The 288,358-nt window shown below is 40.1% G+C and overlaps 1 protein-coding gene and 1 long non-coding RNA gene across 3 annotated transcripts; one reads left to right on the forward strand and one right to left on the reverse strand.

Annotated features, from left to right (window-relative positions):
* Positions 1-47,350: 47,350 nt before the first annotated feature.
* On the reverse strand, positions 47,351-73,004 carry kcng1 (potassium voltage-gated channel, subfamily G, member 1). Its single transcript, XM_043710249.2, has 3 exons — positions 72,787-73,004; positions 70,092-70,906; positions 47,351-57,671 (listed from the first exon to the last, which is right to left on the reverse strand). Exons 2-3 carry the CDS (start codon positions 70,848-70,850, stop codon positions 56,907-56,909), a joined length of 1,524 nt encoding a protein of 507 aa, XP_043566184.1. The 5' UTR covers positions 70,851-70,906; positions 72,787-73,004; the 3' UTR covers positions 47,351-56,906.
* On the forward strand, positions 72,998-181,198 carry LOC148147651 (uncharacterized). Of its 2 annotated transcripts, none has more exons than XR_015759600.1 (3): positions 72,998-73,038; positions 169,697-169,877; positions 178,910-181,198. It is a non-coding gene; the product is annotated as an uncharacterized LOC148147651 (long non-coding RNA). The 2 variants fall into 2 exon arrangements; XR_015759599.1 differs by lacking the exon at positions 72,998-73,038 and adding an exon at positions 73,061-73,196.
* The last annotated feature ends 107,160 nt before the right edge of the window (positions 181,199-288,358 follow it).

Consider the following 288,358-nt stretch of genomic DNA (forward strand, 5'->3'; position numbering starts at 1 on the left):
CAGGATGTTGCTGGGTTTGGTGGGTTTGAGTTATAAAAGTGGATTAGACAGGCTGGGACGTTTTTCATTGGAACGTTAGAGGTTGAGGGGTGACCTGAAAGAGGTTTATAAAATCATGAGGGCACAGATAAGGTGAATAGCAAAGATTTTGTTTTTCCTAGGGTGTGGGAGTTCAAGGTTGGTGGGGAGGGGGGCATATTTTAAGGTGTGAGGAGAAAGATTTTAAAAGTACATGAGGGGCAACATTTTCACACAGAAAGTGGTTAGAGTGTGGAATGAACTGCCAAAGAATTTGGTGGATGCAGGCATAGTTACAACATTTAAAAGACATTTGGATAGGTACATGAATAGGAAAGTTGAAACTTTATTGCTGGAACAGCACAGCAGGTCAGGCAGCATCTAGGGAACAGAAGATTCGACGTTTCGGGCACATGCCCTTCTTCAGGCATGTGCCCGAAACGTCGAATCTTCTGTTCCCTAGATGCTGCCTGACCTGCTGTGCTGTTCCAGCAATAAAGTTTCAACTTTGATCTCCAGCGTCTGCAGACCTCACTTTCTCCACATGAATAGGAAAGGTTTGGAGGGGTATGGACCAAACGCAGGCAGGTAGGACTAGTTTAGTTTGGGAATTTGGTCAACGTAGATTAGTTGGACTGAAGGACTCGCAGCAGGAAGAGCGGGAGTGTCGATCGGGAGCCTGCTGGGAAGGTGAGTCACCACTTTAAGGTTTCGAAAAAACTTACCTCGACCAGTGGAGCCCTCCGTTTCTGTTCCAGCAGCAGGAAGAGCGGGAGCTCTAACCAGAAGGACTCTCGTGTGTTGTCAAGGTAAGGTTTCTCAATTTATATTTCTTGTGTGAATCGTGTGATTGATTATAAGTTTAATTGGTTAATTGAACGAGACTGTAGCAGAGAAATGCTAGAAATTATTTAATACATAAATTGTAAAAGTTAATCAAATAAGTAGTTATGGCTGGACGGGTGATGTGCTGTAGCTGTATAATGTGGGAACTGGCTGATCCCATTGTGAACAGCAGTGACCACATCTGCAATATGTGTTGGTTGCTGGAAGAACTCTGGATCAGAATGCATGATCTGGAATCTGAGCTTCAAGCTCTGCAGCACATCCGCGAGTGGGAGAGTTACCTGGACACTTTGTTTAAGGAGGCAGTCACATCCAGTAGATTAAGTAATTCAAATTCAGTTAGTGATCAGGAACAGCAAGGTGTGACTGTAAGTGAGACATGTAGGGGGGCTCTGAGTTCAGGAGTGCAGGAGCCTCAGCCCTTGACCTTGTCCAACAGGTATGAGATTCTTGTTCTCTGTACGGATGAGGGAAAGGGCTGTGGACAGGATGAACTAGATGACCACGGCACCATGGAACAGATGACCATTCAAGAGGGGGGACCAAAAAGACAAGTAGTTGTTATAGACGATTCTATAATTAGGGGGACAGATAGTGTCCTATGCAAGCCGAATTGAGACTCCCGCATGATGTGTTGCCTGACCGGTGCCAGGATGCATGACATCTCCAACCGGCTTGAAAGGACATTGGAGCAGGAGGGGAGGATCCAGTTGTAGTGGTCCATGTTGGGACTAACAACATAGGCAAAGCTAGGGTGGAGAACCTGTTTGGGGATTATCAAGCCATAGGAAGGAAATTGAAGTACAGGTCCTCGGATTACTGCCTAAACCACGTGCCAATTGGCATAGGGATAAGAAAGTTAGGGAAGTAAACACGTGGATAAGGGATTGGTGTGGAAAAGAGGGATTCCATTTCATGGAGCATTGGCACCAGTTTTGGAACTGAGGGGATCTGTACCATTGGGACAGTCTCCACCTAAACTGATCTAGAACCAGTGTTCCAGCGAAAAGTATAAATAGGGTGGTCAGTAGGACTTTAAACTTCTGAGTCGGGGGGAAGGAAAAGTGAAAGTGCCAGAGAGTATGGAGTTAAGTGGAAAGATAAGCAGCAGGAGAGCATGTGTGCAGGTGGATTTAAGCTTGAGGCAGAGTAGGAATGCAGCAAAAAAGAAGGATAACTTAGGGCATCTTATGATTTCCAATATCTCTAATAATGGTAAGAAAGTTAGCATTAAGGCACTTTACCTGAATGCTCATAGTATTCGTAACAAAGTAGATGAATGGTTATGATGTGGTAGGTATCACAGAGACATGGTTGCAGGGGGTTCAGGACTGGCAGTTAAACATCCAAGGATTTACAATTCATCGAAAAGACTGGGAGGTGGAGAGAGGGCGGGATTGCCTTGTTATTTAAGAATGAAATTAAATGTATGGCACTGAATGACATCAGGTCAGATGATGTGAAGCCTGTGTGGGTGGAGTTGAGGAATCACAAAGGCAGAAAAACTATAATGGGAGTTATGTACAGACCTCCTAACAGTGGTCAGGATCAGGGGTGCAAGATGTACAAGGAAATAGATAGGGCATGTCAGAAAGGCAAGATCATGGTGATCAGGAGGGACCTCAATATGCAGGCAGACTGGGTGAATAATGTTGCCAATGGATCCAAAGAAAGGGAATTCATGGAATGCTTACAGGATGGCTTTTTGGAACAGCTTGTGATGGAAACCACAAGGGAGCAGGCTACTCTGGACCTAGTGCTATGTTAGGAGGTAGCGATCATAATATGGTAGAGTTAAGTCTGCAGTTTGAAAGAGAGAGGGTAAAATCAGATGTAATGGTGTTACAGTTAAATAAAGGTAATTACAGGGGCATGAGAGAAGCACTGACGAAAATTGACTGGAAGCAGAGCCTAGCAGGGAAGACAGTAGAACAACAATGGCAGGAATTTCTGGGTGTAATTGAAGACACAGTACAGAGGTTCTTCCCAAAGAAAAGAAAGATTTTCCGGGGGGGATGATGGTTTGAATTAGACAGCCATGGCTGACAAAGGAAGTCAGGAAATGTATCAAAGAAAAAGAGACAGCCTATTAAGTGGCCAAAAGCACTGGGAAATCAGAAGATTGGGAAGGTCACAAAAACAAACAGAGGATAACAAAGAGAGAAATAAGGAAGGAGAGGATCAAATATTAAGGTAGGCTAGGTAGTAATATTAGAAATGATAGTCAAAGTTTCTTTCAATACATAAGAAACAAATGAGAGGCAAAAGTAGACATTGGGCTGCTCCAAATTGATGCTGGAAGGCTAGTGATGGGAGATAAGGAAATAGCTGAAAAACTTAATAAGTACTTTGTGTCAGCAACCATAGCGGAAGACATGAGTAATATCCAAACAATTAAGGAGAATTAGAGGGCAGAGTTGAGTATGATAGCTATTACAAAAGAGAAAGTGCCATAAAAGCTAAAAGGTCTAAAAATTGATAAATCTCCTGGCCCCGATGGGCTACACCCTAGAGTTCTGAGGGAGGTCGCTCAGGAAATAGCAGAGGCATTGTTTGTGATCTTTCAAAAGTCACTGGAGTCAGGGGAAAGTCCCAGATTATTGGAAAATCGCTGTTGTAACCCCCTTGTTCAAGAAAGGATCAAGACAAAAGATGGAAACTTATAGGTTAATTAGCCTAACCTCGGTTGTTGGTAAAATTCTAGAATCCATCGTTAAGGATGAGATTTATAAATTCTTGGAAGTGCAGTGTCGGATTAGAACAAGTCAGCATGGATTTAGTAAGGGGAGGTCATGCCTGACAAACCTGTTAGAATTCTTTGAAGAGGTAACAAGGAGGTTAGAGCAGGGAAACCCATTGGATGACTTCCAAAAGGCTTTTGATAAGGTGCCTCATGGGAGACTGCTGAGCAAGGTAAGGGCCCATGGTGTTCGAGGTGAGCTACTGGCATGGATTGAGGATTGGCTGTCTGACAGAAGGCAGACAGCTGGGATAAAAGGTTCTTTGGAATGGCAGCCAGTGACAGGTGGTGTCCTGCAGGGTTCAGTGTTGGGGCCACAGCTGTTCACTTTATATATTAATGATCTGGACGAAAGGACTGGGGGCATTCTGGCAAAGTTTGCTGATGATACAAAGTAAGGTGGACAGGCAGCTAGTATTGAGGAGGCAGGGAAGCTGCAGAAAAATTAGGCAGTTTAGGAGAGTGGTCCAGGAAATGGCTGATGAAATTCAATGTGAGCAAATGTGAAGTCTTGCACTTTGGAAAAAGGAATACAGGCATGGACTATTTTCTAAACGGTGAGAAAATTCACCAAGCCGAAATGCAAAGGGATCTGGGAGTGCTAGTCCAGGATTATCTAAAGGTCAATTTACAGGTTGAGTCTACGATTAAGAAAGCAAATTTGATGTCATTTATCTCAAGAGGGTTGGAATATAAAAGCAGTGATGTGCTTCTGAGAATTTATAAAGCTCTAGTTAGGCCCCGTTTAGAATACTGTATCCAATTTTGGGCCCCACACCTCAGGAAGGACATACTGGCACTGGAGTGTGTCCAGTGGCGATCCACACGGATGATCCCTGGAATGGTAGGCCTAACATACAATGAATGGCTGAGGATCCTGCGATTGTATTCATTAGAGTTTAGAAGGTTGAGGGGAGATCTAATTGAAACTTACAAGATAATGCATGGCTTAGAGAGGGTGGGTACTGGAAAGTTGTTTCCATTAGGCAGGAAGACTAGGACCCGTGGGCACAGTCTTAGAATTAGAAGGGGTCAATTTAGAATAGAAATGAGGAGACATTTCTTAATTTTAAACAGAGAGTGGTGGGCCTGTGGAATTCATTGCCATGGAGCACAGTGAGGCCGGGGCATTAAACGTCTTCAAGGCAGAGATTGATAAATTCTTGATCTCGCAAGGAATTAAGGGCTATGGGGAGAGTGCAGGTAGGTGGAGGTGAAATGCCTATCACCATGATTAAATGGGAGAGTGGACTTGATGGGTCGAAAAGCCTTACTTCCACTCCTATATCTTATAAAGTCTTATGTCTTATGACTATGACATCCTAGGTTACATTGCTGATCTTATTTCAGTCTAGTGACCTCTGCTGGTGGTGTGCATATGTGCACCTCCAAAGAAAGATTTAGCTGTGTCGTTGCCAATGGCTGATAATGGCTAATGTTTGTTGACTTTTTCAGAACAAATATTAAGTTAAGGCCCCATCTGTTTTTTCAGGTAGATGTAAAAGTTTCCATGGTAGTACTTCAAGAAGAACAGAAGAGTTCCTCTAGGAATGTAGTTAGTGATTAGCACTAAACCAGAGAGATGAATTAAAACAATTGTGCTAAACAGTGCAAATCAAAATACTACAGCAGATGGCAGTATTGTTTAACTATTCGACAAATTTGAAGGAGAAATACATGTGATTCATACATTTAATCATTTTATTGTACATTTGTAGCTCATATACATTCTGAATGTAAATTAAAGAAGATGTAGTTTAAGTTAAAGAAGCAATATTTCATAATATGTAATATTTTTTTCTGTGATAGATGACAAAGCCAGGGAGCTTTGGATATGCAAAGATATTTAGGCATGTATGCAAATTGCTAAGAACTAGTGCACAAGTACTGAAAGTAATAAAAATGATTTCTGAAACCTTGATAATTATCTTAACAGGGTTTGTAAAGTGAAGTAATGATGCTTTGATCAGATTACCTCAGATTATATGACATAGGAACAGAATTCAGCCCATTGTGTCTGCTCCACTATTTAATGAGATAATGGCTGATTTGATCATCCAAAACTCCACTTTCCCGCTTTTTCCCCGTAACACTTCATTCCCTTACCAATTAAAAAAAAATCAGTCTCTTTCAATCTTGAATGGATTAAATGACAGCCATCTAAGGTAAAAACTTCCACAGATTTATTACCCTTAGAGAAGAAGTGCTTTCCCATCTCTGTCTCATATGTGTCACCCATTGTTCTGAGATTATGCTCCTTGGTCCTGGACTCTAACCACAAAGGAAACAACCTTTCTACGGTTTCAATAAGGTCACCTCTATTCTTATGTATTACAATAAGTACAGGTCCACCTACCCAATCTCTCCTTCATACCTGGTATCAGCTGATGAACCTTCTTTGGACTGCCTCCAGTTCCAGTATGCCTTTCCGTGGCTAAGGAGTCCAAAACTGTTCATAGATTCCAGGTGGGATCTGATTAGAGCCTGGTAACATTTCGCAAAGCTTCCCTATTTTTATATTCCATTCTCTTTCAAGTAAAGCCTAATGTTCCTTTTGCCTTTCCTATAATCCACTGAACTTGCATGCTCGCATTTTGTGATTCAAGGGCAAGGGTTTTGAAACCATTCTCTTCTGTAGCTTTTTGCAGTCTTTGTCAATTTAAATAATATTCAGCTCCTTTATTCTTCCTGCCAAAGTGCATAACTTCACCTATTTCCTCATTACATTCAAAGAACAAAGAAAAGCGAATACAGTACAGAAATATGCCCTTTGGACCACCAAGACTGCTCTGACACATGATGCCTTTCTAAACTAAAAACGTTTTGCTTCTACGTGGTCCATATCTCTCTATTCCTTGCCTATTCATATATCTGTCAAGATGCCTCTTAAACATTGTTATTGTATTAGCCTCCACCATCCCCTCTGGCAGCAAATTCCAGGCACTTACCATCTTCTGTGTAAAAACCTGTCTCTCACATCTCCTTTAAACTTACCCCCTTTTACCCTAAATCTATGTCCCCTAGTAATTGACATTTATACCCTGGGAAAAAGAATCTGACTATCCATTTCTATCTATGCCTCTCATAAATTTGAAAACTTATGTTAGGTCACCCCTCAACCATCAACATTCAAGTGAAAACAAACTAAGTTTATCTAATCCTTCCTCGTTCTAATACTCTCCAAAAGAGGCAACATCCTGGTAAACTGTTCTGTACCTTAAAGTTCTATACATTTGCAAAATACTTGCCAGTTTTTATACTTGATGTCCTGACCGATTAAGGCAAGCATGCCATATGACTTTTTAACTAGCTTATTCACTAACAGACCTCCCTCCGGATCCTTCGCTCAAGGACAACCAATACCTACAACAAATCCGATGCCTCCAGCAACAGACCTCCCTCCGGATCCTTCGCTCAATTAACCGCCTCAACTTCTCCACCCCTCTCACCCACTCCAACCTCTCACCCTCGGAACGTGCAGTCCTCCACTCCCTCCGTTCCAACCCCAACCTCACTATCAAACCGGCAGACAAGGGAAGCGCGGTAGTAGTTTGACGCACCGACCTTTACACCGCTGAGGCTAAACGCCAGCTCGCAGACACCTTCTCCTCCTGTCCCCTTGACCATGACCCCACCTCCCACCACCAAACCATCATCTCCCAGACCATCCATAACCTCATCACCTCAGGGGATCTCCCATCCACTGCCTCCAACCTCATAGTCCCACAACCCCGCACCGCCCGTTTCTACCTCCTGCCCAAAATCCACAAACCTGACTGCCCCGGCCGACCCATTGTCTCAGCCCTGCTCCTGTCCCACCAAACTCATCTCTGCATATCTTGACACGGTCCTGTCTCCCTTAGTCCAAGAACTCCCCACCTACGTTCGGGACACCACCCACGCCCTCCACCTCCTCCATGATTTTCGCTTCCCCGGTCCCCAATGCCTTATCTTCACCATGGACATCCAGTCCCTATACACCTTCATCCCCCATCACAAAGGCCTCAAAGCCCTCCGCATCTTCCTTTCCCGCCGTACCAACCAGTACAATTCCACTGACACCCTCCTTCGACTGACTGAACTGGTCCTCACGCTGAACAACTTCTCTTTCCAATCCTCCCACTTCCTCCAAACCAAAGGAGTAGCCATGGGCACCCGCATGGGCCCCAGCTATGCCTGCCTCTTCGTAGGATATGTGGAACAGTCCATCTTCCACAGCTACACTGGCACCACCCCCCATCTTTTCCTCCGCTACATCGATGACTGTATCGGCGCTGCCTCGTGCTCCCACGAGGAGGTTGAACAGTTCATCCACTTTACCAACACCTTCCACCCCGACCTCAAATCACCTGGGCCATCTCAGCCTCCTCCCTCCCCTTCCTAGACCTTTCCATTTCTATCTTGGGCGACCGAATCAACATGGACATTTACTATAAACCGACCGACTCCCACAGCTACCTAGACTACACCTCCTCCCTCCCACCCTGCCCCCTGTAAAAACGCCATCCCATATTCCCAATTCCTTCATCTCCGCCGCATCTGCTCCCAGGAGGACCAGTTCCAATACCGTACAACCCAGATGGCCTCCTTCTTCAAAGACTGCAATTTCCCCCCAGACATGATCGACAATGCCCTCCACCGCATCTCCTCCACTTCCCGCTCCTCCGCCCTTGAGCCCCGCCCCTCCAATCACCACCAGGACAGAACCCCACTGGTCCTCACCTACCAACCTCCATATACATCGTATCATCCGTCGTCATTTCCGCCACCTCCAAACGGACCCCACCACCAGGGATATATTTCCCTCCTCTCCCCTATCAGCGTTCCGAAGAGACCACTCCCTCCATGACTCCCTCGTCAGGTCCACACCCCCCACCAACCCAACCTCCACTCCCGGCACCTTCCCCTGCAACCGCAAGAAATGCAAAACTTGCGCCCACACCTCCCCCCTTACTTCCCTCCAAGGCCCCAAGGGATGCTTCCATATCCGCCACAAATTCACTTGCACCTCCACACACATCATTTATTGCATCCGCTGCACCCGATGTGGCCTCCTCTATATTGGGGAGACAGGCTGCCTACTTGCGGAACGTTTCAGAGAACACCTCTGGACACCCGGACCAACCAACCCAATCACCCCGTGGCTCAACACTTCAACTCCCCCTCCCACTCCACCAAGGACATGCAGGTCCTTGGACTCCTTCATCACCAGACCATAGCAACATGACAGTTGGAGGAAGAGCGCCTTATCTTCCACCTAGGAACCCTCCAACCACAAGGGATGAACTCAGATTTCTCCAGTTTCCTCATTTCCCCTCCCCCCACCTTGTCTCAGTCAAATCCCTCGAACTCAGCACCGCCTTCCTAACCTTCAATCTTCTTCCTGACCTCTCCGCCCCCACCCCCACTCCAGCCTATCACCCTCACCTTGACCTCCTTCCACCTATCGCATTTCCAACGCCCCTCCCCCAAGTCCCTCCTCCCTACCTTTTATCTTAGCCTGCTGGACACACTTTCCTCATTCCTGAAGAAGGGCTCATGCCCGAAATGTCGATTCTCCTGCTCCTTGGATGCTGTCTGACCTGCTGCGCTTTTCCAGCAACACATTTTCAGCTATTCACTTGTGTTGCCACTTTCAGGGAACTGTGGACTTGTATGCCTAGATTCCTCTATATGTCAATGCTATTAAGAGTTCTGCCTTTCTTTCTGCCAAGTTTTTGACCACACATGTAACCTTGTCTATATCCCTCTGCAGACTATTTATATCCTGCTCATCACTTGCCTTCCTACATTTTTTGTGTCATCTGCAAATGCGGCTGCAGTACATTTACTTTCTTCATCCAAGTCATTAATGTATATTGTAAATAATTGTGACCCTAAAACTGATCCCTGTTACAGGTTGCCATCCTGAAAATATCCCTTTACCCCAACCCTCTGTCTTCTGTTGGTTGATATGGACGACTATATTTAGTTTTGGGCACCATACCTCAGAAAATAGAACAAACACACTGCAAGATCACAAGAAAGATGCCATGTCTTAAGTGGGTAAATGATGAGGCATATATCTTGCTTGTTTTCTTTTGAGTGTAGAAGTTGACCAGTGATCTCATTGAGATATTAAATTAATTAAGGGATTTCATGATATGGATACAGGATAACCATTTCATGTGATAGGGGAATGCAGTACAGAAAGGCATATTCTTAAAAAGAGAACAATAGTTTTTAGCAATGACATTAAAAAACACTTTTCACAGAAGTGACAGTAGAAATCTGGAACTCACTCCCCAAGGAGGTTGTAGGTGGTGAATAGTTGAAATTTTAAAATTGAGCCCAATTTGTTTCATAAGCCTATCAAGGATATGGAACAAAGATAGATAAATGACAGTCATAACCTAAATGTATAGTGGAATAGAACTTGACCTACTCCTATATGGCTTAGATTTATTTCTACTAAAAGAATTTATCACCTTTTCTAGTCAATGAAAAGTCAAAATGATAATGCTGAGATTCACCCGATAATATGTCACACATGTTAACTTTTGATTCATAAAAATATGTTCTAGCTGACAAGGCTGCTGCCAGCAAGTAAAAAAAATCTCTGTAACATGCCAGTGCCTGATGTGGAAAACACATCAATTCTACTCAATGAAGAATTCAGGTTTTTTTCCTATACGCGATGCTGTTACATTTTATAAACATTTTTCACCAACTTTCTGTCTTTACCAGAGCTGTAAGATAGATGCTATGATGATTGCCAGACATTATTCTAAACATTGATTTTTATTTTTGGATTTCATGAATATTCAAGTTAGTAATTGTTGTTGTAATGATTGCAGCCATGAGAAAGATGGAAAGTAAAAATGAGACGTATTTTTCCTAAAAAGAGCCAACACTCTTCAATGCAGGCAAATGAATATTTTCTGAATATCAACAACAAATTGCAAAATACTGCAATTCACACCAGTACTGATAAAAAGCAAAAGCAGTCGAGTTATGGAGATCTTTTTTAAAAATCTCCCTCTAGTGTTGATTTTGCTGTAGTTAGTTAGGAACAATCGGATTTGAGAACAAAGAGTAGAATAAGGCCTGAAGAAAATTAATGAACTAATTGGTGCCAATATCAGTTCAAATGGAAGTGAATAATAGTTATTACAGAAATATGAAATTAACAGTAAATACGCATGTATTTTTAAAATTATTGTAAATTAAACAGATTAAGTAGTGTGGATTCAGTTTACTTGACAATTTGATACAAGTTTAAGTAACAGCTCAGACTACAACTTGCAGTGAGAGGTAACTGTGTGCACCTTCACTCTAGCTTTTTTCTGCTGGACTACACATGATAGTTGGCCATTTCATTTCATCCCAATCCTTGACCATTAGCATATCCAGCTCTAAAAGCAATAATACACTATTTCGCTCTCCCCCAAAGGCTACTGTCTTTATGTCCCTACAGGTAGGTGTCCTATCTTTGAGCTAGGAGGTACAGGTTCAGGTGTCATCTTCTCCAGAGGTGTTTACAGTAACATAACTGAACAGTTGATTAGAACATTACTACATCACCCTCTTTCTCCCCACTTCCCATTCCCACCCCTCACAAAGAAAGATCATGTACACTAAAGATTGAAAATGCTAATAAATTTTGGTAATTGCAAAATCGTTTACACAGAAACAAGAATTGAAAAATCAAATAATCTATGTAATATGTAGGTGGTTTGGCAATCCTTCTGGAACTTGTGATGGTATATTTTTTTGGAGGTTTAGACTTTACGCTTGGGTGTGTTTGTATTATAGGTATGTTGGAATCTTGTGTGTTGTCAGTGTGTTGTCCTATTGGTCTTCCACAGCTCCATTATCTAGTGCGTGCTTTGTGCATAATCGGAATATTGTACAGTTCCCCTGTACTTGCATTAATGCAGGTCTCTGGCATACTCTCTGCTTTGCTGCAAGACTGCCCAAAAAGCTTTTAGTCTCATTGGAGCTTTAGGTGCCATCTTTATAACCAGATTTCTTGCCCATTGTCCTTTTGCACTGTCTGACATGCAATGATCTTGGAATGCAGGACCTTTGTAGTAGGTGCAACAGACTACACTTGCCACAAAACTTACTTTCTTGTTACATTCTTGCCACTACACCAATACTAGTAACCTCACCTGTTGTTTGTACATGTTGTTGACCAGTTACAATGGCTTCATATCTTCTGCCATCTTTCAGCAATGTATCAATGCCATGACTTTTCTTTTTTATTCAAGAGGTCTTTTTAGAAAGCTTCTATAGGTGTTGAAACTATAACGAGCCCCTTTATCTGCTCAAGATTAGAGTGGTGCTGGAAAAGCATAGCAGGTCAGACAGCATCCGAGGAGCAGGAAAATCAACGTTTCAGGCAAAAGCCCTTCATCAGGAATTCCTTGGATGCTGCCTGACCTGTTATGCTTTTCCAGCACCACTCTAATCTTGACTCTAATCTCCAGCGTCTGCAGTACAAACTTCCACCTTTATCTGCTCAGACAGGCCTGCCTCTGAAAAATCAGTCCTTGCCCTTGTCACAGCATCAACTGTCAAAATGATTAATTGCTTCTCGTGATTGGTGCGTGGAAGACACAACTCTAGAAGATGAATTATGACATCACTTAGCATTGCCCGTAGCTTAGCAGAATCTCTTTGGTACTCTTGTGAGAAACCTCAAGTGTTGACTACTTTTATTTGCATCACTTACTCTCTGGTTCTGTAATGGCTAAATCTGAAATGTATAGCTTCATCCTTTGTATAGAAGAGTCACCTTGCTCATTTTCTCTGTGTTTTGCAACTATGATTAATGATAAGGGATTTGTAATAGTCTTGCGACTGTACATTTACTCTAGGTGGAGATTTAGCAATGCAATTGCTGAGATTCTTCTGCTTATCATAAATTCTGTCTTTGACTGTTTTTAATTGCAGTTTGAGATATTTTTGTCTTGCCTGCTTTTACGGCCAAATTTGGAATTAACTCTCTGCCGGGAAGACTCACAAATCAAGTACTCATTGCTCCTGTAGTTTCCTTTTCTGGGGCCCACTTCTTCAATTATTACCTGAAGTCTTTTCCAGTGGATTTCAAGCTTGCATCACTGCTTTATTTCGCAAGAAAAATGCCCAGAAATTACCACCACATCGTATTATGTTATTGATAAATCTAACAGATTAAGGGTGTGGATTCAGTTTACTTGAAGATCTAGTGCAGGTTTATTTAACAGCTCAGATGGCAACTTGCAGGTATAAATAATTTGTATGTATGTGCACTGCAGCTTGTTTCTGCTGAACTGCACATAGCAGTAGGCCATGTGGTTTCATCCAAATCCTTAGCTCATTAGCATAAAAACCCTGAAAGCAACAAAGCTCAGAAAGCAATAGCATATTAGCTTACCAATTGTTAGAGACACCTGTATTAAAACAGTTTTAAAAAAAGGAAAGCATTTAGAAAAATAATTTGCCATGTTTTTTTTTAAAGTAAGCATGTTAGTCTATCCTTTCAAAGTTCAGCTTTAGAGTTAACCAATATAATCAAAGATCCCTCCCAACCTGGTTATATTCCTTTCTACCCTCTTCTGTCAGGCAGGAGATACAAAAGTTTGAATGAACAAAAGAACAGATTGAAGAATAGCTTCTTCCCTGCTGTTATCAGATTTTGAGCAGATCTTTCAAATTTTAATGTTGATCTCTCTCTCTCTGCACCTTCTCTGTGGCAGTAACACTGTATTTTGCTACCCGATGCACATTATAAGGTTCAATGTCCCTGCAGAGCAAGCAAAACAACACTTTTCACTGTTCTCAATACATGAGACAACAATCACTAAAATCAAATCAAAATACAAGACTCCAAAACTGCTCATTATATTCCAAATGCAGTCTGACTAGAGCCTTAGAGTTGAAAGTGTGGTGCTGGAAAAGCACAGCAGGTCAGGCAGCATCCGAGGAGCAGAGGAATAGATGTTTTGGTCAAAAGCCCTTCATCAGGAATCAGGCTTCTGCCTGAAACGCCAATTCTCCTGCTCCTCGGATGCTGCCTGACCTGCTGTGCTTTTCCAGCACCGCACTCTTGACTCTAATCTCCAGCATCTGCAGTCCTCACTTTGACCAGAGCCTTATACAGCCTCAACAATTCATTTCTGCTTTTGAATTCTAGCCGTCTTGAAGTTATTGCTAAATTGAATTTGACTTCCGAACTGCTAACTGAACCTGCAGGTTAACCTTCGGAGAATCATGAACTAGGACCCCAAGTCTCTTTGTGCTTCCAATTTCTGAAGCTTTTCTGCACTTAGAAAGTAGTTTCTCCGCTCTACCAAAGTATGTAACCTCATACTTTCCCACATTGTATTCCATCTTCCACTTCTTTGCCCACTCTCCTAACCTGTCCTAGTCTTTATGCAGCAACCCTGATTTTTCAACACTACCTATCCCTCCACCTATTTTTGTATCATTTGTAAACTTAGCAACTGTGTCCTCAGTTCCTTCATCTCACTTGTTAATGTATAACTGAATATCATGATCCCAACACTAACCCCTGGTACTCCATTAGTCACCAGCTGCCGTCCTGAAACAGACACCATAAACCCCAATGTCTGTCCTCTGCCAGTCAGCCTATCTACAATCAATGCCTGCACCTTGCCCCTAACAACTCAATGGACTCTTATTTCATTTACTTGCGTCCTGTGTGGCATCTTGTTAAAAGCCTGCTGGAAATCCAAATGGATCATGTCCACTGGCTCTCCTTTGTCTAACTCCCTCATTACGTACTCAAAGAATTCTAAAAGATTTGTCAGGCATGACCTTCCCTTGACGAAGTTTACCGTCCAAGGATTCCACAATCTCCTCTGTAATAATGGGCTGCCTTTATTCCTGATGAAGGGCTTTTGCCCGAAACGTCGATTTTACTGCTCCTCGGATGCTGCCTGAACTGCTGTGCTCTTCCAGCACCACTAATCCAGAATCTGGTTTCCAGCATCTGCAGTCATTGTTTTTACCTAGTTGATTTTAACCCTACTGTGAATACTCTTGCAAGGATACCTGCCTTGAAGAAGTTTTCCTCCCCTCTCTACAAGAACCTCAGGGAGTCCCTCTCCCACTGCAACTCCTCTGCCCACCACGCTTCAGGCTTTCTGCCTTTATTCCTGATGAAGGGCTTTATCCCCAAACGTCGATTTTACTGCTCCTCGGATGCTGCCTGAACTGCTGTGCTCTTCCAGCATTACTAATCCAGAATCTAAACTATTACCAACAGCCAAGTTCAGGCTAACTTGTCAGGAAACTAGTTTCGCCTCTCTCCCTTCTCAAACAAGGATGTTACATTAGTCATTTTCCAGTCACATAGGACCATCCCTGACTCCAGTGATTCCTGAAAGATCACCACCAATGCTTCTACAGTCTCCTCAGCTATCCCCTTCAGAATCCTATGGTGTAGTCCATCCAGTCCAGGTGATTTATCTGTTATTGAATCTTTCAGCTTATCCAGCCCCTTCTGCTTGTGATGCACTCAACTCTGCCCCCTGACTTTCTTGATGTTCTGATGTGCTATTGGACCAATGCATTGCACCTGTTCAGTTCCTCTATCATTTCTTTGTTCCCCTTTACAACTTCTCCAGCCTCGTTTTCCAATGGTCCAATGCCCTCTCTTGGCACTCTCTTACTTTTTAAATATGTCTAAATATCTCTTGCAATTGTCTTTTATATTATGAGCAAGCTTACTCTCATATTTCATCTTCTCCCTCTTATTGCTTTTTTAGTTAACTTTTGTGGTTTTTAAAGGGTGCCCAATTCTCTGCTTCTTACTAATCATCATCACATCATCTGCTTTTTCTTTTGCTTTAATGCTGTTCCTGATTTCCCTTGTCAGCCACAGTTGCTTGTCTTCCCCTAAATATGTATCTTCTTCCTTTGGATGAATTTCTTCTGTGCTTCCTCCAGAAATACCTGCCTTTGCTGCTCTACCATCTTACATGTTAGCCCCCCCCCCCTTTCAATGAAACCTGGCCATTGCCTCCCTCATGTCTTTGTAGTTACCTTTACTCATTTGTAGTGCAATTACATCTTATTCCAACTCCTTCCTCTCAAACTGCAGGGTGAATTCTATAATATGGTGACTGTTCCCTTAAGCTCCCTGATCAAGTCTGCCTCATTACGCATCACCAAATCCAAAATTGCCTGTTGCCTCGTGGGTTCTGTGACAAGGTGCTCCAATGGATCATCTCTTAGACATTCTATGAATTTCTTCAGATCCGATACCCCAGTCTACCTGCATATTGAAAGTCCCCCATCATTAATGCAACAGTACCTTTCTTACATACCTTTTCTATCTCCCGATTTCCTTTCTGCCCACATCCTGACTACTGCGAAGAAACATTTGCACAACTCCCATTAGGGTCGATTTTTTTTTCCGTTATGGTTCTTTAACTCTACCCATACAAATTCTATGCCTTTCAACTGTTTATCACCTCTTTCTATTGATTAAATTTTAACTCATTTTATTGACTTAATTTCATTTCTTACTAACAAGGCCACCCTGACACCTCTGTCCATCTACCTGTCCTTTCGATAGGATGTGAATACCTGAACATTTCGTTCCCAGCCCTGATCCCCTTGCAGCCACATGTCAGTGATACCCACAACACCGTACCCACAAATTTCAATCTACGTTATAAGCTGTGCAAACAAGAGTGGGGAGTGCAGGGAGAATGAATGAACAGACTACGGCTGTTTGGACAGGGAGCCATTCAAATGAGGGAGTAGGGGAGGAAATAAGAATAAAGTAATGGTAGGGAATAGCATAATTAGGGTTATAGACACTATTGTAAGCAGGCATCCCAAAGGCTGTCTTGCCTGTCCGGTGCCAAGGTTAAAGACATCTCTGGGCTGGAGAATGAAGGGAGGACAGAAGAGGCAATGTGTTGCTGCTGCAAATTGAGGAAACTACTGGCATCCAGAATGAACACACCTGTAGTGAGTGTTTGCAGCTTGAAAAACTTTGGATCTGAGTTGAGGAGAACAACAATTGTCATCCATATTGATACCGATGACATTGATTGGACTAGAAAAGAGATTCTGCTGAAAGACAGTTAGGAGCTAAATTTAAAAAGCAGAACATCTGAGGTAATAATCTCAGAATTACTACCTGAGCTAAGGACAAACTGGCATAGGGTAAATAAAGTTCAGAAGTTAAAAGAGTGGCCGAAAGATTGGTGTGGGTGGAATGGGTTTCAGCTTGTGGGACATCGGTGCCAGTACGTGGTTAGATGGAGCTGTTCTAATGGGATGGGCTTAATCTGAACCTCCTGTGACCAGTATCCTGGCAAATTAAATGACACAGATTGTAGAGAAATCTTTAGACTAATTAGAGGGAACGAGGCTTTGGGAGAAGGGAAATGTCTTACACAGTAAAAGCATTTAGCAGCATTACAAGGCTGTTATTTGGATAACAATATTTAGTGTGGGACAGGAAGGGACAGAATGTACAAAACAGAAAAACAGCAGTAAACAAATGAAATGAGGAAGAAATGATGAGGGAAAATTAATGGTGGTTACAGAGTCTTCAGAAGAATATTGACAAATTTAGCAGTGGACAAAAAAATTAGCAGATAGAAGACAGAGGAACCTCGATTATCAGAATAACAATTATCCAAATTTCGGAAAATCCAAAGAAGATCTCAAGGTCCTGATAGAAACATTACATCAAAGATGTGTTTCCAACACTGATCGCGTCTTTTGTTTACAATGATTAAAAATGAACCCAGCTTACTGAAATGCTGCCGAGAACAGTCCTGAACATCGATAGGAGCCCAGGCACCATCTCCAAATGATGGACCACCCTCTCTCCCCACACTTTCCCTGGAGTTCTACACAGGGGTGTATCCTAAACCCCCCCCTTCCTCAGATAATCTCTCCAACATTGTCCTGTACAGGGAAAAGGTGGAACCTGTCAAAAAGTTGTGTGTGTGTGTGCGCGCTCTATTTGGAGACTCATCCCACAAAGGCAGCAGCAGTCTTACTATTCGTGTCCAGTCTGGCTGCCCTGGGTAGGGGTGGGGCAGGGTAGATGGGGGGCTCACAGAGGCTGGCGTGGGTGGGGCGCACGGGGGCATAGGCGGAACGGCTGGGTCAGATGGGGGCGGGGGTGTGGATGGGGGTCGGACGGAGGGTGGAGGTGGATGGGTGGTGGGGTTGGAGGGGGCAGACAGGACTGCGGGTTGGATGGGGTTGGAGTTGGGTAAAGGGGCAGTGTTGGGGATGGGCGGGTGGTGGTGTTGGATGAGGTTGGGGGTGGATGAGGTCAGTGTTGGATGGGGTTGAGGGGTGGATGGGGGCAGGGCCTTACGTGTGGTATGCTGCTGCCTAGTCTTCAGAACGTGGAGTGGACTTAACAGAAAACTCCGAGCCCCAGAGGAGAGGCATTACACAATTATCTGAACGAAACAGTGCCCACCCATCTCGTTCAGATAATCGAGGTTACTCTGTATAGTGTGGGAAAATGTGATGTTGTGCACTTTGACAGGAAGAATTGGGGAGTTTAATATTATTTAAATGGAGAAAGATTGCAAAATGCTATAGCATAGAGGGATTTGGGAGTCTACATGTGTAAACCTTAAAGCTAGTGTACAAGTTTGATGGACAAGAGGGAGGGCAAATGCAATGTTGGACTTTAAAACCAGAGGGCATACTGTCTTAATGCCCTTTAAAACAGATGAGGAGGAACTTCTTCTGTCATGGGGCAGTAAATTTGTGAAATTCTTTACTGCAGTGTGCTGTAGAGGTTGGGTCATTATGTAGATTCAAAGCTGAGATAGACAGATTTTCAATCAAGAAAGGAAACTGAGGATTTTATGGAAAAGGCAGGAAACATGGTGTTCAGGATTATCAGTTCAGCCGTGATCTCAATTGAATGATGGAGCAGACTTGGTGAAGCAGACTGCTTCTATTCCAACATTACATGGTGTTATGTTCTTATGACATGCCGAAAATAGAATATGGAAATAGTTAAAATTAAATCATTCAACTGGATGCTTGCTTTATTGGCTGACTAGTAAACAGCACAATATTACTAAAATATTAAGAATAACCTAATTAAATATATTACGTTTAATTTTATTAGCATTCTAAATCTCACTGCACTAAATAATTGCAAACATTCTTTATTTTAATATCTGAAGTAAGATACTAATTGAATTATGGTACAGAAAATTCCCTTTATTTTGATTTATAATTGTTATTTAGAGGATCATATTCTGTTTAACAGTTGCATATAATTTTATGTATTCTTCAGTATTTCTGTCAGAGTGTCAACAAAGCTACATGGATTACGTCAATTCCAGATTTGAGGAAAAAAACTGTTATCTCAAATTTTAAACAAAAATATATCTAAATTTGATATGTTTAGTCCTTCCTGCTAAATATGACTCCATTGATTGCAATAACCTTCAGATGAGGGCCAAGCCAGACTTTAAACAGATCACGTCAGCAACATGAGAGGCTGAGAGTTTATATTCCTGGACTCACCTGTAAGACATCCTCCCAAAACTAGGAGGAACCGGCTGCTGAGCAGCACGTGGGAACATCAGGTGGTTTGGAAACTCACTAGCATAATTGTCAACAGGCACATGCATGCTTAGTTAGGGACATATATCCTGGTTTTTAAATGTTTAACTTAATCTTCTCCATCACAGGGAGATAAAATAAAAGCTTAAACATGTGAAGAACTTTAGATGTGAACCCATGTCCTAGGGTGTCATGAGCTACATATTCATTTGCTGATGATCACAATGCACAGTTCACTCTCAATCCTCAGTATGTTTATTACTCTCTGTAGCTAATTAGTACGCATAGTAGAACATTCAAAGATAAAAAAAAGATCTGTGGTTGAAATTTGTTTCATTCTGCATTAATGGTGTAGCTGCTCCCTTATCGTAGTCCCACCAGCATGATGCATTTGCATTATTTCTGAGGCCATTATGAAGCTCAGTAGAAATGAGAGACAGTAATGAAAATCTTCAGGCAGTCAATGGCCATAATGTTTGAATTAAATTATGTTGTCACTATATTACAAATCTGTAAGGCCTGTTTTACATTCATGATACTTGACTTATAAATTACTGTATTCCCCATAGTTTAGTTTAAAACTGTGAAACAATGGTCAGTGGCGGAGGCTCTATCAGGTCAAATCCTTACCCACCATCATTGATAATTTCCCTCTCACCTTCTATCTTCTACAACAATTCAATTGTATTTTATGAAAAGTAAAAATTCATTTAATTTTTGTTTCTAATCTATATGATTCTGGCTAGGATTCACAGTGAAATGTACCCTATTAAGCACCGAAGAATCCATAAACATAAAATCTGATTAGTGTTACTTAAATCCAAGATATTTTATCTCCCTTATACTTTTTGTTTTATAACTCTTGCACAGGCACATAAGCAAAGTCAATTTTGAAAGGTGCACAAAAATTGAAACATCAGCAATAGACATTTGATAGTAAAACATTAATTGAAAATGGGAAGACTCAGCCTGAAGTGTGCTGATGAGTGGTTTCATGACGTCCAATTCACCATGGCCCAGCATGAAATTGTCATGCAATTTTCTGCTTTTTACTTTACTATTTATGCAACCAACCTGTTGGGTGCAATTCTCAGGAAATCACATGGCCATTTAGGTAAAGGTGCCTAACACTGGCATGCATCCATAATTAATGACTAGATGCACACCACTTCATATGCTGCAAGTCACAAACTGCCCCTCACACTAGGTTGGTTGAGCCTCAACATTCAAGACATCCAAAAGAAATCTCTCCTAGTAAGTGAAATTTCTTATACCTGGAACTATTCTTGTACGTCACTTCTGTGCTCTCTTCAATGCGTCACATCCATTCTATAATATTGTACCCAGAACTGTATACAGGCTTAACAAGTTCAATATTACCTCCTTGTTCTTGTGCTCTATCTCTTAATAATAAAGCCAAGGATACTGCGTGGAATATTCACTGGTCTCTACACCTGTCCTGCTGCCTGAAATGATCTGTGTACATATAAACCTAGGTTCCTTTGCTCATGTAGCCTCTTAGCCCCTATTTTATATTGTCCTTCAACATTCTTGCAAACAAAATGCATTGCCTCACTTCTCTGCTTTGAATATTGTCCTTTTGGAGTTACACACTGTCATAGTCAGTGTTACAGTATAATTTGGTAAATTGATAGAGAACTGAGAATACTGGTCAATTTTCATTGTTTATTCTCATGCAAGGACAACTAGTTTTATCATGATAAAGTGTAAAACCAACTATGCTGGGTTATAGACACCTTCCAGCTTTATCCAAAATACAACATTATGTATTGCAATTCCCACGTTTCGAATGTTTTCTCACAGTTGACACAAACATTGTCTCCATTTCACTCAAGGTCAGTGCTATCTTGCTGATAGTGTGGCTCCTGTAGTCCGAGACTGCCTTTATGCCTTTGTGGTTCTTGTTTGCTTTTATTATTAAAATTTAACCATTAACTACCTGAAACTGATTAACCCATTCAACAGTTTACAATTCTTCCAAGTTTCGTATCAACTGCAAACACCAAAGTTGTCTCCTGCACACCAAGATCTAGCCCATTTGCGCTAGCATCACCTCTCAGGAGCGAACCTTTGAAACTACAAAGGACACATTGCAAAGTGTTCAACCACATTCTTCACCAGCACAGCAACTTTAGTCTCGGTTGGTACTCAACTAGATTAGAGTTGCGGGTCACAATCAGCCACCGAAGCATGGGAATACCACCACCTACAGGTCCCCACCAAACCACACATAATCCTGACTTGGAATTTTATTGCCATTGTTTCACAGTTACTAGGGACATTGTGAAAGCGATACAAATATTTTGCAGAGCGATTATTAATAGGTTAAGTAAGTGGGCAAAAAGTTGGGAAATCAAGTAAAACATGGGAAAAACAAAAGAACACATTATTACTTACATTGAGAATAACTGCAGAAAGCTGCAACACAAAGGCATTTAGGCAAGTTGTATACAAAATACAGAGCTAGCACAGGTAGTCAGAAAACTCTGCAGCAGGTAGTCAGAAAGGCAAATGGAATGTTGGCCCTTATATCAAGGGATTTGGAGTATAAAAGTAGAGGAGTCTTATTGCAATTGTATAATGTGCTGATGAAATCACATCTGGAGTACTGTGAGCAGTTTTGGTCCTCTTATTTAAGGAAAGATGTCATTTCATTGGAGACATTTCAGAGATATTTCACTAGGATTATCCCTGATATGGAGGAATTGTCTAATGAGCAAAGATTAAACAGTTTGGGACTCTATTCACTGGAGTTTAGAAGGATGACAGGTGATCTTTTTAAAATATATAGGATTCTTATGGGTCTTAATAAGGAAAATCTGAGAGGATGTTTCCATCATGGGCAAGTCTAGGATCAGAAGATATTGGCTCAAGATAAATGGGCACTAATTTAAGACTGAAATGAGGGTGAATTTCTTCTCTAAGAGGGTAGTGAGTCTTTGGAACTCCTTGTCACAGAGAACCGAGGGGGCAGATTTCTTGGTGTGTATTTAAGGCTTATGTAGATAGTTATTGATCAATAGGAAAATCAACAGTCACGGGGAAAGAGCAGGGAAGTGCACATGAGAAATGTCGGATCAACCATGATCCTCTTGAATGAAGGAGCAGGCTCAAGGGGCCAAATGGCCTAATCATTTTAACATTTCATTGTCCTATATGTTAAATCCTGGAACTCTATACCTAACAACACTGTGGGTGTACCTATACCACATGGACTGCAACATTTAAAGAGTGACTCTATAGCACCTTCTAAAGGAACATTAGGGATGGGTAACAAGTGACACCCACATCCCGTGAATGGATTTTCAAAAAAAAATCACTAACATAAACAATGACAAAATTCTTTGAAGATCTTTTTATTTTTTCTTCTGTCATGTTAATGAGAAGTTGTTCTACTCAGTAAGTACTCTTCCATTGGGGAACATTTCAAATGAGTAGTATTGTGGTTAGATTGAATGATTAATTAACAAGGCTCTCTCAAATACATCATGGAATTATTTGCAATATTGCTTGTATCTTGCCTTGTCTATTAAACCACAAGAATACTACATGTTCTTTCATTGGAAAGTATCTGCTGCTAAGTCCTGACACTCTTATGCGTGGTATTTCCAACTGTGTGCAAAGAGTCATTTTTGGAAGAGTGTTATGTTCTGCTTGAATAAATTGGAATATGCACACCGCTGATTTGATAACATTGCCACTGTAGCCAAGTATCAAACTGCTACAACTGTTGGTATAACCTTATGGCACCTTTCCTAATGATTTCTTAAAATGTTTTCTGTGTCTCCTCTCTAGTGGGTAACACTTTGTTTCTCACTTCCTGTGGAACTAGGTGCAAAAAATGCTACAAGAGCATATTTAATTCATTTTTTAGGGAACATGTTAATCCTTTTGGTAATTCTTCAAGAAGCATATTCAGCGTTCCTTCTGACTCTTGTCTGTTTTCCAAACTTTTGTTGGTAAGGCTGCTCCACTTCAAGACCATTACAATTATATTTCACAACCAAGCAACAATAATCAACTTCATCTAGTGTTTAAAGCTGTGTTCATTCACAGTATTAAATTTGTGTAAAGACAGTTGTATTTTTACAAGATTTAAAAACAAAGACAAAGTTAGCAGAATGAGCACTGCTGAGTTACACTTTACAAAGAGGAAAAAGTCTCCTCAGTTAAATACATTTCTTCATCGGACAAGACTGGTGATGATGTAGAATAAACTCCACAGGTAAAGGTGTCTCACAAAATAAAACATGGATGAAATATGATCAACATCACAGATCATCCAAGTTCATAACATGGTTTCGATACCTGCGGTTCCACTCCATTCAACAGAAATTTGCAGACACTCCACTGGAAATTGTGGCATTAAAAGCAACAGTAAATATGAAGTCCAAAGTAGATCAGTAAAATGAAGGTGTTCAATTACCTAACTGCTTTTTCATTGTAAAGTGTTAACTTATTTTTTGATCTAATTGTGCTAGGAAGGAAAATGAAACTTCAAGGTGCCTAAACAATGTGGGCTATGATGAGAATTGGGGCAGAATCATATAGGAAGTCTGATGAGGACTATCTCAACTTCAGGAGCAACTTACTGCATCATTTAGGCATCTGCTGTGTATTGAGGTATGTGTCTTGTTAACAGCAGTGAGTTACCTGTTGAGGTGCTTGTTAACATCCTTATTGATTATACATCTCTCCTCATTAATATGCAGTTTCCTATCTTACCAAATGCACTGGCAACTATCATTATAATACCGCAGTAAGGACATTTTACACTCAGGGACGCACACCCAAATCATGGACTGGACCAGTTCTGTATCTCTGGCCAGTTCATGTGTTCTCATTGCACTCACTTATTCTGAGCCAATTTTGGTGCTCGCTTCATCCTTGCCTTGAATCTCTTTGCCTTTTTGTTTGCACTTTGCAGCTCAGCCAGATACCAGACTCACAGAAATGTTTTTCACCTATTGCCTTGCTATTTAGCGCAGGCACAAATCCAGGACAGTCTTCAGTCAAGTCAAGGGAGGTAGCCTTTGCTCAGAAGGTCCCTGTGCAGTAAGTTAAAGGCAGAGTTTGCTATCAGTCCAAGGACTAGCTCACAGTCAGCCATTTGGGATGGTCAGAGTCTGGATCCACCCCACACAAGGAATGAGGAGCTGAATTTTGGACAGCCTACTATCTGTCTGAATCACTTTGTACTATTGTGGCCTGTAATCCTGCTGGAAGGAGAGCACAGCAAGTATCAAGTGAGATGAAAGGGATGGCACATCTATTGCTGTAGGTGCAATCTAGACAGTGTACCAAGTGAGTGAGTCAGCAGCACAGAGGGCTTGCAGAGTTTCTGATGTTGCAGATTGGGCTATGTAGGGAAGATGTTGCAGGCAATAGTGAGAATGGTAGAGCATGTGCCTTAGTGGGAGCTGGGTACGGTAGCAGAGAGAGTGAGTGTGAGGTATCAGAGAAAACACAATGCTAACAGAGCAGAGAATATAATTTACCTTTTTTCTACATTGCTGTGCATTCCTCCAGACTACACTGATGCAGATGACACCTCAGACGAGGCTGGATATGGTCTAGTGCCCTGGTCTCCTCTGATGATCCCGGTAGTCTCATCTCAGCATCACCCTGTCTGAGCAGGACCTCCAGGTCCCTGCTCACAAAGCAGGGAAATGATTTCCCCCATTTGCTATGATTGTGACTAACGTCAGGAATTTTGTAGGGCGGCTCCAGGCTCACAGCAATTGTCTGGATGCACAACTGTCTTTTAAAGCTGGTGCCAGTACCAGGGAGACTGGTTAATTCTGGGATTCCTAGAGTTACTCTAGGAATGGCGTGTGGTAGATTGGGGCTAGAATCAGGCAAGAGAAGCTGCGTAGGAGCGGAGTAGGTAGTCGAGGCAGGTTTGGTAACTGGGAGAAAACTCACTTGGCCTCATGATGAGAAACCCTCCCAAAGCACTACGCAACTGACAGCCAATAAAATGTCAGATTCAGCCCAATGCCCAATTTATCAAAGTTAAACATTTTTGACATAAAATAGTTTTTTTTTAAATAGTTTGGAATCTATTCCTGCATAATTAAGATCAAATCACAGAGAAACTAGACTGACCTGACCCCACATTCTACTAATGTCTCTTTTGGGATTGGTGAGCCAGACTTCACCTGGAACCCAGCCTGCTAAATGAAAATCTTGTGTTTTGGGCACTTTTTCTTGATGGGGGTCCATGACAGGAACCAAACTCCAGCCAATAATCTCTGTAGAAGAGTCAGAGAGGATGAAATATAAGCCTCAAGCTGTTGAAAAGGTACAGCTTGCATTTATTCAGTGTTTTATATGACATCTTAACCAATACAGTACTTTTTGATATTTAATCATTGTTTAAATGTGGGAAAAGTAGACAATTTGTGTAAGGACCCAAAATTTGCAATGTACTAACAAGTTGCTGATTTGTTTCTGTAATATTGATTTTGAGGGGCAAACATTTGCTAGCACACCAGAGATAATTCCATTGCAGTTTTTCAAAATAGAGCTATGGGATCACTTATACTTCTCTAAGGGAACAAGTGTGGGGCCTCAATTTAATGTCATTCTGAGGGGGCTGCTGGAATGATTCATATCTAAGAGATAAACCAAGAATCTATACAAAACATGGTAAATTTAAAAATCACAGCTGTCCATTTTTTAAATCAAGCATGTCTCCAAGTCTGCAAGGCTGAAAGGTAGACAAATAGTTCAGTTAGTATTATTGTAAGAAATCCATTTTGGATTAGATTTGATTTTTGAATCAGCCCTCCACAACAAATCACCTTCCACTCCATCTGTTGAACTGGATGTTCTGCATTTTTTGTAAGATTTGATGAAAATCTGTGTATCAATAGCATTCCACAGTTCGGGGCTGGCTTAAGCTGTATCTTTGAAGCTTATGATAGTTAGTCTCAGGAAGAATGAATAAAGACCATCCTTAGTGCTACCTTGCCTGCATTTGATTGTACAGAGTGTAGAGTGGGCATTTGGTGAGCATGAGAAAGTTTGGTCAAGTTCATTTTCAGTCTTCTGTAGTTGGCTGTTACTTTAGTACAAGGAAATAGCTGACAAGTCTACTATCAACTAATGTGCTACTCTAATTATAACAAACAGTGTTTAATGTAAAAGAATGGCAGGTCAGCTCAGCCAAGTGAAGAAATCATCCTACATTTGTATGAAGTGATGGATGTCCTGATGAATACATCTGCGGGAAGTCTCACTAGTTAAACAAGTTCAAACTCAGTATGCTTGCTAAATGTTTTTGATGACACGGATGGCTAGGAAAGTAATTAAAAACAGAAAATGGTGGAGAAACTCAAAATGTCTGGCAGCATCTCAGACGAAAGAAAGTTAACATTAAAAGCCCAACATGACTCTTCTCTGAAACTGGAACATTGAGTGTGAAGAACAGCCATATCAGACTCAAAATGTAACTGTGTCTCTGTCCACAGATGTTACTAGACCTACTTAATTTCTTTAGAAGTGTGTTTTTTTTTATTTCACACCTCCAATATATGTTATACTGTGCTCTTATATGTAGGAAAATACATTGTGAATGGGATGCGAGGAGCATACAAAGGGACAAAGATATCTTAAGTGATTGGGCAAAGTACGAGCAAGTGAAGTATAACCTGGTAAAACGTAAGCATAAAAATGTCCATCTTTGCAGGAAGAATTTTTTAAAAAGCCTATAGTGTAAATAGTGAGAGAATTGCGATTGAAGGATCTTGGTGTCCTAGTGTCTGAATGACAAGGTTAGTATGCAGGTACAGTATGTAAATAGGAAAGTGAACAGAATTTTTTTTATTGTAAAGATAATCAAATACAAAAATAGCTTCAGATTTACAGGACATTGGTGGGACCATATCTGGAGTACTACAGACAATATTTGTCTCCTTATTTAAAGGAAGGAGGTAAATACATTGCCAGCAGTTCAGAGGAAGATTTTGTTTTAATTCAGTCACAGAATGTGGATGTTGCTAGATAGACTAGCATCCATTCCTTTTTGCTATAGTGTTGATTTGCATCTTGACTACTTCACAGGTCAGTTAGAAGTCAAACACATTGCTGTGTTTTAGATTCACATGTAAACAGTTAAAACTGCAAACTTCCTTTCCTTTTGGTGAACCAGATTGGATTATATACTAATTGACAATGGTTGCACAGTTGCTTTTCATTCCTGAATTTATTGAATTCGGATTTCACCATCTGCTACGGTGGACTTCAAACTTTTGTCCCAGAGCATTAACCTAGGTCTATGGATTGCTTGCCCATTGACATTACCACTATACCAATTCCCAAAAGACTAATTCACTAAACTAATACCTGGCATAGGGAAGTTTCTTTGAGGAAACATTGAACAAGCTAGGCTTGTATCCATTGGTGTTTAGGAGAGCAAGAGATGACATGATTGAAATGTAAAATATCCCAGGAGCCTTGACAAGGTGGATATGGAAAGGATGTTTCCTCTTGTGGGAGAATCTAGAACTGGGTGACTTTTTAAAAACAAAATCAGAAATTGCTGGAAAAGCCGAGTAGGTCTGACATCATCTATGGAGAGAAATCAGAGTTTAAGTTTCAGGTAGAGTGACCCTACCTCAGAACTTTTACAATATGGGGGTCAGCCATTTAAGACCAGGCTAAAGAAGAGTTTTTTTTTTCTCACAGAGGGTCATGAGTTTTTGGAACTGTCTTTGTTAAAAGGTAGTGGAAGCAGAGTTTTTGAATATTTTTAAGGAAGAAGTAGATAGGTTCTTGGTAAACAAGTGTCTAAAATGTTATTGAGGATGGACAGGCATGTGAAGTAATCAGATTAGCCATGATCATATTGAATGTTGGAGCAGGCTCAATGGATTAAGTGGTTTGATGAAGGGCTCATGCCCAAAACATTGACTCTCCTGCTGCTTGGATGCTGCCTGACCTGCTGTGCTTTTCTAGTGCCACACTTTTCGACTCTGATCTCCAGAATCTGCAGTCCTCACTTTTTCTTGGTCTGCTCCTACTTCTAATTCATACGTTTGCATGCTCATATCACTAGCCTTCTATCAATTAGGACTTAGATCTAATATTCAGAAGCTTCTCTCACCATCAGATGCTGTGGATTGCTGCAAGTCTCAAAACTACAGCTCTTAGCTTGTGCCCACTGCCAGCTAGTCAAACCATGACAAGCAAATTGGTGAAACAGATTGTATGACACTCATTGGTCCACTTCCCTTTTTCTTGCATGAGTGGCTTGGTGTCACAGTTTACCCCATAACACTTTGTAAAGTGTCCAGGCTGTTTTGTTTGGCCAAAGATACTATAAATACAAGCTGTTGTTGATGATACTGTGAATTGAGGAGAAAGTGACGACTGCAGATGCTGGAGATCAGAGCTGAAAATGTGTTGCTGGAAAAGCGCAGCAGGTCAGGCAGCATCCAAGGAACAGGAGAATCGACGTTTCGGGCATAAGCCCTTCTTCAGGAATACTGTGAATCGACTGTATTGGCTGTCTCTTTGGTTACACTGCCGATGGATGGAGAGGGAATGGAATCCTGTTCTATTCTGTTGTTTGGGGTAGAGTGGAGCATTGTATGTGTGTGTGCAATCAACAGCACCTTGCACCATGGGAAAGTCTGGAACTGAGTAAAGCTGTCTGCTCACTCCACTTGCATGTCTCTGACAAGTGAGAATATGACATATTCACTTTCATTGAAGCGACAAGCTGTGTGACCTGTGTGAAAGGGTGGCAACCCATGAGTTGTTCCAAAATATTGAGGAGTACAGAAGCATATTGTTGGATTAATAATCCAGAGACCTGGATTAATTACATGGAAACGTGTTCAACTCCCACCTGGAAATTTTAAATTCAGTTAACTAAACAAATCTGTTACAAAGCTGGTGTCAATAATAGTAACCACAAAACTACCACATTATCATAAAAACACATCTGGTTTATTAATTTCCAATAAGGAAGGAGGTCTACAGTTTTTACTCTTCTTGACTTATATGTGACTCAAGACTCAAAGCATCTTGATTGACTCTTAGCTGCCCTCTGAGATGGCATAGATAGACATTCAGTTGAATTTAAGATGTTGGCTCACTCCTACCTTCTCAAGGACAATTAGGAATGGACAATTAATGCTTGCCTGCCAGTGAGAAAAGTGGGATTCAGTTCTTAAAGCTGTCCTATGAATGCCTTAAGAATTGAAGGCAGTCATAGAAACGTTCCTCACCGTTGTCACCTCCACAGTCATTGCAGTTCTTGCCCTGTTTTTGAGAGTTGCAGTTGTGAATATGGGCTCTGGCTGTGACCCAACCTAATAGATACAAATCAGGAGTATGATGGAATATTCTCAACTCACTTGAATGAGTACAGCTCCAACAATAAATATCTCAACTCCATCCAGAACAAAGTGATCAATATGTTTCATACCCTATCTAACACCTCCTTCATGCACTGTTTCTGCTACTGATGCATAGTAGCAACTGTAGTATGTGCCATCTACAAGATATACCACAACAACTCACCAATATTCCTTAGTAGCACCTTCCAAACCTGTCACCGCTACCAACTAGATTGTCAAGAGCTGTAGTTAAATAGGAATACCACCAGCTGTAAGTTTCTAGTCACGACACCCACCATCCTGACTTAGAAGTATTTCATTGAATCAAAATCCTGCTGAAACTCCATCCCTTCATAAAGCACTATGTTTGACCAGAGCACTTGATCTGCAGCAATCCAAGAAGGCTGCTCACCACCATCTTCTCAAGAGAAATTAGGGACGAGTAGTAAATACTGGTGTGGCTACTAGTGCCAAATCTTGTGATTGAAAATAAAATGAACCTGCTTTACTGGATTATTCCTACTTCTTCCAGTTCCCACCTTTCCATTATAATGGATCTACCATCTTTTCGACAGCCTTAATTCCATCACCCAAACTTTCTTTGCCTGTTTGATCCAGATCTAATTAGACTTTTAATCTGTCTAATGTTATCACTTTAATTATTGACCTTGCAAAGCCTTGGCTGTATAACCTCAGGTTAATTTTTTTGTGTGGGCTTTTATATCTCTTTTTGTGGCTATGTTTCATACTGGCCTGTTCACGATGGGAGTGACGATCAATCTTAGCTGTAGATAGATTTTCAACTTCTTGCTTTTTCAGCCTGGAGTATGGACTAATGATTCCACTGTCTACTGGGGAATTTAAGCTTACTCGCAGAGCCTTCAATCTAACTCGAGTCCATTCCAATAGATTGTCAATTTGCAATGTAGCCTATATGTACTTCAGAGTTACTATTTATCATTCTCCTAAGTCTAATGTTGCAGCCTGTCTTTTATCAAATCTGAAATTATTTTACCATTCTTCCTTGTGTATTCTTCCTTGTTGAGGATTCCGTGAGTCTTTTTATCTATAGGGTTTTTAAATCTTTAACTCTACCCTAATCCTGACAGTGCTGTATGACCAGGCAAGTTATGTCTGAGTCTGAAGATCTCACACCATTGCTCATCACGTGTCGTTTGAGTAATCAAATTAAATCTATATTGCTGACTGCTGCATTGTATGGGCATGCCAGCTCACAGTATGAGCTGCTGCTCAGGATGAAGTATTCTGCCAGCATCTTCTTTGAGTTCTGGAGGTTAGGGGGTCTGCTTGGTCTAGTGTGGTAGGGGAAAACAAATTGTTGCAGAGCATTTGAGGGGTTCTTGTGGCACAGTGGTAATGTCCCTACGCCTGACCTAGGTGCTCCAGGTTCAAGTCCCACCTTCTCTAGAATTGTGTCGTAGCATCTCTTAACTGATTGATGAGAAAGTATTCACAGAGACTTTGAGGAAGACCAGATGCTTAGTCTCACTGCTTCAAGACCCTAAGCTGCTCTGCCCATAGGTTCATATGACAGCATAATAGTGACCAATGCTGTTGCACTTCTCTCTATTAACCCTTACTAATTTTTATAGCTTTGTCTTTTATTGAATCACGATTTAATAAATCACAACACTGGCAATTTAAACAGAAAATAAATCGAATATAAACAAAACAGTTCCTTTTTACTGGGGTAATATTCCTTCTTTAAATAATGAAAGAAAAATATCATGAATTATAAAAAGTGGGATCCAAATGACAAATTGTTTTACATTTTCCTGCCAATGTTTTATAAGGATCAGAATATTTTAAGTACATTTTTTCAAACAACATGACAGTTGTTACTGTGCTTTTGAGATTTATGATCACAGAAAGAACATTGAGGATTCATGTTTAAAAGGTTACAAAATATTTATTTCTGTTGTGCTTTTCTTTTTCTTTATTAAACTTACCTCATAATTTATTGCTCAGCATTGAACTGCTAACTAAAAGTATAGCTGTTATATCTTGAGTAGATGAAAATGATGTACATTTGAATATTCTCAGAAGCAATAGCCTCCCAAGTAGCCCAGGGTTAATGAAGTGTAAATGTGACCATGATTTCCAATCAAATCACCACCCAATTATCATTCATGGATTTGCATGTGTATAAATATTTGACATTTCATTAGCAACAACACAATGTTCAGTCTTGATCAGGATTTCTCTTTCCCTTTCTCATTCACTAACCTTGGTCATTCAAAAAGGCTTTGCAACCTTTTCTGCACTTCATTTTCTTTGCTCATGACATGACATTATTACTTAGTTTTTCATTTTGTTTCACTGCTCAAGCAAGAACTCAAAGACCAAGAGAGTCGATGTTCATATTACATGGGCTCTGCAAATTCTACTGATCCCACAGGCAATTTATGGTGGAGACAGGAGGCTGAATTTTTCTAAAATTTAACTATGTCATTTTCAGGGAGTTTCATGGAGGGTTTGTCTTTAAGTCCTAGTAAACTTTCTCAAGCAATGTTACACTGTTTACATCATTAAGTATGCAGACCTTCTTCAAGGCACCCCTCTTATGCTATCTTGTGTGGCAGATGTACTGGCCTGCACCATAGAATTTAAACTCTGGTTATGCATCATTTCAAACACAGCAAGTCATGCAAGTCATCAATTGCCCTTCACAATAGTTACCACTGTACAAAGAAGACGTCTGAGAGGAAATTAGCAACCTGCTTTGCTGATCAGGATCTGGAAGTGCAGTTGGATGGAGTATTGCAGAGAAGGGCTTTCACCTTTGCTTTGGATTGCCAAAGAGCGCAAGGCATCCACCCCTCCCAGTCTCAGTCTTCTCAACCATCAGTCTGGTCTGAAGGTGCTACCTGGGTCAGTGTTCTGAACGAACACATAGCAGTACTGCAAGATGTTCACTGATTTGCTATGCTTTGCCAGGGTAAGTGTCACCATTTTCTCCATGCTGCCTCGCACTCATTGTAACTCCAGTACTGCATCCACTTCCCAAAAAAGCTCATGGTCTACCACTCCCACTATTGCTTGCAGCATCTTGGCTCAGTGGCTCTCACCCACTCCTAAGCAATTAACCCTTCCTGTCCACTGTGCCTTTTACTCTCTCCCTTGGGGGATGTCTCACCACCTTTCCTCCACCTGCACTAGCACTATCAGCTGTGCCAGCCACTTTCATTTCATTTAATCCCTCCCTTTCACCACAAGGAAAAATGGCCCTAAAGGGTACACAAAAAGCTGGTTTGCGAAGTGGGTGTCTTGATTGCTCGACCCCATCTGAGGAATCACAGAATTATAGAATTTTACACTATAGAAAGAAGCTATTTGACCCATCATGTCTGTATCAGCTCCCACTAGACCTACCCAGCTAGTCCCATTCTCCTGCCCGAGCTCTATAGCCCTCTTAGTTCATCACGTTCAAATACATATCCAACTCTCTTATGAAACCTCCTATGGAATCTGCCTCCACCACTCTCCCAAACAGCACATTCCAAATCCTAACAACTCCCCGAGTAAAGACATTTCTCCACATCTCACTCCTAGCTCTCGTGCTGATAATCTTAAAACTGTAACCCCCTGGTTACTGACATACCAGCTATTAGAAACAGAATATCCTTTTATACCCTGTCAAAATGGTTCATAATTTTGAACACTTCAATGAATTCACCTCTTAATCCTCTCTGCTTTAAGGAAAATAAGCCTAATTTCTCTTAAGGATTTAGAGAATCTTTGAGTCCATGGGAGAGGACAGTGACTGTTTACTTGAGTATGCCAGGTCCTTCATGTCCCAGCAATGCGATGTGCCACACTAGTCCCCCATTACCACCATTGTGAATGCACTCTTAACATGCTCAAGCTTCTCTATTACACAATTCATTCCCTCTCTTAACTACTGCAAGCACCAGTGACATAAGTCTCCACCTGCAAGAGACCAGCCCCTCCATTTACTTTGAGGAAGGAGCCACAGGTCCCTCAAAATGCACCAGAAAGACTGTCTCCTGAACTTTCTGCCACTCAGATACTGACACCTAGATGGATAATTACCTAGATTAGACACTGGAAGACATTCTGGTCAACACAACAGTGGCATGTTTCAATGGCCAGCTGAGGAATAAAAAGCCTCACGTTGAAGCAATTCAGAGGCTTGCTGGAGACCAACCTCCTGCTCAAGCCCATGCAGGAGAGGAGCCAGTGATGTTGGCCATTAGTAACTTCTTACACATGTGCAAACAGATACAAAAGTAGAAAATAGCCTTGAGGAAAACTCTTTCTAAACTGGATCGAAAGTTGGAGGAGTCCACGAACACTACCAGTACCATGCTGGCTCTGGATGCAGCTGCCCATGGAGAAATATGTCCAACAGAATGGACAATGGCTGCCAAAGATGTATGCAGGCCAGCACTTCCATCACTGTAGCCATTGGTAGTGAGCATCAACACCAAATTGACAGGAGAATGAGAAACTTCAACCTCATTCCAGGTTCTCACCACTAGAACTCTTCTCTCAAGAATGCCCAGCCCCTCCACTTCACCCTACCTGTGACTCCTAACCCTGGAAAGGTTCAGCTGAGGAGAGTGAACTTATATCTGTTTCAGACAATCAACATATCTGGCCCTTCTCACTAAAACATCACAAGGCTTATCAGCCCAAAACTTCAAGGCCAACATGGCCTACTATAGGGCAGGCTCCCTCCAAACGGGTTGTAAACCCCAGGAGACTAAACATAATGAGAGGGCAAAAAGAATTTTCTGAGGGCATACAGATGGCATTGGTGATAATTACATTGCAAATAGAAGGTCATATTTATAAACATATTGGCACTTTAACTTGTCATCTATCTGATCAATTTTCAATTTAGCTCCACATACAAGAATGAAGTTACAAAGAATATTCTTATGTAGTTATTAGAGCCTTATCTGAAGGAGTGCTACTCTTTCTCTGTCACCCATTTTGAAACAACATTTTGTCATTGTTGAATGTGGGAACATTAGATGTTGTAAAGTCTTCAGACTGTTGTTTACATTAACATTTATTAAACAACAGGAAAAGCAAGGAAAGAACAAACATCAACACTGCATTTATTTTTGGAACCAAACAGGGCTGCTTCATTTCAAGCAACAAGTTGTTATGGACCAGGCCAGACCCATTCAAAACATTTCAAGAAGATAGCCCAGACCCTAACTTTTCTAGTTGTTTTAACTAGGCATAAAATGAATATTCCAGGAATGATGCAGCTGGTCAAAACCCCTCGGTTTTAAGTAAAGCAGAATTTATTTACAGAGTACCGAAAGAAACACAAGAAAAGAGAACAAAATACAGAGTAACTTAAACTATCTGAAAACCCAACAGACTATCCCAACTTAATGATCCTGTTCCAAATGCCTGCAACAGTCGCTATAAATACCCCCTTGCTAAAAAGGTAAAATCAGACAAATGTTCTAACAGGAGAGAGAGAAATGGCAGAGAGATTTAACATGGAACTTCCATCCACTATAGCTGTTTCTTTGGATTCCCCAGCTTAAACTGACCAGCAGCTCCTGAACAGTCAGATTGCTAAAACCAAACCAAACAAGGCAAAAGCTGAGCTGGGAGAATAGGCCACTTCACTTTCATTGTACAAGTTTTTTTTAAAAACTTAACAGCTTCTTCAAGTGGATGTACCCAGACATCTCAGAACCCTTGACTTCATGACTGCTCTGATAAAAGTCAAGGACAACATGGCCTTGTTAAAGGAGCAGCATTGTCACAAAGTTTACAGTCAATGAATGAGGATTTCACCCAAATCAGTCTATTGGAAGTGGTCTTCAATTAAGTCATCACAGGCTTATGCCCAAAACATGTTGAAAGGGATGGTCCTCCTACTCAACATCCTCATCTTCCCCTCTTTGAAAACCACAGTTGCTCTCCTCAGCCTCCATCAGATCTGCTCTTTGCCTGCTTCAGTTGTGAAGAGAACAGCATGCTAGATTATGTGGCATACTCTCTCTACAGTGTACTTCAAGTCTCCCCAAAACTGATCCAAACACTGGAACCTCATCTTGAGGAGACCTATCATTTGCTCCACAGTGGCCCAGATGGAAGAAAGAGCTGCTTTGTACTCACACTTTGATTCATTTGAGGGTTGCAATAACATAGTCCTCAGTCATGGTTGGATAGGATAGCCCTTGTCTCCCAGAGTAGTCACCCCTATAAGGCACTTGGCCCTTGAAATGAAGCAGGACTTGATAGTTATCAAGAATATAAACAGCATCTGGCACAGACCTCCAAGATGTGGTAGCAATAATCACAGATAACATGGACATTAATAAAAAAAGGTTCCCATTTGGTCCATGAGATGTGCTGCATTATGGTATGTGTTGTATAAGTCTGAAGATAACAGGAACTGATAAGAGGCTTTACAATGGGCTGCTATGTGAAAGGAATTATGCTAAGTCATGCAGATCTGGTGAAAATGAAAACTGCAGAAAATCAGTAACTTCTGTCTCTACTAAATAAGGCATACATTTGGACAAAACATTTGGGATTGCTCATGTGGACAAATAATTCCAAATAAGGCATACACTTGACACAGAGACGTGTATAAAGAGCTTGAAAAATCCCTTTGTTCAGCAGCACTTTGAATGTTCACACTGTAAGAAGTATCCTACATCAGGAGGTGTTGTGAAGACATCGAACAGAGTTTCAGCCTGGTGAGTGCCAACTCACTCTTGTAATAATATGTGGGTTTCGTTACAGAAATCAGGGTAGTGAAAGACAGTGACTGAGATATCTCTAGTGGTTAAAAAAGAGTGTGTTTTTCATTTTACGTACTTAGAGTCACAGAGATATCCAGCATAGAAAAAACCCTTTGGTTTAACTTGTCCATGCCGACCAGATATCCTACATAAATCAAGTTCCATTTCCCAGCATTTGGTTCATACCCCTGTTAAATCTTCCTATTCACATACAATTACAACATTTAAAAGGCATCTGGATGGGTATCAGCCTCCAACACTTCCTATGGAAGCTCGTTCCATACGTGCACCACCCTCTATGTGAAAACATTGTCCCTTAGGTCCCTTTTAAATCTGTCCATTCTCACCTTAAATCTGTGCCCTCTAGTTTTGGACTCCTCCAATGTGGGGAAAAGACCTTGCTCATTTACCCTATCCATGCCTCTTATGATTTTATAAACGTCTAGAAGGACACTCCTCAATCACCGATGCTCTTAGAAAAATAGCCGCAGCCTATTCAACCTCTCCCTATAGCTCAAACCCTCCAACACTGGCAACAACCTTGTAAATCTTTTCTGAACCCTTTCAAGTCACCAACATCCTTCCTAAAGGAGGAGACCAGAATTGTATGCAATATTCCAAAAGTGGCCGAATCAATGTCCTGTATGGCCACAATATGACCTCCATACTCCTATATCAATGCAAAGGCAAGCATACAAAACACCTTCTTCACTAACCTATCTACCTGTGACTCTACTTTCGAGGAACAATGAACCTGCATTCCAAGGTCTCTTTGGTTAGCAATACTCCCTAGGACCTTACCATTAAGTGTAGAAGTCCTCCCTGATTTGCCTTTCCCAAAATGCAGGACTTCACATTTATCTAAATTAAACTCCATCTGCCACTCCTCAGCCCATTGGCCCACCTTGATGAAGATCCTGTTGTACTTTGAGGTAACCTTCTTTGTTGTCCACTACACCTCCAATTTGCACCTCCACCTCTTCTGCAAACATACTAACCATATGTCCAATGTTCAAATCCAAACTATTTATATAAATGACGAAAAGCAGTGGACCCAGCACCGATCCTTGCCGCACACCCCTAGTCACAGGCCTCCAGTCTGAAAAGCAACCTTCCATAACCATCCTCTGTCTTCTACCTTTGAGTCAGTTCTGTATCCAAATGGCTAGTTCTCCCTGTATTCCATGTGATCTTACCTTCCTGATGAAGGGCTTTTGCCCGAAACGTCGATTTTACTGCTCCTCGGATGCTGCCTGAACTGCTGTGCTCTTCCAGCACCACCAATCCAGAATCTGGTTTCCAGCATCTGCAGTCATTGTTTTGACTGCTAACCAGTCCATCATGAGGAACATTGTGGAATGCCTTACTGAAGTCCATATACATCCATCACTCTTCCCTCATCAATCCACTTTGTTACTTCCTCAAAAGTGTGGAAACAGGCCCTTCTATGGCAAAGTGGCCAGACCCATCCTTCACAACAATGGAGACAGTTAAACCCTCAGTACGTAGAGACACTTGGATTTTGAGTAGTGAAGGTCTACGCATGACTTGATGCAGCTGCACACAAAGATGGCCATCAGAATTAGGGTGGCGCTGGGTGTGTTCTCCCGCCTCACTTATAAGGAGCTTTGTATATGGCATCCCCATGGACATGGAGGAAGTAAGGACTACAGCTCCATCTTTGACCTCCAGATGAAGTGAAAGATAGCAGTCTTGGGTAATGGGCCAGACTTGCGTCACATACTGCAACAGTACTCCATGTGAAAAGAGTCAAGCAAAGAACAATGTCAAGGATGTTTCCAAAGTTCCATCCATGAGAACCTCAACGTTAACACATCTCAATCTCTTGACTACATTGTAAACTGTGAAAAGCTGAACTATTAACACTTTCAAGGTCTGATTTCCAACAAATTAAAGTTCTTTCAAGAGCTACCACTTGTCAGTAATTCAAGAAACCCAGCGGACTATGAGAATTCATCAGATTCCATCTTTTGCTATTCAGACCCCGGACAAATAAGCTGCTTTTCTTCTCTTTGGTCCTTTTAAATAACATTTCTGCACAGTTGTGTGGTCTTTTGTATTGTTTGGGTGTTTTTGTTTTGGGATTAAAATGGTCTTCTTTCAGATTATGGATTACCGTGTGTGAACAAGTTGTGAACAAGTTTTGCCATTTGCTTTTAGAACCTAGTTGTGATTTATTATGAGCAGATTTTTGAGTTCATTTAAAAAATGCCTGGTGAAAATCTATTATATTCTATATTGCAGTATCAAAAGGGAAACAATTTTGGTGAAGGAATCAAAAGATATACATGAATGGTGCAATTCACAGTGGAGCGGGGCTCTATTACTAGTGCATTCCTCCCATAACAGTTGTAATAATGGCAAAATTGACACTGCTGCAAATATCATCCCTTTACACATTATGAGATGTACTCAGGAAACTGGCACAATTTGGTGCAGTCCATACATGATAATTTAAATGTTCATAACAGGATCTGGCAAATTGAATACACAATTGGCATGATGGTGGGAACCAGAGGGTAATAATGGAAAGATGCTTATCGGACTGGAGGCCTGTGACTAGTGGTGTGCCTCAGGGGTCGGTGCTGGGCCCATTGCTGTTTGTTATCGATATCAATGATTTGGATGAGAATGTACAAGACATGAATAATAAGTTTGCAGATGACACTAAAATAGGCAGTCTGTACAATGAGGCAGGTTATCAGAAATTGCAGCAGGACCTCAATCAACTGAGGAAGTAGGCCAAGAAATGGCAAATGGAGTTTAATATAGTTAAGTGTGAGGTCTTGGATTTTGGAAAGCCAAATCAAGGAGGAGTTTCATGGTGAATGCTAGGGCCTTAACGAATGTAGTGGAACAGAGGGGCCTTGGACCTCAGGTGCACGATTTTCTGAAAGTGGAGTCACAGGTAGACAGGGCAGTGAAGAAGATTTTTGACATATTGGCCATCAGTCAGGGCATTGAGTATAGAAGTTGGGAAGTTATGTTGCAATTGTACAGGGCATTTGTGTGGCCACAGTTGGAATATTGTGTTCAGTTTTGGTCACATTGCTATAGGAGGAATGTTATTAAACTGGAATGAGTGCAGAAGAAATTTACGAGGATGTTGCCAGAACCCAATGGTCTGAGTTATAGGGAGAGATTGGACAAGCTGGGACATTTTTCTTGAGCATAGGAGACTGAGGGGTATCTTACACCAATGTAAAGGTCATGAGAGGCATGGATAGGGTGAATGCACTCAGTCTTTTTCCCAGGGTTGGGGAATCAAGGAATGGAGGGCATCAGTTTATGGTTAGAGGGAAAAGAATAAAAGGGAATCTCGGGGGCAGTTTTTTTCACAGAGGTGGTACGCATATGGAATGAGCTGCCAGTGGAAGTGGTTGAAGGGGTTACATTAACAACATTTAAAAGGCATTTGGACAAATACATGGATAGGAAAGGTTTAGAAGGATATGGAGAAAGTGAGCACTGCAGATGCTGGAGATCGGAGTAGAGAGTGTGGTGCTGGAAAAGCACAGCTGGTCAAATAGCATCCAAGGAGTAGCAGAATCGACATTTCAGGCATAAGCCCTTCATCACGATTCCTGATCAAGGGCTTATGCCCAAAACATCGATTCTCCTGCTCCTCGGATGCTGCCTGACCTGCTGTGCTTTTCCAGCACCACACTCTTGACTTAGAAGGATATGGGCCAAGTGCAGGGAAATGGGGTTGGCATGGATGGATATTTTGGTGGGCATGGACCAGTTTGGGCCGAATGCCTATCTCGTGCTGTAGGACTCACTATGACTCTCTCTCTTATATACCTTCTTGGGATGGATTCCCACAACCTTTAGATCATTGAATGAGGCTGCAGCAGGTATTAGGTCAATTATATTGTTATTTACTTGTCTGAAAATAACCAATTGATCTATTGAGATCCATGAGCAAACAAATATATTGGTTGCAACACCCAAGATTTCAGATTGCAAAGCAAGTCACTCTGTTATAATGTGCATTTCGTTAACATGAATTTGCTGCATCACGATTGACAAATTGAGGACATTGTTTCTAAACCGCAAAATTTTAGCATGTGCACTGGCTGTAACGCGATTGTATTGCCAACACTTTAAGCACTGTTTCTAAAGTGCGATTTTTCAATAAAGTGGCATTGCACAAGAATGCAACCATTGTGTTACAGAAGAACTGACTGGTTATCTATCATTTTGGTCACAGATCAGCAGAGTAGATTCAGCAAGCTATGTCACATGATGGTCAGCTAAAACACCTCAAAAAGGTCAAAAGGTAGCCTGAACACATCCAAAGGATATTTGAACAAGGACATTCATTCTGGCCATACTGAGATTGGAATGGAATATTCCAGGAATGGAATATTCAAAGACAAATGAGTGCTACCTCCTCAAGCGCCACATCAAAACATGCCATGCCACAGATCACATTTCCACAGAAACAAAATTAAGAGTTGGCATATGAATCCATTTATTGGCCAGGTAACAACAAAGACATTGATCAACTAATCAACACATGTGAAACATGTCAGTTCCATCAGCCATAACGAATGAGAAAACCGATCAATTCATGTGAGTCTTTTGCAAGTGTGATTTTTAAAAAAATAATTCAAGGCTGTAGCATCATTGTTTGAGCCAATAGCTATTACCTATGCTTAGTTGCCCATGAGAAGGTATGATGAACTGTCTTCTCAAAGCACTACATTCAATTTTCTTAGAAAGACCAACAATACTGACAGGAAGAAAGTTCTAGGATTTTAACCCAGTAACACTGAAGGAACAGCACCATATTTCCAAGACAGAATGGTGTATGGCTTGGAGGGGAACATGTAGATGGTGTTGTTCCTATGTGTCTGATCACTTGTCCTTCTAGATATGATTGATCACGTATTTGGAAGGTGCTTTCTAAGGAGCCTTTGTGAATTTCTGTCATGCATCTTGTAGATGGTGCACATTGCTATTGCTTCACCTTGATGATGGAGGAAGTGAATATTTGCATATGTGATGCCAATCAAACAAGCTGATTTCTCTTGATCTGCAATCTTGGTCCACTGGTTGCACAATCAGTCAGCTCTCTCTATCACTTGCTGCTAATACTGTTTGGCACACAAGTAGTTCTCCTTTGAATTTAATCAATTTGACACGTCATTTTTATGTAAGACTGTTGTTATTCCTGGCAGACCTTCTTGCATTCTTTATTGAACCATGGTTGATCCCCTGTCCTAATGGAAATAGTAGAGTGGGGTATGAGAGGCCACAAGATTACAGATTATTTTGGAGTATGATACTGCTGCTGATGATGATCCACATCACCTCATGGAAGCTTAGTCTTGAGATGCTAGATCTGTTAAAGTCTATCCCACTTGGCACAGTGATAGTGCCACAAAACATGATGTAGGGTTTTCTCGATATGAAGGTGGGACTTTGACTCCATAAGGACTGTATGGTGTCAGTCTTGTAGATATTGTCCTAGACAGATACATCTGTGGAAGACAGATTGATTAGGATCAGATCAAGTATGTTTTACCCTCTTGCATGTTCCCTGACCACCTGCTGCAGTTCATTCTAGCAGTTATGGCATTTAAGACTCAGCCAATGTGGTTGGTAATGGTGCTACTGAGCCACTTTTGGGTGGTGGACATTGAAGTCATTGAAGTATGTGATTTGAAGTATGCAAGAGGTTTCCTTGCACATATTTGACCTGCAATAGAGTCTGGAACCTAGAGCCAATGTTCAAGGCTCGCAGGGCAAATCTGTTCTCCTGCATACCATGTGCTGCTACCTCTGCTGGGCTTGTCCGACTGGGATGATGACGATTGTGTTTTGGAGATTGTGCATAAGATATGATTTTGAGGGTATGTCAGGCTGTTGCTTGTCTAGTCTGTGAGACAGCTCTCCCAATTTTAGCACTATTTCCCAGATGTGCAAGGTTGACAGGGCTGTAATGTTTCTGATGCCTTAGTCAATGCCTGTTGATCCATCCAGTTTTGCTTCTTTTTTTGAGAATTTCTAGTTGTTGATGCAACTGAGAGATTTTCTGGATCATTTCAGAGGGCAGTTAAGAGTGAACCATATTGTCATGGATCTGGAGTTACATGTAGGCCAGACTGGATATTATCAGCAATGTTTCCTTTACTAAAGGACAAAGAACCAATGTTTTTTTTAATGGAAATGAACAATGGTTTAAATGGTCATCCTTAGACTTTTAATTCCAGTTATTTATTGAATTCAATTCTGTCACAGTGGAATTCAAACCCAGTTCTGATAACCATACCTGAATCTCTGGATTACAAATTCAGTGACAATGCCACTATGTCATCACCTACCTGAGGCAAGATTGCCAATGATACTTTCCATGTCCAAGGTCACAATTGCTTTCTGATGATTGACTAATTCACACAAAATTCATTGCTACGTTACTGACACATTGAACATTCTTAAAATGGTGGTCACTATTTCAAAACCAATTGTATTTGGAAGCGTGCTAGTGTATCTTGCCAAGATATGTACAGGAAATAAGGTGTTCAACATATTATCTCCTCGTCACCCTCAGTCAAATGGCTTTGCAGAATGCATTTATCGTACAGTAAGATCCATGATCAGTAAATGAAAAGCAACTTGCCAAGATTTTGGATAGCTATAGTAAATTTATGTGCCACCCTATAAGGCCGATGGTTTTCATATACTGGAGCTGTCAAGTTTGGAAGATAAATCCACATAGTTCTTCCTCCCACACACTCACCATTCAAGTCCATGCATGACACATTGTTGGAAAGGAGGAAAAAATATTACAAGAGCATGATCAACGAGCACGCAAATCATTATCCAAACTTGAACTACGTCACAAGATGAAAGGTTGAGATTTTAATACAAACATAAATTCATGAAAGATACCATGTTTTTGAGTTTGGCTTAGATCATGTGATATTAGAATGAGCAATGGTCAACTCCTTCAAAGAAATAAATGACAGTTTTGAACTGCATGTAATCAATGACTGGATGACCACTCCAGCGCCGAAGTGCCAGACCACACATCTGTGACAAATGATACACATCCACCCATAGTGAAGGCCAGCATTACGCAGAGCAAAGGCACAAATCCAATCGATAATAACTGTAAAAAGACTAGATCTGGTTGTGTTGTACATCTGCTAAGGTGTTACTTAAATTCATAGGGATAATGTATCTATTTATATGTAGATGATATCCATGTACATATGTATTAGAAAAGGGTTCCCATTCTTTAAAGGGAAAAGGGGCTATTGTTGCATAGATCTCAGAGCAGACAGGCAGTTAAACGGAAAGGTTTTCCTCCTTCCATTTCTGCAGTGATCAGAAGGGATTTGAGTAATTTTGTTCACCAGTTTTATTCAGGAGGGTGTCTCAGTCAAACTGAATGTGGTCTTATTGATTCAGTTGTAAACAAAGGATTTATACCTCACTGATATCAATCACATTACAACTGGTCTGCTTTGCACCATACAGTTACAACCTCGTGCAGTTTGTGCAGTAAACACATGATCACTGACCAATCTCACTAGGGTTCATTTGAATACATTGTACTGACCATATACACCTTAGGTATTTACTGACATCACTTCTTATTCCAGCTAAAGTAATAACTGTATTCGTATGGTATCTCTTAAACCCTTTGTGCCAGCAAGTGATAATATGCTAGTCTTAACCATTTCTAGCAACTTGTATATGAACTGTTTCTGAACTTTGCTGTATTTCCCCTCTTTCAGACAGTGTATCTTTAAGAAGTTACATGACATCACAATGTGCTCTTCACTTTTAGTCACTCCCTTGTTAGTGCAATGAAGTCAATGTATTATATTTAGTCAGGGAATTATGTATTTTCAACAGTAATAATGAGTTAAGTACAGAAGCTGGACTATGAATTATCTGAGAGATTATAATGCTGTAAATAGTTAATAATGTTAATTAACTTCCAAACAAACTATCTCAACAAGAATACAGTCTTTGTGGTGCACAATGTAGCAAAGTACTTGGACTGTCTCACACTGACAGTGTTATTTGACCCAAGAATTCAGATCAGTATACTCAAACCCAAAAGTTCTATCCTTGACCCTGACTTTGCATACTATCCTTTGAGATGAAGTCAGCATTTATAGCTGACAACACCTATATCCCCCTCTGCATCATCTCTCTCAAACCCGCTACCATCTCTGGTGCCAGACTGATTGTCCAACAAAACATCTTGGATGAGTTGAAATTTCCCCTAGTTAGACATGGAGAAGACTCAAGTCCACTCACCATGTTTCTATGAAGAAAACAGACTAATGTGTTTGCTAGTATTAAAAAGAACTGATGCTACAGATTGAATATCACATCATTCTGAGGTGTTATACATTCCATTATAATACCTTCCACACCTGCCTCAGCCTGTTACTAAAATTCTCATCGACAATTATCTTACGGTGAACGGTGTAAGATGTATATATCTTTTTAAAAGCAGTATTGACTTTAAACTAGCAGCAAATGGATCTTTTTTTTTTAAATGGGTTCAATACTGAACCAGGTCAGATTTTGCAGAATAATTATTTTGAGCCAGTACCTGTGAGAGACCAGATGACGGCAAGGTTTCCTGGAGTGTTAACAGAACTTTGTGGGGTTTATAAGAGTGAAAATATTCAGCTATTAGCAAAAGCAAAAGTGAGGATGAGCAAAGTTTTCAAAAAAAACTTCAAAAGATTTTGGGTTCAGTTTGAAACAGACGGCACGGTGGCACAGTGGTTAGCACTGCTGCCTCACAGCGCCAGAGACCCGGGTTCAATTCCCGCCTCAGGCGACCGACTATGTGGAGTTTGCACATTCTCCCCGTGTCTGCGTGGGTTTCCTCCGGGTGCTCCGGTTTCCTCCCACACTCCAAAAATGTGCAGGTTAGGTGAATTGGCCACGCTAAATTGCCTGTAGTGTTAGGTGCAGGGGTAAATGTAGGGGAATGGGTCTGGGTGGGTGCGCTTCGGCGGGTCGGTGTGGACTTGTTGGGCCAAAGGGCCCGTTTCCACACTGTAAGTAATCTAATCTAAATGGAGTCAGATGCAAATTTGGTTTCTCCTAGAACAGAAAATTGTTCAGAGCAGTTAAAGGAATAAGTTACCTCAAGGAATATTTAGTTTGTGAAACTTTCAGACCAGGAGTGTTCAGTTAGAAACTGCATTGGTCATGGAAAGCTAAGAAAGTCTAAGATTTACTATCTTGTGAGATAACAAAGGAAAAAAGCCTCACAGCCCACACAACAGGAAATGAGAAAAAGCAGTTAGGTCAAACGTACAAATTTGATAAGGGAGGAATATTTAGAGTCATAGAGATGTACAGCATGGAAACAGACCCTTCGGTCCACCCGTCCATGCCGACCAGATATCCCAACCCAATCTAGTCCCAACTGCCAGCACCCAGCCCATATCCCTCCAAACCCATCCTATTCATATACCCATCCAAATGCCTCTTAAATGTTGCAATTGTATCAGCCTCCACCACTTCCTCTGGCAGCTCATTCATACACGTACCACCCTCTGTGTGAAAAAGTTGCCCCGTAGGTCTCTTTTATATCTTTCCCCTCTCACCCTAAACCTAGGCCCTCTAGTTCTGGACTCCCCGACCCCAGGGAAAAGACTTTGCCTATTTACCCTATCCATGCCCCTCAATTTTATAAACATCTATAAGGTGACCCCTCAGCCTCCGACGCTCCAAGGAAAACAGCCCCAGCCTGTTCAGCCTTTCCCTGTAGCTCAAATCCTCCAACCCTGGCAACATCCATGTGAATCTATTCTGAACCCTTTCAAGTTTCACAATATCTTTCCGATAGGAAGGAGACCAGAACTGCACACAGTATTCCAACTGTGAGACCATGCTGTTAGGGAACAAATGAGATTTTGTTTTGTTGTAGTTCTGAAGTCTTTCAAATTCTGATAATTATATAGTTTCGATTTTATTTTTTATTTCATTTCAATATTAAACCTCTGATTTATTGTCAAAACCAAATCTACAGCCACGTGGGCTTTGTTTCCATGAAAGACTGACAGAGGATTATAGGGCTCGATTTCATTCTGGGATCTGTATTGTTGAGTAGTGTCATCGGCTGGGATCATAATAATGTCCAAAATGCTTTCAGTTGCTACCTCCTTACTCCCTACACCTTCACTCTCTGTAAACTGGAACTCACTGGAATTGCTACTGATATTCTATCCTGCACCAAGTACAGACAACTCATTCATCATTCTTGTACATTCTAATGCAACTTGTCTCTTGCGTTCTCCCTCAATACCACATAATTCACCATGCCCACGACTCTGGCTTCTTGAACATATCCCTTCCATTTGATAAATATTAATTCAATAACTCCACCCTGCTTTTTTAAAATAATCATTTTGATTGCCACCCAACACCTCATACCTCCTTCTTGGGCTTGTTATCCAGTTTTGTTTGATCTGTTCTTAGAAAATGGGTAAAGTTCTCATAGGTGAGAAAGTGGTCAACTTGTTAAACTTTCTATGGATTTGCTTAACTCTAGTCAGACAGCAAATTTCAGAAATGTACAGGAATGTATTCATATAAAAGATTCATCTTTAAAATGCTGGCAAACTGTAGCAACTCAAAATAAATGTGCTATTCAATTCAGTATTAGGTGTTACTCTGATACTGATTGGGTGTTATTTTAACACTACATTTCATTTTCATATTACAGATAAACAGCTACTTGATGCATGAGTCAGCCTGTAAAGCAGTCCTAGAACTCTCAGCTTTCCATTGAAAGGGTAAGGGCACATCACATGGAGCCACTCACCTACCAACTACAACTTAACATTTATAAAAAAGTGTTCATCAATTAACCAACTCCCACTCTGGACTCCTTTTCCTTAGGAACAAGCGTATTCAGGAAATAATTTATGAAAACTGTCAATAATTTCTAATAAAGGTTACTATCAAATCTACTGCTGTTTTAACAGAAATACAAATCATTCTTTAAAAGAAATATGGGAAACACAATAATGAAAGGAGTGTTCATTACAATTTGATTTATTTTAAGCTCAGGTGCAACAATTACAAGAACTGATAATTTGGTAGAATAGGTACACAGATTATCCAAATAACTGACTTTTTGCATGCATCATTTACAACTATGGAGACTATCCATCAACAGGAAAAGAAAGGAATGTGAAAACAGAAACAAACAGTTTATTCTTTTATATTGACTCTACAGTTGATGAGTCATTACTAAATGATTGTGATTTCCATTTGATTTACTGTTTACATAATAAATAAGTTTAGCGTTTGTGGATAGATTATTTTGATGCTTACCTAACTACAAGTACTGTAGATCTGTAAATACTTACAGAATACATAAACAGATGATTCAGATCAAAGCTTCTATGCTTTAAATGACAAGTTTACAATCAAGCACAGAATGTACAAATGCTGTGGTTGCTCAGCAATTGTACTATTCCACTGAAGAATATTTACCCTAATACTGATACAGCTGGCCAGAGGTGCAATCTCCCCTTTGTTGAAATTAAAGAAGGCTTTATAGCATTTATTAACAAACATTATAAAGAGGAAAGAAAAGGTGTCTGTGATTTTAAACTTTATATGTGTGAAAACTAAATTACACCACATACATGATATAAAAACAACAACTTTGGGGCACTTTAAAAGTTGCCAGCAGGTTAGTATGAACCTTACTATCTTGTTAAAAGTATTAGTAGCTTACAATATCAATGTTAGGTTTACTGATGTGTTCTTTCTAAGGAATATTTTATTTCCAATTAAGTTAAGAAGTTGAAAAAATTAGTACAATGAAGTTTCAAGTTTAACTACGTTGCATCAGGGTATGTGGAAAATAAAACACAACAACAAAAAATGACAGCATTGAATATAGAGGGAAGTTGTGAGTATATAAACCTAGAAACTTGACCTAGTTCCTAAGAATGAGGTGGCCCAAGTGGACAAGTGATAGTGAGGAACATTATAGAATAGTGATCATGATATTGTAAGATTCAGGACAACACTAGAAAGTGGCATCGGTCAGTCCACAGTAAGAATAATCAACTGGTGGAGAGCTGATATCAATAAAGGCAAGAATAAAGGTAAGCCAGATAGATGGGAACCAAAGATTAGTGAGAAAAACAGGAGCTGAACAATGGAGTACCTTCAAAGAGAAGGTACTCAAAGGGAAAAGGTAGGGCAAACAAATTCAGCGCTCCGTGGATGGCAAAGGAAATGGAAATTAAGTTGAAGAAGAAAACTTGTGTCCTTTTGACAGGTGGTAAGTGGTAGATACAGTTGAGAACCCAAGTTGAATGCAAAATGTTCAGAAGGGAGGTGAAAAACGAAATACAAGAAGCAAAGAGGGATTATGAAAAAGTGATTAGCTGGTAACTTAAAAGGAAATTGCAAAGTCTTCTATAAACACATCAACAAGACTGATTAAGGGAAAAATTAAGGACTTAAAAATGGGGGTTTATACTCAGAGGAAAGTTGAAGTGTTAAATGAGTACTTTGCATCTGTCTTTACCTATGAGTCAGATGCTGCCCAGGAATGGTGACAGAACAGGAAACTTTCTAGAAAGATCAAAAATTGATGAAATGCTGCTGATATTTAAAAGTTGATAAGGAACCTGGACCAGATGAGATGTAGGAATTAAGAGAAGAAATTGCAGAGGCACTGGCAATTATATTTCAATCTTTCCTGTAGTTGGGGGTGGAGCTGGAGAATTGCAAATGTTAAACATATTGTAAAGATCAGCCCAGATTACAGACCAGTCAATGTAATATCAGTGGTTGAAGAAGCTTCTAGAAACTATTTGAGATAGACTTAATAGTTAATGGATAAATATGAATTGATTCCAGAGTCAGCATGGATATGATAATGGAAAAATTGTGTCTAACTAACTTGCTGGAACTTTTTGACACCATAAAAGAAAGTGTTGATAAGGGGAAGGATGTTGTTGTGGCGCACATGGGTTTCCTACAATGCCACACAAAGGAATTACAGGGAAAGCAATACATCACAGAAGAAAAGGGACAGAAATAACAGATACAAAATGGCAGATGGGATAGGAAACACCAGAATAATGGATTTTTTGGGCAGAAAGTTTATAGTGAAGTTCCCTAGGGGTCAGCATTGGGTCTTTTGCTCTTCCTGATGGAAAAGTTATCTAGATCTTGGTATGAACAAAACAATTTCAAAATTTGTGACCAACACAAAGCTTGAGAGAATTGTGAACTATGAGGACATTATAAAATTTCAAATGGAAATTGACATGTTAGTGGAGTGGAGAGAGAAGTGGCAGTTGAAGTTCAATGTAGAGGAGTGTGAGGTGATGCACTTTCAGACAAAGAAAATGGAGGGACAAAGAGTACTATGCTAAAAGGTGTGCAGGAGACCTTTGTGCATATGTACTCAAGTCAATAAAGTTGGCAGAATAAGTAGAGAGAGAGAGATGTTAATAATGCATACATTATTCTAGGCTTCATAAATGGGAACACTGAGTATAAGAGTAGGGAGGTTATGCTGAATTTATATAAGACACTGGTTAGACTTCAGGTGGAATATTGTGTACAGTTCTGGGTGTGACACTACAGGAAGGATGTGAACACACTGGAAAAAGTTCAGAAGAAGTCTATGAGACTGGTTTCAGGGTAGGGACAATTTAGATATGAAGAAGAGAGGAAAAGCAGGGACTGTTTTCCTTAGAGAAGAGAAAGCAAAGAGATTTGATAGAAGTTTTCAAAATAATGAGGGATATGGATAGAGGGGATAAAACTGTTCCTGCTTGTAAGTGGGTCAGGAAGCAGAAAGGCAACATTTCAAAGCGTTTTGTAAATGGATCAAATGTGAGGCAAGAAAAAACCTTTTTCACATAGCGAGCAGTTAGGTCTAGAGTGCACTCTCTCATAATATAGTGGAGGTTGGTTCAAATGAGGTATTCAAAAGAGAATTGAAGAATTAATTAAATATAAACAATGTGCAGGGTTACACACAAAAGACACCAAGTCAAAATGCTCAGAGGGCTAATGCAAGCAAGATGGACTGAATGGTCTCCTTCTGAACTGTAACAATTCTATGAAAATCATTGGATTTACCTAGCACTTCCAACAAACCTGACTTATTTTAGAGTAGATCTTCTTATCTAATTATTTAAAAAGACAGCTTCTCCACTAAGTCAATTCATGCACTGAACCATGATCAAACTCATGTAAATAGGGAATGTTCTGCTGTTTTAAGTATTCTATTACAAAAATATTAAATCTTAAAAATTGTACAAAGTTTCTTGACATGGATAAGAAACTACAATTAGACTGAAGTCATGAGATGCTGCAATTGAACAGAAATATAACAGAAGATTTAATAAGAGTTTTGACTGAGTGAACATAGTGGGTTTTTCCCCCCTATCTCCTTTGGTTGGGAAATTGATGACAAGTTGTCATCAACTTAAAAATGTCATTAAGAGTGTGAGGCATAAGAGATTCTTTAAAACAAAAAGGATAAATATTTGAAGTACTGGAAGATATGAGAGTGTGGAAATGGGGAGAATGAAATTTGTTTTTGATTGCCTCATCAATGAGACTAAAGGAAAAAAGGACTTCCTTTTCTGCTGCAAACTTCTGCGGTTCTAAATATATCTTGTAAAATCCCTTGATAATGATCTCTTAAGGAAGCAAGATTAATTGGATAATTTTATGCAAAGGCCTTCTCAACTGAGTTCAATAATGTAAAAAAATCACTGTTGTATTAGCAACACACCATTTATAACCCACAGTTTGATGAGTATTTCTCTGATTTAGTATTGAATCTCCACACTATGCATTAAAATATCCTGTTGCTTACTGTGTCGCTATTGGGGTTTCTTCGACAGTAATGTTAACACACTAGGGCAGATTATATAATTCCAGTGGATAACACAGGAGTCATAGAGGTCTACCACACAGAAAAAGGCCCTTTGGCCCATTGAGTCCGCACTGGTCAAAACCAAGCACTCAACAATTCTAAGAGAAAGTGAGGACTGCAGATGCTGGAGATCTGCAGGGCTCATGCCCGAAACGTCGATTCTCCTGCTCCTTGGATGCTGCCTGACCTGCTGTGCTTTTCCAGCAACACATTTTCAGCACCCCAACAATTCTAACCCCATTTTCCAGCCCTTGGTCCATAGCTTTGTATGCCTTGGCACTGCAAATGCATATCTAAGTATGTTTTAAAATATTGGAATTTTAAAAACCATTGCCAACCTTATGCAGCCCAGTGTGAAGCTTTATCTCATCAGGCATTGTTTTCATGTGTATCATGGGTGAGATTCCTAGTAACTTAGAGCAAATTTGATTAAATTTAATTTCTAAAGACAACACCTGAACATTTGAATAGTATCAATCACGACAGACTAAATGATTTGGAGTTCTTTTTCATAGAAAGAAAAAAGGCAGAGGATTGATCTGAAAGAGGCTAAGATTGGCTTGACCAGGCAGTCTGTCTGCCTGTTTACGTTAACGTGTAATGATGCAGGTTTAACAAATGACCTCAGAGTAAGGTATTGCCTTGGGAACATGGTAGCATTCAGTTTAAAAGTGAACAACTTGGGTCAGGAACAATCATGCTGAACCTATCTAAGAATAATCACACAGGAATGAGGACAGAGTTGACTGGAGTGGGCTGAGGAAGGAGTTTAGCAGAAAAGACAGAACAATGGCAGATATTCAAAATAGTTTATAACTCACAGCAACAATATATCCCAATGAGGAAGAAGGGTATAAACCATTCATGGTTCAACAGGGAAGTTAAGGATAATATGAAATTGAAAGAAAACTAAAACTGTGTGGTAAACAGCAGTAAATTGGAGGATTGGGAAAGTTTTGAAAACCAACAAAAATTATGCAAAAATAAAGAAAATAAAAATTAATCTGAGAGCAAATAAACCAATAACATAAAAACTGACAGTAAGAGCTTTATTTTAATATCAAGGATGAAAGAGGCAACCATAAACATAGGCTTCTTAGATAAGAAGACTGAGGAAATAACAATTTGGAGGCAGTAAATGGAGAAAGACTTTAATAAATACTTTACATCAATCTTCTTGATAGAGCACACCAATGGCTTTCCAAAAATACTAAATAATCAAAAGGATAAAGGTGGCCTGGGGAGTGGTGGAAGGAAATATATACACACAATGGGTATCACTTGAGAAAATGCACCAGGGAAACTCATGAGACTAAAGGCTGATAAATCCCTTAGAATTTTAAAGTAAGAGGTAGTGAATGTACTGGTCGCAAACTGTCAAAAATCTTTAGATTCTGGAAAAGTCAATCTGCCAATCTAACACTCTTATTTACAGGGGAGGGATACAAAAATAGGTAACAATCGGTCAGTTACCTTAATATTTGTCATTGGAAAACATTAAATGATGTAATAGCAGAGCATTCAGAAAAACTTGATATAATCAAGCACAGTTGGCATGGTTTCATGAAGGGAAAATCATGCCTGATAAATTTACATGTTCTTTGAAGAGGTAACAAGCATGGAGACAAGGGGAAGCAGGAGATTTGATACATTTGGATCTTGAAAAGGCATTGGATAAGGTGCTGCCCATAAGGCTACTTAATAAGAACAGTTTCTTAGAATGAATAGAGGATAGGTTAACTAACAGAAGACAGAGGATTGGGATAGAGGGACCATTTTCAGGATGACAATTGCTACTCAATATATACTGATCATTTAGATGAGGGAACTTTTCCAATCATTGCAGATGACACAAAGTTCTGTCAGAGAACGAACTGTGAGGAAGATGCGGAGATGCTTCAGTGTGATTTAGACAAGTTGAATGAGTGGGCAAATACATAGCAGGTGAAGTATAATGCAGATAAGTGTAATATTATCCACTTTGGGAGCAAAAACATGAAAGTAGATTATCTGAATGACAATAGATTGGAAAAAGGGGAGATGCAACAAGACTTGGATGTGCTTGTACACCTATTGCTGAAAATAAGCATGCAGATGCAACAGAAGGTGAAGACGACAATGCTATGCTGACTTTCATAGCGAAAGGATTCAAGTACATGGGCACAGATATCTTACTGAAATTATATAGGGCTTTGGAGAGACCACATTGGGGTGTGCAATTTTGGTCTTATCTGAGGAACAACTATCTGGCTATGAAGGGAGTGTGACAAAGGTTTACCAGACCAATTCCTGGGATGTCAAACAAACATATGAAGAGAGAGACTAGATTGATTAGGATTTTATTAATTGGACTTTAGAAGAATGAGGATAGGTTCTCAGAAACCTGTGAAATTCTAACAGGACTAGACAGGGTAAATACAGCAAGGATATTCCTGATGACCAGACAGTCTAGAACTAGGGATCACAGCCTAAGGATAGAAGACTGAGATGAGGAAGAATTTCCTCACCCAGAAATTGAGGAGTCTGTGGAATTAACTGCCACAGAAAGTAGTTGAGGCCTAAATACTGAATTTTTTCAAGGAAAAGTTAGATATAGTTAAGGGATCAAAGGGTAGAAGAAGAAAGTGAGAACAGGATATTGAGTTGGATGATCAGATTGAATGGCAGTGCAAGCTCGAATGGCTGAATGGCCTACTCCTTTGCCTGTTTTCTATGTTTCGATAGAACTAGTGGACTGCCACAGGAATCACTGTTGGAGCCACAATTATTTATGGTATATGTTAAAAGCTTGCATGGCAGACGTTAAACTATTATTGTTAAGTCTATGGACAAAAAAGAAAGAGGTGGGAAAGCAGGTAGTGAGGATGACAAGATGATGGCTACAAAGGGATATAGACAGGTTACGTGTCTGGGGAAAAACACTTGGCAGATGAAATATAGTGTGGAAAGTGTGGAGTTAAATACTTTTTTTAGATTAGATTACTTACAGTGTGGAAACAGGCCCTTCAGCCTAAAAAGTCCACACCGGCCTGCTGAAGCACAACCCACCCAGACCCATTCCCCCTTCACCTAACACTACAGGCAATTTCGTATGGCCAATTCACCTAACCTGCACGTTTTTGGACTGTGGGAGGAAACCGGAGCAAACCCACGCAGAGAATGTGCAAACTCCACACAGACAGGTGCCTAAGGAGGGAATTGAACCCAGGACTCTGGTGCTGTGAGGCAGCAGTGCTAACCACTGTGTCACCGTGCTGCCCTTTTGGAACTTCCAGTTATACTCTACACTATCCAACTTTTGTGTCAAGTGCAAATTTCCCAATTGTGCCCCACACATTCAAGTCCAAATCAATGTATAAAAGCAACAGCCGAGGTCCCAACACTGAGCCCTGCGTCTGCAAATTTCCCAATTGTGCCCCACACATTCAAGTAGAATAGCCAAGTATTATTTAAAACAGGGAAAGACTGCAAAAGCAGCAGCACTGAGGTATTTGGTGTTCCTAGTGTATAAATCACAAAACGCTAGTGTTTAGTGAGTAATTGGGAAGCAAGTGTAATTTTGATCCTTATTTCAAAGAGAATGGAGTATAAAAACAATAAAAGACTAGTTAGATCATGGCTGAAATAGTGCAAATAGTTTTGGGTCTGTTATCTAAGGGAAAGATACATTGACATTGGAGGCAGTCCAGAGAACTTTCACTAAGCTGGTCCAGGCCATAGAAGGATTTCCTTATGAGGAAAGACTGAGTAGGTTGGGCTTGTACTCATTGGAATATAGAAGAATGGGAGGAGGCCTTACTTAAAGATACAGGATTCTTTTGGGATTTGACGAAGTAGATGTGTAGAGGTTGTTTCCCTTTGAGGCACAGCCTAGGGCCAGAGGACATAATCTCAGAGAAAGGAGGCTTTCCATTTAAGCTCAGAGAGTAATAAATCTGTGGAATTCTTTATCTCACAAGGCAGTTGAGTCTGGGTTGTTCGGTATATTCAAGACAGATTTTGAATCATTATAGGAATCAAGGGTTATAGAGATACAATATGAAAGTAGGAATTGAGGATTATCAGATTAGCCATGATTTCATTGAATCGCGGGGGAAACTAATTGTGTCGAATGAGCTCGATGATCCGGCATGATAATAATGAATGGTGGAGTAGGCTTGCAGGGTCAAATGGTGATTCCTTTCTTATCCTTTGTGTTTCTATGTAATTCTACTCCAAATTGCATGGTTTTAAGGGAAAGAGTGGAACTAGCAGGTGTAAGTACAAGATACAACCTAATAAAAAGTCAAGAGAAGCATTTTTACCCAGAATGTAAAAATCTATCACAAAAAAAGGTAGTTGCTATTTAAGGGGAAACTGAATTAACAGATAATGGTGGAATGAATAGAAATTTCATACAAATGATAGGTTTAGATGGAAAAGACTCAAAGGTGGCTTGTGTGGAGGATAAATAACAACACAAACCAACTGAGCCAAATGACCTGTTTGTGACACTATGTAAATGCTCCATCCAGGCAGAAGTTGAATCCAAAGTGCTACATTTCCAACTCTTGTAACTTCTGCCTAAAATGGCAAATGCACATTCAATGTTAACATAAATAACAATGAAGCAAATTCACAAGAAACCTAGTCACAGCATCAACTTAAAAGCTGACATTGTGTCAAGGCACACAAGACTTGCAAGCACACAAGTCTCCAACATAATTTTTATTTTTAAGCAGTTCAGCAAAAGGAAACATCCGAATGAAGAGTTAAATGTATGGCCTATTCTGAAGACACTCATCAGGAATTGCAGAATTCCTTAAAATTTGCCAAATAGTTCAACAAAAGAAATCCCATGGTCAAGTAAAATTATCTATAATTTAAACTATTTAGCAAAAGTTTGCCAACAAAATCACATGATTTTTTTGAAAATTGACTGTTTAGTGCTCAGGAGTGAAATATCTTTCAAAGCTCAGATTCTGGTTTAAAGCTTGATCTTGTATAAATTGTTTATTTTACAGGTACTCATTGTAGGTTGCTTGCCTACTGAGAATGTAAATTCCATGCAAATCTTTTGAAGCACTGGAGTTTTGTTTCATGTCAGCCTTTGGATTATTTCCATGATTTCCTGACCAATTAGATTGCAGTTCACGTGAAGCAGTTTATGTTTGGGAAGGCAAATAGTTTGAAATCTAGGACTAAACCTTCTAAAAAAAAAGGTCTGCTGCTTCCTCAGATATTTCAGACAATCCTCATCAACATCATGTTAATGTAGAATGATGGTAGGTGGTTACATTTTACTTTCGACAGTCACTGGTATGATGTGTTGTGAGTTATTACAAATATACAGTTATGATTTTGATTTGGTAACGATTTTTAGGTTGCTTAGAGTGACATTCAATGCTGAAACAACTCTTCAGCTTGTTCACGCTAAATCTTCCCAGCATTCAAAACTATGCAAATTTGTCTCACTAGTCCCTTCTAGGTTAGATTTGAAGAAAATATGCCTAGAAATCACACTTAAGTATTTGGCCTATTGCTACATTCTCAAAAAACCGTATTCATAAGTATGAATTATAAATATCAGATTGCTACTCAAATTTCTTTCCCTGCAAAAAGAAAATGCACCATGTTTCACAAATGAAAGTTGTTTCTCGTAACTGCTTTTCAACTCAAAACAATGTAGTTTAGTTTTCTCTTGGTTCAGAAGACAGACTTGAAAATAAGTTCTCATTTTCTTGTGAAAAAATGTTCATTTGTGGTTTAGGTTTAATCATGATCTGTAACCTTCTCTGATCTCTTTGCTGTTCTTGCTTTAACTCCACATATGAGCGAGAGAAAGTGTGAAAAATGGAAGTTACAGGGAAGGCCATGAGAAGGATGCCACTTAAAATGCTGCTTAATGCTACCACTTGGCCTGGAATGCTTCGAGGCACCATATCTCCATAGCCCACTGTCGTCATGGTGATAACAGCCCACCAGTAACATGCTGGTATGCTTGTGAACTCATGCGAGCTAGACATTTCATTTTCAATAAGATAAAGCAAAGGGGCAAAGAGTGCGATGGCCACACACAAGAATAAAAGGAGGAGACCAAATTCACGGGTACACCTGCGTGCTGTTAGCCCCAGTGTCTGTAGTCCCAGGGAGTGCCTGGCAAGCCGCATGACATACAAAATCCTCAAGGCACGGAGGACTCGCAAAACAAGGCCCACCTTGTCAAGGTAACTGCTTCCTCCTCCAGGTTTTCCATTTTCCACTGATGTGGTGTCCACCAGAAGGGTAATGTAATAGGGTAAGATGGCTATAATGTCAATGATATTGAGTGGAGTCCTCAGGAAGACAAATTTGCTGCGAGCCTGAATGAATCGTAACACAAACTCCAGCGAAAACCAGCCTACACAGACAGTTTCCACAATGAAAATATTGTAGCACTTCTGTGAGCATACTCCCTGCAGGTAAAAGAACAAGTAAAGATCAATAAATAAATGACTGTTTTCAATAGTTCTTTTTACATTTCAAGGTCTTGTCACACTTTACACTATTTTTACCACATTCTTCGGGAATTATGGGTTTTTCTTAATTGGATAAATATATTTTTCATCCCACCATTAGTTGTGGTTTCTAGTGGTCATTTTCTAATGTTTCGTTCTTTTGCTTTTTGAAGAAGCTTATTCGTTATGGGGTATGTTACTATAGTCATTTTTCATGTGTTAACGGTAACAGAATATATAGTTGTAGTTAGGAGAAACCATCATAGCTAAGCCAAATTCTGTCATGGCTTAAAACCTAAGACTGCTATACTTGCCAAATTATTTAAACTTTCATCCCATTCTGATGGATCATAGCATCATGTCATAGCAAAATATAACAACTGTACTGTAAAGCAAACATGATAAATCAAAATTGTACAAAACTCCTTAGCATTGGTGAAACTAGTCTAAAAGTTCTTGTGAACATTAAGAGCAGTGTTTATGAAAAGAGGTAAAAATCCCAACCATATTCTCTCTCTCTTTGGTACATTTCCTTTTTGATAATATAGTTCATGATAGTAGTTCTATAATGTTAATATCTACATCTTCTGAATACTTAAACAAGTACTTGATTAGTAACCAAGTCATTTTCTTGTGTCTTTGATGTCTCTTTGGTCTATTTGTAATGCTCTTTTAATCTAACAGTGCCATTTAAATGAAAATAAATATATAGAATTTTCTAATATTATGTCGAACATGAGGACTAAGTGCAGGAGTAGGTGATTCAGCCCTTTGTAGAGGGACCAGATGGCACCAGTTGCAAAAACGCACAACCCAGATGGCCTCCTTCTTCAAGGACCGCAATTTCCCCCCCAACGTGGTCGACGATGCCCTCCACCGCATCTCTTCCACTTCCCGCTCCTCCGCCCTTGAGCCCCGCCCCTCCAACCACCACCAGGACAGACCCCACTGGTCCTCACCTACCACCCCACCAATCTCCATGTTCAGCGCATCATCCGCCGTCATTTCCGCCACCTCCAAACGGACCCCACCACCAAGGATATATTTCCCTCCCATCCCCTATCAGCATTCCGTAAAGACCACTCCCTCCGTGACTCCCTCGTCAGGTCCACACCCCCCACCAACCCAACCTCCACTCCCGGCACCTTCCCCTGCAACCGCAGGAGGTGCAAGACTTGCGCCCACACCTCCCCCCCTCACCTCCCTCCAAGGCCCCAAAGGAAACTTCCATATCCGCCACAGATTCACCTGCACCTCCACACACATCATCTATTGCATCCTCTGCACCCGATGTGGCCTCCTCTATATTGGGGAGACAGGCCGGCTACTTGCGGAGCGTTTCAGAGAACACCTCTGGGACACCCGGACCAACCAACCCAACCACCCTGTGGCTCAACATTTCAATTCCCCCTCCCACTCCACCAAGGATATGCAGGTCTTTGGACTCCTCCATCGCCAGACCACAACGAAACGACGGTTGGAGGAAGAGCGCCTCATCTTCCGCCTAGGAACCCTCCAACCACAAGGGATGAACTCGGATTTCACCAGTTTCCTCATTTCCCCTCCCCCCACCTTGTCTCAGTCTAATCCATCGAATTCAGCACCGCCTTCCTAACCTGCAATCTTCTTCCCGCCCTCTCCGCCCCCACCCCAGTCTGACCTATCACCCTCACCTTGACCTCTTTCCACCTATCACATTTCCGACGCCCTTCCCCCATGTCCCTCCTCCCTACCTTTTATCTTAGCCTGCTGGACAAACTTTCCTCATTCCTGAAGAAGGGCTTATGCCCGAAACGTCGATTCTCCTGTTCCCTGGATGCTGCCTGACCTGCTGCGCTTTTCCAGCAACACATTTTCAGCTCGATTCAGCCCTTTGGGCCTGCTCGGCCATTCAATACGATCATGGCTGATCCCACCTCAGCCTCAATTCCACTTTTCTACCGACTCCCCAGTCCACTACTAATTAAAAATCCGCCTCTCTCCTCTTTCTATTTACCCCATGTCCCAGTTGAGGTACCGAATTCCAAAGCTTCACCCCTATGAGGAGAAAAAAAAGATAAGCAATAAAACAAACGAATATGAGAGTCAGGAAACATAACCTGAAGTTTGTTAAATAGTTGAATAGATATATTTTAGAAAAGGTCTTTTAAAAGTGGAAGGATTTATTCTTGATATCGGATATTAATGAGCCTTTAAGAAGGAATCTATATCACCTTTTATGTGTACTTTTTATTCATTTTTCCTCATGTTCCTCTTAATGTTGGAATTTCACATTCAATGTGTTCTTTTGTTGTGCTTAGCTTTCACTTTATATTTTGCCTGATAAGCATTAAAATATTTATTTATTAATTTTAAAATTCTCAACACTGTATACACACATTGCTACCTGATGTTTCATGTACTTTAGGCCTTATTTGAATATCTGATCTTGATGCTTTGAGAAAACACAGTACAATAAAGCCCCTTTCTTCTCACACAAACATTTTTTCTATCCTAATCCAGTCCTTAATAAATCAAAATTTCCTTCATTTATAACCATAAATCTCTAAATGGGGTAGAGAATTCACTCTCAACTTCTCCTCCAATGTAAAATTCTATTTGGCTGAGTGCTCCATTTAAGTCCTTATGGCTTTTGCAATACATAGTGTTTTTTTCAACCAAATTTTGAATATTATTGACAGTTGTAAAAATTAAAGAGATTGACAGATTCTGAAACACGTTTCACAATCTATCAAAGTATTTCTGTCAGATTAACGAACATTAAAAAACGTAGTTTATTTGAACTGAAATGCCAAAAACATATTTTTTGGATATGCTGAAGCTTATGGTCACAGAGTTTAAGTGAAAACCTTTGAGCAGCATTTAAGTACCTTGGTCTGTCAAGATCAACACATTCCAGCAAAATGTCAATGTATGGTAGTGAAACTGTACAGAAATTCAAAAATTGTACTTTTAGGTTTCTTATGGGGCAAACTTCCATCTTTGCTACTCAGGTGGTGTTACTATTATTTTTCATCTATCTGCTGAAAGTTTGAGACAGATTGAGGGTTGTGATTAAAACAGCCATCCTATGAACATGATATCTATGGACAAGATATATATTGCTGGCCTTAACTTGTTGCGAGCTATCATTGTAAAAGCTATGTTATTGATTAAAGCAGGAGTCAAGTTTTACTAATGTTACAGAAAAATTATTCAATCACTACCATGGCAAAGAATTGTGAAAATGGGAAAAAAACATAAGAATTTATTAGAGGAGTCAAAACCCAGCACTGCTTCTAACTGACAGGAAAGCTTGAGATGTCATGAAGTCAAGCACTGGAATGAATAGAAACTATAACATGTAATGACTGATCAATAGGTAGAAAAATGTTACATTCTGTTATTAAAAAACCTATAACAAAAATGTAAAATGATCCCTCATGTGAATATATAAAAATTCTAGTTAACCTCTTGTGGTATTTCATATGGGAAGTTAAAACTATGGGAATATTTCAAAGCAGGCAGGATTAGAGGGTTGGAAGACAGCTCTAAGCCCACTCTCATCTCTAACTCAATCACCTCAGAATTTAATCACATGGCTGTCCACAACTCACCTAATTTATTCTGAGATCCAAGAAGGAATTCCATTCCAGCTTACCACAACTCCTTTGAATCATATCTATTTTGCAGTACTAAGGAGTGCAAGTCCATCAACGTGCAAAAAGGCTTAATCTTAAGAACTTCTACCAATCTCAAATACTGAGCTTCACACCGTCCACATTTAAGTCTCACCTGCTCCAGGAGGTATGTCATAATATGTTCGACCAAGTCAATTAAATACAAAAATCAGTTATTGTGTTTCACATAGTACTGAGTTTATGCCTCATCTAGAGTGGCTTTTTCCAAGGTCAAAGAGTCCCTTCGTCTAGGGCTGAGGTCTGAGTTCAAGTCCCATCAGCCATGCAGATATGTCATAACATGTCTGAGCACGTTGGTTTAAAAACTACAAACACTGATATCAACGCTAAATTGATAATCAGCAAGTAGATAATGTGACATTACTGACTGGCCTTTTGATCTTCTTATTTAAATAATTAACCTTTCTGCTAATTATTTGCTATTGAATTCTAATTAATAAACAATTATTAGTTTATGGGATGGTCTAGTTTCCTTTTTAATGTGTTACTTAATTATGCAGCAAATTCTGCGGATCCTTAAAGGAGCATCTTTTGAAAATGCTATTCGAATCCAAACAGGTAGGTACAAGTCAGTTCAGCAAGTCACAGTTAACTACCAATAATTCTTAGGTATAGATGGGAAAGAGAAATCCGTACAAGTCAATATGTGCGAGAAAAAAGCCACTGTATATGAGAGTTGTACGAGCAATTACATGGCTCAGGGTTCTATACACATGTGAAATAAAACAAATGAGGTGGGAGCTAAAATTGAGTGGAAAGGATAAAATGGAGAGGACCATGCATTGAGTCATATAGCTCAGAAGTAGATCCTTTGGTCCAACTTATCTCTGCTGACCAGACATCCTTAACTGACCTAGTTCCGTTTGCCAGCATTTGGTCCATATGCCTCAAAATCCTTCCTATTCATATTACCCATCGAGATGCATTTTAAATGCTGTAATTGTACCCATCTCCACCATTTCTTATGGCAGCTTGATCCATACACATACCACACTCTGCGTGAAAAAGTTACCCCTCGCATCCTTTTTAAATCTTTTCCCTGCACCTTAAACCCATGTTCTCTAGTTTTGGACTCGCACATCTTTGGAAAAAGACTTTGGCTATTCATCCTATCCATGTTCCCTCATGATTTTATATACCTCTTTGAGGTCACCTCTGAGTCTCTGACACTCCAGGGAGAAAAGCTGCAGCTTCAAACCTTCCAATCCCGGCAACATCATTGTAAATCTTTTCTGCACCCTCTAACATTCTTCCTATAGAAGGGAGACCAGAATTGTAAAGGTGGCCTCACCACTGTCCTCCACAGCTGCAACATGACACCTCAACGCCTATACTCTATGTTTTGACCTCTTCATGTGCCAATTTGATGACGAGTAACAGATATAGATGAGTAACCCCACCACCCATCCATTATATAATCTACAATAATGAGCTGAAGGATTAGAGCAAAGAAACCAGTATGCCATAATTGGGGGAGCTTTTATCTCTCATCTAATTCCATTCCCGACTAGGGCTGGAGATCAAAATCCTGCTTCCAAGAGTCTATATATAAGGTATGGGGGGTGGCCAGGGGAGGGGATGGGTGTCAGTGGAGGAATGTACTTTGTGGATGTCTTGCTATTCCTTTTTTTTTTAAAAAAAAGACTGTTTAGCATGAATGTTCTGCTTTGGTGAAGCTCACACTCTGGAACACCAAAAGCTTCTTCAGCAAACTGGTATCTGAGATTCAACCCAGAGCAGGATCAACCTTTCTGTTGACTTTCAATTTGTTAAACCTTGTGCATGCTATAAAATTGCTGATTTTTTTATTTTAAAAACCTCAATACTCAATCCTATCAGATAAATATTTGAATCAGAACCATGGCTGGAAGCTAAATATTCTGGGCAATAGGCCTGTTAAAAAGATCAGGAAATTTTGGCAAAGATCGACAGTAGCATTGACAAAAAACACAATTATCACAGTAGAATTGAGGGATTTCAGGAAGAGTGAACAGGTAAATGAAACCCTAGGAGTTAAACAACATAAAGGATTCAAGATATTAGTAGGAGTTGTCTGCAAATCAGACAAACAAAAAAAGTTAAAGTATTTAACTTTTCAACATCCCAGGCAAAATACAAGCACCAGTGCCTTAATAAGGTAGCTCTCCTTAATTGCAAGATGTTCAGAGTAGTTTGTGTTTTTAAATATTCTCTTAGAATGAGGGCAACCTGATGAAAGCAAACTTATTCTTGTGCACCACTTCTCTGCCATATTTCTGAGGTTTTCCATTAAGACTCACCCAGAAATGACAGCCAGACCACTAAGACCCCTCGGAATCCTAGTAGCACACAAACCCACCAACACTCTCAAACAAAAACTAACAAACTTAAAAGACCCAGTACAACCCATGGACAAAACTAACGTCATCTACATAGTTCCATGCAAGGACTGCCACAAGCACTACGTAGGATAAACAGGAAGAAAATTAGCCACCAGGATACACAAACACCAGCTAGCCACAAAAAGGCACGACCCTCTCTCCCTCGTAGCCCTACACACGGATGAAAAAAACCACTATTTCAATGGGACAACACATCTATCCCGGGACAGGCTAGGCAAAAACATGCCAGAGAATTCCTAGAGGCCTGGCACTCCAATCACAACGCCATAAACAAACGCAAAGATCTAGATGCCATCTATCAACCCCTCAGAAAACAAACAGGAAATGACATCAGCACAAACCCCAGGAACCCCATCCAAGAGAAAGATATAAATAGAAAGCAGGAGACAACAGCTTCGCTTCACTTGGAGGTCGCCACTGATGATGTTACCTAGCCAGGTAATGAAACGTCTGGATATCAAACCTACAGCTCAGCGAGCAAACCTACACCCTAAACTCACCCAGATCCTCGTAACAATGTGCAATCCTCTTGAATCGAGTGGCGAAGGATAAGATATGCCAAAAAAGTACAGGAACAGGAGAAGCATAAATTTTCTTCTAGGCTCTACTGGAACAGTGTGTGGCCACAGATATCTCTTGATCCCCTAACGGTCTTCATCTACAACAGATCAAGTCTCCGTCATTATGCCATCTTCAGTCCCAATGTACTGTCTGCCTGCTGATTCAGCCTCTGGGTTGATTAATATTATGTTGGCATCAGTGGAAAGTTGCCAAAGCATCTGTACTATGAGATAAAGCTTTGCACCAATATCTGAAGCTTGAAATACATGCCCATGAATTCAAAATGTTTTGTACGAAAAAACAGTACAAACTGAGTCGAACATTTCAAAGTGCTGAATTTCAAGCACAAACTAATTTATGTTATGATAATGGGCCCAACACTATCTACAACACCTAAAAATTTCAGTATAACAACTCTATTTTAAAAATTGCTAATGAAAAAGTACGTAACATCTTAGGATCCATGCCAGTGGAACAATAACGTAGCTCAGTGGGGTTAGGTTTCAGCCATTCATTAACTTTTATGCAATTCAAGGGTTTCAGTCCATGTTATCGAACAACTGCTATTAGTTAAATCTGTAGTTGTTTGTTTATCCTGAGTTATGCACATGATTATCAGTGCAATCATTAAAACAGCTTTTATTTTGTCTTTAACATATGACTTAATGATGGAGGACAGAAATGGAACCCCTGCCAATATTAAGCTGATAACGATCTCTGTTTGCATCATTAATGTTGAACTTCCAACTTTGGCAGAGACAGGATCAGTCATCTGTTGTACATCTTCTCCAAGTTTCCTTTTCATTGATCTCAATGGTACAAAAAATCCAATGGATTGGCTAGTGCTGCTTTAGGCACTCATTGAAAATGAAAAGTACCCTCACTGGTGTTGAGATTCTTCTGCTGTGGACTTTGTACAGCCATCTGGCACATGAATGTTCTACCCAGTAATCACAGTGGGAGGTAGGTCTGGTCCATCTCCCAGCTGCTTACTGAAAGTCAAAGTTAACTTGTGGCCTAACCAGGAGTCATAAAGCTGAAGCCTGGCCCCCAAAAGAGTAAGTCTTTTAAAAAAAAAATGAAAGGACTGTTCCTCCTGGCTTTACACAAAACCCAATGGTCATTTTTGGTCACTGCCTATTCCCCAGTCACAGTCTCCTACTTTTGCCTCCTCACTGCCCCATCTGGCACCTGCCACACAGAAGAAAGACCATGTCAAGCAGAATCACAGTAGATTGATGCCATTGGTCTGCCCAGGTTATGGATTCAGGCCCTACTCTAGATGTTCTGGGGAATGTAAGAGATGAGAGCTCCTGTGTCTAAATAATCTGAGGGGTTTCCCTTGCATCTGTTGAAAATGGTACCCACATCACTACCACCTCCCCCGCCCCTCCACGCCGCCCCCTCCCCCGCCACCCCAAGCCCACATGCTTCCAAGGCAAATGAATTTGGTTAAATTTGCATTGAATGGATACGAAGTTTTCGAATTGCATATGTAATGGACATGTGCTTGTTTGACTTATGGACTGTCAGTCAATTACTTTAATTATACTAAAACCAATATAAATAAACACTATGACTACAAGAGAAGTTTGGAGGCTGGGAATTCTGTGATGAGCAACTCACTTCCTGTCTCCCAAAAGCCTGTCCACCATCTACAAGGCACAAGTCAGGAGCGCGATGGAATAGTCTCCAGTTGCTTAGATGAGTGCGGCTCTGACAGCACACAAAGAAGCTCGTCACTATCTGGGACAAAGCACCTTCTTTATCAGCTCTCCACCCCCTATCTTAAAAATTCATTCTCTGTGTCTTAGACCAGTGCTTCCTCTCAGTTGCTGGGAGGTTGTGCATGCTGATCAGTGGCTGATGCATTGACTTCTGCTGTTGAAAGGCCCTGCTGTGCATGGATCCTGGAGATGCATGCAGCTGAAACAATGGGAACATTGCCTCTGGCACACAATGGCAACAACGTGCATCATCTGTAACATGCACTGCAGCAATTTATCAAACATCCTATGACAGTAGCTCCCAAATCCATAGACCCTAGCACCTAAATAGACAAGGGAAACAGATACAAGTATCCACATTCTTTCACTATCACGGGGTTCAAAACCAGGAACACCCTTCTTAATAGAACTGGCTGCAAATAACCACATGAACTACAGTGGTTTAAGGCAGCAGCTCACGCCCTTTTTTTAACATTGAACCTATTTTCCTAATCAACCTGTTTAGGGATGTATTCACACACCTCTGGCAGTATGAGCGCCCCCTCACCTCAGGTTATTCAGTTCAATTTATGATGAGTAACACACAAGTTAATCTAAGCAGTGGTGCCCACATCCGTGAAGAAATATGGAAGTCATAATTGTGACAGTGCTCTTCTGGGTATTTAGGTTAATTGTGTATGTTATGACTTTGTCAGCTTGTTGCTATAGGTAGCAGTTATGATAGTGAGTTTGTGCTAATTTCTATGAAGGAAAATGAGACTCGAAATGGTTCTCTTCAAGAAGTTGGCTTTAATTTGGAGAATTAAATGTTGATGTCTCACAAGTCCAATCTACACTCCCATTCTGAAAACAGGGCTGACTCTTATGCCTAATTTATTTTATCCAAAACACAGAAGATTGCAACATAGGGTACAATTTGCAATGACATTACCAATTGACTAAGTGAGTGGATGAAGCTCAACACAGGAAAATGAGAGTCCATTTACTTAACATCAGGGAAAACAAACCAAATCACTTTTCAATCGTGAGAAATCAAGGTATTTGGGAGGGCATATAGAAAAGCACTACAAGTGAGTGTACAACTTTAAGTGTAATGGAAAGTTGCCATTTAATGAAAGGAAAGAAAGACAGAAGTTGGGAAGCTACGCTGTATTTGTACAGAGCAGGGGACACATCATAAATTGCCCAGAGTGATGCTTAAAGAGTTGTTATGAGGATAGGTTCTATAAAATTGATTTGTAGTCAACTAAGGTAGGAGGTATGGGGCTGATTGAATCAAAATATATAAAATCATTACGGTTTCACTAGAATAAATACCAAGAAACTTTTCCCTCTGGTGGAGGTACCCAAAACAAAGGGGACTAACTTTAAAATTAGATCCTGCTCAGTTTGGAATGGAAATGGCAACACACCTTTTCACACAAAGGATTGTGAGAATCTGGAGGTCTCTTTCCCAGCTTCCAAGATCTGTGGCTGCTGGGTTCTTCAAAGTTTTCATGACCATATATATATCAGAATTGGCTTGAGGGGCTGAATGTTTTACTATGTTTAAAATATGCCCTATTTAATAAAGAAAGAGTTAACTCATTAATGTAAAAGCAAAGGATTGCATATGTTGACATGCATATGCAATAAGCTTTTCTGTGTTTTCATAAAAAGTTCCCAAGTCTTCAATCTCAATCTTGTTAGCTGAATCCAAGAAGTCAGTTATTAAAAAAAAGTCAATGTGGTGACAAAATAAACTGAGGTCCATGACACTACAAAAACCTGAGTTACTTCAGACTATTTTTCTCAACCGACAGTGACATTTCACAGAATCTCATTCACCTCTTGATTTGTCTGAAGCTGGACTGCAGTTACAGATCTGCCATTTCCAACAGGCCTGCTCATGTGTATGCTTTACTAACGACATCATTCGAGCAGCTTAGCTTGTAGGATACCCAAGGCAAGGTGCTTCCTTGACTAATTCAATTGATACTTAAAATCAAACATCAAATATTTGGAGAAATTTTGGAATGTAAAATGACTAGCATCTTTAAATTTTAAAAGTTATTTTCGAATTGGATCTTAAGGAAAATTGTCTTCAGAAAATAGAAAAGAAACACTTTTACAAAATTATTTCCTACTGAATTATGAACAAAAGGTATTAAATTTTAATCATGGCATGAGAAATTTAATAAGTTTACAATCTTAATTGGATTATTGTACATTTCAATGCAAATTTCTAAATTTGAAGCACTTTGGATTCTGAGGTATAGTTATGGCCTTAATGAAAAGGTAGTACAGAACATTCAGTGACTGAAAGGGTACGTATGAGCATGAGAGATCTGGGTAATACTTTATTCCAAATGATCAAATGATGGCATTTATGCCTGATACTGGTATTTAATCTTGTCAAGTTTCCAAACCCTTGTCTTTGCTATCCCTCATATTGTTGCCAATTTAGTAATGAATAGGCACACTCATTCTCTGTAGAGCATGCGCACCTTGATGATTTAAACCTTCCAAAACTATGAAACTAGTGGAAATATATCCTCAAACAATGAATCCCTCCACATCAATACACAGTGGCAGCAGTGTGTACTACCGACAAGATGTACTGCAGAAATTGACAAAGACTCCTTAGACTGTACCTTCAAAATGCTTGACCACCACCATCCAAAAAGACAAGAAGAGAGGAAGAAGAAAGACCAACTCTCAAAACCACTTACCATCCTGACTTGGGAATAGATCACCATTTCTTCATTGGAGCTGGGTCAAAATCCTGAATTTTTCTCTCCCCAACAGTATTGTGGATTTACCTGCACCAAATTAACTATAGCAGTTCAAGAAGATGGATCACAACTACGTTCTCAAGGGCAACTCGGGATAGGCAATGATATTGGTCCAACAAAGTCCATTTCCCTCGGATAAAGAAAGAACGACAGACTGGCCTTGTCTGTCAGAGATACTGCTCATACGATTATATGAATGAAGGAACATGTTTATCATCCTATAACATACTTCAGTGCTTTTTCTTTTCCACATATGCACATGTGTTGAGACTGGAGAGGTCAGAGTTGTTCTCCTTAAAGAATAAGGAAGTCTTGCATTTAAAAAGCTCCTCTCACAGCCTCAGCATATCTGAAAACACTTTACAGTCAGTCAATGTATTCCTTTTGAAATCACAGCTGAAAAATAGGAAGGGATGTAGACAATTTTCTCACATCAGGCTTCCAAAACAATGTAATAATGACTTGCAGTAATGACTTATAAATTATATGATTCAGGGATAACTATTGCATGAGACATAGGATGTAACTCCTCTAAACTTCTTTAAAATAAGTGCCATGGAATCTTTTATGTCTATATGAAAGCAAAATGGACCTTACAGCAGAGAAAGTTAAAGAGAAGGATTGATAAAGAGTAGTCAAAAGCATCGATGGATTTAATGGGGTAAATAAAGAGTAATTGATAAGTGGTAGAAGGATTCATAACCAGAGGACATGGAGTTCAGGCATTTGGCAAAAGAAACAAAAGCAACGTGACAAAGAATATTTTTACACGGCAAGTTCTCGTGATCTAGAATGTAACACCAGGGAGGTCGTGGAAGCACATTCAAAAGAAAATTGGATAAATACTTGAAACAGTAAAATAGATTGGGGATATTGGAGTGAGATTAATTGAGTAGCTCTACAAATAACTAGCATAAGCATGGGGTGCTGAATGGCTTATTTTTGTGCTGTAGGATTCTAAGGTTCTATAACATCAATTAATAAATGAATGCAGAATCTTTATGCAATGGAACATGATTTATATCTAAACATTTGACTTCAGCTGAATATAGTAATAAATAATAAATTTAACTCACTTAAATATTTGATTAAGATTTTATTTGTAAATTCCTAAATGGTGGGATTGCATAATTCTGTGAAGTGTTGAGACCAAATCATAAATTATATTTAGAAGGTAATATTTGAAAATGTACTATTTAACTGTAAATTTACAATATTATGAATCATTGCAATTAAAGTGTAGAAACAAACTTACTTTATCCTCTTCAGCCCTGAGGTCAGGCATGGTACTGATGGATAGATTAACTACAGTAATAGTCACAAAAATAACAGAAAGGCAGGCAAAGATTTTTCCTGGGAGCCCCGACTGAGGATTTTCCACCATATCCCTAAGTTTTGTCATGAAGTGATTACATCCCGATGGTTGAACAAAATCGCCCATCCTTTCACCATCTGCCAGATCTTCCTCAATAGCATTCATTTCTGCAAATTCTTCAAGTTTCTGCAGATATCGGCGACGACAACACCACTCTAGATTATCACCTTCAATGCCCCAGTACAACAATTCCTCTTGGAAAGAAAGGGCACACATTTCTCTCAAAAGTCTCAATTTCCCAGCCCTAAGGAAAGTCAAAATTGTCCTAAATGTGCCTGGGTTCCGATCAAAGAAAAACTCATTGCACGTCACATCGTAATCATCACAGATTTTCATTATTTCATCAAAATTGTGGCAAAATCGCAGCTGCCCCAGTCGTGTTAAAGGAAAGTCATCCAGTGTGGTCCATGGTAATAAGTATTTTATTCCCCCAACATTTATTATAACATGGTGCTTGCGGTCTTCTGGGAATGCACTGTTATACAAGTAGTCTTGAGAGTGTATGAGGTGAGCTCTATTGTAAAACACACCTTTCAGAGTCTGTGTTTCATTGTAGATTGTTTGATTAAAGGAGTTGTCAGAGGCACAGCTGAGGGCGCTGTAATCATAATCTGAACTGTCTCCTGCCAGCAGCGTCATCCTGAATACAGCTCCTCACATCACTCGAGCCCAGTGCATTTGGAAAGTGCAGCAAACTAGAAGAAATTAGATAGACACTGACAATGCCAGGTAATCACTCGTGAATATTTATATTTAGCATGTGAGGCCACTATAGATCATGCATGGCTAGTTACCCTTGTGTCTTAAAGAGTCATACGATACATTGTAATCAATTGTATGTGAAAACCCACGAGAAATGGTCGTCAGCAGTGGAGAATCTAAATCGTTTTCCAAAGGTCTCTGTCCACAAAACCAAGTTCCTTTCAAACTTATGCAGTTTTGGAAACATTCAATTGTTAATCCAATCTGAATTACCATGCCAGATAAATCATGAGATACAAATCATTCCACACAGATCCTTATGAAATTAAAACATTTTTATTCCAAGTGTTATGCAAGTAAAAATCTTATATCCATTTAGGGCATTCTTTTTCCATTGATTTGTAAAACTATTAACGTAAAAGGAAGTTACTGTTCTATATTTCTCAGGGCCCATTCAATGAATATTCATTTATGTTTAATAAAATACTTAAAGCAGAATTTTCAGGAATGTTCCATTAAGAGGCTTCAGCAGTTTTAGTTATAATAATTCACATGAGGTCCAAAAGATTAATGAATTTTTTTCAGGATATCTGGCGTCAATTGCAATAAATTTGTCTAAATGAAGTCAACACCAATGAATTATTTTGTAATCTGTATGGATGCTTTCCAAAAGACTCAATGCAATTTTGAAAGAAGCACTATACAAAAATAAAATCCAAGTTTTGTTTAATTTAAAACTTTTTTTTGAAGATGTTACACAGTACCCACTGAAGCCTTTTACAACTTGTAGCTCAAAGTAATTTAACAGAAAATTTCTTACACTAAGAACTGGATGCAACATTCAGCTGGTGTGGACATTCAGTTTGAAACAACTTCTGAAAGATTAATAAATCACAGAGCGTTTTTTACGGTTCAACTAAAAATCTCGAACTTGGTCTCTTTATGTAAATTTCTAATTCTAAAAGGAATACAAGCGACAGCTTGCAGCTCTCTGTAGGGCCTCTAGTTAAACAAACATTGTCACATGCAACAAAGCCAAAAAGCAGCAGTGTACCTTTAAGCTTTTCAAACGCATCATTTTGTCAATTACTGACTTAAGTCAAACTGAATTCACGACGATAACAATTGAAAAGAAAAATAAATAAAATCAAATCCAGCGAGATCCTCGTTTGTTGACTCAATTAAATTTCAAATCAAACCAGTTTATTTTTAACGCGATGGTTTTACTTCCAGAGATTTGTTTTAATTGTCAAAGCACTAATACACATTTATTTTATCTCCCCACCTGTTGTACCTACACATTGTTGAGCGAGATGTCTGCTTTTTAAACACTGCGCTCAGTAATAAACACAATTCATTATATTCTGTCACCACAAGCTGGTACGCAGTAACATGCGAAACGAGCATCGCCACCATAATCCAAAACTAACTGTGATGGTGCTGCTTCCGCGATTGGGGATAAAAACAAGATCGAACATCCTCAAGAAACAGGTTAATACGAACTACAGTAAAGACAAGCGGCAGGACAGTTGTTCAGTTAACTTCACGATGTGAAGTATGTCACTTACTAGAAACTGAACGAAATGATAGTTGATCAACAGAATGACAAGTCTGTACAAGATTAAAGAATCCATGTTAGATATTAGGAAGCTTTATTTAACTGGAATTAATTGGTTGTACGTAACGGTTAACACTGAACGTGTAGGTGCTTAGCCCACTCGCCTCCTCATGTTAAGCAGCTTTAAAGTTTGAAACAGGTTCCCTGTTTCCTTCTTAAACCGGGAATAGTTTATTTCGAATACCACCCCCGTCATCCAGAGAAAAAGTAAAAACAATTGTAACATGTAATTCATATTGAACACTTACGCCTTACCAGGAAAATAATTTCACGCGCCGAAAGTTCCTTGGGTTTCTGCTAGGTAAAGTTACTTTACACAGCGGTTTTCTTACTTAAAAAACTCGCAGCTAGTACACTTTGCGCCCAGCGCCTGCCCATATAAAGTATTGAGAGTGGAAATGGTATGTAAAGTGGAAGAGGATCAGAGCCAACAGGCTGCAGGCAAATCGTCTCTAGCAAGACTTCGCTGACGCCACCACCAGGAGGACGTGCTCGCTCTTTCAGAAGGTTTGTGTAAAATCCATGGCAACCGGTACTTTCAGAATGAAGGATTCCCCCCAAATGGAAATTATCAAGCTGAGGGGGAAACAATAGTTCACACTGCATTATTAAAAGGGGCAGCTCTTCCCTGCATTTTCTGAGACACACGTTAATGCCAATACAAGGTAAACGCTCTGTCTGTTAATACACATCAATTGGGTTGTTTGGTTCTCAAAAGATGTAAAACGTGAGCGCTATGATTAATGAATATGATTTATGTCAGATTCGGCACGGAGTTGTGTTGCAAAACATGACCGCTACGGTTTATTATTTTCAGTTAAACCCATGACATTTCGCAGGAGTGTGACCCTGGATGAGCAACATCTCATTCAAGTACATACTTTTTATTTTGAAAATAAACTGTTTTTATGCTTAAGTAAAATATAGGATTGTTAGTAGTTTGATGGAGAATGGAAAACAGAGAATTACAAAGGAGCATCAAATAAAGGGACATAATAATAAATAGATCACAGATTTACCCTAGTTATTTTGAAATGCGATATTCAATTTTCTTCGCTCTGTGTATTAATATATTTAGTTTTAAATATGTTTATTCATTTTAGTTCAGTTCCACTTACAGTTATCATGCTTTTGACACTTTTTGATACCTTGATTCATTCGACCTAAAATCATCCTAAATGATGTTTACAGCAGATTGATTTACAAGTAAACATGAATTTATTGCATCAAATTGCTGTTTATTTACCGAAGACTTGAACTAAGTGCGTCAAATGTCGTTTATATATCGTTCTCCTTAAGGTGCTGCTGTACTTTTAGTCACTTGTAATTTGCAGAGCATGGATGTAGCTCTGGATCAGCCAACAGCTAACACCCCTCAATGAGTTGACAGCCTGGGATAGAAAATCTGTTATTTGCCTTTTGCATTTGCTTATTTGACCTAATCTTATGGAGAAAAACTGGAAAGTGTTAACAACCCATAGTTAGCATCTTGGAATATGCTAGAACATACAGCAAAATAAAATTTACAGTTGTGAGCTGTAATAACATTCATTTTAATTAACTTTAGGAAATCTTCAGCAATTTGTTATTTCCCATATAAGTTGATGTCAGAATTATTATTTAACAATGATTTGGAATGGTCATTCATTGAAAGCTCTTAGTTATTAATAAAATAACATATAATTATATCATTAAAAGTCTTTAGCAAAATAGAAAATACTGGAAGCACATCGTTCCTCGTTTAATATTAGATTAGATTACTTACAGTGTGGAAACAGGCCCTTCGGCCCAACAAGTCCACACCGCCCCGCCGAAGCACAGCCCACCCATACCCCTACATCTACCCCTTACCTAACACTACGGGCAATTTAGCATGGCCAATTCACCTGACCTGCACATCTTTGGACTGTGGGAGGAAACCGGAGTACCCGGAGGAAACCCACGCAGACACGGGGAGAATGTGCAAACTCCACACAATCAGTCGCCTGAGGCGGGAATTGAACCCGGGTCTCTGGCGCTGTGAGGCAGCAGTGCTAACCACTGTGCCACCGTGCCGCCGTAAATATCTCTAAAGTCAAATGGTCAATATTTTAGCAGGATATCCTGTATTTTCTTTCCATTTCAGTTTCTACCATTTTTAGGTTTTCTTTTCATTTCCACTGAGGGCCATGTCAGCTTTACTCAGTTGGTGGCACTTTTTTTTCTCTGGGTTAGAAGCCTTTAGCCTTATGTTACACTCCAAAACTTGAGTGCATAATCTTTGCTAGCACCTAGTCAAGTTACAAGAGACTGCATTGTCAGAGAAGTCATTGTCAGCAGATGTTTAACTCAGACCCATCTGCCTTTTCATGTGGTCCTAACGGCTCTAGAGTACCATTTGAAATAAAGTGGAAAATATTCTTTGTATCATAGATAAGTTTTCTTCCACAGTAAAAATCATCAAAAGAGAGACTATTTAATCAATATATATAACACCATTATTCAATTTTGTGGGAACTTGAGATTTGCAAATTTGTGGGTTACTTACAATAGGAAGTTGCATTTATGTAGCACCTTTAACACAATAGAAAATTCATTGAAGTACTGTCAAACAAAATTTGATACCAAACCACATAAAAAGGTACTGGAGCAGGTGAAATATTTTTATCAAAGAGGTAAGTATTAAGGAGCATCTTAAAGAAGGACAGAAAGAGGTCGAGGAAGGCAAATACGGAACTTAATAAGTAGGCAACTTATCACATGAGTGACAATGGAATGATGAAAATGAAAGCTACAACGGAGGCTAGAACTGGAGGAATACTGTTATTCCAAAGTATTGATAGACCAAGTCACAGGGATATGGTGGGGTTGAAGCAATGGAGGGTTTGAAACTGAGGATAAGTATGTTAAAATTGAAATGTTTCCAGAAAAAGAGCAACTGTAGGTCAGTGAACATTTAAGTGATGAGTGAATGGCCTGAACAAATCAAAATACAGATCGTAATATCTTGCGGTGCAAAAGGGGAAGCTGGCTGAAATTGTGGAACTAGAAGTAAATTGTTTTAATGATGGAGAGGAGTTTTGATTCATGAGCTAGGGGAAAAAAAATGATTACTGATTTCCTTGCCTGTATTTGTCCTGATACAATGTGTCTTCATGTTGCTTGAATGTACTGTTGAGGACTCTCTGGTCCCTTTCAGAGTCACTGGATCAAAATCCGGGAATTGCCTCACTGACATCATTGTAGGTCAGGGTATAACGCATACTCTGCAGCGGTTCAAGAAGGCAGCTCACCACCAGCTTCTCAAGGTCAGCTAAGAGTGGCCAATAAATATTGATCCAGCCAGCAGTGTCCACTTGACTGAATAAAAAGAGACTGCCTCCCAAATATACATTGCTGTGCTGATACTCCTGGTGAGTCTGGCCTGTTGGTGGGACAAAGCATACTCCAGAGATGGTGAGAGGAGTCTGGAATGTTGATCGAAATGTATGATTCTGTGATATAACAGTGTCAGGTTGTTACTTGACTATTATGTAGAGAAGATCTATTAGTTTTTGCACAAGCTATCAGTTGTTAGTGAGAAAGACTGTACAGGGTTGATTGAACTGGGTTTGCCTTTGGTATGTCTAATGTTTAATTAGGTTTTGGTTGTCCATATGGGGTTTTTCCTATTTTATTGTGGAGGTGGCCTGTTAGGCCTTTTCAAAGAACAGTTAAAAGTCATGATATGACGATGAAGATCTCTTAAAAAGTAAACTGTGCAAATATCTGATTACAAACATGATTGAAAGTTCTAAAGGTGGATGTCTATATGAATGGTGAATTATTTTGTTGAATATTCTAATTTCAGGAGAGAGAATTAAGGATGGTTTAGCAAAAGTAAATTAACAGTAATGCCAATTGCAGTGCCTGATCAATATTTTGGAACTTCCCCTTTATCAGTCAGGGAGAAATTTCACTAAAATTTCTCTTCTTGGTAGTTTGCCCTGTAGTTATTCATTTCTTTCAAAGCATTGAAAATTTGGAGATAACTCATGTAACATGCAGATATTATTTTGAAAGATATGGACTCAATTGGCTATTTCAGCAATTCTCAAACATTTTTGCATCATATGTACCACTAAACATTTTGACAAAAAACACTGGTCTCACCATAACAAACAAACCCTCACTTTTTCCAAGAAATGTATTTTTAATGTTTACATGCATTTACCATTAGACTAAACATTGATGAAAATTTGGAAGAATATTTAAAATTGCAATGATTTTTCTGAGAGTAAGTTTTATTGCTAAATTGTTAAAAACAAACTAAGATATTGATTTCATCATTAGTGAGAAGCATGTGGTTGCATGTCAATTCTTGGGCTCCTACCGAGATGAACTGGTGGGACACGCCCCATTGATTGAGAAACATTGACCTAGATGATCATACTTCATGTTTTCGCCTATTTTTGCTTTTACTTTGCACACATTCATTTTCCTTTCCTGAAGGAGTTTACTGATTATTGCTTGTCCCTTGGTACATTGGCAAAGTGACCATTACTGTTGAGTGAGAATCAATGGTGGCTGTTAACAAGCAACTGAGGCTGTTGGCTGGGATTACATTTTCCTCAGAATCCAGTAGTGACCAGGAGCAACAACCCCCTTTTCATATTCTTCTATCAGAAACACAGAATACAAAATGCCCCTAATATTGCCTCACTTGAGACCAGGTAACAGTATAAAACAGAAATTACTTTGGGCCCTTCACACACATCTTGGACCATATTTTTTTCTTTACTGATAAGTTTAGCAAAACACAGAAAATGGTGCAGTGCTAAATGCAAGTGCCCCTGGAAAGCACTTTAGGAGCGCTCAGAGAATGGCATTAATGGTGCAGGATAAATATGTGTTACTATTGCTAACAAATAATATCTCTGATCATATTTTTCTCAGCATTCCTTTCTCTTTAGAAATGAAAATCCAGCCTTAAATTTTAATGTCAGTCCAAGTTCAATGCAGCAAAAACTTCATGGCTCAGAGGCTGTCCACAGACCATTGGTTGTGGGAGAAAGGGCAAAGGGGTTTCAAAGGGTTTTGTCCTTGGACATTGTGGAGTGTGGGAGAGGAGTCAGGGAAAGATATCTCGGTGCGACAGGAGACTTTGCACATGGAATTTGGAGAAGTACTCCAGAACCCCACAAAATAAATCTTTACATCTGCATGAAGCCTTAAAAAAAAGTCTGTAAGTTTTCGTTGGTCAGAGTAACCATGGTGTCACTCTAATCAGCAAGCTGGCTAAATTGCTTTAAGATCCCACTCCAATGAAATCCCAGTTAAGGTGGCTGAATTGTGCCAGACAGTCAACTTTTAGTGCGTCTGACCCCCATCAATTAGGTATGGTACTTTTAAGTTCAAAACATGGTGGTCTGAGGGAAAGGTTTATCATTCACTGGCACTTTTTACAAAAAAAATGAATGACAGGATGACAGCATTGCTGGCTAGGTCAGCATTTATTGTCTGTCCTTAATTGCTCACTGGACAGTTGCGAGTCAACCATTATTGCTGGAATCACATTTAGGCCAGACTAGGTTGGTCATCATTAGATTCTTAATTCCAGATTTTTATTGACTTCAAATTCCACCATCGACTGTGGCAGAATTTGAACCTTGGGTCTCTGGAGTAATAGTTCAGCGATAATACCACTGGACTATCATTTCTCCAATTCATTGTCAATTGTTGACTGGTGAGATTTGTTATAAAATTCTACAAAAAATTTTCAAAGGATGATGCATTCATTAAGTATATCTTGAATTTTTAAACAAAGGATACTTTGCTAAGGAAAAGGCACTGGGTACAACAGCAACAGTGTTGCATGAGTAAGGAGCAGGGAGCTCAGATGGAGTCATACAGACTGGAGAGCTTTCAGAGAGAAACCACATGATCTGATTTGTGGTGGAGGAAGACTATTGCATTTTGAACTCAAAGAGAGGGTTTTTGACTTTCGTAAAGATCAACAGTTCATTGCTCACTCTCTTTCTTTTCAACTGCTTAGGATGGATTCTTAAGATGTTGCCCTCAACAATCATGCTGAATATTGAGCTGTTGTTTTAGGAGATTCATTAGCTCATGTCAATGTCAGTTATGTAAAGTCATTTTGAAGTCAGGAAATTTCCATGAGAAAAGATCCTTTCATGTTATTCCCATCACGACCATTCACCAATTCATAATGCATATGAGAAAGATGTTGCTCAATTCAGAATGGTCAGGAGAATATGTTTTCATATTTAAAAAGCAGAAAGGGAGAGCATTATACATTCTCTACCTTGTGCCAATGTGATATCAAGATCAACCACTGAGGAAAGGGAGATTTGAATCAGCAGGTTTTATCAAAAAAGCACAAACTTACCACTCAAAATGCAGAGACACCATCGTTGAGCTCCTTTTTCAAATCAACTGTGTTCTCTGAAAAGTGACTGCAGATGAGCTGTAACATTTACCATGGTGTGAAACCTTGTAACCACCTGTCTTATAGGAGTATATCAACCGCAATGTAAAAGTTGATGAAGAAATCAACAGTGACTCCTCTGTGGTGAGAGACCTAATATGTCAGGGTGAAAACCACAAAAATATTAAGCGAGTCTTGAATGCCATATTTTCTATAGAGCTATGCATGCCATTAAAGCCAATAAACTCTTCCTTCCTTTGCAACCAACAGTGATGGTTGGGGGGGTGGGATGGGTGCGGTGGTGATACAGCACAGTGACAGAAGGCAGCATATGGCCTAGTGGTTAGCTCTGATACCTGCCAGCAACCGGGGTTCGATTCCACCCTCAGTGTGGAGTTTGCACATGCTCTCTGTGGGTTTCCTCCAGGTTTCCCCCCACAGTCTAGAGTTGTGCAGGTTAGGTAGATTAGCCATGAGAAATGCAGGGTTACTGGGATGGGGTAGGTGGGTGTATAAGTGGAGTGCCCTTTGGAGGGATTGCTTCCACACTGTGGGGATTCCATGATTCATAAGTGTTTGCCTAAATTTTGAAGTATAGCATTTCAATTTTAAGAAGAGTGTCTCGCACTTAGTTTTGGATCTAATAGAAACCCAGGAAACCTTGGAAGCAATTGCAATAGGAATATCCAAAGCTGGTATCTTTGATCTGGACCTGAGGGAAACTTTCCAGTCAGCTCACAATGAATTTTAATTTCAGAAAACACAAGGCTACCTAAAATCGAACTCAAAAAGCCATTGTTGCAGCCAACTGTTTGGTTCTTATATTTTATAATGCAAAATGGTTCACTGTTAGAAACCTTGATGTTGATGCAGAAAACATTATATTCAAGGTGTGATTTAATTTGAAGTATTTCTCGGAGTAGAACAAACAAACAAATGAGGGATTTCAGTGACCTTGCTGAGGTGGAGGAATGCACTGATGCTGTGGGTTATCAGTGGTCCTTCTCTAATGCCAGCTATTGCCAGGTGTTGATATGCTGAAAACTAGATACAAATGATGTTCAGAGTGTAGGTGAGCAACCTTGCCTTGAAATGCTATGGAAAAGATTTTTTGGATGATGGTTTATCAATGAAGAGGCTGAGTTTACTTTCATTTTCACAGTAATGTTCTGAAAGTATCCACAGACTGTGTTGAAGCTCTAGAGGGCAAATTATTCAGTAACCTCTCAGTCTCAGAGGAACCTGGAGGAAGAATTCTGGACAAGGTTCACGATGAAATATGAAGATATGGTAGGAAAATGTGAGAGACTTTAGAAATTTGTTTCAAAAGAATCAAGAGGTACTTGTTTGATTGATATGACTTATCTGAAAACGAACTTTCACAGCATAATGTTCAATTTTGCATTTGTTCAAGCACACAGTCTTAAAAAGATTAACATGACTCTGTCATGTGAAGTATTTGGCTTTGTGGAAAACATTTTTCTTTGTTTGAGATGAAGTATTGCCAGTGCAGTGATTTTGTTTTCAGCAGAGCCTGGGGCAAAATATTGACAAACATAAAGAAAATTGCTCTGACATATTCTTCATACCATGCAGCAATGTTCATACATGTTTGCTCCATGATAATTACGATTTAGAGAAAGGAAAAGCACAGTCAAGAAATGGACAGTGTGAAATTTTCAGAGGAATGGCAAAACATATGCTTGGGGAATAATACACCTCTGCATGCTATCACGAATGGACAAAAGTATAAACACTAATTGTTCCAATCATGAGTACATTGCTTTTAAATTATTACTGTTATTAATTATACCGCATATGTTTGTTATTAATATAGTTATTGCCAGTAAATATTACTTAAGCAATTCAGTGTTGTATTTACAATTGCAGTCCTCAGAATTAATTATATTGGCAAGTCATAAGTTTGTAGCCATTGTACACATGCACTTGTGCAGCGATTGGATGCCCGGAGGGTAGATCTGTGTCCTGTAATCCTATCCTGAGTCTTAATCCTAATTAATATATATTGATAAAGTGATCTGACTCAAGTAGATTATATTAACTGCCCAGCATTAAAATGGCCACAGCTAGTATTGGGAAAGGAGAGTTGCTTAACTTTAAACTCAAGTGACTCTTGTGATGCAATAGCATAGTCCCTAACTTTGAGCCAGGAGGCTTGTGTTCAAGTCCCACCTCCTGCAGAGGTATGTAGTAACATTGCTGAACATGTTGATTAGAACATGTCTAATTTTAACACATCTTCTGCTACTATCATTGTTCTACCTTTTAGAATAAATACTTCAGATTGATAATCCAAGTTGAATGGAAATTTAGGAACCTAGCACTTCACAGAATATAAATGAAGCCTTAGGGGATGTTCAAACAAATCTAAAAATGTCAGATTTAAATTAGAAAAGGAGATGAGAGGACACATTTCTGGGATCCAGAGACTCAACTTGGCTGCATAATTCTTATCGTCGCCTCTTTTCTTCAGCATTGGCTAAAATGCACTCTTTGATAAGAGGAACACTTTAACCCTGTGCATAACATATTTATGACTGATGTTCTTTTTTGTATCTCTCTTGTGAAGTGCCTTGGGTGTTTTGCAATGTTAGAAGCTCTATGTAATTCTAAGTTATTTAAGTAAAGAATTTCTGGCCCCAGACTTCCATGGAGTACTATCCTGATATTTGACTATCCTGACTGGCAATGCTTCTTCTGAAGAAAATATTGTTGAATTTTGCCTGCCTACCTCACACACTTAGAAAATCTTGTGCTGGCTCAATGTTGGGGCATAGTTCAAGCAACACCTTCTGGATGTTATGGTGCACTCAGATCCTCTGCGGACAAGGGCTGAACCTATTGTAAAAGTAATATTCTTTCCTTTTCTTTGACTTTCCATGCCTCAACTCGATCTCCCTGTTAGGACCTATTTGATTTTTAAATGCATTCATTAAGTATTCTATGTTGTTATTAGTGGAAGTAAATCTCTTAATTGAAACCTAAAGAGGGGGAAGCAGGATAATTTTGTCGTTTCTGCACTTCACTGTGGGAATGAATAATGATGAGTTCTTTCTATCTGAGTAATGTTAATTCATGCTGTAAAATTTTCATGAATTTTATTTGTCAGCCGAAATGAAGATTGATTGCACTGACAGCTGTTCAGAATGCATTAGGAAGAATAATTTTGTCGTGCATTATCGGTCGCAATTGGAAATGATACTTTTTCAAATATTATTGTTCTATAATGTTGGGATTAGAGCAAAATAATATAATTCCCTGAGATTCATTTATCCGCCATTTCAAAGAAAGCATTAATCAATTTATAAACTGTTGTTGCATATTAAAAAAATCAGCTCCTATAGTCTCCATATCATGTAGCAATATAGTACTCATGCTACATGTGTACTGTCCATGATGACCACCATGTGGAAAAATGACAAGATATTATATACTAGAGAATCACACAAATATGTTAGTTGTTTGAATGTTAATGGCTTACATATTGCAATTTCAATGTTTTTGTTTTTTCAAAGTAGATTAATTGAATTTTATTTGTTTTCAGGAAGATTGATCACACCTACGATGATCATACTTTTCAATAATGATTGTCACTCACTACCAGTTTAAATAAATCACATTTAATTGTGCTTTTCATGGTTGTGTTGTGTTGACATGACCTAATTTATAACTTTGTACCTCATACATATGCAATTAACGGTTTGTTTCATGCGATCGAACGTAGTGCAATTTCCACAGAAATTTGAAAAGAAAGCTTGAACCTCAAAAGATTATTTCTGTGCTGGCAGATCATGACTTCTTTATGGAGAAAGTAACTCTTCTTTTTGTTAAATATCATATTAAGCTTCTTTGACAGATAGTAGATGGGTACACTTTTCAATGTATAGAATCAAAAAGACTAGCAATAATCAGAATTCAGTCCATATTCTGTGATGATTTATCAGCTCTCAAGTTGAACTACCAGTGAAAATATTACAATTACTCTCCAGCAGAGAGATATGGAATCAGCAAGAGTTCCCACTTCTAATTGCTATTCAGGGACCCCTGCTGAAAAGTGTGGAGATCAGGTGAGGGTTAGAAAGCAGGGCTTGACAGCTATGTACTCAGTAGTTAAAATGGATTTAGTGGAATTTTATAAATTACAACCTGCAGAATTTATGTTTTTATCCATGCTGCACTAACATTAAATCTAACCTTAATCCATTTAGTCTTAAAATAAACCAATAGGAAGTTTCCTAGACAATAAATTGAAAAAGCTGGTTTAAGTTTGTGCTAGAATCATGTGTAATTTACTGTACAGATGTAGCTGTCAAAATCAGATTGTTTCCAAAAATTTGACAGTTTAAATTAGATGAGGACAGAGATTTAGAAGAAATCTGAACCAAATATTTGATTACAAAGAATGTCTTTTTTTATTGAATCAATTCAGGCTCAATTTATACCGCAACACTATTTTTCAAAGTCTTTAGATTCCCCAAGCAGTAAACAAAACAAGACTTGTACAGGCTGTTCTACTCTCCTGTGGCCCAGAAATATGATATCAATACTTTTATTGTATGTTATATAAATATACTAAGTTGTGACTAGACTTATCACTGAGTTTATTCCTTTATCACTACTGAATTGTCGCTTTTATTTTGTTTGGATTATTTTCTTTGCCAATTTTCCTCTGCTCCTTTCTTGAAAGTTTTCACTTTGTACTGGTATTTGCAAAATCGATTTTTGCCCGAGTTGTTTGTTCTGGATCAGTTAAACATGCATTTCAGTAATGAAGGGGTTAAATCCATGTGGTTGATTTGAACATACTCTCACAATGGTACACTATTGGCTGGGCAGTTAAAATAAGCAGGATATGTATCTTATGTACTTGACATTTTTCTGTCTTTTCAACTTAGAGCTAGCATCTGCAGTTGGTTAAGGCTCTGCCTGAAACAGACAGGGACTTCATAGAAATATATGAAGCAGAGTTCTGTTCTTTCACAATGTGATGTAGGATACGTTTGCAATACGTGCATGGTGAATGAGTTATTCTCATGCGATTTGACCCCTGATGAGTAAGGTGAATCTCTTGTTTTCTCTCTGTATGTGGTCAAGCAAAGTAGAAGACTTGTACAGCTTCTGAAATGACTACAAGTTAATTTGTTATTTTATATGCTTAAACCATTGCAACTCTTTCTAGCAATCCATTGCTCTATTTAAAATGATATCAATACACGGTTGCAGGAAGGTGGCAATTTATTTAAGTTGACAATTACTATTTTGCTGGATGTCTTGGTATTGTGTGAGTATGCAGGAAACCCAATGCATTACAACAGCCTCCTGATCAATCAAGGAGACACTCCATCACAACTAAAACGTTCCTGTCTAACTCCATTGCTATTTGCACAAGACCTGCTGAGAGTATAAAGGTGGCACAGGTGTTTATTCAATTTTGAATTTCACTTGTAAATAGTTCATCCTATATTAGTTTCATATTATTCATATCCGCATCATTTTTATTTGTTGAGACTAGCTTAGTTGGGGATCTAAGTCTAAATGGTTGGCACAAGAAAGAAAATGGCATGGTGAAAATGTTGCTTGACTAGCAATCTTGGACAGCAAGTGAAATTTGAATTCAAACAAGAAAAAAGTGGATTATAAAACTAGTTGCACTAATGATAGAAATGATAACTATCACCAATTGTTGGAAAAACCTATCTGAGTCAGTAGTGCCCTTAAAGATGGCAGATTTTCTTACCTAATCTGGTCTGGCCAACTTGTGAATCCTCACAACAATGTGGCTAATTCATAAATGCCTCTAAGTGTTCAGTTCAAGGGCAATTAGGGATGGGCAACACTTATTGACCTTGCTGATACATCGCATGAATGAATAAAGAAAAAGAAAATGATTGACGCATATAGCATAGTTAGGCACATTTCCTTTAATGTGGAGAAACAATCTTGTTTGAATGACTGCTATTGAATGTTGAAGTTAGTATCCAATGTTGCGTTCACCATTCTAAGGCAGGACATCAATTGCAACAGGATGTGTGTAATGTTATGAATGTACCCAAAGCTCAATAAGGACTCTGTCAGCAAACACCCTAAGATGAATCAACATTTGAATAGTACCAATAACCCCCTTTAGGGCCCTCATGTTGTACCTTGATTAAGTACAATCTGATTGTCCTCACCATCTCCAACCATATCCATGAAGTAAAAACAATGATATATCCATGAAGCCAGATCCAACCTACATCACTCCGCCAAGACCCCAAACCTACCCTCTGTCTTTCTTTGGATTCCTCTTGTACTCCCCACAAGCCCCATGAACCCACTCCACAATTCAACACTGCCACCAGCACTGATTCTCCTTGACTGTGATTTTGCATGTGAGATAGAAGAAGTTAATCACTGTGGGCTATGTTTTACAATCTCCAATTGGTATATTAGAAGGCAGGAGTAGCTAATAAAATAAACCTAGTGGTCTAAGCACTATCTTCCCACCCAGCCCGACCTATCTCCCACATTGTAGTGGGCAGGTAAGGAGTCTGACATTCCACCCACCTTTAGGCCTGTTAAGTTTTGGACTGCTAAAAGGGTCTTTTCTGCCTCCAGCACAGTATGGACCAGCATCCAGCAAGAAGCATAGAACAAAGTGCCTCTTTAGAAGCTCCCCTGTGCCCACTGGAGAGCAGGTACCCCTTTAATTCTCCTCCACTGACCTTCTCTAACCTTGGCACTCTGCCTTGTAGCTAGGCTTCCCAGCCTGGCCTGTTCAGAATACCACAGCATCAATTGGTCCAGTATGCTAACAAATTGTTGAGATTTTGCTAAACAAAAGTGTGATGATATGTGGATTATTGTGATTAAAAATTCTGATTAGGCCTTGGTTGAATGTTGCTGAATTGCTTTACCCAATTCACTGTGTATGGCTATTGTGAAAACTTTATTGAAGTATGTCACCTCACTTATAGTACTATGCCCAATGTTCTGAGAGAAATGTAAGAATGTTTGAAAGCAGACATCTTGGTAACATACAACCATCAACAATTTGTATCCCCAGGTTTTTCAGTATTTGCCAAGACATAGGGATTTAGGCAGGTGATATTATCATCTCACAACTGCAGTGCAATGACCCAGCTGAGATTTAATATTGAGGTTGTTTTTATGATCCCAGACCAGGCCACCAACTTTATGTTGTGATCGCAGATGAGATTACCAAATTATCTTATGGACATGTATTGTATTAGGGACTTTTAGTTTTAAAATTGACAAAATGTAAGTTTTAGGGAGCTTACCAAGAGAAAGAAGCCACAAAATTCCATAGTTTTGAACAAACAACCAGACTGTACTATATAAGTTACAACAATAATAACGCAACCTATGTTATTTATACAACTTACTTTTAAACATAAACGTGTAGTAAGTATGGGCAAGATAATATGGTTGAACACACCATAACACACAGAAAAATATAAAATATAATCAATACAGATTCCATGGATCCCCAATAATTTTCCCCAGATGATAATGACATTAGGAGTCAACAAATCTCATTGAACTTTACAAAAGATTACAATTTTTCAATTTTGGTCATCTGACCTTTAAACTCCCTCTCAAGAATTGCTTCATCATGGACTGCCTCATCAACTGTTCTGGTTCTGTTTTATCACCCTCCTTTCCTGGACTCATGCTCCTCTGGACTTTGAAAACTACAGTCCAGTTTTCACAGGCACAATTCCAGCTTTTCACTCATCCCGCTAGTCGGCCACCATGATAAAAACTGCACCCTCCCCTGCCCATTCCAGGTTTTCCCTGAGCTCTCATCTTTCTTGGCTGCATCAGGCAGACAGTGTATTTGGCTTTTCAACTCACATTCTTGCAAGTTTCTTCTGAGCCCCTCATGACTTTCCTGGTCACATAGCTAGCAAACGTTCCAGATCCCCTGGCTGATTTCTGAATCTTGATTCAATCCAGGAAAGCTGGATAAGCTGGACATTTTTCACTGGAGCATAAGGGGTTGAGAGGTGACCTTGTAGAAGTTTATAAAATAATGAGAGGTGTAGATAGAGTTAATGGTAGGGGTCTTTCCTCTAGGATGGGGGATTTCAAGACTATGGGTCATATTTTTAAGGCAAGAGGAGAGAAATTCAAAAAGACATGAGGTACAAATTTTTTATGCAGGTGGTGGTTCATGTATGGAATGAACTTCCTGAGGAAGTGGTAGATTTGGGCACAATTAGAAAGTTTTTTTAAAACTTTGGATAAGTACACAAATGGGAAAGGTTTGGAGGGATATGAGCCAGGAATAGGCAGTTGGGACTAGTTTAGTTTGGGATTATGGTCACATGGACTGGTTGGACCAAAGAGTCTGTTTCCATGCTCTAATACTCTGTGACCATTAGCTGCCTTCTATTTCTCCACCTCTTCCTGAGTGAATTCTAACAGCACATTCTAACAACCCCTTTCTCCAACCATCTGAGACTCTGGAACTGCTTCTCAGTGATCCCAAACTGTCCTACATGATGAATTGAAACACTTGCACAAGTGCCACCCCTATCACCGGACAGATTTCACTTTTGCAACCTAACAACTTTATAGTCCTGAATGTTACAATTTTGCCATTTTCACAGAATGCTGGCTTTTAGCAGAAAAAATACTTTATAAAAAGAATAATTCATCACACTGTTAAGCACAAGATACAATAAATCCAATCATTCAGAGTTTCAAGCATGATTAGATTGCCAATTCACCATGAGTGAAGTTGTAGGAGCAACTCACACGGAAACTTATGTATCATCCCAGGATGATAGAACTCCTGATTGCTAGACACTTCTGTGACCTGGATGTCCAACAGAGGAAGAGACACATGCATATATTGGCATGAAGCAATGACAATAATATGAGAGATCGATAAAGATTCAAGAAATACATCATTATGATTTGATACAGCTGACCATGTTTGGCTGGTGTAATTGGAGGAGTGATTCATTTGCAAATATGGTGGGGTGCTGCAGTTTAGAGATTGATCTTAATGCAGAAATTAATTTCATTTCATCTATAATGATGAGACTTGCAAGCAGATGGTAGGAGTTTAAAGCCTTTCATGTAACACTGGCCCTCAGCAAATTTCTGACCTGACCACATTTTCCAAAATAAGTAACACCAACGATAACATCAGGTAATCTGACACCAATCACTGATCTTAGATCTGGAAGATAGTGTCAGCGTCCATTTTAAGAACTTATTTGATTTTTTTATAGTTTACCTATGATTATGAACCAGGGGACACAGTTTAAAAATAAGGTGTAGGCCATTTAGAGCAGAGTTGAGGAGAAACTTCTTCACCCAGAGAGCGGTGGATATATGGAATGCTCTGCCCCAGAAGACAGTGGAGGCCAAGTCTCTGGAGGCTTGCAACAAAGAGATGGATAGTGCTCTTAAAGATCATGGAATCAAGGGTTATGGTGATAAGGCAGGAACAGGATACTGATTGTGGATGATCAGCCATGATCATAATGAATGGTGGTGCTGGCTTGAAGGGCCGAATGGCCTACTCCTGCACCTATTGTCTATTTTCTATTGTGTAATTGATTTGGTTACATTTCTGAGTTGTTCTTTGCACTCTGAAATTGTTAGATAGTCCATAATTGTTTTCTAAGGGGAAAGATTCAATGTAGGGTCCCCTTTTGTAATACATTTGATTTGATATTGGTTTCATTTAATTTATTATTGTCACATGTACCTCAGTACAGTGAAGTTTTGTTTTGTATGCAGTACAAGCAGATCATAACATTAAAGAACATATAGATCATAGGGTATTTAGACAGAGCGAGGAATACAAAGTTATGGCTGCACAGAAGGTGTCCAAAAATAAGATCAACAATAGATTTGAAATTAGTGAGGTTAATTCAGCAGACTAATAACAGCTGGGATGAAACTGTTCTTGAACCTGTTGGTACAGGTGTTTAAACTTTTGTATCTCCTGCCTAACTGAAGAGGTTGGAAGATATTAGAACTAGGGAGGGAGGGGTCTTTGATGATGTTGACTGCCTTTCCGCAGCAGCAAGAAGTGTAAATGGTGTCAGTGGATGGGAGTTCGGTTGCATGATTGTCTGCACAGCCCAGACAATGTTCTGTAGTTACTTGCAGTCCTAGGTGGAGCAGTTGCTATACCAAGCCATGATGCACTCCGATAGAATGCTTTCTATGGTGCATCTGTAAAGATTGGTGATAGTCCTTATGGATATGCCAAATTTCCTTAGCCTCAAACATTTGTGATGTTTGAGTTATTATCAGAGGACAAATCCTTTGTTTTTGGCTCTAACCCATCTGTGTGTTGTCCAGCAAAGCAACAGATTTGTACAACCCTTGAAACTGCTTTCCATGAGCTTGTTGATTTATTGAAACAATGTAGGACTATGTCTATTATTTAAAGACAACACAACTAGGATGCCATTATATTTTAGCCAGACCTGAATGACAAAACCATCACAACTTCTCTGTTAGGCCAAAGCAGATCATCATTGGAAATTTGTAAGGATGAAGATGAGTCATAAAAATGATTTCCTAATGAACCTGTTCAGAAATGTTATTACGCATCTCTGGAACAGGATGGATTTGAATCCGGGCCTTTTGGCCCAGAAGTAGGGATATTAAAGTATCACTGTATCACAAGAGCCCGTTAATTTTCCCTTAAGGCAGCACAAGCAAAGCCACAGGACTCACTTCCCTTCTGCAAGATCCTCCTTTCCCCTTGCTTGGTACCTGATAGGTAACTTTTGGAACATAAGAATAAGAGTAGGCTAATTATCTCTTCAAGTCTGGTTACCGTTCTGGGCATGGAGTTGAACAATCAAAGTGATTTCTTGCCAGAAACCCACCCTGAGTTAAAATCTACCATTATGACATAGATTCATAGAGAAGTATAACACGGATACAGACCCTTCGGTCCAACTTGTCCATGCCGATCAGATATCCTAAATTAATCTATTCCCATTTGCCAGCATTTGGCCCATATCCCTCCCTATTCATATACTAATTGAGATGCCATTTTAAATTTTATAATTGTGTCACCCATTAACTTTCTAATGAAGGAAATGGGGAAGAGTTGTGGTCTGAACAGTTTAAATATATCAATATGCTGGCATCATTGTTCTTTATTTATGTCAATTGGTGGGACTGTGAAATGCAGGAATTCTGAAACCAGAATACTGGAATGAAAATATGTTAGGCCATTGGTACAGATTATTTACATTCCATATTCATGAAAAGCTGTTCTGATTTAATTCAATTATGAGAGGTGTCTTGTCTACTCACAGTTCAAAGGGCAGGCCCCAGTCTGGGGTAATAACTTTGATTGCTTCATTCTTTCAACAAAGGGACAGATCACTGGCTGCCTGCCACACTAAATGGTTAACAGTCTATACAGACATTTTGAATTGCTGCTTTAAAGGGGCATTGCCTTGAGGTAGACTTTGGTCTGTGTCAGTCATCCAAATTCTGCTGTAGGTAATTTGAATCTAACTAAAATTCTCCTTCAAATTGGACCAGAAGCTGACAAAAAGAGGAAAAGTGAAATAATTTGTGTTTATTTATTCCATTTTGTGCCTCAGGATCTCTCAAGCCACTTCAAAACCAATGATGAATTAATGACTTCTTACTTAAATCATAGGTACAGAGTCTCCAGTGTCCAACAGTCTCTTCAGAGCGAGGAACTTGGACTAGTCTGTACATTCTTTTCATGAACCTGGTATCATCTTATTTTCAGTAGAGTGCAGTGTGTGATCTAGTTTCTGTTTTGGGGTTGTAATGATCATAGTGAAATGGACTAACAATATTTAACATTCATCATTTGACTTTAATGCCTGAGATATTCATGGATGAAAGGTGATTTGGAAAAGGACACTACTGACATAAATTGAATGCTATGATCATCTGATGAGTCCAGGCAACCCTCTTGGAATACAAATCAGCTACATTAGAATTACCATTTTAATCACACTTGCAAGACAAATTCACATTAGGATCTGAAAAGTCACCTGTGAAGTATTCAGTTTGAAAATGACAATGGAGCTAGACTTTGGAATATATAAAACTCATATTTCAGCATGCTTGCGTTTGGGCAGCACAGAGAGGTAAAATAACATAGATTAACAATATCCAATTTACTGAAAGCTCTTCTCTCCCTCGGTCTCCCAAACTTAAAAGCCAGTACAAAGCTTACCAACAACTTTAAACAATCACCACTCACTGGAGATTAGAAGAAATTAGGATTGTGAAAGGTTGGCAAATATCAGTTGCCAAGCCAATGGATTGTATCCCGAGAAACTGTTTCATGCTGAGCAACATGAAGGCTCTTTGCAGCCAGCAGTGAGTTGGAGTTGCCAGGTACCTGTTCTGATTTCTATGTCAAGAATTCTTGATGCCTAGTTTGTTTTGCAAATTGGCAAGATAGGAACCTACATATTAAAAAAGGGAAGATGTGCAGTTCATCAGGCATTTAATTAGCAATAATCTATCTTAATAAGCAACTCGCCATTGCCTAGTGAGAAATTCACTGTGATGCCTGCAAGTTAAAAGATGCAGTGAGTCACTCCCAACGTAATGATTAATATTTGTCTGACTTCTCATGCAATTCTGTCACATGTTTTGCCATAGCCCATGTCATTTAGCCCTCTACCTGATTCTATACCTGTCTCTTAAAGGTATACTGATTATGGGACATTACACAACAAAATTTCATGTTCATGTGCTTTCGTCAATTATTTGAGCATGAGTACCATAATTCTCAGGACCACAGAGGGAGCCTGAAATGTAATGCATTCTGATGGATATTCATTTGTTAAGTTCTCAGAAAGGCTCATTCAGCAATAGCAGAGATCAGTTCAAGCAATTATTTGACTTGCCATAGAATTATCAAATCTATCAGCTGATTTATGTAAACTCTTAAAAACATAATTTTGTACTGGATGCTTTTTTGAAGATATGCCACTATAGCTACAGATAAAATTATTTATGAAATAGCGTAACAATGAATCAAGTGTTATATTTTGGGGGAACGAAACATTGTGAATGAGTGGATAAATATATGGATCAGATTATTTCAAATTGTTCCATAATTTCTATAAAAAAGATGAACCATCAGTGAGATGTTTTCCTAGTTTTCACCTGACCTAAATCATGGAATCATACAATCCCCACAGCAATGGAAGCAGGCCCTTTGGCTCATCAAGGCCACACTGACCCTCTAAAGAGCATTCCACCCAGACTCATGTGCCTACCCTATTGCGTAACCCTGCACTTCCCCTTGGGAAATCCACCCAGTCTACACATCCCTGGACACTGTGGGTAATTTAGCACATTTTTGAACTGTGGGAGGAAACCGAAGCACCTGGAGGAAACCATGCAAACTCAGGGAGAATATACAAACTCCTCACAAACAGTCATCCAGGGCTGGAATCCAACCTGAAGGCTGACCTCTTCTGGAAAATGCTCTACAGGTACTCACCAGTCCCTTGTTGACATACTATTTTTCATGTGGAAGGCTAGTTAATAATTGCTGTAGGATATTTAATTACCGAGGCATTACAAACAAGTCCAATCCAGTCTACACCAATGTCACGCTGTTTTCCAGTAGAGATTATTGCTTACCAATCAGAGCTTACTTTCTTGCCCTTGGCATGGTAGAATTGAGGGCCACTATATCATAACAATCAGATTAACTTGCTATGTCCAGAATAGGGGTGGATCCAGGAGCCTTTTGGTCTCTCTATTACTACAGCTAAGTTTGAAATTAAATCTTTGGTAAATTTCTGTCTGCATATATAAACTCTAGTTTGCACCTCAGGCTGTGATTGAGATGCAGAGGGGGGATCAGTTAATATAGACGTAAAGAATTATTTCGAGAGCTCTCTAGACTTCTCTGATGAATTCCTTTAGTTTTGTGCAACAGCAAAAAATGCAAAGCAGAAAATAATTGTCAAAGGTAAATCTTGTGCCATTAAAGTGAGAATTGCGTGAATGGCTAAATTGGGAATTAAAATGAATTCTTTCTTGTGTGATTCAGAATGAATAGAATTTTCCATTTCCATAGACATTTTCCATTAAAAAATATTGAAATTCTTTTAATTCTGAGAAGTAAGTGCACTTATTTAATATACTCATTGAACTAGTTAATGATATAATTCCTAGAAATACAGTAAATTATTTAAGGCTTATGAAAGAATAAATGTGGAATACATATCATGACATTTTTTAAATTAATAGAATTCTGAATTTCATACAAGTGAGAGGATCATTCTTTAAAAATACAAGCATTTTGATAGTTAAATTCTATATTTTTAATTCAGTTAATTATATGCATGTATTATTATTTCAAAGTGGAGTACAGTTGATTGATTTCTGATAGCCACTTACACAATACAAAAGCATTCCCACCTCCAACAGAGTTGAAATTGAATCCTTGAAGAGTGTAGACTATTCAACATGACTTTCTGTTCTGCTTATCTGTTAGAGTCCACATGACACATCTCTAATAACTTTGCCTGAGGGAAATAATTGGGATACTGGTGCGATTTGCTGTGTCCTTCATAATTTAGAATTAGAACGAATTGAAAATGTGTGGATTCTGAACTTGCACATATTCAACTGACCTTCATGCTGCATTACATTATCAGTTTGAGCAATGCACTGAAAATCAATGTGATAATGCTTTCTTCTAATTCTTTAGATCTCCGGGTGCCTCAAAGCTTGCATAAGCAAAACATTTGTATTAGCATTTTTAGGATTTGCTTCTCCACTAAAATTCAGATAAATCTTCCAAGTAGGGACTTGAGAAAAATACTAATGCTACAAATTTGAAACTGCCATAGGAACGTTCTCCGACTCAGTGGCCTCAGTAACTCCCCGAAGCATTCTTAGTATCTTACTTTTAGCTAAGGAGTTGATTTACATTTCTCTGTCCTGACTTCTATAATATTGAAGCCAGAGAGATGTAACAAGATCCTTTGTCATCCAGAGCAGAAAATCATGTCTTCTGTACATGTACTTCATCAAAGATTCAGATCAGTTACTTTTGGGTGGGGCAAGGCTTGATATGAATCATCACCTGCTTTATTCTCAGTAAGTTGAAAATCCAGAACATAATTACAGACGTTTTACTCATGTCCATTGTGCAACTTGTTCTTGTTAATACTGTAAAACTAATGAGCATCATGTGGAACAGCTTGCTTAACAACACTGATTTTTAAAATCATCTATTTAATATCCCATTCTTCTCACAGTTTTTACTTTCTGTTTATTTGTGGAACATCCTACTGTCTAAGGTCAAGTTGCTTACATGTTCATCTCAGTGTCTCTCTTTTTTTTGGTTGTCTATTCCTAGAACGAGATCAAAAACCTCCTGACACCAATGGATGTAAAGATTTTTTAAATGTGCAAAGTTCCCCAATTTATTTGTCTTTTGGACCCATATTGATTGGAAGCACAGACTCGGTCTCCGAATTGAACAGGAATCGGTATTTATTGATTGTAAGTAAACTCTAGCAATGGTAAACAGTTATAATTCATTGGCTTGTAATAGTATTAACTAAGCTCTAATCCCTTTATTAACTCCCCCTTACACACATGCATGCATTCACACAGACAAATAGACAGTGTAAAATAAGTTACGGACAGAGGGCTGAGGCCGGATAAAACAGTCTTTGTTCCTTTGTTGTTGGGATGATGATAATGACTCTTTTGCTGGCCCACTGCTTAAATTGTCTTTCTCCAGATGCTTCCACATGTTGGTAAGCGACACAATGTGGCTGGTACACTCACTAAAAAGTCTCTCACTGTTCAGTTAAAATCATAGGTTATAGCAATTGGCACAGGAAAAATAAACTGGTTTTCTTCAAATTTACATTTTTTTTAACAGCTTCCAAGCTGGGAAAGAACTGAACACTTCTCTCTACGAAACCAAATTTGAAGATGACACTAAAATAGGTAGGAAAGCCAGTTGCAATGAAGAAAAAAAAATTATAAACAGTTAAGGATAAGTAAGGTGAATAGGCCAAAACTTGGCAGATTAAACTTAATATGGATAAGTAAGAGGTTATCCATTTTGGGCAGAGGAATATCTAAATGGAGAGAAATTTCAGAATGTTTCAGTGCAGAGGGATCTGCATGTCTTCATGCATGAATCATAGGAGATTAATACACAGGTACCACAGGTAATAAGGAAGGCAAATGGAATTTTGTCATTTATTACTAAAGGAATAAAGTCTGAAGGTAAGAAAATGAAACCAATATTGATTGTCGGAAAAAAAAATCTGGTTCCCTAATATTCTTTAGGAAAGGAAACTGTCAACCTTACCTGATCTGAACTACAGGTGACTCCAGACCCACAGTAAAGTGGATGACTCTTAACTACCCTCTGGACTAGATAATAAATGTTGGCCTAGCTACCGATGCCCTTATCCCACAAATGAACAAAAAGAAGTTGCTTTTTATTAGAAGGCATTGGTGGATCTGCACCTAGAGTATTGCATACAATTTTGGTTACAACTTTGGTCCTCTTGAGGAGGAATGAAGTTGCATTGGAGACAATTGGAGAAGATTCACTAGATTGGTTCCCGAGATGAGGGGTTTGCCTTATGAAGAGAGATTTTAATTAGTTTTGTATTAAAGGATTATGGAGACCAGGCAGAAAAATAGAGTTGAGGCCAAAATGAGATCAGCCATGATATTTTTAAATGGTAGAGCAGGCTCGAGGGACTACTTCTGTTCCTAATTCTTACATTCTCTCTCTCTTTCTCTCTCTCCCTCTTTCTTCCTACCACCCCTCCCTCCCAACTTTAGCTGAGAACTAATCACATGGTAGGCAAGAAAGGTCTCTGTCATTGATAACTGTCACTCGTCCATAGATTAATTGACCTCTTATTGCCAGCAAAAACTGAATCCTACCCCTCTCAATGCCAAATTATCTGCAACCCAACTTCATTTCCATGCCATTCAAACAATTACTGAAGATACCTGGATCAGTGTCAGGTTACTTCCTTTCAAAATGGCAACCAACCTTTCAAACACTGATTTTAAAAACAGCTCTTTCTAATTTCCTTACACAAGTTTTAAAAAGACACTGTCCTTACAAAGGTTTTTTTTAGTTTACTATCTGCTGCCTTAGTCTTCCCTTCTTCCCTCCCGAATAGATCAAGTTTTATAACATGTTTACAATAACATTTCAGCAAAACTGAAAGACGTAGCCACTGAGTGTTCTGGGTGCAGAGGCAGACTGTGTGAAATATCTGTCTAGGTGGTCCAGGGCTTTCTTACAGCTTAACAAAAAAGCAAAAAGCAGCTCTCTAGCCCTCTCACACCACCTGTGCCCAATCCATGCCACCTCATGCTAGTTCATACATTTCACCAATTTCCCATGACTCCTATGCACCTCATGCCAACTTTTACCCTCACCCAACCATAAAGGTCCTTTTTTGTTTCCTTTATTCACTCATGGGAAGTGGGTGTCACTGCTGTGTCAGCATTTATTGCTCATCCCTAGTTGCCTTGAGAAGGTGATGGAGAGCTGCCTTCTTGAACTGCTGCAAACATTTGGTGGTACATTTAGAATGCCATTAGGAAGGGAATAAAATTATCATCGTTAGGGACTTGAGTGCCAGGGTTGGAAAGGATGCTCAACTCTAGAAAGGAACCTTCCGAAATGAAGGAGTTGGATTTGCAACTTCAACAAAATGCTCTTGCTCACCAAATGTGTGGAACACCAACTGTACATCACCAATACACTGTCCTGCCAAAAAGGGAAGTTCAAGACCTCTTGAAGGCATCCATGATTAAAGCACTGGCACATGATTGACTACTTTATTGTTTGATCCCGAGACCTAAAGGATGTTCTCATTAGCAAAGCAATGTCCAGTGCAGACCAATGCAAACTACCAGCTCATCCACTCCTCAATGTCCATCAAATGCCACCAGAAGCAGCTGAAGATGAAGAAACCATTCAGAAAAAAATTCAATGCTGAGAAGTTTCAAGACTCAAGCAAGCTAGCAAATTTTTAACAATGTCTTCACCAAAATCCCTAAAGAGTTCACTTCAGTGGTGGAAATCTGGAAAGAGCTGAGGACTGCCATCATCGCATGCTGTGAAGAACCATAGGCTACAAGACTGGGAAACAACACGACTATGTCGACAAGGATGACCACATCATTCCATCGATCAGAAAAAGAAAGCTCTGCGTGCCTGGCAAAATGACATCACCAGCAAGTCAAAGATTAGAACTCATTAAACAGCAAAGGCAGAGTTACAAAGGAAATTAGGAATATCAATAGTGGACTGAGAAAACTGAGCTGCAACTCCTTGCTAACAAGCACACCATCTGGGGTTTCTTCAGTACCTCTAAGGCAATATGTGGACCCAACATACTTGGCCTCAAACCAGTGCAGAGTGAGGGTAGAACACTTTTGAGAGACAGGCAAAACATTAGCCTCCAATAGAAGAATAATACTTCAAAGAACTCTTAAACTTCAATTCAATCACCAATGAAGGTGTTTTGAGTAAGTGCCCAAATTGCTCATCTGTGATGATCTCAGACTCCCACCCAGTGTTCCAGAAGTTGAAGCCATCATTAGACACAAGAATGGGAAAGCTGCAGGAATAGATGGAATTCCAGTGAAGATATTCAAACTTGGAGGATCAGAGCTTACCTGTCATCTCCATCATCTGTTCCTGAAAATCTGGAACAGTGTAGAAATCTCTTCCGATCTCAGGGTTGCTGTCATTGTTATTGTTTTCAAAAAAAGTGATAAAGTAGACTGTGTGGGGGTTACTGAGAAATCTCCCTACTCTTCATCACTGGGAAGATCATTGCCCGAATTCTCACCAAGCGCCTTCTCCCAACTTCTGAGGAAACCTTTCTGAAGTCCAATGCAGCCTCTGACCAAACTGTGGATCTATGGACATGTTTTTTACTACTTGACAACTCCAAGAGGATTGTTGGGAACACCAATAACTCTACATAGCTTTCATCTGACCAAGGATTTTGACTCAGTCAATGGGGAAATGCTATGGAAGACCCTGTCAAAGGCCGGCTTCCAGTGAAATTTATCAACATTCTCCATCTCTACCATAACAAGATGTCAGTGGTCTTCTTGACCAACAGTTATATGACAGAATTGTTTGAGGTCAAGGGAGGAGTAAAGCAGGGATCTGTCATTGCCCCCACTCTTTTCTCCATCTTCATCACTACCATTCTTCATCCTGTCAAGAACAAGCTTCACAGTGGTGTGGACAATGCATATAGGTGGTAAAACTTTCAATCTCAACCATTTGAAATCCAAGAAGAAAACAACACAAACCTCACCTGTGGATACCTTCAATATCTGGCTGACATGTCATCACTGCTTTCTTGGAACAGAATCTTCAAACCTTACTTAATGCCTTAGCAGAAGCATACTGAAGAATTGGTCTCAGCCTCAACCTCAAGAAGACTCCAATCCTTTACCACCCTTTCCCAGGCCAAGTTCTAGTCCATCCTTCCATTAAGATCAACGAAGAAATCCTCACAAACATGTGAACATATCCTCTACCAGGGAAGCTACCTCTTGTCTAAGGCTGATATCAATGCAGAGATTCAATATAATAGACTCCCCACAATGTGAAAGCAGGTCATTCAGCCCATTGAATCCACACCAATCCTCTGAAGAGCATCCCACCCAGTCCCTGTAACTTGACATTTCCCTGGCTAATCCAGCTAACCTGCACGCCCTGGACACTATGAGCAATTTGGCATGGCCAATCCACCTAATCTTTAGACTGTAGGAAGAAACCAGAGCACCTAGAGGAAACCCACGCAGATATGGGAAGAATGTCAAAATTCCACACAGAGAGAGTGGAATCGAACCTGGGTCCCTGGCACTGTGAGGCAGTAGTGTTAACTACTGAGCCACCGTGCTGTCCATATCACATCTGACCTGTTAAGCCTGTCTCCAGATGTTTAAGGATGAGAGTCTTCAAAAACCATGCTGATACTAAGATCTTTCTTTATAAGGCGGTCATCCTTCTGATTCTTGTATGAGACTCCGAAACTTGGACTACATATAGATGTCAATTGAAAACTCTTGAGAACTACCATCAATGTTTTTTGCGATGGATTCTCTGCATCAGCTGGGAGGGCAGATGTATTAACATGTGCATCCTTGAAGCAGCCAACAACACCAGCATCAAGGTCATGATCGTCTGAAACCAACTCCGCTGGGCGGCCACATGCTTAGGATTCCTGAATTCCAACTTCCAAAGCAAATCATCTTTGCCCAGCTCAAGGAAAGCACATGAATGACAGGAGATGCATTTCGGCTTATGCCCGAAACGTCGATTCTCCTGTTCCTTGGATGCTGCCTGACCTGCTGCGCTTTTCTAGCAACACATTTTCACCTCAAGAAGTTCACCATCGATGTCAATGCATTGGAGATTCTCATTCAGAAGAAACTGACTTCGAGGAAACTTCTGCATGAAGAGACATAATTATTTGAGAACAACCGACGGCAAGAGGAAGTATAGAAAAAGAACCGGTGAAAGGAATGCCCAAAATCTCAAGGCCAGGAATCACTTCCATCTCCCAGAACCACCTGTCCAATGTGTGGTTGGAGATGCAGTTCATAGGGTCTGACACAGAATTTCCTAGGTCATACTTGATTGCAATCACACTTGATTACCAATGATGATGATGAGGGTGTCTCAAGATTTTGATCATCACGATTGAGTGTTTATTTAAAATATATTGCTGAAACTTCAGTGTCACTGGGTCAAAATCTTGGAGCCCTCTCCCAATTTAGTGCCAACTCATTCCAATCCATAAACCCCACCTCCCTTCACCCACCATCCTTTGCACTTCCACTGCCATGCATTTTCTGCTTTAATCCATCATTGGCAAACCTCAGAAGCCACGTGGAGATGAAATAAAATAAATCTTTTTGTGTCTATTGATGACTTCACTATTTTTAAATAAACATTCTCAATGATAACTTAAAACGAAAAATCTTACAGAACTTAATCGATTATGAAAGCAATCAATTATATCCACAGTCCCACATCAAAGATGTTATGGTCAATCAAACTGAGGAATTTACAGACCTTCCACTGTCAAAATGAAAGACTGAGGAAGCTGTCATGCAACTCTAATCCTGTAATGATAATCCTCAGAGTTATATGGATAAACATCTGTCCAAATTGGAAGCAATCACAGCAGGCTGTTTTTTCTAAAAGTAAAGTACTTTGAGATTCAAATATCTGGACAGTGTATTAGCTCCAATAAGTTAATCCAATTTTTATGCATATTCATCAATCGCATTGGGTAGTTATTATAACAACACTTAATCTTGGCTAATATGTCCTCAATCTATTCCAAAGGACACCATTTCTCTCCCAATACCGATCAAGGCGGCCCCCTATCTCTGCAAATGCAGCTTTATTCCTTTTGCCCAACTATTAAAAGTATTGAAAGTTATGTTTTGCACATCAAACTGCAGAAAGCATTCAACATGGTTCCACATAAGGTACTCTTTATAAAAAAGAGAGAAAGGAATGGGAGGCAACTTATTGTCCTAGAAAGGGCATTGGTTAGAATGTAGAAGGCAGAAAGTGATGATAGTAAGCATGTACTCAAATTGCCAGGGTATGATTACTGGTGTGCTCTAACTATAGTATACTAGTCAGCTTTTCACATTCTCCAGAAATTATTTTACAAAGTAATATTGAGCTATATGTCTAAGTGCTACAATAAGTACACCATATGGGTGCAGGAAGTTGAAATGGCACATTGGATATTTTCTGAATGGCAAGAAGTGAATGAATGAAAAGTTTTAGGAGTCCAAATTAAAAATTCTGTGCAAGTGAATGACATATACAAAAGACAATCAAAATGAATAGCCTTTTATATAGGGGTTACAAGGCAAATATAGTGGCGTGAAATTTATGTAATAGGTTGATAGAGCTCTGGTTTGATCTCATCTGGAGTAATGCATTTAGTTCTGGACACTACAACACAAGAATAATGTATATTGCTTTTGGAGATGATGAAGCACATATTCACCAGACTGACACTGAGTCTACAAGGATTTAATAATAAGGTAAGTTCTAGAGTCCAGCCTTGTATCTTTCTAATATAATACATTAATATTCTAATTGAGGTTTTTAAAATAATTGAAGGAATCGAGCGGGTAGATACAGAAAAACTGTTTCCTTAGGTGGGATGAATGTAGGACAAGGGAATGTAACCTAAAAATTTAAATCGAAATTGTTTGCACATAATATCAGAAAATTACTTCATCATAGAAAAAAGAAAATAGAAACTTTCTTCTGTAAAGAGTGTGAAGAGTAGGTTGATTGAAAATCACAAAACTGAAATTGATGCCTTTTGGTTGGGGAATGGTATTAATGGTAGTTGTTCAGGTTGCATACTTAATCGTTCAACTAATTTACCCTGTGGTATCTGAATCTTCCAGATATGATCTTTGCCAGGATGATATGTGACAATTGAGAAAGAGGATGAAAATCCATCAGATATTGTGCTCAGAAGTGTTATCTAGTGGCTCCTGAATGTTTGAACTTTTGGTTAAATTGGAAGATGAAGTTTTGAATTCTTTGTGGAGTTGCAAGACAGCATGGCAGCTTAACTTGCTCTGCCTCTGCATTCTAACAGGATCACTGTAACGTTTGAACTGCGAAAGAAGCTGCCTCAAAGGGAACAGAGTTGAACATCTTAAGGCAATAAATAAAGTTTAAATTTTTTAGAAAAACAATATTATCAAAGAGCCAAAAAATATTTAAGGTAATTCCATCAGTGTCCAGTTTATGCATCAGGCTATTATTAATACAACTCCTCTATTCCAGAGATAAAAGCAAGTTAATATAATTTTACATTTAATGAAAAAATGCATTACCTTTTATCAGATTTAGAAGGACTTCTCCAGACTGATTATTTGAATTTGTTCTAGCAAATAAAAATTATAATTCTGGTTTGTTTATTTTTAGGAAAAGAATTACGTCTCTGGGTGACTGATTTTAAATCAGTCATTGTGGTCGAATTAAATGATTGCTCATGTTCGAGTCATGTACAGACTCAAATTTACATAAGAGAATAAAAATGTGAGCAGGCAGGGGCCATTCCTCCACTTAGGAGAAAGTGAGGGCTGCAGATGCTGGAGATCAGAGCTGAAAATGTGTTTCTGGAAAAGCGCAGCAGGTCAGGCAGCATCCAAGGAGCAGGAGAATCGACGTTTCGGGCAGGAGCCCTTCTTCATTCCTCCACTTAGCCTGCTTTGTCTATCAGTTAGGGAGGTGATAGCCGAGTGGTATTATCCAGAGACCCAAATAATGTTCTAGGGACCTGGGTTTAAATTCCACCACATCTAATGGTGGAATTTAAACGCTATAAATGAAATCTGGAATTAAGTGTCTAATGATGACCATGAAGCCATTGTCCATTGTTGGAAAAACCCATCCAGTTCACTAATATCCTTTAGACAAGAAAACTGCCACCCTTACCTGGTATGAAGTACATGTGATTTGAGACCCACAATGTCGTTGACTCTTAACTGTGCTCTGTGCAATTAGGGCTGGGTAATAAATGCTGGTTTAGCCAAATGACATCCTCATCCCATGAATGATTAAAAAAAATTAGATCATGGCTGATCTGATTATGTACTTAATTCACCCTTTCCATCTACCCTTTATAACCTTTTGCTCTCTTATCAATCAAACATTTGTCCAACTCAACATTGAATATTATTCCACTGCTCATTGGGAAGAGAATTTCAAGAGAATAAATTTCTCAGCATCTCACTCTAAAATGTATTTCTCCTTATTTTGAAACTGCAGCTTTTAGATTCTTCTTTGGGAGGAAATATTCTGTCAGTATCTACTCTGTCAAGTCTCCTCAAAACCTTATGTTTCAATAAGACCACCTCACTTTCCTCTAAATTCCACTGAATACAGGTCAACCTGCTTAACCTTTCCTCATTAAATAAATTCTTCATTCCAGGAATTTGCCCAGTGCTCCTTCTCTGAATCGTTTTCAATGCAAATTTATCCCACCTTAGTTAAGGTGAGCAAAATTGTATACAATATTCTTGGCACATTCACACCAATGCCTATACAGTTATAGCAAGGCTTCACCACTTTCATTCTCCAGCCCATTACCGTAAAGGCCCACATACCGTTTGTCTTTCTAAGGAAAAGATCTAATTTCAAGGATCATCATCTCCTGCTCCTCCTGATGCAATTTGACAACAATGATCAACTTTAGCGAGTTTTGAAAAGATTTGTAGCTCAGATGGAGGTTCTGGATGTAAGTTTACTCGCTGAGCTGGAAGGTTCATTTCCAGACGTTTCGTCTACCTACTAGGTAACATCTTCAGTGGGCTTCCAGACGAAGCACTGTTGATAATTCTTGCTTTCTATTTATATGTTTGGGTTTCTTTAAGTTTCCTGTGGGGATGTCATTTCCCATGGGGATGTCATTTCCTGTTCTTTTTCTCAGGGGATGGTAGGTGGGGTCTAACTCGATGTGTTTGTTGATAGAGTTCTGGTTAGAATGCCATGTTCGAGGAATTCTCGTGCGTTTCTCTGTTTGGCTTGTTCTAGAAAGGATGTGTTGTCCCAGTCGAAGAGGTATCCTTCCTCCTCTGTATGTAAGGATACTAGTGAGAGAGGGTTAATTCGTTTTGTGGCTAGTTGATGTTCATGTATCCTGGTGGCTAATTTTCTGCCTGTTAGTCCAATGTAGTGTTTGTTACACTCTTGCATGGTACTTTGTGAATAACATTAGTTTTGTTTATTGTCTGTATAGGGTCATTCAAGTTCATTATCTGCAGTTTTAGTGTGCTGGTGGGTTTGTGGACTACCATGATGTCAAGGGGTCTGAGTAGTCTGGTAGTCATTTCCAAGATGTCTTTGATGTAGGGGAGAGTGTATGTATTTTGTCTGCTTGTTTGGATTTGTTGCTGAGAAATCTGCGGACTGTGTTCATTGGGTGCTTGATCTTTTTGAATACACGGTATTGGTGATTTTTCTCTGCTCTGTGTAGTTCTTCTGTGCTGCAGTGTGTGGTGCCTTGTTTGAATAATGTTCAGATGTAGCTTTGTTTGTGGGTGATTGCTTCTGTAGTTCATTATTTGGACGATATCTGTTGTTTTCCTGTAGACGCTGGTTTGAAGTTCCCCATTGGCTGTTCGCACAACTGTGACATCTAGGAATGGGACAACACATCCATCCTAGGGCAAGCCAAACAGAGACAAGCACGAGAATTCCTAGAAGCATGGCTTTCTAACCGGAACTCTATCAACAAACACATCGAGTTAGACCCCATCTACCACCTCCTGAGAAAAAGAACCGGAAATGACATCACCACAGGAAATAAGGTCACCATGGGAAATGACATCACCAACCCAAAAAAACACAAAGATATAAATAGAAAGTAGGAATTATCAACAGTGCTTCACCCGGAGCCCACTGAAGATGTTACCTAGTGGGGTGACGAAACGTTTGGAAATGAACATTCCAGCTCAGTGAGCAAACCTACATCCATGATAAATGTTTTCCAGCTCCCATGCTACTATATCAGTGAAAGATCCCTCTTTATTTCAAGCAGTATCCCTAGCTCTGCCTGCCCCTTGACATCTGCTTAGTCCAAGTGGCTTTCTCCATGCCACTTTTATATGGAGGAAATTAAGGCACCATGTAAAGGAAATAATTGAATTGTTATGTTTCTCATTTACTATTGACTCAACAAGCAAATGAAAAAAGTTTTCAGTCACATGCTCTTGTGTCGCACAACCATTGAAAAATCAACAAGTTGTAGCAAGAGGTGTAACAGGCACTAACTCTAAATGTTAAGTGTACTAACTTGAAGACAGCGAGGATCTGCCTGTTACGGCTTTTTCCCTGTCCATTTGTCCACACAACATTAGAAAAGCTACATTTAATTGGCCATTTCTCATTGATTTGAGAGGGTAATGACGATTTGTCCTCTTGAACTGCTGCAATCCTCAAGTGCTGGAATGTCAGTGGTTGTATTATAATGGCTTGCTGGGCTATCTCAGAGGGAATAAAGGGTCAGTCATGGAGTGGGCAGACTAGAGCACAGACTGCAAGAGTTTCTTCCTTGGTGGATATTATGAACTGTTGTGTTTTTTTTTCAAAAATTCATTAGTTTTAATATGATTTCTGTTATCATAATCAGTCTCGAAAGGATGTCTCTGATGTTTTGGTAGTTTGTTAATGGAGTAGCAATTCTGTTGAGTACTAGCTTGAACATGTCAGGCTGTTAAAGCACATAGTCCATTACTTAATTAGAATTTCAATCAAGCTCCAAGAGCAAATCAAAAAGACTCAGGATTTCTTTAAGGTCAATAATCTTTAAGTTTATTAAAAAAGACTTTTCTCAGAGATCAGCAATCTACTGAATGATTCTGTTTCTGTCGATTGCCCTTCTGCAAATGGTCCAGCTGTCAGGGATGCTTAAATTAGTGTTGCTGCAATAGATTTGCAATCACCATTGGTTTTGTTGGGAAATTTAGAGCTGTATTAATTAAATCATTGAGGATCTTGGTAGAGCAACATTACAGCCCCAGGAATTTAAAGCATGATGTAACTAAAACATAAATCACTCATGCCCTAATTTTCTGGCATTTCTGTGCCATAATATGGTATACGCTGTGGACGTATTTTTGCAATGGCACAGAATTTCAGGTAAATCAAAGCCATTATTCAACCAGAGAATTTTTTTTCTTTTTGCTAAGTGGTTGCTAAGTCCTTGGAAGCAGTGGAAATTAATTCAGAATCCAAAAGTGTGTTAATGAACTTTCTGAATTCCTTACAAAAATGCACAACACATTTTCAAAACTTTTTGTATCATTGACATGCAGCATTATTAGAAGTTATTTGGTTCAGAGATTTTTATCCTGAACGAATGAAAGACATTGGCATGCAATTTTACAGTGTCATGATATGAATCAGAGACTTTAATATTTGTACAAAGGACACCCCTAAACCAATAACAATGTTTCTGAACATGTGGCAGGTGCATTTCAGTACTTTACTTGCATTGTGCTGTGTAATATAATTACTTTGTGCCGTAATCTATTTCATAATTCATTCTGGTGACTGTAAGGATCAGTTAATTTTTGCCATGAACATCCTGAATTTTCTTCATTTCCAAGGGATTAAGTTTAGTATTTAAATAGCAAAACTTCACAACATCAAGACATCCCAAAGCACTTTACAGCCAATTAAATTGATGCACTGTTTTAATATTTTGAGATCAAGTTCTTTTACTCAGCAAGGTCCCACAAATAACAGTACAATATATGACTAGACCACCTATTTTTGGCAACGTTAGTTGTGAGGAATCTAAAATGCTCTTCCTTCGAGTTCTCATGGGATCTTTTTGTGTCCACTGATTTATGTTTCATTTCAAAGAAAATACACTTGGTGCAACATTGCTAGATTACCTTACTGAATCATATTAACCTGGATTATGTACTCAAATCTCTTGAATGGGAATTGAACCCACACCAACAAAATTCAGAGACAAGAGGGCTACCTACTAAACCTAGATGGACACTTTTCAGTTTTATAGACTATGAAAATCTTAGTCATTTGGTTCTAAATAGACAGATTTTAGAAGAAAGTTCAACTAATGTAATGATGAGATTTCTTGACCAGATTAATTGTCAAGCAGCCGGGCATGTATACTGCCACTTTATGGTGTTGCAAACGTAGGCGAGCAGCGCCAAGGTTGGGAGATCATGTTATCGCCACTCCAATGTTGCATCAGTGAGCCAGCCTCCTCAGATCAGATAGGGTGAGTTTGTGCCTGACTGAGATTGGTTCAAGGCAGCCAAGCCAAACAATGGTATGATCCCAATTGATGTTACTACCGGACAGGTCAGATCCCAGAATTAAACCTGTTTGGCAGATCATATATTGATATTTTTCTAATTTGATGTGGCAGTCTTTCCCTGAACAAAAACACACTGGCTGCAGACTTGATTTTAACAATAAAATCAAAGTTCACTAACAAGAGAATATTTTTTAAAAAGTGAACAAACCATGTTCTCTAAATATGTAAGGATTTCAAAACATACAGCAAAGTTTCATCTAATCCCCAAAACAATAGTTACTCAAGAAAAATTCTCCCTCTCTGCCCAATCTGGAGATTACATTTTACAGTTTTCTCCCTCTTTTGCAGTGAACGGTGCAGTCTTTGCCTTGAATCATCACACCACTGAGATCTTAGACTTCCTTGTTTTTGAATAACATACTGATCGCTAATCAAAAACTCCTGGTCTGGACATTTTCACAACCTGAAATCCTTGCATCAAAGTAACTTATTCCCTTAACTGCTATAAACAAATTCCCTTTTCTAGAAGAAACTATTTTTACATCAAACTTCAGTCAGGCCTCCTCCAAATTGAATTCAGAAGCTTTTAGCTAAATTAAAAACAAATATACTCATTCTAACTTCTGCAAAGCTAATGTTTTAATTTTTTTTATTTCATAGAGCCCGCAATATAAACAAACTTCCATTACCACGACTGGAGGCCCTTAGTCATCTGCTCTCTGAAACATACCTGGTTGGAGACAAAAAAACTGCAGATGCTGGAATCCAAAGTAGGTAAGCAGGAGACTGGAAGAACACAACAAGCCGGGCAGCAATGGGAGTTGGAGAACTCAACACTTCAGGTGTAATCTTTTTTCAGGAATGAAGGGTTACAACTGAAACATTGACTTCTCACTGCCTGATGCTACTTGGCTTGCTGTGTTCTTCCAGCCTCCTGCCTGTCTACCATGCCAGCTTGAAATCATGTTTCTGGTTAATTGTGAAAATTCCTCCCAAAAATAAAGACCAAAATCCATATCTGTCTCCCTATCTCTGGACAGTCATATTATGGAAATTCCAGTAAAACATCACAATGTCAGTTTCTTGTAGGAGGGTTTTGAAGGATGCCACTTTATGATTCAGATACTATTTGCAATTTAGAACCTTAATTGCCTGCTCAATGGTTATTCTGTTGAGCGGGTAGTATTGTTTATATCACGTCAGATCTGTCGGCAGTGTGGTCAGTGAACTGGGAATTTATACAGCTAGTTTAGTCTCATTTTAGTTACTTTTGGTGTTTCTGTTCTGAAAATAAACAGCATCAAAATTTACATCTTAATTTGATAATGGCTAGTTTACTACACAACTATTGTCAAAAGTTACAAAGTAGAAATGTGATGCAGTTATCATATAAAATATCAACATAAAGATTAAATGCAGATTTGGATAAAAGTTACTTATGAAGTTAAATGTAGAATCCGCCTGAAGAATGGCTTATGCCCGAAACATCGATTCACCTGCTCCTCGGATGCTGCCTGGCCTGCTGTGTTTTTCCAGCACAACATTTTCCAACTCTGGTACTCCAACATCTGCAGTCCTCACTTTCTCCCTGTTATTATTGCAGGCAGTTACTTGTTTGCAGGTTCTCTTTCCGGAAGTGAAACATTTGAAAACTTGAATTCAGAAATTAGCAGGTGTGATTGTTTCTGTAGTTGGATAGTTGGAGATTTCTTACACTGGTGGACCTAGGAGTTAGAGCTGACTTTGAGTGAGAGAAAGGGAGGTTTTCTTGATCCTCATTAGTTCTGTGCTAACAGCACTTTCAGATTGCCTGGTCTCTTTCTGCAGAACTGTGTTGATTTCTGAAAGCCTCTCTCTTGTAGGTGAGAATTCACTCTGTAATTCTGGATCAGAAATCTTCCTGGAGAGTTCTAGCTTAAAATGGAATTTCATAACCATATAAAATTCAAACTTAAAATGGCTGCTACATTAACCTTTGATGAACTATCATCCAACAAAGCAAAATCAATTCTGTTAGAATTCCCATCCAGGGTTCTGCCAGAATCTTGTTTATTTCAGTTTTTTTTGAGTTTCTTAATGGTTCTCTTTGTCATTTCTATTGAACTAACACATAAGTCTATCTGCCTTTAGTGACAGATTCTTTTGATTTTCTTCTGACAGGCGACTTATGGCAGCCATTTGTAAATACTGTGGCTCAATTTTTAACCAGTCAGTATCTGCTTTATAAAATATACATTACCATTACACAGTTGTAACACCAGTGTTCCTGCAGAGGGGTCAGTAGCCATCTCTCAAGGGTTATCTCTTATTCCCTAGGAACTATCTGTGTAGTTTGACGGTTCGAGTGAATACCTGAAGCAGTTTAAACTGACAGAGGACTAAGGCTTTTGATATGGTCATGGACCAGTTAGACTTTGAGAGAGTCTAAGGCCTTCCTGTTGATGGATCTCACTGATCAGTCACTTAGTTCTTAACAGCCATACCATTTCATCTGATGACGCCTAAAGCTGTAAGGAAGCTAGTAATGGAAATGAAATCTGATGCCCCTCTCCACACATGGTTTTACCTGTATTTAAATGAATGTGCTGTCCAGCTCTAGCAAACAGCATATCAGTGACCAGTGAGAGGCAATGGTGCCTAACTATTTTTGAATACTAACATTTACTGCTGGAGTGCTATCTCTGTTCCTGCCTTCAGGGGCCTTGAAAATCTAGCCCTCTATCGCCACCTGGTGAATGAAATTCACCTAAAGGAACGATGAGAGTACTGGTTGTTCCTTGAAAATAGTGCAAGGCAGCCTAGTAAATGGCCACCTGTATGGAATGGGAAATATTGTCCACATTTGGAAACAATGAATGATTTTGGCATAACTGTTTGGTTGGATATTTCAGCTGAAAATGGCCTATAGAAATTAGCATTGTAGGGGATATGAAATGAGATAAAGGTTGGTCCACAGAAGTGTGCAGGGATACCTTGCTGCCTAATGCGTAGAACTGTAGCTGGTCTAAATGATGTAGTGGTAGCCTCTCTATCTTTGAGCGAGGAAGCCGGGGTTCAAGTCCCACCTGCTCCAAAGATGTGTATTAGCATCGCTGAACAAGTTGGTGAGTAGAATATGTTGCTCAAGATGTTGAGGTGGACCAGTTTACGATACACCTTTTTTTAAAGATAGTTACTGTTCCTTTCAGGACAAAATATTACCTAATGTAACTATAAATTTGTCTTTCTCCAAATGTGAAACATCAGGCATTGTCTTCCAGGAAGAAATCTGTCCTTAGTCAAGTGTTTTTGATGGAGTACATAAAATGTAATGAAATGCTAGTCTCAAAATTTCAGTAAATGCTCTTTAATTAAATTATGAAAGCAATTGGATGTAATTGCAAATTCTTATACAGCTCACTAGCTTCTTTTTTAATTTCACAGACACAGAATAAAACCATTATTTGAATATTATTGGATAAGTTCTTAAAGGTTTTATATAAAGTCCAAATAATTTAGCAAAAGTTTTAAACCTTTTTCTTTAAACAGGTTTCTTAAATTAGTGAAGAAAAGGATTTCAGGACAATATCTTAAATGCTGAGTTTCAAAACTGAAAATATGAGTCCTGTGTGGAACAATCAGTAGTGTCGATAAGGTAATAATTAAAAGCAAAAGAATCGTGTTGTGACTCTGACAGGAGGAATGTACTGATAAGCAATCCTAACTACTCCACCATAGAGTCTTTGAGTCAGCACAGAAACAGACCTTTCGGTTCAACCAGTCCATGCTGACCATAATCCCAAACTAAACAGGTTAAATCTGCCTGCGCTTGGCCCATTTCCCTCCAAACATTCTTAATCATGTACTTATCCAAATGTCTTTAAAATATTATAACTGTACTCGCATCCACCACTTCATCTGGAAGTTCATTCCATACACAAGCCATTCTATATAAAAAAGAATGCCCCTTATGTCTTTTTAAAATCTTTCTGCTTTCACTTTGAAAAATGTCCTTTAGTCCTGAAATGCCCCACCATGTGGAAAAAGACACCTGCCATTCATCTTCTCCATACCCTCATGATTTTATAAACTTCATAAGGTCACCCCTCAATTTTCTACACACCAGTGAAAAAAGTTCCAGCGTATCCAGTCTCTCCTTACAACTCAAACCCCTCATTCCCCACAACATCCTGGTAAATCTCTTCTAACCCACTCTGTAGCTTAATATTCTACCAATAACAAGGTGACCAGACTGGACAAAATACTCCAGAAGAGGCCTCACCAACTCCTGTACAACCTTAACATAACATCCTAATTCCTACACTCAAAGGCCTAAGCAATGAAGGCAAGAGTGCTACAGGCCTTCTTAACCACCCTATCAATATAGCAAACTTCAAAGAATTATGTATCTGAAACCCTAGGCCTCTCTGTTCTACAGTACTACCCAAGGTCCTCCTTTAAATGGTATAAGTCCTGCCTTTGTGTGTTTCACCAAAATACAATACCTCACATTTATCCAAATTAAAGTCCATCTGTCACTCCTCAGCCCATTGATCTAATTGATCAAGATCTCTTTGTAATCATAGATAATCTTCTTCACTGTGCACTGTACCACTAATCTTGGTGTTATCCACAAACTTACTAACCATGCCTTTTATATTCTCATCTAAAAAGTTTATATAAATGACAAACAAAAGTGGACTCAGCACCAATCCCTGTAGAACACCACTGGTCACAGGCCTCCAATCTGAAAAACAACCCTCCATCATCACTTGGAGATAATAAGGACCACAGATGCTGGAATTCAGAGTCGATAACTGTCACTCCACCATCACTCTCTGTCTCCTAATGTTAAGTCAACTTTGTATTCAATTATCAAAGTCACCCTGAATCCCATGTGATCTAACTTTACTAACTAGTCTATCATGCAGAACCTTGTCAAAGGCTTCACTAAAATCCAAGTAAACAATGTCTACTACTCTTGCCTCATCGATCTTCATTGGTTACTTTTTCAAAAACTCAATCAAGTTTGTGAGATACAATTTCTCTCACAAAAACCCATGCTGACTATCCCTAATCACCAGTTGCACCATTAGTGTAAACGTGTTTAATCAAATATCAAAACAGCCAAATTAACTCTCCTTAGTATTACTCCTAGAACAAAAGATATTTTCACTGCTCATCTTTAATGAACTCAAAATAACCCATTTATTAGATTCAAAATTATAAGGCAAGTAGTAAATACTGGTTAATACTTAAACTGTGATCCAGACATAAAACTACATGTCTTTAGTCTCACACTCTCACCGTCTGCAGAAAGACCAGTCTCTGAGGAGATGATGATTATTCCAAAAAAAACTGGCACAAGGGAAAAACAACTGCTGTAGGCCAAGTGTCTGGAGACAAATGAGAGGATGTGATTACTTTTTCCTCATTGGGGTTTTTCTTATTAACCTATTTTTCTGTTGAATCTATTCAGGGATGTTATGACAACCTCTAGAGTAGGTGGGACTTGAATCCAGGCCTCCTGGTCCATTGGGTAGGGAACATTAACACTGTGCCAAAAGAGGGTCCCTATCCATTGGGATCTCTGATTGAAGCTGAATTGCTGACAGCTGTAGATTGATGGTCATTGTCCAGCTTTGATTGCTGTTAAGTTTGAGTTGAGTCATTGGGAATTGGACACAGTCCACTCTTTCGGGTTTTGTCAGGTCATAGAGTCAAAGAGTCATATAGCATGGAAACAGATACTTTGGTCCTACTCATCCATGCTAACCAGTCTTCCAAATTAAACTAAACCTATTTGCCTGCATTTGGCCCGTATCCCTCTGAATCTTTCCTATCCATGTAGTTGTCCAAATGTCTTTCAAATGTTGTAATTGCATAAACCTCTACCACTTCATTTGGCAGTTCATTCCATATACTCATCAACCTCTGTGTGAAATAGTTGCCCCTCAGGTCCTTTTTAAATCTTTCTCCCTCACCTTAAACCTATGCCCTCTAGCCTTGAACTACCCTACCTTTTGGAAAAGACCTTTGCCATTTACCTTAAGATAAGCTTGCAGCTACTAGGTATCTTCTTTACTCTGACATCTAGGTCTATTAAGTGGATCTTCTAAGTCCAGGAACAGTTGTTGAACAACCATTAGCATACAGTGACCTTGCAAAGCCAATTTTCCCCACAAGTAAAGCAATAAACTCGATCTCTTATCTCCTTAAAAGCTTAGCTTGGCTGTTTCGCAGAAGTCATTTGACTTCAAGTAAACATCAGGTAAATGATAGCACAAAGTAAACCGAAAGTGAAATCTGTAGGTGCTGGAAATCTGAAATAAAAAGAGAAAACGCTGGGAAACACAGCTGATTCAGCGGCATCTGTGGAGAGAGAACTAGTTAACAGTTTGAATGCAAAATAACTTCTTCAGAACTTATTAAACCGATGGCTTCATTTCCAAGAAATAATATGGCAAAAACCCCTTTCAATACAGAAAACAAAACTATTCAGAATTTTTCAATTTTCCCATTTGGTTCTTAAAAAATGTAATAACAATCCATGCAGATAAAGGCGCCACTAAAATGAACATTTAGTTGTGCTACCAAACTTTGGATTATTTAAAGGGAAATGTATTTTGGTTGTGGCAAATTACGAAGACTGAAAGACAGCAAGGGGAAACAAAACTTAGTTGTTGAGTCTTTTGATGAGGTAACATCATTAAGTTGCGCTTATATATGGTCTAAGTAGCCAAGAAATACTATCCACATGCCCCTAAAACCTTCTAATTGTTTTTTCCAGTGACAAAAGATCCCACTTAAGAAACTCTGAAAAGGGTATTCTTGGTCATTTGAAATGATTAAAGTTTGCAAAAACATGGGTTGCAATTGAAATGGCATCCAGGTCCTAAATTTGTCAATTGTCAATTGGTCTCTCACCTGATTGGGTGGGGAGCATTTGTCTGCTTGAATTGAGGCCATGGTAAAGAAAGCAGTGTATTTTGGGTGCAAAATAGCACAGATGTGGGGTTTTTTGTCTCCATCTTTTCAATTTCACTACTGATCCATTCCCACCAAAAAAAAGTAGGTCATGAGTTGAAAGGTTGGCTACATGTATCTGAAATGGATTTTAATTTGTTTTCAGCAAGTTTAAAATCATCCAGTTTATTGTATCTGGAATTTCATTGTGTTATATCCAAATTTGTCAAATAGCTTGATTTACCTCCTGTTAGTTGGCAGCCTTGATAAGTGGATTGAAGGATGGTTTCCTCTTCTCAAGGTGCCAAAACCGCAAAATGCCAGTTTACCGTTTTTCAGAAGAAAGAAAGCCATATCAGTGCCAAAAGCCAATGGTAGGAAGTGCAGTGCGGCAATGTGAACATAGCTTCCTTAACTTCCTTCCATGTCACAGGTCAATGGAACAGTTTGTTCTTTCCTGCATATACAATTCATTTGTCATTATCAGTATAGAGTTTAATAAATGATGCATCTAATTTATTTCCCAAAATGTTTAAACTGCAGAGATGAAAGCAACTGTGCAGAGCAGGAAACTATGAAGACCATGAAGACCAGGCAAATTAAGTGTTCATTTAAGTATCATCAAGTAAACTGAGTGTATCACCAATGCATGAGAAGGGTTGCAGTGAGCTCAGACAGGAAGGAATGCACAAGTTGATTCTTTAAGACTTCCTTCCTCTGTGGTGCCAAAAATCTGTTTTTTTTTTCTCTCAGCTTGTGAAATAAGTTACAACGTGTTGGTTTTTCCTAAGGCATTGAAACAGAGTTTACTTCCAGCAACACTTGGCTCCACATCGCGCAATGTCAACATCAGAGAATTAAAATGAATAGGATTAGGATCTTTTTGGTCCAACGTTATTGCCCAAGGCACCAGCTCATGGTGAAGTTTCTTGAGTCTCGATCACCCTCCACTCTACCACGCTAATGGTTTCTCTTCACATGAGGCCAGCCAGTGAGCGTTAGTGGGTCTTTTCACCAGCAGAGCCCTATCATGTTTTTACTCTGTGGCCATATGTAAAAACTCTCCAGCAGAAGTCGCTAATTATCAATCGGGGAACGAGCAGTGGCTGATTTTTTTTCACTTCCCTAATGTTGATCACTGAAACCAACATTTCAATAGCTTCGCAGGTGGTTTGAACATCATTTTAAAACTCCAGTGTTCTCTTTCTGCTGCATTTAGTACAACATATAATAGAACTCTATGCGGCAGGAGTTATTTTTGACATAATTGGTGACAAAAATGCTACCACGTGTAGGAACTTAAACATCAGTCGTTCTGTACTCATCTTTGTTTACTTACTGAAGCTCTGATTTCATTTCTTCTTTCAGAAATATTCCCCCTTCCTCTTAAACGCTGGACTCCAACTCCGGGGTTGAAATAAGATATTTATTCTGATGTGTCTTTTGTTCATGTCAGCAACTCAAAACCAACCGTGGCTAAAAGTTCCACCTTCCCCTGTTCCAGCTCCTTCCTGGCTTCACTGAATATATCTGCTTCTGTGACCATCCTAACCTTGAGATAGTTATCTGTTTCAGACATTAGCTCTAACGGGCAGTGTCTACATCCATGAAAGACAGAGACCCCCCCCCCCCCCACCACCCCACGTAAGTGCTCTCTGTTCAGACCTGTATTTTCTGCTCCGAGAGTGTTGCTGAAAAAGCACAGCAGTTCAGGCAGCAGCCGAGGAGCAGCAGAATCAACGTTTCTGATTATTCTCCTGCTCCTCGGATGCTTCCAGACCTGCTGTGCTTTTCCAGGGCCACACTTTCGGCTCTGATGTCCAGCATCTACAGTCCTCACTTTGTCCCTGTATTTTCTATTGGCTGTCACAAGTGTACCTTGCATTATTGATTGTGAGAAAATAGCACAATGGAAAAAAAAGGCTTTTGGATACCACTTGCCCAATGAGAGCAGGTTAGAATTACAAACTGAAAGGGAGGTTGTGGGTGGGGGGAAAAGGGGATCAGGTAGAAGCTTCCTGCTTCTTGAATGACGTGACCATTGCGAGTTAGATTGGAACGGAAAAATAAGACTTTGGACATTGAGGAAAGAAGTCCAATTTTCCGTTTAAGGTTTAAGTGGCAAGCTAAGAATCTTTAAAAGAAAAACACGACAGGAACACAATAGGAACCCTGTGGAAAGAGAAGCAAAATTAACCTTTCAAGTCCAAAGACTTTTCTTCAGAACTCCAAACTTTGCTTTTACTTGAGACCAGAATCTCATTAGTGAATGGCTTGTTTGCTGCATTAAAATCTCACTATTTCCTATTCGCTTCTCATTTATATACAGGCGGCTATATTCCCAGGCAGTGGACAAAAGCTAAATGGCAACAATTCCCCATATGAGTGAGTACTTTGCAACCTGGGTAGTGTTGTTGAACAGTGAGACCTCGGAGTTCAGGTGCGCAATTCTTTGAAAGTTGCATCACAGGTAGACAGGGTGGTTAAGCAAGTGTTTGGCATGCTTGCCTTCATTATAATATGTAAGCAAATTACTGCAGATGCTGGAATCTGAAACCAAAAGAGAAAATGCTGGAAAATCTCAGCAGGTCTGGCAGCATCTGTAAGGAGAGAAAAGAGCTGACGTTTCGAGTCTAACTGACCCTTTTGTCAAAGCTTAATTACTCAGACCATTGAGTATTGGAGTTGAGACACCATGTTGAGGTTATACAGGGTATTGGTGAGGCCACCTTTGGAGTACTGTGTACAGTTTTCATCGTCCTGCTAAAGGAAGGATATTATCAAGTTGGAGAGGATTCTAAAAAGAATTACTAGGACTTTGCCAGAACTGGAGTGTTTGGGGTATAAGGAGAGGATGGATAGGCTGGAGTGCAGGAGCTTGAGGGAGGACCTTATAGAGGTTTGTAAAATCATGAGTGACACAGACAAGGAGTTCAGAACTGGGTGGCATATGTTTAAGGTGAGAGGAGAAAGATTTAAAAGGGACCTGAGGGGCAATTTTTTCACAAAGAGGGTGGTTCATATCTAGAATGAACTGCCAGAGAAAGTGGTAGATTCAGATACAGTTACAGCATTTAAAAGACATTTGGACAGGTACATGAATATGAAAAGTTTAGAGGAATATGGACCAAACACAGATAAATGGGACAAGGTTAGTTTGGGAAACTTGGTTAGCATGGATGAGTTGCACTGAATGACTCTATGCATATTGTATGACTATATGACTCTATGCAAAACACCAGAGACTTCTCCTTACATCCATCCTGCCAGCATTTTCTGACATCACAGCACACACACTGTGAGTAATGATTGTCTACACCCACTGCTCGTGGAGGTCGGTACTGGCAAAGCAATAGGCTTATCACATCATTGTGGCACATCTTGAACTAACTTTCAGTACAGTCCACTAGTTCAGTGCTGCACTTTGGTGCTCATTGACACTGAACGTCAAGAATTCTGTTCCAACGCATGACTTGGTTGATTGTCCCTGTGTACGAAAAAACTTGGCAGCAGCATTGCAGAACTCTTGGTGTTCAGTCATAAAAGCCCCTGAGGTCACCTGCCCCCAGAACTCCACTTTATTGTGAATATGTTATCACCTTGTATATATTCTGCTGTGTGAGCAAATGTCATTTTGGCTACAACTACAAGAATGAAGATAGAGTGCCTAGCCATCTTTAGTGCCACACAATATTTTAAGCCTGCGAGAACAATAGCTAACCTTTCCGTAGGATCCATACCAGCAGGATTGTCAGGATTGAATGAGGGAACATCGGATGTTGTGAAGCATTCTATTTGTGTGTATAATCTTAACTTTTATTAAGCTAAAGAACAGCAGTGAAAGATCAAAGCATTAAACTGCATTCACAGTTAGGATTATACAGTTGAAGCAGACCTCAGCAGCATCAGAACATTTACAGTCCATAAAAGATGACTCCCCACAATGGGGGGTATTCAGTGGCAATCCTTCCTATATGACTGTGGCTGATTCTGCTGCGCTGTAGGGTACTGAAGGTGCTGTTCCATTGGAAGAGCACCTCATTGAAATACTGTGGCTCTCATGCTTTCCTGTCATTATTCTCATCATACTGGGAAGTCCTTCAAATCTTTGGAGCACAAATTCTGTTAAGTGGTGTGTCCCCTACCTGGATGGTACCATTATGAAGTCCCAGACATGACCTGTCCCACCCTATGTCCCACTGACTCTGATGGAAAGAGGTGATTCATTACAGACACACTGGACAGCATATCGAGTTTCCATCTCCACCTATTGCTCCTCTCTCATCCGCACATCATTCCATGGAAGGTATGAGGCTGTAGGTCTCCTGAATCTTCACTGTATCATGAGGGAACCTATGGCTGCAAGCTCTCTATTAGGGGTTGGCTCCACATTAGCTAGAGATCGATGTTAGTCCTGGGCTTGTGGATTTATATGATCCTCATCCATTTGTTTTGCAGGCCTTCATGCAGCAGACACAGGGAAAATCACAGCTTTTGTGCCTGGATCCATTATGGGTGGTTCCAATGTGGGCAAGATCAGAAACAAAGCAGCTTGTCAGTAACTTGACCATTCAACAGTTGCAGCATAAAAATAACATTTAAACAGTGACCTCAAAAACATTGGGACATGAAGGTGCCAGATAAGGAGAACAATGGAATATCTTTACATTGACATTGTTCATTGTGGACCTGATTCAGATGCATGCTGTTCAAGCCATTTGGGGCACAGACAGTGGAAGATTGAATATGTATTAGCAGTGATGAGAACCTCTCCTCAACCCCAGAGTATCCAAGAATGACAACAATGCAGATAGTATAACAGGTGTGGATATATAGTCAAGGGTGTGAAATGAGCATGCATTGCATTGAATTGAATTGAATTTATTGTCACGTGTACCGAGGCACATTGAAAAGCTTTGTCTTGTGAGCAACACAGGCAGATCACAGAGTTAAGTAGCATAGATAGTAAATAATGGGTAAACAGTGGCAAAAACAAAAACATTGGTACAGGTGAATGTTATTCAGTGAGTTTATTCAGTATTCTAACAGCAAGTGCTTACTGTTCAAGATGAGAGGAATTCAGTTCTATGCCTCTGAGCAGCAAATGAGAGCTTTTTATTGCCATGGACTGACTGTGCCAATCCCCTCTGACCAACTTGGAAGGACTGCCCCAATTGATGAATGACCAGATTCCTGATTGATCTTTGTGTAGCTTCCTGACTGAGATACTTGTAATCCCCAGAAAGGTTGACTGACTACAGTCTTTCTTTACTTAACTGAGGACTATTCCACTTAGACTTTGAGAAACAGCCATTTGGTTGAAGCATATTCAGTGTGTTTGCTGCATATGCTGCTGCAATATGCTGCAGGTGTAGGATTGATATAGAACAGTGCCACGCAGCAACATATCCATCCTGTTGACTGACCATTGCTGCCTGGCTTTGACTGGAAATACTCCAAGATTGTAAGTTCTGAATGATACAGCCATGTGCAAATGGGTAAGACAAGGCAGAGATACTATGCACATCCAAGAAGACACAAAGTGATTAAGTGAAAAAAAGCAAGCCCCGACCCCTGAGATGCAGTCTGTTTCAATGCATGAGATGATGCATTTCCCTGAATGCAAAGTGCATTGAGCTCCAAAGTGCAGTGCTGAAGAGGTCAACTGTAATATAAATGAGTTGGAGCTGTGCCACAATTGTGTTGTTAGGCTGGTGAGTGTCCAATGCCAACCTACACTGCCCATGGAGCATGCACTGAGATGTTGGAGAAGGCTGGAGGAGCAAGTGGTGAGCTGGAAATGCCAGGTACCTACACTGACTTACATTTTGGGAATTGTTTCCATCTAGTTTCTTTCCTCTGCATGGGAGAAAAATAATCTGCATATAAATAAGGCAAGATTAGGCAATGATGAGATATTAATGCATGGAAATAAGCCTCCAGCCGCTCACTAATAAGATGCTCATCACACCATTGAAGCCTAGGATGGAAAATCAGATTTTTTTAAATATTTCAAATGTCAACAAATTTTCCCAACTGATTTCCAATTGCTCATCTCATTCAGGGGCTGAGAAGATTCTTCTAAGAGTTTTGAATGAAACTGCTGTGACAGCTAATGAATTGGAATCAGGATGGGATTTACATTCCAGCCAGAGACTCAGCAAATCACAGCAAGCCATTTCTGAACCACAACAGAGCACATGATTGAAAGCAACTTCTCCCAAAAAAAAGCAGGGTAATTTCTCAAGCAACGTGCAATGAGTTGAGAAGTTACCATATATACTCATGTAAAAGTTGAATTTTTTAGACTATTTTTAAAGGTTCAATTTATAAGGTCATTTATATGGGCACTAGTTTTGATGGGTTGAAATCTATGGTGCAGTTCAAAACACCATATTATTAACAGAAGTCGATTTGATTGCTCAACTAATCTCTGGTAAAGAAGAAAAACAGAATAAATTACGGTAAAGATCATTAGTGATAAAAGCAAGAGAAACAAAAATGAATTACTGGTAGGGAATTTTATTTATACATATGGGTACGAAAATATAACATGTCAAAGATTCATTGAAATCCTGCAAAATCATATTGTTCAACATCGTAATGGCCTGGTAGAATGGCACACTTAAAATGAAACATTTATTACATTTTGAATGTGTAAGTGTCTTGAATTTTCCCGCCAAATTCTTCCATTTCCCTCCCATTTCTCAGGATTGAATGAGGGAACATCGGATGTTGTGAAGCATTCTATTTGTGTGTAATCTTAACTTTTATTAAGCTAAAGAACAGCAGAGAAAGATCAAAGCATTAAACTGCATTCATAGTTGGGATAATACAGTTAAAGCAGACCTCAGCAGCATCAGAACATTTATAGTCTATAAAAGATGACTTCCCACAATAGGGGGTATTCAGTGGCAATCCTTCCTGTATGACTATGGCTGATTCTGCTACGCTGTAGGGTACTGAAGGTGCTGTCCTATTGGAAGAGCACCACATTGAAATACTGTGGCTCTCATGCTTTCATGTCATTATTCTCATCATACTGGGGAGTCCTCCAAATCTTTGGAGCACAAACTCTGTCAAGTGCCTTCAGGAAAGAGATAACAACAATCCAGAGAAAATATATTCCTATCAGGGTGAAAGGGAAGGCTGGTAGGTACAGGGAATGCTGGATGACTAAAGAAATTGAGGGTTTGGTTAAGAAAAAGAAGGAAGCATATGTCAGGTATAGACAGGATAGATCAAGTGAATCCTTAGAAGAGTACAAAGGAAGTAGGAGTATACTTAAGAGGGAAATCAGGAGGGCCAAACGGTGACATAAGATAGCTTTGGCAAATAGAATTCAGGAGAATCCAAAGAGTTTTTACAAATATATTAAGGAGAAAAGGGTAACTAGGGAGAGAATAGGGCTCCTCAAAGATCAGCAAGGTGGCCTTTGTGTGGAGCCACAGAAAATGGAGGAGATACTAAATGAATATTTTGCATCAGTATTTACTTTGGAAAAGGATATGGAAGATATAGACTGTAGGGAAATAGATGGTGACATCTTGTAAAATGTCCAGATTGCAGAGGAGGAAGTGATGGATGTCTTGAAATGGTTAAAGGTGGATAAATCCCCAGGACCTGATCAGGTGTACCCGAAAACTCTGTGGGAAGCTAGAGAAGTGATTGCTGGGCCTCTTGCTGAGATATTTGTATCATCGATAGTCACAGGTGAGGTGCCAAAAGACTGGAGTTGGCAAACGTGGTGCTACTGTTTAAGAAGGATGGTAAAGACAAGCCAGGGAGCTATAGACCAGTGAGCCTGACCTCATTGGTGGGCAAGTTGTTGGAGGGAATTCTGAGGGACAGGATGTGCATGTATTTGGAAAGGCAAGAACTGATTAGGGATAGTCAAGATGGCTTTGTGCATGGGAAATCATGTCTCACAAACTTTTTGAGTTTTTTGAAGAAGTAACAAAGAAGATTGATGAGGGCAGAGCGGTAGATGTGATCTATGTGGACTTCAGTAAGGCGTTCGACAAGGTTCCCCATGGGAGACTGATTAGCAAGGTTAGATCTCATGGAATACAGGGAGAACTCGCCATTTGGATACAGAACTGGCTCAAAGGTAGAAGACAGAGGGTGGTGGTGGAGGATTGTTTTTCAAACTGGAGGCCTGTGACCAGTGGAGTGTCACAAGGATTGGTGCTGTGCCCTCTACTTTTTGTCATTTGAATAAATGATTTGGATGCGAGCACAAGAGGTACAGTTAGAAAGTTTGCAGATGACACCAAAATTGGAGGTGTCGTGGACAGCAAAGAGGGTTACCTCCGATTACAACAGGATCTTGACCAGATGGGCCAATGGGCTGAGAAGTGGCAGATGGAGTTTAATTCAGATAAATGCGAGGTGCTGCATTTTGGGAAAGCAAATCTTAGCAAGACTTATACACTTAATGGTAAGGTCCTAGGGAGTGTTGCAGAACAAAGAGACCTTGGAGTGCGGGTTCATAGCTCCTTGAAAGTGGAGTTGCAGGTAGATAGGATAATGAAGAAGGCATTTGGTATGCTTTCCTTTATTGGTCAGAGAATTGAGTACAGGAGTTGGGAGGTCATGTTTCGCCTGTACAGGACATTGGTTAGGCCATTGTTGGAATATTGCGTGCAAATCTGGTCTCCTTCCTATCGGAAAGATGTTGTGAAACTTGAAAGGGTACAGAAAAGATTTACAAGGACGTTGCCAGGGTTTGAGGATCTGAGCTACAGGGAGAGGCTGAACAAGTTGGGGCTGTTTTCCCTGGAGCGTCGGAGGCTGAGGGGTGACCTTATCGAGGTTTACAAAATTATGTGGGGCATGGATAGGATAAATAGACAAAGTCTTTTCCCTGGGGTCGGGGAATCCAGAACTAGAGGGCATAGGTTTAGGGTGAGAGGGGAAAGACATAAAAGAGACCTAAGGGCCATCTTTTTCGCACAGAGATTGGTACGTATATGGAATGAGCTGCCAGAGAATATGGTGGAGGCTGGTACAATTGCAACATTTAAGAGGCATTTGGATGGGTATATGAATAGGAAGGGTTTGGAGGGATATGGGCCGGGTGCTGCCAGGTGGGACTAGATTGGGTTGGGATATCTGGTTGGCATGGACGGATTGGACCGAAGGGTCTGTTTCGATGCTGTACATCTCTATGACTTTATGACTCTATTTACTTCACATGTAATGAACGGCAGCAACACTCACAAATTTGTCAAAGAATTAAACATATATGTAGCTAATATATCTCACTTTTATTCAGATCTAATGGCACAATTAAAATGATTAACATTTTTTCGATATTAACTTTTGGATATATGGCGAACAAAGTGTGATAAGTACCGATCTGAATGAATAAATGAATCAAAACGTGCTGTATTAAACCACGTGGGCTGAGTTGGGTTATGAATAAATGAATGGAGACACAATATAGTAAACAAAGAGCAATGAGTAGAATTAGCGATATGAATGAATGAATGCAATTTTGTTTAAATGGGTTAATGGGAACATGCAGTTTCCTTTGTAAGAGGTTTATAATGCGATATAGTAGGGTTAACGTTTACATGAGAAATGCAGAAAATACAAGATTTTTTTGGCCAAAGATAGGGGGTTGACTTCTACATGAGATTGACCTTTACATGCGTATATACGGTACATAATACAAATCGATTATTTCTCCAGTAAATTGTAGAGTTTGGAGGATAATTACAATCAAATTATGTGGATGACTTCAATCCCAGGCACTTTCAATTGTATGATCTATGAGTGTGATTGATGTCTGGACTTCTGGTCATGTCCATTCTGGTTGGGAACAGAGCTGTCACTACATGCAGCAATTAAATATGATAGCAGCCAAAAATAATTAAAGTTGCTGAGGCTTGTGAAGCAGCTATCAAACTGAAAAGTTTATGCATTTTCATGACAGTAGGCAAACATCTGTCAGGACTTTCTTTAAACATAAGAATTCAATTGACATCAAGACCATGACAAGTTGTACAAACGAAATGAAACCATCACTCTGCAAAAGACTTTTTAATAGAGTAGGAATCCATTTTTGGTAATTGTTTAGAATTACTGGCGTCCTGTTGCTATAGTTATAGTTGATCATTCTAGAAGCACAGCTTTGGCCAACCTTCAGAATTAGCAACATCTTGTTGCTATAACTGCAGTTTGCAAAATTCCAACTAGTTTTGAAGAAAATCCCTTAAGGAGAATAAAGTTGTTTGAAATTTTTAATTGCAGAGGCATATCATGCAGAGGAATAATAACATTTGAATAGGTAAGCACAAGCTGTGAAAACCTGATGGCAGCAAATCTTTCCAAATGATGCCCCAATCTTTCCACATGGACTAGATAGTGATGCATTTTAATTAGTTCAGGAGTGTTATCATTCATACTTTATCAATGTTTAACCAAAGTAATAATTGGAAAAGTAAAATTTTGGATTTATTCTTTCTAATGTGTGTTTTCTTTTGTGTGAAGTCTTAAACTTGAACGTAAATGTTAAGTAGGTAATTATTTGTCTCACAGAAGGTGAGTGGAGGTGATGGTTTTGCCTCTGTTTGTAAATGATACATATCAACAATTAATGGATGGGTTTCAACCAAACCCTATGCACAGATACAGTATGTTGCAAGGAAGAACTGTGTAGTTTTTGGTGAAGGTACAGATCAGCATCCCGGAATTGTTTAAAAAGTATCTGTTAAGATAAGGAGACGGGGTGAATTGATTTGCTTTTTAGAATTCTGAGATTTGTTTTATTTGGAGTGATGCTGATTATCTCAACTGTTGTGGTACAATTAGTCACAGCTGCAAGCAGAAATTTTGGAGCAGGTTGTTGGATGTGAATTAACCTTCAGTGAGAGAGAAGCTCTTCATAAAAAATGGTTCTTTCTTTCTCTTTACTTTCAGAGATGTGCTGTGTAGTGTTTGTATACAATGGAAGGTTAAGGAGGTTCATGGACTCTCAGGCTACCTGTATTCTCTGCAGTCTTAAGGTTTCTGTGCTTCCTATAATGTAGGGTATGTCAGCTTTTAGCCTTTTTTATTATTAGAAGGGGCTACTCCTGAATGTTTGGTCGCACATGGGCCTTGGTGTGAAGGGGCATGGGAGATTCAAAAACATCCTTTTATTTCTGCTCGAGGGCCTGGCCAAGATGCCCATCACCAGATGCAAACAGCAGGCTATGGAAGGAGTTCATAGACCTGACTGTCTGCTTCAATCTAGTGGCTACCTCCATGCCTGAGCATCCCTAAAAAGGAAGCATGGAGTGTCCACGAGGAAGTTTGAAGCTTTCTATGACCTGTGGGTGCTGAAGTGCATCATCTCTGTCTGTAGCTAAACCTGAATTTAAATTTAATGTTTACTTAAAAAATTGAAATTTGTGTAAGTGCCCCTTTAAGAGGTTGCCACTAATTTAATTTGAATAAATTTTGTTCAGTGAGGTTTTCTTTCAAATAAAAATACTTTTTTTCAGCTTTGTAGTTACAGAGGATCGGTCAGGACCCTGAGGAAAATCTGAGTATTTGTATTAATGTTGAATTAACATGATGTGGTGGGCGTAAGTGCTCCTGTTTAAATGTTAATGAATTCAGAAGAAATCCATACCCAGAAAGTCTTGACAAGGTAAAACTTGTTACAATTAGCCAAACGCTAAGCTGGCATATTGGAGGGGATAGTAAATTAGGTTGTCTACATTTGCTTTTATTGAAAAGAGGCCCCAAGATTTGGAAAATAATCCAGATTGTCCAGGATCATGGAGTCTTACAATACAGAAGAGGCCATTCAGCCTATCAAGTCTGTACTGCCAATCGCTCTGTTATAGAGCTATAGAGTCATAACAGCATGGAAACAGACCCCTCAGCCCAAGCAGTCCATGCCAATCATGATCCCAAACTAAACTAATCCCACCTGCCTATTCCTGGCCCATATCCCTCCAAATGTTTCATATCTGAGTGTCTTTTAAAAGTTGTAACTGTGCCTGGATCCATTACTTCTGAAGGAAGTTCATTCCATACGTGAACCACTCTCTGCCCCTCATGTCTTTTTTAAATCTCTCTGCTCTCACCCGAAAAATATGCCTTGAAATGAGAGTTTAGATTAGAGCAGTGCTGGAAAAGCACAGCAGTTCAGGCAGCATCCGAGGAGCAGTAAAATCGATGTTTCGGGCAAAAGCCCTTCATCAGGAATACAGGCAGAGTGCCTGAAGGGTGGAGAGATAAATGAGAGGAGGGTGGGGGTGGGGAGAAAGTAGCATAGAGTACAATAGGTGAGTGGGGAAGGGGATGAAGGTGATAGGCTTCCACAAACTCCATCAACAAACACATCGACCTGGACCCAATATACCGGCCACTACAGCGGACAGCTGAAACTGACAACCGGAAGCGGCAGGGACAGGCCACTATAAATGCCGGAGGAAACACCACAGAAGCGCTTCACAGGAGGTTCCCAAGCACTGAGGATGTCACCTAGACAGGGGACGAAACGTTTGCAACAAAAATTTCCAGCTCGGCGAACAGAACCACAAGAACTGCTGTGCTTTTCCAGCACCACTCTAATCTAAACTCTGGCTTCCAGCATCTGCAGTCATTGTTTTTACCTAGTCTTGAAATCCCCAACCTAGAGAAAAGACACCTACCATTAACCCTATTTATGTCCCTCTTGATCTTAATTGCCAGGAGGGAGGAGGTGAGAAGGAGTTTGGTTAGTGAGAAGTCAATTTTCTTATATTCCTTGAGGGGATGTTTACCATGGAGCTGAGTTTCTGAGTGGACTGAAGCTCAATGACTGTGATGGGAGTATTTTTGTTTTTATTTCAAGGCGGCAAATGTTGAACAGTTTCCCTTCTATTCTGTAGATTATCTCCATGGCTGTGGAAAATTTACTGGTTATGAAGAAAACTGGGGATGAGGTTTGGTGCAATGACACAGCCTTGCTTGACACAGTGTGCACAGAGAATGGGTTTATGGTTGTTCCATTACGAGAAACATTGCTTGCATTAACATGGAGGAGGCAAAGGATGGTCACAAGTTTCCAAGGGCAACCAAATTTGTGGAATGTACCTGATAAGCCTTGGGACTTTGAGACCGAAAAAGACCATGTGGTGCTGGCATTGCTCCTTGCACTTTTTTGAATTTGCCAAACAACAAAGTTTGCATCTGTGGTGCTTCTTAATAGGAGAAAACTGCATTGCAACTCTCGAAGGAGCACCTTGTTGCTTAGAAAGAGGAAGCTCTCAATGATCTTTCTTGTGTCAGGGAGACATTTTGGTTTTTATTTCAAATCTTCAGCATCTGCAGTTGTTTGTTTTATTTTAGTTGCATGGATGATCCTAGCTTTTATGCCTGTGTGCCAGTTAAGAAGTAAAGTACCTGATTTCAAAACAGCATAAACAGCAACAGGGTGACTTTAGTTACTGCAATCAGACTGATCTCCCTCCTTGAATGTAGTCCCAATCACAGCCTGCCTGATAGATACATAAATGACAGAGAAAAGATTATAAGGAAATGCAGCTTGGATTAAATGAATAGGGGTAGGCAAAGGTTATGTACAGGAATAACACTGAACTGGTAAGGACAAATAATCTTCTTTTATGCTGTGAATACTCTATAATTCTGTGTAATTATGTAAAATGAGTAACATCTCACACAGATCACAGACTCATAGAATTCCCAATATAATGATTAAATTGGCAAATAATGCCAACAATGACGAGATGTGACTAAGCATTGTACCTTGAAAACAGTTGACAATGAAATGTAGGAACCATTTGCACATTCCTTTCTCATAACCTTGTTTGTCATACATTATGTCTATAGTTGCAAATAAAGATTTTTATCATTTTCAATAAAACAACATGGTCTGAGTTTTGTTAAGCTAGTGCACATCTTCACCATTATTATCCTACTGAATGATACAGCAGGTTTGATGAGTGGAATGGCCAATTTCTGCTCCTCTATCTTATGTTTCTAAGGTCAGAATAATGACCAAGACATAGAACCAATGTTAGAGTAAAGCCAGTGATGCTTACTGCCGTAAATACATGCTTGGCTGTCATATTATTATGATTGAGATAAAAAAATCTGCAGATCCTGGAATCCAAGGTAAACAAGCAGGAGACTGGAAGAACAGAGTAAACCAGGCAGCATCAGGAGATGGAGAAGTCAATGTTTCAGGTCTAACCCTTCTTCAGGACTGGGGTGGGTGTAAGGGGAGCTGTAGAAAAAGAGGTGAGTAGGGTGGGGGAGTGGGGGTGGGGTAGTGAGGTAGGGTTAGGTGAACACAGGTAGAGACTACAATCTGGTTGGTCGATGGGACGAATGAATCTAGCTGGTAGCTGAAAGGAAAGGTTGATCAGAGGAATGGAAGGGAGGGGGAGAGGCTGGGAAGTGAGTCAGGACAATGTTGAGTCCTCTGGGCTGTAGGATGCCTAGATGGAATATGAGATGTAAGAGTCATAGAGTCATAGAGATGTACAGCATGGAAACAGACCCTTCGGTCCAATCCGTCCATGCCGACCAGATATCCCAACCCAATCTGGTCCCACCTGCCAGCACCCGGCCCATATCCCTCCAAACCCTTCCTATTCATATACCCATCCAAATGCCTCTTAAATGTTGCAATTGTACCAGCCTCCACCACATCCTCTGGCAGCTCATTCCATACATGTACCACCCTCTGCGTGAAAACGTTGCCCCTTAGGTCTCTTTTATATCTTTCCCCTCTCACCCTAAACCTATGCCCTCTAGTTCTAGATTCCCCGACCCCAGGGAAAAGACTTTGTCTATTTATCCTATCCATGCCCCACATAATTTTGTAAACCTCTATAAGGTCACTCCTCAGCCTCCGACGCTCCAGGGAAAACAGCCCCAGCCTGTTCAGCCTCTCCCTGTAGCTCAAATCCTCCAACCCTGGCAACATCCTTGTAAATCTTTTCTGTACCCTTTCAAGTTTCACAACATTTTTCCGATAGGAAGGAGACCAGAATTGCATGCAATATTCCAACAGTGGCCTAACCAATGTCTTGTACAGCCGCAACATGACCTCCTAACACCTATACTCAATACTCTGACCAACAAAGGAAAGCATACCTAATGCCTTCTTCACTATCCTATTTACCTGCGACTCCACTTTCAAGGAGCTTTGAGTCTGCACTCCAAGATCTCTTTGTTCAGCAACACTCCCTAGGACCTTACCATTAAGTGTATAAGTCCTGCTAAGATTTGCTTTCCCAAAATGTAGCACCTCGCATTCATCTGAATTAAACTCCATCTGCCACTTCTCAGCCCATTGGCCCATCTGGTCCAGATCCTGTTGTAGTCTGAGGTAACCCTCTTCGCTGTCCACTACACCTCCAATTTTGGTGTCATCTGCAAATATACCTCTTATGCTCGCATCCAAATCAAATGACAAAAAGTAAAGGACCCAGCGCCGATCCTTGTGGCACTCCACTGGTCACAGGTCTCTAGTCTGAAAAACAACCCTCCACCACTACCTTCTGTCTTCTACCTTTGAGCCAGTTCTGTATCCAAATGGCTAGTTCTCCCTGTATTCCATGAGATCTAACCTTGCTAATCAGTCTCCCACGGGGAACCATGTCAAACGCCTTACTGAAGTCCACATAGATCACATCTACTGCTCTGTCCTCATCAATCTTCTTTGTTACTTCTTCAAAAAACTCAAAAAGTTTGTGAGACATGATTTCCCATGCACAAAGCCATGTTGACTATCCCTAATCAGTCCTTGCCTTTCCTAATATATGTAAATCCTGTCCCTCAGGATTCCCTCCAACAACTTGCCCACCACCGAGGTCAGGCTCAACGGTCTATAGTTCCCTGGTTTGTCTTTACCGCCCTTCTTAAACAGTAGCGCCACGTTTGCCAACCTTCAGTCTTCCGGCACCTCATCTGTGACTATCGATGATACAAATATCTCAGCCAGAGGCCCAGCAATCACTTCTCTAGCTTCCCACAGAGTTCTTGGGTATACCTGATCAGGTTCTGAGGATTTATCCACCTTTACCCATTTCAAGACATCCAGCACTTCCTCCTCTGTAATCTGGACATTTTGCAAGGTGTCACCATCTATTTCCCTACAGTCTATATCTTCCATATCCTTTTCCACAGTAAATACTGACGCAAAATATTCATTTAGTATCTCCCCCATTTTCTGAGGCTCCACACAAAGGCCGCCTTGCTGATCTTTGAGGGACCCTATTCTCTCCCTAGTTACCCTTTTGTCCTTAATATATTTATAAAAACCCTTTGGATTTTCCTTAATTCTATTTGCCAAAGCTATCTCATGTCCCCTTTTTGCCCTCCTGATTTCTCTCTTAAGTATACTCCTACTTCCTTTGTACTCTTCTAAGGATTCACTTGATCTTTCCTGTCTATACCTGACATATGCTTCCTTCTTTTTCTTAACCAAACCCTCAATTTCTTTAGGCATCCAGCATTCCCTGTACCTACCAGCCTTCCCTTTCACCTGACTGGAATATACTTTCTCTGGATTCTTGTTATCTCATTTCTGAAGGCTTCCCATTTTCCAGCCATCTCTTTACCTGCGAACGTCTGCCTCCAATCAGCGTTCGAAGGTTCTTGCCTAATACTGTCAAAATTGGCCTTTCTCCAATTTAGAACTTCAACTTTTAGATCTGGTCTATCCTTTTCCATCACTATTTTAAAACAAATAGAATTATGGTCGCTGGCCCCAAAGTGCTCCCCCACTGACACCTCAATCACCTGCCCTGCTTTATTTCTCAAGAATAGGTCAGGTTTTGCACCTTCTCTGGTAGGTACATCAACATACTGAATCAGAAAATTGTCTTGCATGCACTTAAGAAATTCCTCTCATCTAAACCTTTAACATTATGGCAGTCCTAGTCGATGTTTGGAAAGTTAAAATCCCCCACCATAACTATCCTATACAGATAGCTGAGATCTCCTTACAAATTTGTTTCTCAATTTCCCTCTGACTATTGGGGGGGGTCTATAATACAATCCCAATAAGGTGATCATCCATTTCTTATTTCTCAGTTCCACCCAAATAACTTCCCTGGATGGATTTCCAGGAATATCCTCCCTCAGCACAGCTGTAATGCTATTCCTTATCAAAAATGCCACTGCCCCTCCTCTCTTGCCTCCCTTTCTATCCTTCCTGTAGCATTTGTATCCTGAAACATTCAACTACCAGTCCTGCCCATCCCTGAGCCATGTTTCTGTAATTGCTGTGATATCCCACTCCCATCTTCCTAACCAGGCCCTGAGTTCATCTGCCTTCCCTGTTAGGCCCCTTGCATTGAAATAAATGCAGTTTAATTTATTAGTCCTACCTTGTCCCTGCCTGCCCTGACTGTTTGACTCACTTCTGTTCTCAGCTGTACCCGTCTCAGATCGATCTCTTTCCTCAATTACTCCCTGCGTCCCACCACCCCACCTTACTAGTTTAAATCCTCCTGAGCAGTTCTAGCAAATTCCCCTGCCAGTATATTAGTCCCCTTCCAATTCAGGTGCAATCCGTCCTTCTTGTACAGGTCACTTCTACCCCAAAAGAGATTCCAATGATCCAAAAATGTGAATCCTTCTCCCATACACCAGCTCCTCAGCCATGCATTCATCTGCTCTATCCTCCTGTTCCTGCCCTCACTAGCTTGTAGTACTGAGAGTAATCCAGGTATTACTACCCTTGAGGACCTCCTTTTTAAATTTCTGCCTAACTTTCTGTAATCTTCCTTCCGAATCTGAACCTTTTCCTTTCCTATATCATTGTTTCCAATGTTGACAATGACCTCCTGCTGGCCCCTCTCCCCCGTGAGAACATTCTGCACCCTCTCTGAGACATCCTTGATCCTGGCACCAGGGAAACAACACACCATTCTGCTTTTTCTCTGCTGGACACAGAAATGTCTGTCTGTACCTCGGACTACAGAATCCCCTAACACAATTGATCTCTTGGAAGCCGACGTACCGCTCATTGCATTAGAGCCAGTCTCAATACCAAAAACTTGGCTGTTCATGCTACGTTCCCCTGAGAATCCATCATCCCCTACATTTTCCAAAACAGCATACCTGTTTGAAATGGGTATATTCACAAAAGGCTCCTGCACTAGCTGCCTACCTCTCTTAACCTTCCTGGAGTTAACCCATGTATGTGACTGTATCTGAGACTTTCCCTCCTTCCTATAACTGCCCTCCATCACATACTGTTGCTGTTGCAAATTCCTCATTGCTTCTGTCTGTCTCTCCAACCGATCCACTCAATTTGATAAGATTCGCATCCAACAGCATTTATGGAAGATATAATCCGCAGTAACCCTTAAACTTTCTTTAAACTCCCACATCTGACGAGAAGTACATAGCACTGCAAAGGCCATTTTTGCTCCTTCACAATCTACAGACCCAGAAAATAACACCGTCTTATTCCTCTGCAAACACTGCCCCAGGTTAAATTAATAGCTATGGCTTATATTTTAAGTTTAATCAAGAGACTTATCTCCAAAATCAAGAAATATAATCAAGAAAGAACCCACTGTACTCACTAATACAGCATTTCTTTTGGATAGACTTAAAACAACAATTAACTTATCTGATTCGGTGCTGTGAACTTCGCCCAACAGTTCCTCCAAGATTAGTTGGGAATTTCGCTGTTTGTTAATTTTCTCAGATGCACTCCGATGTCCAGCAATACATGAATTCAAACATCAAAGGCGGTAACTGTGCAGGTTCTCTCTCTTTCTCTCCTGCACTGTCCTCACCATGTCAGTCTCTCTCTCTCTCTCTCTCTCTCTCTCTCTCCTGCACTGTCCTCACCATGTTGTTCCTTTAATTTGCGGTCTGATTCACTGTGGCAATGGAGGAGGCCAATGGTGGTCATGTTGGAAAGGGAGTAGGGAGGGAAATTAAAATAGGCAATGACAGATTTTCACCTGCCTCTCCTCCAACCTAATTTACTGTATCTGATGCTCCTGATTATGATAGTGCATGTGTACGCTCGAAGCAGTTGGATCGATAATATGTCAATCATGCTGCTTATGCTGATTTTAAAATTAGATACTTTACATCTTAACTGGCACACAGACATACAAGGCCGGATTACACAAGGAACTAAAACCAAACAAACAACTGCAGATGCTGGAGACTTGAACTAAAATCCAAAATCCAAATCCATCTTGAGGGTCACTGGACTCAAAATGGTAATGCTGTTTCCTCTTCACAGATGCTCCTGATTTGCTGAGTTTCTCCAGTAATTTCTGTTTTTGTTTGTTACCCATGAAACTATTTTTTTAATTACCTGAATGTTTTGCTGCCTCTCAACTTATAGATTTTCTAAAAAACAGAAGTTTTATCTTAATTTGAAACTAATGCTGTGGTAGATATTGTGAGGAATTTAGACTATAGTGCACTGTTACAATCCTTGTAGAGACTGATCATGTTTTAGAAGAAAGCAATGTAAGACAGGATGGGATGCATTTTCCCTCTCAGAGGGTAGTGAATCTGTGCAATTCTTTACTGCAGTGGGCTGTCCAGGTTGAGTGGTTGTGTATATTCAAGGCTGAGGTAGACTGATTGTTAAACAGTGAGAGAGTCAAAAGTTACAGCGATAAGGCAGGAAGGAGGCTTTGAGGATTATCAGATTATCCATGATCTTATTGAATGGCAGAGCAGATTGATGGGCTGAATGTGCTACTTCTGCTCTTACATCTTAAGGTCAAACAAAGCTGCAAACAGAAAGCGAATCAAATGACAGGATTTCACTTTTAAAAATTTATGCTGTAATAACTGACTAGATTCAACAAAATTCAAATTTAACTGACATGATACTTCAAATAAAGTTACATTTCATTCTAAATAGTTAATACAACAAAATTATGCTTATCAATTACAAGGAAGGTGCATTTAAAATCATAACTCCTCACCTGCCGTTATTAGGAACAGACTTATCTCAACTAATTTCCCTCAACTTTCATCAGAGGGTGCTAGACTTTATAATACATAATTTGGGTTTGCTTTGTCCAACCAGCCCCGCACTCAGAGGATGAAAGCTGGTCTAAAATACAATTGTGTTTTAAGTTAGATTTATTTTTCCCAGATATTATAAAGGTTTGAGTAAAATTCCTCAGAAAATATTCCCCATCAAAGGGAATTGAAGTTGGATTCACTCTGTGTCTGATACAGAAGATTAAATGTGATAATTTAAATTTTAATTATACATTTTATTAGCAAGTTTTGAGAAGATTTGGAGCTCAAATCTTCTGGATGTTCTTGGCTGGTGAGCTGGAAGGTTCATTTTCAGACGTTTCATCACCATACTAGGTAACGTCGTCAGTGAGCCCCCATATGAAGCATTAGTGGTATGGCCGCTTTCTATTTATGTGTTTAAGTGTCCTTGGATTGGTGATGTTATTTCCTGTGGTTATATCATTTCTGATGGTGATATCATTTCCTTTTTTTTTCTTAGGGGGAGGGGAAATGGGATCCAAGTCAATGTGTTTGTTCATAGAGGTCTGGTTGGAATGCCATGCTTCTAGGAATTCTCATGCGTGTCTCTCTTCGGCTTGTCCTAGGATGGGTGTGTTGTTCCAGTCGAAGTGGTGTCCTTTCTAATCTGCATGTAAGGATACTAGTGAGAGTGGGTCATGTCTTTTTGTGGCTAGTTAATGTTAATGTATCCTGGTGGCTAGTTTTCTGCCTGTTTGTCCAAAGTAATGTTTCTTACAGTTCTTGCAAGGTATTTAGTAAATGACATTAGTTTTGCTTGTTGTCTGTATAGGGTCTTTCAAGTTTATTAGCTGCTGTTTTAGTGTGTTAGTGGGTTAGTGGGTTTGTGGGCTACCATGATGCCAAAAGGTCTGAGTAGTCTGGCAGTACTTTCTGTGATGTCTTTGATGTAGGGGAGAGTGGCTCGGGTTTCTGGACATGTTTTGTCAATTTTTTGGGTTTGTTGTTGAGAAATTGATGGCCTGTGTTCTTTTTGAATATGCTGTATAGGTGATTTTCCTCTGCCCCTCATACGTCCTCTGTGCTGCAGTGTGTGGTGGCTTGTTGAAATAATGTTCTAATGCAGCTTCGTTTGCGGGTGTTGGGATGATTGCTTCTGTTGTTCAGTATTTGGCCCGTATGTGTTGTTTTCCTGTAGACAATGGTTTGTCTACAGCCCCTTTGGCTGTTTGCTCTACTGCGACATCTAGGAATTGCAGTTTGTTTTTGTTTTCCTCCTCTTTAGTGAATTTTATGCCTGTGTGGGTATTATTAATTGTCTTGAAGGATTCCTCTAATTTGTTTCATTTGGTGATGACATGGGTGTCATCCACTTACAGACCCAAAGTTTGCATTGGATGGTTGACAGAGCTGTTTGTTTGAGTCTTGCATTACTGCCTCTGCTAAGAACCCTGATATTGGAGATCCCATGGATGTTCCATTGGTTTGTCTGTACGTTTTGTTGTTGAAGGTGAAGTGGGTAGCAAGGCATATGTCCACTAGCTTGACGATATTGTCCTTTCTGATGAAGTTGATGGTTTTAGTGTATGTGTCTTTGATTCTTCTAATAATGTAGTCAGTGTGTCCTTGGCCAGATTGATGTTGATGGCTGTGAACAGGGCTGTTGTATCAAAGGAGACCATTATTTCATCCTCTTCTATCTTGGTGTCTTTGATGGTCTTCAAGAATTCTTGGGTGGAGTGGATGGAGTGGTGTGAGTCTTCTCCTAAGTGTTTCAGTCTTTGGTGTGGCTCCTTGGCCAGTCTGTAAGTTGATGTTCCCGGTAGTCAGACACTGGGTCTGAGGGGGGCTTCTAGTTTGTGAATTTTGGGTAATCCGTGGAAGCGTGGTGTGTTGGATCTGTCTGGTTTCATTTTTTGGAAGTCAGTCTTATTTATTTCTCCAGATTTCTGAAACGTTTTGATTAGGGCTGTGATTCTATTCTCTAGTTGTGAGGTCGGGTCTATCATCATTTTTGGTAAGTGTTGGTATCTGCAAGTAGTACATTTGCTTTCTCAATGTAATCTCTTTGATTTAATATGACTGTCAAGCGTTCTTTGTCTGTAGGTAGGATGACAAAGTTTTCATCTTTTTTTTTAGTGCTTCTAGTGCTTTCCTTTCTTGTGTATTGGGTGTGTTTCCTTCCTTTTGTCCTGCTTAATGTTGGGGTAACTGTCTGTTGATAGTTTGCTGGGTTTTTTCTGTGAGTTGGTTGTCTTTTAGTGTTGGTAATAACAACGACTGCAGATGCTGGAAACCAGATTCTGGATTAGTGGTGCTGGAAGAGCACAGCAGTTCAGGCAGCATCTTTTAGTGTTGTTTCTAATGCTGCTAAGAAATCTTTCTTGTCCTCATCCTGGAAGTTGTAATTTAATCCTCTTACTTAAGACGGCTATTATATATATTTTATATAATAAGGAAACAAGCAATTTTGGTGGTTATACAATCGGTATGAATGTCAAAGCTACATTATATTCTGGGAAGAAAAATAACTCATTCCTATTTCTGAGAGAATTCAAACTTCAGACTGATGTAATGCAAACATAAGACTTTCACAGAAAGCAAAGATATACATCAAACATTAAAGTAAGGATCACTGGATTTGAAACAATGACTCTGCTTTCTCTCCATAGATGCTGATAGCCCTGCTGAGTTTCTCCAACAATTTCTGTTTCTGGTAAATATCAAAGTGATTATTATCGAGATCCAAAAGAGTATGAGAATCGTTAGGTTCAGAATAAATCTGGGGCGGAGGTGATCCATACCAACATTTCTCTTATAATAAATCTAATCATTTAAGTTCTTTGGAGGGATTTATAACTAATTAAAAGATGATGCGGAAGATGGTAATTTGATCAATAAAAACCACCTTAATCATTACCTCATATTAGTTGAAGGGGCCTAATGGGTCTCTCACTTTCCGTTCTTCCCATTGTGATTAGATTATAGAGTCATAGATTCATATAGCATGGAATCAGACCCATTGGTCCAACTTGTCCGTGCCGACCAAGTTTCTCAAACTCATCAGGTACCATTTGCCTGTGTTTGGCCCATATCCCTCTAAACCTTTCCTATTTGTATATCTGTCCAAATGTCTTTTAAATATTGTAATTATAATTATTTCTACCATTTCCTCTGGCAATTCATTGCACATATGAATCATGCTGTGTGTGAAAATGTTACCCCTCAAATCCATTTAATTCTTTCTTCTCTCACCTTAAAATAAACCTTCTAATTTTGAACTACTCAACTTTTGGGAAAAGACCTTTGCTATTCACCTTAATTATGCCTCTCATGATTTTATAAACCTCTATAAGGTCACCCCTCAACCTCTTGTGCTCCAGTGAAAATATCCCAGCCCATCCAGCCTCTCATTATAATTCAAACTCTCCATTCCCAGTAACATCCTTGTAAATCTTTTGTGCACTCTCTCCAATTTAATAATAGCCTTTCTGCAGCAGGATGACTAAAACTGCACACACTACTCCAGTAGAGGCCTCACCAATATTCTGTACAACATAACATGATGCCCCAACGCTTACATTCAGTGGTCTGAGCAATGAAAGCAAATATACCAAATGCCTTCTTGACCACTCTGTCTACCAATAACACAACTTTCAGAGAACTATGTACCTGAACCCCTAGTTCTCTCTGTTCGGGAACACTGCCCAGGGCCCTACCGTTAACGGTATGGCTCCAGCCCTTTGTCTTACTAAAATGCAATGCCATGCACTTATCCAAATTAAACACCATCTGCACCTCCTTGACCCACTTGCCCAATTGATCAAGATTCCTTTGTAATCTTAGATAAACTTCTTTACTGTCAACTGTACCACCGGTTTTAGACCCATCTGCAAACTTACTAACCATGTTTCCTAAATTCTCATCCAAATCATTTATATAAATGATAAACAAACATGAACCCAGCATTGGTCCTTGTGGAACACTGTTGGTCACAGACCTCCAGTCCGAAAACCAACGTTCCACCACTACCACCCTCTGTCTCATACTGTCGAGCCAATTTTTTATCCAATTGGCAATTCTCCCTGAATCCCATGTGATTTAACTTTACTCATCAGTCTGCCATGTGAAGACTTGTCAAAGGCTTTACTAAAGCTGAAAATGTGTTGCTGGAAAAGCGCAGCAGGTCAGGCAGCATCTAAGGAACAGGAGAATCAATGTTTTGGGCATAAGCCCTTCTTCCTGAAGAAGGGCTTATGCCCGAAACGTTGATTCTCCTGTTCCTTGGATGCTGCCTGACCTGCTGCGCTTTTCCAGCAACACATTTTCAGCTCTGATCTCCAGCACCTGCAGTCCTCACTTTCTCCTCAAAGGCTTTACTAAAGCCCACATAGACAACATTGTCAGTCTTCTTGATCATGTCCTTAAAAAACTCAATTAAGTTTGTGAGACATGATTTTCCTCGCACAAAACCATACTGACTATCCCTAATCATTCCTTGCCTCTCCAAATGCATGTAAATCCTCTCTTTTAGAATCCCCTCCACAACCTACCCACCACTGATGTCAGACTCACCAGTCTATAGTTTCAGACTTCCCCTTGCAGCCTTTCATAAATAAAAACACAACATTAACCATCCTCCAGTCCTCCAGTACCTCACCCGTGGCTGTAGGTGCTACAAGTTTTCTGTTCAATTTCTAAAAAATATCCTTTTTTATTTATTCTTGAGAAACTAAGGCTTATTAACAGTCTATGTTAGTCAATTAGAACATAAGGAACAATAGGCACATCAATTCTGCTCCACCATTCAATAAAACCATGGCTGATCTTTTCATGGACTCAGCTTCACTTATCCATCTGCTCTCCATAACCCTTATTTCCTTAGTTTGGTTAAGGTTCTGCATCCAGTTAGATAATAAGACTAGGGGCTTTGTGTTCCGTTCTCCGTTTATGGTTTTATTAGCTGAGTTGCAATGCATTCCAGTGCTATTCGTTATCACAAAAGTAGTGGCTTTTAGGTATGTGTAATCTTTATCAGCAATTTCATCTTATAAGACTGCTGCTTGCTGATAATTTCTTGCATTGATTCCACATATTGTAGCCCTTATTCCTTCAATCATGCACTCATCAAATTTCCCACACAAATGTAGCATCATGTACAATTTCACATTCTTTCCAATTTTGCCTCTGGTACATAGGATATCTCACTTCCTATTCAATGCACTTAGCCCTCAAGTCACTTTCAGCAGGAGGCATATTCCATGTGAAACTCCCACAAACTACTGACACCCCTGCCTAATTTCTCCAGCTAAGTTCTGATTAGGTTTGATGGCTTGGGATCCCCAGAAACTCCTGTTACAGACCTCTTGTCAATGGTCTGGCTGGTGCTAGCAAAACTGAAGCAGCAACAGGAACCTTCTCCAATCCATAAACTTTGCTATTCACATCTTCAGCTCTGTAGATTTCAAAGTGTATTACATATACAGCAACTCAGTCCCTCCTCCATCCTGAGACTTATTGTGACTTTTCACTTGAATCTGTTTTGAAATGCAGATTCTGAAAACAGGAATCATTTGATTTATAATTAGCTGCTTTATCCTTTTTTTCTTACTTGCATTCTAATAGCAACCTACCACAGTAGCAGCTTACCCTTTTTTCTAGTTTCACTTGAGTCTTCAAGAGACCCTTCTAAAAGTAAATACAGGTTTTCCCTAAAGCACAAACATTGTTGTGTTCTGTTCACCGAGCTGGGAATTTGTGTTGCAGATGTTTCGTCCCCTGTCTAGGTGACATCCTCAGTGCTTGGGAGCCTCCTGTGAAGCGCTTCTGTGATCTTTCCTCCGGCATTTGTAGTGGTTTGAATCTGTCGCTTCCGGCAACCGGAAGATTCAAACCACTACAAATGCCGGAGGAAAGATCACAGAAGCGCTTCACAGGAGGCTCCCAAGCACTGAGGATGTCACCTAGACAGGGGACGAAACGTCTGCAAAACAAATTCCCAGCTCAGCGAACAGAACCACAACAACGAGCACCCGAGCTACAAATCTTCTCACAAACTTTGAGCACACACATTATCATAGCATGTGCACCAATTCAGAATATTTCATATCTCTTGATCTTTCCGATATTAAGATTGCAAAATTCTGAGGAAATAAATAGAAAATGATCAGCCCAAATTTTATTGATCATCACTGTGCTGGCAAAGGTAACAAGGATTTGGCAATTACAATTTGAATATAACTTCTACGCAATCATTAGCAAATAGTCATCATTGGAAGAACTTGTAATGCTAAATAGAGTTTATAACATTCTCAGGAGGTTTCAAAGTGCTTCACAGTCAATTAATGATTTAAATTGCCATTGTTTGTTGTTCTGTTAACACAGCAGATAACTTGCACACAAGTTCCCACATTCAGAAAAAAGAGAAAGAAATCTTGCTTGTCTGCTTGTCCGACCTCCAGTTTTGGATAAGCAGAAATTTCTAGTTCCATAATCACTCACTCTATTCCTCTCCTTGACAACTTTCTGAGACTGAATGGTGTCGTATTGGACCTGAAATGAGTTTCCAATTATGTATCCATGCCAGCACAAAGACCAGTTTGTTCTATCTCCATAACATTTCTCAACTGTGTCCCAGTTTCAACCCATATGCTGCTAAAACTCTCACAACTTTGTTACCCCAAGACTTAACTAGTCCAATGCATTTTTGCTCAAACTGCCACATTCAACACTATGTCAAATTGAGGTCATTCGAAATTTTGCTGTCCATGTTCTAACTCATACTAAGTTCTGTTCATCCTCACCCCTAGACTCTCTGATCTATTTTCCTTCCTTCCATCCTTACTCCCTTCCTCCCTCCAGAGGAATAAAGTATCATTTATTGTCATGTGTTCTCCATTGTAAAAGTACAGTGAAAAGCTTTTCCAATGTTTGCCTCTTATTGCACAAACTAAGGTACAAATCTTGGACACGAAAGAGCAATAAAAAGTAGTTGCATTACTTTACAGAGTTTAAAAACTAAGTTTGAAATAAGGCATTATTAAAGGATTCACTTTACAGCCAGATAAAAATATTTTAAATAAACAATACATTGTGGCAGCTCAGTGCAGGGCCTCCACACATGGTCTGACTGCCCACACCAGACTACAGTCCAACAGATATCCTTGCTCCGATCCATGCCTCCAGTCCACTCCATAATGGCACTCAGCTGCTCCAAGGTACGTTCCAGGACTTCTTCTCCCTGTGTCGGTCTCTGCTTGGGACTTGCTGCCTATGCGCTACTCCGGGCTCACAGCTCACACACAGCCCAGGATGCTTAGTGCAGAGTATAACCTGTGATAAGAACTTGCCTGTGGGCCCTTTCAATTAGGGAGACTATTCCACAACAGTTCAGCTTAGGAGACCCTCCCTCCTTTTATGAAATGTCATAGGCATGTTGGAAATACTAGCAGGTTGAAAATTAGTCTGTTTGAAGACATCATGAATGTACCTTATATGGCCTTCAAATCCTGAACCTGGAGATTCTGGCTCAGAGGCAGGGATGCTGCTATGACCATGAGATGATCTATACTTGGTGACCTACTGTAGCTCCCAATTCAACACACCTCTGTTTTAAAATTGTTATCCCTTGATTTCAAGTCTCTCCATAGCATTTCCCCTTCATATCTCTGTGAAATCATCCAGCTGCAAAACCCTCACAGATATCTGTCCTCATTGTTTCCGGCCTCTTAAGCAACCCAATTTTAATCAGTTCAGCACTGTTGGACATATCTTCAACTGCTTAGGCCCCCAAGTTCTGGGATTCTGTCCACCCTTTTAAGATGCTGCGCGAAACCTCATTTAAAATTTGATTAGTTGTCCTGCTATTGCCTTATATAGATTGCTGACAAATTTTGTTTTATAACAGACACACAAGGATGTTTTGTTGCATTAAATATTTTGTCTTCTTGAGGGATAAATGGAGAACTTTGTCATTCCACTTTGATTATTGTCTTAATCATTTATTTCCACTTGAGCAGAAAATCCTGTTTTAATGGTCGTGGGATGAGAATTTAAAAACCATAATCAACAAAAACATTTATCGGTACTTGGAAAGATTTGAGTTAATTAACGAGAGTCAGCATGAATGTGTAAAGTCAGATTGTGTTTGACTAATCTAATTGGATTTTCTGGAAGCATAAGGCAAGGCTGATGAAGGAAATGGTGCCTATATGTACTGGAGGAAAGTGCTTGAAAAGTACTGCATGCATAAAAGGCATTAAAATTGAATGTTATTAAAATTGACGTTTCTGGACTATGGTGGGCAACATCACTTAGGTAAAGAAAAAAATTGGCTTAAGTGCAGAAAACAAAGTGGAGAACTCAGAGTGGTACCTAGTGGTGTTCCCCAAGGGTCAGTACTCAAGCTGCTGCCATTTTTACTGTATAGAACTAATTTGGACATGGGAACACAAAGATTGAGAATCAAACTTGGAGGTGTGGCAAATGGTGAGAATGATGCCAATTGACTACAACAAGATATAGGTTAGTAGCATCGGCAGAAAACTGAGAAGTGGAATGATGTATTTTGCCAGAAAGAAAAGAGAGAGGCAATATAAATTAAAGGCAGAGTTTGAAAGAAGGATTTAGGGTATCATGTGGACAAATTTTTGAATGTGGCAGATAATATTGAGAGAATAGTCAGAAAAGTATCTGGAATTTTGGGCCTGATTAATAGAGGTAATGCACACAAAAGCAGTGAAATTATGTTGAACCTTTATAAATCTGGTTAAACCGTAACTGGAATATCACATCTGGTGTTGGTCATCACATTTTAGCAAGGATGTGAAGGTTTTGAGAGGTTGCAGAAGAGATTGACCAGACTGGTTACATGGTTGGCAAGTTCTAGTTACAAGGTTATGTAGGAAAGGTTGTGGCTTTTCTTATGGCAGAGAAGGAATGAAGGGAGATGAGGGGAGATGTGGTAAAGATATAAGATTATGAAAGGTTTAGCTGAGGCAGAGAAAGCATTCCCATTAACTGATTTTATAAGGCTAGAGGATTTAAAGTTTTTTGGCAAGAGCTTCTGAGGAGGTAAGCAAAAAACTCTTCTGTGCAATGACTGGTAATGACTTGGAAATCAGTTTACAAGGGTTGTGGAAACAGCAATAATCAGGAAGTTCAAGGAGCATTGTTCAAGAAAATAAACTTATAGAGCTTTATGTTTAGAGGAGGGGAGTGGAATTGAATGGTTTATTGCACCATCATTCGATCCAAAAGACCTCATTCTGTGCTTTAATGACTTTCTGAGCAATATTTATTCCCGTTCCTAACAGTGGATTACAGGAAAGAATCTTACCATCTTTCTATTTCCATTCAGGAAAAATCCTTGGGAAAGCCAGATGGTCCCTTATGGATGTAGGCTTTGCTAATTGTTAGCTGTGTCAGGAACCATGAGTGGGTTTTGAGTGGACAGCAGCCCCTCCTCCCTGATGGCACTGCTTTTCATTAGAACTGCAGGCCTCTGGTTAGCCAGAGGTCTTGATGGTCTCGACTTCCACCCCTGATCCTTGATACTAGACAAGGGTCACACTGTCCAGTTAAGTGTCTGAGTCCCTTTTTCCAGCTGACACCACTTCGGCCACTAGGAAGTGGAATATGAATTACAGGCCAGAAGCACAAAGTTACAGGGCTGTTTAAAATTCATACTGATTTCTAGCAAATCATGTTGTCACTGCTTCAAGGGTGTTAAGCTACAGTGTGGGAGTCACCAATTTATCAAGCAGGTGTAAACATTTTTGAAAGCATATAGTTAAGCTGACATATCAAAGATTATTGCATAAAATAACAGCTCATGGTGTTTAGATAATCTGTTATGTCTGGAAAGAACATTTGCAGGCTGTCAGAAAACCAGGTATGCATAAGTGGGCCTTTGGCATCATAGTATCCCTACAGTGCAGAAAGAGGCCATTTAGACCATCAAGTATGCACCGATCCTTTGAAGGGCATTCCAGAAAACCCCTGTAACCCTGCATTTCCCATGTTTAACCCACTTAGCCTGCATGTCCCTGGAACACTACAGGGCAATTTACCATGGCCAATGCACCTAACCTGCACATACATTTACTGTGGGAGAAAACTGGAGCACCCAGCAGAAACCTGCATAGACATGGGGAGGACATGCAAACTCTACATCGACAGACACCCAAGGCTGGAATTGAACATAGGTCCCTGGCACTGGGAGGCAGCCACTGAGCCACCATGCCGTCCATATGTAACAAGCCAAATTCAGCACGAATCAGTGCTGAGGCTTCAACCTTTACAATTTACATCAATGATTTAGAGAAGGATTTGAACCCATGTTGGCAAAATTTGTAGGCAACACCAGATAGGTAATAAAGTATATTGTGAAGAAGATGTAAGTAACTTGCAGACAGATATAGATAGGAATAACGAGTGGGCAAAAAGCTGGTGGATGGAGTAAAGTGTGGGAAAATGTGAAGCTGTTCACTTTGGCAAGAAGATAAAAAAGGCAAACAATTACTCAGATGAAGAATGACTGAAGAATCCTGAGATACAAAGGGATTTAGATGTTCTTGTATATGAAACACAAAATGTAAGTATGCAGATACAGGATGTAAAAATAAAGGCTATTTATTATCAGAGAAAATGAATGTAAAAGTAAGGACCTTGTGTTTCAGTTAAGCAGTGTATTGGTGAGACCACATATAAAACACTATGTACTGTGTGGATCACCTTATTTAAAGAAGGATGTCAATGCATTGGAGGCAGTTTAGATATACTAAATTGATACCTGGAATGTGTGGGTTATTTTAGGAAGATCAATAGGATTGACTGGGCTGCTTCCCAAATGGAATACAATGTGACAAAGTGTTAGGTTATGCACTTCGGTAGGAAGAATAGAAGTGTAGATTATTTTCTAAATGGAAAGGGTTTGGAAAGTAAAGCACAAAGGGTCTTGGGAGTCCTAGTTCAGGAATATTTTTGGATTAAAATTCCAATTCTATAATAGACAATAGGTGCAGGAGTAGGCCATTTGGCCCTTTGAACCAGCACCACCATTCATTATGATCACGGCTGATCATCCACAATCAGTATCCTATTCCTGCCTTATCCCCATAGCCCTTGATTCCACTATCTGTAAGAGCTCTATCCATCTAGAAATGGATGCATTGCAAAAATACTTAGGTTCACATCTTTCACAAGACTAAGGTGTCAACCAAGAACAACCAAGCCCAATATAAATCTCTCCAGACATTACACAGTCACCAGATGAGGAAGAATTGTCAAATCTCCAAAATGTTACATTGAAATTTATGTTGTTAATCTTGTAAACTCTGTTACTATTAAATAGGCACATGTTGTCAATGTTTAATCATGCATATCTGTTTGAGAATTTTTTATCTTGGGCAAAATGGGGTTATTGTTTTATGTCTCATCACCATTTTATAATATTTGTTGGCAGGATATAAATGTCTCAAACACCATCTTAATTGGCGTTATTTGAAATTTGAAAGAAGTGTGCTACTATTTGTAACTGAAAAGCTTAACATTAACCTCAGCACTAATGGGTCTGAGGGTGTAATATGTGTGCATATGTTTCCAGCTGTAATAAGCCTCACATGAATTGTCTGGTACTACATTACCTACGTTCTGTTGTGGAAGCTAACACATAAGTATTGTTGCATCAGACATGAGTACCTTGCTGGCAGCAAGGTTCAATCCACAGTGGCAAATCGGTAATGTAAATTACCTTTATGTACATTGTTGTGTCAATTATATGCAGTGTCATTATGATAAATATTGTAAGCAGGTCCTTCCCTAAAGGGTTTACCAGATAGCATTTTATGAAGACATTCACCTCTGAAATATAGTATTCCTTATCTCTTTTTCAGTCTGAGTTCTATTCAGGTAGACCTATGTCAAAGGGAAAAACCAATAAACCAACCAGTAATATTTGAAGGTGAAGACACTGATCATACTGGGCTCTATTTTAAATTATATGAAATGACAAACCAGAATGATTCATTCACAGGTTTTACTGCTTTTTCTTCTATGATATAACCACTTGTTGTAACTATATAGCGGCTTCAGTGAGTTAATTACCAGATACAATCAATTTTAAAGACCTGTGGAATTGCCTTTACATTTACACAAAATGGAATGTGAAAAGATTTCCACATTTCGTTCAACATAGTGAGGCTGGAGATAGGCAGCTACGACAACGAGGACCAGCTCTTCAATAGTGGAATCTTATTGGGTATTCTTTAGAGGTTAGTTATCATCAACTGAAATAGTTCTATTCTTTGTAATTGCGAATAGAATCAATATTTTTGAAAAGGTACCACAAATCAAACAACTGTTCAGTGATAGGATTTTTGGTTGTTTGCAGATCACTGCATTTATCTGCAATGACTTTATCTGAACATTACTAGATGCATCTGACTGTGACACTGGCAAGTTTTCTGTGAGCAGCCACTACATCAATTAAAGTAGTGCTGTCTATTTGCTTCGTATTATTTAGTCTTAAAGCACCAGGTTTGCAACATTTTCTAATAAATTTCCTGCAACCATTTCTATCCTTTTCTCCTGATAATGCACATGCACAATACCCGTGGAGTTTCGGTTATACAGTAACAAAGAGGATTGATGAGGACAGAGCAGAGGACACGATGTATATGGACTTCAGTAAGGCGTTTGACAAGGTTCCACATGGGGGACTGGTTAGCGAGGTTAGATCACATGGAATACAGGGAGAACTAGCCATTTGGATACAGAATTGGCAGAAAGTGGTGATGGAGACTTGCTTTTCAGACTGGATGTCTGTGACCAACTGTGTGCCGTAAGGATCAGTGCTTGGTCCATTGCTTTCATCATTCATGCAAAAGCTTTGGAGGTGAACATAGGAGATATGGTTAGCAAGTTTGGAAATAACACAAAATTGGAGGTGTAGTGGACAGCAAAGAAGGTTACCTCAGAGTACAACGGGATCTTGATTGGATGGAGCAATAGGCTGATTTAGATAAATGTGAGGTGCTGAATTTTGGAAAGGCAAATCAGGGCTGGACTTAAACACTTAATGGTAAGATCCTGGAGAATGTTGCTGAACAAAAACACCTTGGAGTGCAGGTTCTTAATTCCCTGAAATCAGAGTCACAGGTGGAAAAAGATAGTGAAGAAGGCGTTTGGTATGCTTGTCTTTATTGGTCAGAGCATTGAGTATAGGAGTTGGGAGGTCATGTTGTGGCTGTACAGGACATTGGCTAAGTCACTTTTGGAATACTGTGTGCAATTCTGGTCTCCCTCCTATAGGAAGGATGTTGTAAAATTTGAAAGGGTTCAGAAAGGATTTACAAGGATGTTGCTAGGGTTGGAGGGATTCAGCTATTTTCCCTGGAGCATTGGAGGCTGAGGGGTGACCTTATAGAGGTTTATAAAATCATAAGGAGCATGAGGGGTGAGTGGACAAGGTCTTTTCTCTCGGGTGTGGCAGTCTAAAACTAGAGGCCATAGGTTTAGGGTGAGAGGGGAAAGATTTAACAGGGACTTAAGGAGCAACATTTTCACCCAGAGGGCGGTGCGTGTATGGAATGAGCAGCCGGAGGGAGTGGTGGAGACTAGTACAATTACAACTTTTAAAAGGTTTAGCACAATATGGGCCAAATGCTGGCAAATGGGATTAAATTTACATCGGATATCTGGTCAGCATGGATGAGTTGGACCAAAGGGTCTGTTTCTGTGCTGTATACCTCTATGACTTGATGAAAATGAATCATAAGATTGAATTTTACAGAATCGGGGTTCTCACTTCCTCAGTGTAAATAAAATTGGGGTGGTGGTGGGAATGTGTTGAGCCACCTTCACTTAGCCAAAGCATCTTGCAGGTATTTAATGTCTATGTAAACATCTTGTGACTTTGACTCCCAATCTTCAAAGATGTTCTGATTCAGACAGCTGCCAGGCAAGAAAATAGCCAGCTCTCCTGTACCAGCAGTGCCACCAGGAATGGTTGCCTTTGCTGGGGGCTACAACAGATTCTGGAATGGGAGGTGGGGATATAGGACACACAGGACTGTAGCAAGAGGCAGAGCTGCTGGGGGCATCTTAAAGAGAAAAGGTAAATGAATGTTTCAAGTTTCAAATTAGACCTCTTCGTCCATACTGCTATAATGGTGGATCTGCACTAAAAACATTCATCATGCTTTATTCGCTCACATACTGACAGAGTTACTGTGAATTTAATACCTTTGGTACTAGCCTGGTCCAAAGACTGGAAAGCTGGTGGCAACACTGTTACAGCCCTAGTTTCTGGAAACCCCAATGAGGTTAAATGCTTATCATTTATTCTCTTGCTGTTGTGGTTCCTAGATCCTGAAAAATGAAGAGCCCAACTCCGATTGCTGACAGATCTCCATTCTAAATAGCAGCATTTATTTCTCCCTTTTTCAATCACTTTTCTTGAAACCTGTATATGAAGAATTATCTTAATTTGCTGTTGTTAACTTTGTCATCAAGTAAATAGTTCTGAAAAGTGTTAATCATTGTTCAAAATCTCGACTGTGTACCTCAACCTTGTTTTTTTTCAGATGGAATAGAATTTTTTTTGTCCTTCCCTCTTGAGATTAAATTTGCTTTGGGTGTCACATAATTAGTTTCTTTCCATGTCTTCATAATTTTGACAAAGTTAAAGGTCACACAATGTTGGATTATAGTCCAACAGGTTTATTTGGAAGTACAAGCTTTCGAGAACTATAACCTGGTGTTGTGTGACTTTTAACTTTTGTCTACCTTTACATCATTCTCAATTTGAGGTTGCCCCTCAGTCATTTTCAATTATAGAACCCCAACAGTCTGGAAGCAGGCCATTTGGCCCCTCATGTCCACACCATTAGTGGGCTTTTACTGGTCATGCTCCTTGTTTAAAGGCTTGTTTCCCCTATTACCTTTTGAAACTTGCACTGTTCTGGTAGTTTCTCTGGAGGGTTTTCTGTACAGAAATGTTTGCTTCACAGCAATGGATCAGCTCTCAGGCTTTTCTGATGACTTGCTAATCTTAAAGTTGCATTGATGTCTTGAAAAAATAATTGTTTGAATTGTTCACTTCCACAGATGATCTCAGGTCTGTTTTTCAACTGTTTCTTGATGTTCACTGCAGCATGATTTTCTAGGCAGTGAATTCCATAACTGCCACTAGCTTTTATTTGCTTTGTTTGCTTTGATACCACACTGTGAGTTTGGTTTGTTTACAGATTGGTCGACTAAAAAGCAAAGTCAAGAATTCTCTTCATGGTTAGACTGCAATGTAATAATATATTTATGATACTTTTATACTAAATACTATATTTGGTATTCCTAAGTAAACCAGGCTTCAATTCATATATTTGTCTTGGCCTATTAGATTATTTTCATTAACCATTCATGTGCAATTACTCCCAAGTTTCTCTCATTTGAGATTGCTTCACTCTTGTGGCATTCTTCCAGTGCATTCTAACTCCATTGACAATTTGCCATTTATGCTCCATGATATGCAGCTCTATGACATCATTGCAAAGTTGCTGCAGAGGCCTGATGCTCTTCCACAACAATCAAGAAGAGCGGTGGCTGCTATTGTTACAGCAGAAGGTTCAGTCTAGAAGGAGGAGGTTGCAATGGAGACTGCCATTGCTGTTGGAGGACCAGCCATGGTGTGTGTCAGCTACCCAGTAGACCCGGGTCCCCACACCCTGAACCTGCAGTCAACCTGCCGTGTAAGGGCATTTTCATTTTTATATCCTTCAGCCTGGTGTTTAGCAACTCTAACCATATCTGGTACCAGATGACTTTATGTCCAGTATTTTGTGCCTTCCACATATACATCAAAGAATCAGTAGCCGAGGCTCATCTTTTTCCCATCTACAATCATTTAGGCAGATTGGTTTGCATATTTTGTTTCTGAGTTTGCCCTACTTCATCATTTTAGGTCTTTTTCTATGTTGAACTTTGAAGGATCCTTGTAGGTGATGACTTCACCTTGGCGTGCCTCACAAATGTCCAGCATCAGTAGTCATCCTGTCACCAGGATATACCTGGCTGCCTGGCTATAAACTATGCCCCTTTCACTTCTCCATACCTTTCCACCCAATGGAGGATATAATAGCCGACATCTCTGACAGTCAGAGGACTGCTGGAGACCAAGCTAATGATAGGCCTGTCGAAAAGTCACAAGAAACTCAAGAGATGCAGAGATATGCAAGGGAATTACGGTCTATATGCCACTCTTGAACAATCAATGGAGACGTTTCATCAAGCTCTGAGCTTTCATGGCTCTTGTATGCAAGTACATGGCTTTCCTTCTTGACTGCACCTTCCTGTTTGCCCTGGGGGTATTGGGAGTCTGGGTAGGAGCTATTACATTTCCCATCCATAGCCACCATTGCGTATTTCTATTATTTCCTACTTTTATTTCAGATGTTCAACACTCACAGTTTTACTGATAATCCTGTTAGCACGGAAAGGTTTCAGAAAGAATTCTTTCCAGGCTGATCTACAATGTTATGTAGATGCTATTGATTCTGATGGAATTTAATCTTATGTGTAAACCACTAAATGCAAAATGAAGAGCACTGAAGCAACTTTATGGTAAGAGGTATTTGATTACTTTTTGAGTCAAGGTACTTTTAATTACTTGCTTTATCTTGCATTAAATTATACTAAATGCAGGGTTTTTATTCATTCAATCAAAAGTCAGTACTGTTCCAAGGCTTGGCAATAAGAGATGTCAAGGCCAATTGCATGGAATTAAGAGATTATTACTGAAGAAATAAAATGAACCATGCTAATGCACTATTCTTCAAATATATTATAGTTTTGGGCGATTTTCATCAGGAATAGAAATCTGTTCTTTAACTTCCTCACTCTGACACTTTCAAATAATCTGAAAAGGACATGTTTTGAATAATTCCTGACTCCAGGAAGAGAAGGGACACTGGGTAAGGGTGAAGGAAGGGAAGATGATTTGACTTACTGCGTTTTCCCCCTGCTTTTGCCATCCTTATGTACAGATCATGGTTCAAGTATCAGAATGCAGGACTTGCTGAATGACTCTCCATAATAATCATCAATCGCTCTGTGGGAGCCATGTATTTCCTACCAGAACCAGGAAAGCTCATAGCTTGAATAGGCTCCTCCACTGATTGCTCAATAATGGCAGATTGACCGGACATTCTCCTGCATTTTCTGTAGTTGATTGTGACCTTTTCTACGCCTGTCATTAGCTTGGTCTCTCGTAGTCCTCTGTCTGTCAGCGATCTTTGATGTCACATCCTTCATCAACTGCTGCAATGTATTTTTGATGTGTTTAGCAAATTTTAACCCTAAGTCTAATTGCCAACCTGTTACCATCAAGATGACTATCTCTGCAGAGCTGGTGAAGGATGCTCAGGAATGATGTGACTTTGCCTCCTTATGAGTGTTTTGTGTCTTCATTCTCTGAGATGGTGTTCTGACTTATTGCAAACTGTGGGTCATTGTGTCTCCTAACTGTGAGCGCTATACTGGAGAACACAGAATTGGATTGGGGTTATGCATAATCCGTTTCCCAGTGCAGTGCCATGTCCCACTCAAATGCATGGTTTTTGCCAGCCTCACTCTGTTCTCCTGATACTGTTAGCTCACCTTCTGCGAAAGTGTCCACCCAGTTTTCAGGCCAGTTCAACTACCTCCACTTTCTGCAGGAGTCAGTTTGCAAATGTCAAGGTCATTGCCACCAGTCTTGGAATGCTCCCTGAAGTTATGTACATTTTCTGTTCTGCAGACAGACATTTCAATGGATAGAAAAGCCCTTTCAGAGCATAGAGGCGTATGACAGCCAATGTCATCTCCCAAGTAACTAAATAATCCTGCCTGGCAGATCTCTCCACTCAATCATTTACATTGTTTGGTGTGATATTGAGTGCAGCTATGAAGTGACTACACCATAGTGCTGACCCTCATAAAGTTCAGGAGATTGTTGTTCCATTTGGGCATTGGATCCCATTTTAGAACAAAGTATAGTACAGCACAGGAACAGGCCCTTCAGTCCACCAAGACTGCAAATTTTTGATTCTGAACCACAGAGCTAGTAATACCCAGGATATCTTGGTCAAGTTAAAGGGTTCTGCTATCATTGGGAAACAGGACGTCTTGGAGGGGAATTTGCAGGGAGGCAGCGTTAAACCTGTGTCCACTTCTGAATGGAGTGACAACAGGTGATTGGGTCAACAGGGGGAAGGAAATGGTAGCAGCTTCAGGGATCAAGTGTAAGTAGGTGTAGAATGATTAATAGCAGCCTTGGTCCAAAGTCTGAAATTGCTGGAGAAATTCAGCAGATCTGGCAGTATCTGTGGAGGAAAGGCAGAATTTATATTTCAAGTCGGTGACCCTCTGCATCTGCAGTTCTTTGTTTTATTTTGGCTTAAATTCCTTCTTTCTGACAGGCAGAATGGATAAACCTGTCTTGCAGAGACTGAATGCTATGAGGTAATAGTGGTGCTGTCAATTTCCTCGCCACCACCAGGGCAAACATCCTCTTGGCATCCACGTCTCTCAGAATCTTATGTTTCAATTAGAGCCCCTCAAGCTTTTCTAAACACCAAATGATTTGGATGTGAATATAGGAGCCATGGTTAATAAGCTTAGAGATGATAACAAAATTGGTGCTTTAGTGAACAGTGCTGAAGATTATTTTTAGAGTACAACATGACCGTGATCAGATGGACCGATGGGCCGAGGAATGACAGATAGGGTTTAATTTAGATAGGTGTGAGGTGTTGCATTTTGGTCAGGCAAATGGTAGGGTCCTGGGGAGCACTACCGAACAGAAGAGACCTTAGGGTCCAAGTTCATTGTTCCTTGAAGATGGAGTCACAGGTGGATAAAGTAGTGAAGAAGGCATTTGGAACACTTGTCTTCATTGGTCAGTGCATTGAGTTTCAGAGTTGAATTGTCATGTTGCGGCTGTACAGGACATTGCTTACGCCACTTTTGGAATACTGCATTCAATTCTGGTCTCTCTACTTTAGGAATTATGCTGTTAAACTTGAAAGAGTGGAGAAAAGATTTGCAAGGATATTGCCAGGATTGGAGGGTTTGATGTATAGGGAGAGGCTGAGAAGGCTGGGGCTATTTTTCTGGGAATGTCTAAGGTTGAGGCGTGACCCTTTAAAAGTTTATAAAATCATAAGCAGCATGGATAGGGTAAATAGACAAGGTAATTATCCCAGGATAGGGGAGTCAAAAACTAGAGGGAATAGGTTTAAGGTGAGAGGGGAAATATATAAAAGGGATCTAAGGGGCAACCTTTTCATGGAGAGGGTGGTGCGTGTATGGAATGAGCTGCCAAAGGTTGTGATGGAGGATGGTACAATAACAATGTTTAAAATGCATCTAAATAAGTACAAGAATAGGAAGGGTTTTAGAGGGATGTGGGCCAAATGCTGGCCAATGGGACTAAATTAATTTAGGATATCTGGTCAGCAAGGATGTGTTGGACCTAAGGGTCTGTTTCTATGCTGTACAGCTCTATGAGTCTGAGTAATGATTTCAAGTGAGACAACCCTTTCATCCCAAGGATTGGCCTTGTGAATGTTCTCTTAACTGCTTTTTGTGCAAGTGTATCAGTGCAAGTGTATCCCTCTTTAGGTAGGAGTAGAATCTGTATATATCCAAATACAGTCTCACGAGTGTATACAGCTGTAGCATGACTGGGCCCAATGATTTACAATTTTCTAACAACTTGGATGAACAGAACAACTGCATTGTAGCCACATTTGGTGACGATTGGTAAGAAAGGAAGTTGCAAGGTGAACACAAAAAGTCCACAAAGGGATTATAGTTCGATAAAGCAGGTGCACAAAACTTTGGTTTACGGTTTGTGATATGAGAAGTAATGAGGTTGTGTAATTTGGTAGAAGTAATGTAAAAGCAGAATATTGTTTAAGTAGAGAGACACTGCACTGCACAATACTATGAAACAGAAGGTCCTGAATGTCATTGTTCATTCATCACAAAAAGGGTTAGCATTGTAGTGTAGTACGTAATTAGGAAAACAAATTCCATTTTACAAGGGCGATGAAGCATACAATTTGGGGTATCATGCTACAGGTTTATAGGGCATTGCTGAAGTAGTGGTCCCTGCAACACTCCACTAATTCTAGTCACTAGTGAGATTGCCAATTTGAAAAAGACCTATTTATCTCATCCACATTAACCAATCCTGTATCCATGCTATTATATCAGCCCCAACAATATGATTTACCTTGTGTATCAACCTTTTATGATCTACCTTATCAAATTGCTTTTGGAAATCGAAATGCACTGTATCTACTGGCTTCCCTTTAATCCGCATCACATATTGAATTCTCCAAAAACTGTAATAAATGTATTAAACAGAGTTTCCCTTTCAAAAGAAAAGGTGACTCTGCCACGTAGTGATTTTCAGCCTGTTTTACTAGTTGACAGATGTGCAGTGTAACAGATGATAAATGCTCAGATACAAACCCTGTTAGAATTTCCATGGCTAGGGTTGTTTGTGTGTGTGGAATGGGAGAAGTATATGGTGGCTCAGGGGTTAGCACTGCTGCCTCATAGTACCAAGGACCCGGGTTTGATTTCAGTCTCAAGTGACTGTGTGAAGTTTTCACATTCTCCCCGAGTCTGTGTGGGTTTCTTCCAGGTGTTCCAGTTTCCTTCCACAGTCTAAAGATGTGCAGGTTAGGTGGTCATGTTAAATTGCCCATTAGTGCAGGCAAGGTGAACTAGCCATGGCAATTGCAGGATTACAGGGATAATGTGGGGATGGATGTGGTTGAGATGATCTTCAGAAAGTCAGTATGGACTCGATTGGTTGAATGGCCTGCTTTCACGCTCTAAGTAGGGAAACAGCTGTGTTTCCATTCCCAATGCAATCTTTTGCCCATTTCACATTTGTCTGTTGTGACAGAGATTCTCCAATGTAAAGAACACAATTTGGATATTTACAATATTTTTTCTTTTTGTTTTGAGGTGTAAGCTACATTGGCAAGAGCAGCATTTATTTGCTATCCCTAATTGCTTTGAGAAATCAATGATTAGCTGCTTTCAAGAACTGCTGCAGTTCTTTTGGTGAAAGTACTTCCACAAAGGGGATAAAATTCCAGAATTTGATTCAATGTTAGTGTAGGAATATCAAGAGTTTTCCAAGTCAGGCTAACATCCGACTTGGGTTCAAACATGTCAGCATCTGCTGCCCTGGTTCTTCTTTGGGGTGGTGATTGTGAATCTGAAAGACCCCATCAAAGGAAATTTGGCACGTTGCTGCAATATATCTTACAAAAGGTACACACTACTGACATGATGCACCAGTAATGAAAGGAGTGAGAGTTTAAAGTGGTGATTGAATGAGTCCTGAAAGAAGATGAGCTGCTTTTCAGCATTGTATATCTTTTCTCTTAATTTAGTGCAATCTTTAACTTTCTTAGTCAGCTATAGATAGTAGTCTTCCCTTTTCAATGGAATACGTCTTTGAGGTTTATGAACTATCTCCTTAAACATCTATCACTGATCCTCTATTCTCTTATCTTTTAAATACTTGCATGTTCCAATTTAGCCAACTCCATCTCCATACCATTGTAATTGCCTTTAAAAGAGTAATTTTAGATCCACATTTCTCCCCCTCAAACTGGAAATTCTATGATGCAATGATCACTTACTTGCAGTATTCCTTATTAATCCTGTCTTATTTCAATTTTCCAACTCCTGCTCACATTTTGATTCCTGCATGTATTTTTACAAAAAACTGTCCCAAATAGATTAATTACTCCTTTTCCAGACTACCTTCGTCGATTTGATTCATCTAATCTATGTGGAGATTAAAATCTTTCATGAATATTATTCTAGCTACCTTACAAGTCCTTGTTATTGTTTGATGTATACCTTATCCTAGTGTTTAGCTATGATCAAGAATAAAGAACTCAAGCCCATAATTCTTTTCCTTTGCAATTTCCTACCTCCAGCCAAACTGAATCTACATTTGATTCTCCAAATCACGATTATTTCTCACTACTGTACTGATCTCAGTCTTTAATTTTTTTACAAGAAGTCCCACTACTTTCCCTTTCTTCCTGCCCTTCTGAAATGTCAAATACCATTAAATAATTTAGGTTCTGGTCCTGGTCACTTGCAATCATGGGCTGAATTTTCAGTTAGTGTGTTCTCGAGTGAAAATTATTGTGCCCATTTTGCCATGGCTCATAACTAGTTTCATCAAGCAATCTTCTAATCATCTCCTCATAAATTGTGCAAGCAGACTCTTCAGTCTCCTTCTCATGAATTGCAAGGGAGGAGAGGCAGAAATGCACAACACCGCTGGGACCTTCCAGCTTTCATGCATTTGCCATCGTTTTTTAAGTCCAGCTGCATACTCTCGAGATGCTGCAAATCAGTAATTAGCCATCACACTGTGCTGCTGAGGAAATAGACCATAAGAAAGTTAGCTCCCTGTTTTGTAGACAGGGACCTGGATGTGCTGGTGTATGGAATGGTGGAGAAGAGGGCATTCCATTTTCCTGCTGACCACCAAAGAAGACCATACCACCAGATCCTGTCAATCTGGATCCATATAGTGATCTGAGTCAATGCCATGTCCTGGATTAATAGGGATGTCTAGCAGTGCAAGAAATTCAGTGGTCTTCTGCACTCTGCAAGGATACATGCCACCATCTTCTATCTGATATCTCACAGTCACATGGGCCACCATTCATTTGAACTCTGCCACTATATATTTATCTCACCAAGGTTCATAGACTACACCTCTCAGTATTGCATGCATCATGTCCACACAAGGGATCTCAGCTCACTCATCCGCCTAAAATGCTGACACTTCCTGCCCTCTGCCCTTCCTAATGTGCGGCACGGTGGCACAGTGGTTAGCACTGCTGCCTCACAGCGCCTGAGACCCGGGTTCAATTCCCGCCTCAGGCGACTGACTGTGTGGAGTTTGCACGTTCTCTCCGTGTCTGCGTGGGTTTCCTCCGGGTGCTCCGGTTTCCTCCCATAGTCCAAAGATGTGCAGGTCAGGTAAATTGGCCATGCTAAATTGTCCGTAGTGTTAGGTAAGGGGTAAATGCAGGGGTATGGGTGGGTTGCGCTTCGGCGGGGCGGTGTGGACTTGTTGGGCCGAAGGGCCGGTTTCCACACTGTAAGTAATCTATTCTAATCTAATCTAATCTAATCTAATCTAATAGTCACTGAGAACATATCATCACCTCTCCTGCACCTACATCACCACTACCTGCAATTCCATCCACTACCAGTATACTGAATCTCTTCCGTTGTGTCACTGCAGGACAAATAGCCCAAACTGAGTCTCCATATCACTTGCAGTGCCTGTTCTGGTTGCATTTGATCTATGGCACTGGCTGTGGTCCATTCCTCTGACTGTAAGGACATGGAACCCTGGATGCTAGTAGACCAAGAACCTGACTAAGAGTGGCCAACCCCCAGATTGGAATCAGTCACACCCTTTGACTGATTGTGGCATCATCTCCTGACTGACACTTCTGACTTTCACACATGACTATTTGGTTGAAGGCCATTCAGTGCTTTTGCTGTATAAGCTGCTGGCAGTAAGCTATAAATGGGTCATTGACATAGCATGGCACCAAACAGCAACCTGTCCATCCCTGGGACTTTCTGTGCTTCCTGCTGTGAGAAGCTGTCTGCCTCTCCCTTGGTGCTAAGAAGCAATGCAAGCAACTGAAGTTTCAGCCTCCAAGTAAGCACAAAATGAGTGAGGGCTAAAAATCTACTTAATGGTCTTAAGATGCATCTTATATAAATACATGAAATACATATGGGATCTTTTCATGCAAAACAACCTGGAAGCAGTATGAAATTTGTGGGTGACCCTGAACTCCAAAGTTAAATTCTGAAGAGGTGAAGTAGTGTTTGAATTGGATGAGAGACAGACATGATGTGGTGAGGGGTGTAGTTTGCTGTTGCCACCTTGCGTGGACAAAGAGTGAAGGAAGAGTATGTCCAGGGAGCATTCTGATGAAGACAGAATTATAGGATTGCCTGGATTAGCAATTGATGAGCTGAAGCAGCCCGATAGCTGCTCCAACTTCCATGCTGGGAGCTTGCATTATCTATTCTTGGGGAAAAAGAGGAGAAAACTGGCATAGAAATGAGGTGGACTTGGGTTTAATGAAATGGAAATAACATAGTCAGGGCTTCATAGCAGGTTTCTGAAATTGCCTTTCAAAACTTAAGGGGAAAATCAGGAACTTCTTCTCAAAGCTGAGCCTCCATTTGTTTTTCATTCTGGCTATATTTTCTGAAATTTTTCACTATTCCTCATGCCACACAAAGAAGGGGAAAATTCCATCCCATACCCCTGTAATGATTATATTTCTATTTATGCTAACAATTCATCCTTCTTGTTAGAAATGTTCTGTTCCAGGTGCTCCAGTTTCCTCAGTCTAAAGATGTACAGGTTAGGTGGCTATGTTAAATTGCCCATTAGTGCAGGGATGTGCAGGCTAGGTGAATTAGCCATGAGAAATGCATGATTACAGGGACAATGAGGGAGTCGGTATGGGTGGAAAGGTCTTCAGTGGGTCAGTGTGGACTCTTGGCTGAATGGTCTGCTTCCACACTCGAGGGATTATATGATTCTAAGTAGACACCTTTTTTAATTCTATATTTTTAACCCTTGTTCTTTACTCTGTAATTATTTGCTGGCAAACTTTTATGTTTTTAATGTATATCTTCCTGCAGCACTGTATAGCTCCCTTGTCTTCTCCTTTAATTTTCTAAATCTGGCCTCACGTGAACCGTTTACTTTCCTATTAAGTTTAAAGCCCCCTCTACAGCCAGAGTTATAAGATTCACCCATACACAGGTCCCAGAGGAGAACTCAATCAATCTAACATAAAGAATAATATACCACAGATTATTAAATGAATTCAAAGTTGAACATTGTGGATGAGAATGAATTTTTAAGAATTAGATATAGATTTAAATTTTCAGTAACCGAATTTCGGTGATTGGAAATCAAACCTGAGCCCAATATTTAGATACTGAAACTTTGTTCTTCTATATACTCCGGACAGACAGCTTAATAATATAACATTCCCCGATTTACAAATGACCGACTTATGAACACTTGAACTGATGAACGCAATCCCATACAGAGGTGGAATTTTAATGATCCAAAATATGCATGTTTTCTGACTTACACAGTTGTTTTATATTGTCCTGCATTCTTTTCTGACTTGAATATAAATTGACTTAGGAATGGACGCAAGAACAGAACCTATTCACACCCCAAGGATTGCCTGCGTACGACATACGCCTGATCTGATCAACAGTTGTCACTATTAAATGATATGCTTAGGTCAGTATTTATAAACTGTTAAAACTCTCCTACCAAGTATGTAGACATCAGTTTGCTCTATTTTCATTAGCAACCAACATCATGCACGTATAACTATTAACTTTGAACAATCCATTCCCACAATAGGCATGGTGGCTCAGTGGTTAGCACTGCTGCCTCACAGGACCAGGGTCCCTGGTTCAATTCCAACCTTGAGCAACTGTCTGTGTGGAGTTTTCACATTCTCCCTAGGTTCTCTGGTTTCCTCCCATAGTCCAAAGATGTGCAGGTCTGATTAATTGGCTATGCTAAATTGCCCATAGGCAATGTTAGCTGAAAATGTGTTGCTGGAAAAGCGCAGCAGGTTAGGCTGCATCCAAGGAACAGGAGAATTGACGTTTCGGGCATAAGCCCTTCTTCAGGAATGAGGAAAGTGTGTCCAGCAGGCTAAGATAAAAGGTAGGGAGGAGAGACTTGGGGGAGGGGCTTTGGAAATGCAATAGGTGGAGGGAGGTCAAGGTAAGGTGAGGGTGATAGGCCGGAGTGGGGTGGGGGCGGAGAGGTCAGGAAGATGATTGCAGGTTAGGAAGGTGGTGCTGAGTTCGAGGGATTTGACTGAGACAAGGTGGGGGGAGGGGAAATGAGGAAACTGGAGAAATCTGAGTTCATCTCTTGTGGTTGAGGGTTCCCAGGCAGAAGATGAGGTGCTCTTCCTCCAACCGTCGTGTTGCCATGGTCTGGCGATCGAGGAGTCCAAGGATCTGCATGTCCTTGGTGGAGTGGGAGGGGGAGTTTAAATGTTGGGCAACGGGGTGGTTGGGTTGGTTGGTCCGGGTGTCCCAGAGGTGTTCTCTGAAACGTTCTGCAAGTAGGCGGCCTGTCTCCCCAATATAGAGGAGGCCACATCGGGTGCAGCGGATGCAGTAGATGATGTGTGTGGAGGTGCAGGTGAATTTGTGGCAGATATGGAAGTGTCCCTTGGGGCCTTGGAGGGAAGTAAGGGGGGAGGTGTGGGCGCAAGTTTTGCATTTCTTGCGGTTGCAGGGGAAGGTGCCGGGAGTGGAGGTTGGGTTGGTGGGGGTGTGGACCTGACGAGGGAGTCACGGAGGGAGTGGTCTTTTCGGAACGCTGATGGGGGAGGGGAGGGAAATATATCACAGGTGGTGGGGTCCGTTTGGAGGTGGCGGAAATGACGGCGGATGATACGTTGTACATGGAGGTTGGTGGGGGGGTAGGTGAGGACCAGTGGGGTTCTGTCCTGGTGGCGGTTGGAGGGGCGGGGTTTCAAGGGATTTGACTGAGACAAGGTGGGGGAGGGGAAATGAGGAAACTGGAGAAATCTGAGTTCATCCCTTGTGGTTAATGTCAGGTACATCAGTCAGTGGGAAATGGGTCTGGGTTGGTTATCTTCGGAGGGTTGGTGTGGACTGGTTGGGCTGAAGGGCCTGTTTCCACACTGTGGATAATCTAATATGTAAACATCATCCCTCTGTTAAATTATTAGTGATCAGATGGGCATTACGCATGTACCAGCAATACCAGTACCAAAGCCACCTCACCTTTCATCCTCACTTCCTACTGATAAGAAAGGTAAAGGTAAATTTTGTAAAAAAAACTGTCAGTTGGATGACAAAATAGTTTCTGTAACACCGCTCGCCTGGGATAGGCAGTGTCAGAGACTGTTAGCTGCACAGACCACCTACTGCATATTATTATTTCGGGGAATGAACATTAGCCTGACCAGTGTCACTAGAAACCCTGCTTCAAGAAAAAAAATGCATAAAATATGAGTTCTGTGTTTTGAAGAAGAGTCATGTTAGACTCGAAACATTAATTTTATTTCACTCCACAGATGCTGTTAAACCTGTTGAGTTTCTCCAGAGTTCTCTGTGTTTCATGATGGAATTCATGGTGAGGCACAGAAGTATCATGAAATGAGCTCTTGTATACGCATGTTTTTCTCTGTGGATGCCACCTTTTAAAAATTGCTTTCACCTCTATCAGTCTGTGGTTTTTGTAAAACAATATATCTGAAAAACTACTGGACAGATTTCAACAAATCCTAGTGTACAGAATATGGACCAAAGAGGAGCTGGTAAGACTTTGCTGAAGTTGCAGGTCTGTACTTGGAAATTTTTTAAAAGATCCATTAACATTGGAAGGATTGCCTTTCTTTAAAAAAATGGTTTTGATTGTTTTCAAATGTGTATTGTCTTAGATATTGTGGTGTAATTTATCACAACTGTCAAAGCATGAGTTTTAAGATCAGGTTATTGTATATGGATTTACCTGAAGCCCCCTTAGTGACATAGAAGCACATTAAAAAAAAACAGTTTTGTAATTACAGTGCATTAACCAAGAGGGCAAAAATCTCAAAAAAAAGGTGTTTATTCTAATAAAGTTGTGACAACGCAGAATAGTAGAGGCATATACAGTACTGTAAATCCTCTTACAGTCTTCAAGTCATAGAGATGTACAGACCCTTCGACCAACTTGTCCATGCTGATCAGATATCTCAACCCAACCTAGTTCTACCTGCCAGCACGTGGCCCATATCCCTCCAAACCCTTCCTACTCATATGCCCTTCCAGATGCATTTTAAATGTTGTAATTGTACTCGCCTCCACCATTTCCTCTGGAGGCTCATTCTATACATGTACCACCCTCTGCGTGAAAAAGTTGCCCCTTAGGTCTCTTTTATATCTTTCCCCGCTCACCCTAAACCCATGCCCTCTAGTTCTGGACACCATCACTCTTCACTTGTTTAAGGAATGAATCTATGTGAACTTTGAAATTACAAAGAATGTAAGAATAACTAAATAAACCTGATGTTACTCTAATGCAGTAATTTGAGGTCGGCAATTTATTTCCTATTTGCTGAATAAATGAATGTTCTGATCCTTTAATCATAATAAAATCATGAGAATGAACAAATGCAAGGTGTATGCTTATAAAATTAAAAATTATGCTAGCACTGTTTCTTACTCAATCATTTAATATAATATTTAATGCTTTTATTTTATATAGGCAGCAGGGAATATTTTATTTTGCAGTTCATAAAGTTGCCATAGAAACAATTTCCTGGATAGTGCATTATCCTGTTCTGCTGTATTGGATTGTTTTTAGCATAGTCATGCATTTGATTGACAGACGATTTTGTAAAGGGTATACTAAAATGTCACCAGAGTAATCTTTATGCTGTAGGGATTCAGTGAGCTGGAATAAATCATCACAGTACATGCTGCTTCGTTCTGCCCAACATCTATTTAGGAAATAGTACTTCGGACTAAATCTAGGATAATGTTTAATTCATATTTTTCTTGAATTGCTTTTGCAAGTCAGATTTATTGATAGCTAAATGCACACATTCATACTCTTCAATGTAATTTGATGTTTAATAATGGATAAAATGCTGTTGAAGAAAAAGTCCTGTAATTTGACCAAGTTCACAAATTGGATTTTCGTAATGTCGTTTGTAAATTACAATTTTGAAGAACATAATAATGGTGAGCAAAAAACTGATTTTGATAAGTAATACATTGTAAATTATATTTCAGTAGGAATAAAATCATGTATAGCCATTATCTAGTGCATCAGCTGAATAGCTGCCATACTCCCCTGTTGCTTTATAATAACCAGATGATAGTGCAGAGGTGAAAAGAACAAAAATAAATGTTACATTTAAAACATGGAATTTCCATCTGCCAGCTGCACCACCCACAGGGATGAAATTAGAATGAGACTGGTCTGATCAGAGAAACAGTTTTCTTTGCTGTTTTGAAATATATTTTGGCAATATATTCTCCTTGGATACTCTTCACAGGTACCACAAAAAGCTCTTTGGAAAAAGTGAAAAACTAAGCAGTTGCATCATCATAAATAAACTAGTCTATCCTCAGGGGACTTTGTGACTTAAGTGAGCAATGGTTTTCTGTATTTGATAATCATTTAATAATAATCGTGTACAATACGATTCATTTAAAAAAGGACCAGTTTCTCCCCAGAAATAAATTATAATTGCGTAAATTTCTTTTCAAGCTTAGTATTGCAGTTCTTTACAGCATTCAGATTATTTTAACTGCCCACATTCTTGGCTATGGAATGGTATATATAGCAACAGAAAGCATATTCATACCTATTATCGTAAAACAATTATAGTTCATCAGGTGAATCTGATATACCAAATTAAGAGGGACTGCTGTATCTAGGACCAAGAATATTTTGTCCAATTTTCTCATTCTTACCAAGATCCATCTTGGAGGTTACCTTTACAGTACTAGCAGTCTTTGGAGTTTTGCGAAAGTACCTATTCCAGTGATGTGAGCTGCCTTAATGAATTGCAGCAAGTCATTGAATTGTGGTGAACATCACAACTGAGTCCGATATATTGTGCATGGATGCATAGATGCTACTCGATACTTATGAGGATTGGAAGCTCTAGCCAGTTTCTTTACCCTCCTTCACTGAGTTGGCCTGCCCACACTGCTGACATTGCTAGGGTCAATGAGCTCAACACAGACCGGAGGTTGGATCTAAGACTCTCCTGGTCTTTTGAGGTTCTGATTATGAATTATGATTTTGAGTGAACTCTGCATATAGTATCCACTGAATAATATTGTAGCATATTTTATTTGAAGTAACTTAGTTTTCTAAAATCTGATCAACAGAATAATTTGCTATTAACGTCCCTGTAATATGCCTGTTAATGTTTGCTTGTATGAAACCATTTTTAGATTGAAAGTAATAACAGGTGAGACGCTTAAACAAAATTGCTGATAAATACTAGTCAATACAAATTAAATAATTCTGCAAAGGATTCTATATTGTTTAAGTGGACTTTACACTGTGATTGCAACAGCATTACTGGCAGGTAGGGTACTAAACCCCACTTCCCTCCACCCTCCCATCCTGGCACCTTCCCCTGCCACCGCAGGAACTGCAAAACCTGCGCCCACACCTCCTCCCTCACCTCCATCCAAGGCCCTAAAGGAGCCTTCCACATCCATCAAAGTTTTACCTGCACATCCACTAATATCATTTATTGTATCCGTTGCTCCTGATGCGATCTCCTGTACATTGGGGAGACTGGACGCCTCCTAGCAGAGCGCTTTAGGGAACATCTCCGGGACACCCGCACCAATCAACCACACTGCCCTGTGGCCCAACATTTCAACTCCCCCTCCCACTCTGCCCACCCTCTTGGCTATGGAATGGGCCTCCTTCACCGCCGCTCCCTCACCACCAGACGCCTGGAGGAAGAACGCCTCATCTTCCGCCTCGGAACACTTTAACCCCAGGGCATCAATGTGGACTTCAACAGTTTCCTCATTTCCCCTTCCCCCACCTCACCCGAGTTCCAAACTTCCAGCTCAGCACTGTCCCCATGACTTGTCCTACCTGCCTATCTTCTTTTCCACCTATCCACTCCACCCTCCTCCCTGACCTATCACCTTCATCCCCTCCCCCACTCACCTATTGTACTCTATGCTACTTTCTCCCCACCCCCAACCTCCTCTAGCTTATCTCTCCACATTTCAGGCTCTCTGCCTTTATTCCTGATGAAGGGCTTTTGCCCGAAACGTCGATTTTACTGCTCCTCGAATGCTGCCTGAACTGCTGTGCTCTTCCAGCACCACTGATCCAGAATCTGGTTTCTGGCGTCTGCAGTCATTGTTTTTACCTGGGACGTGTAACCTTCTAGTGATCAGAACTATACTGACTCTAAACTTTGCATTGGAGATTTGGACTTGATGCTGAGCCTTAAGTAAAAATTTAACATGTTCTTTTCCTGCTCAGGTTAGTAGAGTCATTTACAGAGGAAGTTAGATTGGGAAGATCTAATATCACAATACTCTGAACCCCTGACAATTTTCACCTGCCGTTCACCTCCACTCCTGAGGATGCTCATCCACCCGCACCCTGTCCTAAGACAATGTTCAACCCCTCCCAACAACATTCACCATTGTCCCACCGCACCATACACACTCAAAGGTCTTAGTACTTCAAGAATATTGACCTTAAGGGGAGTTGCTTGAGCTGTAAAAAGTACATCTCTTCTTACACATTCCCTCACCAGTTCCACTTGTGGATTTCACTGATGATGGTTTATTCCTTACTTCAAAACAGGAAAGCTGCCTGTAAAGGCAGATAGAAATAAGACAGTTCACATCTTTTGTTGATATTGTTGATATCCAAGAGATCAAAACTGTAGGTTTATCTTAATTTTGCTTTGAATGTAGTTCCATTGCCTTGGAAAATGAGTCCTGAACTACTTATCTTAATGCAACAGTGGACAGCAAATTGAAGTCAGCAGTTGCCCCTAGGAATGATCCAGCTGTCAAAGGCAAATCAAAGTGGTTTTGAAGAGAATTTCTGAATTAAAGTATGAGACATAGTGTCATTGTGGCAGAGAGATGTATAGTACAGAAACAGGCCCTTCAGTCCAACTCATCCATGCTGACCAGATATCATATATAAATCTAGTTCCATTTGCCAGCATTTGGCCTGTGTCCCTCTAAACTCTTCCCATTCATATAGCCATCCAGATGACTTTTAAATGTTGTAATCATACCAACCTCCTTTGGCAGGTCATTCCATACACACATCACCCACTGCATGAAAATGTTGCCCATTAGCTCCCTTTTATATCTTTCCTCTCTCACCCTAAGCCATAAAAGTAAGGTGCTACATTTTGGAAAGGCAAATCAGGGCAGGACTTATACACTTAATGGTAAGGTCCTGGGTAGTGTTGCTGAACAAAGAGACTTGGAGTGCAGGTTCTTATTTTTTTGAAAGTGGAGTCACAGGTTGATAGGATAGTGAAGAAGGCATATGGTTTGTTTTCCTTTATTGTTCAAAGCATTGAGTATAGGAGTTTGGAGGTCATGTTGCAGCTACAGACATTGATTAGATCACTTTTGGAATATTGTGTGCAATTCTGGTCTCCCTCCTAATAGAAGGGTGTTGTGAAACTTGAAAGAGTTCAGAAAAGATTTGCAAGGATGTTGCCAGGGTTGAAGGTTTGAACTATAGGGAGAGGCTGAACAGGCTGGGGCTGTTTTTCCTGGAGCATTGGAGGCTGAGGGGTGACCTTCTAGAGATCTTTAAAATCATGAATGGATAGGGTAAATAGACAAGGTATTTTCCTTGGGTTGGGGGGATTGCAGAATTAGAGGTCATGGGTTTAGGTTGAGAGGGAAAAAATTTAAAAGAGACCTAAGGAGCAACTTTTTCATGCAGAGGGTGGTGCGTGTATGGAATGAGCTGCCAGAGGAAGTGGTGGAGACTGGTACCATTACTATATTTAAAAGGCAGCTGGTTGGCTATATGAATAAGGAGGGTTTAGAGGGATGTGGGCCAAGTGCTGGCAAATGGGACTAGATTAATTTAGGATATCTGATTGGTGTGGATGAGTTGGACCAAAGGTTCTGTTTCCGTGCTGTACATCTCTATGATTCTATGATTCTATGCCCTCTAGTTTTGGACTCCCCACCCTGGGGAAAAAACCTTGCCTATTTACCCTATCCATGCCCCTCATGATTTTGTATACCATTCTGATGTCACTGCTCAGCCTCCAACGTTCCTGAGAAAATAGCTCCAGCCTATTCAGCCTCTCCCTATAGCTCAAAACCTCCAACCCTGGCAACATCCTTGTAAATCTTTTCTGAACCCTTTCAAGTTTCACAACACCCTTCCTATAGACGGGAGACCAAATTCCACGTAATATTCCAAAAGTGGCTGAACTAATGTCCTGTACAGGAGCAACCTGACCTCCCAACTCCTCTATATAATATTCTGACCAATAAGGGAAAGCATACCAAATGCCTTCTTCACTACCCTAACTACCTGCAACACTACTTTCAAGGTGCTATGAACCTGCACTCCAAGGTCTCTTTGTTCAGCAATATTTCACAGGACCTTCCCATTAAGTGTAAAAGTCCTGCCCTGATTTGCCTTTCCAAACTACAGCACCTCACATTTATCTAAATTAAACTCCATCTGCTACTCCTTGGCCCATTGGTCCATCTGATCAAGATCCCGTTGTGCTTCTAAGGTAACCTTTGCTGTCCAGTACACCTCTAATTTTAGTGTCATCTGCAAACGTACTAACCACCCCCCCCCCCCCCCCCCCCCATGCTCACATCTAAATTATTTATATAAATAACAAAAAACAGTGGTCCCAGCATCGATCTTTGTAGCATTCCCCTGGTCTCAGGCTCCTATCTGAATAACAACCTTTCACCACCACCTTCTAACTTTGAGCCAGTTCTGTATCCGAATGGCTAGTTCGCCCTCTACTCCATATGATCTTGCTAACCAGTCTACCATGAGGAACCTTGTCAAACGCCTTACTGAAGTACATATAGGTCACATTCATCACTCTGCCATCTCCAATCACTTTGTTACTTCTTCAAAAAACTTAATCAAGTTAGTGAGACACGATTTTCTATGCACAGAGCCATTGAGTTGCCTTTCCAAATATGTGTAAATATAAATTGCAGAGGATTGTTTCCCAAGTTGTCTCCTCCAAAGTAGTGATAATTCTGTTATACTACAATGAAACACTGCAATATAGGCTCAAGACTGTAGGAACAACCTTCCTCATCTACAGATATAAGACCTGCTGTGATTTCATGCCATGTTTTCCATCAGTGGCTCTTACATTGATATCCTCACTGTAAACCCATCATGGCTCTACTAACACCCATAGGGAAATGGTAGTGGGGAAATTGACATTGGTGGTCATCTTTCAAGGTTCCATAGAATTATGGAATAGTTCCATTGGCTTGGACGGTAGTTGATGTAAACCTTCTAAAAGGAAGTAGAGAGAAAACAGGGAATTACAGGCCTAATGGCAGTAGCAGGAAAATGCTAGAATCTATTATAAAAGATTTAATAACAGAGCACTTGGAAAACAATGACCAGATTGGACAGAGTCAGCATGGATTTATGAAGAGGAAATAATGCTTGATAACGACTCAATTTTGTAAAGGATGTTACTAGTAAAGTTGATGAGGAAGAACTGGTGGATGTGCTTTACTTGGACATTTAGAAAGCTTTTGATAAAATCCCAAATGTAAAATTAAAGCAAATGTATTGGAGGTGGTATTCTGACATGGATAGAGAACTTTGGTTTCCTTATCTGAGGAAGGATGTTCAACAGAAACAAAGACTAGGAACAAATGGGTCTGGGGATCTGTGCTTAAACTTCAACCATTTAAAATATATATTCGTGATTTAGATGAGGAAACTACATGTCATATCTCCAAGTTTGCAGCTGACACAAAGCTGGATGGGAAGTTATGATCTGAGGAGGATACAGAGAAGCTTCAGTGTGATTTGGACAAATTAAGTGGGATTAGATATAGCAGATGAGGTGTAAAGTGGATAAATGTGAGGTTATCCTCTTTGGTAGCAAAAATGGACAGGCAGATTATTATTTGAATTGCAATAGATTGAGAAAGGGGGAAGTGCATTGAGACCTCATTGCTCTTATACAGCAGTTACTGGGAGTAAGCATGCAGGTGCAGCAGGCAGTGAAGAAGACAAATGGTATGTTGGCCCTCATTGTGAGAGGATTCTAGTAGAGGAGCAGAGATGTCTTACCGCAATTTTACAGGACATTGGTAAGAGTATTATATGTAGCTTTGGCTTCCTTATATGAAGAAGAATGTTCTGGCTATTGAGAGAGGTTTAGCAGACTGATTCCTGGGATGATGATATTAACATATGGGGAGAGACTGATTTAGAAGAATAAAGGGTGATTAATGGAAATTCTACAGGACTAGACAGGGTAAATGCAGAGGTAAAGGCAGGAGGCTCGCAATGACTGGGGAGTCCAAACAAGGTATCACAGTCTAAGGACATAGGGTAGACCATTTACGACAGAGATGAGGAGAAATTTCTTCACTCAGAGAGTGGTAAGTTTGTGGAATCCTTTACTACAGAATGTGGTTGAGGCCAAAACATTTAATGTTTTCAAGAACAATTTAGGTATATTTCTTAGGGCAAAAGGGATCAAAGGATATAGGGAGAAAGCAGGAATATGGTACTGAGTTGGATGATCAGCCATGATCATATTGAATGGCAGAGCAGGCTTGAAGGACTGATTGCCCTAATTCTACACCTACATTCGATGTCTTCTATCTTCCTTCAGTGTAATGCAACATACTCTAATTTAAATTACAGTGGCTTTGACTTCCTCACAAATGGAGGAAATATAAAACATACATTTAAAATATTCCCCACAGGGAAGTTCAGCTGTTCAAACATGTCTTTTTAAATCAACATTTAGTTTTATCAACATTTTATTTGCATGTTTGGATTACATTGTAAATTATTAATGAGAGATTGCTGCACCATAATTTCCTCAGTGTTCTGAAGTGTAATTAGAAATTATCAAAGATACAAAATATTTAATGTGATTAATGCCAATGTTATAATTTATGGACATATAGTTAAAATAATGTGAATCATGAAATTGAAGGCCATGTCTTTTCTGGATTGCAGGTCTATTAAAATGAGTAGATTTTTAAAAAAAGTGTGATTGAAACAGCATTACTCAACTTCAAATGTTAACTTTGTTTATTTCCACAGATGTTGTCAGACCTTCTGATTCTTCAGCAATTGCAGTTTTTGTTCCAATGCGAAAGTACTTCTGGATTTTGAAACATATTCATTAAGCTAAATATTCAGGTAGTGGAATTGACTGCATTAGAGTCCGACAGAATGGATGGAAACACAGAGAGCCGCACAGATACTCACCATGAGTATACAGGTAATGTATGTGGACAACATTTTGACAAAAATTATATAAGCAGAGAGTTTAATAGGGATTTTCATAATTAGGAACAGAGTTATTAAAAAGAGCTAAGAATGGAACAACTTCTGTAAAGCTTACTTTTTTTAATAGTCCCCCACACCCCACCTTTCAACAAAACTGTTTTAGTCTGGGTTTCAAGTTAGAATAGTTATATGCATATTTTCATCAAATTAGGAAACATGATATTCTGTTGAGCAACATTCATGCAGTTTCACAAAGTGAGTAAACCTGATGGTCGAATTTACTGGTTTCGATGATTTTTATTTCTTAGACCTCCATTTATAGACAAAAATATAAGTTTTATTCGACCGTAAGCAGTATTTTAATGTATTTAACATAATATTGGGGAATTATTGTAAAGAACTTTGCAATGGAATATCTGGTTAAAAAACATGTTTTTTAAATACATACCCAACTCTGTGATCTGCCTGTATTGCTCTCGAGACAAAGCTTTTCACTGTGCCTTGGTACATGTGACAGTAAATTCAATTCAACTGAGAAGAGAACCTGGAACAGGAAATGGAACCTTTAGGTTTCTAGGGAAGCTAAAAATAGAAACTGAAATTGGAAACTAAAAGCTCTGGGCAAACTGAAACTGGTTGAAAAGGACAGTTTTCTGAGTTCAGGTGATAATCCCAGCAGTGCAGCACAGACAGACCAAGGAAGACAGAGGCTGGATTCAGGATCTGGGTTTAGGGAAATGCACAGTTGGTGTAAATGTTTCTGTCACTTAATGGATCTACACAATCAAGACTGTTGCGAGCTCAGATGTGTGCCAATTTAGTGACGACTGTGCCTGTGGAACTCTGTGCTGCTATCAGCTGGGATTCAGGCTAAAAACCGGACAGAGAGCTCAGGTCTTCGTAAGAAAAGACAGAGCGCTGAATTTAAGGTTTCTTTACAGCGAAATACAATTTCTGTCAAATATTTTGGAGATTGACAGAAGGCACAGCAAATTTTTTTTGTGGCATCGTATCTGTTTGAGCTACTGTTGGAGAATTGTCCAATTGTGAATAAAGCTCGTACGCGGATCTTGTGAAATTGACACACACTGGGTTGCTTCATGATATTGTGAGAAGAGAAATTGACCTCACGCATACAGAATCGTCACTCTGCACAGATGAGTCTCAGCCTCTTCCCGGAAGTACAGGAACATACAGTTTTTATAGGGTTACAAAAGATCGATGTTAGTTGCAAGGCAACACAGCTCTGATTACAATTGATAGTTTGACTTTATTGAAATGGGCAAAATAATGCTGTGGGTCCGGCAGTGTCAGTCAGTTAAACAATGGCAACAAGAGATTAGCTAATCTAAAGGCATTGATAATGTAATTGGGACTATCCTATCAACAATAGTCCGACAGGGTTGTGGTCATCCATATTGAGTATTTTGGTGACATCTAGTTTGCGGGGGCATTGTGTCGGCTGGATTCCTGGGGAGACAGAGAAAGCCTTCGGGGCTTCTAGAGGTGCAGTGTCGTTGTGAGTTAGGGAATCCCATTAGCGGGTTGTTTAGATAACATGTTCCTCCGATGAGATAATGGCTCGTTTACTGTCAATTCCTGACTATAGCTAATTTGAGGCATCAATGGCATTTTGGGTAAGCCCTCTTTTAGCTAGGGAAAAACGTGGCTTCTGTAAGCAAGTTGTCTGTAGACAAAATGGTGTTCCCTTCTCCCACAACTACCTATGCTGCCATATGGCAATCCTTGCTTCCGATTCTTTCCCCATTTTAATACATGCTGTTCCTAAAACAACTTGCCAATCATTGGGTATCTGCCAAAAGACTGTCATTCCTAGTGCCTGCATCAAAAGACCACTATGTACTCAGACAAATGTGGCATTCCAAAGCTGCCCTTCTTGATTGAGGACAGAGTCCGAACATGTCAGACAAGAGGAAGACGGTAGTGTGATTCTCTGAGAAGGTCCTGGTTGAGGGTATGGTGCAAAGCAGAGAAATCCTGTTTCCAGAGGCCCAACAGAGGAGGCTGCACAATAGACTGTGGTAACCTGCCTCGGTACTGTCTTGGCGGTAAGGAGGAATGACCAGTGGTGGTGTGTAAAAGGTCAATGAGCTTCTCAATCACACCAGTCACTACTCCTCAGGAATGAAGGCTTAATAACAGGAGGATGGGGAACCTGGCACACACTCCCAGTCTCTGTTTCTCACTAGTCAACAGTACAATGTCAGGGACATGTAGTTGGAGGTGGCCTCTCAGAAATCTCCACTTCAGACACTCTGGAGGTGCCTGGGTCTTCCACTTCCACCCTATCTGTCATCATTCTGATCCTTAGAGAAGTTGAAGCCAAGGAGGATTCACTTGCCTCTGGTAAGATGTCCCTCAACATGTCTGGGTTGCCTGACTAAACCACCAGGGCCAGCAGGCTTCACTGCTCAGCAGGCTCTCTCCACCCCAGCTGCAGAACTGGTGATTACACAAAGATGTAGTTGGAGGGATAGGAAGAGAAGACCTTATTGAGGGCACTCTGGTGGCTCAGGTGACAATGTACTGTACAATGTTTGTCAAGTTTGTATAAATTTAATTGTTTTGATGAGACATTTGATTGTTTGCCTTTCTGTGTAGTCCCAAATTTAATGTGTCAGTGTGCTGCCTAGTTTCACAGAGACATAGGATGTACTATAGAATGAGTTCCATGGTGAGAGCCTGCTGTATCATGGAGAAGCAAGAGGGACAAGGCATATACAAGACAACAGGCCCTGCTGGCACAATTACCCCTCATCCTACACATCCCTACTGTTTCTATGGTTGCTATGTCCAAACGTGCTGGTATATATGAAGTGGTCAGCGATGTCAACAGTAGGGAGGTGCACAGCGTATTAGAATGGTCGGGGTTAGGGACTCCACCAGTTTGTGAACCTGTAGAGTGCATGTGTCTATGTATAATGTTGCTTCCCATTAAAGGTCTTCAAATCAATGGGTCCTGCAGTCCCCTACCTCACACTCACCTCACTTGCTCAGAGTGTGGTTGCAGCCATTTTCTTTCCCATTGGCAAAAAAAAATGCAATAAGATGCTCCTGATGTTAAGGTAGGCCTTGGACTTGCTTCCTGATTCTGCCACACAGCTCACTGTTTGTCACATCACTCAGACTGTGTAAGATTCTGTTCAGAGTTTAGAAGGTCTCGGGACTGAGATTGATGACATCAGTGCTGAGTGAAACTGATGAGCAAATATGAGATCTGTCTCATTTGTATCCATCACTTAAATTACAGTTTATAATAAATTAAAACCTGTCATTTCATCAAATTATGGGGTTTGATTGTTACAGATAAAATTTCAAGAGGGATATTTTGTACTTTGGTTTTCTTATTGGGCTCATTTCATTTCTTTTGGTTTGTGGGTCTCCGTAGGAATCGTGACAACTGTCATTAGGAATTATATCGGTGTGGAAGATGCATTAAAGGCAATATTAATGAGTCCATCCCAAACAATTAATCTTTTAATGTTCAATATCTTTCTAACTTGGCTAAAGAGATTAGTATCAGCATAGGATATACTCTATGTGTGGGAAAGCTGTGAAAGGTGGGAGATGCCAAATGCATATTGAGATTGGTAACCTTGAAAATAACTGACAATCATCATAATAGCAAAATAAACCATCAATTAAACATGGCAAATTAAGAAAAGAACAGTAGACTGGATGGACATTACACTACATGAAGTGCAGAGTGAGAGCATTGTTAGGGTTTCACTTAGGTTTCTCAATATGTATATGATGATACATCATGCCTGCAATGATAGATGCATAGATATAAGTTCGTACCATGGGATTTTGAACCACCAGGAAAGTGACGTCTCAAGTATTTTGGTAAATACACCTTCAATCAGTACAACAAATGTGTGTTCAAAATCTCAGATCAGAATTGGTTAAAATTATGAAAAATGACAAGCAGAGTGGAAAATTATGGAAACTGGTTTTGCTGAATAGATAGTAGCAACATATACACCCATGACTTCATTTTCAGTAATAAACTTCTTTTATTCATATATTTGTTACAGCTAAAGAAATGAATTTGGTATTTAGAACTAATTGCTGGTGGTATCTATCAAATGACCCTCTACAGTAATATTCACTTATCTGCCTAGTACAAAATACCTTTATGTATAAATGTATTACTTGAACTTGTTTTCAACAATAGTTACATACAAGTGCAATCATTATGTCATTATTAATGGTTGACTGCTTCCCGCACCCTTTCATTGTCACTGAGGGATGGTTATAAGTTCAGTTTTATAAGTCAAAGAGGTTATTAAAGGATTAACTACCTTTGGTGTGGGGTTATAAATACAGATGTTTGTTTATGTAAGGCACAAACTCAGAGAAGTTAACTGAAGGGATTTAAATGTAATAAACAGACTTTCATGAATGAAAGTTTGTTTTTTTTACATAGTGACGTCTCTAATAAATATTTAGAACTTTGTTTCTTTTCACTTGAGCCCATTGTGGATGCTCGGTGAGTACTGACATAGAGTATATCTGGGCAAAGTGTGGTGAGTGAGGACATGAAAAGGTATTAAGTTGGCATAGGGGCTATGAGGGCCATGCGACTGATGGGGCTTATGGGTTGGAATCAAGGGTGTCAAAGACGTTTGGAGGTATGTGGGGGCATGGTTGATTTGAGTGGCATGGATGGGGCATGTGAGGGGGTGAGAGCTGAAGGGGCATAAGGGCCAGAGGGGCCTAATGTTTAAAAAAAACTCAGATGCAGTTCCTGCAAGCCTTTTAAGTAGTTTGATGGTGGCAGGCTTAAGTCCATTCTTATCCTCTCAAAAAAAAACTGTCATTTGCACCACTTTTTCTAGAGGCAGGCAACATGAGTCAGAAAATCTCCCAGTTTGATGCAGGATTGAAAATCCAGGTCTACATTCATGTCAAACAGAATCAATGCCCAATAATAAAAATGTGGGTTACACCTGCAATGGATCAGTAAGTCAAAAGGCTGGATCACAACTATGGTATAGGTTGCAATGACTGGAAGATGAATGGAGAAGAGAAAATAAAACAAGTAGCTACAATTATGAGTTTACTATTGTTATGGCTCAGGAGATTTCTGAACACTCCAAACCGCTGACTGGGTATTGAAGATTTAGAGCTTCAGTGACAGATTGAAGATGCCAAGTTTTACAGTGTGATGGATTTCAGTCTCTTGGAGGCAAAAATGTATTGTAGATGTGATATGATTGCCGAGGGAAAAAAAACATAATGAACTATGGTGCATTACATTGCTGTCATTTATATTTGCTGGGTGCTTATTGACAGTGTAGCTATTAAAGTGCATGGAAGCTATGCACAGTGCAAAATTATATAGAATTTGTAATAGATGCAAGAGGTATAAATATAAAAAATACTAAAAACATATACAATCTGCATTTTTTCACCCCCACCACATGTTCGCCCAGTTTTTGACATTTGTTTCCCTCTTTCTTGAAGGTGATTCTTCCTTAAAGAATGGAAAGTGAATGCCAGCATTTTGTTGAATGGAGTCAGGGTTCATGTGACACACTTTGTGGGACTTCTGTCCATCCCATCACCCTGTATGGCTGAAAAAAATACGTTGGGCAGAATTTTTGATTTACTTTTGTAGTGTCAGTAAAGGCAACTTTAGAATTTTGGCATTACATTTCTTTAAGGTTCTGTCTTGCCTTATTTCTACACCATTTATAATTCTCTGCTTCCCTGAAGAACTGACAGTGCAAATTCCTGGCATGTAAATTAGAGTGGGGGCGGGGGGGGGGGTCACATGGCTGCAGCTCACTGAATGCTTGTCACAGCCATGATCCAAGTGCTTCATCTGAACCTGGCCCCCATCCTTCTCAACCCTACACCCGCGTGTCACTATTGGCAAACCATCAGCCTCACCATATCATAATCCTCTTGGAACAACATGCATGACTCTTCAACGTTATCTTGGGACTAAGGACACCTAGGACTTGCATGCTTCTGCTAGGTTACTTTTACCACCTGTCGGTGGTCCAATCTTTCCAGAAATTCTGCCAGTTCCATTCTACATGAAAAAAACATTTCTGATATGTAAGATCAACATTTTAAGAGTGGAATGGAAGAGTTTGTTAAATATAACACTGGCCTGACTTTAACTTTTCTTTGTGAAATAATTGTAAAACAAAATTTGTTCCTGTAAAAGGAAGAAATGCTCAGATATGGCATGATGTGGAGGTGCTGGTGTTGGACTGGGGTGGACAAAGTCAAGTCACATGACACAAGGTTATAGTCCAAGGGGTATATTTGAAATCACAAGCTGTTGGAGCACTGCTTCTTCATCAGGTGAAGTGCTCGCGATTTCAAATAAACCTGTTGGACTATAACCTGGTGCTGTGTAAGATCTGGCATTCATTTGTAGGACCTCGTGCTGTTTGATTTCTGACTTAAGATTAAGTCCTGTCAATGTACTTGAAAATACCCTTCACCCAAGCTGACTTCAACTCTGGGTACACAACTTTGAAAGTAAAGTTTTCGAAGGTTGTGCTTGTAAGCTGCTTTCTTTCTCTGCTTGGGAAGTGAGCCTAAGAAACTGCCATCCAAGGTAAAATTCACATTGGTCTCTTTAGTAAAAGCAATTTGCTCAAATTCTATACCAGCATGGGCACTATCAATGTGCAAATAGTACTTTCTCCTAACTATGCATTTTGCCAACATTAATCTCAATTATCCTCTTGGATACCTGCAGCATGTGGGAGTTAGTTCCTCAGAAGAGCAATTTGGCAGCATATGGGAAACAAGCAGAAAATCTATACCATCTCCACTCCAGAAACTCTAGTTTGCAATTCCTAGTAACACTGAAGACAATTTCCAAGCTTATATATTTATAGATATTTCAGAAATAGCTGTGAAAATAACTATCAGGAGCACATAAAACATATCCCATTTTCATGACAGCTTATCCTTTCCAGAGGTTGACAGCATATTTATGTCACAGATAGTTTCAATGTGTTTCCTCAAAGTTGCCCATAATCAATGCATGTACAATGAACATGTACACTTCTTACCCTTGTAGTGAGAGAATCAATCTTAAATAATCTAGCAAAGCCACTTGAAATTAAAAGGAAAGGTTAGTTTATTTCTAAACTCTTGCTCTTGAGATTCGAAAAGGAAAAAAAAACACAAGGATAAATTATAAGCAAAGATAAAACAAAGCTTATGAAAGGTTGAGTTGATTTCAGCGGGGAGAAAGTGAGGTCTGCAGACGCTGGAGATCAAAGCTGAAACTTTATTGCTGGAACAGCACAGCAGGTCAGGCAGCATCTAGGGAACAGAAGATTCGACGTTTCGGGCACATGCCCTTCTTCAGGAATGAGCAGAGAGTGTTCAGCAGGAGAAGATAAAAGGTAGGGAGGAGGGACTTGGAGGAGGGGCATTGGAAATGTGATAGGTGGAAAGAGGTCAAGGTGAAGGTGATAGGTCGGAGTAGGGTGGAGGCGGAGAGGTCAAGAAGAAGACTGCAGGTCAGGAAGGCGGTGCCGGGCTGGAGGGATTCGGCTGAGACAAGGTGGGGGGAGGGGGGATGAAGAAACTGGTGAAGTCCAAGTTCATCCCCTGTGGTTGGAGGGTTCCCAGTCGGAAGATAAGACACTCCTCCTCCGACCGTCGCGTTGTTGTGGTTTGGCGGTGGATGAGTCCAATGACCTGCATATCCTCGGTGGAGTGGGAGGGGGAGTTGAAATGCTGTGCTACAGGGTGATTGGGTTGGTTCGTCCGGGTGGCCCAGAGGTGCTCTCTGAATCGCTCCGCAAGTAGGTTTTGATGCACACCTGTGGTTTCAAGTTCAAGACTTTAGAATTGCAGAAATACTTAAGCGACTCTGATGGCTTCTACAGTTGATCTGCCAGAGGTTGTTCTCACAAGTTGTTTGTAGATGGAATGAAGTAGGGAAAAAGAGTCCCATGTTTCTCTTTAATCGTATTGCAAGTTGATCCTTTCACAATTAGGAGAAAGTGAGAACTGTAGATGCTAGAGATCACAGTCAAAATGTGTGGCCATATTCCTGATGAAGGGTTTGTACCCAAAATATTGATTCTCCTGCTCCTTGGATGTGGCTGACCAGTTGTGCTTTTCCATCGCCACACTTTTTGACTCCTTTCGCAATTAGTTGATTATACATCTGGTTTGTTTACTCCTTTTTCTCTGTGATGCAAGCAGTCTTCATGTGGTGATCTGAAGATGGCTCTCTCATTGTGCTTCTACTGTTTATGCATGTCCTACTTTTTTTCTGTGTTTTTATCTGGTAAACAAAGATAGCTACTATGTAGCAGCATGGTGGCTCAGTGGTTAGCCCTGCTGCCTCACAGCACCAGGGATCCGGGTTCGATTCCAGCCTCGGGTGCCTGTCTGTGTGGAGTTTGCACATTCTCCCTGTGTCTGTGTCGGTGTCCTCCCACAGTCCAAAGATGTTCAGGTCAGGTGAATTGGCTATGCTAAATTGCCCTGAGTGTTAGGTGCATTAGTCAGGGTAAATAGAGGATAGGGGAATGGATCTGGGTAGGTTACTCTTCAGAGGGTCGGTGTGAACTTGTTGGGCCGAAGGGCCTGTTTCCACGCTGTAGGGAATCCCATCAGTAATGTGACCTGGATAGTTTTAAATGCCAAATGCCTGTCAAGTCTGGCTCATTGTTTTTGTATTCTTGGATTTATAGCAATGGCAGATTTGAAGTTCATCAAAGTACCACCTAGACATCCATTTGTAATCTACTTGAATCCCTCTAGATGATTGACAAACGTTACCCCATTCACACCACACAAGTGCCAGCTAATTTCCATGTCAAACAAGAGGGAATCTAACCATCACCCAAACATGTTCAATACCATCACTGAATCCTCCACTATCAACAGCTTGGGGTTTACCATTGACGAGAACCTGAACTGGGCCAGTCATATGAATACAGTGGCTACAAGAAAAGGTCAGAAACTATGAATTCTGTGGCAAATAACTGACTTCCTTTCTCTTCAAAGCTTGTCCACCATATCCATGGCACAAATCAGGAGTGAGATATATTCTTCTGAACTGATCTGGATGAGTGCAACTCCAACACCGTCCAGGACAAACCAGCCTACTTGATTCACTGTCATCAACACTCCCTCCCTTTGCAACCAAAGTATAATGATAGCGATGTGTTCTATCTGCAAGACGTACTGCAGTAACTCACCAAGCCTCCATCAACAGTATCTTCCAAAACCATAAATGGTATTACCTCCACAAGGACAAGGGCAAGAGATGCATGATATCACTGTCAACTGCAAGTTCTCTTCTAAGCCACTCCCTACCTTGACTTGGAACTATACTGCTATTCCTTCACTGTTGCTGGCTCAAAATCCTGGAACTCTGCCTAACAGCAATGTGGATGCACTACACCTCAAGGACTGCAACAATTCAAGAGGCAGTTTAACATCACCTTCTCTAGGGAAACTAGGAATGGGCAATAAATAATCTAGCCAGAAACACCTATGTCCTGTAACCAAATAATAATTTGTAAAAATTGCAGTTTTAATGCACCAAGTGATTCTCAGAATCTATTTTGGAAGTCATTAAGCTCAGACTAAGGTTTAAAATTTTAATTTTTAAATACTTTCTAAAGAAAAAAAATTAAGACTGCTTGAGCATAATGCTGGTGAAACACGGAAATGCTCAAATTCTTTTTGTCCAGAGCCATTCTGATATATCAAAAGGGGAAATTCTCCAATTTATTTCAAACAAGCACAGAAAAAAAATGAAGAAATCCTGCTAGTCAGAATAGAAGTCATATTGGACTCGCATCTCTGTTTCTCCCTCCACAAGCTGTCAGACATGCTGAGTTTATCCAGCATTTTGTGTTTTTGATTCAGATCTCCAACATCTGAAATTGATGAGCATGACAGACTATCATTTGCAAATCCATGAATAAGCCCTAAAGATTCAGTTAACACTTTCCAGATAATCCACGTGTTGCAATTAAACACGAGGATCCAGTTCCACTTTGCTAATATGCTTTCACAAAACATTGTGGTTGATAAGTCTCTTTACTTACTGGTAAACAGTACATGAGTATAACAATGCAGTATCCTGTTTTCACATTGTACATTATGTACATTAGGGATTAACTCCAAATTAAATTTATTGAATTAGACTCTCTATTAGAGAGACGATTAGCCTAAATTGACCATTGCTATTTCAGAAACCAGATTTGGTTTTTGGAAATCTCTACCAAATTGAGTTAAAAAATGCCCATACACATCGAATGGATTACATAGTCACACAACCGACAAGTTTCTGCTACCTACATATTAATGCATAAGACTGCCTCTAATCCAAGTAACAAATACATATAAATCAAATTTACTGTTTGCATATGTTCTATTGTTTGGAGTATATATCCTAAATAAGTACATTATAAATGTATTCATTTGCTTTAAAGCATTTGGAGTGCATTGAGTGTGCAGGGCTCTAGCCCATTTATTTCCAGGGGAATTTCAGCAGGTCGTAAGTCCTCGTTTAAAGTTATAGTTACATTCCTGAAAATCAGAAATTTAGGTGAAACGATTCCTATGGGAATCAATGTTAAAACTGGTTAGGTTCTGCCGTGTCTTTCTTTCCAGAAATAAATATTAAAACATTATATCATGTGAGTCGACATATTTTGTCATGTTAAATTCTTGTATTGGTAAATTAAATAATTTTAAAATTATGTTTGCAAATATAAAAGAAAAATCTAACTTTCTTCAATGCTGTACCTCGTGCTGGCCTCTGACCCTCAAATTTTCCACTCCCTGATCACTGCAGATCTTATCTTTCCCTGACCCTTAGATTTGTGACCTTTACAGGGATGGTGGGCAAAACAACTGAGGTCTGCTACGGCAGACATCTTGCCAGCCAGGCGGAGGGTTGCAGTTCCTAGAAACAGTGATGGACAGCAAGAAGCAACATTGCAGCCTCTTGCTGGTGGTTATTAAAATAATGCTGCCTGGCAGTAGTTGAGATGCAGCCCAGGACAAGGGGAGCTCACGCAGACAGGCTGGAGCCTAGTGAGTAAAGGTTACCTGTTGTCAATCTCTTGCCTCAGGCTTCACTCTTGGGGAAAGATTGCCTGACAGAAAATGACACATAGGAAGGGGCTGCGCAATGGAAGACTGAGCAAGGAGAGTGGTCTCAAAATGGAGATTCAGTGAGCAGGAGGGGCTGTAGCAAAATGGTGAGAACCATGTGGGAAACAAAGTTAAAATGAATCTTGAGATGCTCGTAAAAGACTTAGTAAGGTTAAATAGAGCAATTTTAGTCAATGACTTACTGAATTTGCCCAAGGGAATAGGTTGCTCAGTAGCTAGGGAGGCATTTCTCCTTCAGGCAAAAATTTTATTGAAATGAATTTGATTCAAGTCTTTTGAATTACAAGCATCTGTAAATCATTAAAGTTTAAATATAAATGAATTTAAGTGGAGGCTCTGCTGCAGATTCCAGTCAATTTCTTGGAAAATGAATCCTGCACCACATTAAATGCAAGTGTAACAATCCAAACAGATCTCCAACAAGAGACAAACTCTCTACGAAGGTTGACAAAGTATACTCTGAAATTGGTCATTAGTGAGGTTTCATGGTTCTGTGACAGATTAATGTAGCAATGTTCATTTTTAGAATAGAGCCACCTTGCAAGTTTTAAATTACCTTGACAAATGCCAGAGAAAAAAATCAGGAGATTCTGTGAAACAACTATTTTGTAGTCTACATAACTTCACCTTTTAATAAATTAACATACAACATAATTAATATCAGAGGAATTCTCCAATCTTTTTTCTCTGAATATGATTACTGGTAGGTAATCTCAGAAGGTCTAATTCATATTAATGGTTTATCTGACCTTGTAGCAAAATTTGTTTTTTTTTTAGTGATAATTAGCATGGGGATACACACATATATATATAGAAATGACAAACAGCTCTTGTGCATCAGTTAAATTTGACACAAGAGAATTTAAACAGATATTCCTTAGCTATCAGCTATGTCACCTCTGGGAACATAATTAATGCAATTCGTATGAGAACATATTTTTCACCAGAGAGCTGAAAATTATTGCTTAACTGATATTATGTACCATTACTGATAGCTTTAAGGGGTAAATTTCAGCATGATGTTCAATTATTTCTGAATTAATTTAAGCAGTAATCTGTCATTGCTCTCAAATTACATGACACTTCAATGCAACATTGCTGCTTGTTATTGATTGATGAATAGTTATCCAGAGCTCTGAACAAAAATAAACAGTGTTTAAAATTTAGAAAGATAGTCTTTCATTTTATTATTCTAAAATTGTTTATAAACATAAATCTAAGAGTTCAATTTAGTCATTATTTATACTTGCAAAGTGTATTGTTTTGTTGTCAGATTTGCGTGAGAGATGCCAATGACTGTCTAGAATAATTACTGTGATTTTTCTTTAAGGGGCAGAATTTGACATTTAAATTCATTAGACCAGAAGACCATAATTGCCAGATCAGAATTAGGGCATTTTAAAATTCATTTAAGGCATATTCAGTTGCTGGCTGGCCAGCAGTTATTACTCATCCCAATTGCCCTTGAGAAAGTGGTGGTGAGCTGTCTTCTTGAACTGCTGCAGTCCATCTGCTGTGAGTTGACTCACAATGACGGTAGGGAGACAATTCCAGGATTTTGACCTAATGACAGTGAAGGAAGAGTGATATATATCCAAGTCAGGATGGTGAGTGGCTTGGAGGGGAACTTGAAAGTGATGTAGCCGCTGCCCTTGTCCTTCTAGATGAAAGTGGTTGTGGGTTTGGAAGATGTTGTCTAAGGATCTTTGGTGAATTTCTGCAGTAATCTTGTAGATAGTACACACTGCTGTTAGTGAGCCTTGGTAGGGGACAGAGTGAATGCTTGTCGATGTGGTACCAATCAAGTGGGATGCCTTGTCCTGGATGGTGTCAAACCTTTTGAGTGTTGTTGGCACTGCACCCATCCAGAGAGGTGGGGAGTATTCTATTACACTCCTGACTTGGTGACAGACATGCTTTGGGGAGTCAGGAAATATGTTACTTGTTGCCTAGCCTCTGATTTGCTCTTGTAGCCACTATGTTTATCTGGCAAATGCTGTTGAGTTCATGGTCAATGGTAACCCCAAGGATGGTGATAGTGTAATACCATTGAATACCAAGTGGCAGAGGTTCGATTGTCTCTTATTGGAGATGGTCATAGTTGATGTTTGTGTGGCATGAATGTTACTTGCCACTTGTTAAGTCAAGCCCAGATATTGTCCATATCTTGTTGCATTTGAACATGGACTAATTCAATATGTGAGGAGTCATCAGTGGTGTTGAATATTGGCCTATCGAGTCTGATACGTTTCTTAACCACATTCTCTTGCCTTCTCTCAGTAACCCTTGATCCCCTTACCAATCAAGTACCTGTCTCCATCTTAAATACACTTAATGACTTGGACTCTACAGCCTTCTGCGGCAATGAGTGCCACAGAGTCACCAACTTCTGGCTGAAGAAACTCCTCCTCATCTCAGTTCTAAAGATTCAGCCCTTCACTTTGAAGCTGTGCTGTTAGGCCCTAGTCTCTCCTATAGTGGAAACATCTGCTCCACATTCCACTCTGTCTAGACCTCTCAGTATTCTGTAAATTTCAAATAGGCCTCCCCCACCCTCCAATTCTTCTAAACTACATTAAGTACAAACCAGGAGTCCTCAACCACTCATCATAGCCCTTCATCCCCGAGATCATTCTTGTGAACCTCCTCTGGACCCTTCAAAGTTCAGCACATTCTTCCTTAGATAGGGGGCACAAAACTGCTCACAATATTCCAAATGCAGTCTGACCACAGCCTCATGCAGCCTCAGCAGTACATCCCTGCTCTTGTATTCTAGCCCTCTCAAAACGTATGCTAACGTTGCATTTCCCCTTCCTAACTGCCAACTGAATCTGCATATTAATCTAAAGAGAATGCTGAACTAGAACTCCTTTAAAAGCCCCTTTTTGCTTCAAATTTCTGAAGCCTTTCCCATTTAGAAAATAGTCTATGCCTGTATTCTTCCCACCAAAGTGCATAATCTCACAATTGCCAGGATTGTATTCCATCTGCCACGTTTTTGTCCACTCTGTTTGCCTGTCCATGTCCTTCTGCAGCCTCCTTGCTTCTTTAATGCTACCTGTCCCTCCGCCCACCTTTATGTCAACTGTAAACTTTGCAACAATGCCCTCAGTTCCTTCATCCAGATTGTTGATGAATAACATGAAAAATTGTGGTCCCAACACTGACCCCTGCAGGACTCTACTAATCACTGCTATCATCTGAAAAAACCTCTGTTCCCACTCTCTGCCTTCTGCCATTCAGCCAATCCTCTATCTATGCCAGTACCTTGCCCCCAACACCATGAGCTCATATTTAGCAGCACCTTGTCAGAGCTTTTCTGGACATAGACCATGTTCATTGGCTCTCCTTTGTCTAACTTGCTTGTTACTTCCTCACAGAATTTTAACGGATTGTCAGGCATGACCTCCCCTTGATGAAGCCATGATGAGTCAATCCTATTTTATCATGCATTTCCATTTTCTATGCAATCTCATCTTTAATAATGCACTCTGAAATCTTACCAACAACTGAGGTCAGGCTAACCAGGAGAATGTGAGGACTGCAGATGCTGGAGACCAGAGTTGAAAAGTGGTCTATTTCTCAATTGTAAATATAATGTAATATTCAAGCCAATTGAGCCAAATTGCAGCAGCCTTATTATTGTGTTTAGTCAGCTAAGTATAGACAGGGAATAGACTCTGAACGTTTCTGAGCTCTGTAGCTAGGTTTAACAATAGGCAAGGCATTTACTAACTGAATCATCAGGTGCACTCAAACAAGCAAGCTTTGTTCTGAAAAGGCTGCTTATAGCAGTTTTTGGATATAATCCTTGTGTGACGACATTATAAAACCACTTGGCAGTCATCTTGCAGATAAGCATTACAACAATTTCCTGATCCTCATGTGACCTCAAGACTTAAGATCCCTGTTCAAAGAATAGTTATGCCTTTAATGATGTTGACTGGTTCATGTACTTGATCCTACCACGCTAAAAAGTTAAGAATCTCTATTTTAAAAACCTATTCTTTTGGATAAGGGCCACAAAAGAGGGCCCCATTCTCTTTTCTTGTGGTTTTCATTTCCTAACTTTAAGCCCTTTTGAGGCCTGGGGGCACTAATTTGAACTGCTGTTCAGATCAGAATTCAGAGAGAAACAGCCTCAAAATTCCCAGGCTGCTGCAATTCTAAAATTGCAAAGAGAAATTGTAGAGAGGCACCAGGAAGTCTGAAGATGGAGATTAAAATTCTCTTCATGTTGTAATAAGTGCTACATCCTTTGTGATGCCAGAGAATAAACTCACTTTAATTGAGGAAATGGATTAAATTAGAAATGTCTAATTTACTACACTGGACTCTGATAGTCTCTGAGCCACAAGATTAGTACAGAAAATAGCTCTATTATTTCCTGTTAGTAAAAAAATGTCTGCAATTCTAAATGAAAGATCTGCCCACAACTGCATGCTGAGGTACAAACTTCCAGAGGCCTGAAAGATCAGTCATCTGTCACAAAGTGGAGAAGACATAGCCATTCTCTTATACCAAAATCAATTGCTTTGACTTCGATACCGGTATGTTGCAATGCCAAATATATATTGTATATTACAGCTCTTGTTTTAAAGCTCATGTTTAGCTATCAGACACAGGAATAAGTTTATTATTACTTAGCCAAAGGAAGGTGCTGAATTAGACACTGTCAACTGTTAGTGATGACCTTCACAAATGTAGATTTTCAATGTTACAAATGTATCCTGTTTAAAAATTTCCATTTCAAGCATGGTGCACCATAAAACAGAAAACATCTTTAAAACGTGGTGGCCCTTTTTCAACTACCTGGGCACAGTTGTGTCTGCCATATTAAAAAGGGCCTTTATATAGCCATAACGATTTTGTTGAATGAATCTGGTATCCAGAGAGTAGGAATTACGAATACATGAATACGTATAAATTTATGCTCTCGATGTTCGAGGCTGAGCCGTATTGTTATCATTACTATTATTATTGTCATGATTTTTTTGTTAGTTGTTAGTTATTATTTATTTATGTAATTAGTGTTTTTTGTGAATTGTGTTTTGTGTTTGTTGTAATATCCAAGAAAAGTCTTCTTTTCCAATAAAAATATATATTTTAAAAATCTCCATTTTGCTGGCTTGTATTATTTCCAACGCAAGCACAGGAAGAACTTTTTAACAACAATTGGTGGGACAGTGTGAGCTCTGGTAAGATTTGGGGCAGTATTGCATAAGAAACCCCGTGAGGCCCATCTCAACATTGAGAGCAAAGCGCTGTAGCTTTTAAGTGTCTCCAAGTGGCAAAGGGAATTTCTGGCGAGGCATCAGGCAGTGGTTATTTAAGGGGTATTATATCCTGTTACACATTTCATTAATTCTATAGCTCACCTAATTATTATTCAGTTTCCCAAGCTAGATGTTGAGAAATATCGACATGCAAGTCAGAGCAAGTATCTGCTGACATCGGCTTGCTGCTTGCTCCAAAGAACCTGCATTGTGGACACTGGACTCCAGACATCTCAGGCTATACTCTGCGGACATTAGCCATATGCTCCTCACATCTGCAGATATTTGTATCCAACACATGCCATCCTTTAAAAACCCTCATGGCATGTCTCTGATCCACTTACTGGACATTTCTGCACTTCAGTGCTACACCAGCAACTATCATTGTAATGTTGCAGTAAGGACACACACACTCAGGGACATGCACCTAGCTCATGGACTGAACCAGGCTGCACCTCTGAGCTCTTAGCTTAGTCTCATAGCACACACGCACTCTGAGCCTAAATGAATGGTCCCTGCCTTAAATTGCACTTTTTGTGCTTTGCCACCTCAGCCAGAGATACCAGCCTACCAGTACCTTCATTCCTGATGAAGGGCTTTTGCCCGAAATGTAAATTTTCCTGCTCCTTGGATGCTGCCTGACCTGCTATGATTTTCCAGCACCACTCTAACCTAGACTCTTATCTCCAGCATCTGCAGGCCTCACTTTCACCTCCCAGTACTGTTGTATTGCCTTGCCATTTAGTGCAGACACAAATGTAGGAAACTTGTCGTGGTTGTTAGCAGGCCTCAGTCAAGTCAAGGGAGATAGCTTTTGTTCAGGGGGTTCTGCCCCAGTAAGTCAAGGACTGTATCTGATACCAATCCGGGGGCTTTTGTCAGTCAGCCATTTGGGGCTGTCAGTCAAATTCCTCTTCACAGAAGGAGTGGGCAGCTGAATGTTGTGCGGCACACCATCCATCTGGATGATTTTGGCCCTATTGTGGATGGCCTTCCTCCTGGAATGAAGGAGAGACAGGCATTAAGAGAGATGAAAGTAGGTGACACAGCTTTCTGTTTTGGTGAGAAGGATGTGTCAAGAATGAGTGAGCAGGCAATGCACAGGGCATACTGGTTTAGTGGTGTTGGCAGTTGTTTAGGTGACAGTGAATGAAGGAAGATGTTGCAGGCAATAGTGAGAGTGACAAAGAATGAGCCATGGTGGGAGGTAGGCACAGTAGCAGAGATAGAGTGTGAGGTATTGGAGAGAAAGTAGTGGAGGATTGGAAAATGCCATTGACCTTCTTCCTATGTTGCTGTACATTCCTCCAAGTGGCTGAGAATTCACTGGCCCAGGCAGCAATTTCAAACCAGGTTGGTACGATCTGTGGTGTGGCTCCTGTACTAATCCTGGGGGAAAGAGAACATTCTGCCTGTTCATCACCCTGTCCAGCATGACTTCCAGGGACCTGCTTGCAAAGAAGGGCAACAAATATTGCTTGTCTGCCATGTCTGGGTTAAATGTCACCAACTGTGCAGGACAGTACTGCACTGACAGTGCTTGTCTTGGTGCACAGCGGCCTTTTACTGATGGCATGGACACCAGGGATACTGGTCAATCCCAGGTTATCCTGGCAATGGCAAGTTGTTCCAGTAACAGCATGTGGTAAGGTGATGACAGAATCGGACATGAGAGACATTATACAGGTAAGGTACATAGTTATTAATGCAATTTTATAAGATTCGCCAAGCAAATACATTAGACCTCACTGTGAAAAACCCTCCAAAAACTTATTGCAACAGGCACTGAGCCAAAAACATGTGAGATTCAGCCCAATATTTCTTTCAATTTCCAAGCCACCTTCAAACCACAATTTTCCTTGTTTCTTCCATGATTAAAGCTATAAACTACACAATTTGCACAAAATAATAATAGTTATAGCTCCATTCCAAAGTATGTTTTTTTAAGATTTAGGATGATCACAATAATTCTAGAAGCTTGGATGGTTGCACTGGTTTATCTATATTGTTGTAAAAGATAAGAAGCAGGAGACTGAAGCAAAAGCATTAAATGGTGTCCTTCTGTTACCAAGTATTTAAGGTAACAGTATAATTTTTTCAATACTGTTTAATAATGTTTAAATACCATATCTGTATTTGGATCCTGAATCCAAACTTCAACAATTCTAGAAGCCTTTCAAAACCCTTTTTTCATAATTAATTATTTTAACTGCTGATTGCTTTTGAGATTTTTTTGTGTAAATGCAAAGTTGCAGCTGTTGAAATGCTTTATCTGGTTTATTATTGCCGTCTCATATTGTGATACTGAGCTGGAGTATCACTAGGCTCTGGGTATCTGCACATGCACTATTCTTGAGGATGCTTTCTCCTTATCTCTAAATAAGTCTCTTCATCTTCTTAAGTATTCCAACACATTCATTTACATCTCTACATAATAAGTAACCAAATTCAGCTAGTGTTTAAGATCTCTCTTTTCACATGCTCATTCTAGACTGGTGTCTTCTGTTACTGATGTTACAGTCATGCGATCCACTTTAGCATCCTGATTTACATGAATCTTGTAATAACTGTGCATACCATATTGATAAAGTGTGTAATAATTTTAAAAAGGCATTGTTTCAAGATGTTGAAGTCCAAAGGAGAGCTACTTAGATAGCCCCTATCTAATGGCCCTTTTTTGCCAAAATAAGCTTAGAGAGCCAGGGACCTCTTTGTTCTTGGAAAGGTTACTATTTTGAGAGATTTAATGATACCATCAAAGGGAACAGACTGCACCTGTATGGACTGACAATTTGATGAGTCATGTGATCTCTACTGCTGTAAGTTTCTTATATAATCACAAGGATGAATCAAAATGGCAGTCTGCAACTTTAAGTTACTGGATGAGACAGCATAACTAAACTTTCCACTTATGGTTGTTGTGAAAATAAAAAGAGAGATGAGGCAGAACTGGAATTTTATATTGCACTAAGCAGCAGAGAAAACCATTTGTGGAGATTTGTAGAGTTGAAAACATAATTTGAACCCTATATTCGCTCAATTGGCTGAATGGCTGATTTGCTAATCGAAAGTGTGTTGCTGGAAAAGCACAGCAGGTCAAGCAGCATCCGAGGAGAAGGAAACTCAACGTTTTGGGCCGGAGCACTTCTTCATCAGCAGACCTCACTGTCTCCAGGCTGATTTGCTAATGCAGAGTAATGCCAACAGTGGAATTCAATTCTTGGAATGGCTGTGGTCACTATGAAGAACTCTCCTTCTCAAACTCTCCCCTTGTCCAAGGTGACCCTCCACCACCAGTCATCTCTCTAATGACAGACAGCAACCCTATGACCTGGTAAGACTATGGTTGTTTTACCGTTACTTATGAACAATATATATTCAAAGTTGAAATGTGTGGCACTAGAAAAGCACAGCAGGTCGGGCAGTATCCGAGGAGCAGGAGAATCTACATTTCGGGCATGAGCCCCTTGTCATTACTGATGAAAGGCATTTGTTCGAAACGTCAATTCTCCTGCTCCTCCTGTGCATTTCCAGCAGCACACTGTTTGATGCAAATTTCCAGCATCCGCAGTCTTCACTTTCTCCCAATATATGTTCAGCATCAGGGTTCGGTGAGAAGGAGACTATTGATTGGTATGTGGGAACAGTGACACATCTCGCTGAATCCTGACAATTTGGAGAACTGAAAGATGATCTTATTAGAGAAAAGATTGTCTGAGGCTAATGTAGGGTTCAAATTATGTTTTCAAGTCTACAAAATCTCCACAACATGTTTTCTCTGCTGCTGAGTGCAATCTAAAATTCCAGTTCTGCCTCATCTCTCTTTTCATTTCATAACAGCCATAAGTAGAAAATTTAAATAATCCAAGATCTCATGGGCTGCATAAGGGCATGGAACTGATTTTCTTGCATGTTGATTTGTAAGAACTTGAAGAGATGCTTTTACATGGTGCTTGCCTTTGGTGATGTGGTTGGTGCAAGGTTTCATTAATTCCACCGCACTTACAATCTCCTACTGTAATCACCCTGCATGATGTCTGCTGCATATGTCTGAGTAAGATCCACTACATCAAATATCCATGTAAAGAGTGTGACATAGTCCTCCTTGTCCCACTATATCAAGAACTGTGCCTAACCCATGCATGTGATGCGAATGCTAGCTACTCACATTAGTAAAGGACCTATTCAGTTTATGATATTCTCTGCACATGTTCATTGGAGGCATGACCAATGGATCCAGCCACAGTGTACCAGAGGTGCAATTAAACGGAGAATGAACATACGTGCCATCATGACCAAGAACCAGTGGCAGCCAAGCATCCTCAATGAAGAAATCCCAGTTGAAGATCCCATCAGGATATGGAGCTGGTACAGGAGGCTCAGAGACTCCCATCCTTGATGCCATTTCCTCCAGGTGACTTAAGTACATTGTCTCTGCAAACTGACTGTCGCATCTTGGATTGGGCTTGAGGACTGAAGATGTGGGCGGCTATCCTCTCCAGGTGACCATCCAGCAGAGAGCTCCACTGAACTTTTATGTGACAGGTTACTTCCAAGAATCCAATGTGGTCCTGTCTAGGATATTTCAATCCTTGACCCACAAATGAATCACGGCTGCTGCTGTTGCAATTCATGCCAGAGCACACCACTTCATCCTATCTTCCTATGACAAGCTCAGGTATACCCTCAACTCTGCCATGATTCCTGTATTCTTGAAAACTCTCAGGCTTCTGCTTCATTCCAAAAGCCAGATGACTTACAAGGATGGCTACTGAGAGATGTGGCCTATCCTCTGCAACCATGGCTGACGATTCCATAATACAACAATCTGCCTCAGGCTGATCATAGATACAATACAATGCATTCTTCCATCAGGGCCATTGGAGAGCAGACGATAGGCCTCCCGAAGATGTGGTTCTGATACCTGAGTTAGTCTGGGAAGACTTACAGTGAACTCCAGACAGTGTGTGCTGCATAATCGTTGAAATGCCGTTCTCTGTTCAACTGGAGCAGGCAAAGAAGGGATGTGATGGACACTGAGGAACTATGAGAGCTTCAATAGTCTTCAGAGGAGGAAGATTACTACATTGATCAGGAGGAGCACCACTCTTAGCATGCCAGAGTGCAGCAGCATCTGGTACACAAAGCCAAACACCTCATCTACTGTGTCCGTAGTTCTCGATGTGGTCTCCCATACATTGTGGAGACAGGATGCCAACTCACAGAACATTTCAAAGAACATCTCTGGCACACAAGGAGCAAATAATCCCTCCGCCCTGTGGCTGACCACGTCAACTCCCCCTCCCACTCCGCCAAGGACATGCAAGTCCTTGGCTTCCTCCACCGCCAAATCCAGGCCACCAGATGCCTGGGGGAAGAATGCCTCATCTTCTGCATTAAGACCCTCAATCCACATGGAATCAATGTCAATTTCACCAGTTTCCTCATCTCCCCATGTCCCCCACCTCATTCCAGATCCAATCCTCCAACTCGGCACCGCCATCTTGACCTGGCTTAGCTGTCCATCTTCCTTCCCACCTATTCACTCCACCCTCCTCTCTATCAGTATCACCCCGCCTGCATCTACCTATCACCTTCCCAGCTACCTTTCACCTAGCTCCACCCTCCTATTTATCTCTCAGCCCTCTCTGCCCCACCATTCCTGATGAATGGTTTATGCCCAAAATATTGATTCTCCTTCTCCTTGGATGCAGCCTGACCTGCCGTGCTTTTCCAGCACCATACTTTTTGAATCTGGTGCACCAAACCAGAAAGGACTTGGTTGACATTCGTTTCCAATATGTATGAGTTGCTTGAAGTCATTATTCCTTGATTATTAATTTGATGCTTTTCAAATGTTTGTTGCATCATAACTGGAACAGGCAGGATGGAGCAGATCTCTCCTTAAACACACTTCTGTAGGATTGAGATTTTTAAATTAGCACAATCAGTTGAACAAAGTGACAATAAGGAGCAAAATGATTTTCTCGCATCTCTTCAAAAACCAATTTTGAAAGATGATTCTTTATAACATTAGGTTCTGCCATGTTTCTTCCATTATGAATCTCAAGTTACTGGCGCAATAAGACACTGGGCAAAAATATTTGCAAAAAACTCCCTACAGTGCGAAAGCAGCTCATCGAGTTCACACCAACCCTCTGAAGAGCATCCCACTCAGACTCAGGACCCCCACCCTATCCCTGTAATCCTGCATTTTCTGTGGCTAATCCACCTAGCCTGCATACCCCTGGACACTAAGAGCAATTTAGAATGGCCAGTCCACCTAACCTGCACAACTTTGGGTGGCACAGTGGCTCAGTGGTTAGCACAGCTGCCTCAGTGCCAGGAACCCAGGTTTGAATCCACCCTCGGGCAACTGTCTGCGTGGAATTTGCATGTTGTGGTTCTGTTTGCCGAGCTGGAAGTTTTTGTTGCAAACATTTCGTCCCCTGGCTAGGCGACATCATCAGTGCTTGGGAGCCTCCTGCGAAGCGCTTCTTTGATGTTTCCTCTGGTGTTTATAGTGGTCTGTCCCTGCCGCTTCCGGTTGTCAGTTTCAGCTGTCCGCTGTAGTGGTTGATATATTGGGTCCAGGTCGATGTGTTTGTTGATGGAGTTTGTGGATGAATGCCATGCCTTTAGGAATTCCCTGGCTGTTCTCTGTCTGGCTTGCCCTATGATAGTAGTGTTGTCCCAGTCGATTTCATGTTGCTTGTTGTCTGGTGTGTGGCTACTAAGGATAGCTGGTCGTGTCGTTTCGTGGCTAGTTGATGTTCATGTATGCGGATTGTTAGCTGTCTTCCTGTTTGTCCTATATAGTGTTTAGTGCAGTCCTTGCATGGTATTTTGTACACGACATTTGTCTTGCTCATGTTGGGTATCGGGTCCTTCGTTCTGGTGAGTTGTTGTCTGAGCGTGGCAGTTGGTTTGTCTCACCAGAACGAAGGACCCGATACCCAACATGAGCAAGACGAATGTAGTGTACAAAATACCATGCAAGGACTGCACTAAACACTATATAGGACAAACAGGAAGACAGCTAACAATCCGCATACATGAACATCAACTAGCCACGAAATGACACGACCAGCTATCCTTAGTAGCCACACACGCAGACAACAAGCAACATGAATTCGACTGGGACAACACTACTATCATAGGGCAAGCCAGACAGAGAACAGCCAGGGAATTCCTAGAGGCATGGCATTCATCCACAAACTCCATCAACAAACACATCGACCTGGACCCAATATACCAACCACTACAGCGGACAGCTGAAACTGACAACCGGAAGCGGCAGGGACAGACCACTATAAACACCAGAGGAAACATCAAAGAAGCGCTTCGCAGGAGGCTCCCAAGCACTGATGATGTCGCCTAGCCAGGGGACGAAACATTTGCAACAAAAACTATCAGCTCGGCGAACAGAACCACAACAACGAGCACCCGAGCTACAAATCTTCGCACAAACTTGGAATTTGCATGTTCTCCTCATGTCTGCGTGCGTTTCCACCAGGTCCTCTGGTTTCCTCCCACAGTCCAAAGATATGCAAGTTAGGTGGATTGTCCATGCTAAGTTACCCATAGTATTCAGGGATGTGTAGGTTAGATTTGTTAGCCAAGGGAAGGGGGATTGTTGGGTCTGGATGGGATGCTCTTCAGAAGGTCGGTGTGGACTTGTTGGGCCGAACCGTAAAGATTCGCTGTGGAAGGGAATGGTAACATCTAGAGGAAACTCATGCAGACAGGGGAGAATGTGTAAACCCCACACAGATAATTGCCTGAGGGTGGAATTGAACCGGGTTCCTGAACTGTGAGGTAGCAGTGCTAACCACTGAGCCACTTTTTCACCCCATTTCAAAAAATATTTTGAACAACTTGATTAGATTTCCTTTCTTTAACTAGCCTCTTGTTAGATTATCAATTCTTCAATCATTCCTCTAGATTGTTGATTCTTCAAGGCTGGTTTGTTGATCAAGCCATTGTTCTTCAACTTTTTTTTTGTCGTCATTTAAAATCTCAACTTCTTCACTCATACTGCATTCAATAGGATAATAATTTTGGACTGAGTACAGAAGAGCAATGATGTGAGGGTCTTGTTAATACTGCACTGTTGCAAAAAGACCATTAAGACTGAGAATAAGTCACACTTTCATTTCCTGGAATTGTAAGTTTAGCCATTATATACCTATTGCCTGTATTGGGACAAGGTCTTTGAGAACCAGTTCTTCAGTATGTCTGTGTTCAAAGTAAATGGAAAAGAAATGAGTTAACCTTCAGATTTGCTTTCATATTATGCCTTTTATGACCTCAGAATTTCATCACTTGGTAAACAATGGAGCATTTTTGAAGTATGATCACTGTAGATATGCAGGAGCACACAGGTCTTAATTTGTATACAGTTAAGTCTTGCAAAAAATTAATTGAGATGAATGATTAGTTAATCTAATCTACTCATGGTGAGCAAGAAATAAACATTGCCAGAGCTAGAATTTATTTGACTTGAAGAGTCATAGAAGTTTCTAATGTATCTGAACAAACTGATGGATATTTGTTTAAAATCCTTTCTGAAACTGTTGTTATTTTCAGTGTGATGGTGTGATGCAGAATAGGAAATGTTTATTATTCCAAACTTTTTAAACTATCTGTTCTGGACTTTAATCTGACTAGTGCATACATTTAGGATTAGCAACCACTTGGAAATACATAAACGGACTCAATGACCAGAAATGATACCACTTAATAATAAATTAACTGAAAGCGTAAAATAAAAAAAAATCAACAATGACTAATAATTAAAATTTACTGATTAAAAAAAACTGAGAGAGCTAAAAATCAAAAAAAGTAATTTGGACCTCAGAGTGTCATTGGAATGAAAAGCAAAAATAGTATTAACATTACTCACAAATTATGTTTTGAGTTAAATGTATCTGAATTTTTTTATTCAGAGCTTGTGCCTTCTAAAGTTTAAGTATATACTTTTGGCCACAAGAGAATGAAAGTATTGTGCCTGTGGGCTCTGTCCCTCCTTCGCTTGTGGATTGATATTTTAGTTAAAGTTAAAATAACTGGAATTATACTTTTGTATAAAATTTCTGATTACGTTGAAATCTTCAATTGCCTAATTTTCTTTAAAAAATGCTACTTGGATATTATTGGTTAAACTAAGTAGTCCTGTAGTCCTAGTGGAGGACTACACTGACTTTGGCTTTGTGTTAAATAGATTATTTATTCAGAAAATGCAATATGTTAGCATTGTGAAAAGTTTACGTGATACTCGTATTGGGTGGCAATTGCACACAGAGGTCTCCTTATTAAGTGCAAACATTTTTCCATAATGTTTCAAATATTGCATACTTCACGAGTACTGAAATAATATTTTAGTATTCTGTTTTTTTTATTTTTAATTGCATCAATTTCATTGGTTTATAAAAACATTAGTTATTGTTGAGAACAAGGATTTAACATCAAAATATCTGACTAATAATATTGGTGCTGCTGATATGGAGAGCCTGTTAATGAAATAAAGCTACCTGTGAATTTTATGATTAGATTAGATTAGATTAGATTACAGTGTGGAAACAGGCCCTTTGGCCCAACAAGTCCACACCGACCCGCCGAAGCGAAACCCACCCATACCCCTACATTTACCCCTTACCTAACACTACGGGAAATTTAGTATGGCCAATTAACCTAACCTGCACATCTTTGGACTGTGGGAGGAAACCGGAGCACCCGGAGGAAACCCACGCAGACACGGGGAGAACGTGCAAACTCCACACAGTCAGTCGCCTGAGTCGGGAATTGAACCCGGGTCTCTGGCGCTGCGAGGCAGCAGTGCTAACCACTGTGCCACCGTGACTGGTTACCTGATTAGTTCTCACCACATATAATTTAATGTGACCTCGGTGTTCAATATGCTGGAATCTGATCTGCAGACAGTGATAATAAGGCCCACGTTTTCAGGAAATGTGGAGCTGAAGATGGAGCTGAATGTTTTGCCTCAGGCACTTCACAGGCTACCTCAGGGAACATATGCAATGTCAATCTGCAGTGCACAGATGCTTTAAGAAGGTCACTGGTTTAATTGTTTACCGGGGTGAACACATTCGTCAACTTGCTACTGTAGAAACCTGTAAGCAAATGAAAGTGCCCTGAAATTCAGTCAGATTCTATTTCTGCCAGAGTTCAAAGCATTATTGGTGGCAGTCATGGGTCATCTGAACACTTACTCAGAGTCCTGTGGTAGTTGTGCAATGCAATACCAACTTCCAACAAGCTGGTGATCAATAGTACTAGACCACACACCTGCAACTTAATTTTATGAAAGGGAAGGTGATCCTTGGTTTGAGTCAACATAACCACAAGGGCATTATTAAACATACCAAGGCATCTTGACGCAGCATTTCATTTGGTTGGGAAGACCAATAAAACAACAATACTCATGTTTTCAAACTCATCAACAGAATGAATTGCAAACAAAACCAGGCTCGCATATGAGTTTGAAATAACTGCACAGAGACTGGTATCCCATCGCCAAGTCACTCTTTATTTACTTGTGCACCATAAATGGGCCTGGTGTAGATGGGTCTAATGAACCGAAATACTACCCAACATGCTGGCACTGCCATCTTGAAAAAACATCTTATATTAAACCCACTCTGCTCGTATCACTCTACATTGCAAACCATCCATCCAGCCAACTGAGCTAACCAACCCCTGACTCTAGTGTATGCTGTAGCTGATTATACCATCACTATGATTATAATTCCCACTGTCTCAACTATCATGATGTCATCTTTTTGATCAGTTACTACCTTAATCGATAATCTGAAGGCGGCAAGATTATAAGATTATTGAATCCACTTGTTAGTATATGAAGTGTAACCTATAGAATCTACCCTTGTACTCCATTTAGGTATTGCTCTCCTGAAGGAGAATGTGCAATGCCGACTGCTGGACATGAGTAGCAGCTTCTCCATATTTATGCATTAGGTCATGAGATGGCCCTTCTGTTGGTATGGTCATGTCCAGTGATCTGGTGGCTGACTAGATCTCCTTTTGTCTAATCCTCTCTTTTGTGTGACTGGTGTGTTTAGGAGGATTTATAGTGCACTGAACAACAATTTCTTTCACATCTTTGCAGTTAAGCAGGTATCATGCCCACTGAACCTCAGGAGAAAAGACTTCAGAAGAATAATGGTCATGAGAGTCTGAACACTCAACTTTTGAAACAGGTCAAGTAGGCTCCACCTTTGGTAGCAGTCTAAGAAGCCTTACACCATGCAAAGAACCCCTCACATCCAGAGGCCCACTGCAGAAAAAAAATGGAGTTATCCCACTCTTCAAGATGGATTGCAGAGATGTTGATAATGGATTAAAGGAATACTGGATAAAACACACTGAAGAATGAAGCATAAACACAGGTAGGAATCAGTCGGACAGCTGACTGCACATTTTATGTAAAGCCATGTCTTTTCTAACCTCCATAACTGTATATTTCAAACAAATTAAACTGACTGCAGAGATTGATCATGCTTAGAAAATAAACCCCACAAACCCCATGCACTTGAGTGGCGATATTATACTCTTTATGCTCTGCAAGAATATTATGTATAGATAAATTGTGAAGGAAAAATCCTAAACTTGCAACAGTTTACCCATCTCTTTGGCATGGCTAAATTATAGGTAAGCTTACCATGAAAGATTTTGAGCCATCAACACTTTTCTTACATTTGATCCCAAGTTCTCAGAATGCTAAAGCCCATATATACTCTTTCTGCACAGCCTGGACCAATCTCTTGTGTCAAAGTTGGTGTTGATGTTATGCATTGGTTGTCAGGGAAACTCTCCTTTCTTTCAGCTTGTGACGTTATAGTTTCACAGCTATATCATAAACTACTGGAGTTCTTATTTACCACTGCCTCTTTGAGCTTCTCCTTCTCTACACAATGAATAACTCACCTTTAAATGGAATCATGTATGTTAAATTAGGACTGGGTATAGAACAGTTGGCTTTGAATTAAAAAATATGGATCCATGGAAAATTTGTCTTAGGAGAATGAATGTCAATGTGTTTAAAAGAGTGACTCGAAACTTATTATCTTACAGCAGCAGTCTTCCTGTTAACATGTTGGTAGATTATTCCGTGATGAGTATAAGAGCTACATGCTGCTTTCATCGCAACCCATGCACACAACTTGATGATGCGTATTCTTCCTCCTCTAACACTTTACTGAAATAGATTACACATCCAAAGAAACAAAAAAAGTGAAATGTCTAACATGTAAATATCCTTTTAATAGTGCTTTGCCTAATATTTAATGTGATTTTGCTCAGCTAATGAGGAAGTTTGCTATTCTGAAGGCTCATGAAAAGAATACATTGCCTGTTTCCAAAGGGACAAAAGAAATTACTTTTGTTCCAAAATAATGTCTACATTGCTGTGGCTGACAGCACTACTGATTAACATCAAAAGAATCAGTGAACATCTTGGGGGGGAAGTGATTCATTTACTTTTTTAGAAGCAGTAATCTTGCCGCTGTGTTGCTCAGTTACAGCATTTACTACAATACAATATAGCTATTCTTTTCTTCCAACTGATAATTAACCAGCGTTTTGGACCATAAATCAACTTTGCTTTCCTAATGTTGCTTATCCATGTTATCCAGCCCAACCACACTGTCTTTTGCATGTAGTATACCCACTTCTTGCTAAAATAGCTATTGTTGAGATCATTTTGTCATTACAAAGTAGCTGCTATAAATAAACTGCTGGTGACTACATCCATTGGAGGCTTAGGATGCAATTGAACTATAATTGGTGTGAAAGGATTTTGATTTCAGTTCATGGTACAGGTACAGTGTAAATGCAACTTCAATTCTGATTCAAGAATTGACTGCAGGATTATAAGGTCTTTGCTTTGGAGTCAGGTCAGGTAGTGACAGCTGCATCAAGAATAACCTTGCAGTGTTTGTGCCCTTTGGACCAATAATTAGCATTTGAAATACTTTCTAATAGAGAAACACATGAATTTATTTCATTACAATTTGTTAGAACATTCAAATATTAAATTAAACATTTTGACTCCTTTATAAGACAGGGCAGTGTTTATCTCTTGCTTAAGCAGCTTTTTTTATCTCCATGAATATGCTTAAAAGGGAAAAGAAGTGCATCTTTTATATAGGTCCAATATCTGGCATACTCACGATCAAAACAGTGCCAGATTTGAGATTTTCCCCAATTTTGGATTAATCATTGGGGGAACAGGTGCATGATTGATTCCCATCTGCCACCTAGTTGTAGCAGTTATATCCTTCTGTGTTAACAATCATTCTAAACCCTAAAACCCAGGTCTGACAGGCACCGAATGAATGCGTGGACGAGAGAACCTGCTGGTGGAGTGGATACACAGTGCTGTTATGGACTTGTTTTTTCTTGCATGAGTTTTCATTTTTTTTAATATCTGAAAGTGTTATCTCACATAACTGAACATCGTTCCCACCAAATTACCATGACATTTTTGTTTCAGCTATTAACCACCACCAACAATCAGCCATGCAGTCAGGGCTTCATAGAATCCCTACGGTGTAGAAGCAGGGCATTCGGCCCATCAAGTCCACACCGACACTCTGAAGAGCATCCCACACAAACCCACCCCCTTCCTTATAACTCATGGCTAATCCACCGAGCCTACAGATCCCTGGACACTGTGGCAGTTTTTAGCATGGCAAATCCACCTAACCTGTACATCTGTGGGAGGAAATTGGAGCAGAAACCCATGCAGTCATGGGGAGAATGTGCAAACACCACACAGACAGTCACCTGAGGGTGGAATTTAACCCAGGTTCCTGGTGCTGTGTGGCAGCAATGCTAACACTGAGCCACCGTGCCACCTCAAATTGTTTAATCTGTCATAAAACTACACAGCTCATGATCATTGTCTCTCATTTTACATTATCAGTCCTTAAACATACAAAGAGCTTTTTAAGCATAGTGGTAGTGTCCTAAGCCAGAAGCCAGTGGTATTTCTAAGCCAGGAGGTCTGAGTTCAAGTCCTTCCTGTGCCAGAGATGTGTAATACCATGGAGAAAGTGAGGACTGCAGATGTTGGAGATCAGAGTCGAGAGTGGAGTGCTGGAAGGGCTCTTCCTGATGAAGTGCTCTTTCCCAAAACGTCGATTCTCCTGCTCTTCTGATGCTATCTGACCTGCTGTGCTTTTCTAGCACCCCACTCTCAACTCTGTGTATTACCTTGCCTGAACAGGTTGATTTGAAAATATTTATAACAAGAGACAAAGAGTTCTTGTAGTGCAGTCGTAATGTCCCTGATTCTAGACCAGGTGCTCCTTGGATGCTGCCTGAACAGCTGTGCTCTTCCAGCACCACTGATCCAGAATCTGGTTTCCAGCATCTGCAGTCATTGTTTTTACCAGGTGGTCCAAGTTCAAGTCCCACCTACTCCAGAGGTATGCATTAACATCTTTGAACAGATTGATTAAAATAAACCTTAAGCAAAGTCAAAATCCATGGAATATCAAGAGACAAAGGGCCCTTGCACTGTAGTGATATGTTGTTATCACTGAGCCAGGAAGTCCAGTCCCACTTGTTACAAAGGAATTGGTGGAGGTTGCTACAATTCCAACATTTAAAAGGCATCTGGATGGGTATATGAATAGGAAGTGTTCAGAGAGATATGGGCCAAGTGCTGGCAAATGGGACTAGATTTATCTAGAATGTCTGGTAAGCATGGTTGAGTTGGACCAAAGGCTCTGTTGCCATGCTGTGCAGCTCTATGACTCTAAGTCAATTAAAAAGTTGTAAATTAAAGGCATGTAACATAGGCTTGGAAATAGTAAATTCAGGTAATTTCTTTAAATTGTATGATTGGAGCACAGAGCACAGGTTCAACCAACAAAGAGCAAATGTAAGATTGATAATATAGTTTATTATTTTACATTGAGTGACCATCAGTGGATATGAATTTCTGGATGAAGAAGCTGAAGTGAGAAATCTGGAGGCTTTAAAGGACCAATTGGATGTACCTTATGTTAATCTAGATCAATGGGGTGAATGGTATTTCTACAATTCTGATAGGTATGACTAGACTGCCATATGTTGCAATAATAGAAGACTATTTAATTGAATTCCAAACTCAATGTTGTGGGAATGTAATGTTTGAGAAAATGCATTGTGAATATGGGTTTAGCTGACAACGTCATTATGAATTGCACATGTTTAATTATCCTTGAAAAGTTGGTGAACATTTCTGAATCTCTGCTACTAGATGTTCAGTACTGAGAAATTGATTGAATCTGATTCTGATTATTCAGATGCAGTGTGAATGAATGTTGATTTGCTCCACTATTTTATACCGTCTATTTTATTTTATTTTTTAACTGTTGTGGTGATAATATTTCCGTAGATATCCATAAGTACATAAACTAATTAGACAACCAGCTGGATATAGTGAAGGTTGGTAGGCTGGCATGGATATTTTTAATAAACCTGCTAATACATGTCATGACACAAACCTAAAGCAGGTGGGACTTGAACCCAGTTATTCTGGACCAGAGGTAGGGGCTTTATCACTGCATCACAAGATCCTTAAAGGAGGTTGGCATAGGGTGATACTTGGTTGAGGCTTTAAGAGTTAAAGCAAAAATTATGGAATGTAAACCTAGTTCAGAATGGTGCAGATATAAAGGAGACATGGGCCATTTAGCTACACAAAATGTCATATCATGATGATATATGTAAAAGCAGAAATTTAATGATTCCTTCATAAAGTAGAAATGAATAATTGCTGTATATGGGAAAATGTTAGCATTTTCAAGGGACATGGTCACTGGATATGGGCACAGCAGACTCTTGATTGCGATGGAATGCTTTTATCCTAACTGCGACCTTCTAATGAGACATCAATACTATAATTATCTCATGTTATTTATGGCCATGTTACAAATGAAATACTGCAAAGTGAATAAAAATGTAAAGAAACTTTTATCCGTTGAGCAATCTCTCTCTCTCTCTCTTTCTCAAACTGTAATCCTGATGAATCTGGTAGAGTAAAGCCTTTGCCCTGTTTGCAACAACAGCCATCTTAGTTTTGAGTGTTAACCGGAGCAGTAAATTAATTAGTTACTTTCTTTTCTTTCCAATGTCCTTCCCATTTGACTTAATGCTAAAAGATGACTTATGGTGAGATACATGTTTGTGGATGCAGGTAATCCGTCTGACTGTGTGTGAAAATAGCTCAGGCTAAAAAAAGAAGTCACCTTTATCAATTGCTGCAAATATCTGAAATGAAATGAACTGCAGCAGTTTCAATCAACCGTTAGCCAAAGTCTATCCATGTTGATGGAATCCAGCATTGTCAAAGGTATGATTCACAGACATCAAGGTTCTGTTACATTTTAAATGTCACCACACATTTTCTTCTGACCCAGTGCCATGGACCAATCCTCTAAATGTGACCTCACTTGTTGACAATTGGTGCTTGAATCAACGTTGCATTTACAAATGTTTCAATTTTGCATCATTCATGGTGTTAGAAATTATATTCTTGTCCTTTCTCTGTTGTTGACATTTAAGATGTAATCCTGATCAGACAGAGAACAGATTAAAGTTCAATCAAAACTGGAATATTTTTCTAATATGGGAACTTAATCTTTCTTCATGCATAATGCAAATTTTGTCAATAACCAGCAGAGGATATGGATTTCCAACAAACAGTAATCTCTGTACCTCTCTCAATTGGTTCACGCATTCTTCTAAAACAAATTATTCTTTGCAATCTATTGGTGCCTCTACACTACATTCATGATTTTCCCTATATAAATTCAGATCACCAATCTATTAGCATGCTGGAAAATAATCTGTTTGTACAGCTTTTATATAATTGTAATTGAAAGAAGAGTATAAAGTGAGTGGAAATCTGATAAAAAGTGATAAATTGATTAACATGCCAGAAACACTTCCCCAAGGATAAATTAAAGCAGCTCTGTTGTGGGGTAACTTTATTTGGCATTATCTCTGTTACAATCCTAATTATTTGAACTCTAATTTCAGTTGTTCGTATCAAATGATTATAATTTTGACAGTTTCAGAATTATGCAATTGAGATTTTTCAGTATTCTTTTGATTGTTAAAGTTGTGTTTTCTAATAAAAAAAATGCTCCAAGCAGAATTAATGCCGTTCATATTGTATATAAGTTGAAGAGAGTATTAGATATGTAAATTCTTTTTTTAACTTGTCAATAATTAAAATAAAAGAACAAATAAAGATCTTATACTCCACAACCACCTGATGATGAACCAGCACTCCGAAAGCTAGTGCTTCCAAATAAACCTGTCGGACTATAACATGGTGTTGTGTGATTTTTAACTTTGTCCACCCCAGTCCAACACCGGCATCTCCAAATCAAGAACAAATAAGTTATTTATAAATTAAGTATCATTCAAATTATAGATGAAAATTGTATATAAAATAAGTATAAAACCAAGATATAAACTTCTTTCCACAAGTAAACATAAAAGTAGTCATACTATTTATAGATTTTAATAGATTATAAATAACTTATAAAAACATAATTTGGAGATTCACTGCTTAAATAATTCTCTTTATATGTAGATATTGTGGTGTAGATATGTAGTATGTTGTTATTACTTGAGAAAATGTTTTTGAAATTGGAGGGAAAATAGATTTTCATGTTCAATTCTATGAAGGTGACTTGTTTTTCCAAAAGGATCAGAAGGTCATTTTTGGGGGTGAGTTCAGTTAAGAAGAACAGTTTCATACCAGCAGAAGGGCAATCTGCTTCAGACTTTCAGTGCTGGAAAGAAGTTTGAAACCATTTAGCAGTTTAAGTAGACAGATATTTTGCAGTCTAATCAGGAAAATATCAGTGAACTAGCCTGTGTTTATGGAGAAAGTGAGGTCTGCAGATGCTGGAGATCAGAGCTGAAAATGTGTTGCTGGAAAAGCGCAGCAGGTCAGGCAGCATCCAGGGAACAGGAGAATCGATGTTTCGGGCATAAGCCCTTCTTCAGGAATCCTGTGTTTATGTATTTTGGGGAAAGACAAGTAAGGGGGAAAAGTCACATTTAGTGAATGTATAGAAAATGATCAAAAGGAAATGCTTGCAACCTGATTAATTATTTAAGAAATTAGAGTTATGTTAGGCATAATACTTCATTGGGGTTAAGTGTCTATTAAGAATATTATTGGGACAAAGAGTTAATTATTTTTTGTTTTTTTTTCCTCCTTTTGTGTAATACCTTTGTATTCTTTTGCTAAAAGATCATTGGCATTGGGTGAATATACTTAGTGAGTGACCACCACAATAACCATATTAAAAAAAAAACCTATGATCCATTGAGCCAGATTTTACGCTGAAATCTGACTTGTTCATTACTATTAGCAGCTGGGATCATATGAACTGTTCTCAAATAGAGGATGTAACAGCTTGAGGACCAGTTAGTTGCACTTGAATTGCATTGTATTGAATTAGGTTTATTGTCACATTTACTCAAAAGAGTACAATGAAAAGTTTACAAGTTACCACTTACAGTGCCATCTTAAGTACAAAAGTATCTGGGTACCAAATCTTAGTTACAAAGCAGAAAAATATTGAAAAAAAAGTGAAACAAAAGAATTGATTATTGACTTTAGGAAGAAAGAAGGAGGACATGACCCCATCTACATCAATTGAGCAAGGGTGGAGAAGGTTGAGAGAGTTAAGTTCTGAGGAGTGACGATAAGCAACAATCTGTCCTGGACCTCCCATGCAAATAGGACGATCAAGAAGACACATCAACGCCTCTTCTTCCTCAGGCAGTTTAGGAAATTTGGCATGTCCATGATGACACTTACCAACTTTTACAGATGCACCATAGAAAGCATTCTATTCAGGTACATAATGGCTTGGTACAGCAACTGCTCTGCTCAGGACCATAAGTAACTATAGAAAGTTATGTGCATAGTCCAGACAATCATTTACTCCATTTATCCTTCTTGCTGCTGTGAAAAGGCTACCAACATTATCAAAGGCCCTTCTCACCCTGGTAATACTCTCTTCCAACCTCTTCTGTCAGGCAGAGGATGCAGAAGCTTGAACACATGCACTAAAAGGTTCAGGAACAGCTTCTTCCACGCTGTTATTAGACTACCATTCTAATGTCAAACCCAATGTGATCTTGTGCACCTCCCGCGCAGCCATAACTTTGTATGCCTCACTCTGTTCGAGTGTCCTATGATCTGTATGTCCTTGTTTGCTGTGATCTGCCTGTACTGCTTAGAAATCAAATCTTCTCACTGTACTTAGATACATGTGACAACAATTAATCAAATCAAATAGATCAAAAAGTAAAATATTACAGTCCTTCTTGCTAAAAAGAGGTACAACAAAGATAACCAGTAAACAGTTCATAAGCACTTAATCATGCTGGGCTTGCACTCCTCACAAGGGCTTGACCGTCCAGACAACAGCACGGAGCAGGCAAGGGTATTTTATGGGCCAGGAGGCTGTCCCTTGGCAGAAGTTGTAAACCTGTTGGCAAGCCCAGTGATCATAGATACCTCGTCCATGTCAGATTCCAAAGATACCACACGCAATTCTGATCTCTCTCACCTTTCCAGTGTTCAGCATCAATTCTCCCAGTAACTCCCCATCTCCCTTTCTCTTCATGCTCCCTGATTGTAGCCCAGTGTTATAGGATTATCCTTGTAACACCTGGTGTCTTAAAGGTGCTGAAATCAGAGTTAGTAATAAGGTCCTGCTATTAAATTTGGCAAAACCTGAGGATCCTACTCAAGATAATAACCCCCTGTTGATACTCACTCAACTCCAACTGCTCCCTTCTTACCTGCCAAATATTATCAGGGTGAAAGACATTGTGAATGGTGGTGGAGAAAGAAGCATGTGCCAAGAGTGGTCATTATGGAATAAATATACATGTTTTGCTGCCTTGGTTATTGTCCTGATTTGTGAAAGATGTGTTGTCTCCTAGGTAACTGAAATAATAGAATAGGTGAACCAAAGAGAAGTTCTTGTAGAATCAGTGACTGGAAAATAATAGGTTGGATTCTTTTGTGAGAGGCTGGAGAGTTCACTTTCAATTGCAAAGCCTTGAAGATAATAATTTGAGAATTTTGTCACAAGCTCAGTGCACATACTCAAACAACAGCAAAGTATGTAAAAGATACAGTTTGAAAAAATACATGGGCAGGGTAAATTGTACTATTATTGTGAAAGGCAAACTGAGCTGGGAGTAAAAGAGAATTTGGTTATGGTGGAGATAAACGTGCCCAGTTTGCATACAGATTAAAAAGAAACTTTGTAGATATGAGTAAAAGGCGTAAATGAAATGAAACTAGTAATAGATACCTACTAAATATAACAACTTCAGAAGGAAGAATTGAAACCAATACAGTGTGGTCTAATAATAGAAGTAAGATGGGAATCGATATAGATTGTAAATATGTTTTCAGGTTACCAGAGATAGAATGGAAACATTCGAGAGTTTACCAGGAATGTATAATATTGACCTTAATATTTGATTGTTACAGGAACAAATATTGAAGGAACACCATCAAGTTTTAATTAGTGTTTCACTGATGTAACAATCAGGAAATGTGCGACACAGCAGCCCACAGTGAGTCTTAAATAATAGGGAAAAGGCAAACCAAATGGTGGGAAAGTATGACAAACTGGTAACTTCACTGGCCTTGACATCCAAGACCCAGGCGAATGTCCTGGGGATCCTGTACCAACATGAGAGGCATCATTTAAATACACTTAATAAATCTGGGATTTAAAAAGTTAACCCCAGTAATGATAACCACAAAACCATTGTTGATTGTTGTAAAAACCCGTCTGGTTCACTAAAGTGAAGTAAATCAGCCATTCATACCAGTTTGGCTGACATGTAATTCAAGACCAACAGGAATATGGTTGTTGTTATTGTTTCAAGAAGGAACAGGAGGCAACTTTATTATGAGGGTATTTAATCTGCAGGTGGCAAGCTGAGGCAAAGTTGTCTCTCACCCAAAATGGCATTGTCAACATCATGACATCACGTGATTATATTTTAAAGTGACAGTCTGCCTTACTTAGCCAATACACTACAGTTATCTCTTAACTGCCCTCTGAAATGACCTAACAAACCTTTCAGTTTAAGGACACTTTGGGATGGTTAAAAAATGCTCGCCTTGTCAATGACAACAACATTGCAGAGTTCAGTTTTTAACCTGGGAGATAATAACTCAAAGTATCACTGGGAAAAGTTAATTAGAAAAATCTATTTCTAGCAATAAATAAATATTTCCTTCTTCCAATTAAATAACTGCTGGATCTAAATGTATGGGATTTTAAAAATTAAGAATTAATACAAAATTCTAAATAAGAGAATGGGCTACAGAAAACAATTCCATTTTGCTTAATTAAAAAGGCCTGACTACTTAATTTCAACATTAAATTTTCTTATTTTCTGTCATTTATATTGCTGAGCTTTCACACAACCACATTTCCAAAGTGTATTCTTGGAAGGGGTAGAACTTTTGTGGTGGAATGAAATTATCAAATTAGTACATTATAGAATTCCTACTGTGCAGACAAGGGCCATTTGAAACAATGGATGTGGAAGTACATCCTATCCCCATAGGCCAATCCACTTAAGCTGCTTATCCCTTGACATTACAGGCAACTTTTTCATGGCCAATCCACCGAACCTGCTCATCTTTGGACTGTGAGAGGAAACCAGAGCACCCAGTGGAAACCCATGCAGACACGGGGAGAAAGAGCAAACTCCACAGAGATAGTCATCCAAGGTTGGAATCAAACCTGGGTCTCTGGCGCTGTAAGACAGCAGTGATAACTACTGAGCACCATGCTATCTTTATAATATCCATAGGCTTCACATAGAGCTAACTTACTTTTGTTTAACAACAAAGAACTTTTAATATGTTTGAGATGTGACATTGTCAAAATAATTTACTCCTAAGGCAGACTTTGTCTGAAACAACAGCTAACTTATGAACTGTTTTTTTTTTGTTTGTCCTGACACAAGAGCTTCGATTTTTAAGGTAAAATTTCTACTCCAATTACAGTCAATCATTATCCCATTCATCAATCTCTTTTAAGGTTGCAGGGCTGGAACTGCCAACATAGATGATGGAGTATGATGTACTTTATTTCGTTACACAAGGATTTTGATTTAGTATGTCTGGATGAACACCAACCATTATTCTTTTACATTTCGTGTTGGACACTCTCATGATGAAACAACTCCTATAGATCTATACTTATGATAATTTTACCCTGTATTTGTAAAGGTGATGCCTAACTATGTATTAAATTGTCATAAATAGGTGCTATTGGAAAAATAACAACAGCAGTTGAAAAGCAGAAAATGTATGAGATGAATAACCTCAATGTAACCAAAGTAAACTTGTTTTCCTAAAGGTACAATAACATCATTTACCTAAGGATCAGTAGCAATTCTGAACTTCAGTTAAGCATCTTCCTGATCACTGATGAAAAAGGTAATGATGTTATAAGGGACAACTGGAAATATTTGTGCTTGGATTATTCAAAAAGCAAACAATTTTATCATTTGATGTCCACTTCAAAGACAGATCACATACAAGAAAAGCAAAATCCAGGAACAAATGTATTGCTGTTATCAGTACATCTATCCCCTGTAATTTCACATGATAAAAGTATATTACTGATAAACTATTCTGGAAGTCACTATGGTTTCACATTCAGGGAAGATAAAAACTTCCCGAAATGTTATTTATCTGAATGAAATCATCTGATACTTTTATTCCATTCCACCCCCCACCCCACCCGCCCCAATTTATTGACATCATCTGGGCAGTCAAAACTTTCCCTGAAAAAAAATCCAAGGTAATTTTCCAGCATTTCACTTGCTGACAAGCTAACAGAGTTTGGTGCATTCCTCATTGATTTGAAGAACAAATTTAAAGACTTGGGGCTTACCAGGATTCACATACATATCTACAACAACCACAAAATGGAATAACCAGTAGATTGATTTTTATTAACTGATGTTAATATTAACATCAAGGTTTATTAACATGATGATTTAGTTTGCACTTAAATGAATGATTTCAGGTCCAGGAATTAAATTTGTATGATCTTCTGATTTATGATATTTATTATTGCACTGATGGAGTATCAAATCAGTGCTTGTTTCTGAAGCTGTGCTATTACTAAGAATGGTACTCCCTCCTTTGAACCACATATGATTCTAAGGGCTTGATGATCAGTTCCCAAAGTAAAATTCCTGTCGTACAAGTACTTGTGGAGCTTGAAAACACTTCATATGTGATCATTAATGCCTCTTTCTGAATTTGTGAATTAATTTACAGTGACTGTGTTAATGTACTGAAGCATTCACTACAGACTTGTTTACTTTGGCTCCCACTTCATGAGATAACACCATATCCTGTAAAGAGGCATTACATGTCAATACCAATTTTTTCTTAGGATCCTAGTGGGTCAAACTATAATTACTAGTCAGTACTTCTTTCACTCTTGTCAAATGCTTTCTGCATTCCACAGACCACACCCAATTTAGTACATCTTTAAGGGAGAGAATGAATTAATTGAGTTAACGATAAAACTAGAATAATACCCAACAATCCCCAAAAAATGTTTTCTAAGTTCTTTGTTCTCTAACATTTGAACAGTTACATGGATTGACAAGATTCAGAGGGATATGGGCCAAATGGGACTAGTTTGATTTAGGAATCCTGGTGGGCATGCATAAGTGGACCCGAGGGGTTGGCTTCTGTGCTGTATGACTATGACTCTATGAATGTTTTTCGAACTACCACAATGTGCACAACCCATTCAATTCTCTTCATCTTCTTAATTCCCCCGATCAATCTAATATTCCTAGTTTTTTACTCAGTGCTTCTAACTGTGCTTAAAGATTGGACTAGCCTTATAAGATATTAGCTGTACATAGACCTTTATCTTGACTGCAGGCTTGTGATGGCTGATTTTACCATTTCATTCTCCCCGCTCAAAGACCACTTTGGGTTCTTCTCGCACCTTTGCATTCTGAGCTGTTTTCTTACGGACTCCAGCTGTAACTAATTAGGCCTTGTTCAACTGTGTCTTCTTAAGTGACACCTGACATGAGCCTAAGCACTTCCCCATAGTCTTATCTTCCCCAGCATGTTAATCTACCAATTTTCTGAAGATTTCTCTGGTCCACCGGAGCTATTAAATTTACCCATGGAGCCTCCAATGTCTTTTCACTCTCTGGCTGAATGCCAACTCAGTATTGCTTCTACAGATCACCGCCACTCAGTGCAATATTTGAAGACAAATATTCCAACTCAACTCCAGGAAGCTCCAAACAAGCTTCTGCTGCTGTGTCTCTTACCAGGTCTGAAATGCTTTTACCATTGACTGTAGACTCTGAAATCTTGACTATTCCAACAGCTAACTGTTTTTAGGAGCAGTCTTCCTGAAGCTTGTCTGAAAAATTTTGAGACGTCCACTGTTGCCAGCAATTTACGAGACAACTAAATGGAAATTGTTCTGACTATTACCATGTTGTGTAAGTATATCATATCACTGCTTATTATTTTGTACGTACACTATGCTATTGCTTGCTAAAAGGTAGATTTTCTGCCACCATCTTCTTTCAGGACGGGATCTATGAGACCTGTTTGGTCTTAATGGTAGAGGTAAACTAATTGTTAGCTTAATGAAAAGAGGCTCTTCTCTTGATCAAGAACAGATTATCGCATGATATCCAATGCTACGAGTTATATTAAAAGTGGTAGACATTGTTACAGAAACTATGAAGGAGATCCAGATGGTTAGTCGCATTGCTCCGAGATCCTAAGCTGTACTCCCACCATACCCATGATATCATCACTTTGGGTGGTGCTAAAGGCACTTCTCAATATTAATTCTTTCAGACCCTCAAATAACAGATACAGTTGCAGCTCTGTTAATGAGGAAGATAACTTGTGAAAGTTTGACTTTCCTTACTACTGGGGGTTCTGGAAAATTATTTCCAGACCTAATTACTATCATATTCCAACACTCATTGGCTCTTTTCTCTTGATCTATGAGTAAAACATGAATTACCTGCTTCATAGCATCAAATTATATTTCTATGACTGAGCATTTGAGAATTTTCAGAATCCTGAACTAGCTTTAGATTTACCATAACCTGGAGCATGCCTTAATATGTCATAGGATCCATTTTCCCACAGCAAAGCTCTTTGACTGGAAATAGGCACATTCATACTGTCAGTGGCTACAATGGCAATGATAGCACCTAATTTCTGACTGCGTCTGTGAATCTGGCTGCCATGGACTGGATTTTGCTAAAAACAGTGGGCTTTCTCTGTTGGCTCAGGAACTCCTTTGAAAATTGGAATGATCTCTTTGGACCATTCCCATGGCTTCAGCACAGGTTTCCTTTCACATTAGCTAATTGCTTTAGTTCAAAAACCTGACCATAATCCGGTTGCTCATTAGGCCTCTTATGAAGCTATCTTCAAGGTTGATTTTTAAGTTTGTGTCATATCTACAGTACAAGAGAGTTTGTTTAACTTAATACTTAATGTTTGTTTAATAAGGGCAGCTTGGCGACTCGGTGGTTAGCACTGCTGCTTCGTAGTGCCAGGGATCTGGGTTCAATTCCAATCTCTGGGCAAACTCCACATAGACAATTACCGTTCTCCCCATGTCTGTGTGGGTTCCATTCAGGTGCTCTGCTTTCCTCCCACAGTCCAAAGATGTTCAGGTTAGGTCATTTGGCTATGCTAAATTGCTGAAAATGTGTTGCTGGAAAAGCGCAGCAGGTCAGGCAGCATCCAGGGAACAGGAGAATCGACGTTTCGGGCAACACATTTTCAGCTCTGATCTCCAGCATCTGCAGACCTCACTTTTTCCTATGCTAAATTGCCCCTAGTGTCCAGCGATGTGCAGGCTAGGTGGATTGGCCATGGAGAATGCAGGGTTACTGGAATAATGTAGGGAAGTAGGTCTGGGTAGGATGCTCTTCAGAGGGTTGGTATGGACTCAATGGGCTGAACAGCCTGCTTCCAAAGATAATACCATAATCTACCTCAGTTCCACTTAACAACTTGGTCACTTGTAAATAGCAGATTTCAACTATTGGGTCCCTACTTTCATCTGTGAAGGCCACAGGCTTTGGCATTTCCTCCATAGCCCTCTCCACTACTCTTCTCTTTTTACCTCCTTTAAGATGCTCCATAAATTCTACTTTTTTGACCAAAGATTTAATCATCTATTGTAGTGTATCCTTATGTGCAACATTGTTAAACTAGTAACTCTCCTCTTAAACATCTCAGTCATTTTACCATATTAAAATATACCATATCAGTGCAGTCTGAAGTTGTTATTGCAACTAAGCCATAAGTAGCAAGAAAGTCTTAAGTTTGATCTCCAGCTTGCATTAAGTTAGTAATGTTAAATAGATTAGTAATAAGCGTTGTCCTGTTTCTTACCAGTTCAGACTAAGGAGGAGCAAAAATTAACAGGAGTCTCACTCCAGATTGCTTTCAGCAAGTAACTTATAGAAAGTGCTTGCTTGTGGATGTTGGTAAAGAGGAAATGTGACTCAGCTGATCACCCTTTCCTCCAGCTCTTGTAGCACAGAGGTAGTTTCCTTATCTCTGAGCTAGGAGGCCCACCAGCTCCAGAGGTGTCTCATAACATGTCTGAACAGGTTGATTAGAAAATATCCAGCCTATGACAGTGGGATGGGGATCCAACGGCACAGTAGTAGTATCCCTGAGCAAAGAGACCTTGGAGTGCAGGTTCATAGTTCCTTGAAAGTGGAGTCACAGGCAGATAGGATAGTGAAGAAGGTTTTTGGCATGCTTTCCTTTATTAATCAGAGCATTGAGTACAGGAGTTGGGAGGTCATGTTGTGGCTGTACAGGACATTGGTTAGGCCACGTTTGGAATACTGATGTCCCTGCGATAGGAAGGATGTTATGAAACTTGAAAGGATTCAAAAAAGATTTACGAGAATGTTGCCAGGGTTAGAGATTTTGAGCTGGAAATGTGTTGCTGGAAAAGCGCAGCAGGTCAGGCAGCATCCAGGGAACAGGAGAATCGACGTTTCGGGCATAAGCCCTTCTTCAGGGCTTATGCCCGAAACGTCGATTCTCCTGTTCCCTGGATGCTGCCTGACCTGCTGCGCTTTTCCAGCAACACATTTCCAGCTCTGATCTCCAGCATCTGCAGACCTCACTTTCTCCTTAGAGATTTTGAGCAATAGGGAGAAACTGAATAGACTGGAGCTATTTTCCCTGGAGGGTCAGGGTAAACATATAGAGGTCTATAAAATAATGTTAAAAATCACACAACACCAGGTTATAGTCCAACAGGTTTAATTGGAAGCACACTAGCTTTCAGGTGATGAAGGAGTGTCGCTCCGAAAGCTAGTGTGCTTCCAATTAAACCTGTTGGACTTTCACCTGGTGTTGTGTGATTTTTAACTTTGTATATCCCAGTCCAACACCGGCATCTCCAAATCATGTATAAAATAATGAGGGACATGGATAGGGTAAATAGACAAGGTCTTTTGCCTGGGGTAGCGGAGTCCAAAGCTAGAAGGCTAAGGTTTAAAGTGAGATAGGAAAGATTTTAAAGGGGCCTAAGAGGCAACTTTTTCACATAGAGGGAGGTGCATGCATGGAATGAGCTGCCAGAGGAAGTGGTGGAGGTTGGTACAATTATAACATTTAAAAGGCATCTGGATGGTTTATGACTAGGAAAGGGTTAGATATAGGATATAGGCCAAATCTAAAAACTAGATTTAGTTCAGATATCTGGTCGGCATGGATGAGTTGGACTGAAGAATCTGTTTCTCTGCTGTACATCGCTGTGACTCTATGACTCTATAACTTATCAGTGCAATTTCTTTCTCGGTCATGCACAACAAGAGTTCAAAATATGTCTAAATTCAGAGTAATTCATAGTACTGGGGGCTTGTGACAAATTTTTGTCAGATATTTAAATGTATGCTGTCCCCTGTGGCAAGGACAGCATTTACCTTATCCTAATCTCCTGTTTTACTTGTTTTCAGTCAGAAGTGTAATCTTGCTCACAACAGTATGATTCCCTTTGCTTGGGTTGAATTTCCCATTGTCCCCAAATATGTTTTCCGTACTATTTTTGTCTGTACTATGTTGATGACTGAGTGCCTGACGACAATGTACAATGGAGCAATCTTTCAAGTTGATCACACTGCCTCAAAAGTAATTATAGGAGTTCCAAAATGCATCACTGTGTTCCTTAATTTTTCAAATGCTATTTCAACTATATTTAAAATAAGATTCTTTCCCCCATCTCTCCATCAATATTCTGTTTTTGTTTTTGAGAAAAAAATCTTGGATTCACAGCCAGGAGTCATTATGCATCTAATGTTATTTACACGTCTCCAATAAAGAGGTGAGCTGAGAGGGCAATGCAACAAAATATTCAGATCTCGCAATGTGCTACACATGTTGTCATTGCTTACTTTGCCAGTTACTTTAAATTAGTATCGTCTTTGATTCTTCCGCCAACAAGAACCATTTCTGTCTTTGTACTCAATCAAGCCCTCTCATGATTTGATTGTGCAGTTTATTTTCAATTTCCTCTCCTTGTTTTTCCTTTCAAAGTACTGTACATCATTTCACATTTCTCTGCATTAAATTTTCATACACTATGACCATTCAATGCAAATAAGTTTCAAATTATACATTTAGGAATTCATTAACATACAACTTACAAACAAAGAAGCTGTACATTTGCATTTTTGCTGTGAATAATCTAGTTTTATGCACTCTGGGTATTCCACGTCACTGGATTCAAAGTTCACAGCACATTGGGTGGAACTTTCCCAGCCACTGAAAGACATGGGCATTTGTAAGTCAGTTTGCAAACTAAGGTGAGGTCGACAGAAGTGAAATTCTTGAAGTTGAGAAAAAAAGAATCCTGTTTTGTTGAACAGCCAGATGAGAATCTCACTAGTGAATGGTGAGAGGACTATTTGCATGCATTTACATGTCATTATCACCTGAAAAGGTGCAAGTCAGAGTGTGTACCTAGTAAGGCAGCATCCCAGGAACTGGAGAATCGACGTTTCGGGCATAAGCCCTTCTTCAGGACCCATATCATATGCCCAAAACTTATGCCCGAAACGTCGATTCTCCTGTTCCTTGGATGCTGCCTGACCTGCTGCACTTTTCCAGCAACACATTTTCAGCTCTGATCTCCAGCATCTGCAGTCCTCACTTTCTCCTGGGTACCTAGTAACTCCAGCTCGCCACTTCCTTCAGCCTTTCATCTTGAACGACAGTCATAATATCTCAGGACTCACTATATGGGCAGCAACCATCCACAACCGATGGTCCACAAAGATTGGCATTGGCCATGAACCAATCTCACTGCACCCTGATCCATTTAAGGTACAGTTCTGCTCCTTGGTGCTGCATTTTAGAGTACACTAAGCCATCTCATTGCAATGCTGATGCCAGGAGACGTTGCACACCGCAACAGGCACCCAATTCCTGGACTGGACCAGGCTGATTCTCAGGGGTCCTTGCTTGCTTTGTTAGTGCTCACTCACTTAATGCCTACAGCTTCTCTGCCCTGCCTTTTTGAGCTGAAAGGCTTATGATATGTGTCGCATCTTGTCTTTCTGTTTTGCACAGACACAAAGCCAAGCAGCTTTACAGTGAAGTCTGTAATGATCAATCAAGAGTGTGGACATGTAGCTATATTGTGTTGTGCTATTGTCAATCTCACACCTGCACCATGTGTGAACACATTATACAGCCGATGGACTGTACATATATCAACTAAATGACTATGTCTTGAAGTCAGTCAAGGGAGACAGCCTTCGGTCAGGTGGTCCCAGCACAGTAATTCAAGGAGAGTCTTTGCTATCAGAACGGGGCTTTGAACATGGTCAGCTGACCACTTGGTCAAGGTTAAGGTCAGGGGGTCTGTATCATAACAGTATTTGGGTGGGCCATGGTCAGCTAGTCCTCAGAGTTGCAGCAAGTCAACTGGGGGGGGGGTTCCACAGAGATAAGACAGGGGTTTGATCAGTCATCAATCAGAGCTCCATCCATGTTGGGCAAGAGGAATTGTCACTGTGTCCTGGACATATGGCCACTAAAGGTCAAGGGGGATTGACAACATCCACTGCTATGGGAGGCAAACTGGCAAGCTCAATTTTGGGAACTGAGGTCAGCAAAGCAAACCATGTGAAGGGGAGGCAACTCAGCATATGGGGGAGAGAATAAAGCATTGAACAGACAGGAGTAATGAGAGAGGGTGAATCGTCAACATTCAACACTACTCCAGTTTCAAAGGGGGAGCAGGGCACTGCTATGTCTGTCAAGAAAGCTCTAAACTTGTGGTTCATGGGGTAAAGAGTCGAAAAGTGTGGTGCTGGAGAAGCACAGCAGGTCAGGTTTATTCCTGATAAAGGGCTAATGCCTGAAACATTGACTGTCTTGCTCCTTGGATGCTGCCTGAACTGCTGTGCTTCTCAAACGCCACACTTTTCGACTTTGACTCTCCAGCATCTGCAGTCCTCACTTTCTCCTAGCTCATGGGGTAAAGTGGAGAGATGAACAGTAAAATAAATAGGTTGGGTGAGAATTTGGAAAAGATTAAAGTAGATTGAGTTGACAGGGAGGAGAACCTGAAAGGGACTATGAAGACCTGAGAGTGACCCAAACTGAACCCTGAGTCTGTGATTCACTGTGTGAAATGTGATTGCTGTTTCATCAAATTGCAATTGTGTAATGGAGATGGAAATCGCAGCCAGCACATACAAAGTAGGCGGAGTAAGTGTTTCATTCTGTGAGGGACGGGTCCACTTTTGTGCGATGTGTGATGCTTCAAAAGGCATTCGCTTAAACAGACACACACATAGTACAGGGGAAAGTCACAAAATGCTGTGAATGAACCTTATGCAATGACCTACTCTGTGAAGCTCAAACCCTGGCCACAAGCACAATTAGTGGGCAGCACGGTGGCACAGTGGTTAGCACTGCTGCCTCACAGTGCCGGAGACCCGGGTTCAATTCCCGCCTCAGGCGACTGACTGTGTGGAGTTTGCACATTCTCCCCGTGTCTGCGTGGGTTTCCTCCGGGTGCTCCAGTTTCCTCCCACAGTCCAAAGATGTGCAGGTCAGGTGAATTGGCCATGCTAAATTGCCCGTAGTGTTAGGTAAGGGTAAATGTAGGGGTATGGGTGGGTTGCGCTTCGGCGGGTCGGTGTGGACTTGTTGGGCTGAAGGGCCTGTTTCCACACTGTAATGTAATCTAATCTAATCTAACCAGCACCAGGAGTCAATCTCACTGATGGCTGTGATACATAAGTAATGTATTGTGGCCGAGAAATATTCACCCACATTACCAAAGTATCTTCCAAGGTCCCATATGTGCACATAGTGCAGGGAGTGCTCATTTCACTTCTTGAGCAATAATATAATGTGTGCTGCTAAGGATAGCTAGATTTTGTACCTTCATTTATATAGTTGCAGTGAAATTACAGAGGCATGGGAGCAGCAAACCTACCTAGCTGATGATGAAAAATGAATATGTATTTACAAATATGAGAATGTAATTACAATGAAGTATCACTATGTCAGCTATGAGGCCTCAGAAGATCTTCTTCTTTTCCCTCCCAGTTTACCTTGGTACAGTCCTGGGCTCTCCAGCTGGAGTGGAGGAGCCTGCCTACACTGGCCCTGCAGTTGTGGCATGGTGACCCCAAAATCTTTTGTATCTAGGGGGCCCAGACATGCTGAGTGTGCTCTGCTCAGAGGCAGATGTACCCTCCTGAGCTTGAACTCCCACAGGGCTGCAGGGGGCAGGCAGTGTGGAGATGGAAGATACAATCACCTCTGGGTATCTAAGGGGGAGATTTCTGGGAGGCCTGAATGTAATTCCTCCTATTGCTGGCTGCCTAACTGGCACTACCCTGTTTTCTTGTGAGGAAGGCTCAGTGAGGTCAAGGACCCTAATCCCCCTGTCGTCTTGCAACTGGAGCTGAGTAACAGTGGGTGGAGTGATGAAGTACAAACCTGTGTGTATATCCAGCAGACTCTGAGGGCGCTGGACCTGGCTTTTCATGGTAGGTGCCAACTTTTCCATGTAGACAACCAGATGCTTGAATGTCAGAGGGCAGCAGGGTAAAGACAGAATTGGTGCTGTTCTCCAAACTTCAAATCAATATGTCCAAAGCTTCCAATGCCTGCTGCTCCAATGTTTGTTGAAGCGTTTGTATGAATTTATTAATTGCCAATCCATGGTACCCTCTCCTGAGGCAGAGCACATACCTGGTCTCTGGCAGTCCTCCAAATGCCAGTGCCTTGGGATGTTCACTGAACCAACTGCAGAGATGTGGCAGTGATATGCTCACTAACATATGCTCCTTAACCTAATCTGGCTAAAATATCTACTGAGATGCCTCAGTATCTGAGCCGGTGAAAGATGTTGCAGACAGCCTGTCAGCGCACCCTCTGAGGGATCTGTGGATATTTCCTCAGAAAAAGAGGAGGGAGAGTTTTGTGGGCCGGCCCTCTTGATGGTGAAGACCGTGCAGCTTCTCTAGAACCTTCCACTGGTTTTGTAAGAAATACAGAGCAACAGATTCACTTACAAAATATCGTTGATTTTTCAATTCACAAGTCACAATCCACAGCAACTGCTGCAGGAGAGGTAACTGATTTTCTTCAAGTTTAAACTGAATTTATACTGCAGGGAATAGGCAGCTTCTGCTGGAGAGAACAACAACTCCCTCCCTTGCTCACTCTCTGTCTGCATTTCAACCTGTGCAGTTAGCTGAGAACCAATCAGCTTTCTAGGAAACAACTCCTTGGCTCCTGATTGCCTGCACATTGCAGGAACCCATGGCCACAAAACAGAGTTCACAAAATGTATTGAATTCCTTGCTGTGAAATTATGCAGCCATCCTGGTTAAATTCCCCTGTGTGTAAAGAAGTTCTTTATCATTGTAATTCACAGCACTTACACAGAGAAGAAAATACAGTTCTTACAGTGTGCAAATATACCTCCAAAACTCAGATAAGCACAGGTAAAACTCCCAAAAAGATAAAGACTTAAAAAAAGCAATGTAAGAATGATAAACAGCATTGAATTACAAGGCCACTGATCAAGGCTAATGTTTTATGATTAGTAAATTAAAATATTTCTTTTTTATTATTTTGTACTATAGGATTTTATGATCAGTGTCTTAGCATCATAATAAACAATTAATTTGTTCCTTTGAGAAGACTGAACCAAAAGACCTCATCTGTGACATACAGATCATGATTACAGAGGGAAAGAAGATGCAGTTATATTCATTTTCTATCAGGGATCAATGCGTTTGGTTTACATTCTGCACAAATGTTCAATCTATGTTTCAAGGTAGTTAGAAGGACACTGCAATCATGAAGAGTCAGAACTGGTAATTGTTATAGGAGTGTTTGCTTGATTACAAATTGATTCAATGTAGTAGGAAATAAATGCTAACCATATGTCAAGAGGTAGCAAGCTTAAAATATTCAGTTCTGCAATTGCTTCTCTTAGACTAAGAATTCAAGTTTGAGTGTAACATGACGTCAATGTGGATTTGTTTGCGAACCTCCTGGAAAAGCTCAAGCATAAAACAGCATGATAATGCCTTGATCACTGCAGTAGGATTTCAACACCAATAACAAGAAAGAGCTTCTATCAAAATCAATCTATTTCCTTTGTTGTGTGCATTCCTCTGCTTCAGTTTTGTCACATACATCAACAGAACAGTGAAGTAAAGTTTTTTTATGTAATAACAAGGTAGGTTTTGGAAGTTGACAAGTCTTTCAATTATTGACGGGATAGGCTAATATATACTGCAAAACAAAATCACAGAGTTCCATGCTTCTTATTTAAAGAAAGAATGCTGGATTGTTTCCTCCACTGTGAATGTTTGGTTTGTACAAAAAATATACAGGCCAAAAGAAATTTTTGATTAAATCTTTGGTCTATTTGGAGTTTGCTGATTGCAGGTAGAGTAGTTGGAATTGACCAGTTTTCCATACCTGAACATCAACCAATTACTCCTGTTAAAAGTACATAGGTTTGGCTGTGTGCTGAGGATTCTGACCGACTCTAATGTTTCCTAATTGTTAAAAATCAAGGCGCAAGCATTAAGTAAGAAAATTAGGAAGATATTGATAATTAGAAAAGTGACTGATCCCAGTGAATCGTTTCCAAGCTTGGAATCAGTACCTTGTACAAAACGAGGGAAGGGCATATCCGAGTCTATGTTTGAGTTATTGAAATCCTCTGTTCTACCATAGAATATTAGCATTTCTCTGTCATTTTGTTTGCAGTTTTGTTCCTCTGTGTATTTATGTGTTATGTAATGGCCTGGCAGATTTTTAATCAAGAATCCTTCCACTAGGTCACATTATTCTCCAAGAGAAGAGTGTGAAGATACAAAAACACCAGCTCCCTTCATTTGGATCACTTCCATGTCCTGGATAAGTTACATCAATGGACATTGATCTGTATATGTCAATGAGAAATCCACCAGCTTTGGATATATGACTTAGCCAGAAGCTGAAATGAAAACCATGAGGTTCACAGATGGCTATAGGGGGATAAATAACCCAGGATATTTAAATTTCAGATTCTACTAAATGGACAAGTTTAAAATCACCTTCATTGTTTTATGTTTTAGCAACAAATTGATGAACCCAAGCAATAGAACTAACAAGTGAGGGGGGAATATATCATGTTCTTACAATAGTGCACAATTATAATTTTATTCATCATTGTTTTAATTAGTTCTATTAATGTTCAAAAGGAATTAGAAACCACCCTTATTCACACAAGTATTCCATTTCATGTTCGTTACTTTACATTGCAGTAATATGTTGGGCTTCTATGAAAACAACAAAGGCAATGAACTATTGAATTTAAATATGAAAAGGCCATGCGATTTATTAAAATTTGTTTGATTAATATCTCCTTTGGAATTTAGTGCACTGATACTTAAGTTTGCAATGTAAATGATTTTGGGCATTAAATCAGATTAAACATTTCGGATTCATGGTTTTGCCTGGAGTTCTTAGAGGCAGCCTGTTGGGAATTTCCAAAGAGCATTGACCAAACTAAATACTCATGTTAGCAATTACAACATTATTTATAACTAATTAGAGGATTGTTTTGCAGGAGATTGGCAATTTCTTTTTCTTACCATCATTAGAGTTAGAAAAGCTTAACTGCTCGAAAATATATGTTCTGTTGTAGCTACTGTTCATTTGTTCTATTACTGGTCCATAAATTTGTTTGATGGTTAAGCCTAAAACAAAGTCAAATATAGTGCTAACTTTTCTGCATTAGAAACAAGGAGGATCTAAGAGGACACTGGGAACAACCTATTATTTAAGTTTTCGAAAACATGGTTCTATTTTAATTATCCTGGATGCATTGGAAAACCTGCCCTGGACATCAAATAAGTAAAATATTCTTAAGGATATTAAATAAAAGCTCAAGCATGTCAGTTGCAAGCAAAAAGTATCTGGAGTAGAAAAGCTTCTAATGAAACCAATAGTTTAACATCATTTTGAGTAAATTGCAGAGTTCTGCCACTGTCGAATGAACAAATTGATGCTTGAACAGCAAGGTAGAGGTCTCTACAATAACTCAAGTAATGGGATGGACTTTTCAGGGGTGCAGGAGTGTGTTCCAGATGGCCAGGGCTGCAAACTATAATCTTGGCTTCCCACTGTAGCCATTCATTCCTTCTGGTGGACCTCTCAAATAATTGTTGCATAGCCAACTTCTGTAGAGTAAAGGAATTTCTCAGGAAAACAAATGTAAGCAAACAGGTCACTCTTCGGTCAGTTATTACTTAGGAGCTTATCAAAATACTTGGAAAATATTTCTTGTTATTTTCTGTTGTTGGATTTTTTTTTCCCACTAAGAAAGATGTAAAGGTATTTATCACCAAAATTGTGATGACTAGCTTTATACACTTTTTCCAGTGGACTGGACTAATTTGTCTGTAATCCCTGTATAATTAAAAACTTATATATTTTGTACATCCATGCAGCTAAACACATGGATTCATAGAAAATGAGCATTTTACTTACAAAACAAAACATTGAGGAGGGAAACTGCTCTGAAACAAAATTGAGTAGAGAGGGCTGGTGACCTTTTTTGTAATCTGTCAATCTACATGGAACTTCACAAGTTTGAATGCCCCTGCTTGTCTGGACAATGTTTTGGATATTTCATTGAGAAGACATTAACATGCAATAAACCTTTCCTGTGGAAGTAATGGTTACCATTATCCAAATAATTACAGAAGCTGGTTCACATTGGACTTGCAGACTGGGTGTGAGAAGATATGCATGCTATCTTTAGGAGATGCAAATGGATGAAACTCGAGAACTATTATGTGTTAATACCTAAGGTGGCAGGAACTACTGTGTGGCCAGTGGGCAAAAAACAACAGAAATCAGGTTGTGGTGAGGAACATTTATTCCCATACACAATGACAGCAGCCTCAGATGAAATGATCGAACAAAAAAAGAGACCCTGTCTAAAATTCACCAGAATGTGTAGAATTGAAAATAAAAAAAATGCTGTAAATCACAGCAGATCAGGCAGCCTTCATGGAGAGAGAGCAAACTAACTTTTCGAGTCTAGATGACTTTTCACCAGAGCTGATGCGAAGTGTGCAGAAATGAGGATGGCTTTTATCAATCAATTGGAAGAACCAAATTTGATCTCCCTGTAGGGGTTTGATTACATTTTGACTGGAACAAGGCCAAAAACCCACTTCTGCAAACAGTAGGCTATTGTGAATCTAACATTGTAAACTTCCGTCTCCATTTTTCTAGCAAACCAAAATTGAATAATTAGGCCTGCTCCATCTTGAGAAAATCAAGTCTAACAGAGCATTTTAAGACTGGTAAAATCAAAACTACCTCTTTTATTATGCCTTTCTTGTTTGCAGTGTCCTTGTACACATAAGTGAGTGGGTGAATACATTCAGGTGTTGAGAAATAAACATTTACCCTTTTATTAAAATTACAGAAAAGGTTGTCCCTTGTCTGTTCTTAAGAGTCATAGTATTTGAGGGGTTAAAACACTTTTTCTTAAAAATACATTTGACTTTGGTCAGCTGAGTGATGAATAAAGGGAAAATCCAGTCAGGTCTCCTTTGAAGTATCATAAACCTTTCAAATCAAATTTAAAAATATCTTGTTCATCCTAGATTTTGCTACAGCTAATGGGTGAATGTTTCCCTTTCCCTGCCACAAAAAGCCCACTATAAGAAAACTTCCATTAACATTCCAGGAGGCCTTGTAATCAACAAATTTTTGAAACATGCTGGTTATAAAATCATGATTCCAGAAAGACCGACCAAGTTATTCTTTAAACCGCTTCACAACAATTTTTCCCCTCTCCATAGTAAATTGTTATTTCAGCACCTTCAAGAGACAGATATCCGTATGGACACCTTCCAAAAATCACTGTCTTTCGAATGAAACAAAGGCACAAAAGAAAGGTCACCACTTTCACCTCTACATATGACTCATATGGTCCATAAACTCAGGTCATGGGATGATGTTAAATCTGCAGATGGTATTCTTTCATGAACATGTGGGCGGCACGGTGGCACAGTGGTTAGCACTGTGTGGAGTTTGCACGTTCTCCCCGTGTCTGCTGAGGTTTCCTCCGGGTGCTCCGGTTTCCTCCCACCGTCCAAAGATGTGCAAGTCAGGTGAATTGGCCATGCTAAATTGCCCGTAGTGTTAGGTAAGGGGTAAATGTAGGGGTTGCGCTTCGGCGGGCCGAAGGGCCTGTTTCCACACTGTAATGTAATCTAAACACATCTTTTTATCTCAGTGATTCAAATTGGGTGAAATAATAGAAAGAATACCTTTTTCACATCTTACTTTCTTTCTCTACACAATGGCCAAATCTTCTGGAAAAATGGTTGATAGAAAGTGTTATTATCTTAGCTGACATTATTACTGAACAATTCAGATCCTACAATGACATTTGGTCATATTTTGATAGGTCATATTTTGTTCCCTTTCAGCTTATGTTAGTCACTGAAACAAAAGCAAATAGGACTGTTTTGTTTCATTTTAACAATTGAGCAGCAGTTAATTACACAGAAGAGATAAAAAGTAAATTAAACTTGACAGAGATTTTCACTGGAGAGAGAGCAGAGATTTACTAATATGGTGCCCGGGCTGGAGGCCTGAGCTATGAGGAATGATTGGAAAGGCTGGAGTTGTTTTCTTGGAGTAGAAAAGGTTGAAGTGGGACTTGGTAGATTATGAAAAGTATAGAAAAGACTTTATTCCATCAGTAGAGGGGTCAATAATCAAAGGGGCATACACGTAAGATAAGAAATCAAAGACTAAGAGGAAAATTGAGAATGATTTTCTTTACTTAGAAGGCAGTGAGTGGTGGTTGATGGAAAATATTCAGCCTGGAGTCCAGTTACTAGTGGTGTGCCACAAGGATCTGTTTTGGGATCACTGCTGTTTGTCATTTTTGTAAGTGACTTAGACGCAGGCATAGGTGGATGGATTAGTAAATTTGCAGACGACACTAAAGTTGGTGTAGTGGACAGTGTAGAAGAATGTTGCAGGTTGCAGGGGGACTTGGATAAACTGCAGAGTTGGGCTGAGAGGTGGTAAGTGGAGTTCAATGCAACTAAATGTGAGGTGATGCACTTTGGGAAGAATAACAGGAAGGCAGAGTACTGGGTCAATGGAAAGATTCTTGGTAGTGTGGATATGCAGAGGGATCTTGGAATCCATGTACATAGATCCCTGAAAGTTGCCACCCGGGTGGATAGTGCTGTTAAGAAGGCATATGGTGTGCTCGGTTTTATTCGTAGAGAGATTGAGTTCCGGAGCTGCAATATCATGCTGCAACTATACAAAACACTGGTGCGACCACACTTGGAATATTGTATACAGTTCTGGTCCCCATATTTCAGGAAGGATGTGGAAGCATTGGAAAAGGTGCAGAGGAGATTTACCAGGATGTTGCCTGGTCTGGAGGGAAGGTCTTATGAGGAAAGGCTGAGAGACTTGAACCTGTTCTCATTGGCAAGAAGAAGGCTAAGAGGGGATTTGATGGAGACATACAAGATGATCAGAGGATTAGATAGGATAGACAGTGAAAGTCTTTATCGTAGGGTGATTCCTTCAGAGGGGGTATAACTACAAATTGAGGGGTGATAGATTTAAGGCGGATGTCAGAGGCAAGTTCTTTACACAAAGAGTGGTAAGGGCGTGGAATGCACTACCTGCTAATGTAGTCAACAGTTAGGGAGATTTAAACAATCCTTAGATAAGCACATGGATGATTTTGGGATAGTGTAGGGGGACAAGCTGAGAATAGTTCACAGGTCGGCATTACATCGAGGGCCGAAGGGCCTGTTCTGCGTTGTATTGTTCTATGTTCTAATGTTTGAGTCAGGAACTCTCATAACCCTTAAGTAGTGTTTAGATATTCACTGCATAGCCAGTGCTTCCAGGGCTATTACCAAGAGCTGGAAAATGGGATTAGTGTGTCAGATGTTTGTGGACTGGCATGAACATGATGGGCCAAAAAGCCTCTTTTACTGCTGTAAATGTCAACAAGTTTATGAGTAAACCAAACTGTTTAAACATAGCATACTTTGAAAGATTTCAAAACACATAACAAATCAAAACCCCATCTACTCCAAAAAGCCACCACTTTAGAATTAATCAAAACCCAGATAAATCTTCTTTCTCTATAAATCTGTACATTTGACTGAACTGTTTCTTCCGGTCTTGCAAGCTGAGAAGATGTCTTACCTGAGTCCTCATATAACTGAGTACTCATAATTCTGCAGTGTTTGAATAATCAATTCAGGTTCAAACACTCTTGGTCTCAATGTTTCATAAATTCTACCCTGTCACAAACTTCACTTATTTCCTTAACTGCTCCTTTACTAGGATAGACTATATTTGCTTCTGATCCTTTCAGGTCTCCTTTCAATTTCCCAAAACCTTGTGAACTAAATTAAGAAAAACTTGCTCATCCTCGATTTTGCTACAGTTGATGGGTTAATATTTACCTTGTCCTGCCTTAAGTGCCCATAATATAAGAAACCTTCCATCAACACTCCAGAGCCTTGACTTCTGAAACACACTGGTTTTGGAAAGACTAATCAAGTTAATTTTTAAACCTCTTCACAAAAATAGACCAACACTCATATACCACTAGTTTGAAATCCAAACTTTAAAACAAATGGTATTTATGCTTAAATCATACACCTTTCTTTACACAAGAAAAGGATTAAAATTCAATTATACTGTGATATTATGGGAATTTCTACTCCTCATAACTGCCTCAATAATCACTGAATTCTGTAAGTATTGTTATAAAGCAGGTCAGGTAACTTTCCTGGAGAAGTGCCTAATTTATATGGCTGGAGTCCATACTATAGATAGACGTTCCCTGACTTTGAAAATTTTAATGTGCATGTTATTTGGTTATCCTTCAGTTGTAAAGTGGGATTTCATAGGCAAGAAGCAAATTCTGCTTTAAATTACACAACAGAATTAATCATTGTGATGTCCATTTGTAATTATGTGAAGCTAGGGGCCAGGTTTCCTGATCTATAGGTTGCCATTCTTCTAGGAGTGCCTTGAAATCTCCAGAAATTAAAAGTTAATCCCAAAACTATCACTTGGAACCCAGGTGAATAGATATTGGGCATTAAAAACCTTTTTTTAATTTTCATTGAACATTTTTGTTAAATAGTTATAAAATATTGAAGATGTGGAGAAAAGGATATTTAGGTGGAGGAGCATGAAGAAAAAGGTCATATGATGAAACCTCCAGGGTTATGTCTCACTCAGCATTTGTGCCATTACAGATCAAGCAAGGTCTCCCACTGGCCTTGGAACATGAGGGTTCTTTAGTGGTTTGCATTGAGTTGACACATACCATGTCAACAGTTTTACTTTTCCAGCTTATTCTAGTATTCAGTCATCAAATCACTTCAAATTTGATGACTAAATACTATATTTGTAAAGTTTGGGAGAAAAGGTGAATTTAGGAGGTTTCAGGAAATAATCTAAGCTTGGTCTTCATTGTCAAAAAGTGAAATGCATTTAAAATGGCTGCTATCTTTACACATGTTCTTTCAAACATATGAAACTACACAACTCATGGAGGAATTTAATCTCCCTAAAAAGCACAAGCAAAAATGTTTGGCATCTTAACTTGTAATATGTGCTCTGAAAATCCCCCAGCCAATCAGTCAGATACTCAACACAAACTATCAATGGTTATAAGTATACAATAGTCATAATATGATGTCACAGCAACCTCTAAACTTGATAATTAAGGGTCATATCAACCAACCACAAGTCTTCTTGCCTCCGATCTGCAGATTACAATTCATATATATAAAATGGGACACTTCCTGTGCAGATACCTACTTTGTTTTCCGCAAAATAAAATTTATAACAAACAAAATAATAAGCAAAAAATACAAAAAATGCAAATGATTAACAATTAGATCATTACCTATAAATAGAAGAGACAGGTTAATATGATATAGGTGCACATCCTTCAATAGAGCTGATGATAGACTTTTAATTAGGCATTTTAATAAGGCCTGAAGATGAAGGGTAAGATAATAGACAATAGACAATAGGCGCAGGAGTAGGCCATTCTGCCCTTCGAGCCTGCACCACCATTCAATATGATCATGGCTGATCAACCTTAATCAGTATCCTGTTCCTGCCTTATCTCCATAACCCTTGGTTCCACAATCCTTGAGAGCTCTATCCAACTCTTTCTTAAATGAATCCAGAGATGTGGAAGGAATCTATAGATATGCCATCAATGGGGGAGTGAAGGGATTAAAAAACCATACAATAAGAAAATGTTAAATGATATATGTACATAAAAGGTGCTAATTTTTATTTATTTTGAAGGCAATAGAAATAAAAGCCAAAAGAATTGCAGATGCCAGAAATCAGAAACAAAAACTGAGATTGTTGGAAACCTCGGCAGGTCTAATAGCATATGTCACAAGAAATCAGAAGTTCAGTGACCCTTCTTCAGAACAGAAATAAAATTGGCAGAGATGTAAATGTGCTGGCAAATCACTGTCATCCTTTTTATCACATAAAGGTATTTCTGATCACTGATAAAGTGGAGAGACAAAAAGAACAAAAGAGTTTTGAATAGATGATCAGTGATGTTTGCATTTTTTGCCCTATATGTTTGAAATTTACTAATTCCCTTAGTTCGGTTGATACACCTCTCCCTTCTTTCCCATCTTTTCAAATCAATGTTTCCAATCAAACTAAACTATAAGGTTAACTTTTAGTTTCTACCATAAGAATGAGTCCATTAAAACATCACTAACTTGTTTTTTCTCTTTACAGCCTGACTGAGCTGTGTGTTTCCAAGATTTTATTCCACTTTTCGCAATTGCAGATTTTTCTGAGCTGATTATTTTTATAGTCAAATTGCCCATCTGTTCCACAGTTTACTTGAATGCCACAAGCATAAAGATAATGTCGTTCTTAATGAATGAAAGAGATGGTTTTGTGTTGACAGTTTTATTCATTTAAATGCCTAAAAAATTCTGCTCTTCTGTATTATTCTAGGTTCAAATAAGATTTGCTGTAAGATGTTGAGTGTGCAAGAGCTTATGGTCTCCTAGGTACTGGAAGTGTTTTAATTATTTGCAGAGGGAAGAACAGTGATTTACTGATAAAATGTAAGATGGTAACATGTTGATTGACAGATTTTAAAACTAATGGTTAAGAACAATGTATAACTTTGAATTTAAATGATATATTTTCATTCCATGTGTTAAGAAGGGGGAAGACATGGTTAGCCATTTTTAGAGTTGTATTGTGAGCCTGGGGCTGTGGTACCGAGGGGTCTGGTGGTCTGTATGTTTTATAAAGTTTTAAACCCATGAGGTGAATCGTTGAATGCCATTTTGATCAGTTAAAACAAAAAGGGAGAGAGAGAAGCTAAATTAATACTTAACAACGGGTGGCAATCCAAAACATGAGTCAGTCAGTATAGTGTATGCTAGAGAATGAAAAACAGCCGGACACAAGATTTAGGGAACTCACAGAGTTGATCTGAAATTAAAGTGAGAATAGTTTGCAGTTTGTTTTAGGGTGGGTTTGCTAATTATTTTTAATTAGAGAAATGTAGAATGGTCACTTTTGCAAAGTATTTAAATTCTGACTATGCTTGAAACATTGTACTTCAACATTATTTTCAGGAATCTATGGAGAAAATTGTCAGAAAGAGTTGAAGATTGTAATAATAGCATTTTTGTAAATTTCTCCAGTCAAAGTGAGACTATGTAACAATAAACCCTGAAAAGAGCTTAATTCTTTCTGAAATTTATCCAGAAAAATATACCCTCTACTTTACTTGAAAATTGAATAAATTCCCTTTCATTTGTTTTTGTATAAGATTGACTTTAATGAAGAAACACAAGATGTATCAGGGACTGGGAGAAACAAATAGCACTTGCATAATGAATTTTTTCACAAATATGCAAGTCACTCAGTGGGCAAATATGAAACAATCTAAGGTAGAATTAATGTGCAAAAAGACGTAGTGATTTGATCAATGGCAGATTCAACTGAAATGGCAGACACATGGCTCAAAGAAGGAGAAATTTGGAGCAGAATATTTTTGGCTCGAATAGAGTCATAGAGATATACACATGGAAGCAGACCCTTCAGTCCAACTCGTCCATGCCAACCAGATATTCTAAATTAGTCTAATCCCATTTGACAGCATTTGGCCCATATCTCTCTAACCCCTTCCTATACATAAACCCATCCACATGCCTTTAAATGTTGTAACTGTACCAGCATCCATTACTTCCTCTGGCAGCTCATTCCATACTTGCACTACCCTCTGCGTGAAAAAGGTTGCCTTTTTAAATCTTCCCCTCTCAGCTTAAACTTGTGCCTTCTAGTTTTGGACTCCTGTACCCTGGGGAAAAGACAATGACTATTCACCCTATCTATGCTCCTCATGATATTATAAAAATCCCCTTTCACCTTAAACTTATGCCTTCTAGTTTTGGACTCCTATACCCTGGGGAAAAGACCTTGAATTTCACCCTATCTATGCTCTTCATGATTTTATAAACTTCTATAAGGTCACCCCTCAACCTTCATCGCTCCAGGGAAATTAGCCCCAGCCTCTCCCAACAGCTCAAATCCTCCAACCCTGGCAAAATCCTTGTAAATCTTTTCTGAACCTTTTCTAGTTTCACAACATCCTGTAGCAGGAGACCAGAACTGAACACAGTATTCCAAAAGTTTCTTAACTAATGTCCTGTACAGCCGCAACATGATCTCCCAACTCCTATACTCAATGTTATGACCAATAGAGGCAAGCATCCCAAATGTCTTCTTCACTATTCTGTCTACCTGTGAGTCCACTTTCAAGGGACTATGACCCTGCACCCCAAGATCTCTTTGTTCGGCAACACTCCCCATTAATATAAGTGTATGAGTCCTGCCCTGATTTGCCCTACCAAAATGCAGCACCTCACATTTATCTAAATTAAACTAAATTACAATATATTCAAGAAAGAAAGGGAAGGTCAAAAAAGATCAAGAAAACATCAAAAGGAACATGAGAAAGATCAAAAATCAAAAAAATGACTACAGGTTTGGAGACTGATGATTATTTGTCAAGACACAGATTGGATCTAATTGGCTGGAATGAAGAATCACACACTTGGGTGCCTGCTATAGGCCACCAAGTAATTGGAAGGAAATAGAGGAGCAAATTCACAGACTAATTACAAAAGGATACAGAGACCAGAGCACTGATAATGTGGGATGTCAATTATCGTAGTATAGATGTTGTAGAGGGCAAAGACAGGGAGAAATTTCTTGATCTGTATGTGTCCAGCCTAACAGTGAGTGAAGATTTAATGCCAGATTTAATTCTGTGGAATGAAGTCAGGCAAGTAGAGTATGTCTCAGTGAGAGATGAGAACAGTAGCTATACTATTGCCTGTTTGACAATTGTTATAGAAAAGAGCAAAGAGCAATCATGCATAAAATTACTTAATTGAAGGTGGGTTGACATTAGTGAGTTGAAAAGAGATCTGTTCCAGGTTAATTATAACCTAAAATCGCTAGGTAAATAGCAATAATTGAGCAATGAAAAGACTTCAAAGAGATGGTTTTGAGTCTTTTGAGTACAAAGTATACACATTCCCATGAGGGCCAGGGAATGACAATTAAAATTAAAGTTGCCTGACTGAGTAAAGTGAGAGTGGTTAAGATGAATCAGGAAAAATATAAGTTTAAGGATCAGACTGCAAAATTAAGTCTTGTTTAGAATGCACAGAAAATATGTATAAAGGGAAATAAGAGGGAAAAAGAGTGATATGAGATTAAATTACAGAGGAATGTAAAAGAGTATTCAAAGTCTTTTGTAAAGCATCTTAAATTTGTTCCTGAGATTTGGGCATCACTGGCTGGGTGAGCATTTATTGCCCATTCCTAATTGCCCTTGAGAAGTTGGTGGTGAAGCACATTCTTTAACCATTGCAGTCCTTGTAGTGTACATACACTTAAGTGTTGTTCGGAAGGGAGTTCCAGAATTTAGACTCAGCAACAATGAAGGTATGGTGTTATAAACCCAAGTCAGGATGATGGGTGACTTGGAGTGGAACTTGTTGTCGCGATCCTATGTACCTGCTCCCCTTCTCCTTCTTGTCGGCAGAGGTTGCAGGTTTGGAAGATACTTACGAAGGAACCTTGGCTAGTTGGTTCAGTGCATCTTGTAGATGGTATGCAATGCTGACAATGTGCTTCAGTTTTGAATGTGCTGGATAGTGTGTCAAACTTTAATAAAACATTGGTTGGGTGTCAGCTAAAATATTATACTCAATTCTGGGCACTGCATTTTTGGAAGGATGTCAAAGCTCCACAGCAAGAGCGATTTACTAGAATATTGTCATAATTGACTCCAGTTAGATGAAGAATTAGGCGAAGCTGGATTGGTCACTTTAGAGCTGAGGAGGGCAGGAGAAGATTAGATAGAAATATTCAAAGTCGGGAATGATTTCAAGACAATCAGAAATTGCTGGACATACTCAACAGCTCAGGTAGCATCTTTGGAAAGCAAACCAGAGTTAATGTTTCAAGTCAATTACCTTTTCTCATAACTGAACATCTTTCTTCACAGACGCTGCTGACCTGTTGAGTCTTGACAGTATTTTCTGTTTCTTTTCCAGATCATCTGCATCAAGAGAATTCTACTATCCGATTACAATTTTAATAAGGTCAATAAATAAAAGCTATTTTGTATTGCAGAAAGATCTTCAAATGGAGGACACAGGTTTCAGATGTTAGGTTAAAGAACCTGATGTAACATGGGGAAACCTATTTTCCTTGCACACAATGTGTAATTTGAAGTTGGAATGTACTGTTTGAATGGGTGGTGGAAGCATATTCAAGAATATAAATCAGAAGAGATGTAGATAAATATTTGAAGAGAAAAATATTGCGTAACAATGGTAAAGGTCAGGGAAGCAGGCCAAATTGCTTTATTGATCAATACAGAGCTGTTGTTTATTTTTACAAATAATTCACTTGAGTAATGGGTAAAAATATTGCTAAACTGAATAAGGTTTTAAAACAGAAAGTGCTTTTACCTTTGAGAACTGCTGTAGTCAAATTATAAGCTCTAAAATGTAAGGATTCCAATTGTGACTCTGACTGGCTCACTTGGATCAGCTGAGTCATTAGGTGAAAGGTAGTTAGAGTGTAATAGTTAGAGAGTACAAGGAAGGTGGATTAGGACAGTCTGAATCAGTTAGGAGCTAACAACAGCACAGGAATTATGTTCAAACATCTTCCCTACCAAAATTTGATTCATGTTTTCCCTCAGAGAAAGACAAAACTGTTAATATGGTTGATTGCTCCAGAAATCGATTGTTTTTGGTTTGAAGGGTAAATATCTATAAAATTGTGACAAGGACTATCAACTGCGATGATGTCACACAGACGGTCACATAGGTAGTCTCAGAGAGACATAGACCAGACAAGGGAGGAACAGGGAAGTCCTTGCAAAATCTTGAAGTAAAGTAATGCAATGAACATCATGTTGTTAACTGTATCAAGCTCCTAAGATTTTTACGAGTTCCAGCAAAGAGGTGGATATCAACCACAGATCACAGACAGAAGATAGTGGTCACTGTCTGGCAGCACCAGTGGTGACAGCTACTGGGAGCTGGAAAGAACAGTGAAGGCCCAACACAAAGATCCAAAACTGACTGTCAGCAGGATCGAACTTCAGTCTGAAGGGAGTGGTAATATCTGTTCCAGCTGAGGAATGCTGGAACAGATCCACAGGGATCAGGCAGTCACAGAGAAAATCCAGGGAAAAGTTTTTGAACAGCAGAATACTGCTGATGGATGGAGGTGGGTTTACTGTGGTCTGTGTGAATGGTCCTGGGTATTGGTCAGGGCGGTGGTGTGTGTGAATGGTCCTGGGTATTGGTCAGGGCAGTGGTCTGTGTGAATGGTCCTGGGTATTGGTCAAGGCGGTGGTCTGTGTGAATGGTCCTGGGTATGGTCAGGGCGGTGGTGTGTGTGAATGGTCCTGGGTATGGTCAGGGCGGTGGTGTGTGTGAATGGTCCTGGGTATGGTCAGGGCGGTGGTGTGTGTGAATGGTCCTGGGTATGGTCAGGGCGGTGGTGTGTGTGAATGGTCCTGGGTATGGTCAGGGCAGTGGTGTGTGTGAATGGTCCTGGGTATTGGTCAGGGCAGTGGTCTGTGTGAATGGTCCTGGGTATGGTCAGGGCGGTGGTGTGTGTGAATGGTCCTGGGTATTGGTCAGGGCAGTGGTCTGTGTGAATGGACTTGATTCTGGATTTGAGCCAGGGAGCTAAGCTGAGACTAAAGATTGGGTAAGAAAACCTTTTGTCAGGCTTGGAAAAGCTTAGTAAATGGAGCAAAAATAATCAGGCTGCACAGCCAACTTTCAAATAAAAACTCTGCAGCTCCAATTTGGAACCATGCTATAATGCACAAATCATGAGGCACAAGCAAAAAATGCACCAGCAAAGAAGGGCCATGAAAATACTGCTTTGGGAGCACAGGGAGAGAAGATTAGCCACTTGGGAGTTAGACAGATGAGTTTTAATCAGATATTAAGATTTGAAGGAAATGTTTTTGGCCTAGCAGAGAAAATCTTTGAGAGTTGAGACAGCAGTGGGAGTCACAGCCAGGCTCACTCGAAAGAAATGAGGAAATCTCCAATAATGGGAAAAGAATTTAAAACAACAAAAAAGGATATCTTATCATCACAGGAAGGCATGGCATGCAAATTTACATTGCCAGAAAGAACTAATCACAGAGATTGACAAAATTTGGCACATAATTAAGCATTCTAGAAAAGACTTTTTTTAAAGGTATAGATATATGAAGAGAACAAAGAAAATTTACAGCCCAGGAACAGGCTCTTCAGCCCTCCAAGTCTGAGCTGGTCCAAATCCACTGTCTAAACCTATTGCCCAATTCCTAAGCATTTGTATCCCTCTGGTCCCCACATACTCAACCATCTGTCCAGACGCACCTTAAATGAATCTACAGGGCCTGCCTCTACTACCTCTGCTGGCAATGCATTCCAGGCAAAAGTGAGGACTACAGATGCTGGAAACCAGAGTTTAGATCAGAATGGTGCTGGGAACGCACAGCAGGTCAGGCAGCATCCGAGGAGCAGGAAATTGACATTTCGGGCAAAAGCCCTTCATCAGGAATTGAGGCAGGGAGCCTCCAGGGTGGAGAGATAAATGGGGGCGGGGGAACTGGGGCTTTGCTACCTTCTCCCCAGCCCCACCCCTTCCATTTATCTCACCACCCTGGAGCCTCCCTGCCTCTATTCCTGATGAAGGGCTTTTACCCGAAACGTCGATTTTCCTGCTCCTTGGATGCTGGCTGACCTGCTGTGCTTTTCCAGCACCACTCTGATAAAAAAAAGTGTTCCAGGCACCTACCACCCTCTATGTAAAGTACTTGCCGCATATATCCCCCTTAAACTTTCCACCTCTCACCTTGAATGCATGACCTCTTGCTATTGAATCCCTCACCCTGTCTACCCTGTCTATACCCTTCATGATTTTGTAGACACAAAATTAGTTTCAAAATTAGACAGCAAGACTGATACCAATCAAATTAATACACTCCTTTATTTCATTGAAATCACAGCAGATGCTGTTAACTGCTCGACAGGAGATTAATAAATCATAAACAAATCTGATGAAGCTTTGAAAATTACTTTAATTTCAGAAATAATAAAATTCTGCAAGCGTAAAATTTAATCAAAGTGTCTAGAATCTTGGTGAGTCAATAAATGAGTTTATTAATGATTTCTACAAATTAAATGAGAAATGTGCATATGAAAACTTGAAGACAGAATTGATCAGAAATCACACAGTTGTAGGTATTGCTGACCAGTCCTTGTCAGATTTATTTCAGACAAAAGAAGACTTCGCTTTGAAAAAAGCCATACAGTTGATAAGAGAAACAGAATTCTGGAGTGGAGCAGAACAATCTCGAAAGGGGTGAAAAAGACATGGAGATCTGCAGAATCTATTCATTTCTTTAAGAAGAAGACTGTGAAATAATTTCAAGAAAAGAAAACGTAGCTGGAAAGACAGCCACATGAAGTCAAAAATGTTGTTGGCAATGTCGATGCACCAAAAAACCTCCCAGGCATAAACAGTGTCCAACAAGTTAAACAGAACTTTTTTCACTGTAAGAAAATGGGTCATTTACAGAAGATGAACAAAGTAGAATATACAACACTGAAAAGTCATAAAGCTAGTTCCCACACACAGAATTATCAATCTTAACTGGAAGAGAAATGCAGAATCTTCCTTGATGTGATTAATTGTCCTGATCAGACATTTTGGCGTGCAGGCAATGGCATCTTACCGATTTCAACTTGGACACTGGAAGTGTTAATAATCTTGTCAGACAGAGAAGCTTGGTTAGTAAAACATAGCCAATAACCAATAGAAATTCAGTTATAATGTCCAGGAGAAACTAAATTAAACCACAAATATTTGCTTCAAGCAATTCTCTAACATGGACAAAATCAGATAATAAAGAACTTACATGTTTCATATAATCAAGAATTTTCAGTCTATAGCAGGAGTGCATAATGGCCTGAATCCCATTCAGAAAGTCAAAGTTAACCAACCCAAAGACAGCATATTAGTTAATAGCATTAACAGCTATGAATGTATGTGCCCAACACTACATCTTGTTTGTTACTGATATAAGTTAGAAGAAAATGGAGCAAAGAGCAGGACGTGTGGGGCAAAATAGGTTCATCTGATGTTTGAGTCTATTGATAATTATCACATGACATATTTGAATCAATGTAATTTCAGTATCTCTGACAGATTGCAAATAACAGCAGATATATACTCTGGAACTACTGTTAATTTTCTTAAATTATAAGATAATTTTACTGAAGAAATCAAGCTCTATACTCACTCTGCAGTGACACAATAGCCAGCAAGTCAGAATGCACTGAAAGCTGAAAATGTGTTGCCGGAAAAGCGCAGCAGGTCAGGCAGCATCCAGGGAACAGGAGAATCGACGTTTCGGGCATAAGCCCTTCTTCAGGAATGCACTGAAACACATTCTTCAGGAGGAGATGCTGGACATGGAACATGTCAAGATTCTTCAATATTGGTTGATCACACCAACAATCTAATGGTATCATCATAAAATCTTACTTTGAACATAGAAAACTGTAAGTTAGTCAAGTAGATAGGATATTAATCTATAATGCGAGATTAGCTACTCTGACTTCACCAAGAGAAGCTACATTAGCTCTGAAAGGGTTAATGCCTGGAAGTATGTGATGAGCTCCATCCATGGTTCTGATGACATACAAACAGTCACATGAACAGTCTCACAGAATGTTAGAGACAGAGACAGTGATGACAGAGTCATAGATGTTCTTATATACCCTGTAGAAAGTACAGTAATTCAATAAACACTACTGTTAACTTTACTTAAGTTTCAAGAACCTGACAAGCTATAGTAATGAAGTGGATGTCCTCATCTGTCACAGACTGCTATAGGCAGACAGGAGTGGTCACAGCAAAGTTCACTCCCTATTGACAGCTGATACAGCTCACTGATGCTACACAACTCCATCCCTGTGATAACTGGCTTGAAAGAATAAACTACTTCTAAAACCATATTACTTATTAATTCTGAATTGATCATCAGGATATCATCAAGAATTGAACCCTCTGCACTACTTCCCATAGCTACCTGAATATAAGAGTTGGAATATTTACTAATGACAGAAAACCAAAACAAAAGCTGAGATTATAAATCCTGTCTTCTGAACCCACTCTCAGTTAAAAACACGGAATTTAAATTTAGGTAATGACCAATTGAATGTTAGTGAGTTTATTTTACATTCTATTGTTCATATCTGTCGGTTGTTCAATCACATCAGAAGATCTATGTCAGAAACTTATGCCCCTGGGATGACATCATTCTCAAATCAAGGGACAGCAACAAATGTAAAACTGAGTCTTTGATGGAAAAGCTGAACAGTGCACTACAAATCCTCAGTACAGGGAATATATAACCTAAACAATACCAGATGTTTTGCTATGGTGCATGCGTTTGCTCTATAGTTAAAGAGAACCCAGTGAAATAGCAAATTCCCTGTTTGTTGTTCAGTGAAAATCAATAGATCTTTAAATGAATTTGATTTAATTCAACCACAATCTCTTAAGAATTAAATATCAAAGATTATTAAAAATTTCAAAAGCTGGAGGAAAGGAAGTGTAGGAGAAGAGAGAGTGTAACACATTGAAGGAAGAAGAAAGGAATGGAAGAGTATGGGAGAAAGTAAGCAAGAGGATGAGGGGCAGGACAAGAGGGAGCAGGAAGGAAGTGAATAGAGGATGAAGGAAGGGGACCAGGAAGTGAACAAGTTATCTCCAGAATATGTTTGTTCCCTGAATGCTTGAACTTGATTTTAGTTCCTTTCCAATAGATAATTCCAAGCTTTGTACTAAGGCACTATTTAGCTTTAACCTTTCTATGAAAATCATTAGGAAAGGAGGGTCTTTTAAGACAATTAATTTTAAAAAATGTTCTCTGTGAAGTTTGCCTATTGGTATGGGTTGGCTTCTTTGATTTATCTTCACAAAACCTTTGGAAGTTTTTAAAAAAATAGTGCACAGATACAGTAATGAAGGTGAAGTAATTTCAACATGTGGTTAGCTGGAAAAATTCTAAGTACATCAAAAAGCGAACTCCATCTCACTAACTTCCAGATTTTGTTGAGATGGGAGGAGTTTAAGGCAAAAATCCAACTCCCAGGAGGTGGGTTGAAGTTAGGAACAGGAAGCCTCCGATTGAATATGCTTCCCTGAGGTTTGGGAAACTTGACAACTGCAGCAAAGGAGGGACTGCTTTGGAGTAAAGACAGGTACCTTCAGAGCTTTGCATGAGGATCAAGAGGAGCAGACCCTCCAAGAATGTCTGCCATTAGACACCCCCCGATACATAAAATTTACCACATTCCTTGAGATCAGGGTCCTCCTGGGATCAGGGATTAGATTGCAACTCCTCCTTAGAATTGAACCCACTAGAGTCACGAATCAAATCACCCACTTGAAGGCAAATTTGTCGATCAGGTGGACTTCCAGCAGGGAGATGTTCTAAAGGTTATACATTGAAGGTTTTAAAATTCCACAGTACTCAACCAACTTCCAGGTTTCCCACATGCTAGCAGAACCTGCAGTCTCCAACTTTGGTCCCAGTGCACTGGTGAACAAAGCTTTTTCTGATGTCCTTGTATATTGTGTGTGGCACAGTGGCACAGCAGTTAGCACTGCTGCCTTACAGCGCCAGAGACCCGGGTTCAATTCCTGCCTCAGGCGACTCTGTGTGGAGTTTGTACATTCTCTCCGTGTCTGTGTGTGGGTGCTCCGGTTTCCTCCAAAAATGTGCAGGTTAGGTGGATTGGCCATGCCAAATTGCCTGTAGTGTTAGGGGGGTGGGTTGCGTGTCGGTGTGGACTTGTTGGGCTGAAGGACCTGTTTCCACACTGTAAGTAATCTAATTAATAGCTGCAGAAAATCACGAGAGAATTCTTGATGTGCTATGTTGGTCATACAGAGTGCAACCTGCTCCAGGCAAGTAGAAAACTCAGATTTTTGGGATCCTCTCGGATCCAAATGGAATTCAAGTTTGGTAACACAAATGTCTCTTCTTAATCTCTGCCTTTTGAGTGAAAATTGATCTTCATTAGTGTGATTTTCAAAGTGCCTTCAATTCCTTTTGCATTAAATATACTTCATTAATAAAATCAGTTGCTGTCATTTCATTCCACAATGTAGAGGTTTTTTTTGCAATCTTTAGGTTTCTATCATGCATAAACTTTTTGTTGCAACGTCAATTCAGAGCAGTAGAAATAGTTCTGTTGTTTACACCTTCTCTTGCTGCTCTTGTTTGTCAAAGATTACTGAAATAATTGGCAGGATCCATATGAAGAGCACACTTAACAAAACTGTGGAATTGAGATGCATTAAAGAGGGTATCTGAGATGTAGCATGTGGGCTTTCTTTCCAGGGTCTTATTCCTGAAAAATGTGTTGCTGGAAAAGTGCAGCAGGTCAGGCAGCATCCAAGGAGCAGGAGAATCGATGTTTCGGGCATAAGCCCTTCTTCAGGAATGAGGAAGGTGTGCCAAGCAGGCTAAGATAAAAGGTAGGGAGGAGGGACTTGGGGGAGGGATGTTGGGAATGCGATAGGTGGAAGGAGGTTAAGGGTGATAGGCCGGAGAGGGGGGTGGGGCGGAGAGGTCGGGAAGCGGAGAGGTCGGGAAGAAGATTGCAGGTCAAGAAGGCGGTGCTGAGTTCGAGGGTTGGGACTGAGATAAGGTGGGGGGAGGGGAAATGAGGAAGCTGGAGAAATCCGCATTCATCCCTTGTGGTTGGAGGGTTCCTAGGCGGAAGATGAGGCGCTCTTCCTCCAGGCGTCGTGTTGCCATGGTCTGGCAATGGAAGAGGCCAAGGACCTGCATGTCCTTGGTGGAGTGGGAGGGGGAGTTAAAGTGTTCAGCCACGGGGCGGTTGGGTTGGTTGGTGCGGGTGTCCCAGAGGTGTTCTCTGAAACGTTCCACAAGTAGGCGGCCTGTCTCCCCAATGTAGAGAAGGCCACATCGGGTGCAGCGGATGCAGTAAATGATATGTGTGGAGGTGCAGGTGAATTTGTGATGGATATGGAAGGATCCCTTAGGGCCTTGGAGGGAAGTGAAGGGGGAGGTGTGGGCACAAGTTTTGCATTTCTTGCGGTTGCAGGGGAAGGTGCCGGGAGTGGAGGTTGGGTTGGTGGGGGTTGTGGACCTGACGAGGGAGTCGCGGAGGGAGTGGTCTTTCCGGAACGCTGATAGGGGAGGGGAGGGAAATATATCCATGGTGGTGGGGTTGGTTTGGAGGTGGTGGAAATGACGAACTAACACCTCTGGGACACCCGCACCAACCAACAAACACCTCTGGGACACCCACACCAACCAACAAACACCTCTGGGACACTTGCACCAACCAACATGTTTCAGAGAACACCTCTGGGACACCCGCACCAACCAACCCAATTGCCCTGTGGCTGAACACTTTAACTCCCCCTCCCACTCCGTCAAGGACTTGCAGGTCCTTGGCCTCCTCCATTGCCAAACCATGGCAACATGACACCTGGAGGAAGAGCGCCTCATCTTCCCCTAGGAACCCTCCAACCACAAGGGATGAATGCAGATTTCTCCAGCTTCCTCATTTCCCCTCCCCCACCTTATCTCAGTCCCAATCCTTGGACTCAGCACCACCTTCTTGACCTGCAATCTTCTTCCCGACCTCTCTGCCCCCATCCCCTCTCTGGCCTATCACCCTCACCTTAACCTCCTTCCACCTATCGCATTCCCAACGCCCCTCCCCCAAGTCCCTCCTCCCTTCCTCTTATCTTAGTCTGCTTGGCACAGCTTCCTCATTCCTGAAGAAGGGCTTATGCCCGAAACGTCGATTCTCCTGCTCCTTGGATGCTGCCTGACCTGCTGCGCTTTTCCAGCAACACATTTTTCAGCTCTGATCTCCAGCATCTGCAGTCCTCACTTTCTCCTAGGGTCTTATTCCTGCCCAGTTAAGTGCCTAATAGGCGGAGGCAAGACCTGAGTATTCTTTCATCTCCACTAAATATCACCCTCTGTTTTGGGGCTCTTGTGATGCAGTGGTAATGTTCCTACTTCTAAGCCAACAGGCATGGGCTCAAGTCCCTGCTGCTTTAGAAATGTGTCACAGCATCTCTGAACAGGTTGATTAGAAAATACCAACCACCATCTGTTTACACCCTCCAGAGGGAAAATCTAGCCTACACGGTGAATGATAAGAAAAGTAGAATGTACACATTCTCTCTGATTGTCATAGAGTCATAGAGTTGTACAGCATGGAAACAGACTCTGCAGTCCAATTCATCCATGCCTACCAGACATCCCAATTTGACCTAGTCTCATTTGTCAGCATTTGGCTCATATCCCTCTAAATCCTTCCTATTAACATACCTATCCACATGCCTTTTAAATGTTGTAATTGTACCAGCTTCCACCGCCTCTGGCAGTTCATTCCATACACACACCACCCTCTGTGTGAAAAAGGTTACCCCTCAGGTTCTTTTTCAATCTTTCCTCTCATCTTCAACCAGGCCCTCTAGTTTTGGACTCCCCTACCCTAGGAAAAAGATCTTGACTATTCACGCTATCCAGGCCCCTCATGATTTTTAAACCTCTGTAATGTCACCCATCAGCCTCCAGCGATCCAGAGAAAAAATGCCCCAGTCTGTTCCTATAAAAGCTAAAGTTCTAAATGAGAGGAAGGCCAATTTTGACGGTATTCAAACTTTCAAAAGTTGATTGAGGGACAGATAAAGGGACAGCTGGAAAATGGGAAGCTTTCAAAAATGAGATAACGCAAGTCCAGAGACAGTATGTTCCTGTCAGGATGGAGGGCAAGGCTGGTTAGTGTAGTGCATGCTGGATGACTAGAGAAATTGAGGTTTTGGTCAAGAACAAGAGGGAAGCATATGTCAGGTATAGACAGCAGGGATTAAGTGAATCCTTAGAAGAGTATAAAGGCAGTAAGAGTATGTTTAGGAGGGAAATTAGGAGGGCAAAAAGGGAACATGAGATCACATAGGTTAAGGAGAATCCACAGGGATTCTACAAATACATTAAGAACAAAAGAATAACAATGAAGAGAATTGGGCCCCTTAAAGATCAGCGAGGTAGCCTATGTGTGGAGCCACAGGAGATGGGGGCGACACTAAATCAGTATTTGCATCAGTATTTACTGTAGAGAAGAACATTGAAGATACAGAATGTGGGGAAGTAAATAATGACATCTTTAAAAATGTCCATATTTATAGAGGAGGAGGTGCTGAACATCTTAAAATGCATACATTTGGAGAAATCCCTGGGATATGGTCAGATGTACTCTAGAACACTGTGTAAATCTAGGAAAGTGATTGCTGGGCCCCCTATTGAGACTTTGTATTATTGATAGTTACAGGTGAGGTACCAGAAGACTGGACGTCGGCTAACATTGTGCCACTATTTAAGAAAGGTGGTAAGGAAAAGCCAGGGAGCTTGACATTAGTGATGGGCAAGTTGTTGGAGGGAATCTTGAGGGACAGGATTTACATGTATTTGGAAAGGCAAGGACTGATTAGGGATAGTCAACTTGGTTTTGTGCATGAGAACTCATGCAATTTTTGAGAAGATTTGTAGCTCAGGTTAAGGTTCAGGTTGTAAGTTTGCTCACTGAGCTGGAAGGTTTGTTTTCAGATGTTTCATCACCATGCTAGGTAACATCATCAGTGAGCCTTTGGTGAAGAGCTGGTGTTATGTCCCACTTTCAATTTATGTGTCTTAGTCAGTTGAGGTGGGTGATATCATTTCTGGTTCTTTTTCTCAGAAGTTGGTAAATGGGTTCCAAATCGATGTGTTTATTGATGCAGTTGCGGATTGAATGCCAGGTGTCTATGAATTCCCACACAGGTCTCTGTTTAGTCTGTCATGGGATGGATGTGTTGTCCCAGTCAAAGTGGTGTCCTTCTTTGTCTCTGTATAAGGATACTAGTGATAGCTGGTCACTTCTTGCATGTTTATCCAATGTAGTGTTTGTTGCAGTCCTTACAGAATATTTTGTATATGATATTTGTTTGGCTGGTTATTGATACAGGATCCTTTAGGTTCATCAGTAGCTGTTTCAGTGTGTTGGTAGGTTTGTGGGCTACTATGGTGCCATGGAATCAGAGTAGTCTGGTAGTCATCTCCGTGATCTCTTTGATGTATCATAGTGTGGTTATGGTTTCTGGGTGTGTTGTGTCTTCTTGTTTTGGTTTGCTGTTTAAGAATTGGTGGACTGTGTTTGTTGGGTACCCGTTGTTCTTGAATACGCTGTATAGGTATTTTTCATTAACTTGTCTCACATGTCTCACTAACTTGATTGAGTTTTTTGAAGAAGGAATGAAGAGGATTGATGAGGGCAGAGCAGTGGACCTGATCTATATGGACTTCAATAAAGCGTTCAACAAGGTTCCTCATGGTAGAATGGTTAGCTAGATTAGATCACATGGAATATGGGGAAAACTGGACATTTGCATACAGAACTGGCTTGAAGGTGGAAGACAGAATGTGGTGGTGGAACATTACTTTTCAGACTGGAGGCCTGTGACCAGTGAGGTGCTGCAAGGATCAATGCTGGGTCCACTGCTATTTGTCATTTATATAAATGATTTGGATGTGAATATAGGAGGTATGGTTAGTAAGTTGGCAAATGACGGCAGTATCGGAGGTGCAGTGGAGTGGAAAGAAGGTTACCTCAGAGTACAACTGGATCTTTATCAGACAGGCCAATGGGCTGAAGAGTGGCAGATAGAGTTTAATTTAGATAAATGTGAGGTGCTGCATTTTAGAAAGGCAAATCAGGGCAAGTGAGAATCAGTAAAGAAATGCAAACAAAGCTTCTAATATCAATTTTTTTTTGCCAGTTCACCACAGAGCAAAAATCAAAGGTGTGCACTTATTGTGCCTCCTATGCCACTGTATATATATAACTAGAAAGTGTAGTGCTATTAGATTTCATTGGGCTTTGTACATTGCAAGGAAGGCCAAGCTGGTCATTGTAGCAGCTGGGTACTAGCCTGCTCTTTAAGTCCTCAGTGAGCAGATGAAATGTGAAATTAAATGTGAGCAACTTTGACCTAGCTGATTTTTCTTGTTGTTGAGCATGAATGTTTGTTGACACTATTACAAGCCTTTGACTTATTGATTTCTTCAAAAATACATGATGTTTAGGAGCCTTAAATAAAGTCCTGTGGGACAGACTGCATTTTTAAGGGATCACTATTGCTCAGTTTCTAACACCACTGAGTTTGATTAAAGCCACTTTTTTTTTTACCCGATATTGGACAAGTTAACTGTTACTTGGTAATTGCTGTGAATTTTCAATTCAGTATAGAACATAATGCTAGTCTCTGCTTTTAAATTTTGTTTTTATTTTGAATAGTGTAACTTTACAGAGTGAATTTTCTTCAGATTTTACAGAAATCTTGAAAAGGAATGATTTCATCCTGTTCAGCATTTCTCATGCACTGTTTGACACATTACTGTGGGCACTATTTCAATTCAGTAATTCTAGCAAACTAAAAATAGAGCACAGTAGGATGTTAACCTTGAGTCACAAGTGCTGCAGGCTTATTTTCAGCCTGCCACGTTCACAATCTCAGTGGCATTGTTATAGGACAAGATGTGGGGATGACGGGAGTGTATTGAGTTGAAAGGGCAATTTGGTCTTTGAAATTCCATAATGGTTTGTTCAAAGTGATGTTTAGCAAGGAATGAAAGCAGCTTGCAATTGTCAGTAGATATGTGACCGAAAGAATTCATTATTGTGCCTATACATGTATCCAGTTAGTTTACATACATGAAATGATCTGTAATATACCCACAAAATGAAATCAGTTCAGAACAGCAGTACCATTAGCAACAAGCACAAAATGTTTTCCCCAGCAAATAAATTATCACAACAGAGATAACAAATGACAGGGGAACAGAATAAACACAATATCATATTCCAAGTAACTTATAAACTGTTAGCTTAATGAATATCTTCAAGAAACTGCACTAATATTTGTTTAAGAATAGAATTTTAGAACTGTAGTGTAATAAGAGTCAAGGGGGTTCCATACATTACTTAGCACAAAGAGAAATTACAACCTGCAGTAATATACTATCTGTATACAAAGTACTTCAAAGAACTGAGACCAGGATATCCAGCCAAGAAAACTTTAGGTTGGATGAGCAACAAATTGGTCAAAGTGGGAGTATTAAGGGAGGTTTTGAAACAAGAAGAGGGAATTAGAGAGGCAGAGGGTTGGGGAGGGATTTTCAGAGCCTAAGATCCAATGATCAATGATTCAGCAATCACTGGTGGATGAAGATGAAGTAGGGTTTGTATATAAAAGTAGCCAGAATAGGAGGATCACTTTACAAGTAATGTGTTTAATGGCCAGCACAAACTGAAGAATTACAACAGACATAGAAATCACATGACTACCACATACTAGCTTGTATTGTATGTACAAATGCATTTTTTCAAATGTTTCCCTTTTCATAAAAAGAAGTTTGTATGTGTTATCATTTGCAGTTACAGTTGGCCAGGTTATCCAATATACAGGATCAACAAAGACAAATTATCATTCGTGAAGGATCTATGATAATTCAAGTCTGTCCCACTTTCATTTGTCCCTGACCATGCATTTAATCTATTATCTCCAAAGTATCTGGGTCTTTTAATGACATGCATGCAAGTTCTTGGCTGTCAGTTTTCCTGCTGTCTGCTCTTTCTTGCCATGATGTTCCTTCCCTGAGGAGTATCATTCTGTGGTGAATGCTTGATCAGACCAAGATATTTGCCTTTCAGTTGCAAATCTCTGTTGAGTTAAAGACCATCAGAGCATGTTGAGCTGTTGTTAGCTTTTTTTGATTTATCTGCAACCTACCTCATGTTCTGTTTTCAATACCACTTCATTCCTACAGAAATGAGCTTGTGAAAAGGTTTACACTCTGATCACAAACTGGGAAAAACTTTTTGTGACAGTCCACAAATCCAACAAATTAGCTACCTTTGATCACACCTTTTTCCTTTATTCTATTTTCTTATCTTGCTTTCTCTTCTACTGCTCTGTGATGACGGATTCTTCTGCTTTCACTTGCTTATCACCAGATTCCAGATACTCAAAGAACACGTTGTGAGTTCTCTAATCTCTTTCCCATTCATATTTTTAGAACCTTCTGGGACAGTGGTGACACTGTTTGACATTTTCTTTTATATTACATCCCATGTAACATGGATCACAGATAGTTAAGTTGTGCCTTGAGCTTATTTACAATACTAATTATTTGCAAGGTTGCAAAGATTGGAAATTTATAGGGGTCTGCGCAAGGTGATCCATGGTGAAATGCATGGCAGAATTTACCAACCCTTCACAACCATTTCCATTATTCACTGGCAGTGTCACAGTACCACTGGTACAGACTTGCATGCGATCAGCATTGAAAAGCTGAAGCAGGGACACTCTTTGGAAATGGACAACCGCTCAGCTCACAAGCTGGGCTCGGCTTCATCTTCAGGTTGTACACTTGCTCTTACTCACTACCTGTATGATCATAGCATCTTTTCTCTGCTGTGCTTCGCTGTGCCAATTAGTGCAGTCACAAAAACAGACACCCTATGTTGCTGCTAACAGTTTAGGAGATGTGTATTTTGTATATAGCAAGATGGTGGCAGCAGAGTAGGCAGACTCCGGTCTCTGAGTGCGGGGCTCATCCATTCTGTTCCTTTTCTCTCTTTTCTTTCTCTTCTTTTCTCGTTTTTTTTCGAGTTTTTTTTCAGCTTTCTTTAAAGTTTACCTTCTGGTGAGAGTTCAGTCATGGAGGTATATTCATATTGGGGTCTGGAATGTGACAATGACTGAGGTCTAAATGGGGACTTTGGCGCTTGGCGATGAGGTGGCTGGTGAGGTGGGTGGAATTCAAGCGATTGGTGGCATTCTGGCTGGTGAGCCTGGATGACAGTCGGTGGCAGAGCAGCTGGGTCTGGGCGGGACTCTGGCAGTGGTTGGCAAGACGACAGCATGGGTGAGACATCGAGTCATCACGGGGAGTGTGAGCCCTCGTGGGGAAAGCCCAGCGTGGATCATCTGCAGACCCATGGTTAAAGAAAGAATATAATGCTAATATTATAACTTTCTTTCTTTATTTTTCTACTTTGTTCAAAGTTTGTGAGAAGATTTGTAGCTCGGGTGCTCGTTGTTGTGGTTCTGTTCGCTGAACTGGGAATTTGTGTTGCAGACGTTTCGTCCCTGTCTGGGTGACATCCTCAGTGCTTGGGAGTCTCCTGTGAAGGGCTTCTGTGATGTTTCCTCCGGCATTTATAGTGATTTGTACCTGCCGCTTCCGGTTGTCAGTTCCAGCTGTCCGCTGTAGTGGCCGGTATATTGGGTCCAGGTCGATGTGCTTATTGATTGAATCCGTGGATGAATGCCATGCCTCTAGGAATTCCCTGGCTGTTCTCTGTTTGGCTTGTCCTATAATAGTAGTGTTGTCCAAGTCGAATTCATGTTGCTTGTCATCTGAGTGTGTGGCTACTAAGGATAGCTGGTCGTGTCGTTTCGTGGCTAGTTGGTGTTCATGAATGCGGATCATTAGCTGTCTTCCTGTTTGTCCTATGTAGTATTATGTGCAGTCCTTGCATGGGATTTTGTACACTACATTGGTTTTGCTCATGCTGGGTATCAGGTCCTTCGTTCTGGTGAGTTGTTGTCTGAGAGTGGCAATGTTGGTTTGTGTGCTGTTATGAGTCCTAGTGGTCGCAGTAGTCTGGCTGTCAGTTCGGAAATGCTCTTGATGTATGTTAGTGTGGCTAGTCCTTTGGGTTGTGGCATGTCCTCGTTCCGTTGTCTTTCCCTTAGGCATCTGTTGATGAAATTGTGCGGGTATCAGTTTTGGCGAATACATTGCATAGGTGTTCTTCTTCCTCTTTTTGCAGTTCTGGTGTACTGCAGTGTGTTGTGGCCCTTTTGAATAGTGTCTTGATGCAACTTCTTTGTGTGTGTTGGGGTTGTTGCTTTCGTAGTTCATAACAGCAGGCTCCAATGTGGGGCGAGCACCTAAGTAAATCCATGATGCCGGTGAATGTAGCATACAGAATTAAAATCAGCGTTAGCAGCCTGCACCATCCACAACATTAGATTTTCATTCTCCCTCAGTCCAAAATGGCAACAGCACATCAACAAGATGCATTGCAACAACTCACAGAGGCTTCTTTTACAGCATCTCGCCAAACCCACACCCTTGATCACCTATAAGGTCAATGAAGGCAGGTGAGTGGAAACACCACCATCATGTTCCCTTCTGAGTCATATAGTCCCCGCAAGGAACAATAGCACTGTCTCTTCCTTACCAGGTAGGTCAAAATCCTGCAACTTCCACCATAATCGAATGCTAGAGGTGACTCTGCTGTTGTGTGTGAGGGTAGCTTTAAGGTGAAAGTGGTATTGTGGATAAGGATAGCCACCCTTCTGGTCTAACTACAAGAATCTGGTTGAGTAAATGGTGGATATTTATTACATTACTGCAACAATTTGCTGATAACGTGAATATGACATAAATGACTACAGAGAAACTGTTGGGAACACCCTTACCTTAGGTGTGTCTCTTACCAGGCCCTTCTTTACCCTGACCAAATCCTTGTGACATTATCATGGTGCTTACTAGATTTAATCAAATATTAACTGTTTCACAGCCTTTTAAATCCATTTACAAAATTAACCACATGGATTGCAGTAGAATAAGAAGCAGTTAAAAAGGGGCAATAAGTATTAGCCTAAGCAGAAAGATGTACATCCTATGAGTAAATATCTTTTTAACAATGCCCTGTTAGAATCAGGATTAGCCAGAAGGAGCATTCTTAAGCCTTCTGCTGCTTCTGGCCCACTTAAAGGTAAGGTTAAAAAAAGAGTAAATATACTTTATGTTGGCAGTTTCTAACAGTTACTGATTAGGACACCGTAGACATTAATACTCTGTCCTCTTGCACTAAATTTTAGAGAGTAATCCTAACACTGTGAGTAGGACCCGAATCAGCACCTTCATCAGCCTACCATCTGCTTCAAGTGGAATCTGCCCTGGAAATTTGAAAATTGCTGGATTCCAATTTGACGGTTGCTTTACACTGGGGAAGGCCAGGTGTAAGAGACCGTCCTTGAATACTGGTCTTTTTAAGTTCAATTTACCACTCAAAAAAGGCATGATGGGAACCAATTTCCCGACATTAGTGCAAAATACATGCATTGTACAGTGACCTGTATATTCTGTATATACTTATAGGTGAAACATCAATCAGACCCATTGCCCCACAATTAGATTATACACATGCTACAACAGCTAGAATGTAATGAAGCAAATACAGAAGGAAATATTGCAGTTCCAAATACTTCTGGGAATCACAACATATTTTGAACAATTTAGATTTTAAAACATTTTAAAGATTCTTTTCTTTTTCAATTTATTCTGTTCTCTCCCCACTGACTTCTTGATAAAATATAGTTCCATGGGCACTATATTTCTGGACCTTCCGTCAGTGATGACTATTCACATGTACATCATTGGGTGATTCAACAGCAGGCAACCTTAGCTCAGTCTCACTTGTATCTGCATCATATGACCTGTGGTGGTGTGTTACAGATGATTCAGGAAGTTTCAGTTGCTGTGGTAACATGTGCATGTGTGTTGGATATGATGCTAGATACTTCAACTTTCTTTCCATCACATTGCTGGCCAGGAGATTCTCCTGCATGTGTTAGAAGGATTCACAGGTTGATAATCAACTTGCTTGACTTCATTATTGATGCACCTACCTTGGCCATCAAATCCTGAGGTGGGATTTGAACCTAGAGCTTCTAATACACAGAGAGCTGCACTCATGTTATTAAGATTACCAATAAACCTTAATCCTCAGGAAAGAAAATATGACACAAAACAGGGTCTGGCACCTACTGGTCTGCCCTAACCTGATTCAATTGGATTTGATAAAGCAACACTTGCTGCTGTGTACTTTATTGCTTCAGGCAATCTCCGATACCTTATTAATTAATGTATAACTTGCATTTGTTTTCTTTGAATTTCTCCTTTTGTGGTCGTAACTTCACAGGAAGTACAGTAGAAATATGGTTAACTTGCAGTAGAATTTTGGTGACAAAATGAGAATGACTTCAAGGAAATTTTAGCCCTTGGTTGGTATGGTACTATATTGATTTTTCTGCTGCTGAAGTGTATTATACTAATCGTTGGTTTGCATTGGTGGTTACATTATAGACAAACAGAGAAATTGCCAAGCAAAAGTATTGGAAGTCAAAGCACCCTGAACCACCTACAAAAGAACAAAAAAAAATTGCAAATTAGAGGGAAATTGACTGTCCTGTGACTTGACTGGAGTATTCAGTGCTGAACTTATGGTCAACTGTCATAGTCTCTTCCCACAAATTACACATTTAGCCATAAACAAGTTCAATTCTCAACCTATTAGAATGAAACATTACCCAAACACTGAACCTTCACTTCATAAACCTTGTAGATTAGAAGTTGTTGTGTGCTTGTTTCTTTGTGTTAATTGTGTCATACCTCTGGTGGGAATAGCGCACTGGAAATCAAGCCCCAATATTCCATATATTTTCACATCTAACATACGAACAATTCAATCATGAGAAAGGTTGGTGCTTAACTCTGACTGCTATCTAAGATAAAAGAAACTCACACAAGACTCCATTAGTAAATAAGAAAGCAAAAACTTACTAATTAAAACAAACCCGTTCAGTAATATGCAGCAGAAACAGATTACTAATTATTAATATGTAAACTTAAACTATAACCTCTTTAAATCCAAACACAGACACATGTTGCTGGTCAGTTACATTTTTATCCCCAAAGACACTTGATGTTAGTGTCTCCCACAAAAATATCTTGATCTAGCTTCCAGTAAAGTTATATATTGTGTAACCATTAAGTTAAAATTCACACAACACCAGGTTATAATCCAACAGGTTTAATTGGAAACACACTAACTTTTGGAGCGCTGCTCCTTCATCAGGTGGTTGTGCCATTGTAACCATTAAGTGACCATACAGTTCCACTTTTCCTTTGAGATGTGAAAAAAGAGTAACAAATAATCCAAACTGTCATTTTCCATTTTGTATGTGCAAATAAAATCTGTGTAGTCTTTACCGTTGACTTTACATGGCCTTAATTTGGAGGGTTGATGAATGGAATGGGGAGTGTGATTTACACAAGGGGGTAAATATCAGTAATAATTCTACTTCTAATGGACATTTAGAAGCCATTAGCTGGAAGTAAGTAAGTGTATATTTTCAGTGATAACTTGACTATATGGACTACAATTGAAAGGCCAAATTAACTACTGAAGTTATTAATTGAAATTCAATTTGTAGGTCAACACCCATAAATAACAATTAGGTAAACAAAGAGTTAATTTGCTTTGGTGGTCTTGATTTTGTCTTGATTTAATCCTTAACTCAGGATTGGTGGTGATAGGCATTGGGAAACTTCTCCTGCTCTTCTTCAAATTGATTTTTCTTACTTCTAAATTGATAGGCAAACATGGCTATGATTTTGATTCTTAGCTAAAGGATGCCATTTGACATTGCAACATTAGTTCTATAATTCAGCTGAATGATGAGTAGGATTTTGCACTATATTTTAATTTACTGTATATGAGTCCCTTCACTTTGCATCAGTAGCACGTGTAATGCAGAGTAATCAAAGTTTCATTATTAAATGAGCCTGCTTCTTGTGATCTTTGTTGTGTTCATAAGTCAATTGGAACAATTCTGTTATGTTTGATGAAAATCTAATAACAAATCTATCTGCTAATTTGTTATTAATTTCCAAGTGATTTAATATTGTTCAAACTCTTTGATTTAGATTTATTTTGTTATCTTAGACACAGTTTATGACTCATAAATTCAACCACTGATACATTTGCTGGAGAATTATCCTTAAATAGAATCAAATGAATTATTCTACCCTTATTAGGCATTATAAAAAGGATCTACGATGAAAAAAAATCACAAATGATATAATATACAAAAGAAAGAGACTCATTAAAAACCTAGAGCTCACCCTCAATCATCATCTTTCCATAGCTAGGTGATAATAAGTGTAAATTAAATGCAGTGATCTCTAAATCAGAGATGGAATATAAAAGTATTTAATCCTTGTAAAAATACTTTGACTATAATTTCAGTGTGACTCAGTCTGATGCAGACATTATGTGAAGTGCATGATAAAATGACCTAAGGATTTAGGGTAGGCTGTAGTGTTTAGTGTGAAACATTGCTGGACAAGTGGCTGAATTGGCTTTTCAACTGAAATTTAAGCCTTTTTACCTGACTAATAATGTCTGGGAACTATTTATTAAGTGCAGGCATATCAGTAACTGTGATCAAAGTTTCTGCTTTGCTGGCAATCAGTGAAAAGAATGCAAATTGAAATGAGCTTTTATTTCTCCTGAGTTTATACGCAAGTGCAGTCACATCACAAAATTAACTATGGAGGATGCAGACAGCATTTAGCAATATACTATAAAAATAGAATTTTGTTTCAAGATTATTTCTTGAGATCTCTAAATGCAGCAAATTGGTATGTTTGATTAAACCAGCAAAAAAAATAAGTATTTAAATCACAGTGTCAATTTACTATCTGAGTTACTCAGTAACAGCTTTTAAATTTCTGAAGTTTTGTTTTGACACAGATGATTGTTAAACAAGGTTTGACATGAAGCGACATTCAAGAGATATTAGAGCCAATGACTTGTGAGTAAACCAATTTTAAATTCCTGAAGATGATATTTTAAAAAGACACAAAAGTATTTTCTAGTTAGCCAAGTACAGTTTGGTTAGTTTCACTTGATTCCTGATGAAGGGCTTATGCCCGACACATTGATTCTCCTGCTCCTCAGTTGCTGCCTGACCTGCTGTGCTTTTCCAGCACCACACTCTTGACATAGTTTCACTAGTAAATTTTGTAGGGGAACAACTTCCTCCATCATGATAGATTTAAAGATCACACAAACTTGAGCTTGTGCTTACACAACTTGTGCTTAAAATTCCGCAATCTTTTGTGCAAGTTATACTGGCATCAGGGAAAAACAACAATGCACTTGAATAGAACCTCAGACCACAGTGTTACTTTTATACTGACTGCATCAGCTGTGATTCAGCTAGTAGCACTCTGACTCATGAGGTTGTACGTTCTTGTCCCATTCCAGAGACTTGAGCAAAAACATCTAGTTGATACACCAGTGCAGTACTGAGGAAGTGATGCACTGTCAAAGGCACCATTTTTCTGACAAGTTGTTTCAGCCAAGGCTCTGTCTGATCTCTCAGGTCAATGTGATGGTATTACTTCAAACAAAGACAAGGGATTTTCATTTGGGGTCTGAAGCAATACTTATCCCTCAATCAGCATTACTAAACAGAATTGTCTGGTGCTTCTCGTCAATCATCTAAATTCAAATTGACTGTGGTGTTTCCTGAGATACCTCAGTAACTGCACATCAAAAGTACTTTATTGACTCGAATGTGCTATGAACATTGTTAAGCCTGTAATTACAAGATTTTATTTAATTTCAGTACAAAAATAGGACATGAATAAAATCATTATTAATCAGCCAATGGTCCACACAGCAGCTATACTTTAGTGAACAAACATTCTTCTTTAAGCCACCTTTGTTTAAGCTATCTTTTTTTTGACAAATTGTTTTTATTCATCAATTGTGATGAAAAATAATTGCCTTGAGTAACTCTACACAAAGATACTTTTATTCATTTGCTAGTAACATAATTAATCAATATGATAGAAATATTATACCATCTATCATCTAATGTATTCCATTACCTGGCCAATACATATTAGTACTTTAAATGGAGGCTTTTGAATATTCACAATTGCTACCAAACTCCAGAGTAAAATTATTAGGATCAGTTTTTCAGTCGTTGGCATTTGATGGTGATCTTGAAGAAAGAAGCCCACAAAGATTTCTTTGTGGTGTTGTTTTGACCTTTCCAGATGGCTGTTTGTATTTGTCACGTCACGAGGTTTCAGCAATAATATCAGCAACCAGCTGAATAACATTATATTGAAGCATTTTACACAGAAAAGTATTCAGTTAAAAGCACTTTTTATCCAAATTTTCAGGTAGCAAAATAAATAGGCTAAAATGGAAGCTGAAATGAAGATGAACACTATTAAGAAAGAATTTTCAAACATATGTGGCTTTTAAAAATGTCCATAATGCAGAAATGTAACTTCATCGGCATGAAATTGGATTCTCAGGAATATTGGCTGTGATCAGATAGTAATCCTTTCATCTGATTCACAAGGTTGAGGTTCAGAGTTTCACTCCCCAAGAGACCTGAGCACAAACTTCAGTACGTTGCTGAGGGAGTGCTACAATGTTGGAGGTGTAGTCTCTTGGATGAGATGTTAAACTGAGACATGTCTGCTTTCTTAGATGCACATAAAAACCCATGGAACCAGAGACTAGTTATCCTTAATATCCAGGCCAATATTTATCACCCAATCAACATCTCAAGAATGGATAATCTGGCCATAATCATGCTATTGATCTTTGTGGGAATTTGCTGTGGGCAAACTGGCAGCTGTGGTTCTGATATTACAACAGAGTCTGCACTTCAAAAGGACTTTATTTTGTGTAAAGCACTCTGAAATGCCTAGTGGTTAGGAGATGGTATATAAATGCGAGGCTCCCTGTTCCTTTTAAAATAGCAGCTATAAATTTTGTACAATTAAAACCAGTTACACTTGGGCTAACTAACTCTTTTCACATACTAAGAGTTGAAATTCTCATCAATTTTATTGATTTCTCAGTGATCGCAATCTGGGAGTATGTCAACAACTTAGCTTATGTAAAAGCGTAGAATCCCAGGCAGCAATATTTGGAGTTCTGTGCATTGGCGGGCACCTTTGCTGTTGCTGTTAGCTTTGCTGGAGTAATGATAGTTGACACTGATGGTTTCACCAAAATTACCAATTCAAAATTTTGGCCACTTAGTATAAGTGTGGGGGGATTATAAATTCCAGCAACCAAGGATATTGCCAAGTAAAGCAACAACTGAAAACCTAAATTCTGAGAGCAGAAAATAATACTACTAGTAAATTTTACACCTACACTGACAATGTATTTTAGTGATGTAAAGTGTATTCAAACACAGAATGTTCTAATGTTAATATTCTTAAGATTTCTTAATAATGAGAAACCTAATGGAAAAAGAAAAATACATTATGTGAACTGTACAAGCTGAAAGAAGAAAGTTTCTTGCAAGTATTAATTGCATTGAATATTGTCATTAACAGGCCACGAAAACTTATTTGTGAACAGCAATACATTAGCATTAGGTGGATTAACTCCTACAATGAATCATTGGTTGTTTAGACTTCAGAGTTAATATGTACTGGTGACTCTCCCATAGACTTTAGGTTTGACAGGAAATCATAACTTTGCAAGTGAACTGGGATTTGCCGTTCATGCACAAATTGCATTTTGAACATTGATCAACAATTTGACAGTTTTATTCAAAAGTTTTTTTGCTTGTTAATGACTTTACCTATGACCACAAACATGCATGGGGCAGCATGGTGGCTCAGTGCTTAGCACTGCTGCCTTACAACACCAGGGTTTGATTCCAAGGTTGGGTGACTGTCTGTGTGGAGTTTGCACATTCTCCCATGTCTATGTGGGTTTCCTCTGGATACTTTGGTTTCCTCCAAAGGTGTACATGTTAGTATCCAGGGATGTGTGGGTTTGGTGGATTAGCCATGGGAAATGGGGTTACAAGGATAGTGTAGGGGGAGTTGGTCCAGGTGAGATGCTACTTGGAGGGTTGGTGTGGACTTGATGAGCTGAATGGCCTGCTTCCACATCACAGGGATTCTATGATTCCAGAACATGCACTTCCAAACAACAGTCATTGTGTGATGATTGAGAGCAAACTAATATTTCCTCCTCTAAAGGTGGTCAAGGCCAATTGTAGAGACCTGGTTAAGGTCTCTACCTATTTAGTACCTACAGGGTTAAATTTAGTTTTTTTTAATTGTAACCCCTGCTGGACAACTCATCACACAGCTAATATATCAGAAGACCCTGCAGGCATTTAGCCTTATGTGTGTAAATGAGAGGCTCATTTTGGGTCATGTGTCCTTCAAGTGTCTTTAGGATACGGAGTATTTCCCCAAAGTTGGGCCTCATTATATTCATTTTACAACCCACTATGAGGCAAAACAAGGTACAGTTTCGGTCATGAAATCTCTTTTGTACACAGGCCTCTACAAATGCTCATTTTGTGTTCAGCCTATATCCACATTGCTACTCACTTTTACAAAATGAAAGCATAGTGTACAGCATATAAATATTTCACCAAGTCTCACTGGAAAAGAAGAGTGATTTGTTAGCCTGGTGAAAGGGTCATTTTCATTTGTGACAAATCAGAATTATCCTGTCTTTTTAGTTCATTGTTCTAACTTGCCCAATAAACAAATTTTTGCAAGTTAACAGTTGTACTGCTTGAACCATAATTAGTATGTTTTGAAAAATAAAAAAAACACAATTGTTCTATGTATTAATTTCCAAATGTTCCTAGATAATATGTTTTCTACAAAATATTCACATAAAATTGTTGCAAGATGGATAATTTTTAGCAGGTGCAGTCAAGACTTTTCATCTCATCAAAATAAATTGCCAATTAGTTTTTATTTAATTATAGGAATGTATCCGTGATAACGCAAATGCTTTCTTTAGCAAAATGTTTGCCATCAACACCTGGTATCCAGCAATATGTACTTTACATCTTTCATAGAACATACAGCTTATTAACTTTATTTTGTTATGACAGTCGCTTTTCACTTATCCTAATTTTGAGTCCATGGTACTAACAGCAGCTATCTAAGGAAATGGCTTTCTTGTTGCATCAGTAAGTATTCCCAACATATGTAAAGAAACAATTTTAATTAGCTGAACATCAAATCATAACAATCAACTCTTTAATTTAAACCTCTGAGTGGGTTGTCTTGGGCAGTATTGAGACACTGCAAAGAATTACAATTATGAATTCAACAGCTTGTCTATTGCTCAGGGGAAATAAAGAACTGTTCCAGCCTGCAACTTGAAGTCAGTGTACTATGTATTGAATCATTTTGAACATGACACTCGAAGTAATTAACAGCTGCCTTATGACTGTAAAATGTTGAAAACAGCAAAGATATTTATTTTATAGTCAAATAGTTTAAAATCTACTTGTTAAACATAATCTTCTAATTAGGTCAGCTGTGGAAGAAGTACACATTTGCTATTGAAACTAATTTAACTTCTGTTTAAAATGACAATTAAATTGAAAGTTTGATTGCTAAGCAAATAATATAAAATATTCAAGTATACAGGCAATCCCCGGGATGTGAACTGGTTCCATTCTGCATGTCAATTTATATGCAAACTGAAACTTAGTGCAGGACAATGTAAAGGGGAGGTGATATCCTAGTGATATTAAGGCTAGACTATTAATCTAGAAACCCTACTAATGCTTTGGGTTGTGGGTTCAAATACTGCCACAGCAGATGGTGGAATTTGAATTCTGGAATTAAGAGTCTACTGACAAACATGAAACGCTTGTTAGAAAAAGTCTTCCGGTTCACTAATGTCCTTCAAGGAAGGAAATCTGCCATCCTTACCTGGTCTGGCCTACATATGACTCCAGATCTAGAGTAATGTGGTTGTAATTCTGTCCCCAGAATATCCTAGCAAGCCATTCAGTTGTATCATTTGCTATGAGATCTCAACAAACAAATGAAACTAGATGAACCAACTTTCCTTACTGACATCTGGGACACAATTGGGAGAGCTGTCTCAAGCAGTAGCCTGACATAGTCATACTCATGGAATCATATCTGACAGACAATGTCCCAGACACCCCCATCACCATCCCTGGATATGTCCTGTCCTGCCGGCAGGACAGACACAGCAGAGCTGATGGCTCAATGGAATACGGTCGGGAGGGAGTTGCACTGGGAGAACTCAATATTGACTCCCATAACGTCTCATGGCTTCAGGTTAAACATGGACAATTAAATTTCCTGCTGATAACTAGACACTGTCCTACCTCAGGTAATGAATCAGTAATCCTCCATGTTGTGCAAAACTTGGAGGAAGCACTGAGGGTGGCAAGGGCAAAATGTACTATGAGCACCAATGGCTGAAACAATAACATGCGATTCTGTGTGTATTTCCTGCACCCATTGAGTGTTCTGCTGGATTTGGTTCTTCATAGCAGCAGCAGTCAATCTGACCATCCAGACAGACAGATGCATGCATGCTGGAGCTAGCACAGTACTGATAACATTTTTGGCTCCTCAACCCTTCACTCCAGTTTCCCCAGTATATCTCGAACCTGCAGCTCGAGTGTCCGAATGTACAATTCAATGTAGTCCTCTCCTGCCTGAGGCAGAGCAGATGCCTGCCCTCCAATGTTCCCTGAGTGCCAGTAACTTGGTCACTTCTTCCATAGCCAGTTGTGGACATGTGCCCGTGATCTTCTGACTAGATTGTGCTCTCAACTAATCTAGATAATGTACCCAGTGAGGTGGAAGTCTCTAAGCAGGAAAAAGCCTTGGCAGTGCATGCTCTCGAGGGGTCTGTGGTTCCTTCCTCGGAGGTGGATGAGAAGTTGAAGGACTAAGGGGCTGGCCTTTTTGAGATGAGGCTGTGATGGTGCTGCTGGTGCCTTCATAAAAAGAGAGGGAGTTAGTAGTGGAATAGCAGTAGAAGTTTGAGCATGTTCAGAATATCTCCACAGTGGCGGCAATGGGAGATCACAGCAAAGCACAAAAGAGTTCCAAAGACGTCATACATCACTCAAAATGTTAATTCTGTTCCTTTCTCCATAGATGGCCAGCTTCTCCAGCAATCTGTGTTTGCTTCATACTTCCAACATCCGCAATATTTTGATTTTACTTGGAACATCTGTTGGGCAAAACAATGGTATACCTTGGGATTTAAAGTGCATTGTCATGTAGGATTCCCTGAATAAGAGTTGACCAAGGTGCACATAAGGTCATGGATGCAATGTCTGATTGACCCATGAGTCATGGAATTTTGAAAGAATTAACATGATTTATGATTAGTGTTAGATAACATTTCTATCAGGCAGTCAGAGCTGACAAAAGCTTTGAGACAGATGCTAAGTTTAACAAATTCAATGGAATTTAATCATTCCAATTTCAGTATTCACATATGTAACTAAAGAAAACAAGTTGCTTTTATGTAAACAAATATTAGATTAGATTAGATTACAGTGTGGAAACAGGCCCTTCGGCCCAACAAGTCCACACCGACCCGCCGAAGCGAAACCCACCCATACCCCTACATTTACCCCTTACCTAACACTACGGACAATTTAGCATGGCCAATTCACCTGACCTGCACATCTTTGGACTGTGGGAGGAAACCGGAGCACCCGGAGGAAACCCACGCAGACACTATGAACTTTCAATCAATTACCAATATAGGTAATGCATTTTAACATACATTAGTAACCTAGATTTTTGGGCATTATTTTTTGGATGATGTAATATTCAAATAACAATAAAAGAAGGAAAATAAAAGGATTTCAGAAGGATATAGACAGACTAATAAAATGGGTAGTACGTGGCAGATGAAATTTGATGCAGAAAAGTGTGAAGTGATACATTTTGGAAGGAAGAATGAGTGAGGCATTACTAAATGGTATAATTTTGAATAGGGTCCAGGGACAGAATGTTGTATGTGTTTACAGATTTGAAGGTGAGAGGACAAGCTGGTAAGGCTGTCAAAATACTTTATGAAATCCTTTCCTTTTTAATGGAACATACAGTACAAAAATGAAGAAGATCCTAAACCGCACTGGTATAGCCTTAGCTGGAATGTTGTGTCCAGCATTGGACATCAATTTGCCAAGGCACCAGACAGCATGCATTGGAGATTGACTAGATTTTATGTAGAGACTTAATATTCTAGGTTTATTGTTTTTAGAGCAGAGAATATTAAGGGACTCTTTAGAGATGCTCAAAACCAGAATACATTCAGATAGTGTAAGGCAAAACTGTTCCAACTGGCAGAAAGTCATGTAACCAGAGGACACAAATTAAAGGTAATTGCTGAAAAAAGGTTAGATATGTTCTTTTCAAATTATCAACTTGCAGTCAGAACAGAACAAGTCAAGAATGAACTATTTGTGTCTGCTAATAACACACTTTTGTTCACTCTTATATTTGCTTCCATGGGAACAGAAAAATAAGATCTGCAATTCTTCTTCCAGAGATGAATCACAGGGCCAAAGCTGACAATAGCAGTTATGTGCATTGGGGGAGTTAAGGAGATTGTGTTAGTGGAGGGGACATTTGTGATCGTAAAGGTAGAGACCCATTTATAAGGATGGGATGTTCGAAGATCATGATTACAAGATTCAGAAGGTTCCAATCCTGGAAGAAAAGCCAGATCTTGATCTAGGCTGGAAGGTGGTAGGGAGGTGTCTTGTTATGGTCAGAAAGTCATATGGCCATTGAGGGGAGGAACCAGACAGATCATGATGGTCAGGGAACGGAGGGAGGAGGTAGTGGTGTTAGTCTCAGTCTGCACATTTAATCCACCAAAGCCTGGGAAGACTAGCCACCAGTTTTTGATACTAAACCTTTTTGTTATCAATTCATTCATAGGATGTGAGCATCGCTGGCTGGCTGCCAGCATTTACTGCCCATCCTTAGTTGCCCTTGAGAAAGTCTTCTTGAACCGCTGCAGTCCATTTGCTGAATGTAGACCCATAATGCCATTAGGGACAGAGATCCAGTCCCAGTAATACTGAATGAACAGCAATATATTTCTAAGTCAGGATGGTGAGTGGCTTGGAAGGAAACTTTAAGGTGTTGGTGTTCCCATGTTTTTGATGCCCTTGTTCTTCTAGATGGGAATGGTTGGAAACTTCTGGAAGTGCATCTTGTAAGTGGTACAAACTGCTGCTATTGAGCATTGCTGGTGGATGTTTGTGGATGTGATGCCAAACAATTAGGCTGCTGAATGGTGTCTGGTGTTTTGAGTGAGATGACGAGTTGAAGATAGTTGGGTCAAGGACAAAATTTGTGAGGAACTCCTGCAGAGATGTTCTGGAGCTCAAGAGACTGAACTCCAACAACCACAACACCTTCCTTTGTACCAGGTATAACTGCAACCTGCTGAAAGCTTTCCCCTGATTCCCACGTGACTCTACTTTTACCAGGGCACCTTGATACTAAATACGGTCAAATGTGGCTTTGTTGTCAAGGTCACTCTCACCTCTGAAATTCAGTTGTTTTGTCCATGTTTGAACAAGGTTGTAATGAGGTCAGGAGCTGAGTGGCCTGAGCAGAATCCAAATTGAGCATCAGTGAACATATTATTGCAAAGCAAATGCTGTTTGATAGCATTATTGATGACATTTTCCATTGCTTTACTGATAATTGATGGGCCAGTAATTGTCCAGGTTGGTTTTGGCCTGCATTTTTGCCAGGCAAATACTAGTGTTATGGCTGTACTGAAACATCTTGACTAAGGGTGTGATGAGTGATGGAGCACAAATCTTTCACATTATTGCTGGAATGTTGTCTTGGCCCACAGCCTTTTAGTATCCAACACCTCCAACCATTTCCTGATATCCCGTGGAATGAATTGAAATGGCTACAGACTGGAATCTGTGATGCTGGGGACCGCTGGAGCGATCATGATAAATACTTCTGACTGAAGATTGTTGTGAATATTTCAGTTTTATCTTTCACACTGACGTGCTGGGCTCCCCCATCATTGAGGATGGGATAGTTGTGGAGCCTCCTCCTCCTGTGAGTTGTTTAATCGTTTAAGACTTAATATGGCTGGAATGCAGAGCTTACATCTGATCAGCTGATTGTGAAATTGCTTAACTCTGTTTAGCACTTGCTGCCATTTGGCATCTAAGTAATTTCATTTTGTAGTTTCATCAGGTTGACACCTTAGTTTTATATAAGCCTGATGCTGTTCCTATTTTGTCTGCCTGCACTCTTCATTAAACAAAAGTTGATTTTCTGGCTTGATGGCAAAGTAGAGCTAAGGTTATGACAGGCCATGAGATTGCAGGTTGGAATAAAATTTTGTTGCTGTTGATGGCCCAGCGCATCTCATGGATGTCCAGTCTAGAACTGCTAGCTCTCTTCACAGTTTGCCCCCATTTAGCATGGTGCCCCACGACATGATATAAGGTGTTAGTAATGAGAAAGTGAGACTTTGTCTCCACTTTCCAGGACTGTGTGGTGGTCACTCTTACTGGTACTGTCATGGACAGATGAATCTGCAGCAGGCAGATTGATGAAGATGAGGTCAAGTGTGTTTTTCCTTCTCATTGGCTTTCCCAGCATTGCCACAAACCCAGGCTAGCAGCAATGTCCTTTAGGACCCGACCGGCCCAATCACGAATGCTGCTGCTGAGCCACTTTTGATGGTGGATGGTGGATGGTCAGAGTACATTCTCTGTTCTTGGTACCCTCCAAATGCTGTTCAACATTGGCCAGGGCAAGGGGCATGCTGGGACATGATAGTGCAACGTGGTAATCAGGAGGAGGTTCCCTTACTCCTTTTTGAGCTGATGCCATCAGACTTTATGGAGTCAATGTTGAGGACTCCCAGGGCTGCTCTTCCTGCCTGTATACCACTGTACCACCACATCCTGCCAACAGAGCAGGACATAGTCTTAGATGGTGATGATAGTGTCTGGGATATTTGTTTAAAATATGATCTTGTGAGTATGACTAGGTCAAGCTGTTGTTTGATTAGTCTGTGTGATGTTTCTCCGTGTTGGCACTAGCCCTTAGATGTTGGTAAGGAGGACTTTGCAGGCTCGATTGAGCTGTTTTCGCCATTGTCATTTCCAATGCCTTAGACAATGCCAGGAGACACGTCCAATTTCATTTGTTTTCTCCTTTCTAGCAGCGGAGACAATCGAATGGCTATCCAGAGCATTTCAGAGGGCAGTGGAGTGTTAACTCTGTTCTTGTGGATCTAGAGTCACATGTAGGCCAGACCAATGCATGGCAATTTCATTGGCAAAAATTGGTCAAGTTTCTCCCAAGGGACATTCGAACATGTATACAAACATATGAATTAGGAGAGAAAATAGCCCTTCAGGCCTGTTCGACCATTCAGTAAGATCATGGCTGATCTGTTTGGGTTTTGAATTCCACAATCTCATCTATCCCCAAAAACCTTTCATTGTCTTGACTAATAAGAATCTATCTCTGCCTCCACCACCTCCTGCAGCAGAGCGTTTCATATACATTGGGTATAGAAAACTGTGCTGAAAATGTATTGCTGGAAAAGCGCAGCAAGTCAGGCAGCATCCAAGGAACAGGAGAATCGACGTTTCGGGCATAAGCCCTTCTTCAGGAATGAGGAAAGTGTGCCCAGCAGGCTAAGATAAAAGGTAGGGAGGAGGGACTTGGGGGAGGGGCGTTGGAAATGCGATAGATGGAAGGAGGTCAAGGTGAGGGTGACAGGCCGGAGTGGGGTGGGGGCGGAGAGGTCAGGAAGAAGATTGCAGGTTAGGAAGGCGGTGCTGAGTTCGAGGGATTTGACTGAGACAAGGTTGGGGGAGGGGAAATGAGGAAACTGGAGAACTCAGATTTCTCCAGTTTCCTCATTTCCCCTCCCCCCACCTTGTCTCAGTCAAATCCCTCGAACTCAGCACCACCTTCCTAACCTGCAATCTTCTTCCTGACCTCTCCGCCCCCACCCCATTCCGGCCTATCACCCTCACCTTGACCTCCTTCCACCTATCGCATTTCCAATGCCCCTCCCCCAAGTCCCTCCTCCCTACCTTTTATCTTAGTCTGCTGGGCACACTTTCCTCATTCCTGAAGAAGGGCTTATGCCCGAAACGTCGATTCTCCTGTTCCTTGGATGCTGCCTGACCTGCTGCGCTTTTCCAACAACACATTTTCAGCTCTGATCTCCAGCATCTGCAGTCCTCACTTTCTCCGCATAGAAAACTGTGACTAGCCTTGTAGTTACCTTCTTGAGGTCCATTTTGGATTGAAGCCAGCAGCAGATTATGCAACTGAACTAAGTGACAGACAATACCATTGGTATTAATAGAGTTCTCAACTCCCCAGTGCAGCTGATTTTCATTTCCATGAGTGACTGTCTTACATTGTATTCTTAGTATGCCATCCCAACCTGTTTCTCACAACTGTTTTTGCTTCTGGATTACAAATAATCTTTGCTGCATCTAAGAATCAAAGTCGTTGCCACTGAAGTGTATCTTGCTCGAAACTAAGGAATAGAATGTGCCAGTGAAGAATTGAAGTGTCATCAATGAAGCATTTACAAAAACAATTCTGTGGCACAGACGAAGAAAATGTACACAAGACTGGCACAAATCCCTGTTAAACAGGCAGCAACTAATTTTTAGCTATGAGCACATAAAAGTTTATTCTTGAGGAAAATAATTTAAACACAGAATTATCAAATTTTTGAAGTAATTTTTGTAACTTGAATAAATAAACATCAGTAGTATTGTTTATGTTGTACAGCTGAATGAAATCACTCAGTATATCCCTGCAGAAGTGATGTTTTACAAGCTGCCTTTCCAAATTAAATATTTATTTGTTGCATTTGGATTTTAATATCATAAATGGATATTCACAACCAGGATAGCTGCTGAGGCAATTTAATTTGCACAGCTGAAAAAACAAATATGGACTGAATACTGGACAATGTCTCCTGAGGTGATTTGCGCAAATGCACCAGAGGCAACATGAGGCAAAACTGTCTTTACATAGAGAATGATTGGGATTTGGAACTCACTGTCTCAGGATTGGTGGAGGCAGATTTAGTGATAAGCTTTAAAAAAAGGAATTGGATAATTATCTGAAGAGAAAGGTTTTGCAGAACTATCAGGAGAAAGCTGGGAAGTTAGACCAGCTGAGTTGATTAGATTAGATTACTTACAGTGTGGAAACAGGCCCTTCGGCCCAACCAGTCCACACCGACCTGCTGAAACACAACCCACCCGGACCCATTCCCCTACGCCTAACACTACTGGCAATTTAGCATGGTCAATTCACCTAATCTGCACATTTTTGAACTGTGGGAGGAAACCGGAGCACCCGGAGGAAACCCACGCAGACACGGGGAGAATGTGCAAACTCCACACAGACAGTTGCCTGAGGCGGGAATTGAACCCGGGTCTCTGGTATTGTGAGGCAGCAGATGTCAGAGATGCTGAGCTGAATGGCCTCCTTCTGTGCAGCACAAATAATAACTATAATAATCGCTGCCTTTGTAATTCAAAGTAACATCCCCAAGGGTATTTCAATGATGGCAGAGCTTTTGGATAAATGACTTGCATATTTTACCAATGCTTTCATGTAAAAATACTGACAGATGATGACCTTCATAATCTGAATCACAACCAAAACTGATTTTATCACGTTAAACAAAAATCTCTAATACAAAATAATTAGAACAGAAGCTGGTAAGGGAATGTTAAAGATAGGAGACCATATGTTGGTATGAGTTTTGTTCTGATGATTAAGGATTTTAAGCATTTCCCCTGAGTGATTAATTGTTTGACTGATTGATTTATTCCACAAAGTATTAGTGATTTGGGGCAGGGACCAATGGACTGAAATTCCAAATCAGGCCTGCAGACTAATAGGTTATTAGTTTAGCATGGTAAGGACTTATATTTCATGACATTTTTGACTATTAAGATGTCATTGGGAACACTGAACTTTCCAAAGAGTAAGTGTTAGTCTCATCATACAACAATATCTATATAAATACAATTTCTTCATTGAATAACTTCCCTATCCAAGAGGGACATTTTACAATCACAGTCCTCAGCTACTGAAATTTCTGAATAATTTCTCAGGAATTACATTGTTGTGTATGTCCATACACTTAGATCTTGGGGAAAAGGAAATACTTTCAGTTCCAATGAAGTAAATCTATTGCATTTCATTTTCCTTTTATTTTATTTGGGATTGGAATTTACTTTTCAAAATATCGACCAATTTGAAATACAGCACAGGTAAACAAAACACGGAACAGTTTATTAAAGACAAAGGAGAGTTGAAACTTTGCTCAATGGAGTGAAACAGGAAATGTCTAAATAAAGACCCCTTATTTGGAGTGTGAAATCAGATTGACAGCAAAATTATTTGGGCAGTACAAGTGCTGTTTTGTGTCCAAAATTGTGTCCAAAATATTTAGATCAAGTCACAGAGGACACCACATTAGTGAGTGTGTGAGAGTGGTGTAAATAATTGCTGGTAGTATGCAGAGTCAGCAGATCATGCCATCAATCAGTATGGACTCTGATTTCACACCAGCATTGCCATTTTGGAGCTCAAAGCTCCAGCTAATACCTATCTTCACTTTATCTCAGACATTTGAACATGCATTCAGATAGGATACCCCACCAAACCATTTAAAGAGATGGTTAACTACTTTCAGATTAGCTGCTGATTGAATCATTCTGGTTGTTTCTTCAATCCCACAACTGTTTGATGCATCCCTGTGTGCTTTGAATTGCAAAGTGCACAAGACGTGGTGCAGCAGAGCTTTAAGGATTTTTTGCTTATAACAGTGCTTCTGCATCAAACCAGCTTCTGTCTGATATGAGTGCATTAGTAACCGTTCTCCTGGAAATGCAGTGTAACCTGGAGAATAAACAGCACCACAAGCTTTTCGAAGTGGGAAGTGGAGGGGAGAGAAAGGCTCTCAGCAGGAAGCCATGCCCTCCCAGGGTATTCAAGGAGCAATTCTCGATTCTGAACATCAGAGAGGAACAGTATATATAATATTTACTTTTCAATAAAGAGGTGCTTCCTAAAATTGGTCAATTGTTGTAGTCACACTGCTGAACTCTGAGGTGGGGAAGAACAGCATCGTCAACAGATGTGGCACTGATGAACTTATATGAATAGGCCTCTTGCAGGCCTTGGAGATATTTGCAGCACCTCATAGTTGTCTACGGTTGCATCAGAGGGGTATCTCATGCTTTGCATTCATTGACGACTGCTACATTTCATTTTGTCTTGTCAGAAAGAAGCAGCTAGAGAAAGCACACAACTTGGTGAGATTACAAGTTTCCCAACTGTGTGGGATGCAATTGACTGCTTGGACATCATTTTGCAGATTCCATGTATCAACTCCATCCTCCATTAGAACTGAAAATACTTTCATTCTTTCAGGTTCCAGGCTATATGCAGCAAATCATACAGTTCACATACTGTATACTGTATACTGGCAGCATCTGATGATTTCTTCATTCTGCAGTAGTCCACTGTGCTGGCTGCATTTGAGCAACACCAGGAAAGGGTGACTGTTGGGCAACAAGGGATATCCATTGACCACATGGCTGGTGACCCACTATATGATTATAACAAATGTAACACTTTCAAACAAACTGTGATAGAGCACTATTAGCGTGCAGCAAGATTACTTTGTACTGCCATGATTATGCTGCAGGAATCCTGCGGGTCTCGACCAGGGACACAAATCTTAGACTTCATATCCATGAGGGGTCAGCCCTTGCCAGCAACATTATGGGGTACCTTTGAGCAGCTGGAACACATGGAGCAAAAAGGAGAGAAGAAAACATACCCTTTCTGTTCATGAAAGTCTTATCAGAGTGTGATACTGATAACTGTTGCTCCAATTTCCCATTTATTTTGGTCCAGCTCCTTTTCTTTGTCATTGACCATCGCAACTTTCTATACTCAGGACTATGGTGAAGCTGCTTGTGTGACATGACTCTGGCCATCAGATGCCACATCACGGCTGGATTTGCAGGTGAGGGGATGGAGTTGACTGCCATTATTATGCTGAAGAGCATGGGCTTCCAGATTTGTACATATACTTGGATTCCTCCATGCTAATAAACACCAACCACAGACTTTCTGACAGTTTCCCAAAGGGAAAGGTACTGAGCCATGCATTTTCAACAGTGTTCTTCTCTTGTCTGCCACACCATGGTCTTCATCCGAATCCTCTACTGCAGAACTCATCTGTGACCTGGCTGTAGGACATGTTGACAGGGACATCCTTGTCGCTTGTCTTTTGTGTGTGCCACTCATGTCTGTTGTCCCACCACGTGCAGATCCTGCCTTTAATCTATTCTCTAAATTAATGCAATGTCAATAATTTAACTGTTGGCTGTGACTGGGAAATCGAGTGATGATGTGCCTTCACAGTGAGGGCGTAGAAAATGAGAATGTATATTAAACATAAGTATACTATTCTCTATATGATTTTAGCTTTTGTCTCCATGATATCAGCAGTGGATGTCCCAATAATGGCCAATCCGTCTCCTCTATGATACTCAGGACTGGCTGGCAATCTCCTCATAATAAAAATGTGCATTTGGACTATATTCTAAGACATATAAATTTTAGTGTATAACAAGGTAAAGCCTATGAATGCTTGGTCTGAGTCTTAAAAGATGAGGATTGCTGGTGGGTAAATGAATGGACTGTGGCAAGAATTAAACAATTTCCGAGCTTTGTGTTCTAGATGGTTATTTCAGACATTTGAGGGTGCATCCACTGACCTTGTGAGGTTATTGAACCAATGTGGTGCTGCACCTAGATCCTTGGGGGCTGCTGTCATTGGCCCTCTCCATCTGCCCACATTGTCTTTGAGTATTTGACTGGAAGGACTCTGTGGACACAGACATATTTCCTTTCCATCACTTCAGGCAAGGTTCCCAGTACAGCATCTGCTAATCTTGGAAATTATAGTTATTTTAATCAACATGTTTGAACATGTTCTGACACATATTTGATGTAGATGAGACTTGAATCTGAACATTCATATCCAGGTGTAGGGGCACTATCAGTGTCACAAGTGCCCTGTCCTTGAAAATTGTAAACTCTCCCCTGTGCTTTGCTTACAGGCCCAATTTATTTCAGAATGATTCTTTCCAGTCACAAAGCATGTCTCCTTTAAGCAGTACAGCCAGCTGTAACTGGGCCTGGTAACACCTGCTTATAACAGCTCCCAGTTAATCAGTGGTGGGACCAGCACTGGCCGGATGCTGTAACTGTTCAAAGCTGCATGCAGCAGGGAGTTGGCCTGGTGCCTGTCATACAATCAATGGATAGAGTTTCATTGCACTTCAATATCCCATCCTCTTGATGTGATGGTATTGACCTTAAACCTCCTACTAACTTCCTTCCTCTGCTTGCCCATCTGAGTTTCCCTTTCATGCAATAACTAATCAGATGCAACATATCTGTGACTGGTTAGATAGTATGTTTTACACCATTTCCCCAAGTTACAACTTCCCCCGGGTATGATCACTGAGTACTTTGGGATATGTTTGCTTTCCATGTTAATATTAATTACTAAATTGGGCAGCAGTAGCGAATCTTTAAGTTTCAGCTGTAAATTTCAGAGATGATAAAAAAGCATTTTTAAATGAGATAAAGAACATTACAAGATTGATTTGTGCAAATGACTTGTTGCTGTAAAATATGTATATGGTCCAGTCTTAAAGTTATGCCAATGCTGCTTATAGCAAAATCATTAGTAATGGATATTAGTCTCATGCTTTGTGGAATAGCAGTGTATATGTATCACCACATTAAAATAAAACAATTTCTGTATAATTAAAGTTACATTTAATTGGTTATTTTAAGGTGTGACATTTGCAACACTATGGAAACACAAAATGAGAAAGAGAGGGTGAAATGTTATATGGTCCTGAACAAAGTATGGTGAGAAATCTGGTAGACTTGTGCAAGAAATCTAATAAAGCTGTTCTTGGCATTGCGAGAAACTCTTTGTATTTTTTAAATTAAGTTCCCAACGTTGAAATGAAAGTCTCACTAGGCAGCAGCATGTTGTATATTAAGTAGGATTACTGCTTTTTAATGACTTTATTAACTGTAAGTTGTGCCACATTAATACCTATTAATAGCTTTCCATTGTATTAATAGCTTTCTCTCTGTGAGCAAACTGGATGGTAACAAGTCTCTATGTGGAAGTCAGAGTAGGTGCCTGGTGACTCCGCTCACCGCACGTTGCAAAGAAACTCCATGTTGGTCACCAGACCCCAACATCTCAGCGCACGCTCCATGGGTAATGATCAACATGCACCTCACATCTACAGGCATTGTCAGCTGACATTGCCAGCCTCTAAGAAACCTCATGGCACGTCTCCAAATTACATACTGCACATCAGTGCTGAACCTTAGGCTGCACTGGTTACTTCCATTATAATGCTGCAGCAAGGACACTTTGCTCTCACGAGCACACACCCAGCTCATGGAATTGTCCATGTTGCATTACAGGGCAGTTTGCTGGCTCTCTTATTACTCACTCACTTTGAGCCTAACTCAGTGCTCATGGCATCCCTAGCTTGCCTTGATTTTTTGCACCTTGCCCCTCAGTCAAGGATACGAGACTCACATTTATCCCTGTATTATCAAACTGTTTAGTACAGACTCAAGACCTGGAGCTTGCCATGGTTGTCAGCAGTTCTCAGTGATGTCAAGAGAGATAGCTCTCAGTCAGATGCTCCTGGGTACAGCAAGTTTGAACCAGTGTCTGACAGGAGTCCAGCAGCTTGGGTCTAGTCAGTCAGCCCCCTCAGGCTGTTCATATAAGGGCTGAGAAGCTGAATGTTAGGCTTCTCCTTTTGACTATTTCTGCCTTATGGTAAACTGCTTCTTTTTGGAAGGAGAGTGAGGCAGGTTTTAAGGGAGATAAAAGCAGGTGGCACAGCTAATACTTTTGATGCACATGGGAGGTGTCCCAAGGGGGCAGGCAGCATTGAGGGCATGCTGGGTTAATACTGTCAGTGTTAGGGAGGGTGATAGAGAGTGAGGAACAATGTTGCAGGCAATAATGAGAATGGTAGAACATAAGCCTTGCTGGGAAGTTGGCACCGAGGCAGAGATAAAGTGAGCATGAGGTATCAGAGAGAAGAAGGTGGCACTTAAGCTGGCACCTCCACTGCTGTTTTTAAGGGAAAAGTATGATCTGCTTGTGCAGCACTCTGCCAGAAGTGCCTTTAGGTCCCTGTTCACAAAGGGACCAATTTTCCTTCCTCTGTCATGTCTGGAATGAATGCCAGGAGCCACACAGGGCAGCTACAAATTGACAGCGCTTGTCTGGGTGCACATGGGGATTTTAAAGATGATGCTGGCACTAGGAATGTTGAACCATCCTGGGGATTCCTGGCAGTGGCGAGTTGTGGCGGGTATGGAAGGTGGTAGAATTGTGCTAGACAGACACAAGAGTGCCAAAGGGGCAGGATAGGTAGGCAACAAAGGGCAAGTTTGTAATATGTAGTAAAAGAAACTTCACAAACTGGACACTTAGTGAAATTAATTTATAATCAGACCTGTGAGAAATATTGTTATGATGCATACCAAACTACCTCATAACTTAGTGCTCCTTGCTTTGAAACTTAAAATATCATTGATGGAACATTTAATAGGAGTCACACAACATTGGTAACTGCTGTTTAACTGGAGTGTACTCAATGCAAGCAAAGGGATCAGGTCTCATTATGAAGTCAAGCAAGTAAGGCAGATCTGCATTTAAACAAGAAGAAATGTGGGTGACATTTCAGGAACTGGGGTCTCCGCAAAGTCTTCTCCACTGCTGCCTCATGGGCTCCGCAGTCACTACCAGTCTCCAATATTAATCTGTCAAGGATATTATTCCCAAGCTATCTCAGCTTTAAGGAAACTTTTGGCACTGACCCCTGAGAGTAAGATGATTCAACATGATATAGATTTGGCAACGAAGGGATTGTTGGGTGAGGACATAAGTCAAGGGAAAGAAAGAATACAGCTGCCAGTAATAACACACTATGAGAAAAAAGGCATTCCACAGAGGTGCTTGGTCGAAGGTGCATTTGTTGCTTGGAGCTTGCTGCCAGTACTTGCCTCTCTAACTGGAATTAGAACCTTTCACAATGTGAAATCACATTTACTAGGAGCTTTGTTACAGTTCAGGGATATGATCCAACTCTCTTTCACAATGAAACAAACTACAGAATATTAAAAGTATTGAATGTCTTGAATGACCATAGCTTATGTACATACTCAACATCACAGGGTGCTCACTCAGAAATCTGTAGCATTAAGTTGTATAATTCCATAATAATCAACATAATTCCAGAAACAGCAGACACTATGCATGAAAAATTGATTTAAATGAACTGATATTAAAAAAAATTCAGAGAGGAATATGGCGTGAGTGTGCCATGGAACCAAGGCTTCACCATAAACTTGAATTCATCCAAATCTCGCTGGTCTTATCCTTGCTCAGAGAATTTTCAACACAGCACATGTGATCCTAATGGGAAAGAATGGATGTGCTCCTTGAATCAACGTTGCTCTATTTCCCTTTGATTCTTTGGAGCTGCCACCAAGAAACTTCACAAGAACATAAACTTGATTTTAAAAAAACATTCCAAATGAAAGGAGACATTAGGACTCGAGTAAATGCTTAGTCAAAATAGATAGATTAAATGGAGATCTGTGGATAGGTTTGGTTGTCAATCCCAGAGTTTAGGACCTAGGTACCTGAATTATGTGACTGGGAAGTTTAACAGAGATAAGAAGTGGTTAATTCCTAAGGAGATTTGATTACATTTTAAATTTAGTTTTGACCAAAGATCAGAGAGCACAGTGATGGACTGAGGGCAGATAAAATATTGATGCACCTTGAGCCATTCTATTAAGTCAAAGGCATTATATAAGTTCAACTTATTATTGTACATTAAAACATTCTTATCACGTGATTTTGGATTTTGCAGAAAAATACAGCTTATGTAGATCATTGATTTATAAGGTGCTTTTCTTCAAGTCCATTACCATGTTAGTTATTACAAATTTGGAGAATCATTAATATTTTTTGCCATTTCTAGTCTATTGTTTCTCTCTGTGTAGTGAAATTTAAAGATTTCATATTCTTGTGACTGGTGTATAAATTAATAAGGATCAATGAAAGTAAATTCAGGAGAATTAATTAACAATAAGTACATAGCAGCTGCTCAATGCTGCTTGACCATGAATATAGTACAACATTTGCCTGCAGCTACATCCTCTGATAATTAGATTTCCGACAAAGAAGGCACAGAATTTTTACTTGGCAGTGGTTACTGGCAAAAGAAAATGAAGTTGACAGCATTCGCTTCCTTCCCAATTTCCTGTTTGTCATCACTGTGCACACTTTGTACACCCTTGTCCTCCCTACAATTCTTAATGTTCAGCAACTGTTATTAAAAAGAGACACCTGCAGGGATCAATTTTCAAACCAGACGATAATCAGAGTGTAAAGAAAAGATATTATTATAACATGTCTAATTCCTGAAGCCACGTTGGTGTACTCTCTGCAGCTGCTTAATTGCTAGGCTTTAAGGATTGGACCCCCACTAGGAGCCTTAAGCTTTAGGGGAGGACAGAGCAATTCAAGGCCTAAGGAAGATTTCTGCATCTGTATTTTTCAAGCTGCTAATCATGTAGAAGTTCCTTGAATGACTTTTATAATCGAGTGTTAAAGTCTGCCACATCGCACGTATTAGCATTGAATTGGCCTTTCACGCAGAATACAGCATGAACTTTCAACTCTTATCAGATCATTTATTTCTGCTTTAACAAAAACAGAAGTTGCTGGAAAAGCTCAGCAGGTCTGGCAGCATCTGTGAAGAGAAATCAAAAAGTTAATATTTCAGGTCTGGTGATCCTTCCTAGGAAAAGTAGCTACCACCAGTTCTGGGGAAGGGTCACCAGACCTGAAACGTTAACTTTGATTTCTCTTCACAGATGCTGCCAGACCTGCTGAACTTTCCCAGCAACCTCAGTTTTTGTTACTGATTTACTGCATCCACAGTTCTTTTGTATTTTATTTGCTTTAGTTTTGTTCTAGTTCTCAGATATACCATTAGGGGGAGGTAGAGAGCAAAGGTGAGGAATTAAAGTTTGACAACAAGTTGCTAAGCAAGTTCCGGCAAGGGTGCACTCTGGGTTACTTAGCAACTGGTTACTGTAGAATTGGCAGAAGGATGGAAGATTGCTTGCTAACTTCCTCAGATGAAAAATGGTTCATGATGCAGAGGGAAAAAAGAAAATAACAGGGTTGAAGCTGTATGATAACACTTCATAAAGCTTGACCTAATTTCTAAGAGAGGCATTTGACAGATATGGTGCCCAACTAGGGAAGAGAACAAGGGTATTCTAAGGGCAGACTTCTGAAAATAACTACAGCTATTAGTATTTTTAGTCTCCAGAATGATAGAGTGCAAAAGGGTACCAAAAATTAAACACATTTACAGTGTACTGTTCAATCAACTAATTCACTTGCTTTTGCTGTAATAAATTAGGTTGGTTATTAAAGGAAAGTCACCTTTTTTTAAATTAAGAAGGAATACAAAGTCATTGTAATTAAGTAATAAAACCTTTTTAGTGGAAATGTAACAATAGTTCAAGCACATTATTTAAGCTATTTAGAAAAATACATCAATTTAATTCCATTGTCTCCATGCAAACATAGTCTGCCATGTCACATAATTGTATACTTTTAAAACAAATCTAACTGCTATAAAAAAAATCAGTAGTGATTATGCCACCTTATCACAAAGAACTGTAATGTAGAATTTATCTTCAACTGCTGGATATTGGAAGTCCCTTGCTGTATCACTATAGCCCTGTAATTCTTTTCCTTTCAATTGTTCCCTTTGAAAGTTGCTATTGTAATTTCAACAATCCCCCTTTGCAGGTAATGCATTCCAGATTACAACTTGCTATGCAACAAATTGTTTCCTGAAGTTATCTTTAATTGTACTTGAGCAACATCAAGGAGGGAGGGTCAGTGACTGGACTCTGTTAGGATGCAGATACTGAGCTAGATGTATGGATTAACAAAGAAAGGACAAAATCAGTGTATTTTGGGGTCAGTGAAAGTTGTGGGAACATTGAAGAAAATAGCTGAAGAAATTGAAATCATATTGCCATCTGTCACAGAGTGAAAGAAGAAATATGGCGAGTTGGGAAAAAGCTGCTACAAAAAAGAGGAAGGCCTAAGATTAATGTAGTGGTGGGAAATTTAAATGTAGCAGTATTGGACGAGGAACAGGAGACCAATAGGACAAGATGATCAACTGGTATTGTGGCGACCCCAAGAAAAATGGAAGAAGCTCAAAGAAGTTACCTTAGTTTAGAACAGGATCTTGACTAGATGGGCCAATGGGCTGAGAAGTGGCAGATGGAGTTTAATTTAGATAAATGTGAGGTGCTGCATTTTGGGAAAGCAAATCTTAGCGAGATTTATACATGTAATGGTAAGGTTCTAGGGATTGTTGCTGCACAAAGAGACCTTGGAATGTAGGTTCATAGCTCCTTGCAAGTGGAGTCGCAGGTAGATAGGACAGTGAAGAAGGCATTTAGTATGCTTTCCTTTATTGGTCAGAGTATTGAGTACAGGAGTTGGGAGGTCATGTTGCAGCTGTACAGGACATTGGTTAGGCCACTGTTGGAATATTGCATGCAATTCTGGTCTCCTTCCTATCGGAAAGATGTGAAACGTGAAAGGGTTCAGAAGAGATTTACAAGGATGTTGCCAGGGTTGGAGGATTTGAGCTATAGGGAGAGGCTGAACAGGCCACCCTATAGCGGTGGCACAGTGGTTAGCACTGCTGCCTCACAGCGCCTGAGACCCGGGTTCAATTCCCGCCTCAGGCGACTGACTGTGTGGAGTTTGCACGTTCTCCCCGTGTCTGCGTGGGTTTCCTCCGGGTGCTCCGGTTTCCTCCCACATTCCAAAGATGTGCAGGGTCAGGTGAATTGGCCATGCTAAATTGCCCGTAGTGTTAGGTAAGGGGTAAATGTAGGGGTATGGGTGGGTTTCGCTTCGGCGGGTCGGTGTGGACTTGTTGGGCCGAAGGGCCTGTTTCCACACTGTAATGTAATTTAATGTAATCTAATGTAATCTAATCTAAAGGCTGGGGCTGTTTTCCCTGAGGGGTGACCTTATAGACGTTTACATAATATGAGGGTCATGGATGGGATAAATAGACAAAGTCTTTTCCCTAGGGTGGGCAAGTCCAGAACTAGAGGGCATAGGTTTCGGGTGAGAGGGGAAAGATATAAAAGGGACCTAAGGGCCAACCTTTTCACACAGAGGGTGGTACATGTATGGAATGAGCTGCCAGAGGAAGTGGTGGAGCTGGTACAAATGCAACATGAGTATATGAATAAGAAGAGTTTCAAGTGATATGGGCCAGTTGCTGGCAGATGGGACTAGACTGGGTTGGAGTATCTGGTTGGCATAGATAGGTTGGACCGAAGGGTCTGTTTCCATGCTGTACATCTCTATGACTCTGTGACTCCAAGTTACCTCTTGTTATTTTGCCAATCATCTTAAATCTGTCCCTTCCTGCTAATCCTTATGTCACTGGAAACAGTTTCTTTTCACTTACTGTATCAAAACCATTCAAGATTTCGATTAGATTAGATTCCATACAGTGTGGAAATAGGTCCTTCGGCCCAACAAGTTCACACTGACCCTCCGACGAGCAACCCAACCAGAACCATTCCCCTATATCTACCCCTGACTAATGCACCTAACACTACAGGCAATTTAGCACTTCTATCAAAAATCTTCTCAAACTTCTCTGCTCTCAGTAAAACAACCTCAGCTTCTTTAATCACTCTAAGTGATTGTAGCTTCTTACCCCTTGTACCATTTTAATGAATCTCTTTGGCACCCTCTCCAAGTCCTTGACATCCTTCCTCAAATGTGATGGCCCAAAGTGAGCAGAATAGTTGCGGTCCAACCATTGAATCATGGAATCCCTATAAAATCAGACCATTTGGCCCCTCGAGTCCACACCTACACTCTGGAAAGTGACCCAACCCCCCTACCCTATCCCTGTAATCCTCCATTTCTCATAGCTAACCCACCTAGCCTCCACATCCCTGGACATTATGGGCAATTTAACAAGGCCAGTCCACCTAACCTGCACATCTTTGGACTGTGGGAGGAAACCAGAACACCCAGATGAAACCCATGCAGACATGGGGAAAATGTACACATTCCACATAGACAGTTGCCTGATGCTGGAATTAGAAACCTGGCACTATGAGGCAACAATACTAACCACTGAGCCAGCATATTGCCATAGTGCTTTAATGATTTAACGTAATCACCAACGGTCATTTGAGTGGGAGCAGCGGAAGTGAGGTTGGAGCGCATAGCTGGGCGGGAAGGTAAGTGATTAGTATTTGAGTGGGTGTGTTCTAGACCCCAGGTAAGTGACTCAGTGTTATTGACTCAGTGTTCTTGTTTTTGGAGAAAGTGTACAGTCATGGCAGCGCAGGCGGTGGAATGTTCCTCCTGCAGGATGTTTGAGGTAGGGGTGACCACCGATACTCCTGCCGACTTCGTCTGCAGGAAATGCAGTCAGATCCTGATCCTCACCGAACGAGTTAGGGAACTGGAACTGGAGTTGGATGAACTGAGGATTATTCGAGAGGCTGAGAGGGTGATTGATAGAAGCTACAGGGACATAGTTACGCCGGAGAACAGAGGGAGCTGGGTAACAGTTAGAGGTGGGAAAGGGAAGAAGCAGGCAGTGCAGGGTTCCCCTGTGGTCGTTCCCCTAAAAAATAAGTATACAGCTTTGGAAACTGTTGGGGGGGACAGCGTTGCAGGTGTAAGCTGCAGTGAAGGGGTCTGTGGCTCTGAGACTCAGAAGGGAAAGGGGGAGAGGAGGAGAGCGCTAGTTATAGGGGACTCTCTAGTTAGAGGGACGGACAGGCGGTTCTGTGGACATGGGCGAGACTCACGGATGGTTTGTTGCCTCCCGGGTGCTAGGGTCCGAGACGTTTATTTGATTAGATTAGATTAGATTACTTACAGTGTGGAAACAGGCCCTTCGGCCCAACAAGTCCACACCGCCCCGCCGAAGCGCAACCCACCCATACCCCTACATCTACCCCTTAACTGACACTACGGGCAATTTAGCATGACCAATTCACCTGACCTGCACATCTTTGGATTGTGGGAGGAAACCGGAGCACCCGGAGGAAACCCACGCAGACACGGGGAGAATGTGCAAACTCCACACAGTCAGTCGCCTGAGGCGGGAATTGAACCCGGGTCTCTGGCGCTGTGAGGCAGCAGTGCTAACCACTGTGCCACCGTGCCGCCCACGTCTCAGACCGTGTCTTCAGAATCCTTAAGGGGGAGGGTGTGCAGCCAGAAGTCGTGGTACACATTGGCACCACCGACATAGGTAGGAAGAGGGGTGGGGAGGTCATTCAAGAGCTCAAGGAGTTAGGCTGGAAGCTAAAAGCTAGGACAGACAGAGTTGTCATCTCTGGGTTGTTGCCGCTGCCACATGACAGTGAGGCAAAGAATAGGGAGAGAGTGCAGTTGAACACGTGGCTGCAAGGCTGGTGTAGGAGGGAGGGCTTCAGATATTTGGACAATTGGACTGCATTCTGGGGAAGGTGGGACCTGTACAAACAGGACGGGTTGCACCTGAACCAGAAGGGCACCAATATCCTGGGGGGTAGGTTTGCTAGCACTCTTCGGGGGGGTTTAAACTAATTTGGCAGGGGGATGGGATCCGGACTTGTAGTCCAGCAAGTAAGCTAGCTGTGTGTCAGGATGCCCAAGACTGTAGGGAGGCTGTGGAGAAGGTAGCACTGACAGGGACTACTTGCGGACACAGAGATGGGCTCAAGTGCGTATACTTCAACGCAAGGAGTATCAGAAATAAGGTGGGTGAACTTAAGGCGTGGATCGGTACCTGGGACTACGATGTTGTGGCCATCACGGAAACGTGGATAGATGAGGGACAGGAATGGCTGTTGGAGGTTCCTGGTTACAGGTGTTTCAGTAAGATTAGGGAGGGTGGGAAAAAAGGAGGGGGGGTGGCATTGCTAATTAGAAATGGTATAACGGCTGCAGAAAGGAAGTTTGAGGGGGATCTGCCTCTGGAGGTAGTATGGGCTGAAGTTAGAAATAGGAAAGGTGCAGTCACCTTGTTGGGTGTTTACTATAGGCCCCCCAATAGCAGCAGAGATGTGGAGAAACAGATTGGGAAACAGATTTTGGAAAGGTGCAGAAGCCACAGGGTCGTAGTCATGGGCGACTTCAACTTCCCAAATATTGATTGGAAGCTCTTTAGATCAAGTAGATTGGATGGGGCGGTGTTTGTGCAGTGTGTCCAGGAAGCTTTTCTAACGCAGTATGTAGATTGTCCAACCAGAGGGGAGGCCATATTGGATTTGGTACTCGGTAATGAACCGGGACAAGTGGTGGGCTTATTAGTGGGTGAACATTTTGGTGATGGTGACCACAATTCTGTGACTTTCACCTTGGTTATGGAGAGAGATAGGTGCGCACAACAAGGTAGATTTTATAATTGGGGGAAGGGAAATTACGATGCTGTAAGGCAGGATTTGAGGAGCATACGTTGGGAGCATAGGCTGTCAGGGAAGGATGTGGTGGAAAGGTGGAACTTTTTCAAAGAGCAGATACGACGTGTCCATGATATGTATGTACCTATCAGGCAGGAAAGAAATGGTCGTGTGAGGGAGCCTTGGTTGACGAGAGAGGTTGAATGTCTGGTAAAGAGGAAGAAGGAGGCTTACATAAGGTTGAGGAAACAGGATTCAGACAGAGCAGTGGAGGGATACAGGATAGCCAGAAGGGACCTGAAGAAAGGGATTAGGAGAGCTAAGAGAGGGCATGAAAAATTGTTGGCGGATAGGATCAAGGATAACCCCAAGGCATTTTATGCGTATGTGAGAAACCTGAGAATGACGAGAACGAGGGTAGGTCTGATCAAGGACAGTAGTGGGAGACTGTGTATTGAGTCGGAAGAGATAGGAGAGGTCTTGAACAAGTACTTCTCTTCAGTATTTACGAACGAGAGGGACCGTATTGTAGAAGAGGAGAGTGTGAAATGGACTGGTAAGCTAGAAGAGATACCTGTTAGGAAGGAAGATGTGTTGGACATTTTGAACAACTTGAGGATAGACAAGTCCCCCGGGCCTGACGAGATATATCCTAGGATTATGTGGGAAGCAAGAGAGGAAATTGCAGTACCGTTGGCAATGATCTTCTCGTCTTCACTGGCAACGGGGGTGGTACCAGGGGACTGGAGAGTAGCGAATGTTGTGCCCCTGTTCAAAAAAGGGAATAGGGATAACCCCGGGAATTACAGGCCTGTTAGTCTTACTTCTGTGGTAGGCAAAGTAATGGAAAGGGTACTGAGGGATAGGATTTATGAGTATCTGGAAAGACACTGCTTGATTAGGGACAGCCAGCACGGATTTGTGAAGGGTAGGTCTTGCCTTACAAGTCTTGTTGAATTCTTCGAGGAGGTGACCAAGCATGTGGATGAGGGTAGAGCAGTGGATGTAGTGTACATGGATTTTAGTAAGGCATTTGATAAGGTTCCCCATGGTAGGCTTATGCGGAAAGTCAGGAGGCATGGGATAGAGGGAAATTTGGCCAATTGGATAGAAAACTGGCTAACCGGTCGAAGGCAGAGAGTGGTGGTAGATGGTAAATATTCAGCCTGGAGCCCAGTTACAAGTGGAGTTCCGCAGGGATCAGTTCTGGGTCCTCTGCTGTTTGTAATTTTTATTAATGACTTAGATGAGGGAGTCGAAGGGTGGGTCAGTAAATTTGCAGATGATACGAAGATAGGTAGAGTTGTGGACAGTGAGGAGGGCTGTTGTCGGCTGCAGAGGGACTTAGATATGATGCAGAGCTGGGCTGAGGAGTGGCAGATGGAGTTCAACCCTGCCAAGTGTGAGGTTGTCCATTTTGGAAGAACAAATAAGAATGCGGAATACAGGGTTAATGGTAGGGTTCTTAGTCAGGTGGAGGAACAGAGGGATCTTGGGGTCTATGTACATAGATCTTTGAAGGTTGCCACTCAGGTGGATAGAGTTTGTAAGAAGGCCTATGGAGTATTATCGTTCATTAGCAGAGGGATTGAATTCAAGAGTTGTGAAGTGATGTTGCAGCTGTACAGGACTTTGGTTAGGCCACAGTTGGAGTACTGTGTGCAGTTCTGGTCGCCTCACTTTAGGAAAGATGTGGAAGCTTTGGAGAGGGTGCAGAGAAGATTTACCAGGATGTTGCCTGGAATGGAGAGGAAGTCGTACGAGGATAGGTTGAGAGTTCTCGGCCTTTTCTCGTTGGAACGGCGAAGGATGAGGGGTGACTTGATAGAGGTTTATTAGATGATCAGAGGAATAGATAGAGTAGACAGTCAGAAACTTTTTCCCCGGGTACAACAGAGTGTTACAAAGGGACATAAATTTAAGGTGAAGGGTGGAAGGTATAGGGGAGATGTCAGGGGTGGGTTCTTTACCCAGAGAGTGGTGGGGGCATGGAATGCGCTGCCCGTGGGAGTGGTAGAGTCGGAATCATTGGCGACCTTTAAGCGGCTTTTGGATAGGTACATGGATGGGTACTTAATCTAGGTTAGAAGTTCGGCACAACATCGTGGGCCGAAGGGCCTGTTCTGTGCTGTATTGTTCTATGTTCTATGTTCTATGTAACTTCCTTTCTTTTATGCTCAATTCTTCTATTAATGAAGCCAAAGATCTTTTGTTTGCAGATATACCAATATATAAAAATATTGTGACACATTCTTTTTTTGAATTTGGAGTTGCCAGTGTTGGACTGGGGTGTACAAAGTTAAAAATCACACAACACCAAGTTATAGTCCAACAGGTTTAATTGGAAGCACACCAGCTTTCGGAGCGTTGCTGAAAGAGCGGCGCTCCAAAAACTAGTGGGCTTCCAATTAAACCTGTTGGACTATAATCTGGTGTTGTGTGATTTTTATCTTTATTTGAAGATATCATTCAAGGATTATTGATAAGTTTAAAACAATTAAACTGTCTATTTCTTTTGAGAAGCACATGAAAACAGTCACTTTTCAAAAGTGATTAACTTAGTTTTGTCATGTGTTACAACATGTAGGTCAGAAAAGCAAAAGCCTTTCTTATCCTGCGTTATTCTGACAGCTAAAAATACTGAAGTTGAATAGCTTCAGTTATTTAGGGATATCTCTGCTCTCAAGACCTGATGTTCTTATTATCTTCTCCAAGTTGAACATCTTTCCTGTCCACTTTTTATTTTAATTTCTAGGATTGAGAATATATTGGAACCTGGCCTTTATGACAAATGGCACTCATTTTTTTTTGAGTACATGTTCTGGAGGTTTTGATGATAGAGGTGGTAAGAAAATGTCTCATATAAGCAGGAGGGATGGATTCACAATCCAAAGGCAGCAAGATAGCTGTGAGGGTCTAGGTGAGGCCTAAAGGCAGGAGGCGGTGAGGACTGCAGATGCTGGAGATCAGAGTTGAGAGTGTTTTGCTGGAAAAGCACAGCATCCAAGGAGCAGGAGAGTTGACATTTTGGGCAAAAGCCCTTCATCAGGAATGAGGCTGGAGCCTTGGGGGTGGAGAGATAAATGGGAGGGGGATGAGGCTGGGGAGAAGGTAGCTGAGAGTGCGATAGGTGGACGGAGGGCAGGTAAAGGTGATAGGTCAGAAAGGAGGGTGGAGTGGATAGGTGGGAAGGAAGATTGACAGGTGGAACATGTCCTGAGGGCGGTGCTGAGCTGGAAGATTGGAACTGGGGTAATGTGGGGGGAGGGGAAATGAGGAAACTAGTGAAGTCCACACTGATGCCCTGATGTTGAAGGATTCCAAGGCAGAAGATGAGGTGTTCTTCCTCCAGGCATCAGGTGGTGAGGGAGTGGGGATGGAGGAGACCCAGGCCCAGCATGTTTCAGCGGAGTGGGAGGGGGAGTTGAAATGTTCAGCCACGGGGCAGTGGGGTTGGTTGGTGCGGGTATCCCAGAGGTGTTCTCTAAAGCGCTCTGTAAGAAGGCGTTCAGTCTCCCCAATGTAGAAGAGACCACATCAGGAGCAACGGATACAATAAATGACATGTGTGGAAGTGCAGGTGAAACTTTGATGGATGTAGAAGGCTCCTTTGGGGCCTTGGACGGAGGTAACCTTATATGATTAGTGAAGGTCAGTGAACTAAACTTCAAGTGTTACATTGCACCTTCTGAACAGTAATATAGTGATTGGAACCAAGTGGATCTTATTGACTATGCGATCCTTGATTTGGGTTGTTAACCTGGGCCAGGAAGTCCCGGCTGACCAATACAACAGAGGATTCAGAATTTCCTCAGTTCAGGGACTGACTCCGAGTCAGCCAGTATATTGTGCACATGTAAATAAAGGGTGACTTGGTGATGGGATATCGGCCTCTGTGCAGTTATTTCAGGGGACAAAGTTTGGTGCTGGAATCATGGAAGTAGCGATGTGAGGTCAGGTCCTTTGACTTACAAAGTTTGGGTAATAAGGTGGTCCTGAACAAACATGTGGATCACCTGAAAGCTGCTACTTTGCAAATTGGGCAGGAGCAAAACCTGTCCGGCCCCTCAGAACAGCCAGAAGGTCTGTCAGAAACCATGGGTTCTCCGCTATGTCTAATGTTGAGGAAACCTCAGAGTCCAAGATGGATGCAGCCTGAATACCAGAAGAAGAGGAGGAAACTCTCCTGAGACGCTCTGGACGCAAAAGACGGAATACGGTCCAGTCCACACCGCCTGTGTCGGAGGCCAAGTCAGAGGAACTGGACCTGGGGTGAAAATATCGAAGGAAAAGCAAAATCGAATATCAAATATCAAGCTAAAGACCAGGCCTACATCCCCGGACTTAATGGGGGAAGGATGTAGTGATTGGAACCAGGCGGCTCTCATTGACTATGAGATTCTGGATTGGGATTGTTAACCTGGGCCAATCAGGACTGACTCAGGCCAGTGCACTATGCACATGTAAACAAGGAGGACTTGTCCACCCTGTTCAGGGAGGCTAACCAGAGAGTGACAATGAAGATACAGTGCTTGACTTCACACTTGCCTCCACAAGCTCAGACACTGATGCTGTGTGTATCAAGCAAGTTTAGTTCAGAGGGATTGCAGAAGTGCAGATGTAGCAGTGTGCGCATCTTCCAGATCTGTGATTCATTGAGGCAACCCACTAAAGAACACTGATGGTTCTGCATAATGAAATGCTTGAAGCATTGAGAAGCTTACTCGAAATTCAAAGAGCAAAGAGAAATATTGAACTATGGACAAAGTTTGGAGCTCGTCTTTTCAGGTATGGCAGTGTTGATGATTACCAGCAGCAGACGTTTCGATCAACACATGATAATAGTGTTTGATAAACATTGTTGTAGTTTCCAGTGCAGCACAGGTGGTTTCTACCCAATATCTGGCTGCTTCAATGGATACTCAGACTGAAGTAAATTTCGGTTACTACCATACCATGTTAGACTACTGCTGTTGTGACTGTAGATTAGTGAACACAAAAGAGCTTGCAGAGTGCACATCAATCCTGTAATCTGTCTGCCAAATGGCTACTGATAGTTCTGAGATGCCATCTTGGGGGAGTGGCCATGCCTTTGGATCACAATCCTGCTTTCCTTCAGGAAGACAATATTCATACTCCTTTTTGTACTGCCATGCAGTGTCCTAGCTGCATCTGACAATCAATCATCCCAGACTGCTGCTGCCTTTTCTGAGATGGTGCAGTTTAGAGATGACCTTTCTAGCATGGAATTACTCAAGGGTGTCTTGGAAGACCATCTACAGACTGGTCAGTAAACATGATGATTCACCAGCTGTAGCTACTGAGATAGCACAAAATAGGGGCACTAGATTAGGTAAATCTAATGGAAGACAGGCACAAAGGAATTGCAGAATGGTGATGAGTTGACTTTTGTATGTAATTCATTGGTAAGTTTGTTTTGGAATGGTATTTTGTTTCCAGTTTTTACATTTGCTTTGTAACAATGGGATGTTGTAATGGTCAGTGACAAAGAGAAGGTAATAAATAAGAATCAAACCATAGAATGCCAGAGAAATTCAGCAAGTCTGTCAGCAGCTGTAGAGAGAGAAACAGAGTTTACATTTCAAATCTGGTATGACTCTTCGTCAGAACTTGTGAATGAGAATGTTTGTAAATAAAGAGCTAAGTTTGTACTTCATTTGAATTATTTCTCCTTTTCACACTTTCATTTATACCCATTTTACATCTCTCTTACTCTTTCACCACAGTTATCAACCCTTATGTCGTTTAGTCTGGACTCCCTCGCCAACTGTTCCGCTTGCTCCTCCTTCCCTTTTATAACAGCATAGAAACCACAATTTTCCAACTAGTTTGAAGAATTATATCAGACTCAAGTGGATACTGGCACACCTGCTGCATTTGTTAGTTATATTTCGGATTTCCAGAACCTGCTGTATTTTACTTTCAATTCCAACTATCTTTGTCATATTTGGTTTTGTGATACCAGCCATTAGCAGCTTGTGGCTCGGGTAATTTGATACCACCAACTGAGTCCTAACAAGATATTGGCATAACGGTATTGCCACTACGCTCAAACTGATGGTCTGAGGCTAAGTGCTTAAATCCCGCAATGGCAGCTGGTGGAATTTAAATTTAACAAAAAAATCTGGAATCTAAAACGCTAATATCAGTATTGATAACCATGAAACTCTCATTGATTTTTGCAAACATTTATTTGGTTCACTAATGTCTTTTAGGGAAGAAAATTTACAGTCCTTACCTGGTTTGGTCTGGTCTAGATGTGATTTTGACCAGCAGCATTGTGGTGGTTTCAATCTGCCCTCTGATTTAGGAAGTCATTCAAGGCGAGGGAAAATAGGGATAGACAACAAGTGTTACCTGGGGGCTCTTGTAGTGTAGTGGAAGTGACCCTACCTCTGGGGCTAGCAGGTCTGGGCTCAAATCCCACCAGCTCCAGAGGTATGTCAGGTTGGTTGAAAATAAAATACTGCCATTGTCAGTAACACCACATCCCATGAGAGAATAAAAAGTTCCTTAAACAAGATGTGGTTTATTGCATGATAGCAATCGGGTACAAGTTACATTTGTAAAAATAAACATCATCAGTAAGACTACATGAAGACGTATGTATATAGGTTTGCACTCCACGAGGTCATAAATTGTTTTGTCTTATCCCTCCACAAACCCGTACGATACCTCACAATGGGTGAACTTTAATATGGTGTCCAACATTAAACCTTTCAGAACTATGGTACAACAATCTGCAGCTCCAGCCTGGAAGATGCCCAACATGTAAAAGTTGATTGGCACAATCCCCTTTCCAGCCATTGGCAATGAGGCCATTGCTTTGCTCTGAGACTACAATTGTGGCTGCAGAAACTAGCAGGTAATATCTTTAACTGACATGCAGCCACTGCACATGGTATTCCGAGATGATGCTCAGCTAGAAGAATTGCTCCCTGAAAGTCTGAATTGTGGATAACGTCTTCTCATTTTCCTTTCTCACTCTCTTATCCCTCCATCAGCTCAACATTTGCTGCGTGGGTCTCTAATCATTTTTCAAATCATACGATATTCCAGGAGAATGCCTGCTAATGTTTGGGAGTAACTGGTCTCTGAAGAAGCCTTGAAGGTCAGCAAAATATCCTTCAGCACTTGTCACACTACTCCCTACATACTTTGTAAACTGAATCAACTGTGGAGAGCAGCGAATGCAAGCAGTAGAAATCAATCAGCAACTAAGCTGTACTAGTTGCTTATCCCTTTGAAGAGAACTGGTGAAGGGATCTTTCTGTTGTTGAATGTGTGTTGAATTGTGAATAATTAAGAAATGGTCGTGGCTGGAGCTTAGTGTTCCACTGATGTGGGTTGACATCTTAATCTGTTTGCTCTGTAGACTGCTAACAGACACTCCTTGTGGTGCCCTAGTAGAGGCAACAATATGCATTTACCCTAAAACGCTATACTATAACTCTACATTATTGAATCTTGTGACATTGTACTTGCAGAGTTATGTGCAGCTTTTGTCCCCTTACAAGGGGCAAGAGTATAATTTTGGCAGAGAGTGCAGTGGGATTCATCAGACTAATTCTCAGAATGCTGTGACTGTTTCATAAGGCGTGATTGAGCACTGTGTTATTTACAATTTAGAAGTATTAGATATGATTTGATTAAAAATAACAGCATATTTTAAGAAAATAGTTGCAGAAGGGCTGTTTCCTGTCATTTTAAGTCTGACACGAGGAACATAGAATATTACAGCACTGTACAAGTCCTTCAGCCCTTGATGTTGCGCCAATCTGTGGAGCAAATCTGAAGCCTATCTAACCTACACTATTGCATTTTCATCCATATATTTATCTAATGACCATTTAAGTGCCTTAAAGTTGGTGAGTCTACTACTGTTGCAGGCAGGGCAAAGGATTTCTTTACTTAGACATAGTCAGTCTTGGAATTGTCTACCCAGAGGGCTGTGGAAACACAGATTTTGAGATTGCTTGGAATAGAGATTGATAGAATTATGGATACAAATGACATCAAGGGGCTGAATAGCCTACTCTTGATCCTCTGCTGTCATACTGTCTGAAGGCCAAATGGTACTAATCATACCCAAAGAAAACAAGCATGAACAAGTTCAATTTCTCAAGTAATAGAAATATTTAAAATTAGTGATGATTGAAGTAACATACCTTTCAAACCCTTCAGTTGCTTGATTTGTTTTTGCTCATAAATGCTGATAAGTAATTTGCCCTTAAGTACAT

Source organism: Chiloscyllium plagiosum, unplaced genomic scaffold (genome assembly GCF_037043375.1).
Source record: "Chiloscyllium plagiosum isolate Xiang-an unplaced genomic scaffold, Cpla_swu_hap1 HiC_scaffold_15, whole genome shotgun sequence".
Lineage (NCBI taxonomy): Eukaryota > Metazoa > Chordata > Chondrichthyes > Orectolobiformes > Hemiscylliidae > Chiloscyllium > Chiloscyllium plagiosum.

Bases quoted from the DNA above. Each gene is read 5' to 3' on its own strand.
- kcng1 (XM_043710249.2), bottom strand. From the start codon at position 70,850: ATGACGCTGCTGGCAGGAGACAGTTCAGATTATGATTACAGCGCCCTC. The intron at 57,672-70,091 runs GTAAGTTTGTTT...TTTTACCTGCAG, and splicing joins TCAGGGCTGAAGAGGATAAA to GGAGTATGCTCACAGAAGTG.